At 36.0% G+C, this 288,358-nt stretch overlaps 2 protein-coding genes across 4 annotated transcripts; one reads left to right on the top strand and one right to left on the bottom strand.

Annotated features, from left to right (window-relative positions):
- The first annotated feature begins 148,663 nt into the window (after window positions 1-148,663).
- RASA1 (RAS p21 protein activator 1) lies at window positions 148,664-256,009 on the top strand. The gene is made up of 25 exons (XM_082836052.1): window positions 148,664-149,196; window positions 197,818-197,970; window positions 198,956-199,091; window positions 199,704-199,774; window positions 203,499-203,616; window positions 206,741-206,772; window positions 211,105-211,157; window positions 213,493-213,643; window positions 217,563-217,641; window positions 224,035-224,155; window positions 224,763-224,919; window positions 236,353-236,440; window positions 238,494-238,571; window positions 240,314-240,471; window positions 240,983-241,059; window positions 242,400-242,572; window positions 243,107-243,266; window positions 244,390-244,532; window positions 245,993-246,108; window positions 246,860-246,946; window positions 249,421-249,488; window positions 251,014-251,102; window positions 252,375-252,452; window positions 254,648-254,782; window positions 255,910-256,009. The coding sequence occupies exons 1-25, from the start codon at window positions 148,679-148,681 to the stop codon at window positions 255,991-255,993; spliced, it is 3,123 nt and encodes a 1,040-aa protein (XP_082692178.1). The 5' UTR covers window positions 148,664-148,678; the 3' UTR covers window positions 255,994-256,009.
- A 1,862-nt stretch (window positions 256,010-257,871) lies between these two features.
- CCNH (cyclin H) lies at window positions 257,872-283,473 on the bottom strand. Of its 3 annotated transcripts, XR_014326091.1 has the most exons (10): window positions 283,249-283,466; window positions 281,210-281,332; window positions 272,788-272,861; window positions 271,506-271,716; window positions 267,975-268,138; window positions 264,650-264,720; window positions 262,522-262,633; window positions 259,377-259,452; window positions 258,695-258,811; window positions 257,872-257,966 (listed from the first exon to the last, which is right to left on the bottom strand). XR_014326091.1 is itself a non-coding variant. In XM_082836065.1 (9 exons), exons 1-9 carry the CDS (start codon window positions 283,363-283,365, stop codon window positions 258,773-258,775), a joined length of 972 nt encoding a protein of 323 aa, XP_082692191.1. In that variant the 5' UTR covers window positions 283,366-283,465; the 3' UTR covers window positions 258,701-258,772. The 3 variants fall into 3 exon arrangements, 2 of the variants coding, with proteins under 2 accessions (XP_082692191.1, XP_082692190.1); XM_082836065.1 differs by lacking the exon at window positions 257,872-257,966 and having other exon boundaries at window positions 258,701-258,811; window positions 259,392-259,452; window positions 283,249-283,465; XM_082836064.1 differs by lacking the exons at window positions 257,872-257,966; window positions 258,695-258,811 and having other exon boundaries at window positions 258,915-259,452; window positions 283,249-283,473.
- Between the last annotated feature and the right edge of the window lie 4,885 nt (window positions 283,474-288,358).

The raw sequence follows: 288,358 nt of genomic DNA, 5'->3' as shown, positions 1-288,358 counted from the left end.
CTTGTTTATATCATATTTGTCTCCCAAACATGAATGTGAAAACAATATAGAGTATACTTATTCTTTAGAATCTCCCCCGTGTCTCCATATAAACTTTGCACCTGTCCCAGATCTTTCTTTGGAGCTTTATGATCTGTTGGCAACATTATACAGCTACCTTTGTTGGAATTAGAGAACCAATGGGAACATTCCATGTGATTCCTGTGGTTTGTCTGAACACATCTCCCCTTTCCCTGAAAGCAGTTAAGAAAAACAGGTGCAGAAGACAAAATGTAGCATTTGCATACAATTCCCATTGATTTATGGGACAATTGTTTATTGAATTCTTCTGCAGACTAAAGAATTTAACAGGGGCTTCCCTGGTGGCGCAGTGGTTGAGAGTCCGCCTGCTGATGCAGGGGAGACGGGTTTGTGCCCTGGTCCGGGAGTATCCCACATGCTGTGGAGCGGCTGGGCCCATGAGCCAGGGCTGCTGGGCCTGCGCGTACGGAGCCTGTGCTCCCCAATGGGAGAGGCCACGGTGGTGAGAGGCCCGTGTACCGCAAAAAAAAAAAAAAAAGAATTTAACAGGTGCTGGGAGTTATGAATGAGGTATTCTCTTTGGACCTCAAGGAGCTTACAGTACCAAATGAAAAAGTATAGTGTCACAACATAATTTGTTCCCTTGAGCAACAATTTTAAGCAAAATGTTATACAGGAGATGGGTGAAATGAATGTGGAATCTGTCTTCTAGGAGTTCACAGTCAAATAGGAGAGAGGAAGTAAAAAGTAAAGAAAGCTGGAAATGACAAGTAGCATCGGTGAGGCATAAAGTACACCAGGGGTTGAAAGGAGAGCAGCAGCAATATGATCAGGAATGATCAGAGCAGAGCCTCTGTTATTTTAATAAACAATAATTATAAAAGGTTATCAGAGAAATTTCTTTTTATGAGAAGGACCCATGGAGAAAAAAATCCTAAAATAGATATTAAAATTATTTTCCAATATGTATCAGAATAACAGGATACAATGTACTTGATGGTGTATGCTAAATAGAAGCACATTTGCATAGCATCTGATGTGCAGTTTTCCACAGTGCTTTTGTTGGAAGTTGCCAGAAGCCTTCCAGGTGTCAGTGTTTTCCCCGGAAAGACATTTTCCATTCCCACCTCTCTACACATAGCAAGCATGACATTAAATGCTAAAAGGCCACTGTCGAATTTTAGTCTAAAAAGGATCCTTATGAATCTGCCAAATATTTTTTAACTCCAGATATAACTTTCATCAGCAAATGTAACATGAAAAATAAATAGGCAGCTGGCTTTCAGGGTCCATGTGTTGAGCATCTGGAAAAATTAGTCTTCTAGAGAGTGCCACGTTACTGTTCTTCCATAGCTAAATCGTGGACATTTACTCCAAAATATCCAGTGTGGTGCCTTTCTAAATGACAGAGTTTAGTGAATAATTAAATCACACTATTAAAAAGGGAGAGGTATTACATGGTAAAACCAAATGGTCTAATGTAAGTCAAGTTTCATACCTTGCAGTTTGGGTCTTGTACATTTACAGGTTTTATTTTCTCAGTGTTTCACTTTATCCACCAAAACTCCAAATCCCTTAAAGGTTAGTATTAGATTGCCTTGACTTCTACTGAAAGAAGGTCTTCTTCCCCACCCTTTTCACACATCTCCCTCTACTTAGGACTGAACAAAAATGAAACTCACAGGAATACAAGGTCAATACTAAGTATTTTATGAGCAAAAGATGAATACAAGCTATGATCTGAAGAACAGACTTGTATATCAAAAGCTGCTAATCATTCTCAAGACCCTGGAAGTCTGTCAACAAGGAAGTTAAAAAGCTCCCATCCTAGGAGGTATCCAAAATTGGAAGCAGGAAATACACACAGGTATCCGGAGATGAGAATAAGGGTTCAGATGTAGGGCAGCTCAACACATTCTGCTAAACACTTCCACCTCACCCCGCACTGTTTTCTGTGTGTGTGGGTCACCAGAACGTCCAGCTGCTTCGCTCCACAGCATCACAAAGGTGTCATTCCACCTTTGTGGAAAGGACACACCTCATCCTTTAAGGCCTTGCTAAGAACTCACCTTCACCCTGATTCCTCACCTTAAGTTCCCAATATTTTTCTTTTCTGACTTCCTGTACCATTTTCAGGTCTATTCTGCACAATTGAAATGAGTGTCTGACTATTTGTACTGTTAAATAGCAGTTTATAAAAAGAGGATGAAAATCAGGCTCAGAAAACCTGAGACAAGGCTGGACAGAAGATAAAGCTTAGGCACTTGAGTGGTCCAGCCCTGGTGGAAATTCAGATGCAGGTGGTCACAAGCTGGAGCTTGGAACTAGTGAAGCATTCTACAGAAGAAACATTCACTAAATACCTGTGCCAAAAGGTAAGGTCAAAGTGGTAGTTCAGAACCATAGATCAGACAAGCCCAGGAGGACAGGAAAAATGCGGAATATTAGAGCAGACAACAGACCTTGGAATCCAGAGAGATTCTAAGAAGGATAGATTGTGTTGTGAAGGATAAGTGACACTGTGTATCTAAAATAGTTTTCCATTCTCCCCTAGCAGCCCGAACTCTTTCCATTCTCTCTGAAGAATCTTGCCCATATGACCTCACATGAAATCTTTCTTTTCTGAGTTCTATTTAAAGCCATATCTACTTTGAGGGCATAGAAGGTCCCTGCCAGTAAGCCCCTATAAGCAGGGATCAGAGCAGAGTACTTTGATTTTTCTGCTTCTAATTGCCAAGCCCAATCTAGAAAAAAAAAAAATGAATGTGGAAAAATATAGGATTTTTGTACATATTTAAAGTCAGGTTATTTTTAATGTGCTACTAAGGTATTATTTGACACACTGTTTATAAAAGAATGAATATCTCCAGTTTTTTCAGCTCTGGATTCTTGTGTCCTCCCTATGCTTTGCTGTGTCTGATTGCCTTTATTTCACTTAGATGCCTTGCCCTACCATGACCTCCTGAAAAGTTATCACACAACTATTTTTAAAGAGTTAAATAAATTATAAAAGTATTTCACATATTCCACCTCCACCTGCAGCCACTAGCTGGCATTTCTTTCTGCTTTGAAATAGCAGTTTCTGATCCCCAGAGGCTTATCAGAGTGAAACACACTTTCCTTGCTAGTGTATCCAGAGGACTAAATCAGCAATAACTGATTTTAGAAAGTTGTTGACACCTACCCATACCCAATAAAACTATTAATGGTCATACAAAAGTAATATGTAAAAAATTTTAATTTGAATTTTTGATTGCCTTTTAGTGAATTAGAAATACAAAATATTCAACAACAAAACACATACCACACATAACAAATAAAATTAATGAGCTAATTAAAATTGTAAACAGACAAATGAAACCCAAAATCCAGTCAATACCAAAGGGAGAGGAGAACACAAACCATGTTCATCTTTCAGGAGACAGTTCTCCAGCTAGGCTCCTGCTTGCTTCAAATTCTCCTAACGGACCCCTGAAACCAGAAGGTAATTGCTGCTCCTCCTTTCTTTTTATGATAGAATATCAAAAGTTATTTAGCTGGTTATGTGGCCACAAAGCTAGAGAGTAGATCAGCCAGCCTCCCTTGCAGCTACATATGATCAAATAACTGAGTTTTGGCCAATGGGATATGACTGTAGGTAGTGTGTGACAAATCCAGCGTTAGGCCTTTCTCCATTCCTGCAGGTTGGAACATGATCATGATACTAGTGACCCTGTAGACAAGGACAACTGACACAACTGACCTTATGTAAAAGAACTCACATATTACTATGACTTGAACAAAAGAGATAAACTTTAATCTTATTGAAACTCTTATACTTGAAGGGTCCCTTTGTTTCAGCAAAAGATTAGACTTTACCCTAAACATAACATCCATCGATCTGTATCCAAGCCTCATTAAAAACTGCCCCCTTCTGCCTTACCTTAGTCCAACCCAACTGTATGAAGACTGTCCAAACACACCTCCCCACTGAAAATGGGAAACTAGCTCCAATTATATTAACTGGGTGAAGAAACAGATATAGTTCTCCCTGTATCTATGACTAAGAGCTTAAGTTCCTGGGACAAGAAGGGACCATCGGTTTTCAACAACATACCAGATATTGTTTTAATCAGGATCCTTCTCATTGTAAAATACTCTCACTTGCAGGTTATAAAGCAAGTGAGCTTCAAATAATGCTATAGATACACAGAATCCACGGCAAAGTACAAAGAGGATTCAGTGGAACTGATGTCATCAAGGAACTGAGACAATTTATTTCATCTCTCAAGATTCACATGGCTTCTAGTTTCTGCTTCTCTCTGCACAGTTCCTCTGTCCTCTTCCTTCTGTTTGCAGACCAGCTTTCTGGCAAGGAGATCACCAGTTCCTTGGGACTGTCCATTACCGGTGCTACATAGGGAACAGGGTCTCAAAGAAAGGGATGATGGGCAGAGATACTCCAAAGCAGATCCACCAAAGATAAGTTCTTAAATCTCTTCTTTTTGTTCTTACGAGGCCTCTCCCTTGATGCCCTTCCTCCACCACTACGAAAATCCTATCTCTGATGGGGAGACCTTCTTTCTAGGTCTCTTGGTTCTTTGCCTCCCTGATTCTATGAAACCTCAAAGCAGTCAAGATCTGTGCCCATGCCCTGAGCTAATACAAACACCATCACCCAAAACTGTCTCAGCCCTTCCCCAGAATTCTACCTCTGTATCTTTTCATCTATCTGTGATCTCCCTAACTTTTCATCCAATTAACATTTTAGTTACTGATTTTATCTACACCTGACACCACTGCTCATACACAGGATGTATCACGGGGTATGGAGTAAAGAGTCACTCACTCTGGGTCTCATTCAATAATGCCTCAAATAAACTTCTAATAGTCTCTCTGAATTCTTTTATATGTGTAGTCTTCAGTATACACTTAAGATTTCGTTCATCAAAAAACTTTAATAGCCAATTACTAGATACCTATAGTGTATCACAAATTACTTTTTATTAATTGACCTTTTATATTTTTAATTTTCTTTTTTAATTTATTATTTTATTTATTTTTTTATTTTTTTGGCTGCGTTGGGTCTCCATTGCTGCGCACGGGCTTTCTCTACTTGCGGCGAGTGGGGACTACTTTTCGTTGCGGTGCACGGGCTTCTCATTGTGGTGACTTCTTTTTGTTGTGGAGCACGGGCTCTAGGCCCGCAGGCTTCAGTAGTTGTGGCACATGGGCTCCGTAGTTGTGGCTCGCAGGCTCTAGAGCGCAGGCTCAGTAGCTGTGGCACACGGGCTTAGTTGCTCTGCGGCATGTGGGATCCTCCCAGACCAGGGATCGAACCCATGTCCCCTGCATTGGCAGGCAGATTCCTAACCACTGCACCACCAGGGAAATCCCACATATTACTTTTAAAATAAAACCCCAAATGATTTTTATAAATAGCATAATTATTATATCATAACTTATATATTAAAATATTATTTCTTATAATATTAAAAATTTGTTTTAGCTTTTGTGTGTGTGTGTGTGTGTGTGTGTGTTTTGTTTTAGCTTTTTAAAAACATATTTTGAGGAAAGAAAAAAAAGGAGGGAGGGAAGGGCCTTGCTCAACCTCTGAAAGGCTCACTTGGATTTTATCCCCACACATTGATACATGTCTTAATGAAGTTGGTGGTTGCAGAGAGGTGAGGAAGAAGTAACAAGTCAGTGGACAATACTGGGAAGACTGGCCAGAGAGGTAAAGAGGAGGGAGATTATTTTCAACTGGAAAGGTCATAGGAGGACACAGTACTTAAGTTGGCTTCAGGATATATTTTGTGTAAAGTGAATGATATGAACCTAAGAGAGAGGGATGAAAGGGGAAAAGTATGGGAAGAAAAGAAGAAAGTCATTTGACAGGCTAGGTTCAAGAAACAAAACATTGTGCTCTGTAAACAGACACAGCAGAGGCTTCTCTACAGCCCTCTACTGTTTCATATATTCCACAAGGTTACAACACTCTACTTCTAGAGATTCATTTTGGGGGGACTAAGCAAAGTCCTCAATAGAGTAATATATTAGGTCTGTATCAGTGATGAGAAACTCTGTTGATTGCCTTGTGTAACTGAGAAGGGAGAGAATAAGGCACAGACTATGCAGGTGAGTCTTGCTGGGGTGGGCTGAGGAGCATTACACGGAAGCCCGTAGTGGAGGTTGAGCCTGGGAGGACAGCCTTGTGGTAAATGGATGAGCTGGAGTTGGGCCACACACACTAAGCCGTGACACACACAAAGGGAAGAGTATGATAAAATACCCTGGTTTTTTTCCTCTATTACTATTTTGTCCTGAGCCATCCTGGAAAGAAAGAAAATGACAAGAAAGGGAATTGAAGTTATAGAGTACCCAAATATGAGATACACAAAGGCACAGACTTTGTCTAATTTGTTTCTGCTTTATCCCAGAGCCTAGAACAGTGACTGACACTCAAATATTTGTGAGGTGTGTGAACAAATGCCTACTCTGTGACGGGCCCTATAGCTTGGAGAAGCTCATTTAAGTCTCACACATAAACACGAACGAGGAAATTGAGGTGCAGAAAGAATAAGAATCTTGCCCGAGGTCATCCAGCCAGGGAATGGCAGGGCCAGATTTCAAATCCTAGTCTAATTGACTAAAGCCCGTGCTATGACCCACCATGAAACACTTCTTCATTAGACAGGAAACCAGACTGTGACTACAGTGCACAATAATCTCAGTTTGGCACAGCTCACTCTGATGATAGCATCATTCAGATGGAAACTGGAGGAACTGGTTCTAAGGAGGGGGGGCGGGAATATTAAGTGAAGCTGAGCAATCAGGCTGACTATATTTTATGGTCTCAAATTTGGTTCGCCTGCCATTTAATTAGGACCAGAATTAGTTCAAAGCACAAATGAGAAGTTATTTTTCATCTCTGCTTCTCTCTTTGGTTTAAAATTCGATAGAAGAAAAACAGAAACTAGTCCTTCATTAAACAAGCAGCCTCAGAATCTATCATATCAGTATTGAAAAGCACCATGTAATTTCTTAGTTTCAGAAATCTCAATCTGCTGCTAATGAAATTCCATGAAGGCTGCAATAACCAATTACTCAGAAATATTTTGGTGCTTTTTGGCAGACTTAAACTGAATTATTTCTATATCTAACCATTTCTATTAATCATCGCAAGCTCATTTATTCTAGTACTCTACAGAACAGTAAATGATAGAAGAATGAAAAGATAGGATGAATAAGTGGGAGGAAATATATATTAAATAGTACCATTCATTTTGTGTTCATTACTAATGGACATTGGCAGGTGACATTGTGCATTCAGGCTGCTAAGTCTGCTTCTGAATGTTTCTACTGAATACCAGAGCAGTGTGATGCAACAGAGACCAAACTGACCACCAGTCTTGTACCCACCAGTAAAGAAGGGAAATGAGTCATCTATTTTTCACCCACACTCTTGGAACCAAACATGGAAGGGAAAAAGTTTAATACAAAATACAACTCCATCTTGTTTATTGTCCTGTCCACGTCTGCTAGAACAGTGCCTGGCATGAATGTTTATGGCATAGATGCTTAATAGATATTTGTCGAATGAATGAATAAGTGAATTTCTTCTAGTGTTCCCTCGATCTCAATATAGGAATATGCAGGAAGGCAAGAACAAGGGAACACTGTCGATTACCCACAGAGCTCTTGAGTTTGCAGAGACTGCAGATAGACTTATAGCCAAGATCCACTTAGACATCTAATAAACATCTTGAACTTAACATGTCCAAAACGGAACTTCTCATTTCCTCCCCTGTAAATTGGTCTCCCCCAATCTTCTCTCAGTAAATGTGCTTCCATCTAACCAGAAGCTCAGGGCAAAATCCTAGAAGTGATATTTGATTCCTCTCTTTTCCTCATTCCCCTTATCCAAACCCTCAGCAAGTAAACTCTGCTTCCAAAATGTATCTTGAATCTAATCACTTTACCATCTCCATTATTACCACCCTAATCCTACCACCATTGTCAAACATCTGGACTACAACAACCTCTAACTGGTCTCCTCACTTCTAAGTTTGTCCTTACGCCATTTAATCTTCATCCAATTATGCACCAGGTAATTTCTTAGTTTCAGAAACTATGATGATTTTAATTATAAATATTATTTCACTTCTGTGCTTATAATTCGCCAAAGGCTTCCTTTTGTACTTAGAACAAAAGTTGAATTTGCCATTATTTCCAGGCCATGTGTAGTCAGGACTCTTCACTAACTCTCTGACCTCATCCTCCACGACACTACCCTTCTGTCTTCACCATGCTGGCTTGCTCTCTTCTGTTTGAACCTTCTCATAGCAAGGACTTTGCAGCTGCTGTTTCTCTGTATGGAATTCCTTTCTTCCAAATCTTCATGTGGCTGATTCCTTCTTATCATTTATGCTTTAGCCCCAAATGTCCCTATCTAGGATGCCTTCCCTGAATAATGTTGCCTCCCACACCAGGTATCACTCCACCTTGTTCTATTATCTCCAAAGAACTTAATGTTATCTGAAATTACATTATAAATATACATGCTTGATTACTGTGTATCTCCTAGCTAGGATATAATTTTGATAAAAGGAGGGATCTCATTAGTCTTGTTCTTCATCATATCTCCTGGACCTCAAAAAACGTTTATTGAATGAACGAATGAATGTTTTCTGGAAATCTCTGAGCAGTATTTGTGCTTGTTTGTGATACTTTTGTGGAGTGTTCATTGATCCTTATTTGATAGTATCTCTGCAAGCAGGATGAAAACTATGATTGAGACAGAGTCTTTTTATATTGGTTTTGGAGCAGACTCTCACAGCCCTCGCTTCAGGAAACACTTTTTTTTTTTTTTTTTTTTGCGGTATGCGGACCTCTCACTGCCGCGGCCTCTCCCCCCGCGGAGCACAGACTCCGGACGCGCAGGCCCAGCGGCCACGGCTCACAGGCCCAGCCGCTCCGCGTCACGAACCCGCGCCCCCTGCCTCGGCAGGCGGACCCCCAACCACTGCGCCACCAGGGAAGCCCAGGAAACACTTTTAAACTGCCAGTGTATCACAGAGCCATTTCTGACACATGTATATCAAAAATGAATTTCCTCAGTTCTGTATGTATAGCATTCAATTTTTTTTCTAAGTATTACCCACATCCAGCATGTCCATTATAGCTAAATTATTATTTTAACCACACATTTCCCACTGCTTCTCTGCCTTCCCGCCTTATTTTTACTTGTATTGATAACTTCCTAAATGTAAGTGGTTGTGTTCTAAATGCTGACAGAAAAAAAGAAATTACTCTTTACAATGGCAGAGAGATCTGTTGTTACTTAACCAAGTGCTTCTTCAAGTAGCTAAGTTCTCATTAGAAAGCCAACTTTCCAGAGTAGTTCAGAGTGTCGTTTAGAATGATCCCACTTTACTGAGCCAACATGTCATATCATGACCCTGAGGCTACTTGCTCTGGAGCGCCACCAAATGACACTGTCCCAATCACCACTAAATAATATGAAACCTGGGGCTTCCCTCGTGGCGCAGCGGTTGAGAGTCCGCCTGCCGATGCAGGGGACACGGGTTCGTGCCCCGGTCCGGGAAGATCCCGCATGCCGCGGAGCGGCTGGGCCCGTGAACCATGGCCGCTGAGCCTGCGCGTCCGGAGCCTGTGCTCCGCAACGGGAGAGGCCACAACAGTGAGAGGCCCGCGTATCGCAAAAAAAATAAAAATTAAAAAAATTAATAATAATATGAACCCTGAAGCCTGATCTTCAAAGTCTAAGAATGCAGCCTGTAAAATAAATAATGTTTTTAAAAAAACAAAGCTGTTCAAATATCAGTCTTTGATTTTTTTTGTTGTTTTTTTAACAGAAACTTTTGTTATTTTTTATCAAAAATTACACTGAATGCTAAATATCCACCTTTACATTAAACAAAGACAGTAATGGTAACACTAAAACAAAATACTAAAACCGAACAGATTTCTGGTAGTCATTATTTAATTCTGATTTTGGGGGGTGCTTTTTTGTCACAATAACAGGAATGTACTTATACAAAGGTTCAAAATAGGCCATGTTTTTTAACAAAAAAGTGATGATTCACGAAAGACTGAGTATACATAAACTAGTGATACAAATCTAATAGAATTTGTCAAAATTAGTCACATCTAATAACACATCTGCAGTGCCTTGCATAAAATATCACGTGAAGAAAAGATAACTTTATCAGGTTTGTTCATAGACAATCTAAGTTACCATAGAAAGTATTTCCTTAGACATAAGAAAATGCAATATTTTTCTTCTTGAGCCCTTTCACTTCAAGCCTTGCACTCAATGAAATTGCTGAGGATCTGAAACTGAGAAAATATATTTGTGAAACTTAATACTTTTCTTTTTTGCATCATTCAGGGTGTTACTGTACTTACAACCAACTTGCCCATTCAGTACACAGTTCAGATGAGGGAGACACTTCTCTCTACGGGAGGTGGCAGTGTCTTCAGTGCTACACTAGCTGTTGTCTAACACAGGCAAACATTTTCTGGGTAGTAATTTAATCTTCCTATCATTAGCAAAAGAGGTAACCAGCCCCCCGGACTACAGGATGGGGATTTCCTCAATGTTTTTTATTTTGATGTTTGGAATTCCTGATGCTACATTCTAGAGCAAGGTGCTCAGGAACCACTGTGCCCAAGACTGATAAAGCAAAAAGATCTATTTATTCTTTGATTTGATACACAGATACAGTCTTCAAAAACAATGTTAACAGAGTAATAATATAAAAGCAGCATTGCATGTGATATCATATAAAAGATAACTATTTGTATAATTTACTCATTTTCCAATTCTGTTCAAATGCAGGGTTTTGCAGTAAATTCCTAATACGAGGAGCAAATGGACACTAACACAGAGATTAACCATTTACTGGGATAATTAAGTATTGATGCAAAATATTTCAAGTTACCAATTAGAGGAGTTTTAAATGGGGCTTGCCTCAAGACATACCTTCTTACTTAGTGTTAAAAATATCAAAATATGGAAGACATTACAGCAGGCTTCAAGGACTTTTAAATCTATTTTTGAAAAACAAAATAAATAAGTGTAAAGTCACCTAAGCTCAGTGACAAATGAGTGGTACCAGCATTAAGTTTTGAGAGAGCCAACATAATAAAGTAAATCAACTACTTTTCCAATTTAAATTATTTGATAAAAACTATATGAAGGGAAGTTGGTCGATAACTATCAAAATTAATTAATATTTATAAAAATTTAAAACAGCAACACTGCATATAGGAATTTTTGCTATTGAAATACGTCCATCTGTGTACAAAGATATATGTAAAAAAAGTCTTGATTGCTATAAATGTTTATTTCTGAAAAGCGTGGAAACAAAACAAATGTCTGACAATAGGGTACTGAATACACAAAATAAACTACTAGATCCATATAATGTAATAGTATATAGTTATTTTTTAAAGTGAGTTAGAATTGTAACTTATTGTTATGAAGTAATGTCTAAGAAATATTAAGTGAATAAGTAAGTCATCAAACTGCATATAATATGCTAATCAAAGGATATATAAAGAAATGTTTGTTTTATAGATAAGAGATCATGAAATTTTGCTTATATTATTGTGAATATATAGAGATGTCTGGAAGACACACATGAAATTAATATGTGCCTCTGGGGAAGAAGCTTTGGGGCAAGGACCAGGGAAGAAAAAGTTAATTTCATTGTATATCTTTTTTGAATAATTTAAATCTTTGATCAGGCAAATGCATTTGTTTGTCAAAAATACTGGAAAAATTTTAAATATAATCTACATTTCCCTCATTCAATTAGGACTCCAGTTTCAAAATGATCCAAACCAGGTAATGTGACAGTTTTGCATTAAAGAATGGAAATTTATTTAATGGCTCCTTAAAATTTACTGAGCTTTAAAAGAAGTAATTATCATAAAACCTCTCCCTAAACAATGTTGCTATATGAGCATGTTCAGTTTATTTTATTAATTTTATGTATACAGATGTTATCTCACAGAATTTATTTCACTTTGAAAGAAACAAATACTGAGAAAAGGTATAGTTGACAATATCTTAGCATTAGTTGGTGCTTTTTCTTGCAGTTTCTAACCACATACTCTACCTAAATATTTTTCTGTAGTTTCTAAATCTTTTTCTTTGTAAGTAGCAATGATTTTTAAATACTCAAATATTATTTTTAATGATCTAACAGTTATAAGGAAGTATAAAATAATCTGGAGAAGTATTAGTAAGTATTATTATACAGTGAATTCATGTTATTATGGCTGAGTTCTGATCTTTAAGAACAGACTCAGCTGATTTTTTTCAGATGCTCTGTATAAACATACTCCATAAATGATTTATATTGTTAGTAGGTGTACTATCTTCTTTCAACATTGATACTACAAATGTTTATGTGCTGATAGTCATAATAACAAACATAAAAAATTGAGAACAATGATTTTTCACCAATTTGATTCAAGTTGAGAAATTATCACCATTTAATTTTTTATATGAGAAATTTAGATTTAAACATGGAATATTTAATGAAATTAAATTTTAAATATTTAAATAAATATTTAAATGGAAAAGTATTTACAGAGACATGTAGTGATTACATGTTAGATTCAGAGTTCAGTGAATGAAGTTGTTAAAAGGAAAAATCATTGAGAAATATTCTCTTTTAATGATTTTGGGCAAATAGTAAATATTATACTTATTTCTAAGCATCAAAATAAAAGAAAAGCTAAAGGGAAAAAATTCAAAATTTGAACCACCCTAGGCAACTGACTTCTAGAAGAATATGTAAGAATATTTTAACAACTCTTCCTAAGACTATACATTAAAATACATTTTAAAAATTGTCTACATGATTCTGGTATTTTCTTAATCCCACTGATTTTGAATAGCCAGTGAATAAAATATTAGGCATTTGACCTTGATAACGGGATATGTTCCATATTTTACATTACCAAACAGAGACAAAGAAAAAGCAGGCAGCAATAAAATGCTCAGTTCCAATCCATTAATTCTTCAAAGTTTGAACTGGCTAATAACACAAACTGGCACTTCTTGTGAGGGTGCAGTCCTGTTTAAATATAGCTACTCTTTTATGGAAAACAGTGAGTGTGGACACTAAAAATTCACAATCTAGTAAATGAAATACACTTGACAATTAATCCCTCTGGGTGAGGATATTGGGCCAAACTCTGACTTCTGTGCTTGCCTTAGGCTTCTATGAAGGTCAGACAAGCATAGAATTGGGTTGAATGTTCAAAATCCTAGAAACTTTTCTAAGTATCCTAATTAGAGAGGGAGCAAACATAAATTTTCTCTAAATTGGAAGATTCTATTTTGTATCACTATCACCTGAATTCTTGAAACAAATCCTACAGGATGAGGGAACTATTTAATACTTTATTTCGGAAGGAAGGAAGAGAGGGAAGGAGGGAGGGAGGGAGGAAGTTGGTTAGTTAGTTAGTTAACATGCTTTACATTTCTCCAGGATGCAATTATATTTATCCTACAGCATAAGATAACTATTATCAGAATCTTCATAAAAAGGGCTTGCCCGAAGCAACATCGGTAATCGCCATTTTTATACAGCCTACAATTTCTTACTACAAACACCTGGAGACTCTGCCGCAGGGCTTTCTCTACCATAGGAGCATGCTCAAGAGGAAGGTCATAGGGAGTTGATGCCCTCGGCAGCAGACCTCAACTGATAAAGGATGGGAGTTCTCCATCATCTCTCAGAGGTCCCCAACAGAAATAAGCCCCAGGGGCCCACAGTGGTAACCTGCTGATTAACATACCCATTTTTGGATTCCTTTCCCCTTTTTTGTCTCACTTCCGGGGCTTCCTGGTATTACCTTTCAAATAAACTACTTACCCTTGAGTCAGTATTTTAGGGTCTTCTTCTGGGGAAAGATCCAACTTAAGACACTCATTCATTCTTTATACAAGATATTTATTTAGTATATTCTGGGGGCTAAGAAATGTGACAGGCAATAGGAATCTTGAGGACAAATAAGTGAATGTTTTCAAGCAGGGAGCTAAGTTATGTACTCCCTCAAATTCACATAATAAAAGAGATCATACCCTCCGTCAACTTCCATAATTAACCCTGCTTATTACCATTCATCCTTTTCTTCAGTCAAGATCAAAGAGTGATCACCTGGTATTTCAGGCGTTTTTCTTCTTTACCACATCGTGTTTGGTTTTCTCATCTCTCTGAGCCCCTTTAACATTTCAACCCACTCATTCCATTTAACCATTATAATTCTTCCTGTCTCTCCTACCTCTGCAACATTCTATTGGCTGTTCTTCATGTCAAAACAGTATATCGCATCACAGTAGCCAGAGTGACTGTGTCCCTGTTCTCATTTTCGAAACCTCCTTAATTGGCATTCATTTTGGTACCTTCCCCAATAGGGTGAAAGCAATTTCCCAATATTCAGCCATCTTTAAACATCTCATCCCAGTTCCAGAGTATCATTCTTATGACAAACTACTTACGTATATAGTATTTCATTTAATCCACAAATAGTCCCAAGATAGGGATTATTATCTCTGTTTCATAGATTTGAAAACTGGCTTTCTGCCTCTAAAGTGATGTTTCCACCTGTTCCACTGCACTCACCCCATGATCATACACAAAGAATTTAAATGCATTTTTCTCATGCTATTCTTCCTCATTTATGAGAACCTGAAAAATGGTCAACATCCAAATATTGTTCTGGTATTTCAAGAATCATATGTTTATATTTAATTCTCATTGACTTATTAAGAATAAGTATCTTCAAATGATATTGGTGTTGGGCCATATTCTTTGTGACTCAGACTCATTGGAGATGTGTCTTCCCTAAATGCAGGAAATACTGCTTACAAACAAAACTTTTCTCTAAGCAAAATATTTTTTACCTAAGAAGTGTCTGATTTGCTCATATGCCAGTTAACGTCTCTGTTTCCTGCCATTAGAATTGTCTTTAAAATGTCTGCACTCTTGGCATCCTGGCAAGGCCACCTCCTCCATCAGTCAGTTCACGTGTCATACTGGTACCCGGGAAAATACTTCTGTAGTAATTTTTCTTTGAGAAAAGCACTATGCTTTTAGATTGTACTTTGACAGGTTGTTTATTTTTGGAGAACCCCAAAATAGGATGTATTTTAAACTTCTACTTGTATGAGTGTTACCCACTGGCAGGCCAGTGGTACCAAAAGAAAAAGACATTATGGGAATATGCTGAGTCTGTCAGGTGCGGAACATCCAGCACATTCCAGGGAGGGCATGCTAATTGACATCTTGGGTCAGTTCCTGATCTTCTCTCAGTAAGTGGCGGACATGATGCCAAAATAATGATTGGAAAATAATCCAATTCAAATCACCTAACGAAGGCAGCAGTGCTATGGTGCTTACATTGAAGTACTGATACATGTTTGGTTTCAGCAGTATTAAGAGAACAGGTTTAGAAAGCAAATGGCCAAAGTTAAACCTTAGGAGGAGAATGGAAGGAACCAGCATTAAAGTATTTCTCTTTATCATTTTGTTTCTATAGATCCAAAAGGTGCTGAGATAGCAGTTTAATTTATTTGCTCCCTAGGTTTGGTGCGCAAAATAACTGGAAATATAGGAGCATCTCTCTGTGAGTCAGTGGTTCCAGACCAAAGGAAGATGCTTCCTTTAGAAATGATCATTCAAAATGATTCAGAAAACAATAGGATATTTTTAGTAAATAACTTACTCAAAACACTTCAGTCTGACTGCTGGAAGAGCAAATATCAATTTATTCTCAGAGGAAATAGTTAAATCTTCTGGATTGAAATAAGGACTATGCCATTTGAAACTAAATGTAAAAACAAGATCAGGGAGTTAAAATAAGAGCATGTTTGTGCCTTACAAATAAAAAACCACCCAGAGGAAGACCAGGAATGAACAGTAGAGCAAATATAAGGAATAGGATATACAGCTGGCATAGACTATCACTGACCTACTTAAGGAAGACTATTACTGTTATCTAGGGTAGAAACGTGACCTTTAAATTTATTATAAGACTGAGAAGAGAGCCTTATGTAGGAAATGTACAATATAGCTCATCTCCAATTTTCCTTCCTTCAAGTACCATTCTAACAAGTTGCTAAGATGTTTTGAAGGTGCGTTTTAAAGGTTTCCCTTAATGGCTTAGTATTTAGGATAATGGCCATGTTGTTTTCATGAAGTGGATTACACGAAACCAAGAGAGCGACACAAGTAAATGCTATTGTAACTTGAAATAGACTGAGGAAATGGGAAGACAGTGAGAACTTACTTCTAAGAATCATTTTTCAGTGGGAGAAACATGTCTATCAACAACAGTGACTACTCATTATGCCTCTAGAACGCTGAGAAAAAGCTAAGGCCAATGGAATAATGTTGAAAGTTAATAAATTTGCAATTATAAAATAGTACATACGACCTGGAGAAGGTAAATAAAAGTTTTTAAAATTTCACAACTTAGCAGCAGTCACCATTAATATTTTGAAGAATTTTCTTCCAGGTTTCTCAGCATATTTCATTGGAATTTTAAAAAATTGAAATAAATTAACATTTAACATCATATTCATTTCAGGTATATACAGTATACAAATACTGTATTCAAATATACAGTATTTGAATATATTGCAAATTGTTCACCATATTAAGTCTAGTTAACATGTATCAACACACAGTTACAAAAATGTTTTCCCTTGTGATGAGAACTTTCAAATATACAATACAGTATTATTAATTATAGGCACCATGCTGTACATTACATCCCAGGACTTACATTGTAACTAGAACTTTGTACCTTTTGACCCTCTTCAGCCATTTCCCCTCCCCCCCACCCCAGTCCCTGTCTCTGGGAACCAACAATCTGTTCTCTGTATCTCTGAGTTTGGTTTTGTTTTTTGTTTTTAGACTTCACATATAAACGAGGTCACATTTGTCTTTCTCTGTCTGACGTACTTCACTTAGCATAATGGCCTCAAAGTCTGTCCTTGTCACAAATAGCAAGAATTTATTCTTTTTTTTTTTTAATTTAAGTAACATTTTTAAATGTTTTTTTTATTGTGGTAAAAGTCACATAATATAACACATACTATTTTAACCATATTTAATTGTACAGTTCAGTGACACTAAGTACATTCACATTGTTGTGCAACTCTCACCATCATCCACCTCCCAAATTTTTCATCTTCCAAAACTGAAATTCTGTCCCCATTAAACACTAACTCCCCATTCCCCGTCCCGACCCCCTGCCTATGCCTATGATAATAGCCATTCTAACAGATGTGAGGTGATGTTTCATTGTGATTTTGATTTGCTTTTCCCTGATGATGAATGATGTTGAGCACCTTTTCAAGAACCTGTTGGCTATATGTATGTCTTCTTTAGAAAAACATCTATTCAGATCTTCTGTCCATTTTTAATGGATTATTTTAAATTTTGCTGTTGAGTTGTATGAGTTCTTTGTATGTTTTCAATATTAACCCTGTATCAGATATATGATTTGCAAATATTTTCTCCCATTCCATACCTTTCATTTTCATTTGTTGATGGTTTCCTCTGCTGTGCAGAAGATTTTTAAGTTGATATACACCCACTTGTTTGTTTTTGCTTTTTTTTTGCCTTTGCTTTTTGTGTCAAATCCAAAAAATTATTGCCAAGACCAGTGTCCAGAAGCTTATTGCCTGTGTTTTGTTCTGGGAGCTAGTGGCCCAATTTCATTCTTTTGCCTGTGACTGTTCAGTTTTCCCATCACCATTTATTGAAGAAAGTGTCCTTTCCTCATTGTATATTCTTGGCTCCTTGTCATAAATTAATTGACCATATATGTATGGGTTTTTTCTGGGCTCTCTATTCTATTCCATTGATCTGTGTGTCTGTTTTTAATGCCAATATCACACTGCTTTGATTACGTACAGCTTGGTAATACACAGTCAGCCCTTGGTATCTGTAGAGGTTTTGTTCCAAGGCCCCTGAGGAGATCCAAATACACAGATGCTCAAGTTGCTTATACAAAATGGTATAATACAGTCAGCCCTCCTCATACGCAGATGCAGAACCTACAGATATGGAAGGCCAACTGTAGTTTGAAATCAGGAAGCATGATGCCTCCAGCTTTGTTCTTTCTCAAGATTGTTTTGGCTGTTTGGGGTCTTTTGCAGTTCCATACAAATTTTAGAATTGTTTGTTCTATTTCTATGAAAAATGCCATTATGATTTTGATAGAGATTGCATTGAATCTATAGATTGCTTTGGGTAATATGGATATTTTAACAGTATTAGTTCCTCTAATCCATGAACATGAACTATCTTTCCATTTATTGGTGTCGTCTTCAATTTATTTCATCAATGTCTTATAGTTTTCAGTGTACATGTCTTTCACCTCCTTGTTCAATTTATTCCTAGGTGTTTTATTCTTTTTGATGCAACTGTAAATGAGATTGTATTCTTAATTTCCCTTTCGATAGTTTGTTAGAAGTGTATAGAAATGCAACAGATTTTTGTATATTGATTTTGTATCGTGCAACTTTACTGAATTTGTTTAATTAGTTCGAACAGTTTTTTGGTGGAATCTTTATAATGTTTTCTATATATAGTATCATGTCGTCTACAAATAATGACAGTTTTACTTCTTTCTTTCCAATTTGGATGCCTTTTACCTCTTTTTCTTGCATAACTGCTCTGGCTAGGGCTTTCAATACTATGTTGAGTAAGAGTGGCAAGAATGGGCATTTTTGTCTTGTTCCTGATCTTAGATGAAAAGCTTTTAGCTTTTCACTATTGAGTATTTCAAGCTGTGGGCTTGTCGTATATGGCCTTTATTATGTTGAAATACATTCCCTCTATACCCACTTTGTTGAGTGTTTTTATCATAAACAGATGTTGAATTTTGTCAAATCCTGTGTTTGCATCTATAGAGATGATCATATGATTTTTATTCTTCATCTTGTCAATGTGGGGTACCACACTGATTGAATATCCTGGAATAAATTTCACTTGATCATGGTGTATGATCCTTTTAATGTATTGTTGAATTCAGTTTGCTAATATTTTGTTGAGGATTTTTACATCTATGTTCATCAGGGATATTGGTCTGTAATTTTCTTTTCTTGTGGTGTCCTTGTCTAGTTTTGGTAATAGGGTAATGCTGGCCTTATAAAATGAGTTTGAAAGTGGTCCCTCCCACTATTCTCTTTTTTGGAAGAGTTTGAGAAGGATTGATAATCGTTACTCTTTAAATGTTTGGTAGAATTCACCAGTGAATCCATCTGGTCCTGAACTTTTGTTGGTTGGGAGGGCTTTGGATTACTGATTCAGTCTTCTTACTAGTAATTGATCTGCTCAGATTTTCTATTTATGACTCAGTCTTGGTAGGTTGTATGTTTCTAGGAACTTATCCATTTCTTCTAGGTTATTCAGTTTGTTGGCATATAATTATTCATAGCAGTCTCTTATAATTCTTTGTATTCCTGTGGTATCAGTTATATCAGTCTCCACTTTCAATTCTGATTTTATTTATTTGAGTCAACTGTCTTGGTTTTTTTTTTTTTTTTTTTTCGTGATTTAGTTAAGGTTTGTCATTTCTTTATCATTCCAAAGAACCAATTCTTAGTTTCACTAATCTTTTCTACTGTCTTTTTGTTTCTATTCCTGCTCTGATATTTGTTATTTCCGTCTTTCAACTAACTTTGGGATTATTTGTTCCCCAGCATATTTCAATATCATAATTGTGATCTTATTTTAAGCATAGTTTTCTTTCCTGCTTTTCACTGTTATAACACTAATGTTTCACCATGCTATTGTAAATTTCTAATAGCAGTAAAATATTCCATTGAACTGATGTACCATGTTTTCTTAACAACACTTTATTAATTTTTTTCAGACAGTGCTATGGTAAACATATTTGTTCATGAAGCTTTTTTAAATGTCTGATTTGTCTCTTAAGATCAGCTTCCAGGATTTCATAGGTCAAATACTGTGAACAATTTGAATAATCTGGAAACACAAAGATGAATTGCTGTCAAATATGTTTTTGAATTTACATCCCCACAAATGTGCATGGGAAATTCATATACTTTTCACAGAGATATAGGCCAACTTCACACTAATTCTAAAGTAAGTTATTATAAGGAAATAAAAATGACATTTAACATTAAATATTTTGTTAATGCTTGATATTGCTTTCAAGTTTACTTTAAGTACATTGTTCTAGAATTTCATTCTAATGATACTGCCATTATATGTGTTTTCAAAGAAGGCTTAAATTCATTTTAGAAGATTCAGAAAATTTAACTAATGTGAAATTTATTATTCAATAGTTATATTTACTTTTTACTGCATTAAATTACAAGTATATCTACAACACATATACTCCTATTATAGAACTTAGAGTGTAATCTTTATTAATTATATCAGTTTATAATTGTCATATCTTTGCCCATGTGATCAAAACTATGGTTTACCTGGTATTGTCTTGATTCTTTAATACAACCCCATTACATTATCCCTATGGAGGAAATTGTATTGAAATGATCTTCCATTATGGTCATCTCCATAAAGACTTTGTGTGAGTGTACAGCCTTCTTGAAAACTTTTGAGGGATTATATAATGCCATAACCTATATTATCCTTGTAATCACTTAGTAAATAGTTACTGAGTCCTTTCACCATGAAGGCATAGTACTAGGGACTGAGTAGACAAATGTGGAGATACATTGATCCAGTGTGGATATGAACAAGGAGCTCTAAACAGTATGTCATGGGTGCACAGAATACACATTTGAACTTACCAAGAGATGAAATATTATTTGAGCTAAGACTTGAAGAATGAGAGGTTGGTCAGAAAATATTGAGGAAACATTACATTCTGTAACACATATGCAAAGACATAGAGGCATTTTTTAAAAAAAGCTTGACACATTCTAGAATCTACAGGAAGTAAGTATTAGTAAAGTAAGGGCTGAGCTTGGGAGACTGGGAATAGACACAAAGCAGAACGCATACGCAGGACTACATCATGAAGCCTATGCTATTGTGTTGTGAAAGGGGTTTAGATTTTATCCTGTAGATAATGGGAAACTATTGAAGAAATTTGCCATGAGAAAAATTTCCTGTCATAATCTTAACTCTTCTGTCTATGTATTGAATATTTGGAGGTAGACGGAGTCTAGAGGTGAGGGCATTTGGGCAGTTATTATATGAGCCCAGAGAGACATTAGTGTCTTCATTAGGGTAGTGAAAGTGGAAGGGAAAACAAGGTAATAAAATGCTGTATTTTATGAGTAATGTATTAAAAGCAATAAGACTTAAGAATTGATTGGATATTGAAGAGATTGTCCTAGAACCAATTTTGTAAAAATTATCTCAGAGATGGATTACTCAGGAAGATCTCATTAACTCATTAAAATTAAGGGAAAAGGTCAAAATTTGGTTTGCCTCAAGTCAGAATTATAGAATATTTGTCTGTAAAAGAAATTTTAATATACTTATGCCCAGAAGGTTTGCCAGTCACACTTTGATGGTATCAGAAGAAAAAGAATTAAAGGGAATTTTGGCAGAAATAAAGACTCATGTGGGAAATTTTTGCTCTATCATACAATACTATTCCCAAATTTAAGATGTTATATAAGTTGGTTAGGGCTACCATAACAAAGTACCACACATTGGGTGGTTTAAACAAGAAAAATTTATTTTCTCACAATTTTGGAGATCAACCTGTCAGCAGGGTTGATTTCCTCAGGGGCCTCTCTCTTCAGCTTGTAGATGCCTGTGTTCTCCCTGTATCTTCACATCATCTCTTTTCTTTGCATGTCTCTGTCCTGATCTCCCGTTCTTTTAGGGACGCCAGTTATATTAAATTGGGCCCACTCTAATTGCCTCATTTTACCTTAATTTTGTCTTAGAGACCCTGTCACATTCTGCGGTACTGAGAGTTAGGATTTCAACATAAGAATTTCGGGAGGCAAAACTGAGCCCATAACAGGTATGGAGTGCAGTAATGGTCTTAAAAGGTATCTTCATTTTTATACAATTAAGCGTGAATGTCATATGAAGAAGGTTATGTAAATTAAGAAAATTTTAGCAAAACAATTTTTTACAATTAAAACACATAAGTTTAATTTATCATTCCCAGTTAATGAATGAGAGAATATCTTCTCAATGCTAACTAATGTGGTGTATTTATTTATAAGTCCTAGTAATAACAGAAAAGAAAGAAAGTGTGAAGACACTTCATTATATTTCAACAAGGTTTATCAAAACTGGTCAAGTTAATTGTGTACTCTACATTTATTTGTCAGAGAAACTGGATTATTATCTGTTCAGCAATGGGAAGCCAACTGGAAAGTTTTTGTAATTGTTGTTCAGATGGATTCACATCCAAAATTTTAAAGAAACTGAGACTTTAAAAATCAAGATTTATAAAGGCTGAAAATGATCACTAGTCAGAGAATGTGTCTATATTGTGCGAAGCAGCCAATACTCACTGACATTAAATGAAACTTCAATTTGGACTTTAAGATTGAGAAGGGCTGGTGTCAAGTGTTATGTTTTAATAGATTTTGGGGGCCCTATTTATTTAACCATTTCCTTTTAAATTTCTATGTTGGAGCAAAACATACTGTGCACTAAAAAATTATAGCTCCCTAAAACTTTCTGTGAGTTTTCTTTTTAAACAAAACCATCTCTATGGATACTTACACAAAATAGATGATAAGACATTCCAAGCAGAGAACATGATCTAATAGTGCTTATCATAGCACCAGGCTAAGCAAGAATTTCAGGTCCTATTCCCAGCTCCTCCGTTTCCTCTCTGCAATCTCAAATTTAACTGCTTTTTAGTTTAGTTCTCCCTTTGTAAGAAAACTGTGCAAAAGAACTGCTATTTGTTTCACAGTTTGCTAGCAAGGGGTTGGGGGTGGAGGGGAATGGGTTTGGGTGTAGCATACAGTAAGAATTCTGAGATTCTTAGAAGTGTATCTCACTCTAAAATATTTTATTATAGTCCTGAAAATCAGCAATTACCTTGTTGCCAGATTATCACCGCAACAGCAAACAATAACAACAAAAAGGCCTAGATGAGGATATGGGGTCAGAAGCTATCATTTATTGTATTCCTCCTCTGAGTTAAGTAGTGTGTTAGATTACTTGTATGCCCTACAAATAGAATTTGTAAATTAAAAAATAATTTTATTTTAGTCCTTAAAAATGATTAGGAAACTAAGGCTCAGGTAGGTTAAATGATTTTCCCAGTTTACTCTGGCCAGCCAACAACAGAATTAGTATTTTAAAATAAGTCTGACACCCAAATCATGCTCATGTCCCCACTGTGTGCCCCAGAGGCCAGGGTGGTCATTTCTGCTGCACAAATGTGGTCAGGACAATCAACAGAGCCATGGAAGTCATGTCTGTCTGGATTAAACAACTCAATCTACAAAGCACTTAACCTTACTATAAGGTGGAAAACAGGATTTCAAAAGAAAAGAAGAAGGAGGACAAGGACCCGAAACTGTGTTCCTGCAAATAGGACAAGTGAGCGATTAAAAATAAATCTTTCATGATTTGCTCCCACAGGCAAGAAAAATAATAGTTTTCAATCCTGCTTAACCCAAAGTAATCTGAGTTATTTAAAGTATTATAACCACTGGTGACAAACCAGAGAGTTTATTATATCCTTTCATAAGCAAGGATTTCTCAGGAAGTGCTTGTGAAAAGGGACATGGTTATCCATGTTACAGTATTCGACTTTCTGTTATGTCTGAAGAGGGTGACCTATCTGCACCTCATGGGTGTTGGGCATTCCACCCTGCACGAGATAGACCAGAAAGTCTATTCTCCCTTCTGGCTGGTAAACCAGGATAGTTTCGGCCCTAGGGGGGCCCAAGTGGAGTCATAAAGCCAGAGAGAAATTTACACACCATCCAGACCAATACTTTATAAATGAGGGCCGTTCTTGAGACACACCAGTAGTTAATAGCAGAATCCCAGATAAGAAAGCACAAGTTTTCAGAAATCCAACTATCCCTCCAAAATGAATGCATAGTTTCATTTGTAAAGTAGGGCATCATTACCTAAAGATAACAGCATCTGCAGAAATACTTACTTAGCAACTAAATCACAAGGTCTTCCTTAGAGCTTCCTTTAGGCTAGAAATAGTCCCTGCTTAGCCAGCTGGCCTGAAAAACTAGCGACAAACATAAAAACGAAAAGAATTGCAGAGCTTATTCTATCCCCACAACTACTCAGAAGAGTATTTGTAGCACTTTTTTGAGACTGAGTATTATAAGGCTAATGGAAAGAAGAAATGCCTGGATTTTCTTCCTTTGTGGCATGTTTTTATACCTGGAAATACCTCCCTTTACACTTAATCAAATGTATAATTTTTTATTCAACTGTTTCTTAAATTTAAGGCTGGAGTTATTTGCAAAACTGTGATAATCATGACTTATTTGGTGGCCTCAGTTCTGCCACCAATGAGCCTGGGCAGACCACAGACACTGGGATGTGTCAGTACCACCCATAACTGCAGTGTCTGGGTCCATGGGAGTATGACTTATGCTGATTTCCAGGTGGCCTCAGAGGTCTTAAAAGGGGATACCTTCACTGTCTCGGTATTAAAAACACAGTTTTAGAAACTCCCATTGCTGCTATCCTAATTTTGTCATGTCGTTTTCCTAATTTATTTTACTTGCCGAGAAAGCAAGCATTTTCATATTAATGCTATAGTGATTATAAAGCAAAAAATAAACTTATGTCATATTTATCCCTATAATAACAAGCTGTATTTTAAGTTTGCACATGAACACATGAAAAGGGGCAATAATTCTGCAACAAGTTATCTGTAAAAACTGTTATTTCTCATTTACTTTGACCTAAGCATAGAGGCAGAAAGACTCATCTAACAAAGCATGCTTGAATCACTTATATCATCATATTTTCATGGAGCGCTAATTGTATGAAAGATATTGTCATAGATGCTGAATAAGTAGGAAGATCTGTGAAATAAAACCCCTGCTTCCATGGATTCTAGTCTGATTAAAGTTAATAAACACATACTTAAAACTCAGGGCAGGTCAGTATAGAAAAAGTACACTGCACTTTAGTTGCACAGTTCAAACAATTAGGAATTACATGAGAAAGAATCTTCTGCCCAAAGCAGGAGTCTACAGACTGCAGCCCATAGACCAAATCTACCTGCCACCTGTTTTTTGTTTTGTTTTGTTTTGTTTTTTTGCGGTACGCGGGCCTCTCACTGTTGTGGCCTCTCCTGTAGCAGAGCACAGGCTCCGGACACGCAGGCTCAGAGGCCATGGCTCACGGGCCCAGCCGCTCTGCAGCATGTGGGATCTTCCCGGACCGGGACACGAACCTGTGTCCCCTGCATCGGCTGGCGGACTCTCAACCACTGCACCACCAGGGAAGCCCTGCCACCTGTTTTTATATGGTTCATAAGCTAAGATTGCTTTTTATATTTTTAAATGATTGAACAAAATTCAAAAGAAGAACAATATATCATGCAAATGAAACTATACATTTATTTTGGAGAAATATATCATGACACTTGAAAGTTGAAAGTATAATTTCAGTGTCCACAAAGTTCTATTGGAACACAGCCATACTCACTCTTTTACATTTTGTCTATGTCTGCTTTCATGATACAACAGCAGAGGTGAATGGTTGCTACTGAGATTGTATGGCCCAGAAAGCCTGAAATATTTACTATCTGGCCCTTCACAGAAAAAACATAATTGTCAATCCCTGGCCTAGAAGAGCAAGGAAAGCTTTATGACTGACATATGTTTTGAATCAAATCTTGAAGAATAAGGTAGAATTGATACTGGTAGAATGGTGAGGGGGGTGATTTTCAAGAAAAGAATGAGAAAGCATAGCATGAGGAAGACACATGGCTTATTCAGAAGGTAGTGAACACATGGACTGCTGGGATAGAAGGCTTATGAAGAAGATTAAGAGGAAATCCACTGAAAAGACATGTCAGATGGACTTGAGGAAGGTGAGGGGGGAAAGAAGTGCTTCTCCCCCCTCCTTCCCTCCAAACCACTTCCATTTTCCTGTGGAAAATAAAAACCAATGAAGGTTTTTTAAAACCGAAGAGTAACATATTCAAAGGAAAGTTTTTTTAACAACTAATTTGATAACAATGTGTGGGATGGATAGGAAATTGGTGGGAAGAGGAGGAGAAAAAGATAAGGGACACTGAGAACAAGGATTTAGATAGGACACCTTTAAACAGTTCCATCAGTAAGGAGGAAAACCATGTGGCTGCCTCATTGATATCTGTATACGCAGAGATCCGCATAGAGGACACACTTAACATATACTGCTTGGATAGATGCACAGATGGATTAAAGAAAGGAAGGATGGAGAGAGAGAGGGAGGGAGGGGACGAAAACACATTGATAGATTTTGTCAGTTGACTGAGTGAAGTAAAGAATAAACACATGAACCAAGGTTAGAGTTTAGCTTTAACCGTATAGAGTTTTAGGCAACAAAGAGGCATTCACAAGAAAATGTCTAGCAGCAGTGGGAAATGTGAGATGCCATCTCTGGAGCAAGATCAGGATGGAGATACGGATCAGAAGCAATCCACCTACTCCTTCCGAGAGTCTGACAGTCCCTACAAGCTTCTCATGAATAATTGGTAGGAGCTTATTATGCTTATATTTATTTTAGGTATGCAACTCCCTAACCCTTCAAGAAAAAGTGGTAAAGACAGGATCTTTCACTGTGTCTAGCAGTTTGTAAGGTGGGCTAAAGGTAACCGTATTAACTGTAATCATTGGCCTCAGATAGATTCCTATCTTCATATCATTACTTCCGTCAATGAGAGAGAGAGAGAGAGAGAGAGAGAGAGAGAGATGTATCGGGGCACCATTCTGTTATTTGCAAGCAGATGCTTGCTTCTGAAAAATTATGATTGGAGACTAGATGAAGGGTGGAAAATACTGGTTTAATTTTTTTTTGTCTCACCCAGATATCTTTTAAATAGAGTCTGGGAACCAGGTTTTTAAAAGTGTGCTTATAAATGGTCTGTATTTATTTGCAAAATTCCCTGGAACCCTTCCCTGATCATGCCCATTTCCGGCAATTATCATTTTAAATTATATTTTAATAGCTAAGTGACTCCAGGAGCACAGAAAGGGGCGTATAACAATTTCACAGTGTGACACACTTTCTATGAGCTACACTGATGACAGAGGATTGCAATGAATAATGTGGCTTTTACTTAGCAAACTTACTCAAAGACATCCGCATAGAGTATCTACAAAAGCCATAGGCAGTTTCCCATTTCCTGATGAACACTGGCCTTTTTTGAAGTACATCCTTAGTCATGCAGTCTAGAAAAGTATCTGTTTTTTATAAGCATCATTATCAGAACAATGGCATGTAGGGAATAAAAACTATCTCCACTAGGGATTTATGTTCATGAAGAACTCAGAAAACACAGGATCTGCACCTGCTACAAGATAATATTGGGCTTGCAAAGAAAAACAAGGATTTCAGCACAAAACTAAAGGTATTTATACTAGTTGTGATGTTTACTGAACTGAGCCATGAAAAAACTAAAACCCAAATGACTTCTTATAAAGGCACCCAAAGTCCAGAATATCAAGACACTGTTAGATACAAAGAATTTAGAGTTGTGCTATTAAGCAATAGAAAAGATACTATAGATTAGATTACAAAAGAAGGAAGGGAGGAACAGGTCCTGCCAGTTCTTGCCATTCATTCTGCTCACATACACATCTTACACTAAGTTTTCTATTTTTTAAAAAAATATTAATTAATTTATTTATTTTATTTAATTTGGCTGCACAGGGTCTTAACTGTGGCATGTGGGATCTTTTTTTTTTTTTTTAAGTTGTGGCATATGGGCTTCTTAGTTGAGGCATGCATAGGGGATGTAGTTCCCTGACCAGGAATTGAACCCAGGGCCCTTGGATTGGGAGCAAGGAGTCTTACCCATTGGACCAATAGGGAAATCTCAAGTTTTCTATTTTTAATTGAGGTAGAAAATGCCTCAGATTGTACTCTCTGCCAATCCTGTTAGGAATAACACTGAGACCCTCAAGGATGGCAATGAGATCCTAAAATGGTTTTCTAGGTCTCTATCTACAGCATGGTTATCCATGACATTGTCCATGCAGTCCTCCAACAATAACATAACCCTTTGCACCCCAATCACATAACTGAGGGCCCTCCTGTCAGCTATATTACTGTGACAGTGAAATGTACAGGAATCCTCCGAGCTGCCTACTGAAGCTCATAGCAGGTCAGGGTAGGAATTAAGCAGGATGCATATTTCTGCTCCAGTGCTCTTGTTGTTGCCAATAATAATAACTTGAATTTACATAGTAGCTGTCCTCCAAAGACCACATAATATCCTCATATATATTACTTTATTTAGCCTCGCCACTCCCCTATAAACAAAGGAAAGAAAGAATTTGTTGATTGCATTTTAGGTGGAAGAACTGAGAGACAGTAAGTTAACAGATTACCAAAAAATGATGCCAGAGTATGCATGATACCTTATTCTAGATTTCTAATTCAAAATCTCATCTTTTATATGCTAATTTATAATTATGCAAAACTTATCTCCAGCAGGTGGTGGCTTTTTCTTGGCTACAGGTCCCCTACCCCCACCCCAATATCCCAATATTGGAAAGTAGATTGTTTCTAGGACAACTTAAGTAAGTCAAAATGGTGTAAGGGAAGAAGCAATTATCTTCAGATCAATTGTGCTAACGGATGCACAAAATAAATGGAGATAAAGCGCAGATGCTCATAGACACAGTTCAAAGCTACGGTGGCTGGTTGTTGAGATGCTGAGCGTAGTTCCGGGGGAAGGAGATTGGCGGGGCCACTCTCGCTGCTCTGGTGCGCACTGCCTCTATAATGGCTGGCCGCAAAACAAATACTGAAGGCTGTTTTCACTTTTTGCCCTTTTTTGTAAAAGCAAAAAGCAAAAACAAGTATTAATGTAGGTTTTTCATAAAAGCGAAGTGGTATAATACAAACTTTCGAAGAGCAGGGATACCTGTATTTGGAAAAAGCCTAAAGAATTAAAGGTAATTCCTGATTGCAATTTTGAATGCAAATGATCTTTGTTGAGATATAACAAGTCAAATATTTCCAACCTTGTCATTCTAAAGTCAAATTTCCTAGTGTAAGAAATAACATTTGACTGTAAAATGATTAAGAATTTAAGTCTAGTTGTTCTCCTGTGTCTAGTGACTTTTAGTGTTTAGTTTTCCAATCTTCATGACTGAGTCAACTTTAAAAAAATGAGAGGATAGCCCAGATTTTCTTAAACCCTGAGCAAGTTCTTCAGAGCAAACATAAACTAGAGAGTCAAATTAATTGTTAATGTGCTATTTCAGAGGTCAGAAAAATACTGTTTAGACATGATGATTGAAGAACCAAAGCTGTCTACAAACAGGCACAAAGGCGTCAAAATAGAAACAAGCAAGCGGACAGGAGGTGCTGCCCCGAAAAGGGAAAAGGGGCTGGTGGGTCCTTGCAGCAAGTGTGAGAAGAGAGAGGAGGGTCGGAGGCTTATGATGTGACATATGAAATGAACAGGACATACTGCATATGGAACTAGGCAAGAAAAGGTGTGTTTAAAAAGAAAAGGCTATGACCGACGCATTTCAGATGCAAAGAGATCCTTCATAGGAAGTCTCCGCAAAGACTAATTTAGTTTATGATTCCTGTGATAAGCATTGTGCTGAGTACTTTCCACATATTAACCTCTTTTGATTCTTACTACTCTCGACGTAGGAGTTGCTCTGCCCAGTTTGGAGATGGGAAATTGGGTTAAAAGATGTCACCTGATTGCCACAGGTCCCATAGCTGTTAATGGGTAGAGTCAGGATAAGAACCTAGAATGATCTGCCTCCAAAGTTTGCTCTGGCCCACTTTGTCATGCTGACTAATTTGGAGCAAAACATTAAAACTATGAGAAAAACTAACAGGAATTTTTCTCAAGGATTTTCTCTCGCACCAGTTCCTCTACGCTTCCCTTTTTCTCTTGAACTAAAATACTCCCCCATATACTAAGGGAGGGGTGGGTAAGAGAGACATTGACATAGTATACCTATTACTCATGTCTCACAAGAACCTGAAGGGTAACTCTGTCCAGGTAATCGTGAGCAGAGACGTAATTAAGAATTTCTAGTACCTGAGTGAGCAGCAATATTTATACTCCACCCCAGCCCACCTTTCTTTATTTCAATTCCAATAGAACCAAATATCATCTTATACACACACACACACCAAACCCCAGTAAGTCAAGAATATTCATGGATACCCGTCATGTGCAAATCTACATAGTAGAAACTGGAGCCATCCCTACACCCTGTTTGGTTGTGTCCCTACCGGGTTCAGCTGTCCCTACCCTAGTACTAGCACCATTTTGCCATCGGTGGAGAGATATTGCCTATTCACATCAGTCCCCAAACAGTCAACAGAATAACTGTTGCCATTGAAAATTAACTGTATCAATGAAGTTTGCAACAATCTCTAAATTGTTAAGTACAACATTCAAAGCCACTCACAGCCTCCCTTTCTTCCCCTACCTCACCCCCCAAACTTCTCTTCTCACAGCTCACCCTAACATCATCCACATGGAATCATTTTCCAATCCATAAATACATCATGTTCTTTCATGAGTCTGGGCCTTTGAAAATGCCGTTCTTTTATCCCTGGATACCTTTTTCTCTCTGAGCCAATAGGCAACCCTCTTAGGATATTTTGAGATCCAGCTCAAAAGTCCCCTGCTCTAGAAATCCTCATCTATTTTCCATATTGCCTTCTTCCTTTGTGCTCTCGTGGAACCGTAAAATGCCTCTACTCTAGCATTCATTGTGTTATTCGCATGGCTGTCTCCCCACCTTATCTGTGAATCCCAGCAGTTAGAGCACTATCCAACAAGTAGTAAATAATAGATGGTGACTGGATGGTCTGTGAGCGAATGAAGGAATGAACCTAAGAACTTATGCTTTTCCTCAGAAGTCTTACAGTTTTAAGTTGAGACTTGTAAGTTTATGCATGTACTTTGGTGTCACTGACATGGTTATTCTCATGAATTCAAATGGAAGCTGTTAAGGTTGATATTTACCCAAAAGAAAAAAAATCTATTTGAGGTTAGTGGGACTAGAGAACTGGCAAGCTCAAGAGACGCAGCTCAGGAACCACAAAAAGTTGCAGGAATAGGAAGGAAGTGAGTAAGAAGGGCAGCACACTAACTGGGCAGCTGTTATCATCACAGATACCAACAATAGCTCGATTTACATGAAGTTGCTTCATGCTCTCCATTCTTTGCCTGATTTTACTCTCAGTGACAGCGCTTGGCTTCTTGGCCCTTACCAGTAACAAGACCTCCTCCTGCTGAGTCATTTGTTGCAGGTCTCTCTGGCATCATTCCTCAGCTGAGAATGTATTTCCTCTTCCTATTCATCAGTGCTGTTTTCTTGATAAATTCTGTAGCTATTGTCGTTACACTGTGGAAGTTCCCTTTGCCTTTAGAAATTTCATAGTGCGATTAATAAGCATTTTGTCTAAAATGTTTTCATGTTACAGTCTCTGATTTATTCTCAAAACATTATCTTAAAAATAAGAATAAAGAAAGGGGTAAAAAATACTTTCAAGAGCAAGGACATTTGAAATATTAGCTTTTCCTGTTAATTGAATTTATATTTGCAACAAAGACTTCAACATTGTAAGTAAACAGAATTTACTGGGGGAAAATTGAGTAGTAGAAAAAGCTTATTAAGGGCATCTCAATAATCCATTCAACCAACATATGCCTGTCCTTCTGCTTTGTGTAGGTAACAAAGTCAAACAACAGAAATTCCTAACTTCTACTTGTTCATAATCAACAGCAAAGGTTCTAATTATAATGCAAAGTGAGAAGAGGAAGAATAGAGATAATCTATGTAATGGGTATAAGTCTCGCTTTACAAACTCACATGCACAAGAATTACATTTATTATTTTCTCTAATTATGCTTGATTGTTTTTTTACACCAAGCCCCCATCTTCCAGACCAGCCGAAAATTTGACCTTGTTAACTCTTAGTTCTTTTCCCACCCATCCTCTTACCTGGGCCATTGGAATGGGAAGGAAAAGAGGGTGGAGGGTTTGCCCCTTGGCTAGAGGACTCCTTGACCCAGGGACCTTTGACCACCTCTGTGTCCTGCAGAAGAAACAAGAAGCTTTTACATGGCTTTCTCTGCCTCAGTTTCCCAGGCAGCCAGCCTAGAGGGCCCTGCTGTGGAGAGGCAGAATCATGAATTGCTTAAAAAGGCTGACTTTGGCATCACTTGAACCCAATCCTGGGCATACCATACCTGTGTGACCTCGGCAGAATTTTTTCAATTTCCTAAACTTCAGATTTTCATCTGCAAAGTAGACATATATATGTTATCTACCTCACAGAGTTGTTGTGAAGGCAAAATGAGGTAATTTAATATAAAGCATTAGGAACAATACCTAGCATTTTTGTAAGAATTCAGTAACAGTTGTAAGAATTCAGTAACAGTTAACTGCTCTCATTATCATTGCTGTTGCTGTTATTATTGTTGTTGTTATGATTACCGACACCATCATGCTCAGGGCACTACCAGAAGGAGTAAATGGGTCCTCTCTGCTTCTGGGACCTACAGATCTCCTCTCTTCCTCCTTTCCCCAGGTCAGGGAGAAAGGTCCTGTGCTCTCCACCACTCTCGCCTAGATTCTCCACCTCCAGTCACACACCACTCTATCTTGGTATTTTTCTTACGGTCACCTATCAAAATGTTCTCAATAGGTTATGTAGTTGTTTTGGAGGAGAGAGGAGGTGTTCTTTTCCAAAAACTTCCCTGGCCAAAGAATAGGGAGGAGGAAAAAGGGGAAAGTATAGAAAAAAGCATTAATTTGTATGTCAAAATATAATTTAGCCACTCTGATGCAAAGTGGTATGAGAACGTTAAAACGGCAAAAATTAACTACCCCTGGGAAAAGCAGAGAAAGTCTTAGGTGATCAAAACTGCACCCTAAAATATGACTGCATATTCACTGTGGCAAAGGTTTCCCTCAATCTCCTGTAAGCTCTCTGAGGGAAGGGACAATTTCTATTTTGTTCTCCAATGTATCTCTAATATAGCTGGATGCCTGGCATGTCATAGGCATTTAATAAATACTTGCTGGGTAAATAAAATAAATTTCTGTAAGAAGAAATAGCTGCAAAAACCCATGAGCCTTGAAAGAGTTTAGATGTCCAGAGAAGTGCCAGGTAGATGGAAACATAGCTCTAGAGGGTGAGGGTACAGAAAGAACAAACAGAGAAATAAAACATGCTATAAAAGTAACCAGGATGAACTTACTGGTCTCACTAAGAAGTTTACATTTTTTCTAAACTTGAAACATTAATTTGAGCCAAGAAGCAATCACATAGTTATAAACAATGAGGATATGGAGCAAGGTTAGACACAGAGAGAGTTGTTGGAGAACTGGGCAAAGTCTGCAGTGGTCCAGAAAAGGATATTGAATTCCTGGACATAGTTATCGGCTCCTCTGTAATAGAATTATGCACCCACACCCTTGCAACAGCTTTGTGGAGGGGAAGGCTAAGTGAACTTCAACTTGACATTGGACTTGGCCATGTGTCTTCCTCTGACTGATTTTTTGACTGATGTTTATGGGCATGGCTCAAGCAGAAGCTTGAAATGCACTTGTGCACGTGAGGTAGCCCTTTGAGCTCTGGGATCTGCCAGAGCTGAACTCTGACCTGGGCTCCAGAATGAGACGCATGGAACTGGCCTGAACCCAACATGCAGCCTGCAACTCAGAGCCCAGACTCTGGAGTCCAGCCTCACCCAACTCGTGAGAATAAAAAATTGTTCTAAGGTAGCCATTCAATTTTAGATCAGTTTCTTATAGGATGCTCTGGATTCTAAAATTTGAGATTTTTTTAAACTTGGTGGCCTCCTCTTCACACTGCTGTCTCTGCTGTTGACAATCCCTGCAAGCCCCCAAAAGTGCTATTTTCAAGGTGATGAGCAGCTTGTGGAATCTTAGTTCCCCAAACAGGGACAGAACACAGGCCCTCAAAAGTGAGAGCGCAGAGTCCTAACCAGTGGACCAACAGGGAATTCCCTTTTTTTTTTTTTTTTCTGGAGTATAGTTGATTTACAATGTTGTGTTACTCTCTTTTGTACAGCACAGTGAATCAGTTATACATATACATAATCCACTCTTTTTTAGACTCTTTTCCCATATAGGTCATTACATAGTACTGAGTAGAGTTCCCCATGCTATACAGTAGGTTCTTATTAGTTATCTACTTTATATATAGTAGTGTGTATATGTCAATCCCAATCTCCTAATTTATCCCTCCCCCCTTACCCCCTGGTAACCATTAGATTGTTTTCCACATCTATAACTCTATTTCTGTTTTGTAAATAAGTTCATTTGTACCATATTTTTAGATTCCACATATAAATGATATCATATGATACTTGTCCTTCTCTGTCTGACTTACTTCACTCAGTATGACAATCTCTAGGTCCATCCATGTTGCTGCAAATGGCATTATTTCTTTTTTTTTAGGGCTGAGTAATATTCCATTGTATATATGTACCACATCTTCTTTATTCATTCTTCTGTTGATGAACATTTATGTTGCTTCCATGTCCTGGCTATTGTAAATAGTGCTACAATGAATATCGGGGTGCATGTATCTTTTCGAATTATGGTTTTCTCCAGATTTATGCCCAGGAGTGGGATTGCTGGATCATACAGTAGCTCTATTTTTAGTTTTTTAAGGGACCTCCATACTATTCTCCATAGTGGCTGTACCAATTTACATTCCCACCAACAGTGCAAGAGGGTTCCCTTTTCTCCACACCCGCTCCAGCATTTATTGTTTGCAGATTTTTTGATGATGACCATTCTGACTGGTGTGAGGTAATACTCATTGTAGTTTTGATTTGCATTTCTCTAATAATTAGTAATGTTTAGCATCTTTTTTTTTTTTTTTTTTTTTGCGGTATGCGGGCCTCTCACTGTTGTGGCCTCTCCCGTTGCGGAGCACAGGCTCCGGACGCACAGGCCCAGCGGCCATGGCTCACGGGCGTAGCCGCTCTGCGGCATGTGGGATCTTCCCGGACCGGGGCACAAACCCGTGTCCCCTGCCTCGGCAGGCAGACTCTCCACCACTGCGCCACCAGGGAAGCCCCGTTGAGCATCTTTTCACGTGCTTTTTGGCCATCTCTATGTCTTCTTTGGAGAAATGTCTATTTAGATCTTCTGCTTATTTTTTGACTGGGTGTTTGGTTTCTTGTTATTGAGCTGCATGAGCTGTTTATATATTTTGGAGATTAATCCTTTCCCTGTTGCTTAGTTTGCAAATATTTTCTCCCATTCTGAGGGTTGTCTTTTTGTCTTATTTATGGTTTCCTTTGCCGTGCAAAACCTTTTAAGTTTCATTAGGTCCCATTTGTTTACTTTTGTTTTTATTCCCATTACTCTAGGAGGTGGGTCAAAAAAGATTTTGCTGCGATTTATGTCAGAGAGTGTTCTGCCTATGTTTTCCTCTAAGACTTTCATAGTGTCTGGCCTTACATTGAGGTCTTTAATCCATTTTGAGTTTATTTTTGTGTATGGTGTTAGGGAGTGCTTTAATTTCATTCTTTTACATGTAGCTGTCCAATTTTCCCAGCACCACTTATTGAAGAGGCTGTCTTTTCTCCATTGTATGTTCTTGCCTCCTTTATCACCATAGGTGCTTGGGTTTATCTCTGGACTTTCTATCCTGTTCCATTGATCCATAGTCCTACATTCTTGGGTGGAGTCCTTGAGGAAGTCTGTTACTTTGTTCCTAGGGAAAAAAAAAAGCAGAAAAGTACCAACTCATTGTTTGGAAGAAAAACCTGAACTCAATGAAATGACTCCAGTGCAAATGCTTCAGAATGGAAAGTTACGATTTAATCATGTAAACAGGGAAATTTTTAAGAAGAGCTTTCAGAGACTGTGTTTTTAGAAAATGCTTCTTTTCACAAACTAGATTTGAGCCATACTATAAGTATCAGTGACTGCATATTTGTAGCATTGTCTGTCTCATTCCCTGAGTATTTGAAATGTAAAGCAAGGAGAGAGAGGATGGTAAGAAGGTCTTACAGGACCAATTCTTCCTCTACTTCATGCTATGGGGAGGAAGCTGGACTGGGTAAGGCCAGTACACACTCACCTGGATGACTACACGCAAATGAAACATTACTTAAAGCAGAAAAACCTGTTAGGTTGTGGTGTTGTAGGGTCTTTTGATGGCTTCTAAGGCAAGATCACAGCTTTGTGGATAGGTGTAGATTTTTCCTTGTTGGTAGTATATCTTCTCATTGTCAAACATCTTGGATGAGCTCCAATATGAGGTAAGAAATGAGGATTTAAGGCCTTAGATTAGGGTGAATGGCATCTTCACTTTGGGCCTAGGGATTAGGATGGGGCTCTGAGTGATGGATATGCTGGAACATTGCTGGCAAGATATCAGCCAGCCTAAAGCTGGACCAAAAAGAGATCTGAGGTCCTGTCTACTCTAAAATAGCCACTCTTATAGCAATAGTAAAATGACTGCCTTTATTGTACTTTCCTTCCATGATGCCCAAACCTTTAATAAGGCCAATTTAACATTTTAACCTGATCTCAGTTGTCCTCTGGGGAGTTAGCAGAGATCTATCTCATTTTTCAGATGGAGGAGAGAGAGGGTCAGGCTTGTGAGAGATCAGAAAGGCAGAAGTGTCTACGGCCATACCACCCTGAACACACCCGATCTCTGATCTCAGAAGCTGACCAGAGTCGGGCCTGGTTAGTACTTGGATCAGAGAAAGGCAGCAGTGGTTGTTCTTGAGGACAACGTTGCTGAACCTGCATATTTAGAGTTTTCAGGAGCAGGGCCAGCGGCTGAGGCAGCAGTGTAATGAAGAGCCCAATACTTCTGAGCAGATGAAAGGCGGGACCCAGGACAACTCTCAGAAGTCTTACTTCCAGTGATTAGAATGATAGAGGCTCAAGCAATATTAATTGGAGAATTAAAAGAAAGCACGATCTTATTTTCTAGTCACTAGCTGTTAAAATCTACAACTTTGAATTGTAGCAGTTACTCAATTTATCACTAAATATTTTTCCAATTTATAAAGGACTTTTTCCTTAAAATGTAAAATTAACGCATTCCTATAAGAAAAATTAAGAGCACAATCCAAAATGTAAATTCTCAAAGATAAATATATTGTTCACTTAAAAAAAATGTCTATCTTTGTAAATAATAACTAATTTTTGTGGCAAATAAGCACTGACATGGACATATGGAAAGCATGTAGAGGCTGGAAGTTTTGTAGAGGCCAGTAATAAGAAGTTACCTAGGGCTTCCCTGGTGGCGCAGTGGTTGAGAGTCCACCTGCGGATGCGGGAGACACGGGTTCATGCCCCGGTCCGGGAAGATCCCACATGCCGCGGAGCGGCTGGGCCCGTGAGCCATGGCCGCTGAGCCTGCGCAGCCGGAGCCTGTGCTCCGCAACGGGAGAGGCCACAACAATGAGAGGCCCGCGTACTGCAAAAAAAAAAAAAAAAGAAGAAGTTACCTAAAATAAGATATTTTTTCTGTGCCATAAACATATTAATGAGAGAGAAGAAATCATATTCTTGGCTTTTTAAAGATGCATTTGGCTTTTCTCTTTAAAGACTAGTCTCCTGAAATGAAAGCATTAACGTTTGAAAAAAAATGTGTACTTTCAAAAAATGTAGAACATCAGTTTTGGTTAATTATTTATAACAGCTTAAAAGAGTTTGATTTCCGTAGTCAAGTTAATTCAAGAACAAGATTGAGAAAAAAACAAGTTTTGCCTCCCCATTCTAAAAAAGAAGATATGTCTGGTGCTTTTGAATGAAGCTTAGGTTTTAATTGATAATATTTAATATTATTTAAAATACTTAAATTTAAAAACTGCTTTTTAACAAAATGCTTGACATTTTACTTATTCACCTCTAACATTTATAAAATAGAAAACATAATTAGATTCATTTTTGCATCTGTGTGGTCCTCTTATTTTGCTTGATTTCTTAAATGAACAAAGATTGGTTTCAGCACAATATATGTCAAGAGAAAGGGTACCCCCTTCTATAAAGTCTTTGAGAGTAAAGGCATTCATTTGGTACTCAGACCACGGCACTTTTCTGTAGTCCCCCCATGTGCATATTGTATACTCAGGATCATCTTAAATATTTTTAATGAAAATGGTAGTATATAAAATATTCTAGTATATAAAATGAAACAAGAAAACAATTTAAGTAGAGTGATTAATCTAATTTTCTGATATACATCCCTGTTCCTCAAAGATAACACAGACTTCATAAAAAGCCATTTAATCTTTCAAATGAGCTTTTAAATCGTTCTCTACATAATCCAAGCTCTCAACATTTCAAAAATGGTACTGTCACAAAGAGCAACACTTTTGCTTCTCATAAAGTGGAGAAACAACTGTTAACTTGAATTATACGTCTTTAAGATCCTAATACATTTTTCTCTTGAGAATGAATATCACCTTCTTGCTTTCATTCACAATTACAGTCCAGGGCTGCTCCTTATTAATATTTATTTGCTTATTTATTTGTGGAACATATGAAATTAGCACTGATTAGCACTAGTCTGCAGGGCCCTGTCAGAACTATTAAGCAACAGGCCACGGGGACATGACTCCCCAAGAGTGTCAACACTCTTCTATCTCTTCTATCCAGAGGGAAAGTAAGCAACCTACAGGTACTACTTTAAAAGATCATCATTGAACATCTATTATTTGGTCTTCAAAAACTGCATAGAAACTAAATATTCCCCCTCATGTAGAATTTATAAAAATGCTCCTCTATCGCTTCTTAAAAATATATCTTTTCAAAGCACAACGGTGTCATAAATAGAAACAGCTGGGGAAGGGATATCAGCAAATGCCAGCCAAGAGAACTTGAGTGCATACAAATGAAGTGTGTTAAGACTAGAGACTTTTCTATTATTAAGGAAATGGAGTGCCATGAGAAAATGCAAGGAGACAAGAGTAATGGCAAAGTCATGAATCAAATAGTGACTTAAAAGCAAGAGTTCCTAGTTCCCTGGTACATGACACCTCCCTACTAAAGTTTATTCAGTGGGAAATGATGAAATGGTACTATTGCTTCAAAGAAATACATTCAAAATACAGAAAAATTATTTCAATATCAAGATAATTAGGGTGAGTGACATCGAGTATCTATTGCAGTTATTTTAACAATTCGTTCTGGTCATATGCCTTCCTTGGCTCACACATAAGGACTTTCTGTGATGTGTATCTGCCTTACACCAAAATAAAAGTCAAACCTATAAACCTTGTGTAGTTTATCTTGTCTGAACTTGCTACACTAGAGATGAATTTTGCAACTATAATAACATTATAAAAATATTAACACTGAAAGAGAACTGTCAGAATGTAGAAGCAGGACCAATGCACAGCTTTGGATCCAGCCTCTGTGATACTCTTGGAACTACTCCCATAACAGTCACTTTGAAAATCTCACAATGAAGGTAAAGTAGTTCTTCCTATGCCTCTGTAATGGAAAGTGAAAGGGACTTAACCTTTAATGAAGTTCATTTTCACAGCCCATCAATCTTCACTTAAGTACCTTGAGAGAAATATGTCTTATTTATGATTCCTCAGTGCCTATCATGACATCTAGTATTTAATTAGTTCTCACAGAAGCTTATTGAAGAGAAGTATAAATGAAATAAGTACAGTGTCTAAGATATTTTTATCTACATATTTCTTTACCTATAATATAAGGATAAACACAGTAGCAAACAGTTAATGAATAATCCACCAGAATTGTGACCAAAGGCAACAAGGTGAAATTTATTTTATTCCCTTGGAGTCTACATTTACAAATCAAGTGAACACTATTCAATGCACCATAAGAATCAAGGAAAATAAAAGTTAGATCAGCAAATTATATCATTTTGGAGTCCTTTAATAATTACTCCTGAAAGTTTTAGACTATGTTCCTAAGAAATTTGAAAGGGTTTTTGTAGTTCAACTAATATGTATAGAATAGAATTCTTTATTCAGGACAGACAATATCACCTTTAGATAGTAATGGCAAATAGGTTTTCTTCACAACTTGTCAAGAAACAAAAAGCCATTGAGAGTCCCAGGATACGTGTAGTTAATGTTGGGTAAAATTTTGAAAAATAAATAAATACCATAACTCACTGTGACTCATCAATTGATCACCATATGAAGGAATATTTATTTTCAGGGATATCCAAGTTTTTTCTCTCTTATTTTCACTGATCCTTTTGCCAAAGTATCACTTCAGTCTTTGGAACTTCTTTTCAGGCTACTGGATCCCTTAAAAATAAAACTTCTTTCCTGCACATGCACACCACACTTCCACCCCTACCTACCTTCCCTACCCGTCCCAACACACACACACATGAGGAAAGCAATAATTATTATAAAAATGTTGACAGAAAGCAAGTAGATTGCACACTTAAAAGTAGAATGTGAAGAGATTTTATCTGCAGAGAGATTATTCAAAAAGGAATGGATGGGGCATATATTGGAGCCACAGAAGCTTATTGAGAACCCAGGGCTCTTAGCTGCCAGTCAGCCACCACCATAGACTCTGAAGGATGAAGGAAAGGAGAAGTTATTGGAAGCCAAAAGGAGGAGAGTGTATCATCTCAGGCTGCCTTGAGAGGACTAAAGACTTTCGGTGGAGGAACCTAGCCAGCCTGAGGGTAGAAAGTGAATCTGCAGAAGAAAAAGGGAGTTATCTGGCACAGCAACATTGAAAGAAACCTGAGTAGGAGAGGAAAAGTCACTCATTTGCAAAAATGAATGCTTAGTAGATGGCTCTCATCTTCCCTTGGCAGATGGATTTGGGTATGAATAACCCTGGAAATAATGGGATTCTGCTCCCAGGGAATTCTAACAAATATTCATTGATCAGCAGAAACTATGTGTCAAGAATTATTCTAAACACTAGGGATTAGAACATGAATAAAACATGGACTCTGTCCTGCAGAAAGTCAGAGTCTGGAAAAAGAAGTAGGCCCACAAACAGATCATTACCATATTAACATAAAAAGTGCAGTCGATGAAAGAATGTATGAATTCCTTAAGGGAATGTACTAAATCATATGCTTTTTTGTATAACTAGCACCTAGTAAAATGCCTTACGCATAGTGAGGCTGAATAAATGTTGAGTGAGTGAAAGGTACGGGGCTTGTACCCAGAGGTAAGCTTGGAAGGGCTAGCTCTGCCCTCTGTTAAGTCTTCAGCAAAACTTGTGAGACAGAAATATTTGCAGGTTAACAGGTGTCATTTTACTTTTCCATTTATACAATTTTCATTGTTTATTCCCTAAAAATATTTAAGGTTTCCTTTTATTTCCTATATGCCAGTGACACAGTCCATCTACCCTATATAGACTGCCTCCTTTCTATTCTCAGTTAAGCCTTGTCCCCTTTCTTAGGTCCCTGCTTTTGCTATATATATATATATATATATATATATATATATATATATATATATATCATATAATGTGTGTTTTTAAATTATTCAATATGTAAAATATTTTAGGTGATAAAGAAGGCATATTGAATCATTACAGGGGAAATGGTCTGCTCAAATACGGTGGAACAATTAACTAGCAATTTAGAATGAAGGTAAAATTTTCCACTTCATGCTTCATATTATAATAATTTCCGATTGAGTTAAGGTTTTAAAATGGAAAAAAATGAAACAAAAAAATATAAGAAGAAAATTATTACTATTTAAATTCAACTTGAGGTAGGAAGATTTTAGTACAGAAAAAAATTACTATAAACAAGGGTGAAAAATAAATGACAATGAGAAAATATTTTCAATATATGACAAAGTGTTAGTATCCATTGTGAAACAGAGAAGAGGGCATTGTGATTAGGCTTGGATGGTGTCTGGGAAAATAGCGTTTCCCATAATATAGATAAATCCACAGGTGCATACTATTTCTCTCATATGTTCTACCTAGTAAATGAATAGAAAGCATAAGGTAAAATTATAGCAATGTTAGTGAGTGAACAGTTTGAGGATGTACACATCTTTGTGAAGAACTCTTAAAAATCAATAAGAAAAAGCAAACGTCTCAGTAGTAACTAAGTAAAAGGCATGGATAAGCAATTGACAAAAGCACAGGTGGACAATAAACATATGAAAGAAAAGCTTATGTTTTTAATCTAACAAATTGAGAATTATTAAAAGAACGATAAAATCCAATTTGGGCTGAAATGCAGGAAAATTGGCGCTCATATAATTTTTTTGTCAATATGAATTACTTCAGGTTTTCTACGCAGTAGACATTTATACTACAAATAAAAGATGACCTTGATATTGTCAAAAAGAAGCCAGATTAAAAAAAGAAGAGAAAAGAACATTATGTGGCTATTTGATGATATGAAGAAATTATTGTTAATTTGTTAATGATTGATATTGAGATTTTGGTTGGCTTTGTGGAACAGTGCTTATCTTTTAGAGGTAAATGTTGAAGTATTTATGGATGAAATGATAGACCATCTGGATTTGCTTTAAAATAATTCAGGGCTGGAGGAATAGAAGGTATAGATAAAACAAGGTGGCTGTACCTTGATCATTGTTGATAGCACATGGGGATTCATTATACAATTTTTCTAATTTTTATGTGTAAAAATATTCCATAGTAAAAGGTTTTTAAACTGTTTATATACTAGCATCTAAATTTTGTAAGAAATAAGATCACATATGCATTATGCATAGACAAAAGAACAGATGAAAAGTACCAAAAGTTAACAGTGATTTTCTTGGGGGGCAGACTTTGTTTTTATCCCCGTTGCTCCCTCATATATTCTAAAATGAACATAAATTACTTTTATCACCAGTAAATTAAGATTTTTTAACAAATGCATTCAGTGCAGTCACCTTAATCTTAGAAAACAGGAGCCACGGAAGACAAATTAATATCTATATTTTTTAGGAGACTTTTTATCCTTAAATATTTCACCATTTTTATATTTTTTTCCTTCACTCCACTTGCTTTCAATTTAGGAACATAAGGCATACTGTTTATTGGCTTAGATTCACTTTTCTTTCATAATTTATTTTCTATTCAATCTCTTTTCTTTTTCCTACTTGGTACATCTCAATATTAGGCCTTTATTTTAACTAACCACAATTGTACATTATTAACTAAATCCAACATTTTGCCCAATCATACTTTCATTTGAAACCAGTGAGAAATCACTTATAAGCTATAAGCAACATAGAGCAAGATTTTTAAAATATGCCTTAAGATATTTCAATTATTCAGGCAGACACCATTGTAACAGGACTTGTAAGCAGTAATGTTAAGAGTCCATCAAAGTAGAACTGTGCTTTAAATGAAGTTTTAAATTAGCAGTGAACTATATTTGTCCTTGCACTTGGAGCACAATATTATAAGACCAGAGAGAAAAGTGAATGTTAAAATAAAATGTTTGAGGGGATAAAGTCAAACCCCCTGCCTCCTCCTCCCCCAACCCCCCACACGTTTGCAGAATACTTGTTTTGTAATGATAATAAAGATCGGATCATTAACATTATTATCATTACAACACTGTACTAAGTGTATTCCATTTATGACCACTGACCCTCATAACCACCTCTGCAGGTTTATATCAATATCCCTCTATTACAGTGAAAGAAACTGATACTCAGAGAAAGATTAAGTACATGGTTGAAAGTTGCACAACCTGGATTCACAAACTATTTCTATCTTTTGCCAAGGCGAGTGCTCTTTCAATTCCACCACACTGCATTTATGGACAGAGTGCATTTTGTAGATTGATGGGGAATGAGATTGGAAAATAGTGGAGGCAGGAAAGCATGAGATGTGGCAACATTAAAGGGAGAATAAATACTCATTTCAGCTGTGATGGTTATTCTTATTCTATGTTTTCAGCAGTAAATGTGCACCAAAGGAATGTATAACAACGTATTAAATTTATAAAGACATCCCTCTTGCCATTTGCTGCATACCAGTGTGTACTGGGATGATTCATGGATTCAGAGAATATTAAAACTAGAAGCAACAATAGAGATCATCTAATAGAATTTTTTCCTTCTAAAACAATTCGTTATGAGAGAATATTGTGAAGCGCTCTTTCATGTATAATCTCAATTGCTATTGCTACATATGATGCAAAAAAACAATTGGGCATGAATTTGAATTTGCTTGAAAACTCCTCCAGTAGCAGGCATATGTATACTCTAAATGCAGTGAATATCACATATATTCGAGTAAATAGGTTACAGTGGAAGAAGGGGCAAGACACCGAACTGGAACTGGAAGCCCGGGGCTTTGGTTCTGCTCGGGTTTCTAACAAGTTGTGTGACTTTGATCACTTATGCTGTCAGATTACTCATGAGTAAATAGAAGTAATTGGACCGAGTTCCCTTCTCTTGGGTCCAATAAAGGGAAACAACTTTAGAGTTCTAGTATTGAGGATGCAGCTCCTTTGCTTACACACAAGCATGTGTTGTGATTAGACTTGGAAGTCACCCAGACAAATAATGTTTTCTCAAAATATAAGTAAATCCATAGGTACATACTCTTATCTCCTCAGTGTTCTAGATTAGTAAGTGAATAGAAAACATAAAGGAAAATTGCAGCAGTACCAAGCAGAGTGTGAACAGTGTAAAGTAATCCACAGATTTTTTTTGTATCTCAGTTATGATAGTGTAAACCAAGTAGAAAAGAAATCAGAATGAGCAAGAAACTGACATTCTGGTATCTGAGGCAATTGACACTTGGGAGAGTCAAATACGTTGATTTGTTTAAGAAATTGGTTAAAGTAAAAGAAAATAAAGCTATACAATATTTTCTATATGTCTCCAATCAAGTTTTAAAATTTTTATATCATGTACTATTTTACCTCCATATTTGGTTCTATTGATGTGTAAATAAGTGATGTAACTTTAATTATTAATGCTATACATCTACTTTTCTCTTTGTATCTAATTCAGGTAAATCTGAAAATGGCTAAGTAAATAGCTACTCAAATACCTGACTCATGTATACCTGGGGGATTATGGCATTAGCTACCCATTCAAAGTCTTTGAGAGAAATGGCCTCAGTAGAAAACTGTGATGCTATTTTTGTGAGGGCATCACAAGTGGCAGGCACCACTAGGATCTGGAAACCTGAACCTCCACATCTATGACAGTTATATTTTACTACTCCCACTCAACAATTTGGAGATGGCCCTTATACTTGTTCATACATGCCTCATTCTTGGACTGAAATGGCATGGATAATAACGCAGCAGACAAGGAAAAAATTAACAACAACTATGTCTGCTAAGTAGTGACACGACTTATTTTGAGGAAGAAAAAAGTTAGCACTATTTTAAGACCCGTTTACTTAGGACATTGTGCTTTTCCTTTATTTTGCAATCCTATTCTACTTTAAATACTTCTTCACAGTGTTTTTGTTTGTGTATTTACCAAATCAAATTCTCAAGTATGTTGTAGATAACTATAAGTCATGTGAACTGCTTTAACTACCTTATCTGATTTATTAGTAATTTTTATCTGTCTTGCTGAGACATATCGAAAGGGCTTATCTTTCAGAGTTGAAAATCAGTATTCAGAATAATCCTCTGAAAATAAAATCAAGCTCTGCGAAATTTCTCTTAGGGCAAATAAGTACAAGGAAATTGCAATATGGGTGTGACTGCTTGTTTCATAGATAAAGCCCTCCCAGTAAGCCTTTTGATCTTCCCATTGTGATGAATAGTCTGGCAGTTCCATGAACCATATTGCTATACTCTAGTATACTCAAATAGCCTAATTTACTAATACCCAAATATAATAATGTATACTAACAGAGAACCAAGCAGTGCTGGAAATGTCACTGGGCACCACTGTAGACATAAGGGGTAGACAGCAAGGAGTGAAAGAAGAGGAAGAAGTAAGATAAAGGGCAAAGACACGGGTATAATAGAGACCAAAAAAGGAGTAAGAATAGCAAAAAATACAGAAAAGGCATTTAAAATAAAACAACAGAATGGCGGTGATAAGTGTAATGTTCGCTATCATTTAATACTTGGCAATGTGATTTGTCCTCTTATACTTAAATTTGACCTGAAGTCTTTCATCATAAAATCAGCTCATATTAATGATTTATGTGGCATATTTAGAAAAATGACACTTTTGAGAGGCTTTTTTGTTGTTGTTGTTGTTATCAGCCCCACAGAAAGTCAAGAAATAGACACATGTAAGATTAATATATTTCTGAGTCACAATCAAGAATTTTTTTATAAGTGTGTTTCCTGGTTCAACATAAGAATATCTCACGTAGAGCAACTACCAGCATCCTTTAAAGGTGGTAATAAATAAAATTTTTGTAAATCAAGTTATATATTTAATATACAAGTAAAATACTTCCTTTAAAAATACTTCCTTAGGGCTTCCCTGGTGGCTCAGTGGTTGAGAGTCCGCCTGCCGATGCAGGGGACACGGGTTCGTGCCCCAGTCTGGGAAGATCCCACATGCCGCGGAGCGGCTGGGCCCGTGAGCCATGGCCGCTGAGCCTGCGCGTCCGGCCCACGTACCGCAAAAAAAAAAAAAAAAAAAAAAAAAAAAAAACAAACTTCCTTAAAATAAAAACTCCTTTTGTAAAGCGAAGAATGAATGCCTGGCTTATATATATTTTATATTTCCATGCTCATTTATTGCATTTGCTAAGAGTATGGTAAACCTGAGTTTTTGCTGAAAGACTACATTTTGCATTCATTTTATTTATGGATACATTCCAAAGTTTATTGTTTTTTTAATTAGTTTATGCCACAAGTGGGCTCAACTTGTAAGTTCACTTTTCCTGCATATCGATTAATATGTTTAATCCCCGTTCTGTGTTTCTACACCAATGAACAGTGTTTAGGGTAATATGAAAACAAACCTTTAATTAAACATAAAAATATTCTAGAGAAGTTCTCAAAATAGTACTGACAGATGTTCAATGGAATGCTCTGTTTTTCTCATAGTTAAAAAGCAATTGATCAAAAAGAGAAAAGTGTGCTTCTTATCCCTTTTGTGCTGTAACTGGTAACATTTTAATTGCCCAAGGCTTTGTTCATGTTCTTTCATGGTTGATGCTTGCATAGATATTCACTCTGTAATTGAAAACAGGGGATACATACTCCCTTCCTGCCTGGCAGATCCCTATATCACTAGCTTCTTCAGATTATTTCTTGTTAAAATCTTGGATGAATAAAATACAAAAGCTTTCAATTGTGTTGCTTATTATAACATATGTGGTACAAAGGCATCTCAGCTGAGATTTCTGTACGTTTCTGAGATTCTAAAGAAAATACTCTTGATTTTAAATGCTTGTGCCTTTTAGTCAAATGCAGAAATTGAAAGGACATATGAGAAATTTTATGGATGCAATTTGGATAAGATCATCTGCTCCAAATCCCAGAATTAATTATTTAAAAGAAGAAAATAAAGTATCTGCAGTTTCCAAATGAGTAGGAAACTGGAAGGAAACATACCTGTCTATTTTTCTTCACCCTGAAGCATCCAACATCTTAATGGCAGCCCACTGCTCCCCAGAGCGGTCACTATGCCTGGATCTGCCCTACTGATCAGTTCTTCATCACTAGGAATTTAATCAGGTTGTGCCCTGAATAGATCTTAACAGTTTGTTTGGAGTATTTAGCAAGGAAACGCAGGTCCTCCCATTTCTCAGGAACCCTCTTCTATCTAAGAAGATTGTCTTTCCTGCCTGAGTGTGCAGCTTGAAAAGGAAAGCGTAGGGAGCAACGAGGTGGGGAGGGTATAGAGGCCAAATTAATTATCAGTTTGTAGTCATATCACTTTATATTTTTGTTCTGTATTCATTTAGGGCATTTCTTAGTATTAAAAATATAGGATTTGCAAGCATAAGGCATAGAAAAGGGAGGAAATGATTTGAGACAGAGAATCTTTAAGAAATTCTCATATAATACTACATGAGCAGCTGCTTCTAGCCTTCCACCTTCAAGCAGTCAGTAACACACATCCAGATGAGCAAAAGGAAGAGAATAGGGCTATCATTGTTATTGCCGAGAGAATGTTCACGAGATTGATTTTCCCATCACTGTGAAGTCCACAAAGGCTGTACATTGTGACTTTGCAGCCAACTTCATATCTGTAAGCTTGTGAAGTGGGCATTAACTGCCACTTTTTGTAAATAAGCTGGTAACCTGGCTTCTTTAGGCTTGAGATGCGTGAGTCCAAGTGAATTCTCTTACCTTCAGCCAAAATAATTCTTCCTTCCCTTCAAAAAATAGTGATGCACAAACTTGAACTGGACATGGTCCCTGGTCTTGAAAACTTAATAATTTCATGGGGAAGACAAACATGTAAATCAAATCAGGCAGATAATCCATCTTGAGCTTGAATCAAATAAGTGGAGGGAAAACGTATGTAATACGACATGACCAGTGTGGTTCTCTGGGCTCCTGGGTCATTCCAAGGGCAATATAGTTGGCTGTTGACGCCTATGTCTACACCAAGTCTGAAGATACAGGCCTCTTCATATTTTCCAAACTAGCTCCTAGCCAAGAAGGCAGGAATACTATTAATTTCCCTTTGTTCTGGATAATGATAACTCAGTGTCTCCAGGTGCCATTTCACGTTTATTCATAATTGTTGACCCCAGTCACAGACCTCGTACCTTTTTGTAATTTATTAAGACTTAATTTTTTTAGAGCAGTTTCAGGTTAACAACAAAACTGAGAGGAAAGCACAGAAATTTACAGTATATTCCCTGTACCCACACACATATAGCCTCGCCCATTATCAACATTCCGCCCACCCCCCCAGCCAAGGAGTGGCACATGTTACAACTGATGAATCTACATTGACATCATTATCACCCAAAGTCCATAGTTTACATTACAGTTTACTCTTGATGTTGTATATGCTGTGGGTTTGGACAAATGTATAATGTCATATATCCACTATTATAGTGTCATATACTATAGTGTCACTGCCCTAAAATTCCTCTTTGCTCTGCCTACACATCCCTTCCCAACACCCACTCCCCTGCAACCACTGATTTTTACTGTCTCCATAGTTTTGCCTTTTCCAGAAGGTCATATAATTGGAATCATACGATATATAGCATTTTCAGGTTAGCTTCTTTCACTTAGTACTATGCATTTAAGATTCCTCCATGTCTTTTCATGGCTTGATAGCTTACTTCTTTTAGCACTGAATAAGATTCCATTATCTGGATGTACCACAGTTTATTTATTCACTCACCTACTGAAGGACATCTTGAGTGCTTCCAAATTTTGGCAATTATGAATAAAGCTGCTATAACATCCGTGTAAATGTTCTATGTAAACCTAAGTTTTCACTCTTTTGGGTAAATATCAAAGAGCAGGATTGTTTATCATATAGCAAAAGTGTGTTTAGTTTTGTAAGAAACCAACAAACTGTGGTGTGGAAATGACTGTACCATTTTCCACTCCTACCAGCAATAAAGGAGCAGTCCTGTCGCTCCCCATCCCAGGCCACATTTGGTGTTGTCAATATTCCAGATTTTGGCCCTTTTGATGGGTGTGTAGTGATATCGTGTTGTTTTAATTTGCACTTCCCTGATGATCTTTTTATATGCTTATTTTCCTTCTGTATATCTTATTTGGGGAGATGTCTGTTAAGACCTTTCTCAATCAGGTTGTTTGTTTTCTTGTTGTTGAGTTTTAAGAGTTCTATGTATATTTTAGATAACAGTCCTTTATCAAATGTATCTTTTGCAAATATTTTCTCACCATGTGTGACTTGTCTTACTTTCTTGGCATTGTCCTTCACAAAGCAGAAGTTCTTAATTTTAGTGAAGTCCAGCTTATCAGTTATTTCCTTCATAGCTTGTGCCATTGGTGTTGTATCTATAAAGTCATCACCATACCCAAGATCATCTAGGTTTTCTCCTATGTCATCTTCTAGGAGTTTTATAGTTTTGCATTTCACATTTAGGTCTGTGATCCATTTTGAGTTAATTTTTGTGAAGGATGTAGGATCTGTCTCTAGATTCATTTTTTTGCATGTGGAAGTCCAGTTGTTCCAGCACCTTTTGTTCAAAAACTATCTATCTTTCCTCCATTATGTTGCCTTTGCTCATTTGTTCAAGATCAGTTGATTAAATTTATGTGAGTCTATTTCTGAGCTCTCTATTCTATTGATCTATTTGTCTATTCATTCACTAATACCACACTGTCTCGATTACTGTGTCTTTATAGTAAGTCTTGAAGTCAGGCAGTGTCAGTCCTCCAACTTTGTTCCTCTCCTTCAACATTGTGTTGGATATTCTGGGTCTTTTGCCTGTCCACACAAACTTTAGAATTAGTTTGTTTATATCCACAAAATGCCTTGTTTGGATTTTGATTTGGATTGCATTGAGTCTATAGATGATGGGAAGAACTGACATCTTGACAATATCTAGTCCACCTTTCCAGATAAATGGAATATCTCTCCATTTATTTTGTTCTTCTCTGATTTTGTTCATCAGAGTTTTTGAGTTTTCTCATGTAGATCTTATACATATTTTGTTAGATTTATACCTGAGTGTTTCATTGGGGGGAATGCTTATGTAAATGGTATTGTGTTTTTAATTTCAAATTCCACTTGTTCATTGGTAGTATATAGGAGAGCAATTAACTTTTGTACATGAACTTTGTATCCTGCAACTTTGCTATAATCTCTTATTAGTTCTAGGAGTTTTTTGGTCTATTCTTTTGAATTTTCTACATGGAAAATCACGTATCTGCAAAGAAAGACAATTCTATTTCTTCCTCCACAATCTGTATGTCTTTTTTTCCCCTTTTTTTGTCTTATTACATTAGCTAGAATTTTTTTTTTTTTTTTTTTTTTTTTTTTTTTTTTTTATGGTACGCGGGCCTCTCACTGTTGTGGCCTCTCCCGTTGCGGAGCACAGGCTCCGGACGCGCAGGCTCAGCGGCCATGGCTCACGGGCCCAGCCACTCCGCAGCATGTGGGATCTTCCCGGACCGGGGCACGAACCCATGTCCCCTGCATTGGCAGGCGGACTCTCAACCACTGCGCCATCAGGGAAGCCCAGCTAGAATTTTTAGTACAATGTTGAAAAGGAGCAGTGAAAGAGGCAGACCTCTTACTTTTGACCAAGTTTTGTTCTCCTCCAATTCCTAATTTGAAATTGAGCTTTAGTTCCTGAAAATTTCTTCAAGAATGCTATCTTTAGTTCTTCTTTCCAACATGCCCTGTAGTTCTTTTCCACTCTCATACCTGACCTGAATCCCAGAATTCCAGCCCAGGCCAAAAGCACTAAGCTGCTTCTTACCTCAGAGAGCAGCTCAGGAAATTATGGAATGGTTCATCACTTCATCATATAGCCCAAATCATAGAGTATTGGCATGGTGAATAAGTAAATAATAACAACAATAGTAATACTATAACTGAGTTTATGATCTCAGAGATATATTTCTGTGATATTGTTAAAACGGGAAAAACACAAAGCCTAAAAAACATTTTACAGTGTCTTATATTGTTAGTATTCCCCTGAAATTTTCCTATTTTGTACCTGCCTGGCCCCTTTGTAAGGTAATTTTTTTTTTTTTTTTTTGATCAGCAGACCATCCTCTAAATTAGTTAGGACATGTAAGGCACGAACTAAAGCTTTTAAACATACTCATATGACTTGAAAATAGACCATTTAGAATTTAGGTGTAAGTGCTGTGCTTGAAATAAAAGAGGGTGATGACTTTCAGCAATATAATTTAAATGGAATAGTGAGTTATTTGTGCACAGCAGCCCAGCTCCAAATACCTATTTGCTAAAAGAGTCCTGACTATCCCACAAAAAATAAGGGCCCATGATCCTCTCTTCAAGGCAACTGAGGTAATAGGACATGTGTTCCTGCTGCTGTTACTGAAACCTGAGACTCATGGGCAGAATTGCTCTTCATTTCCTGCAGGATGAGACAGGGACAGTTTCTCTGGGGGCCTCTAGGCTGCCTTGACTGTGCCCATTCTCCTTCTATACTATCAGCTTGCCTAGTAACCTATCTGGAATAGTGAGAAAATATAATCGTTTAATTCCCCTTCTACGAGTTTTTCTTCCCTACTGGGCCTAGGGCTTGCTTTGTTCTAATTACATCATATGAATCTGTAAGACAAATTTTTAAGGATTTCCCCTCTTTTAACATTAATTTACCTTGCTGAGATAATTCCTTAAGCCATTATTTGCTGATAACATTACAAGGATGGACTAAATCTGTGCTTCTTAAATTGAGGCACACATTCTGTGATTTACGCAGTAGTATGGTGGGTACCTAAAGCCACAAGGGAAATATATCACATCTACTGGTAGTATCAATTTTACTTGGTGAGGAGGAATTTAAAGTCTTACCTCATTGTGACCTAGACAGAACTACATAATCTGTATCTCCTCTCCACTCTTTTTCTTTTTCCTCTGACCTCATCTCCTCCTACTCAATCCATCACTCACACTGTTCCTGTCACACTTTGTTCCTTGAGCAACTCATGCTCCTGCCTCAGGGCCTTTGCACTTGCTGTTTACTCTGCCTGAAATGTTCTTCATGCAGATGTCTGGATGGATGGCTATCTCACTTCCTTCAGGTCTTAACTGACTTGTCCCTTCTCAGTGAGGACTTTCTTGGCCACTCTATTAAAAATTATACATCTCCATCTTACATTTTCCAATCCTCCATGTTTGATTTACTTTTTCTCCATAGCACTTACTACAATTTAAAATACTCTACATTTTATTATTTACTTTTGTTATATCTATATTCCATTAAAATGTCAGCTCCATGAAAGCAGAGGGTTTTTTAATTATAGAAAGGTACACAATAGTTGAAATAATATTATAGTGAACCTCTACTATCACTCAGCTCTAACAATTTTTAATATTTAGCCAATCTTGTTTCTTCAATTTCCCTGACATATTTTATTTCTTATAAGTATTTAGAAGCAAACCTTAGACATAAGAGTTCATGTTATTTCACCTATAAATTCTTCAGTGTGTATCTTAACTGATATGACCATATTTTTGACATTTTTAAAGTTATCAGAGCACTATCACATTAAATTAATATTAACTCTTTTGTATTATTTATTCTGTTTGTATTCAAATTGTTCTGATTAATAATGTATATTCACATTTGATTTATTTCCACTGGGATTCTAACAAGATCCACACATTACACTTGATTTTTCCTCCTAAGTCTTTCTTTTCCCATGTGCTATACATGTGCTGGGAAAACTTTGTCCCCTAGCATGTCCCACATTCTGGATTTGGCAGATTGCTTTCTTGAAGTATCTTCCCCTTAATATTTTCTAAAATCTAGTTGTTATATACAGAGATTTAATTAGATTCAGGTTCATTTTTATAGGCAAGAATTCTGTGTTATTTCCTGCTGTACTACATCACGAGGCACAAAATGACTGGTTGGCACACCTTAGTGATGCTGAGATAAATCAGAAGGTTAAGGTAGTATGATCCCGATTCCTTCATTATGACATTTCCTGACAAAATTTTACTTGATGGTGTAGCATCCAGTGATGATGGTTCCCTACATTAGTTATTTTATTCTGGTACTTCTTGTTAATTTATTATCTGGAATTCAGCTTTAAATGCCCATTCTTCTGAACCTCCCTCTTTCAGTGATATAAATTTTTGAAGTATTGTCTAGGATTCACATAAACATAGTAGTTAAGGGCTTTTGACTTCTCTTTACTAAATTATGGCAGCCAAGGTGCACTTCTATGAATCCTCCTTTGAAAACATTAAAAACCACTCATCTACACTATGATATCTCTATCTGTGATAATATAAAATTAGTTAATTATTAAAAATTACTGAGACCTTACTATGTGTCAGACACTGTCTTAGGTACTGGGAATACATTGTTGTCATGGACTGTCAGTATATAATAGGATTAATAGAAATTAAAAATGGGAATGCACTCTGGTAGCGAGCATCAAAAATGGCTCCCAGCACATTCACAGAAAGAGAGACAAGATGAAAAGGCAGAGGGCTATGTACCAGATGAAGAAACAAGATAAACCCCCAGAAAAATAACTAAATGAAGTGGAGGTAGGCAACATTCCAGAAAAAGAATTCAGAATAATGATAGTGAAGATGATCCAAGACCTCGGAAAAAGAATGGAGGCAAAAATCGAGAAGATGAAAGAAATGTTTAACAAAGACCTAGAAGAATTAAAGAACAAACAAACAGAGATGGACAATACAATAACTGAAATGAAAACTACACTAGAAGGAATCAATAGCAGAATAACTGAGGCAGAAGAACGGATAAGTGACCTGGAAGACAGAATGGTGGAATACACTGCTACGGAACAGAATAAAGAAAAAAAATGAAAAGAAATGAAGACAGCCTAAGAGACCTCTGGGAAAATATTAAATGCAACAACATTCGCATTATAGGGGTCCCAGAAGGAGACGAGAGAGAGAAAGGACCAGAGAAAATATTTGAAGAGATTATAGTCGAAAACTTCCCTAACATGGGAAAGGAAATAGCCACCGAAGTCCAGGAAGCGCAGCGAGTCCCATACAGGATAAACCCAAGGAGAAACACGCCGAAACACATAGTAATCAAATTGGCAAAAAATAAAGACAAAGAAAAATTATTGAAAGCAGCAAGGGAAAAATGACAAATAACATACGATGGAACTCCCATAAGGTTAACAGCTGATTTCTCAGCAGAAACTCTACAAGCCAGAAGGGAGTGGCATGACATAATTAAAGTGATGAAAGGGAAAAACCTACAACAAAGATTACTCTACCCAGCAAGGATCTCATTCAGATTCCATGGAGAAATCAAAAGCTTTACAGACAAGCAAAAGCTAAGAGAATTCAGCACCACCAAACCAGCTCTACAACAAATGCTAAAGGAACTACTCTAAGTGGGAAACACAAGAGAAGAAAAGGACCTACATAAAACAAACCCAAAACAATTAATAAAATGGTAATAGGAACATACATATCGATAATTACCTTAAATGTGAATGGATTGAATGCACCAACCAAAAGACACAGGCTTCCTGAATGGATAGAAAAACAAGACCCATATATATGCTGTCTACAAGAGACCCACTTCAGACCTAGGGACACACACAGACTGAAAGTAAAAGGATGGAAAAAGATATTCCATGCAAATGGAAATCAAAAGAAAGCTGGAGTAGCAGTACTCATATCAGATAAAATAAACTTTAAAATAAAGAATGTTACAAGAGATGAGGAAGAGCACTACATAATGATCAAGGGATCAATCCAAGAAGAAGATATATCAATTATAAATATACATGTACCCAACATAGGAGCACCTCAATACATAAGGCAACTGCTAACAGCTATAAAAGGGGAAATCGACAGTAACACAATAATAGTGGGGAACTTTAACACCTCACTTACACCAATGGACAGATCATCGAAAATGAAAATAAATAAGGAAACAGAAGCTTTAAATGACACAGTAGACCACATACACTTAATAAATATTTATAGGACATTCCTTTCAAAAACAGCAGATTACACTTTCTTCTCAAGTTCACACGGAACATTCTCGAGGATAGGTCCTATCTTGGGTCACAAATCAAGCCTCAGTAAATTTAAGAAAATTGAAATCATATCTAGCATCTTTTCTGACCACTACACTATGAGATTAGAAATTAATTACAAGGAAAAAAACATAAAAAACACAAACACATGGAGGCTAAACACTACGTTACTAAATAACCAAAAGATCACTGAAAAAATCAAAGAGGAAATCAAAAAATACCTAGAGACAAATGACAATGAAAACACGACGATCCAAAACCTATGGGATGCAGCAAAAGCAGTTCTAAGAGGGAAGTTTATAGCTATGCAATCCTACCTCAAGAAACAAGAAAAATCTCAAATAAAAAATCTAACCTTACATCTGAAGGAACTGGAGAAAGAAGAACAAACAAAACCCGAAGTTAGCAGGAGGAAAGAAATCATAAAGATCAGAGCAGAAATAAATGAAATAGAAAAAAAGAAAACAATAGCAAAGATCAATAAAAGTAAAAGCTGGTTCTTTGAGAAGATAAACAAAATTGATAAACCATAACCCAGGCACATCAAAAAAAAAGATGGAGAGGACTCAAATCAATAAAATTAGAATTGAAAAAGGAGCAGTTACAACAGACACCACAGAAATACAAAGCATCCTAAGAGAATACTACAAGCAACTCTATGCCAATAACGGACAACCCAGAAGAAATAAACAAATTCTTAGAAAGGTATAACCTTCCAAGAGTGAACAAGGAAGAAATAGGAGATATGAACAGACCAATCACAAGTAATGAAATTGAAACTGTGATTAAAAATCTTCCAACAAACAAAAGTCCAGGACCAGATGGCTTCACAGGTGAATTCTATCAAACTTTTAGAGAAGAGCTAACACCCATCCTTCTCAAACTCTTCCAAAAAATTGCAGAGAAAGGAACACTCCCAAACCCATTCTATGAGGCCACCATCACCCTGATACCAAAACCAGACAAAGATACTACAAAAAAACAAAATTACAGACCAATATCACTGATGAATATAGATGCAAAAATCCTCAACAAAATACTAGCAAACAGAATCCAACAACACATTGAAAGGATCACACACCATGATCAACTGGGATTTACCCTAAGGGTGCAAGTATTCTTCAATATGCAAATCAATCAATGTGATACACCATATTAACAAATTGAAGAATAAAAACCATATGATCATCTGAATAGATGCAGGAAAAGCTTTCGACAAAATTCAACACCCATGTATGATAAAAACTCTCCAGAAAGGGGGCATAGAGGGAACCTACCTCAACATAATTAAGGCCATATGCGACAAACCCACAGCAAACATCATTCTCAGTGGTGAAAAACTGAAAGAATTTCCTCTAAGATCAGGAGTAAGACAAGCGTGTCCACTCTCGCCACTCTTATTCAACATAGTTTTGGAAGTCCTAGCTGCAGCAATCAGAGAAAAAAAAAGAAATAAAAGGAACACAAATTAGAAAAGAAGCAGTAAAACTGTCACTGTTTGCAGATGACATGATACTATACATAGAGAATCCTAAAGATGCCACCAGAAAACTACTATAGCTAATCAATGAATTTGGTGAAGTTGCAGGATACAAAATTAATGCACAGAAATCTCTTGCATTCCTATATACTAATGATGAAAAATCTGAAAGAGAAATTAAGGAAACACTCCCACTTACCACTGCAACAAAAAGAATAAAATACCTAGGAATAAACCTACCTAGGGAGACAAAAGACCTGTGGCAGAAAACTATAAGACACTGTTGAAAGAAATTAAAGATGATATCAACAGATGGAGAGATATACCATGTTCTTGAATTGGAAGAATAAATACTGTAAAAATAACTAAACAACCCAAAGTAATCTACAGATTCAATGCAATCCCTATCAAATTGCCAATGGCATTTTTTACGGAACTAGAACAAAAAATCTTAAAATTTGTATGGAGGCACAAAAGACCCCGAATAGCCAAAGCAGTCTTCAGGGGAAAAAATGGAGCTGGAGGAATCAGACTCCTTGACTTCAGACTATACTACAAACCTACAGTAATGAAGACAATATGGTACTGGCACAAAAACAGAAAGATAGATCAATGGAACAGGATAGAAAGCCCAGAGATAAACCCATGCACCTATGGTCAACTAATCTATGACAAAGGAGACAAGGATATACAATGGAGAAAAGTCAGTCTCTTCAATAAGTGGTGCTAGGAAAACTGGACAGCTACATGTAAAAGAAGGAAATTAGAGCACTCCCTAACACCATACACAAAAATAAACTCAAAATGGATTAGAGACCTAAATGTAAGACTGGACAGTATAACACTCTTAGAGGAAAACATAGGAAGAGCACTCTTTGACATAAATCACAGCAAGATCTTTTTTGATCCACCTCCTACAGTAATGGAAATAAAAACAAAAATAAACAAATGGGACCTAATGAAAGTTCAAAGCTTTTGCACAGCAAAGGAAACCGTAAACAAGATGAAAAGAAAACCCTCAGAATGGGAGAAAATATTTGCAAACGAATCAATGGACAAAGGGTTAATCTCCAAAATATATAAACAGCTCATGCTGCTCACTATTAAAAAACCAAACAACCCAATCCAAAAATGGGCAGATGACCTAAATAGACATTTCTCCAAAGAAGACATACAGATGGCCAAGAAGCACATGAAAAGCTGCTCAACGTCACTAATTATTAGAGAAATGCAAATCAAAACTACAATGAGGTACTACCTCACACCATTTAGAATGGGCATCATCAGAAAATCTACAAACAACAAATGCTGGAGAGGGTGTGCAGAAAAGAGAACCCTATTGCACTGTTGGTGGGAATGTAAATTTTTACAGCCACTAAGGGGAACAGTATGGAGGTTCCTTAAAAAACTAATAATAAAATTACCATATGATCCAGCAATCCCACTACTGGGCATATACCTAGGGAAGAACCATAATTCAAAAAGACACATGCACCCCAATGTTCTTTGCAGCACCGTTTACAATAGCCAGGTCATGGAAGCAACCTAAATGCCCATCGACTGACGAATGGATAAAGAAGATGTTGTACATATATACAATGGAATATTACTCAGCCATAAAAAGGAACGAAACTGGGTCATTTGTAGAGACGTGGATGGATATAGAGACTGTCATACAGAGTGAAGTAAGTCAGAAAGAAAAAAACAAATTCGTATATTAACACATATATGTGGAACCCAGAAAAATGGTACAGATGAACCGGCTTTCAGGGCAGAAATTGAGACACAGATGTAGAGAACAAACGTATGGACACCAAGCGGGGAAAGCAGCAGCCGGTGAGCATGGGGGTGTGATGAATTGGGTGATTGGGATTGACATCTATACACTGATGTGTATAAAATTGATGACTAATAAGAACCTACTGTAAATAAAACTAAATAAAATTAAAATATTTTTAAAAAATGGCTCCCAATGATCTCCACCCCCTGCAATTAATACCCTTGTTAATCCCCTCCCATATTATACCAGAGTTGGTCTCTGTGACCATTGAATATGGCAGAAGTAATAATATATCACTTCTGAGATTAGGCTATAAAGGACAACTTCCATCTTGGTTGCTGTTTCTCTCTCAGATCACCTGGTCTGGGGGATGCCAGATACCATGTTTATGACAAACATGCCTTTATACATTCAATTGAGCTCAGTAACCATGAGGCTTAGATCTTAAAAGACATGTGAAAATAGGAGATAAGGCCCTGCCTGCACAAAGTAGGAAATTAAAATTATACCTGTTCATAAAGCTGACATTTGAAGGTTCTCAAAAAAGAGGGGGTTCATAGAATTTGCTCACCAGATGTGCCCTCATCCTCGTTTGGAGTTTGAACTCAAGTTAACTGCAAAGTCCAGGGAAACCATCCCCCCTGCCAAAAGAAAAGTAAATAATTAAGTAAATAAATGTATAATGTCCTAGATTATTGGCTCTGACCAATATCACTCATAAATATCAATACATAAATCTTAAGTAAAGTTTAGCAGTTAAAAGCCAAAAGCACATTTAAAAAATAATATATCAGCACCGAGAGAGAGAGATTCTAAAAATTCAAAGATGGTTATATTAGAAAATCAATAAATAAAATCCATTACATTATAAGACTTAAGGAGAAGTATCATGTGATAATCTCCATTGATGCCAAAAAGGTTTTTCATAAAGTTCAACACCAGTTCTTGTTAAAATCATTCAGATTGTTTTTTCCATAACATGGTTTACATATATGTATAAAAATGTGCATATACACACATATCTCAGCACATATATACAGATAATATATAATATTTATGTGTAATATATAAATATATAATTTTATGCACATATATCAGTATATTACACACACATATATTTATATGTATATACACATGTATGTGTATATGTATATATGACATAAGCATATATAAATATATGTGCATATATACATATTTGTCAGTATATATATATTAGTATTAGTATCATAGTAAAAGTAAAACATTGGAGTTACTTGCACTTAACTCAGGAAAATGACAAGAATGTGCATTGTCATCACTGCTAGTTAATATTTTTAACATTATATTTGAAGTGTTAGTCAATGTAGCAAAAAGGAAAAAGATGTATAAAAAAATGTACAAAATTTAGAAGGAGAAAGCAAAACTATCACTATCTGTGGTTGTTATATTGTATAACTGAAAACCCCCAAAGACTTTACTGTAAACTATAAACAATAAGGGAATCAGTAAGGTAGTGAGGTATCAGATTAATATATCAATAGTCTGCATATATTTAAACAGTAACCTCATGGAAGATAAAATAGAAGAAAAGACTCAGTTTAAAAGAGCAACAAAAATATTAAACAACCAGGAACAGTTATTACTAAAATAAATTGAAACATAACTTTTTAAAAAATGTATAATTTATAGTACAAAAACTTAAGTACTCCTAAAAAACCCAAAAGTTGATTTGAATGAATTGTGTCATTCCATGTTTTTAATGGAAAAAAAATTATAAAGATATTAATTCTACCTAAGTTAATTCACAAATTCAACCAAATCTCAATAAAATCTCAAGAGGAATTTTTTAAAAAACGGCCATAGTGATACTAAAGTTCACACAGAAAAATTAAAAAGTAAGAATGGCCAGGAAAACTAAACAAGGGTGGTAAGGAGCAGCTACCCAAGCAATATATTAAACTATATCATGAAGCCTTGATCATTAATATAGTGTAGTAATGATACATGAATAGACACACAATGGAACAGAATATAAAGGTCAGAAATATACTCAGTGTACATAAGAATTCAGTGGCATCTTAAATCAGTGAAATAAAGGTGGACTTTTTATTTCATTTTATTTTTTTTGAATTTTATTTATTTTTTTTATACAGCAGGTTCTTATTAGTTATCCATTTTATACATATTAGTGTATATATGTCAATCACAATCTCCCAATTCATCACACCACCACCAACGCCCACCCCCCCCACCTGCCAGTTTCCCCCCTTGGTGTCCATATGTTTGTTCTCTACATCTGTGTCTCTATTTCTGCCCTGCAAACCAGTTCATCTGTACCATTTTTCTAGATTTCACACATATGTGTTAATATACGACATTTGTTTTTTTCTTTCTGACTTACTTCACTCTGTATGACAGTCTCTAGATCCATCCACATCTCTACAAATGACCCAGTTTCGTTCCTTTTTATGGCTGAGTAATATTCCATTGTATATATGTACCACATCTTCTTTATCAATTCATCTGTCGATGGGCATTTAGGTTGCTTCCATGACCTAGCTATTGTACCTAGTGCTACAATGAACATTGGGGTGCATGCGTCTTTTTGAATTATTTTTTTCTTGGGGTATATGCCCAGTTGTGGGATTGCTGGGTCGTATGGTAGTTCTAGTTTTAGTTTTTTAAGGAACCTCCATACTGTTCTCCATAGTGGCTGTATCAATTTACATTCCCACCAACAGTGCAAGAGGGTTCCCTTTTCTTCACACCCTCTCCAGCATTTGTTGTTTGTAGATTTTCTGATGATGCCCATTCTAACTGGTGTGAGGTGATACCTCATTGTAGTTTTGATTTGCATTTCTCTAATAATTGGTGATGTTGAGCAGCTTTTCATGTGCTTCTTGGCCATCTGTATGTCTTCTTTGGAGAAATGTCTATTGAGGTCTCTGCCCATTTTTGGATTGGGTTGTTTGTTTTTATAATATTGAGCTTCATGAGCTGTTTATATATTTTGGATATTAATCCTTTGTCCATTGTTTCATTTGCAAATATTTTCTCCCATTCTGAGGGTTGTCTTTTTGTCCTGTTTGTAGTTTCCTTTGCTTTGCAAAAGCGTTTAAGTTTCATTAGGTCCCATTTGTTTATTTTTATTTCCATTACTGTAGGAGGTGGATCAAAAAAGATCTTGCTGTGATTTATGTCAAAGAGTGTTCTTCCTATGTTTTCCTCTAAGAGTTTTATAGTGTGCAGTCTTACATTTAGGTCTCTAATCCATTTTGAGTTTATTTTTTTGTACGGTGTAGGGAATGTTCTAATTTCATGCTTTTACATGTAGCTGTCCAGTTTTCCTAGCACCACTTATTGAAGAGACTGTCTTTTCTCCATTGTGTATCCTTGCCTCTTTTGTCATAGAATAATTGACCATAGGTGCATGAGTTTATCTCTGAGCTTTCTATCCTGTTCCATTGATCTATACTTTTGTTTTTATGCCAGTAGAAGGTGGACTTTTTAATAAATGGTGTTGAGATAATTGAGTAGCCAAGATAAGTTTAAATCAATACCTTACACTAAGATAAGTTCTCAAAGGATATAATATTTAAATGAAAAAGCAAGATCACAAACATTCAGGAAGCAGCATAGGTAATTTTTTTAAATATTTATTTATTTAATTTATTTTTTTGGCTGCATTGGGTCTTAGTTGTGGTTTGCGGGGTCTTTGTTTAGGTATCTTTTGTTGCAGTGCAGGCTCTTCATTGTGGCACACAGGTTTCTCTCTAGTTGTGACACCCAGGCTTCTCTCTAATTGTGGTGTGCGGGTTTTCTCTCTCTAGTTGTGGCACACGGGCTCCAGGGCACATGGGCTCTTTAGTTTGCAGCACGCAGGCTCTCTTTGAGGCGCATGAGCTCAGTAGTTGTGGTGCGTGGGCTTAGTTGCCCCGCGGCATGTGGGGTCTTAGTTCCCTGACCAGGGATCAAACCTGCTTCCCCTGCATTGGAAGGTGCATTCTTTACCACTGGACCACCAGGGAAGTCCAAAAAGCATAGGTAATTTTTTTTATAACCTTGGAATGAAGAAGGCCTGTCTAGCTATGCTTCAAATTCCAGAAGCCATTGAAAACTGTTAAAATTATGCTCCATAAAAATCATCTTTTATAAGGTAAACAAGGAGCATAAGTCAAAGACAAACTACAAAAGTAGGAAAAAATACATGTAATTCAGACCCCAGAAAAAGAAGTAACTGCCCTTAAATTTTTTTTAAAAAGGTTGAGGGACAGACAAAATGCCACAATGGAAAAAATGGGCTAATGGGCAAAGGATAGGAACAGACAATTCACAGCAAAAGAAGTAAAGTTTGCCTTTAGACATATGAAAAATGTCTGTACATCAAAAGACATGATAAAATGTATTTTAAAACTCAATGAAATATCTACAGAGAGAATTTGTGCTCATCCTCAAATTAATGAGAAAAGGATGGACAACTCAATAGAATCAAGAGGCAAAATACTTGAACTGGCAATTCACAGTAAATATTAATCACCAGTGAGAATATGAAAAACTCCCACTTCAGTACTAATCAGGAAAATGCAAATTAACACTATGACAGCATTTTACACCCATCAACTTGTCAAAAATTAAAAGCAGTTGCTACAAGTTGGAAATAACCTAAACATCTATCAACAAAAGACAGATCTTGGGGATTCCCTGGTGGCAGAGTTGTTAAGAATCCACCTGCCAATGCAGGGGACACGGGTTCGAGCCCTGGTCCGGGAAGATCCCACATGTCGCAGAGTAACTAAGCCCGTGCGCCACAACTACTGAGCCTATGCTCTAGAGCCCACAAGCCACAACTACTGAAGCCTGCGCGCCTAGAGCCGGTGCTCCACAGCAAGAGAAGCCACTGCAATGAGAAGCCCGCGCACGTCAGTGAAGACGCAATGAAGCCAAAAATAAATTAAAAAAAAAAAAAAAAAAAAGACAGATCAAGAAATAGTGTTATATTCAAACAAAGAAATACTCTAGGGGCTTCCCTGGTGGCACAGTTGTTGAGAGTCCGCCTGCCGATGCAGGGGACACGGGTTCGTGCCCCGGTCCAGGAAGATCCCACATGCCGCGGAGTGGCTAGGCCCGTGAGCCATGGCTGCTGAGCCTGTGCGTCCGGAGCCTGTGCTCCGCAACGGGAGAGGCCACAGCAGTGAGAGGCCCGCGTACCACAAAAAAAAAAAAAAGAAATACTCTAGAACAATGAAAATAATATTGAGTGAAAATATAAGTTTTCACAACAGTATATGGAATTTTAGAACATGTCAACACCAAATATTGCTTTGAGACACACATTTATGTAGTAAACATGTAAAGATATAAATAGGAATGAAAAACACAAATTCAGGGCTCAGGAGAAAAAGAGAAAAGAGGGGAAATGGATTGGTAAATATAATTAGGGATCCAACTGTATTTATGATTTTCTATTTCTTTACAGTTTTTATATGTCTGAAATATTTCAGGAAAAAAAGGAGATTAAAGGAAAAGAGAACACAAGCTTTTTGAAATCAAGACAAAACTCAATTCCAACCTCATCTCTGCAACTTACTGGTTGTGGGACCTTGACTAGGTTGTTTGATTTCTCTGAACTTCAGCTTCCTCAAGTGTAAAATAAGGATATTAATAATATGCCTACTTCCTGAAACTGTATAGCAGCAGCTAGCAAAGTAACAAGCACGTGAGATGCACTTAATGTATTTGATATTTTCCTGAATTATTTCACTAAGGACAATATTGGTTAATAAGTGTGTATGTGTATTGACACATTGCAAATGTGTGTGAATATGTTTGTGTGTTTACAGGGCATATACTTAGTTTTTTTGGAGCACAGCACTTGGGTTCTTAGAACTTTACTATCCGTTTTTACATATTACCCTTTTATTTTGCACTTCCTGTTTTAATTTTAAACATAACAGGGACAATTTCTAGACAATCAATAGAACAGCTGCCAGGGGAAAAAATAGAAATGAAATGGCTAAATGATTGAAGGTTGACACTTAAAAGAATAGTTTTGCCGTTAACAGTTGTGTATCCCAGAAATAAAATATCTGATAAATACATCATAACAATGACCAAAATTGCTATCCAATACTGAAAATTCATAGCTAGAGAGCTGAGAACTATTGAAAAACAGTGACAAAATTTCAGTATTGACCTTAATTTTTGAAATGGGTTATAGTCAGTGTGAATCGGAACAGGGAAAATAATAATAAATCCCCTACAAAGTCTAAATTTTATGCCATTTAAGGCATAAATGAACACTGTGAAATATTCTTTAGCAATCATGTTAAGCTTTCAAAACATGTTTTGGAAATTGAACAAGTAAATGGCAATGTTCTCCTTTAGCTCTAATAATCAGTCTCTGTTCTTTCTGTTCTTGTCCTGTGATCTTTGTGTACCCACAAATACCACACTGAGTCCCCCTCATACACATATACACACATACACACCCACACCCACACCCACCCCCCCCCCACACACACACACACATCAGTCTTTTGTCTCTCCTCCCCTCAGTGGTGTAGTCCTTTTCTCTTCTCTATGTGATGAGAGAGCTTATGAAATTAGAAAGCCTGGGTATCCTTCTGTGAGGTCACATTTGCTGAATGTGACACATTGGATAACTTTTTGCCTCTCTGAGCTTTAGTTTTCTTATTGTAAAATAGGGATTAAAGTGAGCTTACATCTATCACAGACCTTGAAGGAAAATTTCTGAAGCATCATCCAAATGCACGATATTATTATTTACTTTGAGAAATACTGTGACCTGAGTAGTAAAAAGGATCAGTTTCTCAGTAGTTTTTCTCCCAGAAAACAAAATAAAACCTTGGTCTGTTTGGCTTTCTGTTTCTGTACCTCCCAGCTACAGCAAAAGTAGATATGTATGAAAATCACTGTGTTGCCTTACTTAAGCTGATATATACTTCCCAGTTCATGTGGATTACATAAACCTTCACTTATTAATTTAACAAATACTAATTGAGTACCTTTTGTACCTTGTACATGTCAGGCACTGTGATAGGTATTTTGGACACATCTGTGAAAATAAACAAAGATTCTTGCTCTCTTGGAGCTCAGCATTCAACTGAGGTGGAGGATGTAACAGATAATAAATATTGAAAATAATTAATATTGACTGTATGTTAGAGGATGATAGTGCTATGGGAAAATGGGGTAGAGCAGGTAGAGTGGCTTCAGAAAGCTGTTGGGAAGGGGTTGTCAGCTGAGAGAAGGAGGGGGCTGGATACATCATCTGTATGTGTCCATGAGAAAGTGACTTTTGAGCCAAGACTTGAAGGGTGAGGGAATTACTCAGGAGAATATCTGGAGAAGAAAGTTCAATGAAAGGGAATATGGTCTGCTTTCCATATCCCTGGGTTTAGCACCTGCATTCAATTCAATCCATAGTTGGTTGAATCCACAGATGCCAAAAGTGGATATGGAGGGCTGACTGTATTCATTGTTCTACTGCCATTTTATATAAGGAACTTGAGCATCCAGGGATTTGGCATCCATTCCTAGAACCAATACCCCACGGACACCAAGGGACAACTGTCCCGAAAGCCAAAGCCCCAAGGTGGAGCTTTCTTGGCGTGTTTGAAACCACAACTAAGCCCTTCTGTCTGGAGAGGAGTTCAGGGAGAGTAGCAGGAAAGGAAATTGGAAAATTACATGTCCCCTCAAACCACCTTACCTACAACTCATGACTCTTATCAAAACTTTCAAAGATAAGCTTCTTTATTCTGTACATTTTTAAAGCAAGAAACCTTCAGTTTTTGTTCCAATGCCCAGAATTATTTCAATGAATATGTGACTATTTCTTATGTGTTACCCCTTACTGGTAGAAGAACATACTTGGTGTCCTGCCATTTACTATTCTCCTTCAGCCCTTTCCCCCTTTATGACTATAATCATCTCACACACACCCTACATTTTCTTTAATAGCTGCTTCCAGTAGGTTATAGTTTGCTCTCCAGGTTTTATCCCTACTCAAAGTCTCTCAAAATGATTATTCCAGAGGGAAAACCTTCTCTTTCCCTTTATGCCCTTCATCCAGCCGCCCAAAGAGAACACCTGTTAACCAGAGAGAAAACTTAATGGGTCCTCATTCCTGTTTCATTACAAGGGAGGGAAGAACATGACGAACCCAAGTCATGGATCACATAAATTTAAAAAATCAAATTTATATTTATTAGATAAACCTGTTCTGTATTTTGAGAGGTTTGCAATAGGAAAGGTTTAGATTTTTTCTGAGAAATTTTAATAAAACATAAACTGTTTCCACTAAGATTATCTTTAAAAATTTAGACTATCTGATCTTTAGGGCAGGATTTTTTGAAAAGTTGTAATTATTTTTTAACACCTCTGTAATACATCATTATGCTGTTTTATAGCACATTTGGGTAAAAACTATTTTTATTCATTTTATCCAAATCCCGTCATCATATACATTGGCATTAAATGATTTTGTTTATGATTCTACTTTAAAGTAGCTGAGTGTCAAAATAACAAAAATAACTTGAAAGGATGTTTTAAGGAAAATAAACAAAGAGAAAACAAGCCTTCTCCAGTGTGGCAGGTTTCTATGGATGCAATCCTGTATATGGTAGAAGATCATGTCACTGCAGAATTTAGTATAAGGAGGGCATTTGAGAGAGCTTGCCTTCTTTGCTAAGTCAGGGTCATTAATTGGTACAATTCAAAGAAAGAACCCTGAAACTTTATAGTCATCTATTCTTACCTGACTTGCTACCACCAGTATGTTTAATTCTGATTTATGCACTCTCCTCCCTCTGTGTAGACACATTTCCTCTCCTGGAAATGCTATATTTCCTAATGGCAATGGGTAGAATCATCACTACTTTCCAACCCTCTCAGCAGTAGGCAGACATTGTTTCTGATGCACTACCCTCCCAGAGATCAAGCCGATGGTTTCTACTTGTTGGCAAAACCCAAGGTTTACATTGTGTGTGGGTCACCTTTCAGGTTCCCTTGAGAAGAGTAAAATGGATCTGGCCAAAGCACACATGCTACAAAGTTCTCTTCTGCCAGTTTTCAAGACTAGCATGATTCTTCTTTGACCAAAATGATCATATTAACCATTCAGTCAATGATAAAGGAAAGAGGAAAATAAAAAGTGCATATCTTGAAAGCGAAAGGGGAAAAAATAATGAAAAAATATTAGCAGATTTGACTGTATAATGAATTTGTCTTTATGAAACTAAATTATTTCCATATACCAAAAATATCATAAATACATAAAGTGTGTCTCTGGAAAGAAGTACAAGAAATGTGTTTCAGTGGTTGTCTCCACTGAAGGAAACACTAAGAGATTAATTTTAAAGACAATAGTCTACTTCCTTGATAGTAGCACAGTGAAATGGGCACTCTCATAAACTGTTAGTGAAAATCTAACCTGAGCATACCGTCAAAAAAGCAATTTGCAATATCAATCAAGGACTTTAAAATTTCTTATGCCTTTTGTCCCAGTAATTCCATTTTTTAAGAATTTATTCTAAGAAAATAGACTAAACTATAGAGGAGTGTTTTTATGCAAAGCATGTTACTGAAATATTTTTTATAAAAGTGAAAAGGTAGGAAAACTTAAAGGCCCCAAATTAGGTAATCTTTTTCCTATTTCCTGATTATTTTGCACAGACATTTATTATAGCAGCCATCATACTAGGTTCTTTTTATTTCCATGGATATCTCCTTAAGAAACTGCGTGCTCAGAGTGGGACAAAGAATTTTCATATCTTAGATTCCATAGCCTGCTATAATATAATAATTGGGGTCCACTAAGCTCTCAGTTAACACTTGTAAAATTAGTGAAACTTCGTGTCAACCATGCAATTCATAATGATCACTAAGATCATTATTTCTCCCCACCTCCCACTGCCTACACATCCATAAACATAATGAGAATAGTTCAATCCATCTGTCAGTTCAGCTAAATTAGACTTTCAAAAACAAACTGAATTTAGGGATGTCCATTTGTACATATAGATAGAGCTACTGGCACAGCCATAAACAAACTGAATTGTATCTCAGTGTATAACCATGTAAAATGTTTCAAGTCAGATTTAAAATTTGATATGAATATCAATGCTTGGAAAGCCAACAGATTCTATGTCAGAGGGATCCCAGAAGACATGTGAAACTGCCACAGTGTGAAATAAAAATTACAGAGTTTAGAAGTAAATTTATAAAAAAAAAATTACAGAGTTTAGAAAATCAATGTCATATATGCATATGTACATACCAAACTTCAGGTAATTTTCTATACCTTAAAAGTAATTGTTTTTAATACAATTAAAATAACTACTAAGCTGTTCTAAAAGGCATTCTATTAAATTTAAGCCTCCTAGCTGAGCTCAATCACATCCCAGGGCAATGAGAAAAATTGCAGGCCAGTTCACACAACGCTGTTGGAAAACTATTTTAGACTGTCATTTGGAAGTTGTCTGCACACAGAAGAGTAACAGCTGCAATTCACTTCAATCCAATTCTGCTCTTTGCAATTTACTCTAAGATGTGCCAATCTTCAGTAAATTATATGAGGAGGGAACAATGCAATCATTATTTACCCAAATTGTAATGCATTCCTATCTTACTCCAGGAATAAAATTCAATAAATCAATAATTGGAAGGGTTGATGTGTGGAGGATTAAAGTACCCACACATGCAACTTTTATTCAGGGTTTTGTAGTGGGAGGAGGTAGAAAATGATTTCAATATTAAAGAATTGGAATATTAGTGGAGTTTTTTTAAAGCGTGAAGAATTAAATCCACTTAATTTCTGAGAATCTCTCAATGTCATATAACTGGATAATGTATTAAAAAATACAAGAAAAAATAAATGATGGGAAAGAAAGAGAAAATTTCCCTTAAACAACTCAAGCAATTCCTCTAGGAAGGAGAAAATAGGAAAGGAGGGGGGGAGGGAGGGAGGAAGGGAAAGAGGGAGAGAGGGAGGGCAGACAGAAGGAAAGAACTTTTATAGCACCTAAGGCACCATCTTTCAGAGTATTGACTACCTCCTGGCCAGGTGGGCAGCAGACAAGCTCATGGCCACCCTGAAGGCAGAGAGTATTGCACACCAGGAATATGAACCTTAAAGTAAAAAGCCCCAGAATTTTGAAACTCAGTTTTACTATTACCAGCTGAGACCATCTGTTCAAAATAATTTCTTTTAAGTCTCCACTTCTACATATGAAAATAAGCTTTGTTCATACCATAATACCTTATAGGGTAAAACAACATATTTTCTGCTTAACAAATGTTTTTCTAAGTGCCACTCAGTAAATAACACGTTTCCTTCTACCAGAGCTACAAGGGAAGAAAAGGTGCATACCAATCAAAACTATTTCCAGTTGCAAACTTTATTTTCTGAATTCTTCAAAGATTGGTGTTGGCACTTTTTAGATGAATGAAATGCTTGTAGCTCCAGGAATCCTGTATCTGAAGCTGAGTCTTAATTAAGGACTCATATGAGTCTAAGACTCCATGTAGAGAGAGCAACTGAGTTTTATATCCTAAGGAGGCTATTTGAATACACAGTTGAGCCTTGAACATCACAGGGATTAGGGGGTGCTAACTCCCTGCACAAAAATCCAAGTATAATTTATATTTGGCCCTCCATATACTCAGTTCCCCCATATCTGAGGTTCCTCCCGTATCTGCTGTTCTGCATCTGCAGATTGAACCAATCGCAGATCGTGTAGTACTGTAGTAAGTATTTATTGAAGAAAAGTTGCATATGAGTGGACCTGTGCAGTTCAACCTGCTGTTATTGAAGGGTCAGTGGTATTTCCTTGCATTCAGGCATTCAGATAAAGTTTGTAATATAATTTTTAGATAATGTAGGTTGGAATATATTAAAGAGGTGGATAATTTAATATGACTTGGGAAAAATGATAGCACTCATAACCCATGTTTCCAGGCCATATTGGCCTGAGGGAACAATTAAAGCATTGTGTCAGAGTCAGAGTAAAGACAACATCGAACAGCAAAATGAATGGAACCTTTTTCCACTGGTCAATCCTTCATCAGTTCATTCATTCAACAAACATTTTATTGAGTATTGTATATGAAATAAACACTCTGCTAGGGCTAGGCCCGTGAACCGTGGCCTCTGAGCCTGCATGTCCAGAGACTGTGCTCCGCAACAGGAGAGGCCACAACAGTGAGAGGCCCGTGTACCGAAAAAAAAAAAAAAAATTGACAAGACATAGTAATGAATCGGATATGGGTACAAGGCACAAGGGGTAGTCGAGGGTTTTGACAACCGGACAGAGGAGAATGCCATTCATTTGGAAAATACTGGAAACTTACAATGAACCCAGTGGGTAATATTTATTGAGCATTTACTATGCAAGTCATTTTTCTAAATCCTTTACACATTTCATAAAATGTATTCTTTACAACAACTCTATGATATAAGTATTATTACTGTTTTCTCCATCTCAAAGATGAGGAACTGAAGCAAAGAAAGATTAAGTGGCATGTCCATTTACACATAGAAACAAGTAATGGTCTAGGTTTTGAGTCTGGGGCCAGGCTTTTAATCACTTTACTATGCTGCCTCCATGTTCATAAATGTCTCCAACTGCCCTGCCCCCAGATTTGTTGCCCTTGGGTTGCTCAAACAAAAGGAACTTGTCCTTTCCACCTCATGGCTTTCATTCTCTGGTGTTCACAACAATAGCTTCCTAATAGCTAAGTTGCTACCAATTCTCCAAGCCAAAAAATATTTCTATCTCTGTGTTGATATCACCTTTCTGGGCCTTAAATTGGGGTTGAAGGAGGCAGAGAAAAATATTCCAAATTGCATTGCTAATAATCAAATATAGGTTTATGGACAAAACAGATGGTCTTAGTCTGCTCAGACTGCCATAACAAAGTACCGTAGACTGACTTAACCAACAGAAATTTATTTATTCACAGTTCTTGAGGCTGGAAGTTCAATATCAGGGTGCCAGTATGGTCAGGTTCTGGTAAGGTCTCCCTTCCTGACTTGCAGATGTCCACCTTCTTGCTATAACCTCATGTGGCCTTTCCTCAGTGTGTGTGCTGGAGGAGAGAGAGAGAGATATTTTTGTTCCTTTTCTATAAGGCCACTGATCCTTTTAAAGTAGGATACCAGCCTTATGAATTTTTTTTAACATTGGTTACCTCCTAAAAGCCCTATCACTAAATACAGCCATATTAAGGTAAGGGCTTGGGCATATGATTTTGGCAGACGGGAAACAATTTAATCCATAGCATGGACCCAGGGATATTCTTTTTTCTTTTTTTTAACATCTTTATCAGACTGTAATTGCTTTACAATGGTGTGTTAGTTTCTGCTTTATAACAAAGTGAATCAACTATATGTATACATATATCCCCATATGCCCTCCCTCTTGCATCTCCCTCCCAACCTCCCTATCCCACCCCTCTAGGTGGTCACAAAGCACCAAGCTGATCTCCCTGTGCAATGCTGCTTCTTCCCACTAGCTATCTGTTTTACATTTGGTAGTACATATAACTCCATGCCACTCTCTCACTTCATCCCAGCTTACCCTTCCCCCTCACCATGTCCTCAAGCCATTCTCGTTGTCTGCGTCTTTATTCCTATCCTGCCCCTAGGTTCTTCATAACCTTTTTTTTTTTTTGATTCCATATATATGTGTTAGCATACGGTATTTGTTTTTCTCTTTCTGACTTACTTCACTCTGTATGACAGATGCTAGGTCCATCCACCTCACTACAAATAACTCAATTTTGTTTCTTTTTATGGCCAAGTAATATTCCATTGTATATATGTGCCATATCTTCTTTATCCATTCATCTGTTGATGAACACTTAGGTTGCTTCCATGTCCTGCACATTGTAAATAGAGCTACAATAAACATTGTGGTACATGTCTCTTTTTGAATTATGGTTTTCTCAGGGTATATGCCCAGTAGTGGGATTGCTGGGTCATATGGTACTTCTATTTTTAGATTTTTAAGGAACCTCCATACTGTTCTCCATAGTGGCTGTATCAATTTACATTCCCACCAACAGTGCAAGAGGGTTCCCTTTTCTTCACACCCTCTCCAGCATTTATTGTTTGTAGATTTTTTGATGTTGGCCATTCTGACTGGTATGAGGTGATCCCTCATTGTGGTTTTGATTTACATTTCTCTAATGATTAGCGATGTTGAGCATCCTTTCATCTCTTTGTTGGCAATCTGTATATCTTCTATGGAGAAATGTCTATTTAGGTCTTCTGCCCATTTGTGGATTCGGTTGTTTGTTTTTTTGATATTGAGCTGAATAAGCTGCTTGTATACTTTGGAGATTAATCCTTTGTCAGTTGCTTCATTTGCAAATATTTTCTCCCATTCTGAGGGTTTTCTTTTCATCTTGTTTACGGTTTCCTTTGCTGTGCAAAAGCTTTGAAGTTTCATTAGGTCCCATTTGTTTATTTTTGTTTTTATTTCCATTTCTCTAGGAGGTGGGTCAAAAAGGATCTTGCTGTGATTTATGTCATAGAGTGTTCTGCCTATGTTTTCCTCTAAGAGTTTGATAGTGTCTGGCCTTACATTTAGGTCTTTAATCCAATTTGAATTTTTTTTCTGTATGGTGTTAGGGAGTTTTCTAATTTCATTCTTTTACATGTAGCAGTCCAGTTTTCTCAGCACCACTTATTGAAGAGGCTGTCTTTTCTCCATTGTATATTCTTGCCACCTTTATCAAAGATAAGGTGACCATATGTCCATGGGTTTAATCTCTGGACTTTCTATCCTGTTCCATTGACCTATTTTTCTGTTTTTGTGCCACTACCATACTGTCTTCATTACTGTAACTTTGTAGTATAGTCTGAAGTCCAGGAGCCTGATTCCTCCAGCTCCGTTTTTCTTTCTCAAGATTGCTTTGGGGCTTCCCTGGTGGCGCAGTGGTTGGGAGTCCGCCTGCTGATGCATGGGACATGGGTTCATGCCCCGGTCTGGGAAGATCCCAAATGCCGTGGAGCGGCTGGGCCCGTGAGCCATGGCCACTGAGCCTGCACGTCTGGAGCCTGTGCTCCACAATGGGAGAGGCCACAGCACTGAGAGGCCCTCGTACCGCAAAAAAAAAAAAAAAAGATTGCTTTGGCTATTCAGTGTCTTTTGTCTTTCCATACAAACTGAAATTTTTTGTTCTAGTTCTGGAAAAAATGCCATTGGTAGTTTGATAGGGATTGCATTGAATCTGTAGATTTCCTTGGGTAATATAGTCATTTTCACAATACTGATTCTTCCAATCCAAGAACATGGTATATCTCTCCATCTGTTTGTGTCATCTTTGATTTTTTCATCAGTGTCTTATAGTTTTCTGAGTACAGGTCTTTTACCTCCTTAGGTAGGTTTATTCCTAGGTATTTTATTCTTTTTGTTGCAGTGATGAATGAGATTGTTTCCTTAATTTCTCTTCCTGATCTTTCGTTGTTAATGTATAGGAATGCAAGAGATTTCTGTGCACTAATTTTGTATCCTGCAACTTTACCAAATTCATTGATTAGCTCTAGTAGTTTTTTTGTAGCATCTTTAGGATTCTCTATGTATATTATCATGTCATCTGCAAACAGTGACAGTTTTACTTCTTCTTTTCCGATTTGGATTCCTTTTATTTCTTTTTCTTCTTTGATTGCCATGGCTAAAACTTCCAAAACTATGTTGAATAATAGTGGTGAGAGTGGGCAACCTTGTCTTATTCCTGATCTTAGAGGAAATGGTTTCAGTTTTTCACAGTTGAGAATGATGTTGGCTGTGGGTTTGTCATATATGGCCTTTATTATGTTGAGGTAGGTTCCCTCTATGCGTACTTTCTGGAGAGTTTTTATCATAAGTGGGTGTTGAATTTTGTCAAAAGTTTTTTCTACATGAGATTATCATGTGGTTTTTCTCCTTCAGTTTGTTAATATGGTGTATCACATTGATTGATTTGCGTATATTGAAGAATCCTTGCATTCCTGGGATAAACCCCACTTGATCATGGTGTATGAACTTTTTAATGTTCTATTGGATTCTGTTTGCTAGTATTTTGTTGAGAATTTTTGCATCTATGTTCATCAGTGATATTGACCTGAAAAACTGTAAAAAATACAAACACGTGGAGGCTAAACCATATGCTACTAAGTAACCAAGATATCACTGAGGAAATCAAAAACTACCTAGAAACAAATGACAATTGAAACGTGATGACCGAAAACCTATAGGATGCAGCAAAAGCAGTTCTAAGAGGGAAGTTTGTAGCAATACAATCCTACCTCAATAAACAAGAAATATCTCAATTAAACAAAGTAACCTTATACCTAAAGCAATTAGAGAAAGAAGAACCAAAAGAAACCCAGGGTTAGCAGAAGGAAAGAAATCATAAAGATCAGATCAGAAATAAATGAAAAAGAAATGAAAGAAACAGTAGCAAAGATCAATAAAACTAAAACCTGGTTCTTTGAGAAGATAAACAATATTGATAAGCCATTATCCAGACTCATCAAGAAAAAGAGGGAGAAGACTCAAATCAACAGAATTTGAAATGAAAAAGGAGAAGTAACAACCGATACTGCAGAAATACAAAGGATCATGAGAGATTACTACAAGCAACTATATGTCAATAAAATGGAAAACCTGGATGAAATGGACAAATTCTTAGAAAAGCACAGCCTTCAGAGACTGAACCAGGAAGAAATAGAAAATATGAGCAGACCAATCACAAGCACTGAAATTGAAACTATGATTAAAAATCCTCCATCAAACCAAAGCTCAGGACCAGATGGCTTCACAGGTGAATTCTATCAAACATTTAGAGAAGAGCTAACACCTATCCTTCTCAAGCTCTTCCAAAATATAGCAGAGAGAGGAACACTCCCAAACTCATTCTACAAGGCCACCGTCACCCTGATACCAAAACCAGACAAAGATGTCACAGAAAAGGGATATTCTTATTTAAGAAAAATAATACAGAATCAGTACAGGCCTCTCAAAGGCCCCTGAAACTGTACTTTCAACAGCTTCACAGTAATTCTGCCTCTGTTTAGGAGGCCCATTAGACTTCCATTCAGATCTAACTTGGAGGGGTTGGGGAAAGAGTGCAGGGAACTCGTTGAAAAGAAGACTTGGGAAGACTTATCTTAGTACAGTGAGCATGACTGAATAAAGCAGGAGGCCACCCCTGCAGGAAATGTTGACAACAGCTGCTTCTGGATGCTTCAGAAACCCCAAGCCCTCAATTGCAGTGATGATCACTAATGTCCATTTCAAAAATGGAGGCTAAGAGGACTTGCTCAATATCACAGATGCAGTACCTCCTACGGACTCCAGAAATAGTTAGAACAGGTTTTGAAGTGAGTTGGAAGGCCAAATATAGCAGGTGGGGGTATCTGCCAGAGAAGGCACTGAAACTGTGATTCTCCATACCCCATTCCCGAACTGGTGAATCCTGGGGGCACACGAATTACATCTCCTTGTGACCTCACCCAAGTTAGCATGACTCTAATTCTAATAGTCAATTTAGACTAAAATATTCTTCTTCCACCAATGGTAAACTCTAAGAGTCAGTCTCATGCAGAGTATTCATGTATTCTCATTTTTAATAGCATGACTCTAAGCACATCCCCTCTATGAGGATGACCAACTGTCGTGGTTTGTCCAGGACTGAGGGGTTTGGGGGGGGATGCAGTCCTTTCAGTGCTAAAACCTAACAGTCCGGGCAAACTGGGACACCTTGTCACCGTAAGTCAAACTCCTACTCTAAGAAGGTAGGAGATTCCTCCTGGATGGGACTGGAGAAAATGTTGCCATCACGTCCCCAAAACAGGGTGCCTGAACCCAGCAGGTAATTCTTAGTTCTGATTTCACTCAGAGGCAGATCTTTCTTCTTCTTTAGACTCCTGAGAGATAAAGAAAGGCTATTATTTGCAGCAGTGTGGAACTCAGAGCCCTTGTGTTATTTACAAAAACAGGTGGCTGTCCAATGGCTGTAATTTGCTGATTTGATTTTTTAAGAAATTGCATTAAATATTATTTATTTTGATTACTGAGTTTGGGATGCCCCTTAAATTTTACTCCTGAGGCAAAGGTTCATTTGCTTCCCTTTACTCTGGCTCTGCCAATAAGCAACAGGCTTAGAACTCAGGTTCTAAATGGTTCCTAGCGGCCAGTAACTGACCCCCAATAGTACAGTCCCCAGTCTCTCCCATCACTTGAATCAAACCCTCAGTCAGACTAACCTGAGGTACCACCAGCCTGCTGGGTGGACTCTGTGATACTCAAGCATGCAGTGGGTTAACAAAGTTAGGCTTATGTTCTGGGACCTTTTCTATACTGTGTTAAAATCAAATGATGGTGATTTGATTCTTGGAAAATAGATATACAGTGTATACTTTTAATTCCACAGCAGAGATGTATAACCTGATGCAGAAGAAATCATGGTGTTAGGAAGAGCACAGCTCTTAAAATCAAATGAGGTCTCTGACATTAACAATTATAGCATCTTGAACAAGTTAATTAACTTTAACGAACCTCAGTTCTATCAACTATAAAATAAAGATAATATCTACTGCATAGAATTGTCTGTGAGGATTACATAAACTAATATATATAAAGTGTAAATCAGGCACCTGCACAGAATGGGGATGCTGCAAGTGCTGATTCTCTTTCCCTCTTCACGTAGCCTGCCTGGATTCCTCACCACTTCGCACCAAAATCATTTCTGTGACTTTAACATTTGTGGATCTAGAATTTTGTCTTAAGAAGTATACTGGACATATTTTCAATGTTTTAGAAAGAAAATAGTTATTTTGTCATTGGACTATTAGGTTCAAAGTATAGTTTGTCTTGTATTCCCCTGAACTGTTTGATGTCTGAAAAGTAAACAATCAGGCTAAAGGTTTCTAAAATCCAATATGATTTTTAAGAAAATATTTATTGAGCACAGCAGTTTTCCTCTCCAGGTTCCCTTGATAATACTGGTTCTCTACTTCAGACTTCTAAATGCAAAATGTTGAGATTGGAATGCTGTGTTCAGTGCTCTCAACCGAGAGCTCCCCTTGGGCAAAACGACTTCCTCCCTCACGCTCTCGTCTGTCCATGGGCTCACCGCTTCTACAGTTCTTGCTTCCATCAGTTACTTCTCTGTAAGTTAAAATCTTTCCATCATCATCATGCGGGGAAAAAACCACTCATAGAACAATCTCAATTATTTTCCAACATTAAAAAACAACAACAACTTGATTGAGAAAGTACATGATAAAAGAGGGTAGTAGTAAAATAATGATGGCAGCTTCTCTGGCTACTACTTTATGCAGAGTCTAAGGATATAGGAGCAACAGTACTTTTTTAACCTCTTGTTTTATGCTACAACAATATCTTAAAGAACACTAGATCTCAAAACAGACCATCATCTATGAATAATATCTACGTTTCAGTGGGGAATACAACGTTCAGAATCTAGTTATTTGTTAGTGGTTCATTTTTTAATGAAATGCTATTATCATTCCAGCAACTAATGGAAAATACCCCAAGACCTGGTGCCATCAGATGCATTTTAGAAAATTACTATTTTACTGTTTTATGAGAACTATTATGCTTGTTTTAATTGATGGGGCTTACATTAACTCATCAGAAAATAGATATTTTAAAGGAACTAGTGGCAGTGATGTTTGCAATGTTTTTTCAAAAAATTATAATGTCATCAGCTGTCAAATAGCTTGTGTGTGTGTGTGTGTGTGTGTGTGTGTATGTGTGTATTGTGACATGCATAAGAGTCTTCGTTTTATCTTCTGACCTTGACTTAATCACAGAGGCTGGAAGAAATCATAGAGATCTTCTAGTCCAACACCTCATTTTATAGACAGTGAACATTTTAATGACTTTCCCAAGGCCAAAAAGCTGGGCTGAGGCAGATCCAGAGCAAGGGCCCGGGTTTCCCGGTTTCCAAACCAGTGCTGGTCCCAACCAACCAAACTCCACTATTTTTCAATGGCGTCCTTCCATCTTCCCGTCCACAAATGTATTTACAGGATAAGGAGAATGAGCTACTCACATCATAGTCCCCTTCAGGAAAAAGTGGGGCTGAATGATAGCTTCAAAGTGGAAGGCTTAAGACCTGAATTCTAATAAAACAGATAACATAAGATATAAATATCTGTTGAAATTTCAGGCAAGAAGAGGCGCTCCTGTCTCTTTTTCTTGTCCTCTTTGGGAAACAAAATCGAAAACAAAACAAAGAAAGGAAAGAAAAGAAAAAATTCTAAATTTCTTGAGTTTCAGGAAAAATGCTCTATTAGTGAGTCAGACTTTCAAAATAATGTTAGCAAAGGAAGTGACTGTCAATGTGTGGGAGAGATTTTTTTTTTAGAAGTCACATTAAAAAAATAGCTCTGTGTGTACAGTTCTGAAACATTCTTCCTCCACTCTTAAAGCCTTCCTCAAATGTCCAGGCTGCCTTGGACTAATTTAGATTTACTTTGCTTTTCCACCTCCTGCTTCATGCACCCCAAGATTCAGCCCAAGAACACTATTATTTTCTTCCAATAGTCCATATGTACCTTAAAACTTCTGCAAGTTTGCCATTGCTCTTTTTTTTTTGCCTGAAATGTCATTTCCCTCCTTCTTCTCCATTTGTCAGAATCTTAAACATCCTTCAACACCTGATTTAATATCACCTCCTCCTTAAAGCCTTGCTGATCTGCAAATTTATAATTAGTAACTACTCCCCGTAACTCTTTGGTTGTACCTCTTTGAGATATTAATCCAGTCTACCTTGTTCTGTAGAGTACCTGGGTGCCTTCCCTGCTACATTCCAATCTATGTGAGGCCTGGGAAAATATCTCATTTTATACGTGCTAGGGACATGCTGTATCAGGGATTCCAGAGTCAAATGAACAGGCCCTTGGCTTCAAGAAACTATCTAATGTCTAGCATGGGGACTTAGGTTATATTCCCCTGTCAGAAAGCAGACGTTGACAAAAGGATTTGGATGCTAGTAGTTTATTTGAGAAGTGAGGAGTGAGGAAGTGAGATAGTAAAGGAAAGAAAGCCAAAAGGGACACATTATTAGTGATCAGGTTTCTGTGGAAACAAAGAGTTGGGATTGCCAGGGGCTGGGAGGTGTGTGGCACACATGGCAAGCGGTGTGTGTGGGGGGAATGTTAGTCAAAGGATACAAACTTTAGGTTATAAGATGAATAAGTTCAGTGGGTCTAATGTACAAATCCTGACTATAGTTAATAATACTGTATTGTACACTTGAAATTTGCTAAGAGAGTAATCTTAAGCATTCTAGACATTCTCATGACCAAAAAAAACCCCATAGTAACTATGTGAGGGGATGGATGTGTTAATTAACTTGATTGTGGTAATCATTTCACAATGTCTATGCATATCAGATTATCTTATTGCACTTTAAATATGTACAATTGTATATGTCAATTATACCTCAGTAAAGCTGGGGAAAAAATAATGAAAAGGTTTCCATTGTGAGCAGTCAGGGCCCAGTCCTGCTGGGGACCCTCTGAGAAACCATGTAGAACATGCCTGAGATGAGGGACTGAGGTATAAAGCCCACAGTTCTGCCCTCCTTGTTTCAGGGTTGCTCCTAGGGGGTTAACTGCAAGTCACAGCTGGCCAGCCCGGTATTCCTCCCTGTAGCCAGAGAAGGCCCTGGGGCAGAGACACAAGAGCTCGAGGCCAGGAAGCTGTCGCAGGTATTGCTTATCCACCACAGCTGCAGATGACCTCAGGGTGGGCCAGAAGGACACAGACAGAGCAGCAACAGCATCAGCTGCGGGGCCATAAATGGTTACTGTTGAGTTTACTTAACCTGTTTAGTTCAAGTAAATCTAGTTACTACCCTTAATGATATGTAAATGCTGAGAAAGTATTGACTTTACTCTTTTCCAAGGAAACTGAAGGTGTTTTTCTCAGTATAATTTCTTTACCAAACCGAAGTATGTATCAGATTTGATTTTCCGTGAATTACTGAGTTATAAAAAATTTTTAATCTCATGAAGAGATTAGATTGTTCCTGATATAGGCTACTTGCCAAGAGTAGGTTTGGAAACTGAGTCTTGTCAGCAATATACTCTTCATTTTCCTTGAGAGTTTATCTTTCTCTTTTTTAAGAGAAAGATGGTAATTATAGAAACATTATAAAATACATAAGAGGAAAAGAAAGATAAAATAATTTATTGGTTCCACTAAATACCTATACAGAAAAAATAACATAATATCATTCTGACAGTAGGTCCCAAGCATTTCCCCTTTAGTAATAAGATTATCTACTAAACCGTGCCTCAGCTATGTTATGTTAGTGGTAAATTTATTAGATTATTAAAGGCTACACTAATTACCTATCATTTTTAAAAGACTTCTCTTCTTATGCATTATCAGCAGCCTAGAGAAAACATTGCTGCTTATATTGCAGACATGTAGAATTTTTAAAACTATTCGTTACTGATTTCTAATTATTCTATACTATGGTAAGAGATTATAGTTGACCTGATGGTAATATTTGGAACATGTTAAAGCTTCATCCTGGCCTAATACATGACTGTTTTTTTGAATATTCCACAGATTTCTCAAAAACATTTTGTAGCCTCAGCTTTTTGAAGGGTATGTTTGTGCTACCTTCTTCACACTAAAATCTTGAGGATTTCTTAGGTAACAGTATTGTACTACACTTTGCGTTTACATGTATTAACCAAACACTATAATAGTGTTCAATGAGTGTACCAGTTTTGTCAGTTACGATGCCCTTAGAGAGGTTTTAGGTAGAATCTATTCTCCTACTCATTACAAACTTGAAAGAATAAATTTCTCTGAATGTCATCCAGAGCATGTTGAGACAGATTTTTCCAGGAGGACAGCAGAATAGGGGAACTGTATGTTCAGAATATATGCATAGAAATACAATCCCTTCAATCCTAGTGCACACTGTGGGGGATGCAGGGAACACACTCTGTCAGAAGGATACCTCTGACAAAGTATACTGCTCAGAATTGAACCCCAAATTCACAAAGCGTTCCTCAGTATTTCTCATGAGGCCAGCTGTATTCTTCCTGAAGCTCCCATGTTCCCTTAAAATTTACAAAGAACACAGTATTGATAAAGAAAGTTGTGAATATGACAGAAGACATGTAGTCCTAGCATCTTCTAGTCATTCTCAAAGGGGATGACACAAAAACTATTTGGTAAATAATCTGTAACCAAAGTATGCCATCTGTTTAAAAAATACATTATTGGCAATTTTCAATAGATTTCGCATTACATTCTCTGAAGAACTAAGTACTTAAAATCCAGAAATGTTCCTGTAGCTATAAGAAAAAAATATTAAAGAATATATAAAAGAAATGAACTTGGGTCCTTTTGCAATACATCTTTTGTGATACAGAGACCACAAGTGGATTGTGAAAAAGACTCTTTAAGTAGTAATGAAATTCAGCTCCTACAGACAGTCAATGACTTTCTATTCTTTCTGGGAAGAAAGTCTTTGTAAAACTTGACCTTGCTGGAGCTCTGAGTATGAATCCAACACTGGAGTCTTTTCCCAGGGTTTTAGCCACCCAATTGTCTGTAAGACAGAAAGCCCTATATTTAATGCTGTTATCTTGCATACTTTAGCTTTCTGTCACGAAAGATCACCAATTGTATACCACCTCTCCTATTGATGTTAATATTAGAAAATGTGCTTCTCTGAGAAAATATGTTTGTTCCATGTTCAGCTAGCAGACTCACAACTTTGGGACAGTACCTGTGGTTAAACTGAGATATGGCTATAGTAATTTTGCCGGGCAGAGAAATTTTTCACTCAGGATAACAATGAGACATTAGATGACATTACTTCACAGTTTAAGAAACTGATTTCCTATCCTTAAAGAGTTAATTACTACCGTTTACCAAGAAATCCAAATTCCAAGAAAGTGGTTTATAGATTAGAACAGTATCATCATTTTCTAACGTAAACTCTGAAATACATTGCCCAAGGCCTAAAGAAGTTAGTATCTGTGGCTTTTGGTGGTGTGTGGAAACATATCCCCCAATTTCTTAAGTACATTTGTATACACACACACACACACACACACACACACAATGCCAAAATGGAGAAAAGGGAATTTTCTTTTCTCCTCAAGAGCAGCAGCTAATTTTTTTTAATATCATGAGACGGAGAGAGAGAGGCAAAGAGAACTGGTTATAATATAATCTTTCCCCCTTTTCCGTAATATTTTACTATTACTCTGAGTTTAAGGAAGCTATGCAATTCTCTTTCTTCAATAGCTGATAATCCAAGCAAAGCCACATTTAGGGGACAATCTCCTGGACCTGTTATTAAGAACATCAAAAGTAGTAATTTGATTCAGACTTAAAATGTATAAAAGTTAGAGTTGCAGATGCAAAAACAAAGATTTATGCTGTCATTTGCCTCAATCCAATGAGATAAATTAAAAACATCTTGAATGTTTTCACTTGTTCTATCTAAGCTTTCAAGGGTGCTAGAATGCTATTGCTAAAACAGAAAAATTCAGATGAAAAGAATTTAAATGTGTTCCCTAACATTGTGATGAAAGAATAGTCAGGCGTATTTTCATTCATGAGGGAAAAAATTTGACTAAAAATAAGATGTATCAACTATTAAATCCTGCTCTAAGTTACATTTAGTAGTTTAGAATATATACATTCTTACTGGCTTTTAAAATTAACACTGGAGGACTTCCCTGTTGGCACAGTGGTTAAGAATCCGCCTGCCAATGCAGGAGACACGGGTTCAAGCCCTGGTCCGGGAAGATCCCACGTGACGCAGAGCAACTAAGCCTGTATGCCACAACTTCTGAGCCTGTGCTCTAGAGCCTATAAGCCACAACTACTGAAGCTCACACGCCTAGAGCCCGTGCTCCGCAACAAGAGAAGTCACTGCAATGACAAGCCCGCACACCGCAATAAAGAATAGCCCCGCTTGCGGCAACTAGAGAAAGCCCGCACGCAGGAACAAAGACCCAATGCAGCCAAAAAGAAATAAATAAATGAGTTTATAAAAATAAATAAATTAAATTAACACTGGAAATGTTAGAGTAATATATTTTTAATTACCCATTTCATCCTTAAAAATAAACTTATGAATCTACATTCTATATCCTAGAGGCTAAAAGTCTAGTGATTTAAATAATTTGGCTAATCTAATGTGTTCTGCGTTCCAGAATATTCTGCTTCAGTTTTACTTGTAATATTATTTGATTTACTCTATACTCTCAGAATACACCAAAAATTTATATGTATTATAAACAGGTATACTGGAACAGAACGTGTACACACATAAAAGACATTTCATCCAGCCAAGAAATAGTCACTGAGCATTTACCATGTTCTAGGCACAGTGATAGATCTCTTCAAATAAATGTTTATTTAGAGAGTATCTTCATCTCATCAAGTAATTAGCTATTATACTTAAGTATTTAGTATGTATGTGTATAGGGAATATTCTCTACACACACACACACACACACACACACACACACACACACACACACACAGAATGCCAAAATAAAACACTTTAAAATTACTTAATTACTTATATTTTATTATTTTTCTGGAGAAAACCTATGCTGTTATAATTTATTTCAGATAGATAAAGGCTTACTTAAGAAGGGCTTACTTTTCTATTACAAAAGTGCATTTTTTATTCAATGATTTTTTTAAGTGATAATGTCAAATTCACATATTACACTGGTGTGGCTTTAAGACACAAACACAAAATGTAAAAGATCTGCTTATTAATATCGTAAGTCTAAGCTCAGTTATTCAACAAATATTTATTTAATCCTTATTCTGTTCCGGGAATTGTTTGAAGCCCTGGAAATGCAGCAGTTAACTAAACAGAGATCCTGCCTTCATGGAACTTAGCACTATTATGCAATGCTGTGGAATCACTCTTGTAGTTTTCTGGATTATCTTTATCATATGCTCTTAGAACTTCGATTATGCATCTTGCAATCAGACCATATGTCATACTCCATGGACTGTTAATAAATATTCATCAAGGAGTCTAATAAGTCCTAGAAAGAGAAAGCCTTCCATTCTTTTTTTGTTGAACTATATACATGATGATCCAGATTGATGTCTGTGAGTCAGAGGTATTATTTAAGTTGTTAGTTGATTTTTATAGAACTGAAATTACATTATGAGTCTTAAAAGAATCAGTTACCAAGGTAAGAAAATGGGTATTGAAAGCATTCCTATGTGCTTGATTTATTTTCCAAGTAGACTTGTAAAATCTTTACAAACTTGTCATCTTTATAAAGTCATTACTAATTGTTCCACTTGCAAACATAGAATTAAAAGCAAGGCTTGTGACTCCAACACTATTACAGTAGCAGGAAAAAATGCCCAGCCATAGGGCTAGAAACTGGGAATTGGCTTCGGTTTGAGCAATGATAATTATTCTACTGACATCTAGAAATAATATATACCAGACTTTATCTTACTCTTACATAAAATGAATCACTATAATTAATAACATTTTTAAAATACCAATATTACCATGCACTGTACATTTCATATACATCATCTTTTTTCTTTACAGTAAGCCTCTCTACAAGATGGGCATTATTCTCCCATTTTGCTGATGAGGGAACTGAAACTAAGGGAGGTGAAGTGACCTGTTCAAAACCATAGAGCAAAGACAACATTCAGGATGTGTATTTTGAACCATTGGATCATTTGCCCCCAAAGTACCAAACTCACTAGTAACTATTTAGCCTACCAAGCACACTAAATCAGGCCTGGATGTCAAAGTAGAAAGTCTGTAGTACAGCATATAATTCAGTCAACTGGAGCAACACAAATGATTTGAAAAAATTTTTAATTGTATTAGTGTCTGAGATATTTTAGGTAGAAGCTACCTATTTCCTCAGCTTTCTACTTTAACTTTTCTTCACGTTAATCCATAAAAGGAATGAGCCTGAAAACACAGATAATCACAGCTAAGCCCTTAGTCATTGTTATTTTATTATGAATGTACTTGGAGATAACCTTCTCTTGAATTCTTTGAGTTAGCTAAACAGTCCCAGAAAATCCTATAATGTGACCAATGGTCTAAATTAAATACATACATACATACATACACACACACTATAAGCCAGATTTGTAGTATCTTAAACTACAACCAAGTACAGCTGAGTAATTGGATGTACAAACAGTTTCCAAATTCCACTCCTCCCCTTCCCTACAGTATCTTGCTCCCCTACTTCAGAAAAATAGTTTATTCAAGATGAAGTTACAGTTTAGCCTGACAAATACATAAAAGGGAAAGAGGCTACTTTTCCCACTGCCAGTGTCTTTTGGAGGTGATCCTAATACAAATTGTGTTTTTGGGGTGGCTTATACTTGCAATGTTTTTCTTAATTATGAATAAAAATGCTCAATGGACAAACAGTGGAATATGTAGAAATAGTTCTCATTGAAGTCTCATGTTCTAGATCGTGAGAAACAGCTGGAACTTAGAATTGACAAATAGACATTTAAGGTAATGAAAAATTTGGCAGTATACTTGGCCATAGTATACATTCAAGACAGCAATTTTGAAATCCATCTGCCTTATTTTGTAAGCAGCCTTTGATGGAGCTGTTTCCAAGTGGGTGAGATTCATTTAAATAATTTCCTCCACCCAAAGAACCAGACCTTGACAGACATGGACTAAACGAATCTAACCTGTTTTCGAATATCAGGATCTACTTGAAAGCCAGCCAACCAAGAAGAAATAACTTTCTAGTGTAGGAGAAACAAAATCACATAGAGCAGAGCCAAGGGAAAAGTTAAGGAAGATCACACTGCTCTCAGTCAAAAGTAGGCTGTGGGCTTCCCTGGTGGCGCAGTGGTTGGGAGTCCGCGTCCTTGATGCAGGGGATGCGAGTTCGTGCCCCGGTCCGGGAGGATCCCACGTGCCGCGGAGTGGCTGGGCCCGTGGGCCATGGCTACTGAGCCTGTACTCCGCAGCGGGAGAGGCCGCAGCAGTGAGAGGCCCGCGTACCACAAAAAAAAAAAAAAAAAAAAAAAGTAGGCTGAAATTGTAGGAGTCCCAAAATCAACTTTTGATTAATGGTGTGGAAGAGAAGAGGACAATGAAACATGTATGTGGGAAGAGAAAAAAATGCCTTTTTTTTTTTTTTTTGCGGTTTTTTGCCTCTCCCGTTACGGACACGCAGGCTCAGCGGCCATGGCTCACGGACCCAGCCGCTCCGCGGCTATGTGGGATCTTCCCGGACCGGGGCACAAACCCGTATCCCCTGCATCGGCAGGCGGACTCTCAGCCACTGCGCCACCAAAGAAGCCCAAAGTTGCCTTTCTTTAAATTGTTTGGTGAGTCCTTCAGAGGTAAGGCCTGGCTGAATGCCAAAAGCAACAAGAAGAATCTCTGGCAAGTATTTTGCCAACCCATACCTGAAGGCTAGTACTTGTGTGATGGGACCGTGTTGGGATTAGCCTAGTGGCAGAGAGTGCTCCTTTATTTAAAAAAAAAAAAAAAAAAGTATGTTTGAGGCAGAAGTAGTGCTAGAACTGGAAATTCTAGACTAAAATTAAGAAGAGAAATGATACTTTCATTTCCACTTTCCAATAAATACTAACATATGGACCTTGACAATATCATTAGATGGAATCTTTCAAAAAATTTGAGAGAAACTGAGCCTATGGAAAGCATGAAGATATTTTCATATAAACTCTGAAATCATGGGAATATAGCAGGTGAAAAACAAAGATTCTCAGTGGTGTATATTTATGATGCTAAATTGCCCTATCCAAGAAGAGGTAATGTCTTTCTTTTTGTTGTGGGGTCTCTCTCTCTCCTTCTCCCTCTCTCTCAGCTTCAGGACAGTTTTGAAGTTTCTCTTTCAACTTTATATCTAAGTGTCTCTTATTTTTGTTACTGTAAGTGGGTTTTTCTCTTTCAATATATCTTCTAACTGGTATCAATTTGTGTTTGTGAAGGCTATTTACTTTTGTGTGCTAATCTTATATCCTGAGAGATTATTTAATTTCCTTAATGTTTGTGTTAGTTTTATCTTTGGTTCTCTAGGTTTGGAAAGTTCACTATCATGTCTTCTACAAAATAATGATAATTTTACTTGTTTGCCACCCATTTTTTATGCTTTTAATTATTTTCATTTTTCAAATGACTATGGCTCATGACTCCAGCACAGCTATAAATAGTAGTGGTGGTAGAGGGCATGTTAGCCTTACTTCTGACTTGGAAGACACCTAGTGAGTTCTCATTATGTAAATGTATATATAATAGGTTTTTTAAATAAGTATTAAATTGTGTTGAAGATCTTTTACCATTTATGGAGATAATTGTTTGATGTTTTTACTTGAATTTATAATACAGTGAATTACATTAATATGGTTCCTTATTTTCTGGAATAAATTTTACCTGGTCATAAAAAAAAAGAAAAGAAAAACAAAGGTTCTCTGCCTTCATTTAGGGGATAAAAAAGACATTGTCTAACAGAAGAGAGGGTATATATTCCACTATTCAGAATCCCAATTCTTTCTCCTATTTAGAACCCAAGATCTTTTTAACTCTAGTATTCATTTTCTCCTTGTCTTGCAGTAAGATGAATTTGGATTTGCTATATGTAATGACATGGATAGTTGCCTAAATGATGTTTCTTAAGGAGCATTAGAAAATCCTCTCAAAATTTCTTCCACGGGCCCAATACTCCATCATTATAGTCATCCCTTGGTTCATTGGATTGTCATTCCTAAGGGTACACAGTAGGGGTACTGTGTACCCCTTTCCCGTATGATGTGTACACCAGATCACATTCCATAGTAGCAACTATCTGAGAGGAAATCCAATTGGTGCTAATCTCCTGATAAACATTGATTAGAAAGAAAAGGAAGACAGAAAATGGACTTTGGAGACTTGATCACTAGAGAGACTTGCTCCAAAATCAGGGATGAAAACACATATGCACAACACCTAATAGGCCTGAAAATATATTTCCAGCCGACAGAATTGATCTTAACCTCACTTTTAGCTTTACCACTAAAATTATATTTCAGATGTTATTGCAAACTGTTCGAATAGAGGACATGAAAACTGAGACCCAGAAATGTTAAGTGATGTGCCCAAGTTTACTAAGAGGTTTGTGGCAGAATCCGCTCCAGACAACTAGGTCAGCTTTCTTCCTGTTATTCTATGCCAGTGTTGTTTGCTAATCTTCAGTCATTTCTATTTCCTTGTTACTTTTTGCCTCATCTTACTATCACTAGTACTATCATATTTTTCTGAAATTTATTCACTGTTCTTTACTTAATACATTTACATAAATAAGAAACTTTGCATCATTACCACAAATAGAAAACCAGAACCATTTGCCATAAATAAAAGTAACAGTAAATATTAATACAATGTAATAAAAATAACAAAACATGGTAATATATTTTAGCTATTATCTTACCTGACGAAAACTCTGTCAGAGCCTGCTCTGCCTTGTTAAAATGGAGGATTTGAGAAACTTAGATTCAGATTAACACCAAACTACAACTTCCTCCTTGATATAATCACAAGGATTGAAAGATGTTTGCAGAGAAAAATAACGTTGTCCTCATGTGACTCAGTGCTAGTTAATGCCATATTCATGAATTTTATGTCATGTCTGGTGCCTCTTAGTATCATCTTGGATGTTATCAGTGGTGAATGTCCCATACTTCCAAAAAGACACTGCTTAACGGTACTCTAGATTGATAAACTGAGTTATATAATACTTAAATTTCATAGGATAATGCTGATTGAATTCCAGGTCCAAAAGACATATTAATTACCTGATTTGACTTATTTGGTGCTGACTTAAAAGTTTCTTAATTACCACCTTAGAGGGCTTCAGGAATTATACTAATCTGATTGTTTGGATAATCAGCATCTTAGGAATTGATTTGTGGCCCTCAAAGCACCTAGCGTGAGGCGCTGGGGGAGGGCCTGTTCCAGAGGCCTCATCCTGATGGGGTCATGGCTACTGACCAGGCCATGGTCTGGTGCAGAAATATGTTCACATCCCATGCTCTTAGGAACTGGACTTCGCTGGGCTCCGTTTTCTACAGCTGGCAACAGCACAGCTGCTAGATGACAAAACAGTAAAAGTAAACGTATGTCTCGATAACTGAAATACCTGACTACCCAAAAAAGTTTCCTATGGAAGTAATCACTAAATATAAAGGACATTTTTTTTCCAATGACTTGCAGGATACTGAACTACTTGAAATTATGGACTAAAAGCCCTAATACTAACTCTATAATGATTACTAATTTCTGGAAATGAGCTCTTTAGTTCAGCATGTAACAGAGCCAGCCCTAAAAGGCATGACCTCTCAACTCCTGGGCCAAATATTGGCCAACCTTTCCCCACCCGGAATCTGCCTTCTATTCTTGTGTATTAGTGAGTACTCATTCAGTTATAAATAAAATGAAACTTTGTCTCTCCTCCAAATTATAATAATAATAATTAGCATAGTGAAAAAACATATAGAAGCTTGACTATACTATTAAGAGATTTACCTTGGAATCAGAGACCCAAGTTTGAACAGTTACTTAGCTCTACCACTTAATAGTTATGAGAGCTAGGAGAAATCACTCAACATAGCATATTTCTGCATTAAGAAATTATGGATAATTATACTTTACTCATGGATTATTATGAGAATGAAATTGAGTTAACATTTCAGGTTAGTTGGATTTGACTAAATATTGGTTAAATTACTTGATGTGTTCATTCATTAAAACTTCACCGATTCTTTAAAGTTCTTATTCTGCCACAGCAATACTGTAAATAGCTTTTTTGTGCTTTAGCTCTAAAAATATACTTTACTTTATAAAAATTAAGCATATAAGTAGATTTAAATATTTTATATTTTAAACAATAAGGGAACTAAAATGTTGAAACCCACCCTTCAAACATATTATGCTTATTGTTATCATTCATCTCTTACTAAATCTCATGGCCACTTTTCCAAACAGAATTTTTTTAAGTAATTTTACTTGAGTTTTGAAAGAATATGACTTGTGAACAATAGACTAATAAACAGACTCTACAAAAGTAGGTGGTTAAACTGGGATAAACTCTACAAACAAATTGCTGAATTCATCTTTGTAAATAATATAACTCTCAGTAAACTCAATCTTTTCAATAGTACATATTAAAGGATTAGAGACTATTCCTAGCACAGTTACAGATTTGGGAAAATAGAAAAGAGTACTTTAGGATGTCCTGAGAATGTTGAATATATATGGGAAGGGGAGGTAAATAATATGTATATGTGGAAATAAGTTGGACCAATCATAGAATAAAGAACATCTAGCCAAGTATAGTGTTACAACTGAGTAAGGATTTTATTTTCATATCTTAATTATATTATAGTTGTCTTTCTGATGTTTGGTATTTGGGCTATAAAATATTTCTTAAAATGAATTGTAAAACTATATTTTCATACTACAGCACCTCAGAATAAAACCCTTATAAAAATCAAGAAATCTACCAATACCTTTTTCCCATGTAAACAACTTTTTTTAGATAACCATGTTTAAGATTGGAGTCTAATTTTAATTTTCTCTTTGCATCAACTCTGCTGTTTAAGCCACCTCTACTGTGTTTGTTTGAATTCCAAAGTTGAACAAATATTCCTGTTATGTTTAAATATCTAGAGGAAGGTGTGTTTCTCAAAGTGTGTTGTTGTGACGGTTTTTATTAAAATCAGCTGGGACGACTGTTAAAAGGCCAGTCTCCTGGGCTCCACCACCCCAATCCTACTGTGGTAGGCAGAATAATGACCCCCTAAAGATGCCCACATTCTAATCCCCAGAACCAATGACTATGTTATGCTACACGCAAGGGAGAATTAAAGATGTGGGTAGAATTAAGGTTGCTTGTCAACTGATCCTAAAGTAGGAAGAGGATCCTAGGTTATCCAGGTGGGTCCATTGTAATCACAAGTGTGCTTAAAAAGTAGAATAGGAGGCAGAAAAGGAAAATCAGTCTGAGAAAAACTATGGAAGAATGGTACAAAGCAATGCACTGTTGCTGGCTTTGAAGATGGAAGACATGGCCATGAGCCAAAGAATGTGGGCAGCCTCTAGAAGTTGGAAAGGGCAAGGAAACAGACGTTCCTCTAGAGCCTCCAGAAGGGAATACAGTGTTGCTGACACATTGATGTTAACCCAGTAAGACCAGTGTTGGACTTCTAACCTACAACACTGAGAGATAAATTTGTGTTGTTTAAGCCACTAAATTTGTGGGAAATTATTATAATAGCAGTAGGAAAATAATATGCCTACCAAATCAAAATCTCTGGATATGAAGTACAGGAATTTGCTTTTTGTTTTTTTTTTTCTGTACGCAGCTCTCTCACTGTTGTGGCCTCTCCCGTTGCGGAGCACAGGCTCCGGACGCGCAGGCCCAGCAGCCATGGCCCACGGGCCCAGCCGCTCCGCGGCACGTGGGATTTTCCCGGACCGGGGCACGAACCCGTGTCCCCTGCATCGGCAGGCGGACTCTCAACCACTGCGCCACCAGGGAAGCCTAGGAATTTGCTTTTTTATCATTCTCCCAGGTGATTCCTTTGTACTCTAACATTTGAAAACCTAACGCTAGTTTTGAGTTCTAACACTAGACTTGAGTCCTTTAAATGTTAAAGATATTTTTAGGTCCTTGTACCTGCGGTGAGCCACAGCCACCCCCGCTGCTGCAGGAGACCCTCCAACACTAGCAGCCATGTGGCTGACAGGGTCTTGGTGTTCCGGCAGGGTGTCAGGCCTGTGTCTCTGAGGTGGGAGAGCCAAGTTCAGGACATTGATCCACCAGAGACCTCCCAGCTCCACGTAATATCAAACAGCAAAAGCTCTCCCAGAGATCACCATCTCAACGCTAAGAACCAGCTCCACTCAACAACCAGCAAGCTACAGTGCTGGACACCCTATGCCAAACAACTAGCAAGATGAGACCACAACCCCACCCATTAGAAGAGAGGCTGCCTAAAATCATAATAAGGTCACAGACACCCCAAAACACACGACCAGACACAGTCCTGCCCACCAGAAAGACAAGATCCAGCCTCATCCACCAGAACACAGGCGCCAATTCCCTCCACCAGGAAGCCTACACAGCCCACTGAATCAACCATAGCCACTGGGGGCAAACACCAAAAACAACAGGAACTACGAACCTGCAGCCTGCGAAAAGGAGATCCCAAACACAGGAAGTTAAGCAAAATGAGAAGACAGAGGAACACACAGCAGATGAAGGAGCAAGGTAAAAACCCACCAGACCTAACAAATGAAGAGGAAATAGGCAGGCTACCTGAAAAAGAATTCAGAATAATGACAGTAAAGATGATTCAAAATTTTGGAAATACAATAGAGAAAATAAAAGAAACCTTTAACAAGGACCTAGAAGAACTGAAGAGCAAACAAACAATGATGAAAAACACAATAAATGAAATTAAAAATTCTCTAGGAGGAATCAATAGCAGAATAACTGAGGCAGAAGAACGGAAAAGTGACCTGGAAGATAAAATAGTGGAAATAACTGCCACTGAGCAGAATAAAGAAAAGAGAAGGAAAAGAATTGAGGACAGTCTCAGAGACCTCTGGGTCAACATTAAATGCAACAATATTTGAATTATAGGGGTCCCAGAAGAAGAAGAGAAAAAGAAAGGGACTGAGAAGATATTTGAAGAGATTATAATTGAAAACTTCCCTAATATGGGAAAGGAAATAGTCAATCAAGTTCAGGCAGCACAGAGAGTCCCATACAGGATAAATCCAAGGAGAAGCATGCCAAGACACATATTAATCAAACTATCAAAAATTAAATACAGAGAAAAAATATTAAAGGCAGCAAGGGAAAAGCAAAAAATAACATGCAAGGGAATCCCCATAAGGTTAACAGTTGATCTTTCAGCAGAAACTCTGCAAGCCAGAAGGGAGTGGCAGGACATATTGAAAGTGACGAAAGGGAAAAACCTACAACCAAGATTACTCTACCCAGCAAGGAACTCATTCAGATTCGATGGAGAAATTAAAACCTTTACAGACAAACAAAAGCTAAGAGAATTCAGCACCACCAAACCAGTTTACAACAAATGCTAAAGGAACTTCTCTAGGCAGGAAACACAACAGAAGGAAAAGACCTACAATAACAAACCCAAAACAATTAAGAAAATGGTAATAGGAACATACATATTGATAATTACCTTAAATGTAAATGGATTAAATGCTCCAACGTAAAGACATAGAATTGCTGAATCGATACAAAAACAAGACCCGTATATATGCTGTCTACAAGAGACCCAATTCAGACCTAGGGGCACATACAGACTGAAAGTGAGGGGATGGAAAAAGATATTCCATGCAAATGGAAATCAAAGGAAAACTGGAGGAGCAATTCTCATATCAGACAAAATAGACTTTAAAATAAAGTCTATCACAAGAGACAAAGAAGGACACTCCATAATGATCAATGATCAATCCAAGAAGAAGATGTAACAGTGGTAAATATTTATGCACCTAACATAGGAGCACCTCAACATAAGACAAATACTAACAGCCATAAAAGGCAAAATTGACAGTAACACAATCATAGTAGGGGACTTTGGCACCCCACTTTCACCAATGGACAAATCATCCAAAATGAAAATAAATAAGGAAACACAAGCTTTAAATGATACATTAAGCAAGATGGACTTAATTGATATTTATAGGACATTCCATCCAAAAACAACTGAATACACTTTCTTCTCAAGTGCTCATGGAACATTCTCCAGGATAGATCATATCTTGGGTCACAAATCAAGCCTTGGTAAATTTAAGAAAATTGAAATTGTATCGAGTATCTTTTCTGACCACAATGCTATGAGACTAGATATCAATTACAGGAAAAAATCTGTACAAAATACAACACATGGTGGCTAAACAATACACTGTTAAATAACCAAGAGATCACTGAAGAAATCAAAGAGAAAATCAAAAAATACCTAGAAACAAATGAAAATGAAAACACGACCACCCAAAACCTATGGGATGCAGCGAAATTAGTTCTAAGAGGGAAGTTTATAGAAATAGAATCCTATCTCAAGAAACAAGAAACACCTCAAATAAACAACCTAACCTTACACCTAAAGCAATTAGAGAAAAAAGAACAACAAAAAAAACCAAAGTTAGCAGTTAGTGCTCTGAATCACCTCTCCATGCACACCCTGAAACAATGGTCCCTTGCCTCTTTGGCAGCTCCAGACTTTTTCCGGACTCCCTCCCGGCTAGCTGTGGCGCACTAGCCCCCTTCAGGCTGTGTTCACGCAGCCAACCCCAGTCCTCTCCCTGGGATCTGACCTCCGAAGCCCGAGCCTCTGCTCCCATCCCCCACCCGCCCCAGAGGATGAGCAGACAAGCCTCCCTGGCTGGTGAGTGTTGGTTGGCACAGATCCTCTGTGCGGGAATCTCTCTGTTTTGCCCTCCACACCCCTGTTGCTGCTCTCTTCTCCATGGCTCCGAAGCTTCCCCCCTCCTCCCACCCCCCATCTCTGCCAGTGAAGGGGCTTCCTAGCATGTGGAAACTTTTCCTCCTTCACAGCTCCCTCCAGAGGTGCAGGTCCTGTCCCTATTCTTTTGTCTCTGTTTTTTCTTTTGCCCTACCCAGGTAGGTGGGGAGCTTCTTGCCTTTTGTGAAGACTGAGGTCTTCTGCCAGCGTTCAGTAAGTGTTCTGTGGGAGTTGTTCCACATGTAGATGTATTTCTGATGTATTTGTGGGGAGGAAGGTGATCTCCACGTCTTACTCCTCCACCATCTTGAAAGTCTCTACTGAACAATTTTTACTAGGATTATTAAACTTTTTTAAAAGGATTCGATATTATGTATTCTCTATTCAAGTGCAATAGAATTTAAAGGAGAGAACAATTAATGTTAGTTTAGTTGGAATAAATGGGAAAGATTAAAGGGATTTTCAAGGACAAGTGGGATTGAACATAAAGTGCTAAGAATGAGAGTATTTAGAAAAGCAAATATACACTATTAAGAACTGAAGTGTTGCATTTTGAGGGACTGTGAAACTAACTTGATTAACATGTGGCAGGGGTGCTGGTGAAGCTGTGAGAAGACAGTGGCGATAGTAGGGAATTCTGGGAAATAAATTCAGATGGTTAATGATTATAGAAACTTTTGCCTGCCAAAGACTTTTGCCCAAACTGTGGACAAATTGTTGCTGAATGGAATGCTGTTGGGTGTTTCTCAGCATGGTAACCTGATAAAAGTGGTCTTTAAGGGACATTGATCTGCCATCGATATGTACAATAAATGAGGGAAAGAGCCAAGGCAACCACTCTGCAGGAGGTTTTAGAATAACTTATGCTTACAGTGCCTAAGGCTGGATTCAAAAAAATGGCAGATACTAGACTAGAGTTGGAGACATTAGTGTGTACTCAGGTTTAGCTTAATATAGATACAGGTGGATACATATAGAAATATTTATAGATATGTGTATATACATAGACTAGTATACATACATATATTGCCTTTCTTTGTCAGTTGAGAGGTTCTAAAAGCAACAATATCCCAGCAGCAATGGGCACACCAAGTGCCCAAATCTTGGTTTCTAATACCATTCTCCAATAAAAGGAACTTGGACTCCTTGGAGAAATGGTTAATTCAATAGCTATGGCATTATGATAGAAAGAATAATGCACCCCCCCAAGATGTTCACATCCTAATTCCCAGAACCTTTGAATGTTATTTTAAATGGCAAAGAGGCATTAAGGTAGCAGACAGGGTTAAGGTTGCTGATCACCTGACTTCAATATGCAGAGATTACCGTGTATTTTCCAGGTAGGCCCAATGTAATTTCAAGGGTCATAAAATGTGGAAGAGGGAGGCAGAAGAGAAGAGCCGAAGAGATGACAGCATGAGAAGGATCCAAGCTGATGTTGCTGGCTTTCAAGATGAAGGAATGAGGCTGTGAGTCAAGAATGCCACCAAACTTTAGAAGATGGGAAAGGCAAAAGAAAGAAAGAAAGAAAGAAAAAAACAAATTCTCCTCTAGAGCCTCCAGAAGGAATGCAGCCCTACCTATACATCGATGTTAGTCCGATGAGACCCATCTTGGAATTCTAACCTCCAGAATTATAAGATAATAAATTTTGTGTTATTTTAAGCCAGTAAGTTTGTGGTAAGTTTTTGCAACAGTAGTTTGAAACTAGTACCATCAAAAATATGCAAGATGACCCTAGCACATCTTAGTGTCAGAAAGTAAGGAAGTGTTACAAACTATAATGGAAAAGAATCAAAAACCAAAAAATACATATATATATATACATACATACATATATATATATGTGTGTATTATGAATCACTTTGCTGTACACCTGAAACTAACACAATATTGTAAATCAATTATACTTCCATAAAAAACAATTTTTTTAATAAAGTAAGTAGGCATTTAAAATACACACACACATCAAGGAAATATGTCAAAGGGGAATAGGAGCTAAGTAGAAGATCTCCCAATGGCTGAAGCTGGAACAATTTGAACAAGAAAATTAATAACATAGTATAGTATTATAACTCTAAGTATAAAATAAATATCCATGAGTCCATGTTGATATAAATTAAATAAATAAATAGGAAGACTATCCACACTCCATGCAGAATTCCAAATAATTCTTTAGATACTCTGTCTTCAAGGGGAGCATGACTACTTACTCTTTCAGTGTGGGCTGCACGTAGTGACTTTCTTCCAAAAAATATAGTATAGAAAGGGGGAAAAGAGAGTAACTTGATAGTGGAGAAATCTGACTAACCCAACCTCACCTAGATGATCAAGGTTAACACTAACAGTAGTTTAGTCATGTTGACAGCATCTACTTTTTTTTTTAACATCTTTATTGGAGTATAATTGCTTTACAATGGTGTGTTAGTTTCTGCTGTATAACAAAGTGAATCAGCTATACATAAACATATATCCCCATATCCCCTCCCTCTTGCGTCTCCCTCCCAACCTCCCTATCCCACCCCTCTAGGTGGCCACAGAGCACTGAGCTGATCTCCCTGTGCTATGCGGCTGCTTCCCACTAGCTATCTATTTTACATTTGGCAGTGTATATATGTCCATGCCACTCTCTCACTTCGTCCCAGCTTACCCTTCCCCCTCCTGTGTGACAGCATCTACTTGTGATGTGATGTAATGTGATGAGAATAGCACCTTACTTTGGTAGTCTTCCTTTCCAAAACTTACCTCAGTCTAATCATGAGAAAAACTTCAGACAAACCCCAGCTGAGGGGAAATCTACAAAATACCTGACCAGTATTCCTCAAAACTGCAGGGTCATCAACAACAAGGAAAGTCTGAGAAGCTGTCACAGCCTAAAGGAGCCTAAGGAGACATAAATGTAACGTGGTATCCTGGATGGGACTCTGAAACAGAAAAGACAGGTAAAAACTAAGGAAGTCTGAATAAAGTATGGACTTTAGTTAATAGTGCATCAATATTGTTTCATTAGTTGTACCAAATGTACCATACTAATGTTAAATGCTAATAATCAGGGAAATTTGGTATAGAATATAATGGAACTCTTTGTACTAGCTTTCAATGTTTCTGTAATTCTAAAGCTATTCTAAGATAAAAGGGTTATTTTTTAATGGCAGAGAGACTTTATAGGAAGAAATGTTTTATGCAAGATTTTAGAGGAAGTAAAATCTGGGTTGGTGATTAATTGAATAAAGGAGATGAAAAAATAATGAATGAGTCATAGATAAGGCTTGAATGGCCAGGAGAATGTAATGCCAGTGACAAAGAGGAAAAATGAGAGAGGAAGCTTGCTGGTGGTTAAGCAAACGATAAATTCGGGACATAATAAATTTGAGATAAAAATGGATAACTCAAGTGTAAATATAATCAGTAGCTGGAGATAAAGAATTTGATGTTGGGTAAAAGTTCATGAATGGAAATGTGAATTTAGATTTAATCAGTCAACCAGCAGATATACATAGAGCAAATGCTTTTAAGGCCTTGTATGAAGAAAGGGAAGGGAGTGAATACTAACATGCAAATTACTGGAGAGTCAAGGCTTATGTCTACATAGAGGGAACAACAGAAAAAAGTGCCTGTGTCAAATAAGATAGGAAAAATAAGCAGCATTTAAGAGTTTAATATAGATTCCCCAGCATGCACACTTTGTTAGTGTAAATGAGATCTCTGAGGAAACAGATGGTGTTATAAACTGAATGTTTGTGTTCCCTCAAAATTCACGTGCTTAAGTCCTAACCCCCAATGTTGATGTATTTGGAGGTGGTGCCATTAAGAAAGTAATTAAAATTAAATGTGGTCATAAAGGAGGGGCCCTGATCCAATAGAATTAGGATCTTTATAAGAAGAGACACCCGAGAGCCCTTTCTCCACCCGCCTTCCCCCTCCCTGGGTACACACCAAGGAAAAGCCATGTGAAGGCATAGTGAGAAGACAGCCATCTGCAAAGAAGGAATAGGGCCCTCATCAGAAACTAAATCAACTGAAACCTTAATCTTGGACTTTTAGGCTCCAAAAGTGTTAAGAAAATAAAATTCTGTTGTTTAAGCCTGTGATGCTTTGTTATGGCAGCCTGAACAGACTAATACAGATGCTTATAAGAGGGCAAATGAGGAAATGTGAATAAGAGAGTGGTAAGAAGAAAACCAAGATAATGTAACAGCAAGGAAGCCAAGGGAAAAGACTTTATTTATTCATAAAGATTTATTGAGAATTTATCTTGTTCCAGACACTGTATAAGACATAATACATAATAAATAATGCACAACTCCTACCTACATACAAGTTATATTCTGTGATGAATCACAAACAAGGAATGATAGACAAATAAATAACCAGATAGAGATCATAAGTACTCTGAAGGGAGATGCAATAAAGAATAACTACATATGATGCAGGTATGTCTTGAATAGTCGAGGAAGAACTCTCTGGGGAGATGACATTTAAGCTGAGACCTAAAGAATGAAACCGAGCTAGATGTGCAAAATGCTGAGGTATGAGCTTTGTAGGCAAAGAAAGCAGGAAGTGCAAAGGCTGTGGTGTCAAAACGCACTTGGGGAATTTGAGGAACAGAAAAGAGGCCAATGGGATTGGCGTATTGTAATCAAGGGAGAATGTGATGGAGAGATAGATGAAAGCCACATCATACAATCTTGTAGGCCAGCCTAAGAAGTATGGCTCTATTTCTAAGATGCTGAGAAGCCATTGAATGGATCTAAGGAACAAGAGACATGGCCTGATTCATGTTTTTAAGTGATACCTCTGATTAGAATGTGAAAAAAAATATTTTTGAATAAGAACAAGATGAGAATCAAAGAGACCAGTTGAGACCTATTTCAAATTGCACAGAAAAAAGATTATGGTGGCTTAATTTAGGATGATGGTATACAGGTTGAGGGAAGTGGCAAAGTCAGATATTTTTTGGTCGTAGAAACAAAAGAACTGGATGATGGTTGGATGTGGGGAATTGCAGAAAGAGAGGAATTAAAGCTGATAACTAAGTTTTATGCAAGAAAGTGGATGAATAGTGGTGCCAAATGCTGAGATGAAGAAGAGTAGGTGAAGATAGATTTGTGAAGAAAATCAGAATCTCAGTTTGGAACATTGGGCAAGAAATTTAATTTTGAAATCCGTTAGCATACTTTAGTCAACCCTCTCTGTCCATGGGCTCTGGATACAGGGATTCAACCAACCATGGATCAAAAATATTCAGAAAAAAAATTCCAGAAAGCCCCAAAAAACAAAACTTGAATTTGCTGCTCTGGCAACTCTGACATAGTATTTACATTTTATTTACAACTATTTACATAGCATTTACATTGTATCAGGTATTAAAGTAATCTAGAGATGACAGTAGAGTATGCAGGAAGATGTGTGTTGGTTATATGCAAATACTATGGCATTTTATATAAGGGACTTGAGCATCTGAAGATTTTAGTATTCGTGGGAGCTCCTGGAACCAATCCCCCGTGAATACCAAGGGACAACTGTAAAAATACTTAAATCTATGAAAGTGAATAAGATCACTTAAGAAAAAAGTTCTGACATTTGAATTTGAAAGAGGACTAGCTCTGAGCTTTGGCAAAGAGAAGGAACAACAGTGAGGTAAGAGAAAAATCAGGAGAGTGTGGTGTCAGAGAGCCAAGAGAAGAAAAGATTCCAAGGAGGGTGTGTCTGGCTGTGTCATATGTTGTCAAGGCATCTAGTGAGATGACAGAGGAGTTAAGTCTGGCGATATGGAGATTGTGGGAGATCTTGACAAAAGGAGTTTCAGTGCAGAGGTGGAAATGGAAGCTAAATTAGAATGGGGTGAAGAATTAATTAGAAGTAATAAAGAGGTGATAGTGAGCAATGATAACATGTTCCACATGCTTAACAGAAAGATACAGAGAAATTAGGCAATATCTGCAAAAGAATGTGAGATCAACAGAAGTGTGTTTATTTTTTTAACATGGGACATGTTAGTATGTTAATTGGCATGATCCAGTAGAGAGGGTGAGAGGTAGAGGAGACAGATGTAGATCCCAGTTCCCCAGAAAGCAAGAGGAGATTAAATCCAGAGAAAAATAGAAGGGCTTGCACTTGATAGGGGCAGGGGTATTTCTTTCATTGGAACCACAGGGCATAGGTTCTGTTTGGCTAGATTTAGGGTGGGAAGATGAGGAAGTTTGCCATTGACGCATCCTATTTTCTCAGTTAAGCTCAGGGAACAGGTGTTAAGGGTAAAGAGAAGGTTTAAAACACTCATCTGAAAAAGTGAAAAGCAAATTTACTAGGAAAACATACAAGAGTACTAGGCAGGATTGAATGGGCATTTGAAGTTTTGGTCATGAATTTCAAGTACTATCAGTCAGTCTTGCTTTATTCCATCAATATTCACCTACTGAAGTGCAAGCAAGGAGAGGGGTCTGTAGATTGGATTACAGTGGGTTAAAGAATTGCAGCAATGGGAGAACAGGATGAGTGAAATAGAGCAGGAGGTGATGGTCATAAAGTAAGATACTTTAAATAAAGACTTAGGAGGTGGTTTATTTACTGATGATGACAAATTCCAGTGCTCATGTGAGTAGGTGGCAAAGGTGGAGTTGAGGAAGAGAGTGAAGGAGAGGTCAAGGAACAGAGAGGCTTAAGTTTAGGGTATTTCATCCACATGGTTCTTACAATCACTAAGAACAATGACAGGAATTAAGATATACAGGAAGGCAGTGAGTCAGTAGTTGAAATCTTAAATGAATGAGGAGAAATGATTAGGAAGGTAGCTAGGAATTATCACCAAGAAGTCATAGGTAGTAAAGCTAGATAGGAACCCACAGAGTACATGTTCAGCTAAGTTTATAAGTCTATTGTCCTGAAGACAATGCAGCATGGCTCTATAAAGAAAAATGTATATATATACTATTACATAACCAATAATGTTTTCTAAAGTGAGTGTCTTTATTTTTGTAAATCACATACTCCTATCAATCAAGAATTTTGAGCATATACTATAATATTTATTTATTTATAAATTACATATGTGCTACTCTAAAGATATTTATTATGAAAGACATTTTAAAGGATGAAATTTATATGAAATAAACTATACTTAAACCTATTTCATTATTACTATTATAAAATCTTTTTGCTCTCACTAGAAAATTACTATTAATCATTTTATAATTGAAAATATTTTTTTACATCCTGTAAAAAATTTTTTTTTTACATCCTGATTTAAACTTTGTAACTGAGTGATCTGACAGTCTGGTACTAAGTTTAGTTTATATCAGTATATGTTTTAATGACTTTCCTAACTGAAAGAGAAACTTCACAAAAATATTTATATCCAAATGAAAGAAGTTTTTTGTTGGCTGTGTTTACCAAATTCTGATACTCATTTTTTAATCTCGTCTACCAAGTATACAAATATTTTCAATAATTTTATATAGTAAATTTCTTCTTATTTTTTTATTGAAGTATAATTGATTTACAATGTTGTGTTAATTTCTGCTGTACAGCAAAGTGAGTCAGTTATACATACATATACATTCTTTTTTTGTTTGTTTGTTTGTTTGTTTGTTTTTTGCGGTACGCGGGCCTCTCACTGTTGTGGCCTCTCCCATTGCGGAGCAACAGGCTCCGGACGCACAGGCTCAGCGGCCATGGCTCACGGGCGCAGCCGCTCCGCGGCATGTGGGATCTTCCCGGACCGGGGCATGAACCCGTGTCCCCTGCCTCGGCAGGCAGACTCTCAACCACTGCGCCACCAGGGAAGCCCTACATTCTTTTTTTAATATTCTTTTCCATTATGGATTATCATAGGATACTGAATATAGTTCTCTGCACCATACACTAGGACCTTGTTGTTTATCTGTTCCATATATAATAGCTTACATCTGCTAATCCCACCCTCCCACTCCACCCCTCCCCCAACCCCCTCCCCCTTAGCAACCACAAGTCTGTTCTCTATGTCCATGAGTCTGTTTCTGTTTTGTAGATAGGTTCATTTGTGTGATATTTTAGATTCCACATATAAGTGATAATCATATGGTCTATGTCTTTCTCCTTCTCTCTTACTTCGCTTAGTATGATAATTCTAGTTGCATCCATGTTGCTGCAAATGGCATTATTTCATTCTTTTTTATGGCTGAGTAGTATTCCATTGTGTATATGTACCACATCTTCTTTATCCATTCATCTGTCCATGGACATTTAGGTTGTTTCCATGTTTTGGCTATTGTGAATAGTGCTGCTGTGAGCATAGGGGTGCATGTATCTTTTTGGATTAGAGTTTTGTCTGGATATATGCCCAAGAATGGGATTGTTGTATCATATGGTAATTCTATTTTTAGTTTTCTGAGGAACCTCCATACTGTTTTCCATAGTGGCTGTACCAACGTACATTTTCACCAACAGTGTAGGAGGGTTCCCTTTTCTCCACATCCTCTCCAGCATTTGTTATCTTTAGAGTTTTTAATGATGGCCATTCTGACCAGTGTGAGGTGGTACCTCATTGTAGTTTTGATTTGCATTTCTTTAATAATTAGTGATGGTGAACATCTTTTCATGTGCCTGCTGGCCATATGTATGTCTTCTTTGGGAAAACGTCTGTTTAGGTCTTCTGCCCATTTTTCAATTGTGTTGTTTTTTTGTTGTTGTTATTGAGTTATATGAGCTTTTTGTATATTTTTGAAATTAAGCCTTGTTGGTCACATCATTTGTAAATATTTTCTGCCAGTCCATAGGTTGTCTTTTCATTTTGTTTATGGTTTCATTTGTTGTTATAAAAGCCTGTAATTTTGATTAGGTTTGTTTATTTTTGCTTTTATTTCTATTGCCTTGGGAGACTTATCAAAGAAAGCATTGGTACAATTTATGTCAGAGAATATTTTGCCTATGATCTCTTCTAGTAGTTTTATGGTGTCATGTCTTATGTTTAAGCCTTTAAGCCATTTTGAGTTTATTTTTGTGTATGGTGAGAGAGAGTGTTCTAACTTCACTGATTTACATGTGGCTGTCCAAATTTTCCAACACCACTTGCCAAAGAGACTGTCTTTTTCCCATTGTATATTCTAGCCTCTTTTGTTGAAGATTAGTTGACCATAGGTGCGTGGGTTTATTTCTCAGCTCTCTATTCTGTTCCAATGATCCATAGGTTAGTTTTTGTGCCAATACCACACGTTTTTGATTACTGTAGCTTTGTAGTATTGTCTGAAGTCTGGGAGGGTTTTGTCTCCTGCTATGTTCTTTTTCCTCAGAATTGCTTTGGCAATTTTGTGTCTTTTATGGTTCCATATAAATTTTAAGATTATTTGTTCTAGTTTTGTGAAAAATGTTATGAGTAATTTGATAAGGATTGCATTAAGTCTGTAGCGTGCTTTGGGTAGCATGGCCATTTAAACACTATTAATTCTTCCAATCCAAGAGCATGAGATATCTTTCCATATCTTTGAATCATCTTCAGTTTCCTTTATTAATGTTTTATTGGTCTCAGCATATAAGTCTTTCACCTCCTTGGTCAGTTTTATTCCTAAGTATTTTACTTTGGGGGGTGTGATTTTGAAAGGTATTGTTTTTTTACATTCCCTTTCTGATATTTCATTGTTAGTGTAAAGAAATGCAACTGATTTCTGTATGTTAATCTTGTATTCGCCTACCTTGCTGAATTCATTTATCAGTTTTAGTAGTTTTTGTGTGGAGTCTTTAGGGCTTTCTACATATAGAATCATGTCATCTGCATATGATGACAGTTTTACCTCTTCCTTTCCAATTTGGATACATTTTATTTCTTTTTCTTGTCTGATTGCTGTGGCTAGGACTTCCAATACTATGTTGAATAGAAGAGGTAAGAGTGGGCATTCTTGTCTTGTTCCAGATTTTAGTGGGAAGGCTTTCAGCTTTTCATCATTGAGTATTATACTGGCTGTGGGTTTGTCATAAATAATTTTTATTATATTGAAATACATCCCCTTTATACCCACTTTGGTAAGAATTTTTATCATGAATGGATGTTGAATTTGTCAAATGCTTTTTTTACATCTATTGAGATGATCATGTGGTTTTTGTCTTTTATTTATGTGGTGTATCACATTGATTAATTTGCATATATTGAACTTGTGAACTTGCGATGAATCCCATTTGGTTGTGGTGTATGATCTTTTTTATATGTTGTTGGATTCAGTTTACTAATATTTTGTTGAGAATTTTTGCATCTATATTCATCAAAGATATAGGCCTGTAATTCTCTTTTTTGGTGGTGTCTTTGGTTTTGTTATCAGGGTGATGTTGGCTTCATAGAATGTTGTTAGAAGTGTTCTCTCCTCTTTAATTTTTTGGAAGAGTTTGAGAAGGATTGGTATAGTAAGTTCTTCTTTGTATGTTTGGTAGAATTCACCTGTGAAGCCATCTGGTCCTGGACTTTTGTTTGTAGAGAGTTTTTAAATTACAGATTCTATTTCACCTCTAGTATTCAGTCTGTTCAAGTTATCTATTTCTTCTTGATTCAATTTTGGTGGGCTATACATTTCTAGAAACTTGTCCATTTCTTCTAGGTTGTCAAATTTGTTGGCATATAATTGTTCATAGTACTCCCTATGGTTTTTTGTATTTCTACGGTATTGGTCGTTATTTCCACTTTTTCATTTCTTATTTTGTTCATCTGGGTTCTTCTCAGTAAGCCTGGCCAGAGGTTTGTCAGTCTTGTTTACCCTTTCAAAGAACCAGCTCTTGGTTTTATTGATTTTTTTTCTATTGTTTTTTTAATCTCTATATTATTTATTTCCTCTCTTGTTCTTTATTATTTCCTTCCTTCTGCTGACTTTAGGTTTTGTTCCTCTTTTTCTAACTCTTTTAAGTGACAGGTTAGGTTGTTTGAGATTTTTCTTGTTCTTTGAGGAAGACCTGTATCGCTATGAACTTCCCTCTAAGAACTGCTTTCACTGCATCCCATAGATTTTGTATGATTGTGTTTTTAATTGTCATTTGTCTCAAGGTATTTTTAAATTTCCTCTTTGACTTCATCATTGACAGTAAATTTCAATTTACATTGGTATCAATCAGCTTTCCTATAAACCAATCAAAAGATATATTTTAACATTTGTAGCAAATGAATTTAAAACTCAATAAATTATTTGAATCGTTTAGAATAAGTTGGAAAATTCTTTTTTAAGTGTGCAGATAAAGGAGCTTTATAGGTGCTGTACTTAATTATTTTCAGTCATGATATCCCATAAACATGGAAAATTTTGCAAAGATTTGTATTGAAAATTCTCTCCCTATTACACACATTTCTCTCAAAAATAAGTTGATTTTTCACTAACTGCTAAAGTACTATTTTTATCTTTAAGGAACAAATTAAATATAAGCATTTTTTTTCTAAAAAAACTTCTGGGTAAAATACATACTTGGAACAATTGTCTTTTTGTGATGAAAAATGACTGACTCATCTTGGCCTCATCAGTCCTTGGGACCTTTGTGCGCACTTACTCCAGCAGCTAATGCAGCAACATTCTTTGTGGACTTCAACCAACTTCACACACATACAAGCTAACAGTGCCTATCCTCCAGCCCTGGGACTCTCTTTTGATGCTGAAGCATAAGATGCCACAGGACTGCTTGGCAGTCATGCAAAAGTCAGAGTGTGGGGGAATTAAAGCCCCACAGGCTGAACCTTTGTATTAGTTAGAGTTCTCCAGGGAAACAGAATCAATAGTATATATGCATATATAAAATGATATTTATTATAAGATATTGGCTTGTGTGATGATGGGGCTAGGAAGTCCCACAATCTGCTATTTGCAAGCTGAAGACCTAGGAAAGCCAGTGGTGCACTTTGAAAGCCTGAGAGCTGGAGCCCTGAGTCTGAAGTTTTGAGAGCCAGGATCGCCAAGGGCAGTAGAAGATCCATGTCCCATCTCATGTATGCACTCAGGCAGAAAGTAAATTCAACTTTTGTCTGCACTTTGTTCTTTTCAAACCCTCCACAAATCAGATGGTCCCCCCAACCCCAACACTGGTGAGGACAATCTGCTTTAATTAATGCACCAATTCAAATCTAATCTCTTCCAGAAACACCTTCACAGAAACACCCAGAAATAATGTTTAACCAGGTGTCTGGACATCCAGTGGCTAGATAAGTGGACAGATAACATTAACCATCACAATCTTTCATTAAAAGAAGGAGGCCAGAAGACTATTACTTCCTAATTTGTCTTCCCAAGGGATGATGAAGGGAGGATGAAGTCACTTATACTGTTTCATGGAAGATGATCTCATAGACTGAGCTGTGGCATTTGATACTAATGGTGACAAACTTGATAATGCAACTTTGTATTGGCTCTTTCTCATTCCCTGCCACACTCCCCTGTTCTGTCACATGACACTATAACACATAAACCTTCCCTTCAGACTCTGAACCTAATGTAATATAAATACTTTTCCCTGAGATAAGTTATGAACCTTTTATTGTATAAAATATATTCATGGTAATACTTCTTCTAATTATATACTATTTCAGATAATATAGGAGGTATAACCACCTGATCTATTCAACCAAAAACATATAAACTGCACTACGTGGTAATATGATTTTACACAAATGTGGGTGCCAGTGTAAAATCTTCCACACTGTGGGACTCTTTCCTCAGTCATACCTCACATTCTGTAAGTAAAGTGTGAACATCTGTCAGAAGGTCTGATTTTAGTCAGATACATATATATGGATCTCCAGTCAATCCATATATTAAACATAAGTAAAGTTTAATATCTCTATCTGTATTGAGTTGACTACGCACCCCTTCTTGGGGACATACATCTCACTAGGGAGATAAGTGTTCTAGAAGTTACAGTCAATGTCTCTATTGCAACAGTTACCTCCATGATAGTAGTGAAGTCATTAGTCATCTATTCCCCACAAAGAAAGAGTTATAGCCACATAGGTGGGAAAAATAATATTCAGAAATTGCCGAAATTAATTTTAATTGCTTCCTGAAATGATACAAGGCAATGCTTTTTAGAGCAGAGGATTATTTTCTTAAACAGTATTTGCTAATTTCTTACTCAACATCTAAATATAAATGAATTGTTCATTTTGAGGTAAATTGTTCTATCAAACATTTTGTGTATCATCTACCACTAATTTCATATTTTAAGTATAGATATTAATTCTGAGCCTCAATTGAAAATATTTGGCATTATACCCAGACTTATTCAAATTATATCTCCTCTGATATTAGTCATCTCCTGCTCAACTCATTTATACTTTAGCATTTAAACTGATATTTTCTGTTCTATTAAAAGTAATATTATTTCACAAATTTTTAAGAATATGTGTTTAGTTCATAATAAGTTTTGCAGACATTAGGGAAAGTTTACCTCAGAAAACAGGCAAAATTCTAACAGCTACATACTGGCTAAAGATCAAAAATCACATATTAAGTAAATACTGTTGTTTAAAGTTATAATTTAAATACCAATCATAATTAAGTATATTAAAAAGTTTGATGTTTAACTTAAATAATTGTATATCAACAGATGACATTCCAATCATAACCTCCAATTAGAAGGAATATAATGTAGATCTTTTAAAAAATGTTCATTTGTTCACTCTCATCTTTCTAGTCTAAGATGACTGCCCTATGCAGCCAGTCATAGTATTGTTTTTACAAGTAATGTACTATTCATTATAACATTTATAAAGCAAACAAACCATTTTCAGACCATTTTCAAACCTTCCAGAAAGATGGTTCATAATTAGGCCACTCTCTTAGCGTGGGTTCGCCGGAAACCATGGCCTGGTAACATCTTATGGGCTATTACTTTATCTTAGATTCCAGTTCCAAGGAAGCAAGAGTGAGAAAACTAGGGTGTGAGGCAGAGCGTGTTAGGAAGAGTGCATTACCCAGTTGCCATTGTTTGGTACTGAGCACAACTGATTGCTTGTCATAGGACTGTCTTCCAAGATATTATATAAATCACTTCTTCTCCAGACACTCCATAAAAGAAGGGAGAAGAATTTACACGCCAGCTCTTATTTCCCATTGCAAGAAGTTCTCTGCACAGGAAATTAATCTGTTGCTCTCCCAAGCTGGGCCTGCCTGGGTTATGAGGGGGTCCTATAGCCTCTTATGATTCAGAGGCAACAGGGAAGTCCTGGTGTAGAAGGTGAAAGGCAAATGACACAGACTTGAGGAGAAGTGATGTTGCATTGTAGCCCTGAGGAATTGGTTATGTGGATGCAGCAGAGCACAGCCTATAGAGAGTTCATGATAACAGCAGTGGCTGGGGTAAGACAAGAATGTTTGAGGAAATGCCAAAGAGTTATCTTATGGAGTTGCCAACTGTGTGTCTATTTTCCTCACTTTAAAAAAAAAATTCAAAAAGTAACACAGACCCAACATAGAAAAGGAATACTTTAGAAAGAAAAACACAGCCAAAAATTACTATTTATGTTTAGCTGAATTCTCTTCCAAAATTGTAGTTTCTTTATATTGCTCACATAATGGATATCTAACTTTTTCTAAAACTATTTACTTAAGTATATAAACATACAGTCTCATGGTAAAATTTCAAAAATACAGAAAAATATAGCTACAAGTGAGAAAGCAACCTTCATTTCTCTAGCCTTCTTGCCCCAAACCCTCACCCTTGTCCAAAATAATAGTTTGGTGTAGGATTCTATCAAGCCATTTTCTATATATATACACACACACATATATACACACACACATATATATACATATATACACATATAGTGTATAAATTATACACTTTATTTTTTAATAAGTAAGATTTTATATACATAAATAGTCTGTGACCTGCATTACTCAATTACATCTTTGATATATTTCCATGTTAGAATACCTCAAAATATGCCAATTTTTTAATAGTTTTAAAGTATTACATAGTATGAATACATGTAATGAATGTAGCAGTAATGTTTTAATGAATATTTGTGAAGTTTTCATTTTTTCACCATTGCAAACAATTCTCAATGAACATTTTTGTATGTGTGTCTTTATACACATTATTTTTTAAGAGTATGGGTTCTGACAAATCCCAGCTCTCCTACTTCCTAACTCTGTGTGACCATGAACATGTGGAAAACCTCTCTGGTCCTCAGTTTTCTCGTTTGTAGAATAAACAATAGTAGTATTTACCTGATAGATAGTTGTTGTGAGAATAAGTTTGGAGCATTCAGAAAATTTCTAGCACGTTGGAAGCATCCAATTTGTGTTAGCTATTATTACATGCAAGTATTTCTGTAGATACGTTTCTTAAGTAGGATGGATAGTTAAAGGGTATATGCATTATACCTTTGTATAGATACTGCCAAGTTACCCTACAAAAAAGCAGTACCAATTTAAACTGCCGTTAACAATGTATGAGGGTGCCCAAGTCCATACATCTTGTCAGTATTGGATATTATCACTTTTAATTTTTGTCAGTGTAATGAATAAAAAAATACTTTATTCTTGCATATTCCTGATTACTGGTAAACTTGATCATGTTTTCATAGCTATTAGTCATTTATACTTCTGTGAATTGCTTGTTCATATCCTTTGGCCATGTTTACATTGAGTTGTCTTGATCTTATTTGTTTGTGGGTCTTTTTTATATAATATAGGTATTAAAAATTGGTATGTATAGTGCAAATATTTCTCTTCAGTTAGTGGTTTGTCTTTTAAGGTTTTTTCAATGGTTTCCTTTATCTTGCAGACATTTTAATTTTTTAAAAAAATAAATTTATTTATTTATTAACTTTTTGGCTGCGTTGGGTCTTCGTTGCTGTGTGCGGGCTTTCTCTAGTTGCGGTGAGCGGGGGCTACTCTTGGTTGCGGTGCGTGGGCTTCTCACTGCAGTGGCTTCTCTTGTTGGGGAGCATGGGCTCTAGGTGCACAGGCTTCAGTAGTTGCAGCACGCAGGCTCAGTAGTTGTGGCTCGTGGGCTCTAGAGTGCAGGCTCAGTAGTTGTGGCACACGGGCTTAATTGCTCCGTGGCATGTGGGATCTTCCTGGACCAGGAGTCGAACCCATGTCCCCTGCATTGGCAGGCGGATTCTTAACCACTGCGCCACCAGGGAAGTCCCAGACATTTTAATCTTATGTGCTCAAATCTACCAACATTTCCATTATGGTTTCTGATTTCTGGGTCTGGCTTAGTGAAGATTTCCCTATGTAAAAATTATGAAAATAGTTACTTATATTTTCTTCTAATATATTTATATTCATTGGTTTTATTTAATGCTAATTTGTCTTGAAGTTTTTTGTGTGTATGGACTAAGCTTCAAGATTTTTAATTGTTTCACTGATCTATTAATATATTCACATAAACAATTCTCCACTTCTGCTTTTCCTTCACTGTTTCTTAAATTTTTAAAATAATTTTTTGTTTTTATTGAAGTATATTTGATTTACAATATTGCACTAGTTTCAAGTGTACAGCATAGTGATTCATTTTTTGCAGATTATATTCCATTATCAGTTATTACAAGATATTGAATATAATTCCCTGTGCTATACAGTAAACCCTTGTTGCTTATCTATTGATATTTTATGTTTAGTAGTTTGTATCTCTTTATCCCATACTCTTAATTTGTCTGTCCACACTTCCCTCTCCCCTTTGGTAACCGTAAGTTTGTCTGTGAGTCTTTCTGTTTTGTATATAGATTTATTTATATTATTTTTTAGATTCCACATATAAGGGATATCATATAGTATCTGTCTTTGTCTGACTGATTTCACTAAGCGTAATATTCTCTAGGTCCATCCATGTTGCTGCAATGGCAATATTTCATTCTTTATTATGGCTAAGTAATATCTCATTTTATATATATGTGTATATATACATACTTATGTATACATACATACTTATGTATATATACATAAGATTTATATATATATATACATTTATATATATATAACACATCTTCTTAAGCCAATTGTTGATGGGCACTTGGATGACTTCTTATTAAAATAATACATTCTCAATATAAAAAGTTTAAACAATAAGGAAAGTTGAAATAAAAACATCACCCCAGTTCCCACTGTCAACAAATTTTCATTGAGTGCCTACTTTGTACACTGAACTAGACACTGAAGATCTAGCAGTGAATAACTCCAATAAATTTTCCTGCCCTCATGGTACTTATATTCTAGAGGGTCAAAAATCATATTTAACATTGGAATAAAAATCATCCCAGACATCTCTTTACACAAATATATACAAATGAGAGAATAGTTTGATAGAGAGAAGAAGTATGTTATAATGGGATGACACAGCCTGTTTCAAATAAAAATATTAAAGTTAATTTTATTGGAATTTACCAAAGGTGAAAGGTCCTAATGTGACTGAAACAATTAACATCAGAGAAATGTTTCTTGATCTCCAAAAGATATTAAGGTTTTTTTTAATCACTCTAGCTTGAGGAAATATTAAAATCATTGAGTTTGAAGTCATTGTGTATTTTTTTAATTCCTTGTTTTAATTTTAGCCATTTGTTGATTGACTCCCTAATAATAAATAGAGGAAACCAGCATGCTTAAAAGCTTCCTCCTGGGCTTCCCTGGTGGTGCAGTGGTTGAGAGTCCGCCTGCCGATGCAGGGGACGCGGGTTCACGCCCAGGTCCTGGAAGATCCCACGTGCCGCGGAGCGGCTGGGCCCGTGAGCCGTGGCCGCTGGGCCTGCGCGTCCGGAGCCTGTGCTTCGCAGCGGGAGAGGCCACAGCAGTGAAAGGCCTGCGTACCGCAAAAAAAAAAAAAAGCTTCCTCCTGTCTCCTTTTTATCATCTCCCAAGCCTATTGGTATTTATTCCATCAGTTTGAATAATATCTACCCTCTGTCCTCTGACATAATATCCACATTGCTTAGTCTTAGTTCTATATTTAAATGGATTTAATATTCACTAGAGTCCTTTTAGCACAATTTCTCCATTCCTGAGTTGTATTGTAATTTTTTCTTTTTTTTTTTCTTTTTTTTTCTTTTTTTGGTTTGGCTGGATTTATTTGAATCACAACTCTTCCCTGAGTCTCCAGCCTGCCAGCCTTACCTGCAGATTTGGACTTGCCAAACCTGCACAATTGTGTGAGCTAATTTATTTAAAAGTTCTCTCTCTTTCTCTTTTTATGTATATATCCTGTTGATTCTGTTTCTCTGGAGAATCCTGACTACTACAGTAGTAGGAATTCTTTCATTATTTTCTTCTCATAAATATTTCATGGTTATTCTCATATTCCAAATGAAATTAAAAGTTATCTTGTGAATTTCCATAAAAAATACTATTAGAATTTTTAATTGGATTACATTAAATTTGTATATTAATTTTTAAATAATTGATATTGTTACAAAAATTATCTTTTCCCTCCAGAAATAAGGCAAATCTTCCCAGTGATTCAGAGCTTTATGTATGTTGTTCCAAAAGTTTTATAACTTTCTTAATAGAAATTATACATATTCTCTTCTTTACTTTTATTCTCAAATCATAAATATTTCAAGCATACTGTCAAATACGTAGAATAGTATAACAAACATATACTCAGAATTCAGATGTAAACAATATAAATGTATTCCCATGCTTGTTTTAAATTTTTATTTAAATAAATAAAACATTTGAAGACACTTGCTACTCCTTTGGTAGTTGTCCCCAAATTCCATTTCCTTCACAACATTACTAATCACTAGTCTGAAGTTGATATTCCTTCTTACCCATATTTTTATGCTTTCTAGATAAATATGGGAGCCTAAACAATATGAAAATTAGTTTGTATGTTAAAATTTATATAAAAGGTTTGATATATTATATATATTATCCTTTTGCAACTTGTTCTTTTGATTCAAAAATACATTTTTGAGAAATATCTGTATGGATACATATAGGTCTAGTTCACTTATTTAACTTGACCTGTATCATTCTACTGTGTAAATATTAAAAAATGTATTATTTGTTCATTAAGGGACAATTAGATTGTTTGCAGTGTTTTATGATCAATGTTGCATTGTGGACCTTATGCATATCTCCTTGTACACATGTGCAAGATTTCCTGTAGGATATAAAATAGATACCCAATTTCCAGTTTTTAGGATAAGAACATGTTCAGCTTTACTATATATTGACAAATTGCTCACCAATGCAGTTTGCCAAATAGGGTTGTTATCCAACCAAGCTTAAGTCAACTCGCCCATGCAATAAAGCCAATCTACTGACACTAGATTGTGGTGAAGGAAAGTGCAACATTTATTGCAGGGCACCAAGCAAGGAGTACAAGGAGCTAGTGCTTAAAAGACCCGAAATCTCCTATGGCTTTCAGGGAAAGGTTTTTAAAGACAGGGTAAGGGAGAGGGGTTGTGGGGTGCATGATCAGCTCGTGGACATTTCGATTGGTTAGTGGTGAGGTAGTCTGGAGTCAGTATCATCAGCCTTCTGGTTCCAACCTGTCTGGGTTCTAGGTGCTTGTGGGCAGCACACAGTTAAATTCTTCCACCTTGTGGGGGTTTCAGTATCTGCAAAACAGCTCAGAGGACACGGCTCAGAATATTATCTATATCCCTTGAGGGGGAACTAAAGGTCTTGCTTGACTGTTTTCCTTTCTTTCTGCATTTTCTCATTTCTCTGATTAAAATTATTTTTTGGAACTTGGGGAAGGCCTAGGAGGCTAAAGTTTTTCTGCAAACAACAGACAGGTAGAGGAAATGGGGAGAGGCAGGGTCCTGTCCTGGGAAGGCCCAATAGAGTCCTGCTCAGTTACAAGATGGCATTTGGCTGCATGTGTGAAAGAACCTAACTATAGCAACTGATATGTTTGCAATTCTCTTTGTCTTTATTCTTGGTGACAGGATAGTTGCCACAGCTCCAGCCATCATTTTTAAGTACAAATAAGGAAGTAGAGTGGATAGGACAGAGACAGCAAAAGTTTGCACAGAAACAACACCAAAATATTTCTCCTTATGTCTCATTGGCCAGAAAAGTTTCACACAGAGCTGCTATCTGCAAGGGTGGCTGAGAGAGGGAGGAAAAGTCATGTCTGGATCAGACTAGTCGTGAGTCATCATTGGGACCCTACCTCTTTTTGTTCTGGACAATATTGTGTGTTTATTCTTTAGGAAGAAAGGGATGAATATTGGATAGGCAGTTAACAGTGTCTGCTATAGTAGTTGTTCAAATTCATGCTTTTATTAGCGACTTTTTGGTTGTTTGATTTTGGGGTATGTATGTGTGTGTGTGTTTTACATGCTAACACTTTAAGGCTTTTTTTTTCTAGTTAATTCAAGTTTTGTATATCTGTTCTGTGTTATAGGTAAACTCAATTGTTCACACTGGCATTTTTCTGACACTAAAATAGTTGAGCATTTTTTCATATGTTTATTAGCCATCTGGGTCTCTTCTGTGAACAGTGTTTATGTCTCTTTTGTTATTCTTCATCTGTTTGAGGAGCTCTTTATGTAGTCTAGACATGAAGTATTTTATAAATTGTATACATTGTAAATATAACAAGTCTGTGACTAGTCTTTCAATTTTATTTTGATGTCTTTATTGGAACATAGATTATTAATTTAATGTTATCTAATTGTCAATATTTTCATTTTTGTGTCTGGTTTATGAAATTCTTCCCTATCCTCAAGTCATAAATTCTCCTATATTGTTCTAAAACTTTTAAAGTTTTGCTCTTTACATTTAAATTTCATTCATCTGGGTTATATTCTCAGAAATAGTGTAAAGCAGAGATTTTATTTTTTCCAATGTAGTAATCAGTTATCCCAGCATCATTTATTGAGTAGGGTTTTTTTTGTTGGTTTTTTTGGGTTTTTTTTAGCCCTGAATTGTAATGTCATGCCTGTCATATACCAAGGTCTCACATATGTGTGTCTGTTCCTATCTCTGGGTTTTGTTTTATTGGTCTATAAATTTATTCATGAAACAACAACACAGCTTTACTAATTTAACTTTAGGATATCAATATTTAGTAGGGCAATACCAGTGGCACATTTACGCATTGCATGGGAAAACATTAAGTCATTGTATAAACCATCGTACAAACAGCTGACATACAGATATTCTATTGATTTTGGTACCTTGCTCTTATATTCAGGAACTCTGCTTAACTGTCATATTAGTTCTAATTGTTTGGTTGTGCATATTATTGGATTTCTGTACAAATAATCTTCGAATAATAAATATTTGATTCTTCCTAATTCATACAACTGTTATTTCTTTCTTATTTTATTTCACTGGTTAGAAACTCCAGAGCAATGATGATTACTGGTGGAGATAATAGGTATTATTTGCTCATTCCTAATACTAATGGGAATGTTATAATGCTCAAACATTTATCCTGGGATAAACCATCCTCAACAATAATGTATTTTTTAAAATACTTGTTTGATTCAATTTTTCAACACTTTAAGATATTTGCTTGTGTACTCATAACGGAGGTTAAGCTATCATTTTTCTTTCTCTTACTTGCTTTTCTAGTTCTGGTACCTAAAATACATTAACCCCATAAAAGCAGCTGTAGAATTTCCCTCTTTTTCTACTTTTAAAAAATTTTTCTGCACAAAAAAGGAATTTTTCTGTCCTCTGAAGTATTGGTAAAGCCTGCCTGTAAGATTTTCTGGACTTGGTGCCTTTATTTGCTATAGATTATTGTCTGCTAACTCACTTTCTCTGGTGGTTGTTTCATCAGATACAAGTTTATTCCTTTTGAGTTAATTTAGGTAATCTAAATTTTTATAGAAAATTTTCCATTTGAGTTAGTCTTAAAACTTTCTTTTATAAAATTTAACATATAATTTTCTTATGATCTTGGTATTTTAATTTGTACTATACCTGTAATTATTTTATTTCTATTCTTAATATTATTTATTAATGTCCTCTCTTTTATTGGTCATTCTTTCTGACAGGTTTTTATTTTTATTACTCTTTGGGAAGATCCAGCTTTTGGTTTATTGATCAATGTACTTAGTCAAGGACCCAGTCATCTTTCTTATTGTGGCATATAATCTTCATCATGTGGTCTCCACGGTCACCCCAAAATGGGAACAGAAAATGGAGGATGGGGCACATAATTATTTCTGTGTACCAGGACTAGAAGTGGCATAGGTCATTTCTGTCCACATCACCCCAACCCAAGTGTAAGACATCTGAGAAATGTATTTGAACTGGTCTGGAAGAAAAGGAGAAAAGGAACGTTATGTGGCCATTTCACTCTTAGTTCTACATGAAGAATATACTCATCTTCTCTCCAGGGAAGACAACCCAAAGTGCCTTCCAGTCAGTGCATTCTAAGTCCAAAATATCCAAGGAATGTGCAGTCTTCTCCAATACGTGACTATTTGGCTTCTCCTAAAATGGAATCCTATGAATGAAAGACAAGCTTATCTTCACCACCACTCCCAAACACACAAACACACATCTAACATAAAATAATGGATCACAAACAGGATAACTGTGATAAAAACTCTGATCATATGGGGGAAAATGGAAGACATGTAGCAATGCATAATGCATATCTGTCTTCAACAACAAATCTCAAATATCACTGCAGAATGGAAGAGTCTGAAAGGTCACACATCAAAAGAGTTAATATACCAGACCTAGAAGTGGCAAATGTAATTGGATATTTTCCATTGGCTAAAATTCAGCTACACTGTTCTAATAAAATTATAAGAAGCCTATGGAAGGATTTTAGCTGCGCACCAAAAAAGAAGAGAAGAAAATGAATATTGATAAGCTCCAGCAGTCCTTGTCTTCACAGTGAATTGATCCTTTTATCATTAAGTAGTCAGTTTCTTTAACCCTAATAGTGATATAGCTACAAAGTGTTTCTTCTAATATCAATATTACTCTGCCAGATTTATTTTGGTTTCTTTTTGTAACCTTTTTCACCCCATTATTATCACCTCATTACTTTCAATTTGCTGAGATTATTATACTTTAGGTGTGTTTCTTGAAAAAAAAAGTATAGCTTAAACTTAGGTTTTCAAAAATCTAGTCTGAGAATCTCTGTATTTTTCAGGTGAAGTTAATCCATTTTCAGTTTTACAAGTTTGGTGCTAGGAAACAAATATCTTCAAAGGATAAAACTGTCTTTTAAGATTTATTGCAAAATAAAGACAGTTATCAGGAAAAAAACCTAGTTTACCACTTGCAGACCCTCCTTAAAAGAAATGCTAAGGTATATGGGATGTAAGAAGCAATCTCTGTGTTTTAAAAAAACGTGGTAAACATGTTGATAAATCTTATTAAGCACTGTAAAAAATGACTAATCTTAGAGTGCTTAAAAACAAGGAGGACTTAAAATACAGTATAACTAAATATAGGAGTGGGATATCAAGCTTAAAATATTTCAAAGTAGTTGCCTTTGGAGGGAACAGAAGAAAAATATTTGTGGAAACTGTGGGCTACAGGAATAGGTTTGGCAACTACTAATAAAGAGAGAAGAAAGTCACAGGAGTATTTTTGGATGAAGCACTTTCTCTAGCAGGACATGAATCAAAGTAATTCTAGGTAATATAATAAGGTAGGCTAACAGCTCTGAAGAAAGAACTCAAAGTGTACAATGGCTCAAACACAATAAAACTTTATTTTTCTCACAGTAAAACCGACCAGGACAGCTGCAGTTTCCTGGGTGATGAAAGGGATTCTGCTCCATGCAATCATTCAGGGACCCAGGCAGAAGAAGGCTTTTCCATATCTTCCACGTTGAGCATCAACATCTATCCAGTGAGGAGGAAGGGAGCATGTTGTGCCTTTCTCAATGCATCATAGCAGGAGGCAATGATGCTGATGTGTCTCAAAGTAACATCATCAGTATGAGACGTGTCAGCATCATGAGCCTCCTGCTATGAGGCAATGAGAAGGGCACATCACTTCTGTGGTGAGCTTGCCAAAAATGCCTCATCTGAATGTAATCCTAAGGAGACGTCAGATAAACCCAAACTGAGTCACATTCTTCAAAATATGTGACTTGTACTCTTCAAAAGTGTCAAGGTCATCAAAGACAAGGATCTCTCAGATTGGAGGAGACCAAGGAGACATGACAACTAAATGTAATGTGTGATCAATTAATGACATTTTAATAAGATCTACAGATTAATTAATAGTTATTAATTTCCTGCTCTATAATCATCCTGTGATATTAACATTTGAACTATCTAGGTGAAGTGAATACAAAAATTCTTTGTAATATTTAATAATTTCTTATAATCCTGAAAATTTTTCAAAATGAAAAAAAAATTTTAATGAATAAGCAAATTAAGTCCCATCATGCTTCCACACAGATGGACAGCTGTTGTCTGACATAAAAAGTATTGTGAAGACCACTCATGTGCCACTACTCTTTGTTTTTCATCCTATATCTAGAGTATCATTAGATTAGCTGCACCCGTGTGATTTTTTTTTAATAACTAGGGTGACCCCTACCCTTTCTGGAGTGTAGCTAACACACACGTCTACCTGAGAATATAAGTGTTTAATCCCTAACAGTCCTGCAATAGCAGGCATCCAGATCACGAATCTAACGTGTTTGGAAGTTCCCACACTCTCTCAGTTATGCCTCCGGTATTCCTCTCAGACTCTTTAGTGTCTGGAGAGACAGGGAAGTCCAGTCTGCCTCCAAGCATTAGCTATAGAAGAGTGCCGTATAGAAGCTGGGTGACGTCTTGGGTTTTCTAATGCCTCAGATTCTAAGGTCGTATTGTCTCCAGCAATCTTGACTGGTTCTAATCCAGGATTATATTCAGTTAACAGAATTTTTACCTGAACTAATCAGGGTCCTTTGAGTTAAAGGACATGGAACAGTTGAGATTAGGGATAGAGTGGACCAGTGCTGTTGAGCCCAAGATGAAATGGGAACACATCGTTTTCTGTATAAGTGATACAAGCTCAGAGAGGAGGCAATAGTGAAGACTCTCAGGTGGAAAGGATGGGCTACAAGAAAAGAGTTGGCGACTTTTCTCATTTATTAAAAAAGAAAATCAGAAGTGTATTCTCTGATGGGGCACTTTGTCTAGGGTACTGAATTTAGTTAAGGTAAACTAAACTGACTAAGACCTGTAATAATTTGACCCCAAATTTATAATGGTTCAAACATAATGGAAATTTATTTCTCTCATACATAAACAGACCAAGGCGGCTGAAGATTTTTAGGTTGCATTGGGGCTTATTTGCCCCACCACAGTCATTCAGCACTTCAAACTGTAGCAGACTTTGCCTACTTCCACTTATGCCTTCCAAGATCATCCTTTAGCAAGTGAAAGAGGAAAGGAGAATGTAGGATCACATGGACCTGGTCTAAAAATGACACACCACACTTTCTTAGATTCCACTGGCTAGAATTCAGTCGTATGGACATACCTAAATGCAAGGAATGCTGGGCAGTGCTTAGTGGTTTGTCCTGGAATAAAAGGAAAAGGTCATAGTGAGCAGAGGTTGTGCCTGTGCCAAAGACTCCCATACACGCATATGCTTTGTAAACAACTAAATTTTTACCATTTCTTTCTAGGCGCAATATATATATATCAGAGTCTTTGTTCTCTAGAAGACTACAGGGATTATAGATGTTGGGATACTGGAAGCATTCTGTTTACTCCTACTCTTCCTAAGGTATAGCTTTTTTTTATGACAGATGGGGAGGAGGTCAGACAAAGTACAAAATATGTGTAGTCCTTAAGAGAGTTGTCCTCTCTTAGAAGAACAGACCATGAGAGGGTATTGGTGCTTGCATTGGATTGCAAGCCCCCCAAAGTTGGTTCCTCTTCACTACCTTTTTCAAATTCATCCTTCCTATCCTTCTGTAATGAACTTGGATGTTGTGTGAAGTATTCTAAGCATCATGAAATCAATGTGAAGGATTCATCCCTTGCAAGATCCATCAGATTCCCTTTGTTTTGTAGCTGCTCCTTTTGATTTCTTTCAGTTGACACTGAGAGAGACAAAGCAAAGAAATTCATGCAAAGAAATTTCTATGAAAATGCAAACCCTTCACCACTTTTGGAAAGAAGATGAATACAATTTTTTAATAATGCTAACCTCCAAGCATTATCTTTATAAACAAAATACAGCATGCTATAGTAAGAATACAGGCAAATTATGGGCTGTCTATATATTAAGATACTAAATGGAAACAAATTCATTTTTGCAACTATAGCCACTCTGTCTTGACTGTTCCATTCTTCAGTCCAAAAGTGTGTGGGATTCCAAAAGTGTATTGGATTCAGAATTAGAAGACTCAGTTCTAGTTCCTGTTCTGCCACTTAGTAACTTGAATTTTGGCAACCTAATTTCTCTATATAATTTATTCATCTGTAAAATGGGGATAACAAGAACTGCTTTGCCTCACCAGGATGTTATGAAGTAGAAATGAAATACAATATACGACAACCTTATAAATCACTATACAGATTACATTTTTACATGATCACTAATGGTCCTAGGATCAGAGTGACAAGGATCTGATCCAGGGTGTTTTCTTATTTCTGACATTACCTCATGCTCTTGGCCATGGTTGTTGACCTTCAGGGCATTGTGCCAGAGATACCTTTTTGTGTTTTTATTCCGTTCCTGGTTTCCTGCTAGGATGTGTTTTTTTACTTCTGTTTTTTAAGCAAAATTTCATTCTTTAGCAAATGCACTTCAGTTGATTGTAGTTTTTATTTTTATACTACCAGAGCTCTGTCATTTGTAAATCTATTTTATTAAATTTAAAAATCAACTCATTTCAAAATGATTAAATAATTTTAAAAGACTAATAGAAATACTCCAAAGGTTTTGCAAAAAAAAAAAGGAAATCCATTGCTGCATCTTAATTACAAAAAATTTTTGACAAAATTTGGTTAATATGAAAAGAAAACATTATAATGAAGGAAATGATTAAATTTCATATGATCAATGGTAATTCATAAAAATATGTACGTATATCTAATTATTTATTATAAGGAAAAAAATATATGAAAAAGCAGTAAGTTTTCCATGCCCACAAATGTTCCTTTATTTTCAGATCACTGCTGCAAAGTTACTGGTTTACTCAGACTTTCCCTAGGAAACAGTCACCATCTGCCTGATTAGTCTGTTTCCTTGGTATCCTGCCCATTCTAGCTATTTAAGTTTCTGCTCTATTTCGAGAAATGTACTCATTAGGATGGTCACATCTGTTATCATTTGAAAAGAAGTACACATATTCAAAAAACATATAATAGAGTCTTGATATTTTATTAACTATAAACAGGAAAATCTCCTTTCAACTATCTTACCCTTAAGTGCTAACAAAGGATGACATGATCTCTAAGGTCCCTCTCTCAAATTCCATGAATCTGAAATAAAAAAGGAGTGCTCAAATAGTAAAATGACAACTTATACATTTTCATTATGTACATATTTATAAGCACATTAAAAAATATCATCTATTAAAGTTATTTGACTGAATACTAGCAGAGAATAACATGTAAAACATCTATATTGGCCTATTCTGATGACAATTTATATCTGCTTATCTCCTAAAGCTTCTGAAATGGTAACATACTAGTATCTTACATATATATATATATAAATCCTAAACTTTCTAGAAATGTATGCTTCACATGCTTCATGTGGTATGATATTTTTATATTGTTTTCCTCTAATGTGTCCCATGTAATTGGTCACATAGTAAATATCTGACTCTTAGTTAGAATTCTTAGATGACCCTCCAAGATTCCCGGCCCCTGATGTACACATATCTTCTTCCACTTATTCAGTCAAAAACCATGTGTTGGTTTGAAGGGATTTTACAGATGTAATTAATGTCCCAAATCAATTGACTTTAAGATAGGGAAACCACCCTGGTGGGCTGGACCTGATCATATGAGTCTTTAATAACAGAGTTTTTCTCTGCTGATCACAGAAGAGGAAGTCAGAGAGACACATTTTGACTGGTCTACAAGATGGCAAAAGCCAGCTGTGCGTAAGGCCATGTAGCAGGGAATGGTGGGCAGCTTCTAGGAGCTAAGAGCAGCTCACAGCTGAAGGCCAGCAAGAAAGCAGGGTCCTCAGTCCTGCCACCACAAGGGGTTGAATTCTGTCAACAACCTGAATGAGCTTGGATGGGAACCTGAGCCCCAGATATGAAGTACAGGCTCAGGCAACACCTTGACTTCAGCCCAGTGAGACCCTAAGCAGAGAATCCTGTCATGTCGTGCCTGGACTTCTGAACTACAGAACTTACAAGTTCCCTTTGATCTGGCCACTCTTATGACCTCCTTTTTTTTTTTAAATCAAGAAAGAAAATCTACCACCCTTGGCAGATATATTTTGAGAACTTTATATGTAGTAATTGGGAAGAAAAGTCAAAGAACATGTTATGAAAGTGACAACATGATACAATGAAAAACATTAATAAAACATCAAGGCAGAAAGAAGAGTTGCTAAACAACATTCTGATAGGGGTATGTTTCCCCTTGTCTTGGCCACTGATTACGAGAAGATTTTCTTAATTGAATTATTTAAATATAACAATGCCTGGTTGAGTTCTTTAACTGTGATGTTTTTTGTTTTTTTGGCTGTGTTGGGTCTTCGTTGCTGTGCACAGGCTTTCTCTAGTTGTGGTGAGCGGGGGCTACTCTTCATTGCGGTGTACAGGCTTCTCATTGCAGTGGCTTCTCTTGTTGCAGAGCATGGGCTCTAGGCTGCACAGGCTTCAGTAGTTGTGGCACACGGGCTCAGTAGTTGTGGCTCGCAGGCTCTAGAGCACAGGCTCAGTAGTTGTGGTGCGTGGGCTTAGTTGCTCCTTGGCATGTGGGATTTTCCTGGACCAGGGATGGAACCCGTGTCCCCCTGCATTGGCAGGTGGATTCCTAACCACTGCACCATCAGGGAAGTCCTACCTGTGATTGTTTTAAAGGAAAAAAAGATTTGTTAAGGATTTCTATTCTATACAGAATAATACTTATATTCCATTAAACAGTTAATATAAGTGTGTATATATATATATATATATACTTTATTTAACAGAATATATATATATGAATAAAGCATATTGACTATAAAGGCTAGTCAATGGGGTTCTCATCAATAAAATACTGAAAGCTATCATTAAGGACAGGTAAAAAATAAATTTTGTTCTGGTCTCTAAATTTCTCTTTTTGTACCATTGGTCTTCCATTGTTTCACTTTCAGTTAACTTCCTATCTTGATCCTATCTTTCATTATACAGAAATACAAACTGCTCCGGTTTTATTAGAATAAGTTCAATAGTTTAAGAAAGAGTGTTTGGGGTGTAACTGGAGCTGTTATTCAGTTATTTATGCTCTATTTAACAATATCTGTTCTGATTGGTTGCCATCCATGCATTACTAGTAGTTAAATATATTGACTGCAGTTACTTGGATATTAGTACCTTCAAATAAGCCTGGCCTAAAGAGGTAGGTTATGAAAATAATATGACATATATGAAAGTACTTTGAAAAAAGTTAAAAATGTCATGTAAAACAAGATATTACTATTATTGCACTTAAATGTATTATGTTGTCCCATAGTACCAGAAAACATACTTACCTTTCACTTTGTGGAAGTCTAGGATTAAAACAGTCTTGCTTTAGAGATCCTGAAATGGAACTAAAATATCCCTGTCATGATATCAGAACAAAGTGGACATAAAGGCAAGAAGTATTGTTAGAGATAAAGAGGAAATTTTATAACAATAAAGGGGTTCATCCACCAGAAAAATATCATAATTCTAAATCTGTATGCACCTAAGAATATATATTTAAAATATATACAGTAAAAATTGACAAATCTCAGAGGAGAAATATACAAAGCCACAAACATAATAGGATACTAATAAAACTCTCTCAAGAGTCAATAAAAAGAGAAGATAGACTATCACTGTGGGTATAGAAAATTTAAACAACACAATGAACAAATTTGAGCTAATCAGCATAGATAGAGCACTGCATCCAACAATGTCAGAATACAAATTCTTTTCAAGTGCCTATGAAATAAAATAAATAAAAGGCACAAACATCATGAATAAATAAAACTGCCATTGTTTGCAGATATGATTGTGTACACAGAATATCCAAAAGACAACATACCAAAATTAATCTCAGATGAATTGTAGAGCTAAATGTGAAAGGTAAATTATAAAGCTTCTAGAAGAAAACATAGAAGAATGTCTTCATGTCTTTGGAGTAGGCAAAGGTTTCTTAAATGGGACACAAAAGATGATAAACTAAAAGGAAAAAAGATGCTTCGCCTTCTTTAAAGCCTAAAATTTTTATTTACCAAAAGACACCATTAAGAAAGTAAAAAGGCAAGCTATAGCATGGAAAAATGTATTTGCTGTTTATATGTTTAACAAATACCTCATATCTAGAATACATAAAGAACGTATACAAATAAAAAAGAAAATGATAATCCAATTGGTAACTGAGCAAAAGACTTAATAAAGCACTTCACCAAAAATAGCCAATAAAATGTGAAGAAGGTAAACAACTTAAATATTTTTCAGGGTAATGCAAATGAAAACCATAAAGTGACAACACTCTATGTCACCAACATTGTTAAAATTACAAAGAGACAATATCAAGTGCTGGTGAGGATGCAGAACAACTGGAATACATACATGCTGTTAAGAGTGTAAATTGGAGCAACCACTTTAGAAATGTTTGGCAACATCTACTAAAGCTGAATATATGCATACCATATGTTCTAGGAATTCCACCTCTTGGCATAAACTCAACAGAAATGTATATACATGTTCAACAAAAGACATGGGTAAAATGTAACATCACTATCTATAATAGCCAGAAACTGGAAACAAGCCAAATGTCCATCTACAGTGGAATCCATAATTGTATGTTCATACCATAGAATAATATATGGCAATAAAAATGAATGAACTACAACAACATAAATGAATATCACAAACAAAATGCTGAGTAAAAGAATCCAGATATTAAAGAGAATATACTCTATGATTCTATTGATACAAGTGTAAAACAGGTAAAATGAATCTGTGATGTTGCATTCAAGTTAGTGGTTACCACTGGGATAAAGGGTGTAGGAACTGGAAAGGGGTTTCTAAGATTCTATCATTATTCTATTTATTGACATTGTCACAGGTTACTTGGGAGTGCTCATTCTGTGAAAGTCAACTGAGCAGTACAGTTATTTGTATACTTCTATGCATATGTTATATGTCAGTAATATTTTATTAAAAAGCAAAACTAAAGCACCATCTGTCTCACCAGCAAAAAAACCTCAACAGAATAGCACTTCACTTACCTGTCTCTATGTACCTGAAAATGTAGATTAACTGAAAATTAAACTTAAAATCTTGTTAAGCTGGGAAATGCAAATCAAAACCACAATAAGATATCATTCTCACACCAGTCAGAATGGCTATCATCAAAAAGAACCCAAAGAACAAATGTTGGTGAGGGTGTGGAGAAAAAAGAAACTTCATACACTACTGGTGGGGGGAATGTAAATTGATGCAGCCACTGCGGGAAAAACATTATGGAGGTTTCTCAAAAAACTAAAATTAGAACTACGTGTAACCGTGCAATTCCACTCCTGAGTATATATCCCCCAAAAACAAAACAAAACAAAAAAACCCCACTAATTTAAAAAGATACACATACCCCAGTGTTCATAGCAGCATTATTTACAATTGCCAAAATATGGAAGCAATCTAAATGTCCAACAGATGAATGGATAAAGAAGATGTGGTACATATATACAATGGACTACTACTCAGCCATTAAAAAAGAATGAAACTTTGCCATTTGTAACATGGATGGACTTGGAGGGCATTATGCTAAGTGAAATAAGCCAGACAGAGGAAGACAAATACTGTGTGATATCTCTTACATGTGGAATCTAAAAAATAAAACAAACTAGTGAATATAACAAAAAAGAAACAGACCCACAGATATAGAGAACAAACTAGTGGTTACCAGTGGGGAGAGGAGAGCAGGGAGGGGAAATACAGTGGTAGGGGATTAAGAGGTACAAACTACTAGGTATAAAATAAGCTACAAGGATATATCGTACAACACAGGGAATATAGCCAATATTTTATAATAACTATAAATGGAGTATAACCTTTAAAAATGGTGAGTCACTATATTGTACACCTGTAACTTATATAATATTGTACAACTATATACTTCAATAAAAAATAAAAATAATAAAAAAATTAAAACATACTCAATAACTATTAGAAAATTTTTTAAAAGATTGTTAAGCCTATTGCTAAAACTTCAGATAAAACTATATAAGCACTAAATATTCATTTGAAATCAAAAAGCATGCTACTTAATCTATAGATATTACACATATACACACAAACATTTTCACTCCTTTGTTTGTAGTATCAGAGATGATTGTTTATAACTAATTAATATCTGGACATTAATTTGTACTTTAAACATGTGACTAAAGGTATTATCAATCAAATTATGTGATTAACAAATATTGAGGAGAAGGTTATGGTTTGTCAGTGATAATTAATCTTCTAATAGGATGTTCTAAAAAATTAAAATGATAGTAATCCAGAGGCAATTCAACTACTAATCTATGCCAGAGGCCATAAAGTCTAAGGTTTGGATAATTAAGGACAAAGAAATATATAAACTGGGGTAATCAGTGCCCCAAAATTTCAAAAGTAGGATAATGATACTAACATTTAATACGCAAGATAAAGAAGCTGGTGGATTATAATAGGGTTATAGGTCCTGTGTTAGTTTTCTATTATTGCATAACGAATTGTCACAAATTTTGCAGCTTAAAAAAGGCACAACTTTTTGTCATGGTTTCCGTGGGTCAGAAGTCAAGGTATGAGTTAACTGCATCCTCAACTCAGGCTCTCACCTGGGTGTCAGATGGAGTTCTGATCACATATAAAGCTCTGGAATCCTCTTCCAAGCTCACTGGTTATTGGCAGAATTCATTTTCTTGCCATTGCAGGACCGAGTTCCCTGCTTTTTTGCTGGCTGTCAGCTGGGACCTGTTCTCAGCTTCTAGAGGCTGCCCACCGTTCCCTACCACATGGTTGTCTCCACAATATAGCAATTCTTCAAGGTCAGAAGGAGAATTTGTCCCTTCAGTCAGCTTAGGTGGAGTCGTATATAATATAACCTAATCAAGGGAGTAAATATCTTGTCATATTCATAGGTCCTGCCCATACTCGAGAGGAGGGTCTGTATACCAGGGAGAGTGGATCCTAAGGTTTGTTTTAGAATCCTGCTTACATAGGCGCACATTAATCACATATGAATTTCCAATATAAGGAGCAAATTTAATAAGCCACTCTGTCATGATGTGAAGATTAGAAAAGAATGTGAGAGACATACTTAAAGAAGGAGGAAGAGGAGGAGAAACAGTGATGGCTCAAAGTTAAAAACTACATAGATAAAACAACGCAAACATAAAATGATATAAATTGAACATTATTGTCCTAAAGTACAGTATACAATTTTAAAATGAAAAGAAACCCATTTGGGTTACCAATATTTGTACTTTTTACCCTAAAATCGTTCGTTTTAAGAGAAGTAACCCATACAAGGATGTTTTTGAATTTTTTTAATATCTTACAAAAAGGATAATTCTAGAGATCATTCACAAAAAAATAGGACGAATTTTGTTGTAGCTAACATATCTGTGAAACATAAACTGTCATTGAATTTGTTTAATAACTACAAGCATTTACACATATCTTAAATTGTAGTCAACATTTCTAAAATAAAATGCAACATTTTCTTCCCTGAAACTCCTGTTCCTTCCTAATTTATCTATTTCCATTCATGGCATCACCATCCTCCCAGTCACTAATAATAGAAACTTCAAAGTTATCTTCCATGCCCTTCCCTACCTTATCCCCATAACAAATAGAGTCAGTACGTTATATCATTCCCCTCATTCATTAAATAAACATTTACCAAGGACCTGCTGTCTTTAGGCACCATGCCAGGCATCAAAATTGGCACAATGAGTAAGTCATAACTCCTGCTACTAGGACCTCAGGGCCCAGTATAGTGGTTTTACAATGTTTCCTTTAATTCCCATTGTCCCTGCTCCTGATTTATGTCAAAAACCTCCGGACTAGTTGCCTTGCCTCAAAATTCTCCTTTTATCTAGTTTGCTCTGCATACTGCTTCCAGATGAATCATTCATTCATTCAGTGACCCCTCTGTTAGGCACCTGTCTAAATGCGAAGACTACAGCAGTGAAGAAGACAGCCAAAGTCCCTGCCCTCAGGGAGCATATGTTCTAGCAAGCAGGAGGATACATATGTAAAAGAGTGTATCATATAATATCAGAGAGCCACAATTACTCTATAGGGTCTCCTTCACTGTGTCACCCCATCTCAATCTTCATTTGCTTTTAATGCTTAAAAAATAAGTCCTTAACTTCTAGGACCTTCCTCAATGTGCTTTTTCCTCCTTTTCACTGCTCCTTTTTACAAATCATCCCCTTTAGTTAGGCTAGCCTTCCGACTTCATTTTACAGCTTACAAGCTCATGCCTACATTCCCTCCCTCTCTTCTGGCTTCCTTCTTCCCTCTACCTAATTCTACCTAAACATTCTCTCATTCATTACAAAATCTTTCCTGACTGAGTCAACTCAAGGTGCTTTCCCTCTTCTGACCTACCCATAGTATTAAAGCTCATATTTTCTGGTAATATTGTTAGTTGCTTTTTTGCAAGTATATATGTTTCATATTTCCACCAGGTCTCCATCTCCTTTAGGGTAAGAACTGTTTCTTTTGTGTCTCAGAATCTTCAATACTAATTTTGTTGAAAATACAAATGAACATTTCTGTCTTTCAGAATTAATGTCCTATCCAATACATAGTCCCTTTAGACAGTAGTCATTGTCAGATAATTAAATCATTTATATATAATTTTTCCTCACGAAAATGGAGGGGTACTTCATGTAAAGAAAACAATTACAATCACTAATACAAAAATAAGAAATTTGTGGGAAAAAAGTCTTGAAAAATTCCTATAGAAAGTCTATAAAAATAACAAGACCTCTGTGTCCAACCTATTTTTGTATTCCCCAGAGTGCATTCTTTCCAGAATTTTGTCATCTCCAAAGCACCATCACTTTGACACCCTAGTCACTCACCCCATAATAACTAGCTATATTGAGCACTAACTATGCTCCAGACACTGTTCTAAGCATTTTATGAATAGTCTTCAAATCTTACACTCATCCTAAGATATCCACTATTACCGCCAAGTCACATAAAGACAGACTTCTGTTACCAGCAATATGGCAATCTATATCTGAAAAACCTCCAACAGAACACACCAAAAAATGCTTGATAAAATATAAGAAACCTCCTTTTAAACACATAACTGAGCTTGCAACAAAGTAGAGGAAATCCCTAGAGGTCAAACGTGAAGAGAAAACTAAAAACTGTAGCTCAAAGTGTGAACTGATGGTGGGGTTGTCTGAGGGAGGACACAGGAATGGTTCTCACTCACTATAACATAGATATGGGGGGGACAAGGATTGGGCCAGGCAGGGTTGGGGGTTAGAACTGATCCTCTGCAAAAAGATGGACTCACGGCCATCCAGGAAAAGGGTGATGTAGAAAAAATTAACCCAGTAACACTAAGAGACAGAAAAGCATGTCATCTCCCTGCATTCTGCTTGAGAAAATAGCCTCCCCAGAATTTACCTCAGAACAGCACTCAGATTTGAGATTAGAATTTTTACTCTCTGTAGGGCCTGGAAAACTTTAAGCCAAGAAATTCCCAGCCTCAGTGCCAACTCCCTGCCTCTTATTTGTCTAAGGTCCACTCTCCTCTCCCTGTGTGTCCATTAATATCAAAGCTAATAATACTCATAGGGGGACTTGCAGAAGCAAACACCGAATCAGTCTATAAAATTTCTCTATCCTTGGTAATATTCTTTGCTTGGAATCTATTTTATCTGGTATTAACATAGCCACTCCAACCTTCTTTCCTTTGGTTAGTGTTAGCATTGTATATATTTTTTTCTGTCCTTTTACCTTAAAACTGTCTTGTTATTTAAAGTGGGCTTTTTGTAGATAGTGCATAGTTAGGTCTTGCTTTTTATCCAATCTGTCAATCTCTGCCTTTTATTGTAATTAGGTTTCTTAGAGTTGAGGAGACTCTACAGGTCTCTAGAACTCTCTCTCTATGCAGCTCCCTCCTCGATACTGTGCTGTATAAATTCCAGTCTCCTTGGCCTTTCACATTCCCAGTTCCACCTCTTTACCTCAAAAAACTGCCAGGCTCCTCTTGTGTGACCTTTCTCTGGAAGCCTTCTTAATTGTGGAGCTCACCTCACTCATTTCCTGTCTCTCAGAGGTCATTGTCTTTGTTCTTAATGTCTGTTGTCTTTAAAAACGGTTGCTCCATATATTTTGTCCAGAATTTTAGTTGTTTCAGGCAGGAGGATAAATATAGTCCCTGTTACTTCATCTTGCCTACATGTAAAAATACAAACTATTCTAGAAGCATAAGCATAGATATGGGGGGGACAAGGATTGGGCCAGGCAGGGTGTGTCCATGGTAGAAGGACACACCATGTAGGATTACCACAAATAAAGTTCTCATTACGATGCACTCACAATCCAAAATTACAAAACACATGAGGAAATAATCCATCATGTGTTAGTCAACACACACAAGAAATAGCATGCTTATATCCCAACAACTTTAGAAAGTAGAATTATTAGATATTGACTACAACTTAAGTATGTTTCAAATAATTCATGATTTTTTTAAGTAGAAAAAATGACATTCTCAAACCGTATCAGGCAATTTTGAAAAAATACCAAGTGGAACTTCTAGAACTAAAAAATATAGTAATTTTAGTTATATATATAGAAATAGAAGTTTGTTAAGTTTGATTTGCTTAAAATCACCCTACTTGTATATGGTGAATCTGAAAACAATGCCTGTGATCTTTTTATTATACTGAATCCTGAGTTTAGTGGGAAAATGAGTGAGCAAAGAGGGCTTTCCATATATAATGTCTCCTTCCAGTCTTTTGATTTTATATTAACTAATATTTGAGTCATTGATAATGAAATTAACATAACATCTTTATAATGGTGGCCTTAAAAAGCAGCATTAACACACGTGCTTTAGGCTAATGTGAGTGAAGCTCATTTTATAGAACTGAAACTTGAATAAAACTGGGACTACCTTATTTCAACTTCAGACCCATATCAACTTGGAAACACATCCAAAATAAATGTAGATGTAACTCTAAAAGCAGATTATGCATATTCTGATCACCCTTCAAAGGTTCATTATAACCTTCTTTACACATCTTGCTTTCCCCCAAACTACTTTCTCTGCCTAATAAAATGAAACAAGCAACAATAACAAAACACAACTCTGCTCCCCTCCGTATTGTTTTCTCTCCTGTCTATTCCTTCATTATGATGCCATTTCTTTATTATATAAAATCTTATTCCAGTTCCTCTCATTTACATCTTTGTGACATACTTGAAAACAATTTTGATGTTTAATTTTTGATTTTGCTTGGTCCCTTCTACCCCACTGTCTCCTTTTTTTTTGTTGTTTTCTTAGATAGAGATGACAATAAACATTATTTAGCTTTTGGTTTGAATCACGCACAGGAGGGATTTGGCTTAGCGACAAACCATACCACATTCAATAACCCTTGCCTCTTGTTCTTTTAAATAACATTCTTGCAGAAGTGAATCCTGGTAAAAATGAAGCTATATGATTAGAAAAATTTGAGTGAGAATTCACTACAAGCGTGGCTTTAATGTACATCATACTATTTGTCTTAGCTCATTTCAAATCAAAGAGTATTTGAATCTTAGAATTGAAATGGAACTTAGAGGATATATATATATATATATATGTGTGTGTGTGTGTGTGTGTTAATTGCTTTATTTATTTTGGTTCTTAACTAATCTAAATGCCATGCTGATTTTATTTTAGATTCTCAATTTGCCTTAACGAGTCAAATGTATAGTGAAGAGAAAGACCTAAACGAAATAATAAATAGCTACAAAACTATGACATAATGTCCTAAAAGTTGAGGTGTGATATTGACTCATAGCATCTAGTCAGTCATACTAATGGAGTGTTGTAATGTAACCTCAGTGTAATGAAAAGACCTTGTGTTTTCAAGAACGTTTGGTAGATGTCTTCAGATCCATTTTGTACTGTCCTCCTTTCAGGCTTTTCCTTCTTCTGGGCTGGGCAAGTGTTATTTCCAAATGCTTGGGAAACGATAATTTTTTATTTCAGTTGTTGGTTGATATGAGTGCATCTCTCTGAGGAGAGCCCTTCTCAGCTCTTGCTGGAACCGCCTCCCCCATTGTTCTAAGGATCTTTATACAAAGTGAGTTATAAATGACTAATCGAAGTTTAAAATGTTACTGTTTTTTATTCTATTTCTATGGAACTTTTCAGTTGTACATCAAAGTAGAATGAATAGGATGATAAACCTCCAAGTACCATCATCACCCAGCTTCAACAAGTATTCACGTTTTGCCAATTTTATAAAAAATTATGTTTTCTCAAATCTATTTATAAAGATGCATAATATTTTAAAGGATCTCTTCCTATAATCTATGTGCCTAACTTAGATCAAAACTGTAAATGGGGGGCTTCCCTGGTGGCGCAGTGGTTGAGAGTCCGCCTGCCGATGCAGGGGACACGGGTTCGTGCCCTGGTCCGGGAAGATCCCACATGCCACGGAGCGGCTGGGCCCGTGAGCCATGGCCGCTGGGCCTGCGCGTCCGGAGCCTGTGCCCCGCAACGGGAGAGGCCACAACAGTGAGAGGCCCGCGTACCGCAAAAAACAAAACAAAACAAAACAAAACTGTAAATGGTTGTATTCCATCTGTAAAGAGAATCGTGATCCACTCAGAGGAAAAGGGGATGCATGAAGCATACCTCCACTACAGAAAGCAGTGAGTGATTCCTTCTTTTGTTAAAAAATACAGTGTTTAACTACAAAAAGCCCCTGTTTAATTTTCAAAAAGTGCAGTGCCAGAAATCTTTTTGACACACACAAAAATTTTCAACAAAATTTTGGATAAATCAATATATTTCACATATATTTGTGGAAGTTTCTCTTTTCCTCCTTGGTATTTTCACTCTAAAGTGGATGTTTGTATGAGGTGGAAGAAGGAAGAGGCATTTTGAGAAGGTCGATTTTGATCTCCCATTATCCAAACTTTTACATATAATAAAAGCTTTCCCGAATGCCAAAGATAATTATAATATGAGAGGCTTATTGGTACTTCCTCTTTTTAATAATACCTCACTCTGAGAGTCAAAGATGTTTTTAAAGCAGCGTAGGTGTGTAATGGGAGAAAAAGCAGACAGTAATAAGTGCAGAAAAAGGAGGAAGTTATATTTAGAGAGAAAGAGAGAAAAAAAAGGTGGATGACTACTTCACTCCTTATTCCAAAACAAATTCCAGATGAATTAAAGATTTGAACAACACAGAAACTGAAACCATAAAAGCACCAGAAGATAACTTGGGAGAATTTCTAAAAATAGTCTTATAATGAAGGAGGTTTTTTCAACAATGACAAAAATCTAGAAGCCATAAAGAAACCCATATGGATCACGTGGCTGTGTTTAGTTGTAAGGGTGTGTGGGAGTTAAGTTTCTGTCAAAGGGGAACAGAGTTGTTAAAGACTGCTTGGAGCAGTTAGGATTCGTTGCGCAAGAGGGCTCATTGCTCTCCTGAAGAATTCATGATTCAATTAGCAGGAAAGGAGGTGGGAAGAGGTTTGTGGATAAATAACTAACAGGATCTGCCATAATCACTGTGTCCATTCCCTGCAGAATCCTTAAATTTTGTCATAATATTTCCTGATCTTATCTTCTCCTAATATTTTAATTACAGAGGTAAAAATAAATGCTACTGTATCAAAAAATTAACCAAAAATATAAGTTATAAAATATGTGCTATGATAGAATATGAGACTAACATAAAAGTTTTAGATAAGTACTAATGTTATAACATGGAACAATGGAAGTCTTAATTAAAGAAAATATATTTACCTAGTCTGTATAAAATGAAAGAAAATGTTAATATTTTATCAACTTAACCAAAAAAGAAAAATTTCAAATCAAATTAAAAATAAAAATAATTACTATAAGGAAGAGCAAATTGTTTCAGATCAAAATGAATTACAGAAAAGTAATTCCTTTAATAAATCTCAGAACTCTTCTTCACATCAGATGAATAATATAATATGAAACTTTTATAGATATATAAAATAGAGAAAAAATATATAGAAAATATATAAAAATATATAGAAAAGAAAACAAGTATAACCATATAATCTTCAAATAATTATTTAACTAGTTAAATTTATTCCTGTGATGTTATAATGATTGGTTTAGTAGAACATTTTATAAAGCTAAATATATTTACATCATCTAAGAACAAAGATTATATAAGCAGCATATTGTCCATGACTTCAGTCAGAAAGCTCAGGAAATAAGCTCATCAATATATAATGCATTTAAGAAACTTCAGGCCAAAATCATCTCATGGTTTGGTTAATGCCAAGTCTTAAAATTCTGTTTATTTTACTTGAAGAAAGCACAATTTTAAACAAATCAGACTATGTGAATAAGTCATAAATTTTTAACTACTAGGAAAATAACATGGCACTGTATTTTTCAACCTACTATGTTTGTTTTGATTTTTCAGCAAAAAAATTCTTGACCAGATTTTCTGGTTTGTTCAAGCATTCCAAAAAGTATAGAAATTTAATGGATATCCTTTTTATTAGGTAAGACATAAAAAGTATTTATACCAAATATCAAAGTACAAATTCAGAAACCCTCAATAGCTTTAGGACTTATTAATAAACAAAGTGAATGGAGATATGGCAAAATTGAAAACATAAAATAAGTTTGAATACCAAGGTCTAAAAGAACAAAACAATCTAGATTCCAAACAAAAATTAATTATCTATGGTATCTATTATGATTGCTCAAAATCTGTAGAAAATTAATGCATCTTGACCTACCAATGGCTCTGTAGACAGTTATGTAGATAAATCAGATTTTAAAGCCTTTTCATTCTTCAATAATCTTCATAATCTTATGGAAGATATTTTTTGTTATTCTATATGGTAACAAAAGCTCATTTATAATTCAGATTTTAGGCTATATAAAGTTGCAGCATTCTCGATCCATTAACATAATCCTAAATCCTAAATTACTTTTCACTATATTTGATTCTATTCATTATAAGCCCATCACCTTTATCAGTCAACTTTGCTTCAAGAACAAATGATCCTAGTAATCTGTTACTTAAAATAACAATGGCTTATTTCTTGCTCACATTACATGTTGGCCAACAAGTTTGCCTGTAGTTTTACTCCATGTATATTTTCTTATTCATATTCTGGGACCTCGACTGGAGGAACAGTCTCTGGGTAGAACACTCTGTTCTTATTGGCAATGAGAAAGAGCAAGATTGTTGGCAGAAATATCCAGTGGTATGTGTCACTTCTGTTTACACATCATTGGCCAAAGCAAATCACATGACCAAACCTGACAGTGGGTCAGGAAACTATACTTCACTGAGCAGGGGGCACTGCAAGTCCCAGGGCAATGAGTAGGGACACATAATCCCTCTTACAGATAAGCAGGGAGCAACTCAGGAGGAATATAATCTACCAGTCCTATCCTCTTAGGCTTAATATATTGGAGTCATTAAAAAAAAAAGGAAAAGAAAAGCCTTTGTCTTCTTTGTTTCTCACACCCAGTCAGTTACAAACTCTCTTTAATTCTTCCCCTGGAGTATTGCTTGAGTCGGAGATCATCCTAGTAAGGATCTATAATCCAAGACAAGTTAGAGAATACTAAATGGGAGCATGGTTGCTTTGCATGTGGAATGGACTCCAACAAATAGCTTCATAAAAATTACATCTTGGTCTACTGAAAGAATTTACAGATGTGATAATGGATTCCCTGATAAGCTGAATGAGTTGTTGTAATGATTACAAGAGAAACCAGAAGATAGATGTTGGATATACGTTCTGATTAGAAGAGTACTGTAGTATAGGGTGACTTGGCAAGTAGTTTAAACTTGGGAGCTTTGGTTTTCTTATTTACTTAATGGGAATAGTATTATTTCCATAAGTTCACTGACAGGATTAAATGAGATGAGATGTAATACAGAGTACAATTTTAAAATATTAGCTCTTTCCTCTATTAAAAAAAAAAAGTTTCCAGAAATGCGTAATAAATATCAGTGCCTAACAAAACTTTAGAAAACATCATTAACCAATTGTCTTGAGTTTAGAATGAAAACAATGATTAGTTATGTTCACCAAGAAGAAATTCATAACAAAATATATGAAGCTCTCCTTTGTTTTATTTTGGTTTTTTTTTGATAAAGTTATTAAATTGATAGATGGAAAAATGCTATAGACATTCTTTTTGAAATTAAAGGGTATTTTTCAAAATCACTTGTAATATACATAGAAATAAGATAAAGGTAGGTTAAGAGGATTTATTGCTTGTTGAAAAAATACTCCTAAATAGTATTTAAAAATGGATTCATGTCCACACAGAGAGGTTTCTGCTTTGTAGTCTTTCATTGTATTATTGATTTGGATTTGAGTGATGATATACATGATTTGCTTTTCACATATTTGGACACTGTTCCTGCCAGAGTTCTCCAGAGAAACAGAACTAATATGAAATAGAAAGATGATAGTTATATAGATAGATAAATAGATAGATAGAAAGATAGATAAATAGACCTAGATATCTATCTATATCTCTCCAAAGAGATCTCTCTCTAAATCTGTATTTATCTCTATCTATATAAGATATATGATGTGATATGATATATATGATGTATATATGTGTGTATATATGTGTGTGTGTATATATATATATATCTCAGAGAGAGGGATTGAGATTTTATTTTTAGGAATTTCCTTACATAATTGTGGAGAAGGCAAGCTAAAAATCTATAGGGCAGGTCAGCAAGCTGGAAACTTGATAGGGGCTGACAGTACAGTCTTGAGGCAGAATTTCTTCATCAAGAAATCTGTTTTTGCTCTTAAAGCCTTAAGCTGATTGGATGAGGCCTACTCACATTTAGAGTACTCTTCTTTATTTATAGTCAGCTGTTAACCACATCTTCAGAATTCCTTCACAGCAACACCTAGACAGTATTTAAATAACTAAGTAATTAAATAACTAAGTATCATAGCCTAGCCAAGTTGACACATAAAATTAGTCAGCACAGATACCAAAAATGTGGAAGAAACAGTCAACATATTTTATTACATAATGTGGATTTTTAAAAAAAATCTTGAAAGCTTGAAATATTAAACCTAAATTAAAAGAATGCACCAGATTAAATTCTATGAGTTGCATAAACACAGCACTGGGGAGACTTCACTTGGTGAGCACTCAGAGGGAAAATATTTCAACAGTAATGACTCTAAACTCAATGTTTTTCAACAATGGGTGTGAATTGCCAAGAATTTTATTCATTCCTTCCATTCTTCCTTCCTTCTTCCTTTTTTTTCCTATTCTTCTCTCTTTCCACAGAGATTTGTTGAGAACTTACTAGGTGGCAGGCACTGCCCTAGGCAAGCAGAACATAGCAGTAAATACAGGCAGAATTCCTGCACTCATGAAGCCTATGATCTATTTGTGGAGGTAGACAAGAAACAAGTAAACAAATGAAAATATGCCATAACTTCAGGCACTGAAAAGCACTAAGAAGGAAAGTCAAACAGTGTAAGTGGAGGTTTGTTGTGGTTAAAGTAGTCAGTGCAGGACTTTATGAGGATATGACATTTGAGCAGACTTCAGGGAAGGGAGGAAGTAAGACAGGCAAAGCTCTGTTGAAGAGCATTTCATGCAGAGCGTATAGTAAGTCTAAGGACTCTGAGATAGTAGACTTTTTGGTATATTCAGTAAACAGCAAGACATTCAGTGTGAGAAGACTACAGTAGAGGGGTAGAGGTGTGTGGTAGGTCTTAGGGTTATGAGAGAGGAAGAGGTCATGTCATGGAGGACCTTACAGATCCTCCTGTAAGGAGGAAGAAGTTTGCATTCTATTATGTGTGATAGGAGGATCTTAAAAAGGGATGTGAGGTGACTTGATTTACATTTTAAAAAGGTCATTCTGGCTAATGTGTGTAGAATAGGCAAGAGGAGTAAAAGTGGAAACAGGAAGATTGCTAGAAGATTCTATTATAAAAGTCTAGGTAAGAGATGATGGTAGCTTAGACTGGGGTGTTAGCAATTAAGATTGAAATGTAGTTAAATACAGGGTATCTTTTGAAGGCAGAGCTGACAGGACACGCAGATGAATTAAATGTGGGATGTGAGAAAAAGAGAGGAATCAATGATGTTATTTAGGTTTTTGGCCAGTAAGGGAGCGGAGATACCATTTGCTACATGAGGATACTGGGGGAGGAGCTTTTATGCATAGGAAATTCAAGAGTTCTAGTTTGAACATGAGATATTCAAATGGAGCTGCCAAGGGACAGTTTGAGCTAATAGGAGATGCTGGGGTTGGAGATATTAATTTGGGAGTTATTTGCATATATATGGTATTTAAAGTCATGGATCTAGATCAAATTATTTAGGAAGAGTAGTAGACAGTGAAAAAGCCAAGGGTACTCCCGACATTTAGAACTTAAAAAGGTGTCTTGAAGGATTTATTAGTTATCTTCAAGTATTATAAGGGCTCTATGTTTAATATAAATTTAGAAACATGAATCAGGACTAATGTGAAGTCACCAGGAGCACATTTCTGTTCAATAAAGGGAACCACTTTTTAACACTTATAGCTAATGCCATATCTTATGAACATGGAATCACTGCAAATGTTCATATTTTCACCAAGTCACAGACTTTCTAGAAAGGCCTTTTGTATTGGGTAGGACTTATTCTATATAAATTCCAATGTCTTTTTCAAGATTTAAGACTCAATGTTCATCCTTCAATTTTTGTTTTCATGATGGTTTTCCTTATTCAGCAATCTTCACAAGGTGCCTATTTGCCTCAAGATAAAATCCAAATGCCTCTGATTAACTTTTAAAAACTTCCTTGACTTTGCCCTAACTTACAACTTCATCTTCCTTTGTGATTATGAATTCTCTGCTCTAGTAAGGCTGCTTCTTCCTTCTTTACCACAGAAAAATGTTCATCTTGTCTTTTACCTTTTCTTATCTCCTTGCCTGAGAGATCCAGTCCCTTTTCTTTCACTATCAAAGGAGTTAGAAACTCAAGGAAAAGCTTTGCCCTTTTTCTCTAGGACACAATCTATCAGACTCTTCTGAACTGCCATTGTGGTAATATAACATGTTAACTCATGTTAACAATCACATATTGAATTTTACATTGTAGCGTGTTATTATGTTACCACTTCATAAGTGCATATCTCATCCTCTCAACAAGAATTTTATTCATTGTAATAGATACAGTTTATTGAGTTCCTACTTTGTTCCATTATCTTCTTATCTCAAATCCTCATAAAAACCTCCTGAAGGTAGGGTGTAGAAGCTCTCATCGCCTCACCCACATTCCCTTGTCACTCACCATTCTAGTGCATGGCCATGGAATCTCCCTGGTAACTCCCAGCTTTGCTTTCTCTCACCTGTTTGCATGGGACATCTCAGAAGTACAGCGAGTTAAAGAATCTAGGAGCAGCCTTCACCAAAGGTGGAAGGGAGTTGGGGAATAAGTACCTCAGCTTCCTCACTCGTCATGTAGTATAACTCTGAGGTGTGTTTAACAAGATTTCCCCTAGTTCCCCATCGGATTGAGCTCGCACCCCTTGCCCACACTGATTACCTACTTGATGACATACCCTTTATTGGCTTCCTTCCCTTCCCTGTCTCACTTCCCTCTGCAGTGGAGTTTCTTGGGATGATCTCTCAAATAATTTAGAAACCAATTCTAGCCTCGGGGTCTGATTCTGGGGGAACCCAACCTCACAATAGGTATTGCTATCCACACAGGTAACAGATGAGAAAACTGAGACTCAGGGAGGTTAAGCAACTTGACCAGAGTTATAGAGCTAGCAGTGGCAGAGGAGGGATTTACATACAATCCCTCTGTCCAAGCAACTCAGGTTTGGAGCTGATTTACTATCTATGTTATCATACTGTAACGCTCTGTGAACACTCAACAAAGAATCTGTCAAGTGACTATAAAAACCATAAAGATTTCAAGTCAGTTTAGCTTTTCTTTCCCTAATATCATTTATCTTAGTGTTAAATGCTGCATTTATTTATTAGATGATTAAATGTTTGCCTCATTCTAAATTGTATGATCCATGAGAGCAAGGACCATGCCTATTTTGGCTCAGCATTGTTTCCTTGGAACTTAATAAATATTTGTAAGTGGAAGGAAAGATGTAATGGAAGCCATGAGTAAGCAGGAATCCTGAGATAGAGAGGTGTGGAGAGAGAGGTGGTTGGGGGTGGTTGATACTGGGGGCAGAGTCAGAATCAGTGGCTGTGTTGAGCAGAGAAATAGAATGAAGGAGTGACAGGGCTCCTGAGCCATGGGAATGGTGGCACCGCGAAAGGAGATAATAACATGGTCCCCATTCTTCAGACATGACCACAAGCATGGCTGTTAGTGATCTTACGGTTCCCTATGAGACTAGATGTTTCGTTGGGGGACAGTTTGCTTCTCCTACCTCACTTCCCCAGAAATCCTTATAATAAACCTTCATCACTTAAGGTGAATCGACCACACCTTTGGAACTCAAAAGCTTACAGATCTGTCTGTTGAAGATAATAATATTGTCATACTTTTTCAGAGTTGTGAAAGAGACAGTGCACAAGAGAACACTTTGACAACTTTAAAAGTTTCTATCAATACAAATATAAGGCATGAATTTTGTACAACTTTTAACAAAACAAAACATATTATCAGATTATTTCTTCACAAATGCCACTGTAATACTCATGATAGTTTTTCTTGAATTTTTCCCATTTGGTCATCAATGAGCTATTTTATGTCCAATGCATAACCAATTTTGCTCCTATCCTATTATTTAGCTGAAAATACATGTTAAAAAAAAGACAAAATATATTTGAATCAAGCAATAAATAGTCCTAGAAAGTCACTCCCTCTGGTCAGCATTGCTCCAGTGATAATATTCATGACTGGGAAATGGGTTCTCATCCCAGCCACACCATGACTAACACTGAATAAGCTTCTTAGCCATTTGTGCTAAATAGCCTTAGTTAGGTCATAGAATAGGATAACTGAAATACAAAATGACTCCAGTATAACAAACAACATGCCTATATTTAACAGAAATAAATTCTTCATCACAGGGGTTCTCAAACCCTGGTGTAAGTAGTGCGAAGCCCCTACCCTTTGGCATTCATCTGTTCTATGCAGGCAGTGGTCTCTCACTGCAAACACCAGTTCCTTTCTACCTGTGGGCTTTCTCTAGCCAGGGGAGATGCTCAGGCTGCACACAGGGCAGTCTGGAGGTGTTGGAAAGGAGATGCTTTCAGAAGCAGCCCTCAACCAATGACAAACAGGAGCTCAAGAATAAAAACCAGTTTCAGTGTCCTTCAGGTGTGTCAGCTCTCAGAGGAGTTCTGTGCTATCTCCCAGAGCTCCCTGGTAGGATCAAGCCCCAGCTGCTCTCAGCAGTGACCAGATCCTTAACACATCTTGTATTAACTTCCTTCCCTTCCCTACTCTCCTTCTGAAATTTCCCAGGATCACCTCCCAAATAAACAACTTAACACTCAAGTCTTAGTTTCAGAGTCTGCTTCTGGGAAAACCCAAACTAGGATACCTGGTCTGCAAACCAATGCCAATTTTTAAAAATCCATGGAAAAATGAAAAAGAAGGACATAATATACCGTGCACATTTCATGAAGCTAAATTTATGTAATTCAAAAGACTTTGCTTTTTTGCTGAAATTGTCTCCTCCCCTTTTCTTTTTGCTTTTTCCCTCTCTCCCTTCCTTTCTCTCTCCCTGTCCCCTATTCCCCGACCCCGCTTTTCACTATTACTGCTAGAAATGTCTTTTCCTTTTATGAAATAGAGTTGTAGGAAATGATAGTTAATAATAACAAAATACTCCTCACTTCACAAAATTCATAATTCAGTAGTCTCTCAATTTTGTTGAAGGTTTAGTAGTCTGTAAAATCCAGAAATCTGGAAGTTACTGCTGTACTACATGTTATATTTCATTGTTATTTTTACAATTAAAGAATGAAGAGAAAGTTAAAATATTAAAAAGTTGTGTTAACAAGTGAAATTGAGTTCTTCAAAAATGTGAATTAAGAAATAATTATAGTTAGAAATATCTTAGAAAGGTAGTTTTAGTTAGGTAAAGTTACATTACTCACAATTTCTTTTGATGTACATAAAACTCACCTTATTTTATCTGTAATTATCTCAAGGCTCTATTTAACCCTTTCATTGTATAGTTACTTTAAAGCCTATTAAAAAGGTTTGTGTATTTGATGTACTAACTAAATTCAGAGATGAATGGGTTACTGGGAGATTCTCAGGTAGACCCAAGAATGCAACCTGAATTCAGAGACTTTGCAAGATTCCTAAGGTGAAGAGGCCAAAGGTTAGTTGGATTCCATGACGGTGTTTCAGGTGGTATTTAAATTGTTACAGACAGAGGCAAAGAATGGGAGTGTAATGATGAGGAGAACGTGAACTGGAGTCCTATACCACCTTGAGTCCCCCATTTCCCTTGCCCTGAAACCATTCCACTTCCTTTTCTCTCTTACTTCTAGCATGGAGCACTATCATGTAAAGGAACCTGGTGCAGAAAGGAAAAATAGAACTATTCCTGGTTAGAGGAAACTAGTAGGCAAAGAAAAACAGACTAGAATTGATGAAGGGGAAAAATTTCTGATATAGAATAATGAAAAATCAGCAAAATAAAGACCAAAGGATAAAAATAACCTAAATAATAAAAAATACAGATATTTTTCTACTCTTCTTTCAAGAGAAGGGATATTTAGATCTAATTGATCTAAGCTCCTTTAACCATATGTAAGTTTAAATGTTTTAAGAGGGCTCCCAATAATTTTCTTTGAAGTTTATTTTACTGCCTCAGAGACTGTACTATAATTTCTCCATGGTGTTTATAATTTTCATCAAGCTTAGTTATTATACCACATACTGTAACCTCTGCAGAGCTATTTACTTTTTCATCAAAATAATTTCCACTAACCTGTATCTCCTCAATGTTATTTGCTCAAAACATCTCCCTAATAAGGAAATTTGTGCTCTTGAAAATTTTAAGATGAGGTCAACAAATGCAGTAAGGATATTAGGGGTTAGGAGTAAAGGCTTCTTTTCAAAATTCTGAGGTCAATGAAACCTTTTGACACTCTTTAGAGAAACTTGGAAGCCTATTTGTTTAGCTGAGTATGCACTAGGGCATGAAACACAATAATACTCATCATGACTTCTTGCTTAGTTTTCCCTTCAGAAACTACTCAGATATTTGATCTAAATTCCTTGAGTTTCTCTAAAATTGTATTACTGAGTCAGAGTTACCTTTTCACATATTGAGTTATCAAAACTGCAAAATGTTTTGGAATGTATTACATTCATATTTGAGTGGCCAATAAAATCAGAATGAGCCAAATTCATTTTTTAAAAAATTGTGTTCAGGTTCTTTTACCCGTGTCTTTGCCCAGCATTTCTGATTGTTTATTCTTCATTAAATACTATGTTTAATTCCATATCTGGAATAACTTTTCTTAAATCACAGATATCAAAAATTGTTTTACTAAAAGTAAAAGCTATTTTGAATTTTCCTCTTTTCTTTTGTATACTGTTTTTCAGTGCCTCCCTGTTTAATATTATCTGTGAATTTAATTAACAGACTGTTTACTTCCCTTTGTTAACTAATGTTACATAACACCACACCTAACACCAGTCCCTGCAGAAACCCTGTAATGCCCCTCTCCAAATAAATATTTCATAGGTTTTTGTTCTTTTAAAATTTTCTTCAGTTTTTGACTCATGAAACTTCAAGGAGTGTATCTATGTCAGGAAATTCAGGGGCTTGGAAGAAAAGGAAAGGGAAACACAGAAGAAACTGAGAGAGAAATTAGCAGAAAAACAAAAACAAAAACATGAGACTATAGAGACTGTAAATGAGAGATGGGCAGGTCAAGGTGAATAGAGAAAGAAAAAAGGCAATAGACAAAAATAAAGGAGGTAAAACATTTAGCCCTTTTGGAAAAAATTGAAAGTCAGTGAAGATAGAAGACTGATTTGAGATTAAGGAAATACACAAAGAATAGTAAAGATCGAGGCCTAGATCCATCCAATAAATGGAGTATATAAAAAAATTTGAAAATATCTCATCAAAAATATTTGGTAATCTCTTTAGATGAAAATGACAACACTACTCTAAGACTGAATATAATGTAAGATATTGGTATTAGGTTGATACACAAATAGACATAGTAGATCCCACTGGTTGAGCAATTGATGTCTAAAGATGTGAGCTGATCTAATCCAGGATTTGTTAAAAGAATGGAGACCTGTTCAAAGCAGTTGGCAAGGATGCATAGCATTGGGCTAGGCAGTAGGATAGACTACAGGTTGTATCTGCAGTATACCTTTGTAGTAACTAGAAAACAATATAAATCAGTATGTAATTGATGTTGGACTACATTAAATATTGGCCTTTAGATGCTAAAGAATTTTCAAAAAAGGGGAAGGACATAATTCCGCAAATTAGAATAGTGAATCTTACCTGGAATCTCAGGAAGAATACCTATGGTGTGTGAGCACTTAGAAAATATCAGTGATAACCCAGAGCTGGTGATTACCTACCAGTCCAATGTCCTACTTTCAAAGGCTGATGATGGTGTTGCATACCATTTTCTTGTTTAGCGTACTGTAATATAGTGGTTCTTAAACTTAAATGTGCAAATCTTGGAGGGCGCGTTAAAACACAGATTACTGCATTTTCTGATTCAGAAGGTCTAGGGTTGGAGGGGTCCAAGAATTTGCATTTCTAACAAGTTCCTAGGATATTGCTGGTCTGAGACCACTCTTGCGATTAGTCAGTCCATCTTCACTCTCCCAGGTAGTACACTGCATAAGAGGTGAGAAGAATGAAGGAGTCCTTAGGATTACTGGTAATCACATTGTCACTGATTTGGCAAATAGGGTTATGGAAATAGACATTTCTAAAGGAAAATGTCTTGTGTGCACCTTGCCACCTCGTTTACTGGTCTTTTCCTTTTTCCCTTGGCCTCTATTTCAGACCCTTCCCATCCTTAATGTGCTTCTTGTTGGTTTGCCTATCCTTAGCAGAGAAAATACTGATCTCAAAGATCAATATTTAATGGTATTTAATGTGGGATTCCTCCTGGGAGAATGCAAAATATAAGAATAATATATGAATCCAAAAGGGCAAATCAGCTACTGGAATTTCAAAAAATGGGAACGATTCCTCCACCTATGTTTATACATATTCCAGTAGAAAAGACAAAACAAAACCATTCTGTTCGGCTATATATTAAGAGTGAAATTTCAGTTTATTGATAATTTTTGAAACCATACATAATTGTAACTGACACTTTGGGACCTTGACATCTGCCAGTTGAAAGTGCTCTGTGCATTCACATGTACATCGTGGAGTATGCCCTGCCGTGTTTTGCACACAAACGAGGACAAAAGGGCGTTGATTAGTGATGTCTGGGGCAGCTCTCCTCTCCACACCTTATTAGTTACCCAACAGACTTGCAATGGCAAGGTACTGTGTGTGAAAGAGAAAGAAAAAGAGAAAGGGAATAGAGGGGGAGAGTGGGAGAAGAAAACAAAACGTGTACGGTGGTAGAAATCTGACTTCAAACAACCACTATTTCTACTAAAATTCTTAACCCTCCCCATATGCCCCCCCAATATCCATCTCGCTTTCTTTGAGTTTCAGAACCCAGCTTTTAAGATTTCATTTTATTTTTTACCTTGTAAGAGTCATATAGTAATCTATACTATGAAAAGAAAACGGAAACAGTAACAGTACGGTCTCGACCTTCCAAGCGGGCCGCCCCCTCCAATCCCCCACCTCCGAGGGCCTTGAATGTCTGGTTTCTGCGCCGCCGGCCACGGGTGTTTGTTCTACCGGTCAGGAAGCAAGGAACTGGCTTCGCGGCATCTTCCTTTCCCTCTCCCCGGTCCTCCCTCTTCAACCCCTCCTTGTCTCTCCCGTCTCTCCTGTTTTCACCGCGCTGAGCGGCCGCGCGCACTGGACCCACTCCTCCCCTCCTCCGCCTCACCGGCCCTTCAAACAAAGCCCAGGGAGGCCGGCGCACGAGAGACGCGGCCGCGCCGCCACGCGCTCCACCCGGAGCGGGACAGCGAGCGCGGCCGCGCACTGCGCGTCCCCGCCGCTTCCTTCCCTCCCGACTCTTCCTTTTCCTTCTCCAGGCCCAGCCCCCCAACCCCGCGCCGGGAAGGCGCCTGCGCAGAAGCTGCCCTCTCCCTCCTCCTCCCCCGCCCTTCCTTCCCTCTGCTCCTCCTCCCGTGCCCCGCCTTCCTTTCTCTCTCGTCGATTTCACTGAGCGCTCCAGGTTGCGAGCAGTTCAGTCCATTTTCCCACTACCCCGCCCCCCTTCCTCTTTTCTCCCCACCCCTCGCGTCTCAGCCCCGTGGAGGATGAAGCGGCTGCAGTGGCCCCAGCCCCAGCAGCGGCACCGGCGGTGGCTGCGGTGGGGGTGGCCGGAACTGGGGTGGTGAAGAAGCGGTGGCGGCGGCGGCCGTGGCGGTGGCTGAAGGAGCAGCAGCCGCCCCAGCCGCTTCCCCTGTGCTTCCCTTCCTCTTGAGTGCAGCCAGGAAGTTTTTCGCTTCTGTGCATGTGTGTGTGCGTGAGTGTGGGTGTGTAAGGTGAAGATTTGGGCGGCGTTTGTGCAGGCGTTGGTTTTTTTGCCCACTTCTCTTCCCGTAACCCGGGTAGCTCCCGAGCCTGGGCTGTGGCCCGAAGAGGGGGCGCGGCGGCGGGCTCTCTCCTTTTGTTGTTGTTTCCTCCGCCTGGGGAGCTGAAGAGGGGACGCGCCTGGGTGGGGCGGCTCGGAGCCCGGGCCTGGTGGCCCCCGGGGCTCCCGGGCGGGCAGGGTAGGGCAGAGTAGAGCGGGCTTCAACATGATGGCGGCCGAGGCCGGCAGTGAGGAGGGCGGCCCGGTCACCGCCGGGGCAGCAGGAGGCGGCGGGGCCGCGGGCTCCAGTGCCTATCCGGCAGTGTGTCGGGTGAAGATACCCGCCGCCCTGTCTGTGGCAGCCGCCCCCTTTCCTGGGCTGGCGGAGGCTGGAGTGGCCGGGACTCTGGGTGGCGGAGCCGCTTTGGGGTCAGGGTTCCTGGGACCCGGGTCTGTGGCGGGGGCACTGGGGGGAGCCGGACTGTCAGGGGGAGGTGCTGCTGCTGGCGTGGCTGGTGCTGCCGCCGCCGGACCTGGCGGGGAGATGGCTTTCACCAAGGGGACCACTTCGTTGCCTGCTGAGACCTTCGGGGCAGGCGGCGGATTCCCTCCTTTGCCGCCTCCTCCTCAGCTGCCCCCTTTGGGCGCGGGCCTGGGAACAGTGGACGAAGGTGACTCTCTGGATGGACCAGAATACGAGGAGGAAGAGGTGGCCATCCCGCTGACCGCTCCGCCAACTAACCAGTAAGTCAAGACCGGTGTTTTGGGGGAAGCTGACTCCTGGAAAGAAGTGGGAAAACATGCCTCGTTCTTTCAGCTGTTACTCGTTGTGAAAAGTTTTGAAGCTTATGGTTCTGTGCATAGGGATTTAATTTGATCACTCATCTTCCCTACAGGCACACTCCCTGGCGGCTTGGTATATTTATTGCTCCTCTGGGAAGATGTAAAGTTTTAAAGATGGAAAGCATGGGAAAATGTGTATCCAGTGAGAACCGGATATGGTTCTGCCCCTTCCAAATTGAGGTGGCGTCCTGGGATTCAGCTGAGCTTGCAGCTACCAAGGCAGTCGTAGTCTGTATTAACCTGGTTGTGTTCCCTGTTGAAGCTAGATGACTAGTGAGAAGCTTGGAATACAAGCATTTAAATGAGTATTGTGTTAATATCATTCGAAACATGCATTGGTCAGAATGCTTTGTTTTTGTTGCACTGCAAATCCCAGCTTCTGCCTGTTGAAAGCATTGCGATGCAGAGAAGTCTTTGGATCACTTTTGAAAACGTGGGTCAGCGAGAAAGGAAAGTTCTGTTAATTACAGGTGTGGTTAAGGGCTCATACTCCAACAATATTTGTAACTTGTGCCGTAGAATTCCCATTTATTAATATTAATGTAATTCTTCTATAAGTTGAAGCTTTCTAAGCACAATATTGGAGCAAAACAAAATTAATAGTGTGCTTCCCTTCAACACTTTGTTGGTGGCAAATACAGTATTCTATTTGAAAATTAATTTTGACAGTCTACTGCGGAATATATATGACAAATGACTTTTCTATGTATAGTACCTCCCCCTTGTTCTCTTCATAAGTGAACTTAGGTATGTATTTATAAAGCTGGACCTTGGTGAGAGGAAAATGTTGATGGGAAGAGGTAATAGTAGGTAAAATTTGCTTTAATAGATCCCTCATATCTGTCTTAATTTTCCTTTAGAATGTTGACAACCTTGGTGAGTATCAGAAGAAGAAAGGTTTGGTTTCTGTGTTGACAATCGCTCTAGACAATTGCAGGTTTTTTTGTTTTTTCGTGGGTTTTGTTTTCATTTGTTTTTTGTTTTTTTGATAAGCTTCTTTGGAAGATTTAAAAAGGACTTAACGAATTAGGACATTTTTGACTTAAGGCTACATCTTTTGATGGAAAAGTAAAGTTAGTCTTACTTAGGTCAGCCATGGTATAGGGGTGTTGTATTCCTTTTATGTTATTCATTGTGAGTTCAATTTTTTGGTCTGATTTCGTACCAACTTATCATTTCACATCTGTGTATTGCAGACTTTTCTGAAGGTGTTCTGAGAGTGTTAAAAATTTAAAATATACTGCACTGTTTACACACCTTCAAGCCTTTTTGAAAAAATCACTTAAGTATTAAGGTTCCTGTGGTTACGATAAAGTGCAACTTTTCATTATGAAAGAATATAGGCTTATGCCAGTTATTAACTAAATTGAATTAGGCATATTTAGTATATTGCAGTTTTAAATATTTTTAAAGGTAGAATTTATTTTGTAGAGCAATTTTAGCTTCACGGCAGAATTGAGCAGAAAACACATAGTGTTCCCATTAAATTTTTAATAATAAACATGAGTGAGTATATAGGAAAAATTATGTTTCTGAGAAGTCCATTTGAGATTTTCATCATTATTGTTTGTATTTGGGAATAAAAATATTATTTGTGTGACTGTGTATATGAGAATTGTACCTGTTCTAAAAGGTATCCTCCATTTCTAGTATGTTTTTTAAATTTGCCACTGAGAAGTACAAATTTCCCTCTTTTCTTTATCTTAGATATCAACCCAAAGTCACTGGAGGCAATACAGTGTAGTGGTTAAGCGTGCAAATTCTGAAGTTAGACAAGATTTGGGTTGGAATCCTGACTCTGCTACTAACTAGCTGTGTGATCTTGGAAAGGTCAGTTTCCCCATCTGTAAAATGGGGACAATATGGTGTCTCCCTCATACGGTCGTGTGTTTTTTTTTTTTGGTTGGTTTTTTTTTTTTTTGCGGTATGCGGGCCTCTCATTGTTGTGGCCTCTCCCGTAGCTGAGCACAGGCTTAGCGGCCATGGCTCACGGGCCTAGCCGCTCCGCAGCATGTGGGATCTTTCCGGACCGGGGCATGAACCCGTGTCCCCTGCATTGGCAGGCGGACTCTCAACCACAGTGCCACTAGGGAAGCCACATATGGTCGTTTTTAAGGTTAATGAGAACCCCCTGAACATATTCAGCACAGTATCTGGCACATAGTAAGTGTTCAATAAATTAGTAGTCTCGCCATATAATAATATATAATTTTATTGTAATTAAATTGCCTACTAATTCTATTGCTATAGGAGCTCCCTTACTAATAACTATTTGAGAGAATGTTTTGAACTCCGAAGGCCTGTCTACCAAGATTGATTATATCAAAAATTTTATTTTAAATTCATAAAGGCTTCTAGCAGGCTAAGCAGGTTTAGAGATGGAATTCAAGTGTTTTCTATAAATTCCTATTTTTAAATAAAAGGAAAAGCCTTAACGACTTTGTTAAATAATGTCAAATCTTTCATAAAAGTATTGAAGAAATGCTTTTGGACTAATATATGATTACTAGTGACTGGTCACCTTAGTTATTGATAGCATGATATTAAGGAGGTTCAGGTCATAGGATCGAGTCCACAGTGGTTTGTTAGATAGACCAGGGTTCCCTGGTCATGGAGTTCAACCATGTGTCCAGCTGGTTCAGTGCTGTTGGTCACAAGAGTCAAGTGACAATATGTAGATAGACCAGTGCAAATATAATAACACTATTAGTATTTTGTACCTTGTTTTTCTGTGTGCATGGTGAATCATTAGTCTCATGTTTATTACTGAGCATTTTCATTAGTTGGGTTAAGGCCAGAAAAGTTTGTAGAATTATAACTATTACATGTATTTGAATATTCTTTTTTTGTGTGTGCAAATTTTGAGGAAAAAATTTTAAAAAGAAAAATTCTCCCTGTATATTTTTATGCTATAAAAGGTTCTGTATCTAAAATTGCTAACAAAGTTTTTTTTTCAATACAGGTACTCCCTGTATTGTTATGTAGCTGCTTTTCGTGGTCCTTGTTATTTCTTTCTCTTTTCCCCGGGGTGAGGGGTGATAGGAAAGGAGAATAGTTCCCTTAGTCCACCATCAATTATGTACAGAGATTTTTAACTATGAGCCTGCAGTAGCAGGAGGCTCTTGGGCTGAATCGAACTGACAGATATATATTGCTTGCTCGTAGTGTATTTGGAGCATTTAGTGATTACTTGCCACTATTTAAAAATAGGAAAACTTCATGTTTAAGAAGTCTCGATTTCTAGCATCACTTGAGAAATCAGAGGAGTTGGCTCTACCTGGTTGCTGTTCCTGCTTGAGAATAGATTTCTAGAGCTGAGTAGTGATTGCCCCATTTAGGTGAATTCTGAGCTCTACAGTTAACTGTGGTTACTACCAGGCCTGCTTTGCCTTTGATGTTATTTGCCTGGCATCTGGCTTAACTAGATCTTACCCTGGACCTAAAACGCAGGCTTTCTCAAGCCTGAAAGTAGAAGAAAAAAGAAATAAGGAATGTAAATAATACCTTTCTTTTCCTTAAGAATCATCTTACTGTTTCTACAAAAATAAAATCATTCTTAAGTCAAATAATTGTTAAATGTTAGTACTAAGACATGTAGCATTCATTAACTTTGTCACCGATTGCATTGTAACTCTGGGTGAGTCATTATTTCTTAATAAAAATGGGGGTGAGAATTGAAGAGATTAGTTATGGACAAAGTGGTTCCTGACCAGGACCAGATATTTTTGCTATATGAGTAGTAGAGCAATGTAGTAGGAGCTTAATTTAAGGGATACAACAATGAGTAAGATTCCCCTTTTCTTAATGTCTCTCTAGTAGAAAGTTAAGTTACCAATTACTGTCAATTCAGGCTAGCTTAAGATAAATATCATGAGTGAAGTATGAGCAAAGGGTCATGGGTGTTAAAAGAATAAGATATTTATATAATTAGAATCAGTAAAGTCTTAGAGGAAAAGTAGAAGGTATGTTTTCAATGCTGCTTAATTTATTCTGAACAAGAGGTAATTGGTTCCTATGCCCTTTGCCTAAAGATTCTGTCAGGTAGAAAAGAATTACAAATTAATGAGTATAAACTTTTGACCTTTAGTGAGGAGTCTGTCCTCCTGAACTCTTTTTTTTTTTTTTTTTTTTCGGTACGTAGGCCTCTCACTGTTGTGGCCTCTCCCGTTGTGGAGCACAGCCTCTGGACGCGCAGGCTCGGTGGCCATGGCTCATGGGCCCAGCTGCTCCGCGGCATGTGGGATTTTCCTGGACTGGGGCACGAACCCGTGTCCCGTGCATTGGCAGGCGGACTCTCAACCACTGCGCCACTAGGGAGGCCCCTATTGAACTCTTAATTATTTACCTGTGGTCTGGGGTAGGTTGAAGGGGGTGCCTACAGTTAACTGAGAATACACAGCACTACCAAAGGCTTGAATTGGTCTGGATCATTGATTAGCCACTCTAGGGAAACCAGGCAAACATTATTGACAGAGCCAAAAAAAAGACCCAAAAGCCAAAACAACAGCAACAAAAAAACCTGACAGGGGTAAATTAGGAAGAAGAAGGGGAAAATAAAGAGGTCTTTTGGTTGCTTTGCTCCCTATCTCTTTACTAGCCATTAGGGAAATGAGAGAATGCCTTCAAGAGCAGCTCAAATACTCCAAACAGTACCTCGGTGGGGGCAGGTGATGGAACTTAGAGCGATTATTGTCAGGTATTACTGATGACATTTCTTGGTTGCTTACTACCTAACAGGAACTGTTCTAATTGGTTTACATGTGTTGTTGTAGTTGCCTATTGCTTCACTCCAAAACTTAGTTGCTGAAACATTTATTTGCTCTTGATTCTAAAATTTGGGCAGGGCTTGTTGGGGACTGCTCCATGTGTCACCTGTTGGCTATAATGTCCAAGGTATCTTTTTAACTCATAAGTCTGGTACCTCAGCTGGGATGGCTGGAGCTGGTGGATAGCTGGGCATCTGTGTGTGTATGTGTGTATCTGTGTCCATGTCTCCCCCCACCCCAACTTCTCCATTTCATTAGCTGGAACTTCTTCTCCACAGCATGGCAGATGGGTTCCATGAGGGAGCATTCCCAGAGGACAGGCCTCACCTGCCAACACTTATTAAGCCTCTCTGTTCTTCATGTTTGCTAACGTTCCAATGGCCAATGCTAATCACGTGAGTCAGTCTAGATTTAGTGTGGGAGTGGGCTATAAAAGGGCACCAATATTAGAAGGTGAGATTTCTTGGGGGCATCAGAGTAACTGCCTACTGCATGTATTATTCATTTACAAGTAAATATTAGATAATATTAGAATACTAGTGGTTAGGGAGAGCGTGGGAGAAAGGGCAAGTACTTTGAAGTTTTTCCCTTAGGGTCTACATGGTAAATTGTCTTTCATCGAATGGTCCAAATATCCTCACAATATATTTTGCTTCTGACCACCATTATCTTAATTTTAAACCAAAGATACTGAATATGGATGTTGGTTATGGCTCATTGTTTGAATATGCCAATATATGTATGGTAGGTGTGTTATCTTGAAATCACCTGCAGTACATTTCAGTTGTGGGCTAAATAAAAAATAGTTGTTATCAGGTAAAATGTATGGATAACTTCTTCATATGTCTAATCACATCTCAGTGGGATTTGGAGTATGCTTTTAGGTGTTCCAGTGATTACATGATTTTGTGAGTAAAACAATGAACATTGCGGGGGACAGAAAGAAATATAAAAGAAAGTACAATGTAGCTGGACAATAAGGCATTAATGATATAGAAATAAGATGATAAAATTAATCTACGGACACATTGTACTAATTTTTCAAATTAGAGGATAGTTTTGGAAGAGTTGAAAGAATGAGAGTGTATGAAAGTGATTTTGAAATTTTATACTGTAATTCTCTTTTACTAAAGCTTTATAGAAAGTTTAATTAGCTTTTTGTAGCATCAGTATTTGATGTTATAGTAGTTCCCCCTTATCCACGGCTTCACTTTCCACGATTTCAGTTGCTCTCGGTTGACCATGGCTCAAAAATATTAAGCGGGGCTTCCCTGGTGGCTCAGTGGTTGAGAGTCTGCCTGCCGATGCAGGGGACACAGGTTCGTGCCCCTGTCCGGGAAGATCCCACATGCCGCGGAGTGGCTAGGCCCGTGAGCCATGGCCTCTGAGCCTGCGCGTCCAGGAGCCTGTGCTCCGCAATGGGAGAGGCCACAACAGTGAGAGGCCCGCGTACCACAAACAAACAAACAAAAAATATTAAGGGGAAAATTCCAGAAATAAGCAATTCATGAGTTTTAAGAATTGTACACCTTTCAGAGTAGTGTGATGAAATCCTGCTCCATCCCGCCCAGGCATGAACCATACCTTTGTCCTACGTATCCTGCCATCACTTAGTGGTCCTACCTTGCTCGTCAGATTGACTGTTGCACTATCACAGTGCTTGTGTTCAAGTAAGCCTTATTTTACTTAATAATGGCCCCAAAGCGCAAGAGTAGTGATGTTGGCAATTCGGATATTCCAGAGAAGCTGTAAAGTGCTTACTTTAAGTGAAAAGGTGAAAGTTTCCTACTTAAAAGGGGCTGAAAAAAATCATATGCGGAGATTACTAAGATCTACAGTAAGAACGAATCTTCTATCTGTGAAATTGTGAAGGAAAAAGAAATTCATGATAGTTTTGCTGTTGCACCTCAAACTGCAAAAGTTATGACCACAGTGTGTGATAGTGCTTAGTTGAGATGGAAAAGAGGTTACATTTTACAGAAAGATATTTTGAGAGAGACTACATTCATGTAATGTTTATTACAGTATATCGTTATAATTGTTCTATTTTATTATAGAACATATAATAAATGTTATTGTTGTTAATTTCTTACTGTGCCTAATTTATAAATAGGTATCTATATATGGGAAAAATAGAGTATGTATGGGATTCGGTACTAATTTGAGGTTTCAGGCATGCCTGGGAGTCTTGGAATGTATCCCCTGAGGATAAGAGAAGACTACTGTGTAATCAGGAGAGTGATATGTATAGATACATAGTATTTTAGTAAACGAGGAAACTCTTTCATTGACCATTGCAGAAGCAGACTCTGGTAGAGTGACTTGCTTAAAAGGTCAAAGAGCTAGGTGGATCTGGGACAGAATCCAGTTCCCATGATTTTTTAGATATGTTTCGATTTGAGTAATATTTAATTAATTTTTGCAGGGGGAGGAAGTGGAAAGGCAGAGGCCCATTATTGAGTAATCATTTACTATATTCTAGGCAGTTTACATAGGTTATCTCATTTAATTCTCATAACTATACAGTGAGAATAGATATTATCCACATTTTTTTTTTGTTGAGAAAACTGATAGAACTGGAATTCTCATGCAAATACTTTACTTGTTCCATTCCAGTGCATATAATACACACATATATACGTGCACCCATACAAAACTTAATATACTCCAGGACTGGCTAGTCATGGGGTGTTGGACTGAATTATATCTCTCCAAAATTCATAGATTGAAGCCCTAACCCCCAGTGTGACGGTGTATGGAGTTAAGACCTTTAAGGTAGTAATTAAGGTTAAATGAGGTCATAAAGGTGGATCCATAGTTCTATAGGACTGGTATTCTCATATGGAGAGGAGGAGACAAATGGGAGCACATGTGAACAGAGAAAAGACCATATGAGTTCACAGTGAGAAGGTGGCTATCTATATATAAGCCAAGGAGAGATGCTTCACTTAGAAACCAACTCTGTTGGCAACTTAATCTTGGACTCAGCCTCCAGAACTGTGAGAAAATACATTTCTGTTGTTTAAGCCATCTAGTATATGGAATTTTGTTATGATATCCTGAGCTGACTGATACACTGCATAAACCTGCATCTTTAAAAATGGCTTTGGAGGATTTGGAGCAGATTAAATGCTCATTTACTACTTGAGAAACAGGGTCTTCATGCTTTTATTTCCTATTTTTCACTGTAGGAAAGAAAACGTTTCCTTATACTTTAGCTTCATTCTTCATGAGTTCGTGACTTAACATCTCCTCTTTTGGCTATACTTGTGTTGAAAGTTGGAAAGCATTTAAATGCATGTGTGATTATTATAGTGTGAAAAGATCCTACACAAGATTGTGGGTGGTAGCTGTAGAAAACCTATGGGTGAGACATTACTCCAGGAGATTTTCTGTATTCACTCTGTGTTCATTGTTGTAACATTCAGTGTTACTTTTAAAATTCTTCTCTTTTATGTATCTGTCTCTAGCTAAGGGAAAGACCTAGAGATATCCCTCTCAATTCTTTTAAGTCTTCTTTGTAGGTATAGCCCACTACACTGGGTTCACAATTAAGATACTTGTATAATAGTAGAACCATACCTCTCTTCCATCCATGTCTATCTACCTAAATATTGATTTATCTCTCAGATTTTCCAATTAAACTTCTTATTTTGAGATAATTGTAGATTCATATTTAGTTGTAAGAAATAATAGAGATGTTTCCTTCACCTATTTTTCCAGATATATGGCAATATCTCGTGATATCACAACTAGGAGTCAATTTCATTGATATAGTTCATTTATTCAGATTTCACCAGTTCTACATACACTGTGTGTGTGTGTGTGTGTGTGTGTATGGTGTTTATTTAAATCTATGCGGTTTTATCACATGGGTAGATTTGTATAATCATCACCACAGTAAAGATACAGAACAATTTCATTACTCCCAGGATCCCTTGTGTTGTCCTTTTATAACTAAACCCACCTTTCTCCATCTTTAACCCCTGGCAACCACTAATCTGTTCTTCATTTTGTCATTTCCAAAAGACTATATAAATGGACTCATACAGCTTGTAACCTTTTTTTTTGGTCAACGTCTTTACTGGAGTATAATTGCTTTACAATGCTGTGTTAGTTGCTGCTGTATAACAAAGTGAATCAGCTATACATATACATACATCTCCATATCCCCTCCCTGTTGCGTCTCCCTCCCACCCTCCCTATCCACCCCTCTAGGTGGTCACAAAGCACTGAGCTGATCTCCCTGTGCTATGCAGCTGCTTCCCACTAGCTATCTATTTTACATTTGGTAGTGTATATATGTCCATGCCACTTTCTCACTTCATCCCAGCTTACCCTTCCCCCTCCCCGTGTCCTCAAGTCCATTCTCTACATCTGCATCTTTATTCCTGTCCTGTCCCTAGGTGCTTCAGAACCATTTTTTTTTAGATTCCATATATATATATATGTGTCAGCATACAGTATTTGTTTTTCTTTTTCTGACTGACTTCACTCTGTATGACAGTCTCTAGGTCCATCCACCTCACTACAAATAATTCAGTTTCGTTTCTTTTTATGGCTGAGTAATACTCCATTGTATATATGTGCCACATCTTCTTTATCCATTCAGCTGTCAATGGAGACTTAGGTTGCTTCCATGTCCTGGCTATTATAAATAGTTCATACAGCATGTAACCTTTTGGAATAGCATTTGTCACTGAACACAATTCCCTCAAGATTTATTCAAGTTCTTGCTTGTATCAATACTTTGTACCTTTTCGTTGCTGAGTAGTATTCCATGGTATGGATATACTACAGTTTGTTTAATCATTCACTCATCAGAGAACATTTGGGTAATTTCCAGTTTTAGCTATTATGAAAAAAAGCTGCTATGAACATTTGTGTTTATGTTTTTGTGTGAACATAAGTTTTCATTTCTGTCAGATAAATGTCCAAGAGTGCAACTGCTGGATCGTGTAGTAATTGCATATTGAGTTTTATAAGAAACTGCTGATCTATTTTCTAGAATAGCTGTATCCTTTTACATTCTCACTAACAATTCATGAGTGATCCTGATTCCCTATGTCCATTTTTTATTTTAGCAATTCTCATTGCCTAGTGATCACTAGATGCCTAGTGATATCTCATTGTGGTTTTGATATGCATTTTTCCTAATGATTGATGATATTGAAACTTTTTATGTGCTAATTTGCTATCTGTATATCCTCTTGGGTGAAATGTCTGTTCATCTCTTTTGCCCATTTTCCAGTAGGATTGTTTGTTTATTATTGAGTTTTAAGAGTTCTTTATGTATTCTAAATATTAGTCCTCTATCTGATAATGTGGTTTGCAAATATTTTCTCCTATTCTGTAGCTTGTCTTTTTCTTTTTAACAGGGTCTTTCACAGAGCAAAAGTTTTTAATTTTTATGAGGCTTAAGTTATTAATATTTTCTTCTATAGGTTGTGCTTTTAGAGGCAAGTCTAAGAACTCTTTGCCTAGCCTGGATCACAAAGATTTTCTCCTATGATTGTTTCCAAAAGTTTTGTATTTTTATGTTTTACAGTTAAGTCCATGATCCATTTTGATTTCTTTTTTATAAAAGATATGGTTTAGATTGAGGTTCATATTTTTGCCCAGGAATATCCGATTACTCTAACACCATTTGTTGGAAAGGCAAATATCTTTCTTCCATTGAATTGCTTTTGCACTTTGATAAAAAATTAATTGGGCATATATGTGTGGGTTTACTTCTGGGTTCTTTATTGTATTCTGTTGGTCTGTGTGTCTCCATTTGCTGATATCACACTCTTGATAACCGTAGCTACATAGTAAGCCTTAATATTGGGTAGAGTGATTCTCTTTTCAATATGTTTTTAGCTATTCTAAGACATGTCTTTATGTATAAATTTTAGAACAAGCTTGTCCATGTCTACAAAAACTTTGTTGAAATTTTCATAGGAATTGCATTAAACCTATAGATCAGTTTTGGGAGAACTGACATCTTTACTATATTGACATGGTATGTTTCCATTTATTTAGTTCTTTGATTGCTTTAATCAGCATTTTGTAATTTTTAGTATATCAATCCTGTATGCCTATTGTTTAATTTGTACTTTTTTTTTGGTTTTGTTTTATTTGGAGCAGTTTTGTAAATGTTATTATGTTTTTAAGTTTCCACATGTTTCTTGTTAGTATATAGAAATGCTGATTGATTTTTGTATGTTGGTCTTATATCCTGTGACCTTGCTAAACTTACCTTTTAGTTTTAAGAGACTTTTTACAGATTCCTTGGGATTTTCTACATAGACAATCATGTCAACTGCAAATAGGGGCTGTTTTTTTTCTTTCTTTCTGATCTGTATGACTTTTATTTCTTTTTCTTGTCATGTTGCAGTGGCTAGAACTTCTAGTACTATATTGAATGAGAGTGGTGAGAGCAGACATCCTTGCTTTGTTCCTTGTCTTAGGTGGAAAACATTTAAATGTGTTTTGCCATTAAATATGATGTTAACAGTAGCTGTTTTGGGGGGAGAGTGGATAGATGCTCTTTATCAAGTTGAGGTTGATCACCTCTCTTCCTAGTTTACTGTGAGTTTTTACCATGAATGGGTGCTGGATATTTTCAAATTCTTTTTTCTGGGTCAATTTATATGATCATATGATTTTTTCCGTAGCATGTTGAGATGGTAGCTTACTGATTTTTTTAATGTTGAACCAGCCTTGCATAGCTGGAATAAATCTCAGTAGGTTATGGTGTATAATGTTTTTCAAGAATTGCTGAAACTCAGGTTTTTGATGTGTTGAGAATGTTTGTGTCTAAGTTCATGAGAGATATTGGTCTGTAGTTTTCTTGTGATATCTTTGTCTTGTTTCAGTATTTGAATAATACTGGTCTCATAGTATGGGGTAGGAAATGTTCCCTACTCTTCTGTTCTTTGGAAGAGTTTGTGAAGTATTGGTATTAATATTTGGTAGAATTCTCTAGTGAAAACATCTCAGCATGGGATTTATTTTTTTTGGAGATTTTAAATTATGAATTCATTTTAAATGGTTATAGGGTTATACATCTTATTTATATTATTTTGGTTGGATTTTGGTAGTAAGTGGGTTCATTTCTTCTAATTTGTCTAACATAGCAGCATAAACTTGTTTGCATTATTACCTAGTTACCCTTTTGATGGCTGTAGAATAGTGATATTCTCTTTTATTCTTGATACTTGAATTTGTGTCTTAACTCTTTTTTGTTTTGTCAGTCTTGTTAAAGCGTTATCATTTCTATTAATTTTTTCAAAGGGTTAGCTTTTTGTTTCATTGATTTTTTTTTTCCCTTATGGCCTTGTTTTCAATTTCATTGATTTTTGCTCTTATTTTTATTGTTCTTTTTTTCTGATTGCTTTGGGTTTATTTTGTTCCTGTTTTTCTAGCTTCTTGAGGAAGGAATTTAAGATGATTGATTTGAGACTTTCCCTGTTTCCTAGAGTAAGCATTTAATGCTATACTTTTCCCTCTTAACCCATCTTTAGCCATATTCTGCATCTTTTGATATGTTGCCTTTTCATTTTCACTCAGTTCTGTGTTTCTTTTTTTAACTTTACATTGAGACTTACATTTTGACTCATGAATTATTTAGAAGTGTGTTGTTTCATTTCCAAGTGTTTTAAGATTTACCAATTGTCTTTCTGTTATTGATTTCTCGTTAGAGTCCATTATGGTCAGAGAACATACCCTTATGATTTCAGTACTTTTAAATTTGTTGAAGTTTGTTTTATAGTCTGGGATTTGGATATGGTCTATCTTGGTGAATGTTCCATGGATGCTTGAAAAAAATGTGTATTTGGCTGTTCTTTGGTGGAATGTTCTATATATGTCAATTAGATTCTTCTGTTTGTTTTGTTCAGAACTTTTAAATCTTTCCTCATTTTCTGTTTAGTATTTCTGTGAGTTTCTGAGATAGGAGTCTTAAAGTTCCCACTATAATTTTGAATTTATCTATTTTTTCTTTCAGCTCTATCAGTTTTTGCTTCATGTACTTTGGGGCCCTGTTGTTTGGGTGTACACATTTAGGATTGTTATGTATTTCTGGTGGATAGATCCTTTTATCATTATCTAATGTCCCTCTTTTGTCTCTAGCAATTGTCTTTGCTCTAAAGTCTATCTAATAGTAATATAGCAACTCCTGCTTTTATTTTGTTTACCTGTACATTTTTCCATCATTTTACTTTCAATGTGTCTTATTTTAAGTGATCTAATTATAGAGAACTTATAGTGGGGTCTTTTTTTTTTTTTTTTAGTTCATGCTGTTAATCTGTCTTTACTTGGTGTATTAAATATTTATGTTTACAGTAATTATTAATATTTTAGGGCTTAAGTCTGCCATTTTACTTTTTGTTTTCTGTTTGTTCTCTTTCTCATTTCTCTTTTTCTCTTTTCTTGCTTTCCTATGGGTTACTCGAACATTTGTTAGGATTTCATCTTGAAGTATTTATAGTGTTTTTTCAGTATATCACTTTGTAGATACTAAAATAACATATGTAATTTACCACAGTCTATGGGTATAAGCATTTTATCAATTCGAGTGAAGTGGGGAAACTATTCTTCCACTTAGATCCCTTTACCTTCCCACTTTGTAAATATTGTTCTCTTGACTATTTCTTCTACATACATTGGGCAGCTTTTCTGATGGTGTTAATATTTTTGTTATTGTGGTAAAATATACATGACATAAAACTTATTTTAGTCATTTTTAGGTGTATAGTTCTGTGGTATAAAGTACATTCACATTGTTGTTCAACCATTGTCACCATTGTTCTCCAGAACTTTTCCATCTTCCCCAGCTAAAACCGTACCCATTATACACTAACTTTCCAATCCCTTTTTCCTCAGCCCCTGGCAACCACCATTTTACTTTCTGTTTCTATGAATTTGACTACTCTAGGTACCTCGCATAAATGGAGTCATAGAATATTTTACTTTTGTAACTGACTTGTTTCACTTAGCATGTCTTCAAGGTTCATCTGTGCTGTAGCATTTGTCAGAACTTGTTTCTAAAGTCTGAATAACATTCTAGACTTATTGCACATTTTGTTTATCCATTTATCTGTTTGTGGGCGCTTGGGTTGCTTCCCCTTTTTGGATATTGTGAATAATGCTGCTTGAACATATTGTATAAATATCTGTTTTAGTCACTGCTTTCATTTTGGGAATAGGAATTTTTGGGTCATAGGGTAATTCTGTGTTTAAGTTTTTGAGGAATTGCCATATCATTTTTGATAGCAGCTATACCATTTTATAGTCTCACTAGCAATGTATGAGGGTTCTAACTGCTCCATAGCCTCACCATCACTTGTATTTTCTTTTTTTTTCTTTGTTTGTTTTTTGGATTTTTTTGGAGATGAAATAGCTATCCTGTTGGGTGTGAATGGTTTCTCATTGTGGTTTTGACTTGCATTTTCCTAATGAATAGTGATGTTGAGCATCTTTTCATATACTTATTGTCCTTTTTTATATCTTCTTTGTAGGAATGTCTCTTTTCAAGTCCTTTGCCCATTTTTTAATCAGGTTGTTTGTTTTTGTTAAGTTGTAGGAGTTCTTTATATATTCTGGATATCAGTCCCTTTTCAGATAAATGGTTTGCAAATATTTTCTCCTGTTCTAAGGGATTGCTTTTTCACTCTGTTGATAGTGTCTTTTGACACAGAGGTTTTTAATTTTGATGAACTCCAGTTTTTTATGCCTGTATAATTTTTATTCCATTCATCTGTTATGGTTTTAAAACCTCTTGAGTAGAAAGGTAGTCTATTGTATTTACCCATATTTTTGCTTTTCTCATTGTGCTTTCTTCTTTCCTGATGTTCCAAGAGTCCTTGTTTTATCAATTGAAGAACTTCCATAGCCATTCTTGAAGGATACATCTGGTAGTGACAAATTCTTCTAGTTTTCCTTTGTCTGCTGTGTCTTTATTTCCGCTTCATTCCTGAAAGATAATTTTGTCAGATACAGAATTCATGGTTAACAGTTCTTTTCTTTCAGCACTTGAAAAATTTTTTGTTACTTTCTTCTGACCTTTGTGGTTTCAGATTAGAAAACTGTCATTTGAGTTGGTGTTCCCTATAGGTAATGCATCCTTTCGATGTGGTTGCTTTCAGGATTTTTCTTTGTCTTTCGTTTCAAATATGTATGTCAAGGTGTAACTTCTGTGAGTTTACCTGTTTGTGGTTTGCTCACTTTAATCGGTAGCTTTACATCTTTCTCCAAATTTGGAAGTTTTCAGCCATTTGTTGAATACTCTTCAACTCTACTCTTTTTCTCTTATTTTCATGGAGCTCAAAATTATATGGATCTAGATCTTTCATTATTGTCCCATCCATCTACGAGACCTTGTTGTTTTCAGTGATTTTTCTTTTTTGTTCATATTGGGTGAATTCTGTTGATCTGTCCTCAAGTTCACTGATTCTGTTCTCCATAATTCCTACTATTGAGCCCATCTAATAAGTTTTTGGTTTTCTTTCTTATTGTAGTTTTCAGCTCTGTAATTTCTTTTTGGTTGTTTTTTTTTATATTTTCTATTTCTTGGGTTGAATTTTGTCTGTTTCAAGAGAATTTGTAATTGATGGATGGAAAATTTTTATGATGGCTGCTTTACAGTCTTTGTCAGATAATTCCAATGTCTGATTCATATCAGTGTTGGCATCTGTTAATTGTCTTTTTCTCATTCAAGTAGTGATTTTTTTGGTTCTTAGCATGATGGATGATTTTTGATTGTATGTTGGACATTTTGTCTTCCAAGTAATGTTTTTAAAATCAGTTTGTCCTGTAAGTATGATTTTTTTTTTTTTTAATTTGGCTGCACTGGGTCTTAGTTGCAGCATGCGGGATCGTTTTTTGGTTGTGGCACGTGGGCTGTTTAGTTGTGGCATGTGGGCTCTATTAGTTGCACCATGTGGGATCTAGTTCCCTGACCAGGGATTGAACCTGGGCCCCGTGCATTGGGAGCACAGAGTCTTAGCCACTGGAACTCCACCAGGGAACTCCCCCCATAAGTGTGATTAATATATATTTACTGTAGAAAATTTGGGGACTATTGAGAAATACAAAGAAAAAAATCACTTTTCTATTGCCAAAGATAGTTCCTGTTACGAATAATACATAACATTTATCTGAAAGGAAATATGTACAGGTATGCTTTGGAGGTATTATATTGCAAGTTCCATTTCAGACTACCACAATAAAGTGAACATCACAATAAAGCAAGTCACAGGAATTTTTTTGATATTCTATTGAATTAATTTTAATTTATCCATATTAAAATTACATTTATGGTGGTGGGATGAATTGGGAGATTGGGATTGACATATATACACTAATATGTATAAAATAGATAACTAATAAGAACCTGCTGTATAAAAAATTTTGAAATATTGTGAGAATTACCAAAATGTGACACAGAGACACAAAGTGAGCAAATGCTGTTGGAAAGATGGACTTGCTCCATGCAGGGTTACCACAAACCGTCAATATGTAAAAAAACAATTATTTGCAAAGGACAATAAAGTAAAGCACAATAAAATGAGATATGCCTGTGTATATCCCCATCCCCTCAAATATAATTGTAGCTAACACTTTCACAGATGAGGAAATTGAGGTAAGGAGAGTTTTAGGTAACTTTCCCAGATCACAAAACTACCAAATGATTCAATGCAAACTTTTGATTCCCGGGTTTATGTGTTTAACCACTGTGGTACAGTCTCTCTTGTTCTGTTTTGTTTTTTTTTTTTTCCTCCCCCTGTACCACTTCAGAAAAATTGTTTCAGTAGGAGAATGAACTTATTTTGGGAGGGATAATCAATAGGTTAACAGCCCTCTAAAAGGCATTTTGAATAGTGTTTATTTTAAGTAGTTCAATATATATGTCTATAGGTACTTGAATGTGTTTATATACATATATATTACACATATGTGTGTGTTTGTGTGTGTGTGTGTATATATATATACACACACATATGCATTTTGGAAGATTATCTTAGGTAGTAGAGAAATGAGTTTTGATACCTCTTGTTAGGCATCCACTTGGGAATATTTAAATAAATGAATACCTCCTTCCATTTGGATGGGAAGCAATAACAGGCTGTTTTTTCTTTTTACAGGCTTTTATCTTCCTTGAAAAGAAAGTTGTGTTTTTGTTTTTGTTTTAAGTAAATCATTGTTAGCTTCCTTACTCATTTATTGAGGAACAAATTGTGTAGAAATTCTTCCACGCATTACTTCACTTAGGTGACTGTAAGGTCACCCATCACATGTATGTAGTGAGCTTGGTTGTTTATCCATATCAGCGAGTTTTAGGGTAGCTGTCTAAGAATTGATTTAGGGGAAATTCCTAATTATTGGGTTAAATAGTGACTGTATGAGGGCTTAGGAATAACTCACTACCTTTTAGTTTCTACCTAAGAAAACTAATCCAGTTATCTAAAGTGCAGTTGCTACTGTATGTATTTACTTATGGGACACAGCAATGGTAGCATGATGGTAAGAGAAATTAAATATCAAGAGAAATTAAATCTTCAGCAATTCTTTGGAATCCTATTAGAATTCTCTACATTTGTCATTGCTGGCGACTAAAGATGAGTTAACGATGTGGTTTGATGTTTGCTTTTAGTCATTACATAAATTTGACTTTTCATGGAATTCAGGAAAAAGGAACACACTGACAGGGGCTGTATCCTCTAGTTAATAGAATTCATGAATATTATCCTCAGAATATTTTCATCATGAAACCATTTTGAAATAATTATAAAAGTGAATAGCATTTAAAATACCTAATCATTTTATTTGACACTGTATTTTAGGGACCTATTCTGTGTAATTTGATAAAATGACATCACTACAGAGTCAGAAATCATACAAAGTCTTAGAGTGCTGTGGAGAAATAGGACAATACGTTTTAATAAATTAGTATTAACTTTCACGGAAATAATATTATTTGCCTAGTGCACAGGGCCTGTGAATGAGTACAGTGGACGAGAGGTTGAAATGTAATAGCTAGCAGACATATCTTGATATGTTGTAAATGCCATGGTAAGGAAGGAGCCTGAGCATTGTCCTGTAGGCATGTGGAATCCATAGAATGCAATCTTTTTCTACTTAAGATTTGAAAACTTTTTTTTTTTTAAGATTTCAGTCAATTTGCCCTTTTCTCCTTTCCCACTTCAATGTAATCATTTACTGTGATGGTTCTTTTCCACTTCCTAAATTGCTTTGGAATCTAACTTTTTTAAAATCTCCTGTGGCTTCAAACCTCATTTTCTCTTTCCTTCTGTTGGGGTAGTCATTAATTTTTCCCTGTCCCTGATCTCTCTCTTTGCCAATTAATAATTCGTTTTGCAGTGGTTTTCAGAATTTTCTAATTTCATCCAAGTAAAAATTAAGAAACTTATTGTACATTGTGACAAAACTTGGGTGTGTGTAAATACAAAGAAAACCAAAAATTGCATGAAAAATACCCTTTTTAATGACTACTTATGATACATTTTGCTGTCTTTTTAAAAACTCTGTTCTATTCTACTTAAAAAAAAAAAGACATTGGTGGAGAGTAAATTGAATTCAAGACTCCCAGCAGTTTTCAAAACTGCTTTATATTACTGCCAGCATGATTTTTTAAATACAGACTTTATTGTACACTCTCTTGAGACCTTTCTGTGAGTCTCCATTGTCTAAGTGAGTAGTGGCTTTCAAACCTAATTTTGACCATGACTCACCAAAAGAAATAGATTTTACATTTGTGACCCAGCGCACACATATAAACAAACATATATAACAGAAACAAAGTTTAATGAAACAGTACTTACTCTTACTACCTGGGATGCACTCTATTGTTCTTTTCTATTTCACTTCATTAGAAAAAAGAAAACAAAACTGATTGTGACCTGCTAAATTGATTTCTTGACCCAATGTCTTGAGACCTGCAGGTTGAGATAAGAAAATTAAAGCTTTATTACGACATATAATGCCATTTTACACTGTTCTCCAGTATTTAATTTTTCATCAATACTATGCTGTTTATTCCTTAAACTTGCCATGGTATTTTCTATTACTCCATTTACTATTCTGTCTGGGGTGCCCTCTCTCTTCCTTGATTGTGTGACAAACTTTGTTCATTCTTCTGAATTTAGCTGGGATGTTACTGAAGGTGGTGGAGAATGACAAAAATAAAAGTTTCTTCTCAAGAAATGATGACAGGGATCTCATCAAACAAACTTGGAAAGAAATGTTTTCTTAGAGAAGTAAACCACAATATCTCAAATTAACGTGGTGACTTAAAGATGCTTTCTGTTTAGAAAGATCTGACAGTAACAAGTTGGTGGTATTGACATATTTAAAGAATGGGGATTATAGCAAGTGACATAGTCATATTGGACTCATAGAAAATGGAGCCTTATTCAGGGTAAGTGTGTCAGTGATCATCTATAAGTTCAAGGGAGTGGGAGCCCAAGGATGAAACTTCTTTGTTTCTGGTGCAGTTTTTTTTTTTTTTAATGCTTTTTAAAAATGTTTTCATTCTATATATGAATTATATATATCCTTTGTGCAGATTTCGTGCTCAGTAAGCAACCTCCCCCCACAATTTTTTAAGTTGAAAAATCTGCAGAAAAGTTATAAGAATAGTGTACTGAGTAACTATATATCCTTTACCTTGACAGTTTGCCACATTTCGTTTATCCTTTTATCTTTATACATCCACATATTGTACATTATTTTTACTAAACTGTGAGTTACTTGCAGAGATCATGTCACTTTCCTCTTAAATACCTTATCTTATATATCCTAAGAATAAGGGCAATAGCTTACATAGTCAAATATAATGAATTAAACACTAACATAGTATTCATATATCTTCAGTTATTCCTGTAATGTCCTATATATCTGTTTTTTTTGTTTGTTTAATTCCATTTAATTGTTATATCTCTTTAGTCTCCTTTAACCTAGAACAATCCCGTCAACTTCTTTTTCTTCCATGATATTGACCTTTTTTTAAGAGTCTAGGACAGTTGTTTTGCAGGATATATCTCTATTTGTATTTGTCTGATTGTTTCCTCATAATTAGGTTCAGGTTAACCATTCTTGGCAGGAATACTCCATTGGTTCTTGGTACATCATGTCCAGGGCGTATGATGTCAGTTGTCTTATTCATGAGGTATATAAGTTTGAACTTGGTTTAGGTAGATTCTACCATATTTTGCTATTAAAAGGTAATTAATAAATAATAAGTACCCAGGGGTTTTAGTATTCATTGATGATTTTTACCTGAATCAGTTATTATTACTCTGTTAATGGTATGGTAAAATGGTGATTATTATTTTTTCCTATTTATCATTCCTTTGAAATTTATTAGTTAGCATTCTTCATTACACAACCTTGTGATTATAATTTGGCTTCCCACTTAACAGGCTTTCAGGGGTAAAGTAAGCTGGGAAAAGATGTGTGAAGGTATTTTTTTTTTTTTAGAAGATGTTGGGGGTAGGAGTTTATTAATTAATTAATTTATTTTTGCTATGTTGGGTCTTCGTTTCTGTGCGAGGGCTTTCTCTAGTTGTGGCAAGCAGGGGCCACTCTTCATCGTGGTGCGCGGGCCTCTCACTATCGCGGCTTCTCTTGTTGCGGACCACAGCCTCCAGACGCGCAGGCTCAGTAGCTGTGGCTCATGGGCCTAGTTGCTCTGCAGCATGTGGGATCCTCCCAGACCAGGGCTTGAACCCGTGTCCCCTGCATTAGCAGGCAGATTCTCAACTGCTGCGCCACCAGGGAAGCCCTGAAGGCATTTTTTGTTGTGGTTAATAGAAAAATTGTTATTTTGGTTTCTGTATTAGTCACTTGTGAGCTTTGTTAGGATGGATCAACAGCCTCGAATCCAGTCTGCTATCGAAACTTGACTAATTTGAATTTGAGTAGCAGATCCTGGCGAAGTCACCTTGGCTATTGCTACTCTATGAGTCTCTTGGCAGCCAGCACCTTACCCTTTTGTTTCAGTGTTTTACAGTGATCTTTTCAAAATAATAAGGGCTGGGAGGATGCATATCAGAAAAGGTGTTGGATTTAATATTAAAGGTGATGGGTAATTAATAGGAATGCTATTTGGATATTAGAAAATGGTAAATGCTTGTAGATAGGCTTAAAGGAGTATTTTTTTCCAACTCAGTTTTTTTAAGTTAATAAACTTTATTTTTTTTACAGTAATTTAAAGTTCAAGGAAAAATTGAACAAAAAGTACAGAGTTATTATATATCCCCTGTCCCCACACATGTACAACTTCCCCCACTATCAGCATCCCATACCACACTGGTACATTTTTTACACTCGATGAACCTACATTGACACATCCTTATCACTCAAAGTTCATGGTTTACATTAGGATTCACTGTTGGTGTTGTACATTTTATGGTTTTTGACAAATGTAAATGACATGTGTCCACCACTGTAGTAACCCAGGGAATAGTTTCATTGCTTGTTCTGTCTGTTCATCCCTCCCCAACCCCCCTCAATCCTTGGCAATCTTTTGTACTATCTCCATAGTTTTGCCTTTTCCGGAAGGTCATATAGTTGGAATCCTATAGTATGTAGCCTTTTCATCTTGATTTCTTATACTTAGTAATATGTATTTAAGGTTCCTATATGTCTTTTCATTGCTTGGTAGCTCATCTCTTTTTAGTGCTGAATATTTTTGCATTGTCTGGGTGTACTTCATTTTATTTATCCCTTCACCTACTGAAGGACGTCTGGGTTGCTTCCATGTTTTGGCAGTTACCAATACAGCTGCTGTAAACATCCGTGGGCAGGTTTTTGTATGGACATAAGTTTTCAATTCATTTGAGTAAATACCAAAGAGCGTAATTGCTGGGTTATGTGGTAAAGGTATGTTTAGTTTTTGGAAACCCTGAACCTGCCCTCCAAAGTGGCTGTACCATTTTGCATTCCCACTATCAGTGAATGGAAGTTCCTGTTGCTCCCCATTCAGGCCAGCATTTGTGTTGTCAACGTTCCAGATTTTGGCCATTCTAATAGTCGTCAGTCCTTTGGTAAATGTCTTTTGCAAATATTTTCTCTTAGTCTGTGGCTTGCCTTTTCATTCTGTTGACATTGTCTTTCACAGGTCAGATATTCTGAATTTTAATGAAGTTTAGCTTACCTATTATTTTAATGCCTTTGGTGTTGTATCTTGAAAGTCATCACAATACCCACGGTCATTTAGATTTTCATCTATGTTATCTTCCAGAAGTTTTATAGTATTGTGCTTTACATTTAGGTCTGTGATCCATTTTGAGTTGATTTTTGTGAAGGATGTAAAGTCAGCCTAGATTCCTTTATCTTATTTTATTTTTTTTGGCATTTGAATGTTCAATTGTTCCAGCACCGTTTGTTGAAAAGACTATCTTTCCTCCATTATATTGCCTTTGTTCCTTTGTCCAAGATCAGTTTGGCTATATTTATGTGAGTCTGGTACTGGGTTTTCTGTTTGTTTTCCATTAATCTGTTTGTTTATTCTTTCACCAATACCACTCTGTTTTGATTACTGTGGCTTTGTAGTAAATCTTGAAGTCAAATAATGTCAGTCCTCTGACTTTGTTCTTCTCTTTCAATATTGAGTTGGCTATTCAGGGTCTTTTGTCTTTCCATATAAACTTTATTTTATTTTATTTTTGCGGTATGCGGGCCTCTCACTGTTGTGGCCTCTGCCGTTGCAGAGCACAGGCGCTCCGGACGCTCAGGCTCAGCGGCCATGGCTCAAGGGCCCAACCGCTCCGCGGCATGTGGGATCTTACCGGACCGGGGCACGATCCCGTGTCCCCTGCATCGGCAGGTGGACTCTCAACCACTGCGCCACCAGGGAAGCCCTCCATATAAACTTTAGAGTTAGTTTGTTGATAGCCATAAAATAACTTGCTGGGTTTTTTTTTTTTTTTTTTTTGTGGTACGCGGGCCTCTCACTGTTGTGGCCTCTGCCGTTGCAGAGCACAGGCTCTGGACGCTCAGGCTTAGCGGCCATGGCTCACGGGCCCAGCCGCTCCGCGGCATGTGGGATCTTCCCGGACCGGGGCATGAACCTGTGTCCCCTGCATCGGCAGGCAGACTCTCAACCACTGCGCCACCAGGGAAGCCCCTTGCTGGGGTTTTGATTGAGATTTCCTAGAATGTATACATCAAGTTAGGAAGAAATGACATCTTGACAATAGTGAGTCTACTTATCTATGGACATGGAATATCTCTCCATTTATTTAGTTCTTCCATGATTTTGTTCATCAGAGTTTTGTAGTTTTCCTCATATAGATCTTACACATGTTCTGTTAGATTTATACCTGAGTATTTAATTTTTTGCTAATATAAATGGTAATGTGTTTTAAATTTAAAATTCCATTTGTTCATAGCTTGTATATAGGAAAGCTATATTAACCTTGTATCCTGAAATCTTGCTAAAATCTCTTATTAGTTCTAGCAGGTTTTTTGTTGATTGATTTGAATTTTCTTCATAGATAATCATGCCATATGTGAACAATGAGACAGTTTTATTTCTTTCTTCCCAATTGTATGCCTCTTATTTCCTTTTCTTGTCTAATGCATTAAGACTTCCAGTACAATATTGACAAAGAGTGGTGTGAAAAGACATCCTTGGCTTGTTCCAAACTTAGTGAAAAACTTCAGTTTTCTCACCATTAAGTGTGATGTCACCTGTAGGTTTTTTGTAAAGTTCTTTAAAGTTGTGAGATCTTTATTATGTAAAGGAAGTTCCTTTGTGTTTCTGGATATTTGAGCAATTTTCTCTTATCATTAGTGAGTGTTGGACTTTGTCAAATGTTTTTCCTGCATCTATATGCTCATATGATTTTTTCTTTAGTGTGTTGATGTAATGGATTACGTTGATTAATTTCCAAATGTTGAACCAGCCTTGCATACTTGGGATAAATCTCACTTCGCCATGGTGTATAATTATTTTGATGTATTGTTGGATTTGATTTACTAATGTTTTGTTAAGGAGTTTTACATCTGTGTTCATGAGATATTGGTCTGTAGTTTTTTCTTGAAATGTCTTTATCTGGTTTTGGTCTTAGGATAATGCTGGCCTCATAGAAACAGGAAGTATTCCCTTTACTGTCTTCTGGAAGAGATTGTAGAGAATTGGTATAACTTCTTTCTTAAATGTTTGATGTTTGGTAGAATTAATCAGTGAACCCATCTAGGTCTCGTGCTTTCTGATTTTGAAGGTTAGTAATTATTGACTCAGTTTCTTTAGTTGATATAGGCCTGTTCATATCATCTATTTCTTCTTGTGTGAATTTTGGCAAATTGTGTTTTTCATGGACTTGATCCATTTGATCTAGGTTATCAAATTGTGGGTGTAGAGTTTTTCATAGTGTTCCTTTATTATCCTTTTAATGTCCAGGGAATCAGTCATGATGTCCTATCTTTAATTTCTGATATTAATAATCTGTGTCTTCTTTCCTTTTTTCTTAGCCTGGTTAGAGGTTTTTCAGCTTTATTGATCTTTTCAAAGAACCAGCTGTGGATTCATTGATTTTTCTCTATTGATTTCCTATTTTCAATTTCAATTTCAAAAAAACTGAGTTTTGCTCTAATTTATATTATTTATTTTCTTCTTACTTTGGGTTTAATTTGCTCTTCTTTTTCTAGTTTCCTAACATAGAAGTTTAGATCATTGATTTTATATCTTTTCTAATTTATGCATTTAGTGCTATAAATTTCCTTCTAAGAACTGTTTATGCTACATCCTGCAAATTTAATAAGTTGTATTTTCATTTTCATTTAGTTAAAAATATTTTTAAATTTCTTGAGATTTCTTCTTTGATGCATGTGTTATTTAGAAGTGTGTTGTTCAGTCTGCAAGCATTTTGGAATTCTTGAGCTATCTTTCTGTTACTAATTCCTTTTTTAATCCCATTGTTGTATGATCTCTATTTTAAATTTAAGATGTTTTTATGGCCCATAATATGGTCTGTCTTGGTGAATGTTCCATGTGGGCTTGGGAAGAACATGTTAACTGCTGTTGGATGAAGTAGTCTATAGATGTCAGTTATATCCAGTTGATTGATGGTGTTGTTAAGTGTAACTGTGTCCTGATTTTCTGCTTGGTGGGTCTGTCCATTTCTGATAGAGGATTGCTGAAGTCTCCAACTGTAACTGTGAATTCATGTGCTTCACCTTGCTGTACCATCAGGTTTTTCCTCACAGATTTTGCTGTTCTGTTGTTAGGCATGTACACACTAAGGATTGCTATGTCTTCTTGGAATATTGATCTCTGTATCATTATTTAATGCCCCTCTCTATTCTATCCTTAATAAATTTCCTTGCTCTGAAACCTGCTCTGTCTGAAAGTAATATAGCTACTCCAGATTTTTTTTTTATTAGTGTTAGCAAGGTATATCTTTCTGGATCTCTTTACTTTTTTTTTTTTCTTTTTTTAACACATATTTACCTAGTTACTTTTTTTGGGGGGTGGGTAATGAGAAAGTTTAAGCTCTCCATCTCTTTAACTTTTAGTCTTTATGTGTCTTTATATTTAAAGTTGGTTTCTTGTAGGAAACATACAGTTGAGTCTTGCTCTTTGATCCACTCTGACAATCTCTGTCTTCTAATTGGTACGTTAGACAATTGACTTTTAAAGTATTGAATAATTATTGCTATGATTAGATTAGTATCTACCATATTTGTTACTGTTTTCTATTTGTTGCCCTTGTTTTTGTTCTATTTATGTCTAACACATTTTTTTCCTGCCTTTTGTGGTTTTAACTGAGCATTTAAAGGATTCCATTTTCTCTCCTTTCTTAGCATGTCTGTCATAATTCTCATTTTACCTTTTTTAGTTTTTGCCCTAGAGGTTGCACTATACATTTACAACTAATCCAGGTCCACTTTCAAATAATATTATACTGCTTTACCTGCTTCACAGGTAGTGCAAGTACCATAACAAAGTATTACTAATTCCTCCCTCCTGTCCCTTGTATCATTCATTTTATTTATATATAAGCTTATATATATGATATGTACATAAGCATACATAGTCAAATATATTGTTGCTATTATTTGGGACAGACTTTTATTTGTTAGATTAGTTAAGAATAAGAAAAATACAACTTTCAGTCGTACCTTCACTCATATGCTTCCTTTCTTTATGTAGATCTGAGCTTTTGACCTATATCATTTTTCTTTTCTTTGAAGAATTTTTAACATTTCTTGCAAAGCAGATCCATTGTGAACAAATTCCCTCAATTTTTGTCTGAGAAAGTATTTCTCTTGCACATTTTTGCAGGGTACAAATTTCTAGGTTGGTTGTTTCTCTCAGCACTTCAAATATTTCACTCCGTGTTCCTCTTGCTTGCATGGTTTCTGAGGACAAGTTAGATTTAATTTTAATCTTTGCTCCTCTCTAGGTGTAAGGTGTTTTTTTTTCCCCCTCTTATGCTTCTTTCAAGATTTTTTCTTTGTCTTTGATTTTCTGAAGTTTGAATATGCTATGCCCAGGTGTAGTCCTTTTGGCATTTATCTTGCTTGGTGTTTTGAGTTGCCTGGATCTAGGGTTTGATATCTGACATTAAGGGAAATTCTCAGTCATTATTGCTTGGATATTGCTTCTCCTCCTTTCTCTTTGGTTTCTCCTTATGGTGTTCCCATTACATGTATATTATATCTTTTGTATTTGTCTCACAACTAAATCTAAACATCTGAACTCTCAAAAGTCTATTTTTTTAACTGAAAATGTAAATTTATAAATATATTTAGGAATTAGAATGTTGTAGGTGGCAACATGCAGTTCATTGTTTTGTGGTTTTATTTTACTTTGTACTTGTGTTTGCTTAAATAAAATGATGGCTTATAAACACATAGAATGCACGTTATTGCCAATGATATATATATATATATATATATATATCCTTCAGAAAAATTAAAAAGAAAATTAAAAAAAAACTAAATTCACAACTAAGTTCTTTGGATATTAAAAAAAATTTTTTTTTCCCAGTTTTTTTTCTTGTTGCTTTTCAGTTTCGGAAGTTTCTATTGTCATATCTTCAAGTTCAGAGATTTTTTTCCTCAGTTGTTTCCAGTCTACTAATGAACCTATCAAAGATCAAAGCCAGTCTTCATTTCTGTTACAGTGTTTTTGATCTCTAACATTTTTGATTCTTTTGTAAAATTTGCGTTTTTCTGCTTACATTATTCTTTTGTTTTTGCATGTTGTTTACTTTTTTCCGTTAAAACTCTTACCATATTAATCATGGTTTTTTAAAAAAGATTTCTGGTCTGATAATTCCAGCATTCCTGCCATATCTGACTCTGGTTCGGGGGCTTGCTCTATCTCTTCAAATTGTTTTTTTTTGCCTTTTAATGTGCCTTGTAATTTTTTGTTGAAAGGTGGACATGATGCACTGGGAAAAAGTAACTGTGGTACATAACCCTTTAATTAGGTAGTGCTAAGGTCTGGGAGGCAGAGGGAGGAAGTGTTCTATAGTGCTATGGTTAAGTCTTAGTCTTTTGGTGATCTCATGCCCCTGGATTGTGAACTTCAGTGCCTCTCAGTTGTTTTATTAAAACAGGATGGCTCTAGAGGATTGGACTTGGGTATTTCCCTTCCTTCAGGTGGGTTGGGACTCCTGATAAAACCCTAGCAAGTTAGCCTCTGGTAAATTAATTTCTCCTGGGGACAGGCCTTGTTAAGAAAAACAGAATGCTCTGGTATATTTCAAAATGGTTTCTTTCCTTCTGCCTCCCAAAAGCATGAGGTGGTTTTTCTCAGATATTCACTGTGAGGACCTAGTAGAGCTTCTGAAAGTGTTGGGGTGCCCCCTTAATGCCTGGGTCACCCTGGAGTTAAAACTCCATAAGTTGTCCACACTGAACCTTCAGTAATTTGTCAGATACAGTTCAGGTTTCCCTAATCTGTTGCTTGTTCCCTGGGGAGATTTCTGCTCAGGTAAAGTATGATTCGCTTCATCTGACTGGCTGTCTCTCAATTTGCGGGGCAGCAGTTTGCCTTATGGCCTCACTTCTCTGATGGATCTAAGAAGAATTGTTGATTTCTCAGTTTGTGCAGGTTTTTACTTGTTAGGACAGAGTAGCAACTTCTTAGTTCCTAATATGCCTGATTGGAAACTGGAAGTGGCTTAAAGAGGTTTTAACTTAAAAGATTTTAGCAATTAAAAAAACATTTTTTTTCTTTTTCAAAAAATTAATTTATTTTTCGGCTGCATTGGGTCTTTGTTGCTGCGCACGGGCTTTCTCTAGTTGCGGTGAGCAGGGGCTACTCTTCGTTGCGTTGCGCAGGCTTCTCATTGCAGTGGCTTCTCTTGTTGCAGAGCATGGGCTCTAGAGAGTGTGGGCTTCAGTGGTTGAGGCGTGTGGTCTCAGTAGTTGTGGCTTGTGGGCTCTAGAGCGCAGGCTCGGTAGTTGTGGCACACGGGCTTAGTTGCTCCGCGACATGTGTGATCTTCCCGGACCAGGTCTTGAACCGGTGTCTCCTACGTTGGCAGGCAGATTCCTAACGTCTGTGCCACCAGGGAAGTTCTTAAGTTAAAAGTTTTAAAGAGGTTAAATAGTTTGGTTTATGGGAATTTGCAGGATAAATCCTTGAAGAGAATGGTAGCTAGAGGAGATAGCAAAGTAAGGGGAGCAACTTTTTCAAAGTAGAGGCAGAATGAGAATATTTTTATTCCTAACAGTAAATATTTAGGTGTCTTTTGAAGCAATCACTTGGGTTGAATTTCTTGTTTTTACTCAAATATATTCAAAAGCAAGTTGTGCTTTATTTTTCAATCTATGTTAATACATTTAATCAAAATCTAGAGAATTGAGGCAGAGACTTTATCATTAGAAGAAAGTAGTTTGAAAAAAGAGGTAATTACTAGCCAGCCCACAAGAGTCCACTGTTTGTGTCTTGTAGCGTTTTATAAATTGCACACTGCATTGTTCAATTATAGGAATTGGTATTCTGTGACTTTTTTTTGACAGTTAAATAATTTGGGTCTGTGTTTTTGGAATTCAGAATGCACACAGTACAAGATTCCTGAGTCTTTAATATACTAAGCAAAGCTTTTTGTTAACTCTGCTTTTCCTAAACTTAAGTACACGCTTGATGAACATTCTTTGTAGAGCATGCTTTGAGAAACATAGTAATAGCAAGTAGCTAGGTTTCTGTCCTCTTGGTGCTTATAGGGGAAGTGTAGTATAGAGGAAGAACCCATAGTTTAGTCTTTGGAAAAGTTGAGTTTCTGTTTTTAATGCTTTTAGTGAATCACTGTATTGGAAAGTTTATTTAATTTCCTCATGCTTTACTTTTCCTTTTGTGAAATATGGTAACTTTTCTCTTTTCTAATTCACAGTGATGTTGATGTTTTATAATTATCAAAAAAGCTTTAGTAAAACATATATAAGTTTTGTATATGGTTCTTATAGAAGGTGTGAACATTTGACGCCTACCTTCTGGCGGCAGGTGACATTGATGTGAATTGTCATAGAAACCAGAAACCTGTATAAATATTGAAATAGTAAATGAATCAAGTACATAAGTGTGAATGGCTTGTTAATGTTAAGTCAAAGCAGGAGTGCTAAGAACTTAAGTTTTCATGTAATTTTTTTCTTTGTACATACTATAACATGTGACCACAATAAGATGACAATAAAGCAAGAGTAAATATACATTTTAGTGTTGCTCATTAAGATTTACAGGGATAAGAGGAAGTTTCCTTAGCAAGGAAGTTTATCCTAATTATTAATGACACAAATATGATAGAAACAGGATAGAACATTTTGGGGTAAAATCATGCAGTTGTTTTTGAGATGACTTATACACTTTTAATTGCTTTGTTCTAAGGAAGTTAAAACTGAGTTTTAGAATAATGCCTACAATAATTTGGGGTGGAAGAGCTTTCTATATGGAGAGAGACTGAAGTATTCACAATTTTTTTTTATTATTGAAAAAGCTTAAAAGTGATGGATATGAGTAACGTTTACATAATTAATGAATAAAGTGAAAAATGGTGACAAAATCCCTAGAAGTATAAAAATACGCATGCCAAAGAGGCAAAAGCATGTATTCCCATCATATCTCTGACTTCAGTGGTCATAAGTCATGGGAAGACAACAGGTGAGATGGGGCTAGAGCCTGGCTCTGTGTCATCCATTGGCTCTGCTAGTACTGACCATAGACTGTCAGGCTGTTGAGCAGAAGATAATGTAAATTTGCAAAAGTTACCACAGTCTTGACTTGTGCAAACATTTGGTGGTATCGGGGGTTAAGGGAGTTTGAGTCCAAGATATAATAGATGAGGGGGAGGGCAACAGTATGCTGGACAGTTGTACAGTATACTGGTATGAGGTATCTAATATAATTTTGACTACATAATATTGTTTGCATGTGTGTAAAAATATATTTAAGCATGTTCCCCTTTAATATCAAAATTAAAGTTTTAGTGTAAAGAGTTTTTCTGTATTTCAAGTTACTTCTTTTTTAAATTTTTATTTATTTTTTGAATTCTATTTTATTTTTTATACAGGAGGTTCTTATTATCTATTTTATACATATTAGTGTATATATGTCAATCCCAATCAAGTTACTTCTTTTTAAGTATGCTTTTTTTTGACATATAATGTACATAAAGTATAGCACCGTAAGTTTTCATCTCAATGAATTTTAGCAATGTTACTAAAGGTGTTGTATGTACATAATATTATGTATTAATACATATTAATGCATTATTATTTGCTGATAATACCTATGCAATCCAGCTTTAAATCAAGGAACAGTATTAGCAGCATCCTAGAAGTCCTTTTGTGTCCCAGTCTAATACCCATACCACTTATCCCAAAGATAAACACAATACTAACTTCTTATACCAGAGATTATTTTTGGGTTTTTGAATTTTCTCTAAATTGAGTTTTATATAAATTGAGTGATATAATATGAATTCTTTTGTGTTACTTCATAAACTTTATGAGGTTTATCCATGTTGTTGCATGTAGCAATATTTCACTCTTTCATTGCTTGTATTGTTACACTGTGACTAACACATTTATTATCTTTTCTGCTATAGATAGACGTGACATTTAGGTTATATCCAGTTTTGTCTATTACAAATTGTTGTACTACTATGAATTTTTATTGTATTTTTTGATCAACATATATATGCAGTTAGGATTAGAATTGCTGGTCATAGGATGTTCATATGATAAGGTCGGTAGATACTGTTATTTTTGCAAAGGGCTTATACCAGTTTACATTCTCAGTAGCAATATATGAGAATTCCAGTTACTCCACATTCTTGCTAATGGTTGGTATTGTTTATTCTTTTTATTGTAGCTGTTTTGGTGGGTGTGTAATGAAATAGCCCTTGGGGTTTTAATTAGTATTTTCCAGGTGTAATGATGAATGATGTTGTGTATCTTTTCATATTTATTGACTTATTTGGATCACTTCCTCCATAAATTGGCCGTTCAAGTCCTTTGCCATTTTTTCTGTTGGCTCTTCTTCTTTCTCCTTCCTGATTTCTAGCTGGTCTTTTTCCAGCTCTGAGTCCTTCATTGGATATACATCTTCTAGATATCAATTTTGTACCTTGCTTCATCCTCCTTTCTCCACCTCCTCCCCCTCCTCTTCCTTTCTTCCCCCTCCCCCATCATTCCCCCCTCCTCCTTTTTAAAATATTGATATCCAGTTGACCCAGCAATATTATCTGAATGACCATATTTTTCAGGTTTATTATTGTCATAAATTAATGGCAGGCTATGTGTGAGCCTGTTACAACTCAATTTTATTCCTTTGGTTTACTTGTTTGTCTTTTCAATAAGTCTTGATAAATGATAGTGTAACTATCATTTGTATCAATTGTTCTTCTGTAGGACCTTTGATTTTCTCCCTTTTCATTACTGAAAATGAGAATTTATGACTTTTTTCTTTTGATTAGTTTTTCTAGAATTAACAATTTTGTTAATCTTTCCTGAAACCAACTTTTGATTTGCTGTCTGAAGTTTTGTTATACCTTTGCTTTTGAATTCATTAATTCTGTTCTTTTCTACTTTCTGCCGTTTTCAGATTTAACTTTTTGTTCTTCCTCTAATTTCTTGAGGTAGATACTTAAATAATTATTGTCATTCTCCTTTTTTGATATAAGCAATTAGGGCTACAGATTTAACTCTTAAGTATAGCTTAGGCTGCATGTCACAACTTCTTATATGTCCTATCTTCATTATCATTTATTTAAATACTCCCTATTTTCCATTGTGATTTCTTCTTTGATTCAGTAGTTAGGACGTATATTGCTTAATTTCCAAATAGCTGTACGTAGTGTTTTTTTGTTTTTTTTAATTTTGTTTTAGTGACTTGTTAGTATCAATAAGTCCAGAGAACATACTCTGAATGATACCAGTCCTTTGAAATGAGGCTTCCTTTTTGATTTAGCATATGGCAGTTTTGATAAATGTTGCATGTTCACTTGAAAGGAATATATGTTCTTTTGTAATCAGATGTTATTTCTGTGTAGGTCTTTACATTATATTTATGAATCTTGGCCATATGTTTACTGTTCTTTTTGTTTGTTTGTTTGCTTTTTGTTTTTTTTTTTGCGGTACGCTGGCCTCTCACTGCTGTGGCCTCTCCCGTTGCGGAGCACAGGCTCCAGACGCGCAGGCTCAGCGGCCATGGCTCACGGGCCCAGCTGCTCCGCAGCATGTGGGATCTTCCTGGACCAGGGCACGAACCCGTGTACCCTGCATTGGCAGGCGGACTCTCAACCACTGCGCCACCAGGGAAGCCCTGTTTGCTTCTTTTAACAACTATTAAGAGGAGCATGTTAAAGTTTCCCAACCTACTGTGCTTTATATTTTGATGTTCCATTATTGGGTATATGCACCACCAGCTTAGCTTAAATTCCTGGTGAATTGATCCCTTAATTGTGAAATGCCCCTTATTATCTGTAATAATACTTCTTGCCTTAAAATCTAGTTTGTCTGACATCATTTTTCATTTGATTTTGCTAGCATGGTATAACTTTTTCCATCCTTTCACTTTCAACTTTCCTGTGTTCGTTCATTTAAGATATATCTCTTACAAGTGTGTTTTATTTTTTATCCTTTCTGACAATCTTGATCTTTTAGTGGTTGCCCTAGAGATTACAACACATATCATTGACTTATTGCAATCTATGTAAAATATTTACTCTTACCACTTCCTTAACAACGCTAAGAACTTAGAACACTACATATGCTTCTCCTGCTTTTTACATTATTGTTGTGAATTTTCATTTATGCTTCAGTACTCATTAGATAGTATTGCTTTATACAGTCTGTTTATTTAGATTTACCCATATGTTTACCTTTTTTACTTTTTACTACATTTCCATGCTTTTCCGTGGGAACCTTTTTTTTTCCTATAGAACTTCTTTGAGTATTTCTTTTGCTAAACATCAACTGTCAACAAATTTGCTTTGTTTATCTAAAAGCATGCTAGTTTTGGTTTTTGAAGGATATTGTCTTGGGCATAAAATTCTAGGTTTGCAGTTATTTTCCTTTAAAAATGTAAAGATAGTCTAGTTTCTTGCTTCCAGCAGAGTCAGTGAGGAGTTTTATTCTTTCTTTGAATATAATGTCTTTTTGTTCTGAGTGCTTTTAAAATTTAGTCTTGTCTTTGGTTTTTAGCATCTTTACTGTAAAGTACCTAGATGAGGCAGTCTTGTCTTTTTCTTTCTTTCTTCCTTCCTCCCTCCCTCTCTCTCTCTTTTTCTCTTTCTTTCTTTCTTTCTTTCTGTCTGTTTCTGTCTTTGTCTCTCTCATCTTTGGGTTGATATCTTTCATTGGATTTGGAAAATTCTTGGCTATTTTCTCTTCAAATTTTGCCTTTGCTCCATTCTCTTCCTCTTCCTTCTGAGATGCCACATAAATAACCACTTAAAAAGTTATGTCCCATTTATCTTTTTTTCATATAATTTTTTATTTATTTATTTTTGGCTGCTTTGGGTCTAAATTGCTGCGCACAGTCTTTCTCTAGTTGTGGTGAGAGGGGACTACTCTTCGTTGTGGTGAGCGGTGGCTTCTCTTGTTGCAGAGCATGGGCTGTAGGCACGCGGGCTTTGGGAGTTGCGGCACACCGCTCAGTAGTTGTGGCTCACGGGCTCTAGAGCGCAGGCTCAGTAGTTGTGGCGCATGGGCTTAGTTGCTCCACGGCATGTGGGATCTTCCCGGACCAGGTCTCGAACCCGTGTCCCCTGCATTGGCAGGCGGATTCTTAACCACTGCACCATCAGGGAAGTCCCTGTCCCATTTATCTTATATGCTCTTTTCTCTATATTCTGTCCTTTTCTTTTTGTGCTTCAGTAAGAATACTTTCTATGAAAGTTGTCCATTTATTAGCTTTTTAAAAATATACCGAATCTGCTGTTACTCTAATATATACTTAGTCCTTAATTTTGTAAATTCAACTACTTTTTTTTTTTTTTTTTTTGCGATACACGGGCCTCTCACTGTTGTGGCCTCTCCCGTTGCGGAGCACAGGCTCCGGACGCGCAGGCTCAGCAGCCATGGCTCATGGGCCTAGCCGCTCTGCGGCATGTGGGATCTTCCTGGACTGGGGCACGAACCCGTGTCCCCTGCGTCGGCAGGCGGACTCTCAACCACTGCGCCACTAGGGAAGCCCCTCAACTACTTTTTAATCATTCCAATTTTGTGGCTAAATTCCAGCTTTACCTTTTCACATATTTTCTTGGATTATTAAAGTCTCTGTTTATGAATTTCAGATTAATTCACTTGTGAGTCTGGGATTGATAATTTGTGACCTTTTTCTGATTAGTCTTTTTAGAATTTCTCCAAGTTATTAGTCTTTCCAAGAACCAACTTTGAATTTTTTCTGAAGTTTTATATTGTGTCTTTGTTTTATTTTGCTTATTTGTTTCATTTTATTGGGTCCTGTCTCTTTGCATGCTGTTAATTTTTTAATTAAGTGCCAGACCTGTTTGACAATTTATAGAAGATCTGAATGATAATTTGATACAGAAGATGCCTCACCTTTTCCTCTGCTAAGGAGATAGAATGCAGTCAAATTACTTTAATCACAAAATTTTCCAATACTTCATTTTGCTTTGCAGTTTTTGCTGAGCTTCTTATCCCTGTAGCTTCAGAATTCAGTCTCTAGGAGGGAATTAGTTCAGACTATGGTTCAATTTTCTGTTTCCTTTATAACGGGAATCCTGGCCCTTCAAGTCTCTAATGTTTCACTAGCTTTGTGAGACTGTCGAAAAGCTCTACTGGATCCCTTTCCTCCAATAGGACCCAGGCAGAAGAAGTGGTCTTTTGCATGGATTATCAGCCTCTTGCTTTGTGACTGCAATCAGCAAATACTCAGAGGGGAAAGGTAGGCAAGTGGCTACTGAACGGCACTCTGACTTTCTCTGAAATTTTGGCTCCTCAGATTCTAATTGCCTTACCAGTTTTTGGATGGCTTCAAATGGACAAACCTCTTTTTTGTTTTTCTTGTATTCTATTTGCCATTTCTGGTTTTCTTAGTTGGAGGATTATTCTGCTGCAAGTAATGTGACAAGAATTAATAAATACCTCTTGTTAAAAAAAAAAATACAGGAAAATGTCTACTCCATTTCTTCATACCTCCCTAATCTCACTGTTCTTAGTAGTAGCCATTGCTATTATATAGTATATACATAATATATATTTTTATTTACACACATATATGTATAATATTGAATACATATTGTTATGAGCATTAAGATTATTAAGTTTTCAGTAGGCAATATATACTTGCACACAGGGTAGAAAATGCAGTATGTATAGAAATGTATACAGAATTATTCTTTAGTTAAGAAAAAAAATCCCTGTCTACCATTGGCTCTCAGTTCTCTAGTTACACTTTCTAAGCTCAACTATGTCACTTTTTTGTATATTTATTTATTTAACAGATAAACTTTTTAGAACCTATCGTATACCAGGTACTGTTCTAGATGCTTAGGATAAATGAATGAACAGATGAAGATACTTGCTTCTTTGGCGGTTACATTTTGCTGGGGGAAAGACATAAACATAGTAAATAAATCATACAAAATATTAGAGGTAATAAGTGCTATGGTAAAAAAAGAAAAAGAAAAAATTGGATACGATAAAGGGGGTATTAATAGTGCCAGAAAGGAGGGTGCAAATTTTAATTAGGGTAGTCAGAATAGGACTCATTGAGGAGATTTTGTACTTGTATACATTTGGATTATTCTTTTAAGTAGCTACATAGTTTTCTATTGGATGTACATAGTTTATTTACTCAGATCTCTAGTTATTAATTTTTATCTAATCTTTTGGAATTGAAAACAACTACAGTGATGTTCCTTGTGTGTGTTATATGAGCACATGTGTGCACTTAAAATTTTGCTTACTTTTATTTTGACATACTAAGTTTTTGTGCTGTCAAATCTCAATCTTTGTAGCTTTTTTTTTGGCTTTTAAGCATGGATTATCATATTAAGATTTATATGTAAACCTATAGTTTTTATAGTTTGATTTAAAAAATAATTACTTAATTTCTCCTGCACTTATTTTGTGTATTTTGTTTGGAAATCTTTGCCTGATGACTTTCCAAACAGCTAATTGGTTGTGGCAGGACTATTAATGAATACTTTTTGTAATATGCCTCCCACTGCATATTCAGTTTTTATGTGCCACAGGGTCATTTTCTGGAATTGATGTGTGTGAGGTGGTTGACAGATGTGCTGCTGGCTGGGTGATCTGGAGAGAAGGCTTTAGGGGGGGAAGAGGAAGGAGGCATATGTAATGTTTTGACTAGAGGAAAGGCTCAGATTGTTCACTATGGCAAGTCATGTCAAGGAACTTATTGACTTTGAAGGTCAATTAGATGATAATTGGCTGGCTTGAAGTTCATTTCTTTGAGCATAATTTAGAGTGATCTGTAAGACATTCCAAAATAATTGCTGAAATTATGTTAAAGGTAAGGAATCAAACCATCAAGTGGAAACTAAGGAATTTTTAAAGAATTCCATAAGCCTGTAATTCAACTGAAGAAAAATTACTAATCTAAAGAGAATGGAATTATTCATCAAAATATTAGTAGAGCAAGATGTCAAAGCTAGGAAGTTAAAAAAAACTGAAACGTCAATAAAATAAAATAATGTTTGAATTAATAAAAGATTTGGAAATAGGGTGCTTCATAACAGAGTTGATCTTATATAAAAACAATGACAATGAAAAATTCATAACTAATGGAGGCTGGGTGAGCTTGGCATAAAGAAATAGAAAGGGAAGAATTAAAATTTTGGTTATAATATTGGCAATGGCTTTGTCTTCCATATTAAAGGTGACAGGCTTAGCTGAGATGCTTCAAGAAGTTGGAATAGCTTCCCTAGGACTCTTGTAGTCTGCTTGGACTAGGATATTGGCTTCGAACCCTGGGGTTCCTTGAGACCCTTTCGGAGGTCTGTAAAGGTTTTCATAATACTAACTCATTATTTACCATTTCTATTTTGTTGACGTTTGCACTGATGGTGCAAAGCAATAGGAGGTAAAAACTTCTGGTACTTCAGTATAAATTAATGCAGTGTCACCAAACTATATACTACTAGGCATTTTATTTATCACTGCCATACACTTGTAAAGAAAAAGAAAAAAGCCAGTTTCAATTAAGAATGTCTTTGATGGAGCAGTGAAGATTATTAATTTTATTAAGTTACAATTCTTGAGCATATGTCTTTTTAATATTTAGTGTGATGCAATGGAAAATTCACATAATGCTGCATCCCTAAGTACTTTGTCTGGAAAAGAAGTTGTGTGATTACTTGAGCTGAGAGCTGAACTGGCCCCTTCTTTTATGGCACACTATTTTACTATAAAGAATGATTGACAGACAAACCTTGGTTAGTCAAACTTGAGTATTTGGCAGAAACTTTTTTGGGAAAAGAACAAAGTGACCCTCTTACTCTAAGGGAAATAACTGACAGTATTTGGTGCTTTCAAGCAAAATTTGAGCATTCAAGTAAAAATTAGAATTTTGGAAACCTTGTTATCTGCAACTGTAAGTTTGAGAGCTTCCTAAATACTTAATGTCTTTTCTGATGATACTTTTCTTTCTGGGCAAAGATTTCTCTGGCATTATGAAACTATTTAACAGTTTTTCAAAATATAAGAACTAGTTGGATGAAATATTACATTCTATAAGCTTCATATACCTTATGAAGTTATACGAAGCTTCAATGAGCTTCGCTTACTTACAGACTGTATATAGTTTAACAGGTATTTTTGCAGCTTATTTTTTCCAAAGAGAAAAATCATTTGTGAGGAATTCTTTTCTTGTTCCAAGATAAAATTGCATGCTTATATTTAAATTCCTAATATATTTAAAAGAATAAATCTAATATTAAAAGGTATAATTAAAAAAATAATTCAGACTCTTGATCTGAGAAAAAATGTCAATTGATAAGCATCTCAAAAAAATTCAGGTCAATATTTAAATATACCATTTATTTGAAATGCTACCAATCCATAAACTACAATATAGATATTTTTCACATGTGCAACTATAATAGCTAGAATTAACAACAGACATGACATTTCACTAAAACAAAACAAAACAAAAATTAGAACTTTTATGCTGAACTCTAGAACAAATCTGTGGTCAGCTAGAAAGGATGTATAATGTACACATGTGATGCTTTTTATTTCTTGAAGAACACCCCACCAAACCCAGGGTCAGATCACTTTTTTGAAGACAGTGCCACTTTTTCTTCAAGGTTACACTTACTACCTGAAAAGAGTTGTGACACCCATGTTATATTGATGCCTGTTGTTGGAGGTTCCTAAAACCACCCTCAGTTTCGGTGATTTTCTAGAGGGACAAACAGAACTCGGCAGAGCTGTTACACTCACAGTAGCAGTTTATTATATCCAAAGGACACATTAAAATCAGCTAAGAAAGAAAGTGCATAGGGCAGAGTCCAGGAGAGAATAGATGCAAGCTTCTAGTTGTCCTTTCCCAGTGAAGTCACACAGACAGTGCTTAATTCTCTCAGTAACAATGTGGGACAACACATGTGAGGTATTGCCAATCAGGAAAGCTCACCTGAGCCTTGCGGTTTAAAATTTTTATTAAGGTGTAGTCATGTGGGCCTGGCACCCCCTTGTGGCAGACCTTAGTTACTGCATCAGTTTGACTTCAGAGGTGGACCAAATCCCCCACCATAAAATCATATTAGCATAAATGATCTGGCATGGCCCAAGGTTCTCAGTAAACAAAGATACTCTTACTGGGCAGGATATTTCAAGGGCTTCGAGGTTATCTCCTAGGAGCTGGGCAAGGGGGAGATAGGCAGTTTAGACAACCCAAGCCTACCTTATTGTGTAGTGGTGATATAAAGAATGTGATATTTTGATATTATAAAATGAAACATGTTAACACCTGGGAGATCTTCATAACTCAGTGACCCAACATTACCAAGTGGCTATTGCATAGTGATACAAAATACGCATGAATAAATGGTACACCAGTGGATTTTAATAGCAGAGTGGAACATTTATAGGTGTGGTTAGATTGTACATTTTATTTAACTTTTAAGTAGCTTCACTGAGTAGCAGTTTTCGTAACCTATGAACCAAAACAATATATAGCAACTGATTGAATTCAGAAACAGATATGAGAATCCAGCTGTCTTCTATTAAGTGAGCTATGAAAGAGTATATAAAATTTAAAATAAGGCTACTCTTTTCACTAAATGTTTTTTGGAAATTATAGTTATATAAGGAATATGTTTTCTGTATTGACAATATTAACTCCACTATGTTAATTTAAAATTAATAGTAAACATTTAGAATGTACTCAGTTTTAATTTCTATTAATATTGATAGAAACTACCTACATAAACACATTTCTTGGGGGTCCGGGTCCAGTAATTTTTTAAATATGTGAAAGGACCTGGAGATCAAAAAACTGGTCTAGAGGTAATAGATGGGTGAGATGAACAGCTAAACTAAGGGAAGGGTAGGCTTGTAACTGGGATCTCAGAGATAAGTGCAACAGGGGTTTGAATGTTCTCATGAATCTTTAGTTCCATCTCTTTATCTGTCTGGCCCTGTCACCTTCATTCTTTCTTATTATAGACTGGGTCTTCCAAGTGGTGGAAAACCTAGCAAGTAAATAAACAAAAACCCTTTCTTTGACCTTGCTTCCTGTAGCTTTTGCCTTCAGAAAAAGACTGACTGTCAGTTTCAGCGTGAAGAACTCTGCTTGGTTCAGGTGCTCATCATGGAATGATCGATTTTGACTAGGCTGCATTCTTCAAAGAAAATGAAAGCTTCCTCGGAAGTGGGGGAGGAAGAGTATCCAGAGGGTGGTGTGAGTGTGTTTTCCCCGAATGGGATGGGTGCTGAATAGGCAACAGCCAAATCAGTGTCTTTGAGTGTCAGCAATTTGTATAAATTGCCAATATTGTGAAAGTTCAGAGTAGGAGAGGTTGGGGGTATTGGGGTATTCAGGTGAGGGAACTAATATTTCTACTCAGTTTTTCTACTGAGAAAATAGATGTGACTACAAGGCATATACTAGATGATTTTTAGACTTGAAACATCACTTTGGGCAGAATGGTCTTTGGAAGATTCCTTTGAGGGGTTGGCATTTGGGCTCAGCCTGGAGTCACTGTGTCCCCTGGAGGGAAGAGTGATAAAAGATCTCTAGAATGCAGGTGGGAGGACAGTGCAGCTTGAGGAAATAGTTTGAATGAGAGAATGCAAGGCATTCTCCGTGTGGATTCCAGTAAGGGATTATGACTTGAGAATTTCAGCGTAGGCAGGAATTTTTGACAAATTTGTTTTTCTTGGCCTCCCACCTGTCAACGCCTACCATGCTGAAAGCATTGTGCCAAGGGCTAGAGTAGAGAATGTGAAGATGACTTAATGTGCCCAGTGTCCTCAAGTACTTTTCAATCTAATGGAAAAAAGAGATGTGAAAATGACTAACTATATTACAGTAAGATAAAATATCAAAAAAGAATATAAGAAATAAGCGGGTAGTATGATAGAAGAAGATTAATTATGCCCAGAGGTTCAAGGAGATAGCACGTGAGGTAGGCATTGAAGAATGACATGGATTTCTATAGGCAGGCAATAAGGGCATTTCAAATGAAAAGACCAGCATGATCAAAGGGATAGAGGCTTCAAAGTATGTGCTTGATGTGTTTAGGAAGTGGCAAGTAGTCCTGTGAAGACTGGAAAAGTCATAAGAATTACTGAATGTCATGTCAAAAGTTCGGATTTTATTTCATAAGCAATGGGACCATTTCAGTTTTTGAGATCTAGTTTCAAGCATAGCTGTTTGGGGAGGTATTATTACAGATGTATAAGGAAATAGAAGAGCAGTGAAGCTAGAAGACCTAATGCAGGAATTACTACAGGACATGATGAGGAAGAATGTTGACAGTGAGAAGGGAAAAGACTAGATAGATAAAAGGGTATTGAGAATTTGGAATTGTTAAGGCTTTTTGACTAATTGGATATGAGGTAAACAGAATAGAGGAATAAGTCAGAGGTACTGATGAGAGGTTTCCACTAGGTTGAACCATATGTAATTGTTTTTTTGACCTTAAAAAACACAGCAGTATATAGTTTTACCTAATAGCTTGGGTGAGTGGATTGATGTGTGACATAAGTCAAGATGAGAAGCAGGAGAGAAAGAAGAGAAGGGATGTGGGAAAGAATGATGAGGAAGTCTTTTTTTTTTTTTAACATCTTTATTGGAGTATAATCTGCACAGTTGTAGGACGGGTTGAAATAGAAAGAGAAAAAGAGGGCCTGAACGACAGTAATTGGTGAGGTTGGAGATGCAGTATGCGAGTTGGCAGTAGTGTTATGGGTAGAGAGATAGGAAGGAATCAGTGTTGCTTTTGAAGTTTTGAGTCTAAACACTAGGAAAGACGCTGGTGCCATTAACAGGATAGAGGAGTAAAGAAGAGGGGTGTGTGTGTGTGTGTGTGTGTGTGTGTGTGTGCGCGCGTGCGCGCACATGTGTATGTGTTTGTAAGGATAGTTGCTGATATTTTAGATTTGGTATAGTCATCTTAAGGTGAAGCTTCTTAGCAGGTACTTGGTAACTTAGGCCTGAAGCTTAGGAGGAAAGCCAGCTTTAGGAAGAACAATTTGGGAATTATCCTCATAGAGAAGTTATAATTTGAGCTGAAGAGATACTGATATTTCTATGAGTGAGAATAGAGAAATAGAAATTTCTGAGGGGAAAAAAAACCCATAGAAAATACCTTAATTTTAGGATGACTTTTGGCTAAATTGCATAATCTTTTCACCTTATTTAAAAAAATGTTACATAGGAAAAAAATTTTGAGAAAGCATAGGGAGAAAACCTATGTCTAAAACAGTGCCTAAACATAGCAGGTGCTTAAAAAATATTTGTTGAATGAATAAATGCAATTTGTCTGGGATATAGGGGACATAGGAGAGAATAATGGACTTAACGGTGGAGAACTTTGAGTGCTGTGTTCTAATGCCTGCCCCCGCCCCCCCACCTTGGGTTATTGCTGGGAGCAAATGAGTGGATAGATCTGAGAATATTTTGAACTTTTAAAATGTTCTTTGAGATACATTTCTCTTTGAGGTACCGAAAGAAGTTCAGCAAGTAAGGTTATAAATCTAGTTTAATTCAGAAGGTTATATTCTTTCCATATTATCTGATAAGAATTAGGCTTGCAAAATATATTTTGAAAGTTTAAAGTATTCTCATATTCCCATATCTGTATATGAATTTTTTTTGGCCTTTGCTTGTCTTTACTTTTTCCCTCTGCCAGTGACATCTTTCTCACCTTCTCAGTCCCTTGCTTTCTCTGAATTAGTTGCTACTTGGCTTGTAGGTTTCCGTTTAGCCATCAGTTTTTTCAGGAAGTGTATACTAAAATGCTAAGACTGAAGTTTTTCCATATACCCCCGCATTCTAGTACTTGCTGTATCAGATTGCAGTTCCCTGATTTGTCTGTGTTCTCCATGAGACCTATGTCGTGGAGTTCTGTGGTATTAACTTGTTTTTCTACCATGTAGCCCAATGCTTGACACATAGTTTGCTGGAGATGGACGAAATAAAAGGCCATGCCAGACTAAAGTTTGCTTTTCAACTTCAGATTCAGTGTTTTAAAGGTATATCTTAAAATACAGGTTAAGAAATGTTACAGTTGCAGTAGGTAGCCACTGAATCACCGTACCCTCCAAAGTTTTAGATTGAACATTGTGAAATTAAACAAAGCAAAACAAAAAAATCACAGTGTTTCTCTTTAAGTAGAAAAATTACCCTTCAAGATAGTTTACAACTATGTTGCAGTAATGCATTCATTGGACCAGATGGTCACAAGTCATTTCTTGCCCTCTTTTCATGTACTTAGTTACTGCTATGACCCTGTAATTGTTGAAGTTCTTAGAAAAGGTCAACTGTAAGAATTGGTAGTTTTTTTTTGAGAAATGAAATTTCACTGATATGAGGGCTAGAGGCTGTGAGGTAGGAACTGATGTTAGCCTCGGGCTAGTAAGTATTGTGCTTTTCCTTTTTTTTTTCCCTTTGTTTTTTTAAATAAATGTTTGATTAGTGTATAACATTTTTTGGAGAGGGTGTGGCTCTTTCTGCTCTTCATTATCTGTTTTCTAGGGTGATGGGAGTTAAGGTTAGTGAGAATGAGACTATCTTGGTCAAGTGTACTTCGGTATAAACTTATTTTAAGTCCTTACTGAATTTGTTACAATATTGCTTTTGTTTTATGTTCTGGTTTTTCGCCTGTGAGGCACGTGGGATCTTAGCTCCCCTACCAAGGATTGAACCCGCACCCCTGCATTGGAAGGCAAAGTCTTAACCACTGGACCACCAGGGAAGTCCAATATAAACTTTTGATTGCATAAGCATTGTGTTGTTGGTCCCACCTTTAGTATATTAGTCTTTCAGTAAACTGAATTTTTGCGTGGATGGACATGTAACAGTGTTGTTTCTTTAAAAAATACTCCCACAGAACTTAAACCTTCTTTGGACCCTGTAAATATGTTACCTGTGGCAAAAGGAAGTACAATTTCTTTTCTTGAGCTAATTTGATCTGAAATATGTAACTAAATGCATAGACAAACACACAGACATACACACATACTTCTTATTTGCCTGAACACACAAATATACTCAAGATGTCAAACATACACATGAATATTTCTTAAGTAATGCAGTTGGTCTAAGGGGCACTACACCTCTTATGCTTAGTCCAGTGGTTGTTCAGGTGAATTTACTAGTGACCAAATTTTAGCCTGTCTGCATAACAACGTGGGGGAAAAAAAAGACAATAAAATCATTTACTATAAGGTATCTTTACTTTGCCTTCACTTTAAAAAGTCAGTTTATTTTTCTTGACCACCAGCTCAGACTGTATGACTGTGGGGACTATATTAGTTAAAAAGAAATATGGAGGGCTTCCCTGGTGGCGCAGTGGTTGAGAGTCTGCCTGCCGATGCAGGGGACACGGGTTCGTGCCCCGGTCCGGGAAGATCCCACATGCCGCGGAGAGGCTTGGCCTGTGAGCCATGGCCGCTGAGCCTGCACCTCCGGAGGCTGTGCTCCGCAATGGGAGAGGCCGCAGCAGTGAGAGGCCCACGTACTGCAGAAGAAAAAAAGAAAAAAAGAAATACGGAGGTTTCAGGTGATTTATAGTAGTTTTAGCAAATGTTTTTAGTATATGTCTTAACCAGACTGAAATAACCAATTTAATTTCAGAAAGGACAGCATGTGTGAGAAAATATGATTAACATCTTTGAGAGTTACAGAAAAACTTTAAATGTTCGTGGTATGATCAGGCACACAGAGTTCCAGGTAATTCAGGTGACAGGAGATTGTTTGGCAATTAGATTTCTGCACTTATGTTTCTCTCTGAGAACTTCGGTGCCTGTCAGTGACATAACTAGGAAGAAGAGCACAGTGGAAAGTAAAAGTGATCTGCCGGGAACTTCAATTTAGTTTCCTTTTTAGACAAAGGAAGCTTGTTGATGGTAGTGCTATTTTAATTGTTTTCTACTGTAGTAGACAGTTTCCATTTAGTATTGTCACGTTAGTTTTAAATAATTGTGTAGTTTGAGTTGTATCTGTCTATATTCACACCAGGTTGTTTTCTCATTGTATAGATTTCTATATTATTCTACCTGATTAGGAGAGACTAAAAAACACAAAGGTCCTCCCAAGGCCCCTTAAATATACTGCACCAATGTACAACATGTTTATAAAAACATTCATGTGATTCCAAATTTAAAAGTAAAATGATTCCTGCAGCTTGTCCAACTTGCCTCTTTTCTTGTTGACTTACTTAATACGTAGTTTCATCTTGGATGTTTTATTTTAGATAAACTGATTGTGTAGTGTCTAAGAAAATGAAATCAAGAGACTCCATATCTGTCTGTAAGATTTCGCAACCAAAAATTGCAAAACCAGCTGAGAAAAATGTATTTACTTCTTAAATTTCCTGCTGTTTCTTTTCCCAATCTTCCTTGAAAGACAGAGAGAACAAGAGAGAAGGATAGTTTACTTTTAAATAGAACATTAGATATTTTATTATTAATTTAGGCAAATTTAAGTCACAGTATCTCAAATGCATATTGTCTTTGCCATTCCTCCAAAGAATATATCCACATTGGGGAAAGAGTGGGGCTATTTGAGGGTTTCCTTTTAGAATTGCCAGAAGTGGAAGAATTTCTAGTTTATGAATACTTTGGAGCTTCCAGTGTCAATTAATATGTATGATCTGTTACTGTTCAAAAAAGGCGCTTTGGAAAAAGAAATTTCCTCTTAAAAATCAGTGTTTTAGCAGAAATGAAGATTGGTTTCTCCTGTTCTCTTCCCAAAATTAGATGCAGTGTAAACAGGACTGGAAGGTAGGAAGATAACAGAGGCTTAGGTGATCTAATCATCCATTATGCAACAGTATAAAATTTGATATTTTCATTGATGAAGCTGAATTAGCCCCATAGTCTGTGTATACTGTATATAATTTATATATATATAATTTTATATGTATTCATTTATAATAATATCACACAGCCTTCTATGAAGCAGGTACTGTTATTATGTGCCTTTTTTAGATGAGGAAACTCAGGCTAAGAAATTAAGAAATTTGCGCATATTTGTACAGCCAAGTGGCAGAGCTAGGATTCAAACACAAGCAGTGACTCCAGAGTCTTTACTCTTAACCATTATACTATACAGCCTATATAGTGCTTTTTCAGTTTTGTTTTTCTTTGAAGGAGTTTAGGACAAATATTTAATGTGTTCTAAGGTTGAGATGGAGATTATGTTCCCTTTTTTTTTTTTTACAAGTGATAGTAATGAGGTACAAAGTATAGAGACTTGACCATAATTATGGAGGTTTCTGATAAGTCCTAGTCTCACCAGTCAGCTTAATCTCTTCTGAAGACGTTTAGGAGGTATCAGTGCAGCCATCCTATCTGTGCAGATATTTAAAATATTCTTGTTAGTATGATTCACCTTGATAATTTGAAGTGAACAATAAAGATAATTCAAGAAATTCTAAGTTTTGATTAAGACCATTCAGTTTTTTCCTAGAACAGCTGGAGACTTGTAACAATGGAATGTTTTGAGGATCACGCTCAACTACATATGTGCTCATAAGCCTATTATTGGATAATTTAATTTCAGTTTATAGTCATAATCAAGAATTGACATGTTTTACCTAATGTGTTCAAAACTTAAGAGTTTTTGGCATAAAAGGAATTACTAATAATCAGGAAACAAAGTTGTTTATTAAGATTTATGTCTCTGTCTTGAACTGAATACCTGTTTTAATGCCAGAATCTTATAGAAAGTACATAGATGTAAAAACTGAAAATCACAAATATATAAAAGTCTTTAGTCAGGTATTTATTATAAATTAGTTATTGTGTAATGCCTCATGCACCTTAGTGTATCGTCTTATGGTGAGTTCACAAGATGAATGAGATTAAAAAATCTTTTAATCTTGACATTTTGCTTAAAACACACCAGAAATTTAACAAGTATCAAGTATACAAAAATAGGTACTTTGTTTAAAATTGTCCTTAATTTTGTCTTTGTTCAATGTGTAAATCTGCTCTGTGGGTTAGCTCCACTACTTAAGGTAATAAGGAATGTACCAGGTTCACATTCCAAGGTTGTCCCATATATTTTCACAGTTAAATAAACTTCTAGCCTAGAATTTCAAAATATTGTCCTGATCATCTACCATTAAATTTTAGCTCTTCAAGGAACTTTTAATGATCATTGGTCCAAGCTTTTCCTATTAGAATTAAAAAAAAACAAACTACAAACAGCTCCTAAAAGCTAAATTTGCTTGTCAGTGGCCTCAGACAGTGGTTGAACTAAGACTAGAATTTTAGAGGAATGCAATGTTTATTGTTCTTTCCTTTCTTCCTCTAATACTAATGGTTTACTCATATGTTTTTTTCTATTGAGTTATACTGAAGCTTCATGATTGTTTTTCATCAATTATTTTATTTCTGTCTTATACACAAACTGTCAAATAAATGGGTTGGGTTTTAGAAGAAAATTAACAATAATTCTTTGGGGAAGTTCTAAGTTTTTTTTTTTTTTAAATAAACTAAGGAGTCAATGTAAGCTTTCATTACAGCAATCTTACAAAAATAGTCATAGTCCTATTATAGTCTTGACTGTCAACTTATGGTTAGATATTTAAGTATATCAATGTAATATGAATGTTTATTGTTTTCCTCTGAATGTTTCAAGTTAGACAAGTACCAAAGGAAAGTGTAAAAATATTTCATAACAATTATTTTGTAGATTTGTTACCGTGACCATATGAAAATTCCAGTCTGTTTCTAAGTGTGCTTCTGTTTATATCAATCCATGTGGCTTTTATAGGCATAGATTGGTAGTATGGATAATGCTAGAGTTGTAGCCATGGTATAGCCAGTCATTTAAGCAAATCATCTAGTAGTATGGTAGGTAGAAGATAGTTAAATCGAGAGCAGGAAAGTTAAAGGGACAAAGGTATTATTTATTGGTTTGGCCAAAAAGTTCGTTTGGGTTTTTCTTTAAGATGTTATGGGGAAACCAAACGAACTTTTTGGCCAACCCAGTATTTCCCACATGTTTGTTAAATAAATGTGAATAGTTCAAATGCGTGGTTATGGAATGGATCATCTTAAGACAAAAGAGAATAATCAGCTTCATATTGAAATAGGAAATTAGAATAGCAGCCTTTAGACCGTGTCATTCTGTTTTTCTATTTTAGGGCACAAACATTAAAATGGAATAAAGTTTTATTTTCTCCCAGGTACCATGTGCCTTGTTATATCAAGTCTTGGTTCCTTAGTATATAGAGAGGTAGTAAATGAACCATTTGTTTCCATTTGTCCATCTTACTCTTATTTTTCTAGGTAGGCATTAGATTGTAATAAATGTTTTTATCTTGATCAGGTAGACAGTCCTGGAGGTAGAGAGATGGGCAGAAATAGAAGAGGTGAATATGTGAGGTGATTAGACCTGAGCTTATCGAACAGATTAAAAACTGAGTAAATGAATTATTTTTGAGAGACTGAGAAATTAAAAACAATTGAGTTAAAATTGGAATGACTGGTTCAGAGTAAAATGTAAATGTCTAAGTTACATGTAGGTATGTAAAATCTGTAGTAGTATGTTTTTCAACTGCCAATAGTAATTTTATGGTTGCTATTTTTATTCTAATCTCTTAACCTTTTTTCTTAGGTGGTATCATGGAAAACTTGATAGAACTATAGCAGAAGAACGCCTCAGGCAGGCAGGGAAGTCCGGCAGTTACCTTATAAGAGAGAGTGATCGGAGGCCAGGGTCCTTTGTACTTTCATTTCTTAGCCAGACAAATGTTGTCAACCATTTTAGGTAAGTCTTTATTCCTATTATGAGGCTACATACTGTAGCTATTTTGCTGTAGTATTCATAAATATACCTGCTTTAGTGACATTTAAATAATGGAGAAAGAAATGTGTTTTCAATTAAATGATTTAATAAGTGATTTAGAGTAGATACTATTGAATGCTTACATTTTTTTTAAAAAAAACAGCATTATTGGACTTTTTTGTGCTAATCATAAGTGTAGTTATCACTTTTAAAGTATAAAGAATTACAAAGAAACTTTGAGTGGTAAAGCAGAAAGAAAGGAAATGTATACTTTCAGACCACAGAGTAACAGAAAATATAGAAACAGTATTTTAAGAGTGCAGTTTAATTCATTTTAGCTTCACTGTTCTGAAACTCTGCATTCATTTCAATTAAACAGGCATCTAGATTTTCAAGTACAGATATCAAAGTTTGTATCAATATATTTATATATATTATTGTCTTTGATTTCATTTTTATGGGAGCCATTGAAAAAAATTATCTAGTGCCTGTAAAGTTAACTGATAAAATGTTTGTATATCCTTAATTTTCAGATTTTAAAATAGACTTTAAGAGTACTGTCATATCACATGTAAAATGTGAAATTATTATTATACTCTAAATATTTCAAGAGATCTGTAAACTACTTTTAGCCAAAGGAAACTAATTAAAATTGCTATTTTGTCTTAAATATGGAAAGTAAGAAGAGTTATCTGAGGATGGATTTATAAATATTTAATGAATTATGTAATTGAGGTTTATAAGTCAGAAATGTATTTCATATCAAATGCATACATATATCTTTTCAAAAGAAATAACCTCAAGTAATTTGCATATGGTGAAGGTATTAATAAGTGGTATTTTAATATAAGGATGCAGATAAAGGAAAAGTATGAAAATTATCGGTTTATAATTTACATGGAACTTGGTCTTAAAAATTGGTTATAAAGGTTTTTGTTTTACTGTATTTTTTTTCCTGTACAAATAGGATTATTGCTATGTGTGGGGATTACTACATTGGTGGAAGACGTTTTTCTTCTCTGTCAGACCTAATAGGTTATTACAGTCATGTTTCCTGTTTGCTTAAAGGAGAAAAATTGCTTTATCCAGTTGCACCTCCAGAGGCAAGTAAAATATCTTTCAGAACTTTATTATTTCATTTTACTAATGGGTTTAGCTCTTGTTCAGTTTCTCGTGACGTTTATTGTAATATAATTCAAGATTTAATTCTGGTTGTAGTGTCAGAGCATAACTGGCAACTTCTTTAAAAAAAGAAAGAGTAATTTTTCTATTACTTTGTATTTAAGTTACTAGATTTTTTTTATCGTACTGTATGGTGATACCCTAACAAATATTTCTGAATGAATGAGGAGTAATTACTGATATCATAGTGCTAATGCTGAAGTTGCTGCAAGATTCTGAAATGTCTTCTGCATCATTGGAGAAAGGTTACTTTATATGTTGCGTAGTGTATTTAAAATTAAATGATAACTCATATTACCTGATTAAAAACATATTGGTTATACTGTTAAAAGAATTTCTGTACAAACAACAACAAAACAAGATGAGCATTTCCAGAGTTTGGGTATTCAGAGCTTCAGTAAAAAATAGTTTGAATGATCCTACAGATTTATAATGTGGAGTTTTACTGGCTTTAACTTTGTGTGGACATACCCAATTTGACTTTGACATAGAAAGGTTATCTTTTGTAAATCAATTTTTTTTATGGTTTCTAGCCAGTAGAAGATAGAAGGCGTGTTCGAGCCATTCTCCCTTACACAAAAGTACCAGACACTGATGAAATAAGGTATTTTATGATATAATCTCGTTTATAGGCATTTGAAACAGGCATTTGAAAGACTGAAAATTTGTTGCTCTTGGACTAGGAAGGTTTTGGAAATTGAGGAACTAGCATCCAGCAAAGCATGCCCTTAATATTAAGTCCATTGTTCCTGTCCCCCTGTGTTGGCTTATCTGTTCAGACTGTGAATTTGGATCAGAGAGGCCACAGTGAAGATGACAGGAGAAATAACTTAGCTTTCATTAGACTATCTGTGACAAAGTAAGGAGAGTTCTTATATATAATTTGTTTTTATTATTTCTATAGAATTTGATTTATTATATAATTGGATAATTATTATCAAATTATCTGTATCTTTCTATAAGTTTAGCTTTCTGATAGAAAATTTGTTTATTATTGGTAAAATGTTAAGGCTACTTTGAATAATTACTGATTCTGAGTTTACAGCTTCTCATTGAAATCAACAGCAGTATTTAAAATGTAGTGATAACTTTTGGGAGGTACTAAAAATTTCTGGAAATATGGTATTTTAAAAAACAAAGATTCAACTATCTGAAATCTCCAAGTAGGCATTCCATTTTTATATGATTGTCCTCAAAATAACTTCTCATTTAGTTCTTATTGGCACACCTTTTTTTGTGATCTAAGCTGGAAAAGCCAGTGAAAGAAAGAGAAGGGAAAGAAAAACAGCACTGAACTGCAAATTCGGGAATTTTGGGTAATTTGTAAATTCCCAGTGGGATCATCTAGGACAGCAGCTCTCAAAGTGTGATACATGTAACCCTGGGGATCCTTGAGATCCATTCAGATGATTCATAATATCAAAACTATTTTTATAATAATACTAAGACATAATTTGCCTTTTTCACTGTGACATTTACATGATGGTTCAGAAGCCATGGATAGTAAAACTGCTGGTGTCTTAGCACAAATCAAGGCAGTGGTAACAAACGTATATCGTTTTTCACTGCCCCATGCTTGCAGTTAAACAAAAAAAGCCAGTTTCGCTTACGAATGTTCCTGGTGAGACAATAAAAAATATTTGTTTTATAAATCTCAACCTATGGCTACACATCTTTTTAATATCTTTGTGATGAAATGGGACATACTCATAAAGCACCTCTACCATGTACCACAGTTCAAATGTCTTGAGGAAAAGAGGTGCTTTGAGAGCCGAACTAGTTGCTTTTTTTTTTTTGTGCACATCATTTTCACTAAGGAGAATGACTGACAGGCAAATTATGGTTATTCAGACTTGAATATCTGACTTTTTAATTTTTTTAAAGAACAAAGTGAATCTGTTACTTCAAGGGAAATAACTGGCAGTATTTGTTGCCAATGACAATTTGAGCTTTCGAGGAAAAATTAGTATTTTGGAGACCCTATATTTGCCATCAGGAGTTTGACAGCTTCCTAGATACTTAATGACTTTTCTGATGAAATGGTGCTGATGTTGAAGAATGTGATGTTTTGATACTATATAATGTGTTTATATCTGGATGATCTGCATAGCTCAGTGAACCAGTATTTTCTAAATGATCAATGCATGATGTTACAAAATTATGGCTGGGTAAAAGATCCATTCACAGTGCAAAATAGACCAATAGAGGTTATTAGAATGGTACAGAAAGTTCATTGATACATAGTTTTAGATTCCACATTACAACCAACCTCCAAGAAAGTACCACTAGTCAAGTTTTGGGGTTAATGTAATAGAATATCTATAATTATCTGAGAGGCTATTAAAATACTCATCCCTTTCACAACTACATATTTGTATAAAGCCAGATTTTCCTCGTATACTTTAAGCAAAAGAACCATATAGCAACAGATTGAATAAAGAAATGGATATGAGAATCCAACAGTTTTCAGTTAAGCCAGACATGAGATTTGCAAAAATGCAAGGCAATAACATTCTTATTAAACTTGTAAAGATTATAATTATTTTTCATTTTTTATGTTACCATGTTAATAGGGTATATTATTATTTTAAAAGGAATTAATAAATATTTTTAAACATTTACATTTTAAATTCTAATATGGTAATTAGCAATAGATATAATCCAAGTGAATAAATGAAAGCCTGTTAGGGTATCACTTTTTAAAACTGTGAAGGGGTCCTGAGGGACCTTCCAAAAATTGAGTACTTCTGATCTAGGAAGATGAAAATTTAAACAAGAATTAGAATGACAGAAATATGTATGAAGTTATGAGTCTTTTTAAATTTATATATACCTGAGAAGTGTTTTGTTTTTTTTAAAAGTAAAAACATCTGAAGATTAATGAGATTTAATAAAGCACTTTAACCTGTTTTGAGGAAAAATGCAAAATAATGCATAATTAATCTTAGGATTATGATGTTTCTACCAGTAAGCTTTTTATTTTTCATGTTTTTGTTTTTTGCATCATAAAAAGTTTGTAGTATAGAAACAAGTCAAAATTTAAAAAAAAAAATCTTAAGACTGCTTTTGACCAAAAATGAAACTTGTCATTTCTCATTTCTCTGACTTCTATTTTAATGTATTTATTTAGGTGGTTGGTTCCGGAAAGGAACAATTTATACTTGGCTAAGTGGTAATGTCTGCCCCCTTTCAGCTAGTGAAATACTGGTCATTGTTAAGAGTTGTAGAATCAAGGTAGAATGCAGTATTCTGTGCTTATTCAAAAAGAGTGCATCTGAAGCATCGTGTACAAGTTTTTATCCTTGAACTGGTCCAAGTAACAGTGAAGCTTCAGATATTTTAGAGAAAAACAAAGTTTTCAAAGGTATGAGAAGAGATTCACTTACTATAACTTTGGTTTGTGAATATTAAGACTTAAAGGAAAATTTATTTTGAAAATAGATACATATTACAGATAGGGATATAGATACAGGGTCAATGGTAGCATCCGGTCAATCTTAAAACCTTAAGCACTCAAAGGCATTTGTTCAAGCCTAAAAGGAAAAGTTCAAGGAATTACTGATGGTTTTATATTGATGACATACATCAACAACTTTTTAATCCTGTGATTGTGTGGAGGTTGAAAACATCTAGATTCCAATGAAAACAAACTAGATTGTGTATACATCCCTCCACTCAGGTATTGGTAACAGAAAAAACATGCATGCATTCTCATTACGTATACCCCTTGGTACCACTTTCGGAGAAAGAATGCTATACTTGTTGGACCATGGATAGCTGAGTGAATTAAATAAACCCTAATGTTTTTTATGAGAAAAATGTTACACTCATAAGCATCTGTGTGATAAGGCTAATTATGCTTATTTAAAATAAACTTCTTCTAAAGTAACCTTATCTTGTATATGTGGAATGAGTTAATATTTAGTTTATGTTTATAATTTTATGTCTAACCTATATCTGAAAGAGTAATAACATTGAAACTTAAATTTTAAAGTTCAGTTTTCTTGTAGTTACACCCCAAAGCCTGTAATATATGTATAATTACTGTTTACATAAATTCCAGTTTGAATCTCTAACAATAATCCAGTGATACAGATAGTATAGGTACCGTTATTAAACCCATTTTATGCATGTCAAAATTAAGATTCAGATAAGTGTCTTTTACATGTAGATGATGACAGAAACAGGACAAAAATCTAGAGTATTTGACTTTAACCCCTTGCATTTTCCAGTATCATATTATCTCTGTGAGGTGGTACATAATCAATTAAATTTCCATGTTTAAAAATTTTATTTAATTTTAATAACTTCATAATTGCTATTTTCAGTTTCTTAAAAGGAGATATGTTCATTGTTCATAACGAGTTAGAAGATGGATGGATGTGGGTTACAAATCTAAGAACAGATGAACAAGGTCTTATTGTTGAAGACCTAGTAGAAGAGGTGGTAAGTTTTGTTCTTTTCTTCTCCTTCTCAGAATTCTAAATACTTTTTAAATTTTGGAACTTGTCCATAATCAGGGAAATTAGCTATGGATATATTTCTTTTATGAAAAACCTCAATTCATAAGTACAAGTAATTTTTCATTAAAACGTATTTACTGTAGGTAATGCTATTTATTTGTAAATAGCGCAACCAAGCTAGCATGTTTTAATCTGTGGTTGCCAATTTTCAGGATGTTTTCATGAGTTTCTAAGAATTAAAAATGTATTAACATGTGTGCTTATTTGTATCCCTTTTTGTCTTCTTGGTCTTCCTTATAAATGATGTTATGTCCAACTGATCATGGAATCTCAAATGGTTGCACGTTTGCTTTCAAACTCCTTATCTCCCAAATATATGTATAATTTTCTAGTAACCTTGGAAAAATGGAGTTATATTACACATATATTATCACATGGTTCTATATTTTGAATATTTCCCTTGTTTTCAATGTCATCACAAAATACATTATCAGTAGTCTTAGACACTATATATAATCGTGTTTGTGCATTTTTAGATACAGATCAGCGTTCAAGCGGCATATGCATTTCAGATACAGTATTGAGTATCACTGAAACATATTAAACATTGTATTATAGTTTTGGAATTCACTCTTCTCTTTTGGATTTGTCCAGTAGGATGGAATGGTTGTCTGTTATTTTTTACAACCCTCAGAGTGACTGTTTTTAAATTATGCCTTGAACCTGGTAATATGCTGAAACCTGTGCTCTGATTATTGTTCCAGGAGGACGGCAGTGGAGAATATTTTTCTTTGCTATTAATTCTCTTGTCTGCCTATTCTGGCAGCCAGATCTTGATATGTAGCAGTAAAACATACTGAGGAAAAGTGGGAGGAGTTGAGGAAATGGTATGATACGTTCCATACTCATAGTCACATAGTTACTTAGTGGAAGAGCTGGGATTAGAACTAATTCCTAGATTAGAATTCTGTACTCTACAGCAAGAATGATATTTATTCTGTATGGACAGGAAGTGTTCAAACTGAAGAATCTTAACATCTACATTAGTTTTACTACAAAGTTTCTTAGTAGTATGTTGGATTTTCTTTCTGCTGTAACCCCCCTACCCCCATTATTCTGATTATTTGAAGGAATTGAGGTGTAGTTGAACTTTTCTCTCAAGCTCTTGGAACTCTGGGTCAAATTTAACAAGATAAATTTTAATAAGGATAAGTGAAAGTTATCCATTGAATATAGGGGAAAAAAGAAAACAAAAGCCCAGTTTAAGATAAGGAGACATGACCTAACATACAAGGAAAGAAAAAAAAAAGGAGAACAAGTTAACAACTCAGTGTGAGTGAACAATGTGATGTGGCTGTTAAAAATGAATATGGTCATACTTTGAATTAGTAGTGGAATGGTTCCAAGTTAGAATTATAAACAGTTTTTACTTCAGTATTTAGAATAATTTTTCATAATGGTCTTCACTGGAACATAGTGAATCCTTGTAGATTGGAGAGCCATTTGGAGATTGTCTAGATTTCAGACATTTGGTTGCTGGATGGATTTAAGGAAGTTCCCACCCTGAAATTCTAATTTTCATTACTGTTCTCCAAGCATATTCGTGTACTATATTATGTCTTAATTCCAGAATGTAAGCTCTGTGAGGATTTTTGTCTCTGATTCAATGTGTCCCTGTTGCCTAGAATAATGTCTGGCATTAGCAGGCATTCAGTAAATGTTTGTTGAATGAATGGATGTCTCTATGCCTATTCTTTTCCCTCTTCCTTGACACTCCTGCCCTGCTAAACTGCTTTGTAAAATTTGATTCATCTATCAATTCAGCTCAGATGTTGCCCCTTTTTTTACACCCTTTCTTAGGCTAAGTTGTTTCCTCGTGTGTTTCCATAGCACCTTGTTAACTTTATAACCCATTACATTTAAAATTAATTTATTCTGTAAACCTCTTATATAGAGATTAACTCCTTTTGGGCAGGGATAATGCATTTTGTTTTTATGTAATTTGCTTTTAGCATTTTGTAATATAGAAGGCATTTAGCAAGTGTTTGATTTTAATTTGGTTAGATATTTGATATTTGAGTGAGGACCAAATTTAGAGAAGTAAATCCATGTGTACTTAGTTCATTTTTCTACCCTTTCCTTCGTTATTCAGTGGAAACTTGATGCCAGGTACTGTGCTGGGTACTAGGACTACAATTCAACAGATATTCAGTGAAAATTATGTGCCAAGCGTTGTGCTAGTGGTTGTGGTAGTCAGTGTTAACAAAAAATGGCTCAGGTCTTAAGATGCTTATAGCCATGATAATGGAATGAATATCACCTAGTATATCTTAAATAATGGCAATATTAAATAGAGTAGGGTAAAGTTCAAAAGATGAAAAAAGAAGGATGTCTTGTCTATTCAGAGTAAAACTTCATGTTTATGTTTTAGGGACTCAGTGTCTTACTGAGGAGGTAGTGTTTGAGATAGATCCTGCCTAGATGGTTTAGATTTTAACTAACAGGTAGGAAGTAGTGAGTGGAAAGGACATTCTAAGTAAAAAAGAGCAAGCTACAGTGGTGGGAAAATGTAGATTAGCAAAGAAGTAGTTTATGAGTGACCGTGGTATAGATACCTAAAGAGAAATGGTAGTATGAGACAGGAAACGTAGACTTGAGTCATTTGGTAAAGAATTCTGGTTGTAAACTGAGGAGTTTGTGGGCAGTAGAGAGGTACTAAAGGTCTGGTTTTTAAAATTTGTTTATTTTTGTTTGGTTTGGTTTGGTGTTTCTTAATGCAGGGCAAAGTTGCAGTTGAAACTGATGAATCCAGATTGGAGTGGTGGGGTGGGATGGGGCACAGAGATAATTATACTAGTTGGCTGTTGTTAATAGTTTAAGAAAAGAGAGGAGAAGGGCCTGGATTAGCGTAATCACAACAAAGAGAGAAGAGGACTAAGGGGGAGAGTTTTGGAAAGACCTTTCATGAATAGAAACACCTTTTCTTGTATATACATAAATAAATATGAAGGTCAGGGTGTAGATATGTTTGAAGATAAGATTTTATTAATTTTAATTAAAATACATTAATAATTACATAAAAACTGTCTTAATGTCTTTCCCTTTAGGGCCGGGAAGAAGATCCACATGAAGGCAAAATGTAAGTCTGTGTTAACTATTAAAGGGGAAAAAAATATATTGTAAACTGACTAATTGGAAAACTTTGATCTAAAAATATTTTAAAAGAAAATTGATACTTCTTGAGCTGACTTAAACATTTTTTTTTATTTGGCTTGAGTTGATTTCTAACTATTTTCTTAAGGACCTAGTGATAATGAAGGTGGCTTATACCTACATATAACTCTTATATCACCAAACTAAAGACTTTTTGATAAACAGTACATTAATAACATTATGAATGTCATAATTCCTCACATTTTTTTGGTTTTCTTATTGATTTATTCATAGTGTTTCTTGTTTTTATTGCCATTATCTTTTATGTACTTTATGGTTCAGTTTTTGTTTTGTTTTTTTAAAGTCAGAGAGCTTTTCCCCCAAATTATGGTTCTTTACCATATTAATAAGATTCTGCAAGGACTTTATTTTCATAATTTTTTCAGGCTGATTTTAAGTATAAGGGCTAATTCAAAGACCAGGTATTACTACACCTACTACTTGCCACATTCTTATTTTATATTCCTACTATTTGCTACATTTTTCTCTTATATTCCAGAAGTTATTAGTTGCTTTTATGGGAGATCACTCCACATGGTGTTTCAGCTTTGCTCTAATTTTATTAATGTCCTTGAAGATATTTTTTAGTGTCCTTCTCATCCCTCTGGATATTTATTTGTATATATGTTTTCTTTTAAAGGGCTTAACTTCAAAAAAAATTTTTTTTTCTTTTCTTTTTTAACATCTTTATTGGAGTATAATTGCTTTACAATGGTGTGTTAGTTTCTGCTGTATAACAAAGCGAATCAGCTATATGTATACATATATCCCCATATCCCTTCCCTCTTGCATCTCCCTCTCACCCTCCCTATCGCACCCCTCTAGGTGGTCACAAAGCACCGAGCTGATCTCCCTGTGCTATGCAGCTGCTTCCCACTAGCTATCTATTTTACATTTGGTAGTGTATATATGTCAATGCTACTCTCTCACTTCGTCCCAGTTTACCCTTCCCCCTCCCCGTATCTAAAGGGCTTAACTCTTAATCCAAATTCTGTTTTACTCATATTATTTTAATAAACTGTTCATCTAATATGTTTTCAGTGGAATATTTTTTCTTTCCTTCCTGTCGGCAATTATGGATGGAATTTAAGGCTTGCCTCTCGAGTGTTTGCTTATTCTGAATTCTAACCATTAGAACATGAAAACAAACTGAATACTCCACTTTCAGTCATCTAATTTAGTTCCCACCCTTTCTTAAGTGGAACATATGAGATTTTCTGAGTTCATTTTCCTTATTGTTCTGTGCAGCTGCAAAGTAGGCTTCATCAGTGAGACTGTACTTTGTTGATAGTACTAGTTTGAAGTCTTCTCACTACCTATGTGAGGAGTTGCAAATTCTAATTAATGTTTGGAGGAGGCATACAGATAATGTAAGCAAATGAACTGGGTCAGGTGTATATATTCCCATTTTTCTCAAATTACAATAATCTTGATCTTTCTTATTTTCCCACTTTGATAGCGATCAAGGAACATGGAAATGTTTGGCTACTGTAAGAAAATAACACTGCAAGTGTGGTAGTAAATGGAAACTAACATTTACTGTTTGTATCACAGAAGACTGCAGGAAGTCAAAAACTAGACAGTGTTTGCTGGCAGTGAGGTGACCGGTCTAACTGATGTGTAAAAGTGTGTGAGTCTAGTGTTATGAAAGCCTCCTGATTTTCAAGAGAAGCAAGAAATCTATATTTTTATCCCTATTTAAAATAATACCATAAATTCTTTTTAAAAAGAAAAGAAAAAAAAAGAGAGGTCAAATACCAATAAACATTTAAAGCTATATCCAGTTTTCTTATAAGGTATAAATCCCAGTTTCACTGGGAAATCTTTTTTTTAAATTTAATACATTTGTGATCATTCCATATTCTGAACTTTATAGTTTTCAACTTATTTGGTATTTAGCATAAGCTAAATTTGCATTGTCGGTTTATTTTATGTATTTGTCAGCTCCTTCTGATTTCTTAAGGTGTTGACTGGCAGTGAAGCATCCTCAGTAACAACCCCGAGTGCCTTTTGAGACTAAATAGATGGTATAACTTTAGCTGTGTTCCTTTTCAGCTCCATATTTCCATGACACAAGTACCAAGTCCTGCTGTTTTTATCTTCTAAAATATGTCTTGAATGTGTGCCTTCTTCTCAGTCTTAAGCAACCATATTCTAGTTCAGGCCCTTTTCATCTCGTACCAGGACTTTGATGTAGCAATAACCTCTAAGTTGGTCTTGCTTGACACTTTAGTCTCCTCAAATCCTTTCTTCTAACAGCTAGAATAATCTACCTAAAACATGTGTCTGACTGTATTACTTTCTCACTTAAAATTCTTGCCTGATTCTCTTTACCTTAGCAGAGTCTGAAAAGATCTGATCCAGGTCTTGTGTCCTTTATAAGCCCTATCTCTTGTCATTTCTAGTTTTATATTCTACTCCCCGGCTTGTAGATCTTCAAATGCTCAGTACTGTTTTTCTCCTTTGCTCAAGCTACTTCCTAGGCCAGAATTCCCCTCCATTGTGTTTGGTTAGTGCCTATTCTTACTTAGAGACTTAACCCATTTATCACTCTTCCCAAGAAGTTTTCTGTTATCTTCCCCCTTATACACCCTACAGAATTGGTTGCCCTTCTCTGTTATTCTAAAAATGCCCTCAGCATGTACCTATCACTGCGCTTTGTTATATTTTCTACATTCTTTTTATAGTTATACAGTATTTATGTTCCTTTTTCTTACTAGAATGGGGACTTCCTAAGGTCACAGTCTCATTTTTCTATTATTGGTACAAACCATGTGCTTGAAATATACTCATTTTACATGTGGTAATAAATGCCTGAATGAGGAAACTCAGATCCAATCCTTTCAGAAAACAGTATTGCCAATTTGTTCTCTAAACGCTATTTTTTGCCCCCTCCCCCTTTCAGATTCCCCTTTTCTCCTTTATTCTAGCTATAGAGAAATATAGAATGGGCCTTCGAGGTCATCTAATCAACTGTCTACTAGAATATAGAAATGTTGTTTTAGCATTTGTAGTAAATGGTCATTTCAGCTGTGTTTGAATGCAGTATGGAACTTTACTGCCTTTTAAGGCAGCCTGGACTGCTCCAGTTATTGTATACTTGTTTTAAATGATTCATAATTAGCTTTGTGAGCCTCAGGGAATCTGAATTAGTGAGTTAAGGGTTGGAATAAAGTTAAAGAGAGAAAGTAAAAGTTTAACATTTTATTCATGTGAAAATTTAAAAATTCAGTTATATTTTATACTCTGACCAGTAATAATATGGATAATTTAAAACAGTATGAACAGCCTCTAAACCTGTAACATTGGATTTTAGGGCATTTATATATTTTAGTCTTGTAGTATTTTTACTTTCCAACTTGTTCTTTAAGCCACAATTAAAAATAATTATAGACCCTAAGAATATATGGCAAAGTGGTAGAGAGGTAATCTAGAGTTGTCAGCTTGGTATTAACATATAACACGTCTTAATCAGCAAGATAGATAATAGTCCTTCAGATGAGAGATTTTAAGTAATTACTAGTAATTAATTTTTTAAAACAGATATATCATTTTAAGGTAAATTATTTAAATACTTTATTATATGCAGTAGATTTTGACTATAATGCCTTTTATAATAATTTCTAAAGGCTTATTTTAAGTATGCAGAATATTAAATATTCTAGCAATCTGATATGATAGGCCATTAGCTCAAATAGAATTAGTAATACTAAGTCATTCTTTTCTTTCAGTTCTTGATGTTGGTATCTCTTATTTCTCATCATTCAGTCTTATTTTCTGGCTTTCAGTAAAGTATGAATCAACCATGTTGATTTGAAGAGAGAACTTATAGAGAAATTCACTTTGAGAGAAGTATGAGAAAAATTAATCCACTTATTTTTTTCCGGGCAGTTCTGGTAGGCTCTACCTCTACCACTCCCCCCTCCTAATAAAAAGAAAAAAGAATGCTAGCTATGATGTAAGCTTAACAATTTGTCATTATCAGAATTAAAATCATTGCTGTTTTTGTATTGGTAATTAATATGGAAATTGTAGTTAATAATAGATAGTCCCTAATTTTTCTATATTTTGTTGAACTTAGGCATGTTTACAAAGTGTAGTAACAAATGTAAAAGGAATGAGGTCATTTGATCAATTGCATTGCATTTATTTCATTATGTCAGCTTGAATTAAACTTGTTATGTTAATTGTTTAGTTTTGATGGTATAACAGCAAAAAAGACTTTTGATTTACATATTTAATATATTCTTTTTTCAAGATGGTTCCATGGGAAAATTTCCAAACAAGAAGCTTATAATTTACTAATGACAGGTATTTATATATTCACTTTCCTTTTCTAATGTTGTTATTTAAAAAGAATAAACAAGTGAACCAACCATTTATCATGTATTTTGCCTTTAGCATTCATTTGATATTTATGTATATTGTAATTTCTTGCCCAGCATAGATAAATTGATGTTCTTGGTTTTGGGTGTTCTTTAGTTGAAAACATGCAGTATAAAATTCAGTGCAGTGTGTTTTCCTTCTGCACCAGGCCCCTGTATTCTTCCTTAGAAGCAGTGCCAGATGAGTGTTTTTTCCAGAAGTTTCATGTCTGTTTTTCTTCCTCACCCCTACTTACCCCGCTACACATACCCCCCCACATGCTCTCACAGGAACATACAACACACTTTTTTCATGTTAAGATGTATTTTGGGAAATCATTCCATATCTGCATATATAAATTTTCATTCTTTTTAATGACCATAAGCTTTCCATTGTACAAATACCATAATTTATTATCAGTCTCTTATAGAGGAATATCATGTTGTTTTCATTTTCTTGCTGTTCAGGTGCAGCAAATGTTCTTGCATTTATCTTTGTATACTTGTAGAATTATAAAATTGGGCCTTATTTAAAATATGTTGATTTTAACATTTCCTAAAACTGTGTGGTTACAGAGATATGCAAAATAAAAATTGAATTGTACTGTGGGTTTATTATTTAAAACAAAAACTATTTCATTATCACTTATCCTAACTAAAATTTAAGACTGAATTAATTTAGTTACCAAATATCTCTTCAGGAAACCGTACTTTAGAAGGACTTGAGAGAAGTTTAAGCAGTAATCTGTAATTTAGAAGTCTTAGTTCTTTAAAAATGACCAGAGTTCAATGTATATGATGAATAAACCACTGATCATTTAAAGATCTTATCTGAGTTACTGTTCAAGACATAAGGCATTGCCTTTAATGTAATTAATAGTTAGCTCTTTTGAAAGATGTATGGCAGTTTTAGGAAGTATTCAATTTTATTGTGGGGATATAGGTTAAAAATTCATTAAAGAACATGGTAATTCTATATGGTAGTAACAGAGACCAAATGCTCAACCAAAATGACATGCTACCTGCTTTCAAAGTGGGACCAAAATATTTATTTTAGTGAATTTACTGAATTTTGAATATACACTTATGATTTTGAACTTGCACCACCAAATACCTGAGGCACTCAGTCTTGTTTTAGACATGTAAATTGAAAAAGAGCTAAACTTAATTTCCTTACGTTAGTTTTTATTTTCTTTCGGTCATGTGCTCTTTTAAGAGTCTGATGATTTTCTCCCAGGAAAAATAAGCACTAAAGCACATAAGCACTTGCATGCACACTTTTGCAGTAATTCTTATTTTTTGTATTGAACATGAAATTACTTGGTAGTAAATGCCTTGGATAGATGATTGGAACTATTAGTAATTTACATAAAGATGACGTCTGATATTCTAAGTGTTCATTGTGCTTTCCTAAAAGCAATCAAGTTCTGATCTTTTCTGTCATTAGGACTTAAACAGAGAAAAGGTAAAAAAGCATCTTAGTGGTAAAAGTCACTGCCAATTGCAGATGTCAAAAAGACTTCTCTAAAATTAATACGAAAATATTTAATACATGATAATTTGCTTCTGTATGACTATTCAAGATCGTGCCTATTAAATGAAAAATAGTGCATGTGTATTGATTTTGATTAGGTACACAAATATTTCAGTTGTTTTGAATCTACTTTTGTAAACTTTTGGTACTATTTTATTATAGTTATGACTTTTTAATGTTTAATCAGAAGCATTACTTAAAGTACAGAGTGTTCTTAAATAAAATTCACTTTAACTCTTTTAGACTTGTCTTTTGCAAACAGAATGTAGTAGTTTTAGCCAGTAACCCCATCTGTGGTTAGAGTATTCTTTCCAAGTTATGACAGGTGTAGACTTATTAACCAGAAGTCAGTGCTGCACATTTCTGCCCTGTATTTTTATGTAATAAAGACAAGCAACATCATGGATGGTTGTGCCTCATAAACCAGAAAATACAAAAAGAAATTGCCTTAAAATTATCTTTATTTTAAAAAAGTTTCAGGAATTCTCTGGTGGTCCAGTGGTTAGGACTTGGCGCTTTCATTGCCCTGGCAATGAAATCTAGGTTCAGTCCCTGGTCGGGGAACTAAATCCTGCAAGCCGTGCAGTGCAGCCAAAAAAAAAAACCAAACCAAAACAATCAAAAGTTCCTGGTGAAAATTTTACATATGTTTTTGACCTTTGAATGTATTTTGTAATTGTACTACTTAACGCTTTTTCTTTTTTAATTTGATAATTAGGGAATAAAACTAACAGCTTAATTTTTATAGTTGGTCAAGTCTGCAGTTTTCTTGTGAGGCCATCAGATAATACTCCTGGTGACTATTCACTTTATTTTCGGACCAATGAAAATATTCAGCGATTTAAAATATGTCCAACACCAAACAATCAGTTTATGATGGGAGGTCGATATTATAACAGGTAAGTTGTGAGAAATTTTTAGTTTTACTTTTGGCAAGGAGAGTTGAAATCTTGATAATATAATATATCAGAATCAAAATTATATAAAAGTTTCTGACTTTGTAATATTTAAAATTATAAGACATTTAATATAATTTAGTAGTAGTCATATCCAAGAATTCTTTAGCTAGTGTCAAATGTGAATATAAATTAATAACTTTTTATTTCCTTCCAAAATTATGTAATTTTTTGATTAGTTATGCACAAGTTATTTGCAGCAAACTTGCTAAATCCATACATTATCTGTAGGACAGCAGAACATTTAATCTAAGAAAAAGAAAATATATTACCGTTTTTTATCAGTGAGACATTTTAATAGGTCACTCTTTAAGAACCTTTTTACCTGAGACTTATTAATAATGTTACCCCAAAATAATTGGGTTGTTCTCAAGTTGGTATTATTTGTAATTATTGGTTCCTACTTCTCACCTTTAAAATTCTTGGTAAACTCTTTGCTTGTCCCAAAACTCAGGTTGGACTTCATTCACTTGATTAGGAAAACCAGTTAATAGAAAAAAACATATGATAGAATGTCAGCTGTTTTTTTTTCTGCATAATAGAAAGTAATCTTTCATTTTATTTCTGAGTGTAAACGTTTTCCCATTCCGGATAACTCTGGAGTAGAATGACTTTCCTCTTTTGGAGGCTAGTGTAAGCTAAAATGCCGGCATTTTCCTAGTTTAATGCCTTAAAATAAAACAGAGCAAAAAACCTAAAACAAGTTCTGTTGCTTGCCAGTTATTCAGTGGATAGTGAGTGATACGACATCAAATGGAAGATGAGTGTAGACGATTGGACCCTTTCACACACCTCATATATGAGCTGCTTGAACCCCTTCTAGCATTACAGTCTGATCTAGACATCCTCACTGAAAATCTAGCTAGGTGCAGTTTGAGCTCTCTATGAAGGTAAATTAAATTTTCCCATGGTCCAGGTTTCTAGGGGCATAGAATATATAAAACAATAAATTGAAAACATTCTTAACTGAATTGATAAATGTTTGCATGGAGTTTTTTTTAAGATAAAGTATTTTACATTAATTCTGGTGGAAGTTTGTTTTGCTTGATTTAAACTTCTTTACGATACACATTCTCTAAAGATGAAAATTCTTCCTACATAATGGAGGCAGCCTGTAAAATATATAAAGGTAGTCTCTTTTGTTGATAAAGACCAGAATGAAACAGGAAGAAATACATATTTGAAGTATATTTCTTTCCAAATTATTAGTCTGCTTGCAAAATTATGATTTAAATTTTTTTCAAATATATGTTAATGTAGTGTCCGTGGTCATTCCCCCAAATTAGACTGTTTATTCCCCTTGTATATGTTCATCTTATAAAATTCAGGAGTATTGTTGTTGTTAGCTTTAATATTAAAAAAATCATTTTTAAAGGAAAGCTGGAACTATGTGACCCTCATGCCTAGAAAATGGCAGTTTTTATAATTGTTTTGGAAATACATACTCCATTTCAGCATTAATGTCAGTAATGAAGTAATTTCTAAGAAGGTACACCTTTATGATTATCACTTATTGTTTAGATATGGAAGTGTAAAGTTGGATTATCCAATAAATCTATGTAACAGAGCCAAATTCTGCTGACCTGTCTCCACATTAACTCTACATTAGTCTTCGGGCAAAGAGAAGTAGCAGTTATGTCTGTTTCATTTAGAAACTACATTGTTGAGACATAACTTTAATATTCCTATATTTAAAATTTTAGAAAAGTAGGAGAGGCATTTAACAACAAATATAATTCAGTAAACATTTATTGAGTGATCTACTTTTTGAAGTGTATTATACAGATCTGTGCATATATAGTAAAGAAAAAAGATACTGTTCCTACGTTATTAGTGCTCAGGTCTTCTAGAAAAGATGGTAAGCTGACTGATAAATTCAAGGATGTACAAATATGCATAGGAGAATCAGTGGGAAGAGAGTAGTTGAGATGGTGATTAAGAAGGGAGAGGGAAGATTTTGGTCAGACGTTTAAGATTACTAACATGTAGTGTTCAAGAAGAGAGAGAGTTATATTTATTAAAAAGTAAATTATTAAAATGAAAGTACAGGATATAGTATCTCTAGAAACTCACAGTTATTTTACAGGTTTATAGTTAACATGTTTTAATTTTCTGAGTTGTAAATCTGATTTCATGGCTAGAACTATGGAATGTCTAGGAAATTTTTGTTTGTTGTGTCTCTCTTGACTGTTTCCTTAGGCATATCTGGGTAGACTATGAACTAAAGAGTAATTAAAAAAAAAAACTTCTTGGAAGTCCAGGTCATTGGTAAAAAATATATCTGATTGGTTGCCACATGCTTGTAAATTTGCTCCTGGACAGTCTGAACTGTATGTACTCCATGCAGTAGTATTCTGTTCTTTCAGCTCATGGTCAAGAATTATATCGTAACATTGAGGTGCTACACAGAATAGATTGCATTTACAGTTGTAGAGCCAGAGACCTTGGATATTTTCTCAGATTTGGTGCCTTTTGCTTTGAAACACATAGTCATCTCTGTTGTGGTACCTAGGTATCTTCAAATGTATTCTCTCTGATTTTCGTTTTTCTTTAGTGTTAACATTTTTCCTTTAAAAACGTATAACCTTCTTTGTTCTTCTGTGATAATACCTTTTTACTTTTCTCATTCCCCTACCCCCTCCTGTTAAATGCTACATCTGGTATTTAGTTCATATTCATCCATAATTTTTTTATTAATCTTTCAAATCTTCTATTTGCTTTTTAACATTATACTTTATTTATATTTAGTTTAAAATAATTTTGTAGTATAGCAGATATTTTATTATCAGAGATATATATGTGTGTGTATATATGTATATGTATCTCCAAAGATAAAAGACAACATATGTTCCAATTATTTTTTCAGTAGGAAGAACTGTGAAAAAAAATCAAGTGATAAATATATATCCAATTATATATATATATAAATATATATATAAATATATGTGTGTGTGTGTGTATTCCAATTATTGGATCAGTAGGAAGAACATGAAAAAAACCAAGGGGTAAATTAATGAGATCTGTTTTGAGAAATGTTGCGTAGCTGTCGTTAAATACCAATTCCTCTAGTGTATTAAAGGACAGTTTAAAATTCTAGAATTTACATATTCAGGACAATAAAATGACAAACTGATCATGAGAAACATTTTATATTTAAAAAACTCATTATGTCATGTTAAAATTTGTGTTAAAATACATTATATAATGTTATTTTCAGTTTTGTTTTATTTGTAGTATTTCCCAAATATTAAGAATATTTTATAGCACTTTTTATCAAAATCATCAATAGGCCCTTCCTACTGTAGTGATAATCCTACATATAAGGTTAGCTCCTGGTCTTTCTGTCTTTCTTTCTTCCTTTTTTTTTTTTTAAATTTGTTTCTGCTTTCACCTGCTATTTATGTCTCATGACCTAACTCCATCTGATTAATATAAAAGCAGAATATGTAAATGTTTTGATGATAAAAATTCTTGAAGTTTACCTGAATTCACTACTTGCTAAAAATAAATGCCGTTTGTCTGTCGGTTTTTCTTTCTCAGTCTCTCAGATACTTTTGTTTAAAAAAAAAAAAAAAGACTTTTAATCATTTCCTCACGTATAGTGGTGCTTCGAGTACGTTGATGGAAAATTGAAATCTCTGACTCAAGTATTTCTGATCTGTAAACCAATAGTAGGAACATTCTTGTTTTTCTAAAGTAATGTGACTGTAATGATCATATAGTCTGTTAATGTATTCTGGTTATATACTTTGGAAAAGACTTGCAAATAGAGAATCCTTGCTAACAAGGTTTGGTGTATCTTTAAGATTTGCAATTTTTATGAGACAAATTATGTCAATGTTAGTAATTTTTATTTTAACAGCATTGGGGACATCATAGATCACTATCGAAAAGAACAAATTGTTGAAGGGTATTATCTTAAGGAACCTGTACCAATGCAGGTCAGTGTTGTTTTTCTTTTAACAATAATTAGCATTTTATTTAAAAATGCATTTTTGGTGATATGTTTATGCACACATCCATGCATTTGAAATTGGATAAAATTTAAAACTGCAGATTATACAGATTCTTTCAGAAAGTGAATACTTATAAGCGAATCTCTTAGTTTTTATTTATGTTGGTTCTAGATAATTATTAGGAAGTCCTTGGTGGCTTTTTGAGAATAGAAGCAGTGGTGGAGACAGAAGCCTAGTTGCACTGGGTCAAGGAGTGAGTTTGTTGGAGGCAAAAGTGGAGACCGCCAGGATAAATCACAGCCAGGCTTATCTAGGTGAGACTGGTAGGAAAGAAAATAAATTAAAAAATGATAGCTAGAAGATGATGTAGGGCCAAAAGGCCTTTAAACTTTTTATTTCTTTGTTTTATTTGCCTGTAGTTTTATGGTGAGAAATTTTTGAGCATGTCTCTGTACTCGGGAGGAGAGTGACAGTGGTGGGTGAGGGATGGGGTAATGGCAATACCCCACGTACAAGGTCCTAGGGAAGGCAAGAGTGGCTGAAGTCCAGAACATAAGAAGACAGGCCTTGAACAAGAGGGCCTGTTGAATACTAGTTGCTTAATGCATAGGGTGATTGATTAGCTTCTGTTTCTTGCCCATGATACTTCCTAAAGTGTGGTGGGAAAAGGTTGTAGCAGGGGTTAGAAAAAGGTACTTCAAAGGAGTGATTAAGAATTTTCCTATGTGGAAAATGGAGGTAGTGATATTCTAGGGACATAAAGAAGGATTGTGAGAGGTTTTGGGTACCCCACTAAACTTTCACAGTGATTTGTAGTGTCTCGAGCTTCTCAATATTTCTTCCTCCGAACAAGTTAGTTTCTGATGGTTATAGCCTACTATTCATTGCAGCTGCTGAAGGCGGGGGTGGGGGGGTCATCATTATTCTGATGCTTAATATAAATTTAAGAATCATCATCTTGAAACATTTTAATGTATCTTGCTTCACTTCCTCATGCTTTTCTGGTAGAATGTAAAGTTCAGGAGGGCAAGTGTTTTGTGTTGTATTCCTAGTGCCTAGAATAGTACTAGGCATTAGGTATTCAATCAATATTAATTGAATGAATAGCTCCTTTCCAACAGGAAGCACTCACTTCATCCTCTGAATTATCACTAATGTGTCTTATTGTGTTTGTTGCTGTCTCCATGTCAGTTTCTTCCTCTCTGCCTATCTAAATCCTGCAAGTTTAAGATCCATCTCAAGTTTTACTTCCTTGTTGACACCCTCCTAGTATCTGTAGTTAGCAATGATGTACCACTTTTGTTGGCAGTTCTGGCGGACTTTGACCAATTTTTTTTAAAACCACATAGTGCGGTATGTGCTTTCTAGAAACCACAGCTTAGGATCTTTTTATTAGGAATCAGAGGTGCCTTTACCTACAAATGACAGATCCTGCCACTCAGTCCCATTGCTATATCCTTAAAATTCTGATTCACATTGGCTGTTTGAATTAATGATGATTTTAAATTGTTTCTAAGTCAACAAATTTTTTTATCAAATTTTATTTTATTGGCCCACAAGTTAAGTCATGCATTTTTCCCATCCTGAATTTATGCTTAGAATTTTCTAATTTAATTTTTTACAGTTGGAAAAATAGCATTTGACATCTAGTAAACTTAAACTTTATACTTATGTTATGAGATAGTTTTAAGAATTACTTCAAATATACAGTGAGCCTCATTCTTACTTGTGTTACTGTTTCATAACTGAACAAACCTCAGATTATTGTCATCTGCAAAAATGCCTATAATGCTTTGAATACTTCAGAAATAACAAATGCTGATTACAGAGCAATTTGATTACTTCACAAAAACCATTAAATGCTATTTGAAGTCAATTATTTTGGGCCTGGAGTAAAAGTAGGTTACAGTAGAAGTTTGAGAATCATAACACTTACCTATCCTTCCTAGCAGGATTCTAACTATTAGAGAACCCAAAGGCTAAAAATGTCCTTTTATTAATGTAAAAGTGATTAGCTAGCAGAATCATCTCATTCCCCCGGAGGTGATCCTGCATACTCCCACTCCAGGTAAGATGCTGGAAGAGAAAGAGCAGAGTCCCTAGCTAGGTGTGCTAACTTAGTGGAACTAACACTTCAGACGAATTACAGGAAAAGAAGGAGCCTTTTGAGACAGTGCACCCCACACTAAAAATATTGATATCTAACATTTTTGGAGCACTATATTCTAGGCACTGTTTCTTATACATATTAATTTATTTAACTTTTTTTTTTTTTTTTTTTTTTTTTTTGCGGTACGCGGGCTTCTCACTGTTGTGGCCTCTCCCGTTGCGGAGCACAGGCTCCGGACGTGCAGGCTCAGCGGCCATGGCTCATGGGCCCAGCCGCTCCGTGGCATGTGGGATCTTCCCGGACCGGGGCATGAACCCGTGTCCCCTGCATCGGCAGGCAGACTCTCAACCACTGCGCCACCAGGGAAGCCCTAATTTATTTAACTTTTTAAACAATTTGATGAGGTTGTTCCTGTATTTATGCCCATTTTATAGATAAGGAAACTGGAACCAGAGAGTAAATTACTTAAGGCATCAGGTCATCCTTGACTCTTCTTTTTCTCTCCTACACTCTGTATCCAAACTGTCAAGAACATCATGCTGTCTCTGCCTTCAAAATATATCTAGAATACAACCATCACCAGAATCTGGCTTCATCTCTCTGTTTCTACTTTTGCCCCCCCTTAACACTGCACTGCAGTCAGAGGGATCCATTTAAAATGTGTCAGACCATTTCACGCCTCTGTTTAACACTTACAGGTGTTCTACATTTCATTCAGAGTAAAAGCCAGAGTCCCTGCAGTGGCATGCAAAACCCTAGAGTGGTATCCCATGGTGGTCCTCTGAACGCTTTCTACCATCCTTCTCTCTCACTCGTCTCCACTCACGTTGGCTTCTCTGCTATTTTAAAAAATATGCCAGGATCTTGGCATTAGAATCTTTGTTCCAGCTGTTCACTCTGCTCAAAATGACTTTCCCTCAAATATCCACTCGCCTCACTCTGTTATTTCTTTCAAATTTGGCTCAGAAATCAGCTTCACAATTGAGACCTACTTGTACACATTATTTGTTGCTGCTACTTGCCCTACCCTGTAGAGCACTTACCACCTATTAACATACAATTTGCTTATTATGTTTATTACCTCTTTTCTTCATTGGTATATAAATTCCTTGGAGGTAAAGATATTTGATTCATTTACTGATGTATCTCAAGAACTAGAACAGTACCTGGCACTCAACAAACATTTATTGAATTAATTTATTAAATGAGTTTTCTTAGCCATTACGTGACAAAGGCAGGATTTACAACTGAGGTCTGGTTACAGGAGCCTGCACACCTAACCGCTATGCAAAAGCTTGCTTCAGTGGCTATTAAACTCTCACCCGTCAGATTATCTACTTCCCTTGGGGAGTAATATATAAGACTTCCTTCTTCAGAACTGTGTACAAAGAGTAGGCTGAGAAGCCTTCCCTACTGTCATCCAGTAATTTACTAGAACTTGGACCGTGAGGTTGTGTCCTTGCCTGTAGTGTCTTCTAATGTAGGAGTTACAGATCAGTTGATCAGCCCCTATCTTAAAATAAGTAGGAAAGACTTATATAGATTATCTTGAAATCAGATATTTAAATCCAAATGTTAGTGTAGTAATATGTCTTAAATAAACTACAAATGTGCCCCATTCTGCACCTAACAGTAAATATTATCACTACTGTAATAAAGACTGGTAAGCACAAATCTATACAACTAGGGAGGTAGTCATCACTATTTATCATCTGGGTGCAATGTATCTTTTCAAATTTTTTATATTCTTAGTCATTTTCTGAATAATTTGTAGAAGTAAGAATAAAGGTTTAGTACAAAAAAACTTTATTAGAAAATTTAATAAGAATTTAAATGTAGCAAACCCCATTTTTGTTCCATATTTCCTTGGTTATAAAGGGTTACATACTTGAAATAGAAGGCAGCTAACTGCTCATCCACTGTCATGCACGGACTTGGAACATATCCGTCTTGTAAATCCAAATTTCAGATACATCTTTTATAAGTTCTTATGATTACTCTGGTTCTTCTTACGTTTTTACTGTCAAAATGCAGTACTGATTCCAGATTTTAAATATATTTCAACTGGGTTCTAGTTTATGATTCTTTCTTGCTCTTCTTGCATCATCAACTGCAATACTTCTGAAAACTTTGATGGTTCATAATTTTGTTGGATAGTACAGTCTTTATTGTTTCGTAAGTGTAATACATTTTTATGTTTATAAACATCAGAATGATCAATATGGTGAATTTTAAAATTTCTACATTATATGTTTCCTTCTAGTAACCTTTGTCCATTTATAAATCATACTGAGTAAATCTTGGTGCACAATCATAAAAATTTAAAGAATCCTCATTTCCTTTTAGGAAACAGGATAATCTAGATACTTGTTACAAGTTATTGCATGATGATGTCCTTCCTATTGAATCACTAACTAGATGAGAGCACTATATTTCTTTTCCCCTAGAAATATATCATTCACTCAGCGATTCTTAGTTTGAGAAAAATCACCAAGGAGATTACCATCTGAAGAATTATAATCTGAGATTTTGCTTATCAAAATCAATTTTATCATCACAATAGATCCCAGAGTCTTGCTGTTTCTTTGCATTTATCATCTGAGTCTTTTTATAATTGTCACGCATCTTTCTTTGTCAATTTTTTTCTCTTTGCTGTTATGATCAGAAAATTAAGAATTCTGAATTTTCTTATGTGTTCAATGAAAACTAATAAAAATATAACAAAGATGGCCTTTTATACTTTTTTGAAAGATGCTACAATAGTTGGCCACACAGTAAAAAATGCCAAAGGGTGATGCAATAGAGATGATTTATTTCACTGTTGGATCACCCTCTAGACCAAGGGCTGGCAAACTTTTTTGTAAAGGACCAGATAATAAACATTTTAGGTTTTGTGGGCCATTCAGTCTCTGTCTCAGTTACTAAACTGCCTTTGTAGTGTGAAAGCAACCACAGACAGTATGTAAGGGAATGAGCCATGGCTGTGTTCCAAAAAAACCTTATGTCCAAAAACAGGCAGTAGGCTAGATTTGGTCCATGTGCTGTGGTTTGCCAGTGCCTGCTCTTTGGCATACTTGAGAATAATTGTTAAGTCATGATGAAATGGTTCCTACGATGATGAAATAGCAGAGTGTTTCAAGATATAGGAAAAATATGATTCGTGAAAATCCCATAACATATCTTAGACTTATAAAACGATCAGCTGGATCCATAAGTCTCTAAGAAAACAAAGTCATAAAATATTAATTCTTGCAAATAGTAAGAGCTGCTCAAGAAAGAAACTAAAAAACTAAAATTGGGTCCATTGGACCTTGATGGTAATATCGAAGATTGACTTATTTTGGGAAGGTCATTTATAAAGGCACTCTTCGCTTTGTATTCTTCCTGACATCATAATTCTTTTTGTTACTTGGAGGGGGGCAGGGATTTAGCATTTAACACACATGCATTCCTGTAAGTCATGGTGTTGTATGAAATCATGCAATAAAAACCACAGGATTATGGAAAAAAGGGGGTTAAGGGTACAACACTCAAAAACTTCATCAGTGACACATAAAGATAAGAAGCTAGTAAAAATGTAGCGTAGTTTTTATACATGCTAAATGGGTAAGAAATATTTAAATATTACAATAAATAAGGCACTTTACCTTGAAAAAGACCTGAAGTTTACCTGTGGAAGAGGCCATCAGAAGGGCTGTAAATAGCGGGAAGTGGTACAAGGAGGATTATCTGAAATCAGATATGTTAGAACACCAGATGTGAATGGATGGGTATGGCGTGTAACACTCGGTGAAGCTGGGGAGGCTTTTAGGCTTTTGAGATGTATTTTGCATATTCCTAGGCATCTCAGTTCAGCTGGGTGCAATTTTCTGCATTCACATAGAGTTTCTCATGGATGTAATTGTCCATAAGCAAACATGAATTTGCTTTATGCTCAAATTGGTTCTAATCTATCAGTTATGCTTGGACAAATTCATGTTTTCAAAACAATGTTGCTTGTAAAACATAAAAAAAACCTGTATTTTTCAAAAAAAAAAAGCTTATTAGTTGTCCATATTCTTGAGAAATGGTAAGTGCACTTTTTTGAAAATTTCTTTGGAAAGCAAAGCTCTCTTAATAATATATATGTTACATTATTTTAGATTTTAGTATTAAAATTTTTTTAATGTCTAGACAGACAATCTGGTTTTTAAATTGGTAGTTTAGTAGGTTTTACTTCATTTCCATCAAGAATTCATGAAATAATTTTAGTATTTTTGAAAATTCAGGATCAAGAACAAGTACTCAATGATACAGTGGATGGCAAGGAAATTTATAATACAATTCGTCGTAAAACAAAGGATGCCTTTTATAAAAACATTGTTAAAAAAGGTTATCTTCTAAAAAAAGGTAAGTGTGAAACTTTTAAGACTAAAGATTCAATTTCAGTATTTTACCGTTAACATTTATTAGAAACATTGTAAATATTGGGCATAAAACTTACCTGAGATACGTATTTAATAAGTTGGTATCTGATTCTTGAGCCCCTCTCTACCCCATAACTTTTTTTTTTTTTAAGAGAAAATTCTTATCGGCACTTGGCACATTCATAGTATTGATGTTTCTATTTTATGTATTTGCCTCAGTTTGGCATTAAGAAATGTTGGGGCATTGAGGGGTGCATGATTAGTAGAAGAGTTTTTTTTCTCATGACTGGAAAAGAATGAATCCTAAGCAAGAATTTTAAAGATTTTATCATAATGAAATCTCTAAACATACTGTTAAGGTACCCTTGTCACTTACTCAGTGACTCATTAAAGCAAGCAATATAACAAAAGATATTTTTCTACAGATATATTACAGACACTTTCTCATTTTGTAAGGATTGGTGTTATTTAAGCTTTGGAATAAAAATATATTTAATTTTTAGTTTTTAGCAACAATAATTTTTATGATTTTACTATATGTGACTTCATAGTTCATTATTTGGCTAAGGGGAAACAATTTTTTTTAACAGGCAAAGGAAAAAGGTGGAAAAATTTATATTTTATCTTAGAGGGCAGTGATGCCCAACTTATTTATTTTGAAAGTGAAAAACGAGCTACAAAACCAAAAGGATTAATAGATCTCAGCGTGTGTTCTGTCTATGTTGTTCATGATAGTCTCTTTGGCAGGTAAGAAATTGGTTTCCTATTTCTTTTTGGAATTGTTTTAATAAAAAAATAGTATGTTCAGATCATTTCAAAGCATAGCAAACCAATTTGTGAAATCTGAAAATGTCACATATACTCTCTAGGGTAATTTCTGTCTTCCTTACTTATTTTAGACTAACCTATGCATAAAATTCTACTCCACTATATCACATAGAAACCTTTGGAATCTATGCCTCTCCTGTAGTAAGACTTGATCTGTATGTAGTGTGTTTCCTGCCTGCACCTACCACCACCCTTTTGAGTGACTTACTTTGAGTCTTGTCTCCTTTCCCCTATTTTATCATTCTTGGTTAACTCAGTGCATCTGATGGTAGTAGATACACTCAGTTGTACTATTAACTTGATTCCTAAGAAACTTGACATTGAGAGACAACTATAGTATAAAAACAATTATTTCAATAGGAAAGAGGAGTATTTCAGATTTGAAATAAAAACATTTTTTCTTAATGTTAGAGTTTTTAAAAAAATAAAATAATTGTATAAACTAAAGGTAAATCCTGAACAGCACAAGGCAAATTCAGCTCTTGATTACATCTAGTTTTTTGTAATAAGGGCCTTTCTTTGTATTTCACCATCAGAATTATCAATAATCCATTCTAGAGTGTTTTTAGATATATTTAGCACTTTTATTACCTATTGCTATGATGAATAAAACGCAGGCAATTAAAACAAATTTTTTTAACAACTTATGCTGCAGGATGGCATTTCTACTAGGCAACCCTAGTTTATCCTATTTAAGTTGGGAAAGCTTCAAGAGAAGTACCTGTGGAGCATAAAAGCTTGTCATGTCTTTTTTTCCAAACTGTGTTTAGGAGATCACATTAGTGATTTTAACAGTTCATTTTTTAAATGGTCAGATAGGTTTGGGAAATGCTGAATTGAACAAATAATTTTCCTTACAGAGGGGCATTCTGGAGTTTTAGCCAGTGTTTGTATTGTGAATCACCAAGAGGGGAGTATAATATGCAGTATTTCATGAATTCATTGGACCTTGATACTCTCCCTTTTTTTCTCTCAAACCCTTCTTAATATCTCCTAAAAACAGCTGTCCCCCCCCCCCCAAAAAAAAAGCAAAAAAAGTTTGGGCAAGGTAGGATTTCATAGGATTCTTTTCCCCTCCCTTTACAGTATGGGAAGCTTGGCCTTTAGATGTAGTTGGATCAGACCTCTGGCTTTTCAGTCTTTCTACTCTGCCTTACTTTGTGTGTACTGGATTCTTCTCACAAAGCCGCTTCCTTCATGATAGTGAGGTGGCAAACAGTACCAGAGAAAGGAGAAGTGAACTATTGAAAATCCTGAGAATACACTATTGTGTATTCCAGTAACTATTGAAAATCCTGAGAATACACTGTTTGTTGTGTTATCAAATAGATAGCAGTCATTGAATATTTCTCGCTTTGTGTAAGCATAGAACCCAATACACTGACTGACCTTGAGCATTTAGGTGAAGTCTAATGTGAAAGTTAATGGCAGCCCTCACCAGTAGAGATGACTGGTATGCACGCCTAGCCTGTGGAACACTGGACAGCACTGCTCGTTCGGCTGTTTTTCCTGGCACTTTAGTTGCACAGCTCTACAATTTTTCCAGCTTATTTTCAGTATTATTAACAGGTCTCTAAGCATTCTATCTCTTTGTATTAAACTTCTGACTTTCAATACTGCTTTACCTTTTTTTTTTTTAACAACTTTGTTGGAGTATAAGTGCTTTACAGTGGTGTATTAGTTTCTGCTTTATAACAAAGTGATTCAGTTATACATATACATATATCTCCATATCTCTTCCCTCTTGCGTCTCCCTCCCTCCCACCCTCCCTATCCCACTCCCCTAGGTGGTCACAAAGCACCCAGATGATTTCCCTGTGCTATGCGGCTGCTTCTCACTAGCTGTTTTACATTTGGTAGTATATATATGTCCATGCCACTCTCTCACTTTGTCCCAGCTTACCCTTCCCCCTCCCCACATCCTCAAGTCCATTCTCTAGTAGGTCTGCGTCTTTATTCCCATCTTGCCCCTAGGTTCTTCATGACCATTTTTTGTTTTTTTCTTAGATTCCATATATATGTGTTAGCATACGGTATTTGTTTTTCTCTTTCTGACTTAACTTCACTCTGTATGACAGACTCTAGGTCCATCCACCTCACTATAAATAACTCAGTTTTGTTTCTTTTTGTGGCTGAGTAATATTCCATTGTATGTATGTGCCACATCTTTTTTATCCATTAATCTGTTGATGGACACGTAGGTTGCTTCCATGTCCTGGCTATAGTAAACACAGCTGCAGTAAACACTGTGGTACATGACTCTCTTTGAATTATGGTTTTCTCACGGTATATGCCCAGTAGTAGGATTGCTGGGTCGTATGGTAGTTCTATTTTTAGTTTTTTAAGGAACATCCATACTGTTCTCCATAGTAGCTGTATCAATTTACATTCCTACCAACAGTGCAAAAGGGTTCCCTTTTCTCCACCGCCTCTCCAGCACTTATTGTTTGTAGATGTTTTGATGATGGCCATTCTGAACAGTGTGAAACGATATCTCATTGTAGTTTTGATTTGCATTTCTCTAGTGATTAATGATGTTGAGCATTCTTTCATGTGTTTGTTGGCAATCTGTATATCTTCTTTGGAGAAATGTCTATTTAGGTCTTCTGCCCATTTTTGGATTGGGTTCTTTGTTTTTTTGATATTGAGCTGCATGAGCTGCTTGTAAATGTTGGAGATTAATCCTTTGTCAGTTGCTTCATTTGCAAATATTTTCTCCCATTCTGAGGGTTGTCTTTTCGTCTTGTTTCTGGGTTCCTATGCTGTGCAAAAGCTTTGAAGTTTCATTAGGTCCCATTTGTTTATTTTCGTTTTTATTTCCATTTCTCTAGGAGGTGGGTCAAAAAGGATCTTGCTGTGATTTATGTCATGAAGTGTTCTGCCTATGTTTTCCTCTAAGAGTTAAATAGTGTCTAGACTTACCTTTAGGTTTTTAATCCATTTTGAGTTTATTTTTGTGTATGGTGTTAGGGAGGGTTCTAATATCATTATTTTACATATAGCTGTCCAGTTTTCCCAGAACCAGTTATTGAAGAGGCTGTCTTTTCTCCATTGTATATTCTTGCCACCTTTATCAAAAATAAGGTGACCGGGCTTCCCTGGTGGCGCAGTGGTTGAGAGTCCACCTGCCGATGCAGGGGACACGGGTTCGTGCCCCGGTCCGGGAAGATCCCACATGCCAGAGCGGCTGGGCCCGTGAGCCATGGCCGCTGAGCCTGTGCTCCGCAGTGGGAGAGGCCACAATGGTGAGAGGCCCACGTACCGCCAAAACAAAAACAAAACACAAAACAATAAGGTGACCATATGTGTGTGGGTTTATCTCTGGGCTTTCCATCCTGTTCCATTGATCCATATTTCTGTTTTTGTGCCAGTATCATACTGTCTTGATTACTGTAGCTTTGTAGTATAGTCTGAAGCCAGGGAGCCTGATTCCTCCAGCTCCGTTTTTCTTTCTGAAGATTGCTTTGGCTATTTGGGGCCTTTTGTGTTTCCACACAAATTGTGAGATTTTTGTTCTAGTTCTGTAAAAAATGCCAGTGGTAGTTTGATAGGGATTGCATTCAATCTGTAGATTGCTTTGGGTAGTAATTTTCACAATGTTGATTCTTCCAATCCAAGAACATGGTATATCTCTCCATCTATTTGTATCATCTTTAATTTCTTTCATCAGTGTCTTATAATTTTCTGCATACAGGGCTTTTGTCTCCTTAGGTAGTTTATTCCTAGATATTTTATTCTTTTTGTTGCAGTGGTAAATGGGAGTGTTTTCTTAATTTCACTTTCAGATTTTTCATCATTAGTGTATAGGAATGCCAGAGATTTCTGTGCATAAATTTGTATTCTGCTACTTTACCAAATTCATTGATTAGCTCTAGTAGTTTTCTGGTGGCATCTTTAGGATTCTCTATATATAGTATCATGTCATCTGCAAACAGTGACAGCTTTACTTTTTCTTTTCTGATTTGGAATCCTTTTATTTCTTTTTCTTCTCTAATTGCTGTGGCTAAAACTTCCAAAACTATGTTGAATAATAGTGGTGAGAGTGGGCAACCTTGTCTTGTTCCTGATCTTACTGGAAATGGTTTCAGTTTTTCACCATTGAGGACGATGTTGGCTGTTGGTTTGTCATATATGGCCTTTATTACATTGAGGTAAGTTCCCTCTATGCCTACTTTTGGAGGGTTTTTATCATAAATGGGTGTTGAATTTTGTCGAAAGCTTTCTCTGCATCTATTGAGATGACCATATGGTTTTTCTCCTTCAATTTGTTAATATGGTGTATCACATTGATTGATTTGCATATATTGAAGAATCCTTGCATTCCTGGGATAAACCCCACTTTATCATGGTGTATGATCCTTTTAATGTGCTGTTGGATTCTGTTTGCTAGTATTTTGTTGAGGATTTTTGCATCTATGTTTATCAGTGATTTTGGCCTATAGTTTTCTTTCTTTGTGACTTCTTTGTCTGGTTTTGGTATCAGGGTGATGGTGACCTCGTAGAATGAGTTTGGGAGTGTTCCTCCCTCTGCTATATTTTGGAAGAGTTTGAGAAGGATAGGTGTTAGCTCTTCTCTAAATGTTTGATAGAATTCGCCAGTGAAGCCATCTGGTCCTGGGCTTTTATTTGTTGGAAGATTTTTAACCACAGCTTCAATTTCAGTGCTTGTGATTGGTCTGCTCATATTTTCTATTTCTTCCTGGCTCAGTCTCAGAAGGTTGTGCATTTCTAAGAATTTGTTCATTTCTTCCAGGTTGTCCATTTTATTGCCATATAATTGCTTGTAGTAATCTCTCATGATCCTTTGTATTTCTGCAGTGTCAGTTGTTACTTCTCCTTTTTCATTTCTAATTCTGTTGATTTGAGTCTTCTCCCTTTTTTTCTTGATGAGTCTGGCTAATGGTTTTGCAATTTTGTTTATCTTCTCAAAGAACCAGATTTTAGTTTTATTGATCTTTGCTATAGTTTCCTTTCTTTCTTTTTCATTTATTTATATATCTGATCTGTATGATGTCTTTCCTTCTGCTAACTTTGGGGTTTTTTTGTTCTTCTTTTTCTAATTGCTGTCAGTGTAAGGTTAGGTTGTTTACTTGAGATGTTTTTTGTTTCTTAAGGTAGGATTGTATTGCTATAAACTTCCCTCTTAGAACTGCTTTTGCTGCATCCCATAGGTTTTGTGTCATCGTATTTTCATTGTCATTTGTTTCTAGATATTTTTTGATTTCCTCTTTGATTTCTTCAGTGATCTCTTGGTTATTAAGTAGTGTATTGTTTAGCCTCCATGTGTTTCTATTTTTTACAGATTTTTTTCCTGTAATTGATATCTAGTCTCATAGTGTCTTGGTCGGAAAAGATACTTGATACAATTTCAATTTTCTTAAATTTACCAAGGCTTGATTTGTGACCCAAGATACGATCTATCCTGGAGAATGTTCCATGAGCACTTGAGAAGAATGTGTATTCTGTTGTTTTTGAATGGAATGTCCTATAAATATCACTTAAGTCCATCTTGTTTAATGTATCATTTAAAGCTTGTGTGTTCTTATTTATTTTCATTTTGGATGATCTGTCCATTGGTGAAAGTGGGGTGTGAAAGTCCCCTACTATGATTGTGTTACTGTCGATTTTGCCTTTTATGGCTGTTAGTATTTGCCTTATGTTGAGGTGCTCCTATGTTGGGTGCATAAATATTTACCATTGTTATGTCTTCTTCATGGATTAATCCCTTGATCATTATGTAGTTTCCTTCTTTGTCTCTTCTAATAGTCTTTATTTTAAAGTCTATTTTCTCTGATATGAGAATTGCTACTCCAGCTTTCTTTTGATTTCCATTTGCATGGAATATCTTTTTCCATCCCCTCACTTTCCATCTGTATGTGTCCCTAGGTCTGAAGTGGGTCTCTTGTAGACAGCATATATACGGGTCTTGTTTTTGTATCCATTCAGCCAGTCTATTTCTTTTGGTTGGAGCATTTAATCCATTTACATTTAAGGTAATTATCAATATGTATGTTCCTATTACCATTTTCTTGATTGTTTTGGGTCTGTTATTGTAGCTCTTTTCCTTCTCTTGTGTTTCTTGCCTAGAGAAGATCTTTTAGCATTTGTTGTAAAGCTGGTTTGGTGGTGCTGAACTCTGTCAGCTTTTGCTTGTCTGTAAAGGTTTTAATTTCTCCATTAAATCTGAATGAGATCCTTGCTGGGTAGAAGTAATCTTGGTTGTAGGTTTTTCCCGTTCATCATTTTAAATATGTCCTGCCAGTCCCTTCTGGCTTGCATAGTTTCTCCTGAAAGATCAGCTGTTAACCTTATGGTGATTCCCTTGTGTGTTATTTGTTGTTTTCCCCTTGCTGTTTTTAATATTTTTTCTTTGTATTTAATTTTTGATAGTTTGATTAATATGTGTCTTGGTGTGTTTCTCCTTTGATTTATCCTTTGTGGGACTCTCTGTGCTTCCTGGACTTGATTAACTATTTCCTTTCCCATATTAGGGAAGTTTTTAACTATAATCTCTTCAAATATTTTCTTAGTCCCTTTCTTTTCCTCTTCTTCTGGGACCCCTATAATTCGAATGTTGATGCATTTAATGTTGCCCCAGAGGTCTCTGAGACTGTCCTCAATTCTTTTTTCTTTATTCTGCTCTGCAGTAGTTATTTCCACTATTTTATCTTCCAGGTCACTTATCCGTTTTTCTGCTTCAGTTACTCTGCTACTGATCCCTTCTAGAGAATTTTTAATTTCATTTATTGTGTTGTTGATCACTGTTTGTTTGCTCGTTAGTTCTTCTAGTTTCTTGTTAAGCGTTTCTTGTATTATCTCCATTCTGTTTCCAAGATTTTGGATCATCTTAGTATCATTATTCTGAGTTCTTATTCAGGTAGACTGCCTGTTTCCTCTTCATTTGTTAGGTCTGGTGGGTTTTTACCTTGCTCCTTCATCTGCTGTGTGTTTCTCTGTCTTCTCATTTTGCTTATTAACTTACTGTGTTTCGGGTCTCCTTTTCGCAGGCTGCAGGTTCGTAGTTCACGTTGTTTTTGGTGTCTGTCCCCAGTGGCTAAGGTTGGTTCAGTGGGTGTGTAGGCTTCCTGGTGGAGGGGACTAGTGCCTGTGTTCTGGTGGATGAGGCTGGATCTTGTCTTTCTGATGGGCAGGTCCACGTCTGGTGGTGTGTTTTCCGGCATCTGTGGCCTTGTTGTGATTTTCGGCAGTTGTATTTATGTCTTGCTAGTTGTTTGGCATAGGGTGTCCAGCACTGGCGCTTGCTCGTCGTTGAGTGGAGGTGGGTCTTGGCGTTGAGATGGAGGTCTCTGGGAGATTTTCACCGTTTGATATTATGGACCAACGTCCTGAACTTGGCTCTCCCACCTCAGCGGCACAGCCCTGACGCCTGGCTGGAGCACCAAGAGCCTGTCATCCACATGGCTGAGAATAAAAGGGAGATAAAAAAGAAAGAAAGAAGAAGATAAAATAGTTATTAAAATAAATAAAAGATAATTAAAAATTTTTTTAAAGTAATTAAAAGAAAAAAAGAAGAGAGCAACCAAAACAAATCCATCAATGATAACAAGCACTAAAAACTATAACAACAACAACAAAAACCAGACAGAACCCTAGGACAAATGGTAAAAGCAAATCTATACAGACAAAATCACACACAGAAGCTACACATACACTCTCACAAAAAAAGAAAAAGGGAAAAAATATATATATATCATTGCTCCCAAAGTCCACCTCCTCAATTTGGGATGATTCGTTGTCTATTCATGTATTCCACAGATGCAGGGTACATCAAGTTGATTGTGGAGATTTAATCCGCTGCTTCTGAGGATGCTGGGAGAGATTTCCCTTTCTTTTCTTTGTTGGCACAGGTCCTGGGGTTCAGCTTTGTGTTTGGCCCCGCCTCTGCGTGTAGGTTGCCTGAGGGCATCTGTTCTTCGCTCAGACGGGACGGGGTTAAAGAAGCACCTCATTTGGAGGCTCTAGCTAACTCAGGCCATGGCAAGGGAGGGGTATGGAGTTCGGGGTGAGCCTGTGGCGGCGGAGGCCGGCATGACGTTGCACCAGCCTGAGGTGTGCCGTGTGTTCTCCCAGGGAAGTTGTCCCTGGATCACGGGACCCTGGCAGTGGCTGGCTGTACAGGCTTCTGGGAGGGGAGGTGTGAATAGTGGACTGTGCTTGCACACAGGCTTCTTGGTGGCTGCATTAGCAGCCTTAATGTCTCATGCCCGTCTCTGGGGTCCACGCTGTTAGCCGCGGCTCATGCCCATCTCTGGAGCTCCTTTAAGTGGTGCTCTTAATCCCCTCTCCTCACACAGCAGGAAACAAAGAGGCAAGAAAAAGTCTCTTGCCTTTTTGGCAGCTCCAGACTTTTTCCCGGATTCCCTCCCGGCTAGGTGTGGTTCAGTAGCCCCCTTCAGGCTGTGTTCACGCAGCCAACCCCAGTCCTCTCCCTGCGATCCAACCGAAGCCCGAGACTCAGCTCCCAGCCCCTGCCCATCCCAGTGGGTGAGCAGACAAGCTTCGGGGGCTGGTGAGTGCTCGTCAGCACCGATCCTCTGTGCGGGAATCTCTCCGCCTTGCCCTCCGCACCCCTGTTGCTGCGCTCTCCTCCATGGCTCCGAAGCTTCCCCCCTCCGCCACCCGCAGTCTCTGCCCGCGAAGGGGCTCCTAGTGTGTGGAAACCTTTGCTTTGCTCCTTCACAGCTCCCTCCCACTGGTGCAGGTCCTGTCCCTATTCTTTTGTCTGTTTTTTCTTTTTGCTTTGGCCCTACTCAGGTACTTGGGGAGTTTTTTACCTTTTGGGAGGTCTGAGGTCTCTGCCAGCGTTCAGTAGGTGTTCTGTAGGAGTTGTTCCACATGTAGATGTATTTCTGATGTATTTGTGAGGAGGAAGGTGATCTCCATGTCTTACTCTTCTGCCATCTTGAAGCTCCTCCCTGCTTTACTTTAAATATAAACGATTTCAGAAGCACAAGTTTGAAGACATTGAATCATACAGAGTTATTACTGTAGTGAATATTTATGTGGGAATTTCATACCTGTATCTTTTCTTAGGCTGAATCTTTTACTGTGGCAGTATTTATTGTTTTATCTATGTTTAGGATGGATATTAAATTTTAGGTTGGTAATTACTTTCTTTCAGCATTTTAAAGATTTTCTACTTTTCAACATTTTGTCATTCTGTTTCTCTTTTAGAGATAATGTATCTTTTTTCCTTCACGATGTACTGTATTTCATCTTTCTCTGAAAGCTTTGAGATTTTTCCTTTCCTTAGATTTTCAAAAGTTAAACCAAATATGCCTACTGTAAAAATATATATTTCTTAAATGTATCTTAATGTTTGTAGAGCTTCTTCAATCTGAGACCTGATGTCTGTTGTCAGTTTTGGAAAATTCTTCATTAGTATCCCTTTAAACAGTTCTACTGCTACATTCTCTTTAATCTTCTGGGACTCATGTTACATGTTATATTCCTTTTACTATGTCCCATGTGTCTATTAAACGGTTTTCTATGTTTCTTATAATTTTTTTCCTCTCTGTGCCTCAGGCTGGATGTTTTCTTCTGATTTGCCTTCAGCTCACAAATCTATTCTTCTGTAGTTAAATGTGTTTGTTGAGGTCTTAATTTTATTTATTACTTTTGCCACTTTAGAATTTGTGTTCTAAATTGTTAGAACACTTGTTCTAAATATCTAGTTATGTGGCAGAATTCTCTATTTTGTTATTTTTTTTTAAGCACTTTAATTACAGATAGTTGAAAGTTGTATCTGTCCTCAATATCTGGATCATATGTAGGTCTTTCTTTGTCTGTTTTTCTTTTGGCTTTTCAGTCATTTGATCCTGATTCCTGTAATGTCTACTTATGTTTGACTGAATAGTGGATACAGTGTATGAAAAACTGTGGAAGCTATGGATAATGTTATTGTCTCCAGAAAGGACTGTTCTTTTGCCAGATAAGTTAGAGTAGGGTTAGTTCATATTGACCCCCTCAGGAATCAATTGGAGGTATCGGTGAAGGCTGTACTGCTTCTGGTTTGCTCTTATTCTGAAGGCATAGCTCTTCAGGGGTCTCAACTGAAAGCTTTCTCTTTTAAAGGCCCTGAACTCATTTGTCTCTCCCAGCACTGTGAAACTGAATGTGCTTTGTTAGCTTTTTAGCCTCTTAGATGCTGTTTTCTGCTTATTGCCCCAGAGTCCTGCCCTACACGGTTTAGGAATTGGCAAACACCTTGAAAAGAAAAGCTGTGGAGAATGTCAGTCTCACCTCACTATGATCTTGGTCCCTTCAGTCTGAGCTGCTTGTTCTCCAGTGACTTCAAACAGTTGTGTTTTGTTTGGTTTATATTTTATCCTGCCAGGAGGGTTAGTCTGGTACAAACCACTTTCAGAATCAGAAGTTTTCAGTTGACATATTCCATTGTTTTATGGTATTCTCAAAGCATTGAAGAGATGGTTTTATCTTTAATAAATGTTAAGCTTGTACTCTGGATACTTTGCTATGACCTTCTAACACTGAAGTGTAAGATATACTCTTTGGTTAAAGCAAGAAATAGAAATAATATTTATTGAATTTCAAAAACTTGAAGGCCCTTATTAAACATTTTATAAACATTTTCAAATCTAGTTGGAAAGGCAGCACATCTTCAAAAAAGATATAAGCTACTATCTAATAAATATTGTACTTAAATGTCAAATGAATTATACCACACTGCATACTATAGGAAGATAAGAACTAATATTTATTGCACACCACTGTTAGGTCATTTGATCCTCAGAATAAGCTGATGTTTCCATTAAAATGGAATGAGGAAAAACAGCCAGTTGTAAAAAAAAAATTTGAAAACAGGTAAAATTATAAAGAAGAAAATTAAAATCACCCACAATCTACTGAGAGATAACCATTAAGAACATTTTAGGCCTAAAGAACATGTCTAGTCTTTTCCCAGTACATATAAATGTATATTATATATCATCCTGAAGCACTGAGTTTAGTAATATTTTATTTGCTTTAAAGTCTTTAAATTAGCTATATGCAATTCTAGCACTCCTGCTTCAATTTTATTGTAACTTTTCTATTTCTAATGCCTTTTAAAATTAATCTACACAGTACTGTGAAATATTTTTAAACTTTGATAGTTTGATAAAATTTCAATAGTGCAGACAAAAAGCTTTCTAAAATATATGCAGCTGACATTTTCTTTTTAGTAATCTAGTACAATGGATTATTATTTCTCTAAATTAAGAATTTTGTTAAGTTTATATAAATTACATAATTGTATTGTGATTTTTTTTTCTTAAGTTAGTGTAAAGTTGGTATGTTAAACTTCCTAATAACTTTGTTTGTATTTTAAAGGCCAAACTGTTTTCAGATAGTGGTTCAGCACTTTAGTGAAGAACATTACATCTTCTACTTTGCAGGAGAAACTCCAGAACAAGCAGAGGTAAGTTAACTGGTTTTTCAACTACTGTCAACTTTATTCAGCTCTTGTTTTCTTTTTTAACTGGAATAGAAAGCTGTTGCATTTAAGATAATGTGATAAAAAGGATGCCTGAAATCTAATTATGTTTTATTTTAAGGAATGAGAAGCTTTCATGTGTAAAAAAATTTTTTTTGAAAGAAATGCAGAAAAACACAGTGTAGGGTTATTAGGAAAACTCCATTTTAAATTGACCTTTAAATGGGCTATGATGTTGAGTCCAACTGAGAATGTTCATTGAAAATCCTCTGCAAAAAGGTTATATTCTAAGTACAGTCAAAAAGGTAAGCCAGTTAGTTTTGCTAATAAGCATTGTTGTTATTCACTGGTTGAACTGTGTCTAAAAATAGAAATTCAGTCATCACAAGGAAAAAATTTTGAGGAATTTTCTGTTTTTCTCTAAGTCTAGATATAATGTTTACTTTCAGCACTAGCCATTGATCCATGTGCAATGCCCTTATTAAAACTTTTATTAAGTTTTAAGTAATGCTGTGAAGAAACGTTTTTAAAAATCTCCTTTTAAAAGTACTTTGATTTCTTTGAACCATAGTATTTCTGGGGTGTTTAAAGGTATTTTGTAGAAATATGGCTATATTTCTTCTGCTTATACTCTATGGAAGGAACCCGAAGGTAGTTTAGAGGTGAAAGAAAGTGACTTTGTTGGAAAAAAAGAAGATAATTTGCCAACCCTGGATATGAGGCAAATGCTCCTAAAACTCTGGATCCTGGCATGGGCCCCTGACTCATAAATTACGAAAATATCTTAGGGTGTAGAATAAATTTGATGAATGAGCCATTGTGTTTTATGGCTTATGATTGAATATCATTTTTCCATCATGGAAAAATATCTCAATTGAATACTCATTATTAACTTATAATACACATAAAACCTTGTTTTGTGGGTATGTAGCCCTAATTTGCAAAAATAGGGCTCATAGTATTTTGCTGTTTGACTTTTTTTTTTAATGTTAGATATTGAGCTAGAAAAGAAACTTAAACTTGAGTATCCTATCTTCCAGTTATTTTATCATGTTCTTTCTAAAGATGTGTTTAACTTACATACCTGGATGACATTTCAATGTGTTTTGCATGCCTCACATAAATGTAACATTATCTTATTGGATTTATCTATACTCTTTCCATATTCTGTTTCCATATATCCCTTAAAGTTCAAAAATACCACTGATAGTCCCAGTTTTTTATTACTTTGGTGGCCTGTGGTATCTCTGGTTATTGTCTTCTCTTTCTGAAAGCTATGGTAATTGATTTAGTCTTAAGTTTGCTCCATTAAAAGACGTTCTCTAAACACTGACAGAGTTTAGATTCATTGAAATAGCCAACAAACTAAAGACCTAATTGAGTGAAACAGTAGTACAGAGCTTTCTAGAAACATGTATGCCAAATAAAATATTTAGATTTATTTTTGGTAAACCTAAAATTGTTCTCTCCTTTCTCCAGAGTACTAGATCATTAAACATTTTAGAATATAGCTGCAACTTAATATTAGGCTGAAATATTGTTTTAAATATGTTATATTTAAAAGGCTTATAAATCACCCAGACCCCCTTATACATTTCTACCTATATCATGGTCTAAGGTAAAGATTAGAATGTTTGTCATCAAATCAGTCATCACGTTATCAACTGGTTTTGCAGTCAACCTTCCTTTCACAAAATGTATCAAGTTCAGTTCTGCTTTAGGGTGCCTCAAGTTTAACTGCTTAGATATATGTAAATTTATTTTCTGACTAATAAATTATCACTCATTGGTACTTAAGATTAATATAGAGATTCTACGATAATACAATCAATATTTTACAGAATTATAATTGTTTTGGTCACTGTTTTATTTTGTTGGAGCACCGATGTATTTAAAGCACAGGATACTCTGAGTTTAGAAATGGCAGTCTAGAGAAGGAAGGAACTATTGAATTTGGGGAAAAAACCCAAACTGTTGATTGGAAACTGCATAAACTATTGTATACTATATTTCTTTGAAATGCTGTTATTTTTTGTAGGACTGGATGAAAGGTCTGCAGGCATTTTGCAATTTACGGAAAAGTAGTCCAGGGACAGCTAATAAACGCCTGCGTCAGGTGAAACTTGATCTTCTTTGATTTGTGATTGTCACAAATTTGTGATTGTATTTTGCTTTATCAGTTTGCTCTTTATTTTTATTTCTCTATGACCTATTTTGGGCAACATTTCAAACACTTTAGAATTCTTGAGAGGTGAATCTTGTCAGGCATTGTAAAGCCATGCTCCCACTTGCTTCAGCAGCAGGAGAAATAGTTACTTCTTTATGAAAGAGAATATTCTTTATATACTTGCTGGATACTTAGCCCATAATGCCATCTTTTGAATACATATCAAGGACTTTTTTTCTTCCACTTAAAGTAACAATACCAAGCCAACAACAACAGAAACTATTCTGTTCGGCCCTATTATTATTATTTTTCTTCTTCAAAAAATTATTTTGGCCTGTGTCAGAAAGGTACTTACTGAAAAAATCATCTGACTGAAAGTACTAATCCTGGTAAACTTTAGGGTTTTTCATTTTATAGTAATTGCTTTTGAAACCTATTACATAACTTATGGGTAGTATCCTGTCTTATTTGAAACCTTCACATGCCTGCATGTTCATTTATGCAGAGTTAAGCTAGGCTTTCTCTTTCGTTCTATGTATGTAAACTCAACTTTATATCCTCCATTTCTTTGCTTTTTTCTTTTAGTTATCCCCAGATAATTGGAAAAGTTAGGTAAATTTAATATTCTTGGAGTTTTGAGGAAAGTTTCTTTTTTGTATTTACTAAAGTGACTCTTGTTTTACTTATGGGAATTTCCAATAAGTTTGGTGAATTTAACATACTGTTCTATTGGAAGTGGATAAATGGTTATTATTTAGATGACTGAAAGTTTTATTCCCTGTAACCAGAAGTCTGATACTTTCCCCAGGGACATTTAATTATATGCATAATCACTATGTGTTCTCAAAGCATGTTTTAACATTTTGAAAGTTATGGAAAATCAGATTCAATTTTTGTAGATTGTATCTTGTGAGAAATTTCAGGCATGAAATTATTATTTGTAGGTATAATAGTATATAATCATAATGATATAATAGCTAACAATGTCTTGAGCCCTTTTTATGTGCCAGGTACTCTGCTTGTGCTTTTATACATATCATTTCTAATCTTCACAACAACTTGCAGTGTAGACTTTATCCTAATTTTATATCTGAGGAAGCTGGGGCTCATAGAAACTGACTTGTGCAAGGCCACACAAGTAGTACGTGGCAAGAGGGAAAGAGAACCTGACACTAGAAGATAGATGGTTTAAGTTTTGCATCAAAACTGAAAAATAACTTCGCTTCTTTGGATCTGTATCCTTTTCTGTAAAATGAGAAGGTAGAATCAATATTTTAAAAATATTTTCCAGCTGTGGAACTCTGTGTAGAAAGAAAATCTTCCAGATGAGCATTATATAGCATGTTAGATTTTGATTTGGGTGGTAAGAGTTATTTACTTAAATTAATAAAGAATCCTCAAAAAAAAAAAATCATCTTCTCAACTTCATTTTCTCTGAACCATTGTTTTATAGCAGAAAAGGTGTATTTCATTATTTTTGCAGGAATGTAATTGGAGGAATAACTTGTAAAATACAATTGTATTTTTTTTTAAGTGGGAAGAATTTATTAAAAGGGAAAATATAACTGAAGGTCATGTTTTCTGAAAAAAGGGGAAAATAAGTCACTATTTTGGGTTTTTATAATAATTGCCTTTGAAACCTAATGCATAATTCTTGAAATCTGGGGTAACGATTTCTGTGTTTTCTTTAGGTCAGCAGTCTTGTTTTACATATTGAAGAAGCCCATAAACTCCCAGTAAAACATTTTACTAATCCATATTGTAACATCTACCTGAATAGTGTCCAGGTAGCAAAAACTCATGCAAGGGAAGGGCAAAACCCTGTATGGTCAGAAGAGTTTGTCTTTGAGTAAGTCTTATTTTATCATTACATTAGATGATTTTCTTTTGCTGTAATGCATTTTCTTTCCTTTTTTTAATTTTTTTTTTTTAACTCTGTATCTAAATCAATTAGAACACGGTGCCAAGCTCAGGCATTTTAATAATACACACTTTTTTTTATTCTATTGTATTTGTTCACTTTTACTAGTAAAGTGCTATGTCCTTGGTTTTTCACCCAGTTATTAATACGAATTACCATTACTGATGAATCCAAAAACATTTACTAACATACACAGACAAAATGTTTACAAGGGTTTCCAGGATTTACTCCAGGAAGTTAAAGACAGTAGGGAAAGTGTAATTTGCTTGTCTGTATTCCTGTGTACCAAATAATAAAACATGTTTTGAATCTACTTTTAAATCTAGCACTTTCAGCTGGGTTAGCAGCAGAAATAGGGGGTTTATTCAATACTAATAAAGGAATTAGATAGTTTTATGCCAGGACATTTTCTTAATTCTTTTTCTCCTTGCTGCTTTAGTGATCTTCCTCCTGACATCAACAGATTTGAAATAACTCTTAGCAATAAAACGAAGAAAAGCAAAGATCCTGATATCTGTAAGTTGACACAGAAATTTCTAAAGTGAAAAAGCATGTTTTATATACTTTGGAAATTCATAATGAAGTATAGTCTAAAATGGAAATTAAAAAGGTGTGTAAGCAGTGTAACTTGAGATAGCTTCTTTTTATACTTCTACAAGTATTGATTGCTGTATCTAAAAAAGAAAAAATAAAAAGACCAAAAAGGCTAAATTGTATATACTGTAAACTTAAGCCTTTAGGATTAAAGTAGGATCTGCTCACCCTCCCTCCACAACGTATAGGAGGAAAAAGAAAACAGTAACAGTGGTCATCTTTCTGTGGTGCTTCCTTATCCCTTCTTCCTACTTTTTAAGTTTCTCCTACTTTCCTATACTTTGCATGTAAATGAAAAAAAGCACTCTGTTAAATTTTTTTCTTTAAACTAGATTACACTGCTCACTTCTGGTAGTCAGTACTGGTTCTCAGCAGCACAACTTTTCCCAGTATGTTTCTGAAACAGGTGGCAATGGGATTTAGCAATTCACACCAGAGTGAATTAGGTTAATCCTTAAATACCTTCTTAAAAATCAGGCTTAAGGGGAAAAAAAAGTGATATGTGTTAACAGAATCAAAGCCTGAATTTTTCGCTATAAATATATTTATTCTGTAATTTCTGTACTACTATTAAAATGCTTAACATTTTTAGTGGTCCCCCATTATTTTTAAGATAAAAATCTAACCCCCTAGCAATGATACAGAAGAAAGGCTCTTTCCTTATCCACTCCTCCCCACTCTTACTTTCACTGTGGAATCTTTTGTATATCCTTCTCTCCAGCTACACCAGCTTTCTTATAGCTCTTAAATTGTCCATGGATTTTTAAAACCATCCACCATACCTTCTGTTCAGACTGCACACACACTCTTCTTTTCTGTTTCTACTTAGCTACACTTCCAGATCCTGTTACAAGTCAGCTTAAGGGGGTACCTGTTTGGAATGGATGTTTAACCTCCACAGAATGAATTAGACATTATTTCTCTGTACTTCATTAGCATACACCACTTTACAGCGCTTAGCATGGGGTATCATAATTGATTTCTTGCCTCCTTGGCTAGACTGTTACCTCCATGCAAGTCAGAGACTGTATCTTTATCATGTCTGTATCCTACATCCCTGCCAATCAGAGAGTCTGGCACATAGTAGGCATTCAGTAAATGAATGAAGTAAGCATTTAGTATTAAATTTATGATCTTACTGAAAAGTCCTTTAATAAAAAGCATTTAACACTATAGATAAGATAGAACATTAGGAAAATTTGTGTGACTAATTACAGTGTCATCTTTTTAGACAGTAATCATTTGATATTTTTCTGTCACAGTATTTATGCGCTGCCAGTTGAGTCGGCTGCAGAAAGGGCATGCCACAGATGAATGGTTTTTGCTCAGCTCCCATATACCATTGAAAGGTATTGAGCCAGGATCCCTGCGCGTCCGAGCACGATATTCTATGGAAAAAATCATGCCAGAAGAAGAGTACAGCGAATTTAAAGAGGTATTAAAGTTACTTACCAGTCCAATTATTTTTAAAGGCATTAAGAAAAATAATTAACTTTTTTTCCCCCCAGCATCCCTACTGGAGTATAATTGCTCCACAATGCTGTGTTAGTCTCTACCATACAACAAAGTGAATCAGCCACACGCACACATATATCCCCGTATCTCCTCCCTCTTGCGTCTCCCTCCCTCCCACCCTCCCTATCCCACCCCTCTAGGTGGTCACAAAGCACCGAGCTGATCTCCCTGTGCTATGTGCTGCTTCCCACCATACCCATTGAGTTAAATATAGTAATTTCACAGTTTAGTGGCACAGTGACAGGCAGAGGTTGAAAAGCCTTGCAACAGTATGACATTGCTTTGAAGAGACTATAAATATGTAGATTACAAACTCATTGTTTTTAATAAATTTATTCAGTAGAACATATTCCTAAATGTATACATACATACAGAAGAACGTATTTCCTGTTAATGTTACTGAGAATGCTTAATGCTGTGTACTTTCAACAATCTTTCTTGATGTCATTTTTAGCTTATACTGCAAAAGGAGCTTCACGTAGTCTATGCTTTATCACATGTATGTGGACAGGACCGAACACTACTGGCTAGCATCCTACTGAGGATTTTTCTTCATGAAAGGCTTGAATCGTTGTTGTTATGTACACTAAATGACAGAGAAATAAGCATGGAAGGTACAGTATGGATGTGTTAGTGTGATACTTTTAAAAACTGGTTAATGATTAGATTTTATATATCAAGTATATATGTACTCTTAGAACATATTAAATAGTTAAATCATTTTACAAATTTACTCAGTTTTTCATTCATTAAAAATTACAGTTGGAATGTCATGTCTGATTCTTAGGCTGGCTAATATGGTTGGGGGGGGGTATTATCTCTAATACAACTTTCTGTCATGGCAAATTAGAAGCTGTAAGAAAGTGACTTCCGTGTCCAGATCAATAGCTCATACTGCTTGGTTATTAAGAATAGTTTGGTATGCTTACCATGTTCTCTTGTTTGTTTTTTGCTTATAAATTCATTGCACAAAAGTTGGGTGTTAGCTGCATTTTATTTCTGCCTTCTATAGGTAGGTAGTTTCCAGGCAATTTAGCTGGACCCACAGTAGTTTGTAACAGCTTATAAATATGTCAGAGTAACCCATTTCAAACCAGCCCTTTGACTCAATAACAGTACTTGCTTCTAGGTTCCCCAAATAAACTGTAAAATCTAAAACTATTTCCTCCTGATCATAGAAAATATAAAAGTATATAGATTTGTCAGGAAAGATAAAGTGGTGGTACATATTTTACACTGAGATTGTCTTTTCTGGCAGTATTTGTGTTTTTTTTAGGATTTTATTAAAAGTCATGAATAGCCATATTTTAGGCAAATAAGTTAATTTATACGGGGGTTTTAAGTGACATTCTTGTTTGTAAATTAACTCAGATTTTTTAAAGCGTGCGCTCAGTGGACAGCAAAGGTGGATTCTGGTCCTAGTTTTGTCACTATTTGGCTCTTTAGTCTTAGATAAGTCATATAACCATCTAGAGCCTTTGTTCATATAATGTGGCAGTGTTAATTCCTTCTCCTGTTTATGATCTAATGAAGTGAAGGAATAGAAAGTCTTTTGAAGAGTTAAGTTTATAGGAATATAGGATGTCATTATAATCAATATTTAATGCTACATGCAAATAAACATACTTAAAGAGCTATAATTATTTGAGGAAAAAATGAATTCATTTAATTTCCAATTTGATTCACATTAGTACAATCCTTTACAGATAATTTTTTAATATATATATATTTATGTAGATGAAGCCACTACCCTATTTCGAGCTACAACACTTGCGAGTACCTTGATGGAGCAGTATATGAAAGCCACTGCTACACAATTTGTTCATCACGCTTTGAAAGACTGTATCCTAAAGATAATGGAAAGCAAGCAGTCTTGCGAGGTGAGTATTGCAGCAAAGAGCATATTTTAATAGGTAATGCTTTATAGCTAACTGCACTTCAAGGCAAATATATTAGCTGTCTGAAACTGTTCATCAGAACAGTTATACCTTTTGTAATACGTTTAGAAAAATGTTATGCAAAACAGACTTTTTAAAAAAGATGTACTTTATTTGGAGATTAAAAACCTCGAATTGCACCAGAAATACATGAAAGTACTCCTGCTGTACTAATGATAAAAGTGTATGCTACTTTCAGAAAGTGTGCAAACATAAATTGAAGTTATTGTTAGAGATTTCTGTTGTGTAAGTTCTATGTGACACTTGCTAATAACATCTAGGTTTCTCCTCAAAGGTTTTTTTGAAGTGGGGGTGGTGGTGGGAGGGTCAGAGGTACAAGATAACCCCCTCAAAAGCAAATAAAAACATCCTTTTAGATTATTGAGGCTTCAGTGTAAACTCATAACAAACCATTAAGAAAAGGAGTAGAATCTCATGTATATGGCTATTCCATCATTTTATTTTGAAGGCAGAGCAACTATAGAAGGAGGATATTAAATATATCTTTTATGTCTGATACAAAATAAAGGAACTGCTTTTGATGATGTATACTGGGAACACTCAAAATGTTAATTCTGCACCAAGTTGTCAATTTTTACTAATTAACTTAAGAGGAAGAAATGGATAATTTAGTGTTGGAAACCTGGGGTTAACACCATAGTTGGTCTAATAAGTGTAAAGGATACAGAAATGCAGCAAGTCTGCAGAAAGTCTCTGGACGTTAAATCCAGGGTAGAGAATTTAGATTCCTATAGATAAATCTTCTCCATTAATTCTAGATAAGAATTCTTAGATTTTAGAAGTTACTGGAAAGTTTTTAGAAGGGTTCATGATGCTGCCTCTGAGGCATTTGGTATTTTATTAGTCATTTAAAAAGTCTTATCTCATTCAGAAAAACCTTTCTATTTTAATCAGCTTTTTTCCTCAAATAAATAGATTTAAGATAGGTTTTATAATAATATACGGTGATCTTTCTTTCCAATTAAATACTTCTGGTATATTTGTGCATGTGGCCACTGAAGCTGGGATTTTTTTGTCTTCTGGTTGGGAATATTATATTTAAAATAAAGTCTAATACAGTTTTATGTGCCTGTAAAAATCTGTGGTAAAATGTGGTAAATGAATAAAAGAAAACTTCATTAATGGTATTTAACCCAAAGCAACTGAAAACTGTTGAATAATCATTCATTGCTCTTCAGTTGCGTAGATGGGAATTAATGGTAACAAGTCCATTAGGAGTTTCACAGAGCAAACCCTAGTTAGCCCCACACCACCACCAAAAGACTAATACCGTTTGAAAAATGGAAAAATAGAGAACCTTGAAAAAAACTGCTTGATTACCTTGATTCATTTGCATTTATCATTGCCAAGATGCATTTATATTGATTTATTCCTTCTCTTAGTTAAGTCCATCAAAGTTAGAAAAAAATGAAGATGTGAACACTAATTTAGCACACCTATTGAACATACTTTCAGAGCTTGTGGAGAAAATATTCATGGCTTCAGAAATACTTCCACCGTAAGTGGTGAAATTTTAATTTGACAAGAAATTGTATATTTGCATTTTAAAAAATTTGTATTTCTAAAACATGTGTAAGCTTTTCCACTGTCCTGATGTTATTATACTCTGAAGAAGTTAGGGTTTTTAATCTTTACACGATGAATTGTGTTTAAGGAAACAGAGTGACTTGAAGAAACCAAAGTGAAATATTTGCATTAAAATAAAACAAATACAGGCCAGTATGTCTGGTTTATATAGTAACTTGGGGAAAGAACAGAAGCTTATCTCAGGTTTGAGGAGGTCATAAAAGACACGTATCTCTCCAGTATGTAGTTGAACATCTTGCTCAAAATGTACACGAGATAATTACTCGGTGTCTGCTTAGCGGCTTCTGGTGTTAGCTCGCTTATTCAGGTAGAAGTTAACTTACATTAAAATCTGTCTCCCTGGAACCTGTACTCATTAGTTCCTCTATATCTGCATTCCAGTACTTTTTCATACTTTTCTTTAATACAGAAGTAATCTAAAAATGGTAGGATTTCTTCCAAAGTAAATGTAAAGAACTGGTTAAATGAATTGATGATGCAAACTTTTTAAAGTTTTCCTTATCCTTTGCTAAATATCACTACTTGTAACAGAGAACTTTTTTTGGGAAAATGGCCAGTTGCATTTAAAAATGTCATGGATTTTGTAAATTAAGCTTTAGGCTGCAGTGAGATCAGTATTTTCAAGTGCTTTCTGTATTAAGATGGTTGTGTTATTTTGGCAGGACACTGAGGTATATTTATGGGTGTTTACAGAAATCTGTTCAGTACAAGTGGCCTACAAATACCACCATGAGAACAAGAGTTGTTAGGTAAGACTTACTGTTCTATTAAATCATATAGCCTGCACTGAGAGTCAAATGGATAATTGTGAAAATGTGGAGACTAACAGTATACAGTATACAATTTCAAGACCTTTTTTCTTTGACTTTTATGTCAGAGTCCTGTTGAATATTTTCTGAATTCAGATAGCTCCTAAACTTTAACTTACTTTGTGTTTTTGTTTTGAAGTTACTATGAGATACTTAGCTAGCAAGCTACCTTTTTGCATTTTCTAAAAACCTCAACATTCACTGATGGGAGGAGAGAAAGACTGGTTGATTTGTGCTGAGAACGAAAAGCAATAATTGTACAATTTAGATATTAATTAACTGGTTTGTTAACAGTTTGTGACTCAGGGCTAATCTCCAACCAGAGTCTACTTAGTTCTGAAGCTGTTACAGTGTGTTCATTGTGCAGTAATTAGGAGGAATTGCTTTGTCAAGTCATAGCATTTTGTAGCTTATATAGGACTTTGTTGTCATTTCCGTAACTTTTCCAATGAGGAAGCAGATCTGTAGAGATTAAATTGTTTGCTTAAGGTTATACAGAAAGTTAGTGGCTAAGGCAGAACTAAAGGCAAAACATCTAAGACCCAATCTAATATCCTTAACACTCCTGTATGCTTTTGTTAAGCACACCCCAACCCATTCAGGACAGGAGGAAATTAGTGCAAAAGCATCAGAGAATTCAGGGGTCTAATAATAAAATTTATCATATAGAATATATGCTGCCCATCATGTTATACACTATTAAAAAAAAATTGGGCAACTACTGAAGGCACCAATATCATATAATTAGTTTTGAAAATGTGTGTTAATCCTGCCCCCAACCTAAATCTTGTAAAGAGCCTTCTACTCTTTTTACAGATAAAATCTCTCTTGGTTAGTAATGATATGACATAAATGTTTAAGAATTGTAGATTCTGTATTTCTTGGCTTTAGTAGTGATTGAGAGGAATAGACACGTATTACAAGCATATAATGTTGCAGCACAGTTGTGTGTGATGTAAATGAAAACTTTTGTAAGTTTCAAACAAGTATATTTGTTAAGCAAATAGCTGGAAATTCTGCTATGTGGATTATCTGATACTACAGGGTCTTGTAAGGGGCATTTATGGCCAAGGTGGTGATTTCTATCCCTAGTTAAGCTTTTAAATATATGTGTAGATACCTAGTATCCCTCTTAAATTTAAAATCACCTCTAAAAATTCCCAGAAAGTGGATTTGCACACTGAAATTCTTTTATGGTTCGGTGTTGCTAGGCTATATTTCAGATCCAAAGACAAAGATATCAAAATGTTTTCAAGCAAAATTTGTGCAAGATTCTTCATAAATTACCTGCTATAAAGAAATCTAAAGACTTAATAATTGTATATTAAGAATAAATGCTATCTGAGAAGCAACACATGAATTTTTCTAAGACTCCCCAAAATTTGCAAACAACATCATTGGGAGGTAAATGCTGAGAAGTTGGGTTATTCACTCTGATAGAGAACAGAGACTGTGTCAATTATTTTAATCTCTAAAAGGAATTTTATCAACTTGGAAATAATGCTTGTCTTTACAAGGGCAGGTGCGAGGTCAATTATTAGTGTGGATTCCTCTTAAGAGGAAATTAGAGAAATATTATCTACACAAAAACATAAACTCTACCAGTAACCGAAGAAGGGAGCAGACTAGGAATAGCTATATACACTTGTAGTTTTACTTTGTACTTTGTTCCCAGCGTAAGATTAGCAGGTAAAATCACATATGACAACTGTTATTAAGCCATGTGTTTTTATACTAATTTTTGGTTTTGCTATTAATATTTTGTAATTTGAGAACTTTTTTTTTAACTTTAGAAAGCTTGATGTCCTTTTCTTCATTGCCTTAAAAGCTTTTCAACATTGTTTGTATACATTTTCATTTATCAAGAAGTCACTTTTTCCCTAGTACAATGGATTAATTTTTATGTAACTCAACAAAATCAGTATAACCAACTTCATTTATAACAGACTTTACTGAGCTGTTCTGTTTAAAGAAAGAAAGAGAAGTTAGAGAATGTTAGTTTTAGGACCTTACAGGACTATGTGTCTATTAAAAGGGTTTATTTGTACTCCTACAGTATTTCAGAAATTCTTAGTGTTCCTAAGGACACACCTTCCTCAAAGTAAGTATAAAATGCACTACTAGCTTGGAATAAGTAAATAGTAGCCAAAACAGTAAATGTTACAGATACAACTTAAATCTTCCCAAAGTAAATCTAAAAATCTAAATTTGAGAAAAGTGAATAATGTTTAAGCAGCAAATATATGTTCTTAAAGTAAGATACTTTAGCTTATTATTTTCATAAAGTTGCATATTTGGTCTTCCCTACATTAGTTCAAAGTTCATGGTTCTACTAACATTTTTGTATATATATATTATTTTAATGTAACACATATTGTAGTTTTCTAAAAAAACAAAATTTCCCTCCCATTCAGTGGTTTTGTTTTTCTTCGACTTATCTGTCCTGCCATCCTGAACCCACGGATGTTTAATATCATCTCAGGTAATCAGCTTTTGATAAATTTTGAAATTAAAAAGTTTCATACTCTTTAGTAAGGTTACTCATTTTTCCTTTTAAATCTTTTTTTTTTTAATCCAATTATAAGACTTGGTATAAAACATTCCAAAGCACCCCTTTCTTCTTCCTTTTGGTACTTTACCTTTTCTTTCCATTTTGTTTCTTAACCTTTCTTTCCATCTAATATTTGAAGCCTGAGATGGCATGATTAGACACAAATCATTTTTTTCCCATCCCTACCTATGTCTCAGACTCTTATGATGATGATTTTTTCCAGCCTGCAACATAGGCTTTTTCAAGTTGGGAAGAAGAGCTTCCTGTGTGCTTTTAACCCATGCTAGACCCTGTCACTACCATTGCAAGTTGGATTTTAAAATTATAGCTGCAGTTGCAATAGTACTCTGTGAATACTTATAAAGAAAGTAGCCCTTTGAGATTTCCCAGTAGAGATTTCTTGTCACCAGCTATATAATGTTAATTGGCATTTAAACTCCAACAAACCAGATTCAGTTTTGCTTATTACCCAAATGCCCATTATGGATTGACTTTCAGATGTTGTAGACTTTTCAAATAAAGGATAAGAATGATATTTGTGACTACAAATGTAATCATGAGCCATCATTAGCAGAAGGAATCTGAAGTATTTTTGTCTTGATAATTTGAAGCTCAAAATTGTATTAAAATTTTTCGGAGTATCTTACCTTTATAGCCATCATATCTCTGTAGTTATCTCCAATTGCTACTAAAATGGTTAAATCTATGGGTCTACTAAGAATTAAGGGTTTAGAATTCTTTTGGAGAGATTTATTTATCTGAATGTTAGACTCTGAACCACTAGGCAATATTATTTATAGTTTAGCAACTTCAGATAAAAAGAATACAGTCTAAAATCAGGCAGCCAGATAGACTATCTATAGGTTTTTACTGTTAAATAATTATGTTTCAGAGCTTAAAATTAATAGAGACAAATATTTTTCATTTACATCCTATTATCTATATAGGGCAGTGCTTCCTGATTAACCTTTAAAATATTTTTTAAAAATTAATAAATTGCATGTTTTTCTCCTCAAAATAAAGCAGAGATTCCAGACTTTGTTATTGAGCTTTAAAGTGAATTATTTGAGTCAGTGGAGGCTGGGAGCAAGGAATTGCTTATATTGCAAATTGCTAACCTTGGATGGGTTGAAATTAGCTTTGTGAATTGTCCTGTAGGGTATGTGGAGTAACAAGTCTTTTTAGCAATAAGATAAAGCTTTGAAGTATTTTGAAATACCCTGTAGTACCCTTTTCACAAACTAAAAGCACTGATAAGTGTATTCAGTTTTTCCCCCTTTAAATCAAGCTCTTTTGAATTATACAGGTCATACTTTTTCCAAAAAACATTGAGTTCTGAATGGAAGAATATTAATATTTTTAACAGTAAAGAAATATTAAAATGCTAAATTTATAATGGTTTACTTGGAAGTACCTTTGGAGTTGGTGTCATTAGCTGTGCCCAATTCTCTTATAGATTCCCCATCTCCTATTGCTGCAAGAACACTGATATTAGTGGCTAAGTCTGTGCAGAACTTAGCAAATCTTGTGGAATTTGGAGCTAAGGTAAAAACATTTTGATACTTTAAAATGTCATTTATGAATGAAACTTTGACACGATAAAACCATGAAATATGGCATAAGTAAATTTTCAACAGTGGATATTTCATAAAGATAATTTATGATTTTGTTGATATGTTCATATTTTTAGATGCTTTTAGATTTTACTTTTTAATAGTGGAATTTTAAAGACCACCATTTTCGCTAGTAGTATAGAAAGGTATTTTTTCAGTATAATTTCCAGTATAATCAGATTCTTTCACTTTTAAATATAAAAATCAATGAGCATATTTTTAAATGCACCCCAATCAATTTTATTATGTGTTGCATAATAAACATTCTCTGTAAATATTAAAATTCGGATGAGTTTTTAAAACACCCATATGTGATCCCACTATCTAAAGATAATGACTGTTAATGTTCTGGTACGGATAATACTATGTCATCTGCTTTTTTTATATTAACAGATTACAAGTATCCTTATATGTACTTCCTTTCAGACTTGTCCAGTTATTTCTTTAAATGAACTTTGGAGTAAAAGTACTAAGTAAGAAGACATTTTGCTCCCCACAGCCTTTCCAAAACTCAACTAGTATTACTTTTTTATTTTTGACAATCTGATAAGCATGTTACTTTTTGTATCATTATTTCATTACTCTTAGAACTGTATGACTTTTCATGTCTGTTTCTTTGGAATCGTCTATTGAGGTCCTTATCTCATCTTACTGATTTTAAGAGAGTGTGTATTAATACTAACCCTTCCCCGTTTTACAACATAGCATATTTTCGAATCGGTTTAAGATTTTAGAATGAAGCAGTTTATAGTATGACTCAGCTTTTGAATTCATCTGAACCCTGAGGCAGGTTATGAGTACCAATTTTTTATTGCAGTCCCTACCACACTATATTTTAATTCCCTATATTCTCTGCTAGGTTCTAATAACCTCTGGGTACTTGGCAAATATTGACAGTTTCTCACTAATTATTTTTGAATGACCTACATATAAGAAATTGTGTTTGCTAGGCTATGTGTGCTTTTTTTCATCCAGAATTTGTTTGTTTATTAAAGTACTCCATACTCCTATTCCTCAGAATAGCTGCTTGCTTATATTAGAAGGAAAAATATGGTCATTGTATAATTACGTCAATTCTTATGAATAATGTGCTGCTACTGATAATTTGATTTATAAGAATTTTTGCTACATGTATGGTTTTTGTTACGGACCAGATAATGTTTCTGATGCATATATAGTAAGCTTTTTATTTTTATATTTTTAGGAGCCTTACATGGAAGGTGTCAATCCATTCATCAAAAGTAACAAACATCGTATGATCATGTTTTTAGATGAACTTGGGGTATGCATATAATTTTTCAAGTACTTTGACATCTATACTTAATATAGCTGAGTATAACTCATTGAAGCAACAACCTTTAGAAAGCTTTTCTATCCAGAGCTTAAAACAAAACAAAACAAAAAAGCTGCATATTTTTGTCTACCTTCTTAAACAAATTACTTCATTTGATATAATTGTAACAATTTATTCTTACACTGAATGATTTACACCAAGAATAGAGGACTGTGGCTTTTGAACTGCCTGTGTCAATTTTTAGTTTGTCCCACCTCACCACTATGACATTCTGTTGCTGCTACTGTGTGGAATTTGAAACAAGATGGATAACCCATAGTTCTGGCCAGTTTAATAAGTAAATGGACTGGAGAATGTATGTTCCTGTGGCTTTTCTAAGAATAAAATACATGGATTTGGTGTTAAACTTCATTCAGTGGGACTACATATGCCTTACTTAGGCATTTATAAATAAGTTGTGATTATAAAATTAAGAATGGGATTTTAAGAATAATTTTTAAGACCCTGGATTTCTTAGTAAAGTTAAATTTTCTTGTTATAGATTTTCAGATACTGCATCAATTAAAAACTAAATAAATTTATTAGCAATTCAGTTCATATATATAGAAACCAGAAAAGAGATGTGAATTTAGCCAGGTGTATGGCACTAGGGAATGCTAGGGTAGGAGAATGTTCTGCTTTAATACAGTCAGATTCACTTAAAAGCACAAGTAAACAACCACCACACCACTGTACAGTCAAACCAGTCAGGACAGCCTGTGGGCCCCTAGTTTGCAGCTTCAGGTATAAGAAATTTATAGTGTTGGTCCATATTGATAATGAAATTGAGAAATAAAGGAGCAGATGCTAAATGGCCATCATGTTCCTATATGTGAACTCCTGGGAAGTTTTGAAGCATATAAATATTTCCGATTACCAAAAAAATATAGTTGGTCCATGATGAAATTTTTTTTTTTTTTTTTTACTATAGTGATGTTTAAGGAGCTGTATGAAACTGTCCAATATTTAAGGCTAGCTAGTTTATCTCAAGACACATTTCTAGGTGTAGATTCAAGATTAGGATTCCATTTACTTTCCATAATCACATGTCTACAGTCCAGCTTTCTCTATCACTTTCCTAGTTATGCCACACAATCTAGCCTTTCAGATTGCTTAGAATTCCAATATTATAATACTCTTCCAGTCTCCTCATACTCTTCCATTGCTTTACACCTATATAAGTCAAATAAGACTCACTTCAAACGTCTCCTTCAGGCAGGCTTTGCTGAGCCCTAAACCTGAACTAAATAATACCTTTTGTTCTGCTTCCTAAGTATCCTGCATATCCTTTGATATATATAACTCTGTGATCAGTTTACATCTAGTCTGTGTCTTCTCTACTAGGTTGTAAACTCTTTAAAGGCAAATGTGGTTGTCTTTCATCGCATCTCTAGAAGCATCCCATCTCTAGAAGCCTTCATTCACTGAAAAAAAATGAATTATATTCTAATTATTTTTTTTAGACCATAGAAAACTGAGTGTTTGCAGTTTTTAGGAGTGTATAGCAAATACTGTCACCATTAGGGAGAGGAATAGATTTGTTTAAAACCACTGGTAATCTAAACTCGCGTTAAATTTTATTCCAGTGCTCAAAATAAAATCAATACTTAGTTACTATAACAAGTTGGTAGTACTGTATTGGCACTAATTTACTTTATGAACCTTATCTAAAGATACCATAATTAACACATCATTTCTACACATTAGCAAGTGTTTTGGGCAGAGTCCACAGATAATTATAGGCCTGAAAGGTTCTCATCAATGCTTTCGTAATGTAGCTCTTATTTATATATGCTGATCAATTTGGACAAACTATAGTAGTTTAATAATGAAACTCAGTCTGAAGGAGTGGAGGAATTTTAAGTTTAGGTTGCATTTAATCCAGATTGGCAGTTAATGCTTGCATTATTTATGTTCCAGTTTAAAAAAATAATATTGCACAGTATTCTGCCGTGTGGTTGAAGAAAATGAAACTTGGTTTTGTGTGAATACTGAGGTCACAAAATCTATCAAGTTGTTGAATTTTAAGAACATTTTAAGAGAATATTATGTGTTAAATTTTATCTACTGTACCAGTTAGGATCTTTTCAGAAGAGATTATAAAGAGTTGTATTTCTAAATGCAGTTTTATGATTCCCTTAAAGAATGTACCTGAACTTCCGGACACTACAGAGCATTCTAGAACTGACCTTTCCCGTGATTTAGCAGCATTGCATGAGATTTGTGTGGCCCATTCAGATGAACTGCGAACGCTCAGTAATGAGCGTGGTGCACAGCAGGTAGGTTTTTGCCAACCTTTTTTAACAATGATGTTCCTCACACTTAAGCAGAATGTCAACATAGGATTCTTTGGGAGGTGATAAATAGCTGAATTAGTCTTATTATATTGTTTTTGAGAATCTGAATCATAATCCACAAAGATCTCAGCAAACAGGAATAATGAGCCCAGACTAAGAGTACATATTTTTGATACTGCAAAATGTCAAATCTTGCTTTTAAGTTAATGTGAACTCTACTGAAAAGTGGTGTTCATGCACTTCAGTGGCATGTATGAAAATGCTAAGTGAGCTACTGATGTCAGTAGTGATGTGGCTTTTTCTGTCTCTTCTGTCACACACAAGGTGCCTGGCCAAGTACTTTTCAAACTGTCAAACACACGAGAATTATTCAGGAAGATTGGTAAATATTTTAAGCTCCAGATCCAGAGATTGTTTAGTGTGGCCTTAGAAGAGCTTATCAAAAATGGCAGTTTCTAAGAACCGTCACCACAGTGGCCAACCATTTGGCAAGGACCTTATAGAAGAGATTAACACACTGAGAGTGGTGATTCTGAGTTCTCAATCTGAGATTCTAAAATTCTCAAGGTTTTTCGAGTTTAGATAACAGCATGGATCATTTAGGTTCCAGTCACTTGAGAAACTTATGCAGAATATGTGCCATGGACCCACTTATATGCCCTTGGCATGTACAATGCCTTCTTGCCACACTGACTTGCTTTAAGTATTAAAAAAAAAATCTTATTGGAGAATTATTAGGCTGTAACCTGACTGCCCTCATGTGCTCCTATAGGGCTTAAGATGTGTCATTTATAATGATAAATCTTTCTTCTGTAAGGTGTTCTATTCTAGAGAGTGTTCTGGCCTAAGTAGGTATGAAATGCCAAATGCAAACGAGTTTCTGTTTAGTGTACAAAAATTCTCTTCTATTTCGACCAAAATAATATGACCTAGTCAAGGGCTGAATGATACATACTTACAATTTTATGTTTTTGAGTAGAATGGTAATAATATTTTATTTATTCCTTTGCATTTATATGGCTTTTTTCAAATCCAGGTTCCCATCCCTGAGATTTGATCAGGCTTTCATTTATTTACTAATTATTTTCATACTGTTTTTCCTTGTCTAGCACGTACTGAAAAAGCTTCTGGCTATAACAGAGCTGCTTCAGCAAAAACAAAACCAGTATACAAAAACTAATGATGTCAGGTAGCAGCCTTCGCCGCAGTGTTCTGCATGGATTCAGCATGCCCAACATGGTAATTCACATCAGTATAATGTCTCCTTTGCTCTTGCCAAAAAATAGCACACCTTCCCACATTCCAGTGATGTGTGAACTATGCAAACAAAACTCGAGATTCTGCTGGTGAGTAACTGCGCCAGCAGCTTTGTAAGCTATCTGTGCAGGATATTTGCACTTTTTCCACATATGGAATCTTTACCAACCTCTGAGCCTTGGTGTACAGATCACCTTTCACACAATGCTATGACTGACTGTATCTTGAACTTGGAAAATATATTTTCAATACATTCAATTGCCAAAGTTTTGCTGTCTCTTGGAAACAGAACTATGAAAAAAAGCATTCTCTGTTGACAATTGAGTATAACTGGATTGCAGACTGCTCTTACTGTTACTTCTTCCTGAATTAGGAATATGACCGTTTGACTGTTCAATGACTTTATTTGTATTTACAGTTTCCAGAGTTTACCATTACAATAGGAACAATCTTTGCTGTATACTTTTTTTAAATAACTGCTATTTCTCTTTGCTGGAACTGTTGAAAGAAAATATATAGAATGGATCTATTGCTCATCAGCTTTATTTTTTAAACATACCACTTATTTTGTTCGAATTGTCAAAGACTGTATTTAGATCTCATAATGCTTTTTTGTTAAATGTTTACAACAGTAAATAGTTTGAATTCAATAAATATTATTGGTCACTGTGTACTGATCAACGCATGTTACCCATTCAACTGTTTTATAGATTACCGATTTCTTTTATATATGTTTAAAAACCCTAGAATGCTTTCATTGAAAGTATTCATTAATTCCAAGTTGATTTTTTAAATTATGCAAACAATTTCATCAGCCACTGAACAGCTATCCATCTTTGCCCTTCTGACTACTTGTTGTATCTGCTGGATATTTAGTTTGACTGTATAGTTTTATTTGCTTCTGTATGTGTATTTTTGTGAAGTATTCACAAGGGTTAAGTTAAAATAAAACCAAGGGGATATCATAAATATCTGATTACTTCTGTCTAAATACAGCTAAACATTTAATTTCATTATTTTCTTCCTCCTTTTAGGGGCAGTTCAAATTTAGTACCAGAGCAAGGCCCAGGGAGATGAAACTTGAGATGTTTTTCTGGCTGATGGTCTCTTTTGAAGGATTCCATTATGTATTTGTTAACGATTCTTTCCCTTCCATAACTGTGCAGGGTAGGGAAGGCATACAAGGCGAGCCAGACAGGGATGTACTGGGAAAAGCATTTCCCCACTAAAAAAAAATTTTCTAAAGGCCTAGGTTCTAAGAGCAACACTTTAATGCTTAAAATACAGGAAGAAACAAAGTGTTAAAACTATACTATGCAGAAATTTTGTGAACCCTCAGTAAGCTGCAAGTATTAAATGCTGTTATTTATATAGAGGTAGCTAGCCCTGAAGTAGCTGCGATCACAGTTGAACAGTGATAGCAAAACACAAACACACCAGGTGCTTTTTCTTGATGTCAACCCAATTCCATATTTTCCCCTCTGCTTTTCAGTTAGACAATAATATGCCATTTGGTCTCCTTCCAGGATAGACTAAAAGGTATACGGACATCTCCGAAAACATTTCAACAATATGCAAAAAGGTCTAGATTCTAGTGCTCAGCAATTTGTTCTCTCCCACTACTCACATCTCAGTTTTAACCATGCTGACCTGCCATTTCTCAATCTGAACTGCTTCTCCTGCCTTTTATTTCTAAAAAAACCCCACAAACCTAAAGACACTCTGCTTTTTAAAATTTTAATGACATGCTTATTATCTCTTAAGCTGGAATAGGAAACTTGTCATTTACCTTTGTAGGCCTTGGAGTAACTTAGCTGGTCAATGATGAAATGAAACCTCTAAACATTTGTTTTAAAGGGGCTGGGTAGGAAAATTTTCAGAGATTGCTCTGACGCCAAACTTTAGTGACCTAAAAAAGAAACAAGATAAATTCGGACCACTGCTTCACCGGGACTGCAGTGAAGGACTGTCAATTTCGGCTTCTTCCCCTCCACTTTTATAAAATCACACTTCGTGACTTTTATTCCTCAGTGAGAAGGAAATTAAAACAACGCAAACCTAAAATATAAAGCATTATTAAAGGATATACATAAATACTACCTTCAAATACTGAAATGTAATTAAATGGTACCTACACTTTATGGAAAAGTACATCCTGGGATGCACTGAGGAGAGGTTTGCATCTGTAAAACTCAGATTTAGGGCAGTTGAGTTTCCCAGAATTCCTTCAACCCCATTTTCCAGAAACAATCTGACAGACCTTCATAATTTGGTTCCAACTCTAGGAGCTGAGTAAGATCACAGTTAAATAACTGAATAAATGCTATAGTAGCCAACATTCCTTAGCACTTTTAAAACTGACTAGTAACTAAGTTTTGTTTTTTGTGGTGCCTTTTCAGAAAAAGATAAGTTTGCTTAATGACATCTTGTATAAACAATATAGGCAAATAAATTACAGCTTTAATTTGGCTACCACAGAAAGACTGATTTGATATTAGTCATGGTGGGGCAAGATTACCCAAACCAGGTGCTATTCTGGCTCCTTTGAAGATGTTTTATTTCACATAAAGCTACCCTGAAAAACTTTTAAATAACATAAATAGAAAAGTTTAATATATTCTGATGCTTTCACATTACTTCATTTTTAAAGTTAAATGCCAGATATGCTTCATCCTTCTGTTGAGTAGTTAGCATTGACAAATCAATTTCAGATGGTCAGAGGGAATCTACCAGGTCATCGTCAGTCCATTCTTCCTAAGAAGGAAAGAAAATGTTATAAGGATAACATTATACTGAAGCATAACCAGTACTGTTTACCTTCTTGCCTCCCTTTAGGAAAATGTTCTCCTTTCGCTATGCTGATTATAAAAGGTAAATAAACCAGGAAAATGTGTAGCAGTTTAACCTTATAATAATATGGCATGGTCTCACCAGACCAGTCCAGTGACAGGAATAAACATTACAGTTGTGAACTTCTGCCTCTGATTATTCATTTTTATCTGACTTGCCAGGTACAATTTTTTTTTTTTAAACAAGGTAGGAGAAGAATCCTTGAAGATCTAAAAATATATCCCTACCGCCTTCTATGACCTTAGGAGGGATTCTTCATCAAGTAATTATTATACTGCTTCAGAACAGGCCAAGACAGAAGTGAGAAAAATTCCTCTAATAATGGACAATGTACATAAAGGATGCAAAAAAAGAAATGAAAGCTTTCCAATACCCAACACCTCTGTCTATAATGCTTGCACTCTGGAACAGTAAAATCCTAACATTATGGTTGTACCAGAATATACAGCAATGATAACTTAAAATTTACCTTTGGAGAACATACCTCCTCATGTTTGGATTTCTTTGAGACATAATCATCATCTTCATAACCTTTCCTCTTTTTCCTGTAATTAAGCAACCATCAACAAGCAATCTTATACTGGCAACAATCTATAAGCTAGCAAGGCTATGAGATACATCTATTGAAGAACAAAGCCTGGAAAAAGGGAAAGAGGTAAAAAATTATGGACAGGAAGACAATATCTTTCAAATTCCTCTGAATTCAATGCAATTCTAATTAAAATTCTAAAAAAATTTTCATGGAGCTTATCAAGTCAAACTCTGACCTGGGAAAGATGCTGCAAAAATAGCAAAAGAATCTGAAAAAGAACGAAGCGTGGGGAGCTCGTCCCACTTAACATCAAAACACACACTATATATGTAAACTAAGTAATTAAAAGTGTGGTAGTCATCCCTTGGTATGAGGGGGATTGGTTCCAGGAACCCCCATAGATACCAAAATCCCTGGATGCTCAAGTCCTTTATATAAAATGGCAGCAGGACAGTTGGTGCTCTGCATCTGCACATGCAGAGGGCTGACTATCAGCAAAGAGTTAAAAGTACCAATGATCAGAGCAGACAGGCAAAAAACAACAAAGTATATATAGGGATTTAATCTGTAATACATGAGTATTTAAAATAACTAGAAAAAATCATGAAATATTTTTAAATGGCTGGCACAACAGTTAACTTATTTGAACAAAAATTAATATTATGAAATTTCTACCTCAAACCAGGCACAAACAATTGTAAATTGCTTTTACAACTGAACAAAAGGCAAAATAAAATATTGATTAATTTAGGGTAAGAAAGGTGTTCAGATATAAGAGTGTGAAGCAAAAGACAAGGTGCCTAAATAACAAAGTGAAAGAAACAATAGAAGAAAATAGCTGTATGATATATATAGAAAGATGAGTATATAAAAAGAACTACAAGAAAATAACACCAGAAAGTTGGGCACGGGTTATAATTATGCAATACAGAAGAAACACAAATGATTGTTAAACACAGAAATATCAATGCTTCAAAGTATTAGGGGAAATGCAAATTAAAATACCAACATGATACTATTTTTTCACCCAGACTGGCAAAAGTTAAAGATTGATACTATTAAATGTTATACAATTTATATGAAAACAATGAAAAGAAAACTTATTTCATATACACATACACAGAGAAAAGCTTGGCAAAGGTAAAACACCAACTATATGTTACCTCTCAGCTGAAACTGGAATTTAGGTTTTGGTCAAAGAGAACTTTGGTTTACCTGTATTAACTGGCTTTAATAATGACAATATATTATTGTGTGTTGAAAAAGATAAAAGAATTTTAAAGACAAAGGAAAGATATTTTACCCTGAAGTAGTACTTATAAGTGTGGTCCATGGACCAATGCTGCTGCTCCATGAACCACTTCCAGTGTGCAATGAGATAAGTACAGAAATTAAGTGTATGTTTAGAAACTTTTATAGCAATTTGATAAATTTATGACTGTTGATTCTAATAAAATTTAAGCTTATTTTTTATGTCTTTTTATTTTGTTTTTCTAAGTAATTGGTTGTTATATTTTACAGAAGTATAGGTCTGTAATGGGTTAAAAAGAAAACCAACAGTCCTTTACAGACAGTTTGAGAAGCACCCCTCAAGTACTCATAGATATGCAAGATTTGCTTGACACAGTGCAAAGCAAATGGTCACCTGGAGTAAGATGTAAATTCTGGCAATTAGGAATTTTGGATTATGGTCCATTACCTAGGTGGAAGGGTAGGATTAATAGGTAGGATTAATAGTTCAATGGTCTAATTCAGAGGTTGACAAAATTTTCTTTGAAAAGGTCAGAGAGTAAATATTTTAGGCCTCGTAGGCCATGCAGTTTCTGTGACAACTACCCAACTCTTCTGCTATAGTGTGAAAACAGCAGTAGACAATAATGCAAACTACTGGGTGTACCTCTGTTCCAATAAAACTACTACTATAAACAGGTAGTGGCCCAGATTGGCCCATGGGCCATAGTTTGCCAATGCCTGGTCTAAGCCCATTTCAAAATCAATGTGAAAAGATTATAAATCAGTGCTTTAATACTTTCATTCATTAAAGTCAACATTTTTCTTTACCTCTCTGCCACCACTCCTTCCTTCCTCTTAGTTACCACTGAAACCCAGGAATGAAATTTACCAATTTTAAGTTCTATGCTAAGCCATGTTTTACAGTTACAGCTACAAATATAATACAGTCCCATATGTTGCACACTTGATAAGTCCTTGGATATTCTCCTACTACAACTTTATAGTTAAAGAATTTGAGTCATGTGTACCTGATTTGAAGACCTTGGAATGCTGTTCTGGCTTCTCATACATTACGCAATAGGATACAGTCCCCGATTAGAGATCAAAAACATCTCAAATGCATCTTACTGTTCAGATGCCAGAGCTAACCCCCAGTAAATTTTACAAAATGAATTCCACAGAATAGAAAATAATAGTTTTACCATTCCTATACCTGCCCATATCCTCAATTGTTTTAAATGTCTAAAAGGGTTAAGTAAATCCTTCCAACTGCAAAGCATAAAGAATCTGAAAATGGTGATTTCCACATTCAGCCTACAAATCAATAAGACACATTAACAGTGTCCCTTATGGCTGCAAGAAGAGATCGAACAGCACATTTTCCCATTGGTTCTGTCTTCAACATAAAGTTACCACTGAGAGAAAATATGCCAAGTTTCCCCACCCTAGCTAACAGAAATAAGTGTGGAACAGTATACTTGTTCTTCAGAGGAGATACCAGACCTACAGAGAACCGAAAGATTAAAAGGGCAAGAAGAGGTGCAGGAATTCCCTAGGAAAACTCTGCCCACGGGACCCCACAAGGAGTAACAGAACAGGACAGGGCCCACAAGCCAAAGAACACATTAATCATAGCAGGAGCAGAATGTACTATGAAAGCCAAATTCGTAATTTATTATCTCGTGTTTAATCCTGTTAGAAATCTCCAGTCAATAAAAAAAATCTGATTTAATGGGTAAGTCAGTTTTCCCCACATAAGCAAACATTTACCAATTAAGTAATTTAAAGACTAGCTGGAGACAGTAACAATTATATCTATTCTTGAATTAACAGTCTCACATCTACTTACGTTATTACGTTAAGTGCAAGCTCAGCAGAGTGACATCTCTCCAACTTCTGTTTCAGAACAGCAACTTCTTCAGGTCTGGGTGGTTCATATTTTTTTACCAAGTTCCTCATGCCTATGTGGAGATAAAAAAAGGATTTATACCAGATAATAAAAAGCCTTGTTCTTATAAGGGAGTTGAATGATGTTTTCCCATCTAGTTTTGGGAACAAAAAACACTCTTGAAATGGGATTATTCTTACCAGGATTAATACTGTTCCACATTAAAATCCACTGAACACCATACTTCTAGTTCAAGTTATTATAGCTGTCTGCTGCTTAGCCCACATCATGTACAGCCTAAAGATAAGCATGCTCTACTAGTCAGTATTTTTTTTAAATCCTACCATGGTCGCTTTTTGCTTTGTTTTAATAAGGCTTTTAAAAAATCCCTACATGATTTAGTAAACATGCTTTGTTCCCTGCCACCCACCAGATTCATAAGATTCTATCCTACAGATGGTAGACCAAGAGTGTACTACTTATTTACAAAGAAAACCATTATTACATAACATGTAATGAAGGGAAGATGCTTAGTAAAAACATGTCAAGATTTATTAGGGAAATGATGAGAGATCCAGGGCTTACTATTAGCCAGCCACGTGCTCCAAATGAGTGACTTATTTCATAATGCAAATAAAGCAGTGTTTGCAACTGAATTAATACTAGTGACTTAACACCCTTAGGACAATATCTGTGTGTGAAAAATGATGAATAAGATACCTTAATATCGCTAAAGCTCTGAGTGTTTTATCAAGAGCTATTCTTACTTTGTACTAAAACAAATGGAATAAAATAAAGGTACTGAGACAAAATCAGTAATAAAACTGTCAGCTATAAAATGAGCACAGTGAGTTACCTTTAAGACCTCTTCTACCTACTAAATTCCCTGATCCAAATGTCTATGGCCAAACTGCAATTAGCTTTGGAAGTGAACCCTCTAGTGGTATAACTGAAAACCTACCTTATGATTCGTAAATCACAAATCCATTTTTCTCAAAGAGGGAAGGCATCAAAGATCATTTCAAGCAAAGAAATAAGAAATGATACTTCCACACCCTGAAGCATGTTGACTTTTGAAACATAAAACATGTAAGAAGTACTCCCTGTCATCCAAGATCAAGATATTCAATCTCATATTTTATTGGTTTATTCAGTATTTAAACCACAGATTTTATTAACAAGGACAATTGGCACAAAAGGTTTGGAAACAAACAAACACACTGTTTTTAACCCTAACGAGTAGTCTAGTAGCCATGAGCATGCAGCGTGACGTGAGCAAGTATGAAAATGGAAAGGACTGGCTAACCTGGCCAACCAGTTTAATGGAGGTTCTGACTCAACGAGTACCTACTGTACAGCGAAGGAAACTATATTCAATATCTTGTAATAACCTATAATGGAAAGGAATCTGAATCACTTTGCTGTACACCTGAAACTAACACAACACTGTAAACCAACTATATTTTTAAAAAGTGAAAGAAGAAAAAAAACCCTTAAGACAGTGTTTCTCAGCATTGACACTAGTTTGGGCTGGATAATTCTTTGTTGTGAGGAGCTGTGTTAGTTTCCTGAGGCTGCTATTAAAAATTACCACAAACTTAGTAAGGCTTATTAAAACAACAGAATGGATTCTCCCACAGTTCTGAAGCCCAAGAGCCTGAAGTCAGTTTCATTGGGCCAAATTCAAAATACTGGCAGAACTAGCAAATGACACATATTAACTAGTTAAAGCTAATTTACCTACAAAATGGAAGTTTCAAATTTAATTAGGCTTTAATTCCCTGAGATCTTTTTCAGTGCTCATCATATTTGGGTATACTTTAAAAGGACCCTGTTTTGAATCTCAATCCTTTCTGAATCTGATTATATTTTCACTTTCCTAAAAAGGTCTGTGTAAAAACTACTTTCTTTCATGTACCTTCTATTTGTTCTTCACCAATGTATCCTTCATGCCTCCATGATACAATAATTCAATGTAAGTAAATCTAAACAATAATCTGTTATCTCAAGTTAAATACCAGGATGTTATTTACTTAGAAAGTAGCTTTGTGATAGAAGAGTATTTTATAAAGTGTTCTGTTTTACTTACTTTTCATTATATCTAGTAACTGTGACAAGCAAGTTCTGTTCTCTTTTAGCATCAGACTTTCTGATAAATAACTGGAAAGGAAAGGAAAAAAATTTAAATCTATTGAACACATATAGCATCTTGAGAAAATATGACATAAATTATTTTCCTCCATGTTCATTTCATCATCAAGATCAGTTTTTAAATAAATTTACTTTAAAACTTAAATAACAATACTTTGAACTCTACTAAACTATAATCTGTATCTCTTACAGTCTTAAGGATTTACTACAATTTATACTAGATTCAAAACGCTTAATGTTCAAGTTAATTTAATTTCCATAATATATTCAGAGAAAAAATGATATGAAACTAACAGGAGCAATACTCAATACTTTTAATGTTAAGTGTTTAATATTTAGACCTATGAGTCTAATCTCACTCATTTTACAGGTGAGGAATCTGAGTCACAGGGACAGAGAAGTTATGAATAAAGTCAGGTAGCAGCAGAGCTAAAACCTGGCACTAGTAAGGATTCTCTCTCCCCTTAATATCAAGTCCATGTTAACTATAATTGCTCTTCTTGGGACAAACAGGTATTCAAACCAATAAGAACATCACCCCACGCTTTACAAATCTATTACATCTTTTTTGCATCAAGTCCAGATCAAAGGTGTTAATACTCTTCCATAAATGTACATAAAGCCCAATTATCTGTTTTCTTGGAACTAATGACAGTATAAAAATGTAATTTGTATTTTTAAATTTTTAGTTACTCTGAGGTTTTATATACTTGAACTTGATCTATAACTGATAAAAGCCCAAGTGAACAGATTCTCAAGGCAACGTAATCTTTCAAACATGAATGTAATAAAAGCTATTAATTTTTCTCTTGGGTGAAATAAAATTACAAAAATTAGAAAGACGATTCTTTAAGAAATTTTGTTGCTGTATGTCTTTTAAACTATCAAAATCATTTAAACTACATTACAAAGTTTTGATAACTACCTTTGCTGTTACATCTTCATCGTCTATTGTGGGAGTTTCATTTTAGATATGGAAATCAATAACTCCCCTAGGGCTTCCCTGGTGGCGCAGTGGTTGAGAGTCCACCTGCCGATGCAGGGGACACTGGTTTGTGCCCTGGTCTGGGAAGATCCCACATGCCGCGGAGCAGCTGGGCCCGTGAGCTGTGGCCACTGAGCCTGCGCGTCCGGAGCCTGTGCTCCGCAACGGGAGAGGCCACAACAATGAGAGGCCCGTGTACCGCAAAAAAATAAATAAATAAAAATACCTTCCCTAACAACTAATACATTTCTTGTTATCAGTAATTCAAAATAACAATTAGTTTTTTCCTTTCACTTTTCTCCCTAAAACTCCTCACACTTTTGACATCTTTTTTTTTTTCACTACCTAAGAAGTCAAACTAGGAGATGCAAAATAAAGCTCTAAATCCAATGAAAAAGAAGAAACCTCTAATCAACAACAGTGTAACATTCTATGACTAATAATCTTAAAGCCTCATTCAGAATATAACAACAGCACAAGGACTCCCCCCCTTTTGAAATCAGTAATAAATATAAAGGCAGTTTCCATGTATCTCAAAAGTTGCAAAGGATTTCAGAAGCTAAAAATGATTTGAAAGCATTTCCTCAAGGGAAAAAAATGCCCAAATGTCTATAGTCCCTGGGAATGCAACAAAAGTGTATTCAATTTGCAATGAGCCCAAGGTACCACAATTTCACTTTCACCTGCCTATCTGAAATTATAACTAACTAAACTTCTAAGATGAAATACACTCTAATTTGGACCTTAGGATACTTCATCCCTCTCTACTGACATAAGAAAAATCTCACCACTGAAAAATTAGCATATACCTGCATAAGATACAATGCTTAAACAGATTAAGCAAACAACTGGTTGTTTGAATTGTGAAAAAGAGGCTTTTTCCCTTACACTATGGAAGCTCCATAACCCGCAAACTCCATAGGTACCAATTTGTATGGCCACCCTTCCTACAAGGATAGCTTGTTCATTCTTATATTTCTACAGTATAGTACAGTGCATGGTACACAGAAGGCAATGTAAGAAAAAAACCTCCATAAAGGTTTGCTTAGTAAATAAATGAAGGTATAGATCACTTTGGGATTAAATGTATATACTTACATATAGTTGGTGAGCTGTGTTTATACAGAAGAGGCATACCATAAATTAAATTTAGTAAATAAATGAAGGTATAGATCACTTTGGGATTAAATGTATATACTTATATACAGTTGGTGAGCTATGTTTATACAGAAGAGTCATACCATAAATTAAACAAAATACAAACCCACAATCCTTTATCTTGGATTTGTTTTGAAATTCAGAATTATTCATGTCTTAGAAACTTAACATGGTGTATATACCATGAAATGTGAAATACTTCAGTGATATTCTGGGGCAGTATCATGTAATCAGTAACATTAATATTTCTGCAAAGAAACCTAAAACTATTCCCATTCAATTGAATAAAGACTAAATCACATCTATTCATGTTTCCTGCCACTGTATCAATGGATTATGAAATTACAGACGAGGGATTACAAACATGCAGAAAAGTTTAAATTTAGAAAGTTTTATCATCTTTCCTCCTCAGCTATTTCTATGAATGAATCAAGCAGAGCTTTGAAGGTATACAGAAATTAAATCGCTAGAAAGAAATTAAATGTGAAGATTTTTAAAGTCTAACTTACTGCTAGCCTGTGCTTGAGTTAGTTATAAATGAATATAATAGATATGTAATTAACCTTCACACAAGATATTATCGTAAGAATCAAGTGAATTTAATTCATGTAAAGTGCTTATCACAGAGCCTGGTTCTCAGTGCGCACTTATGTATCAGCTATTAGTATCTGTAGCTCACTAAAATTCATTTGGACATTCCCTGAAGTATTATTCATTCAACAAATCTTTACTGAATTCCATGTGCCATACATGCTCCACAGCAGGAGATTAATGATAAAACAAGGCAGACGTATTTGTTGCACTCATGCTGCTTACCAGTTCATAAAACTTCTAAATTTGCCATATATTGATAGCTGTTATCAGTCTTTTGAGGATCACCTGATTTAATTCTACTTCAGTCATAAATGGATCCTCTTAGCTCAAAAATATTTTACTGAATTTTAAAATATTTCCTTAAAAGGTGATTCCATTTCTTCCCTCAGTTGCCCTCAACAACGCTCAACCACAGGAGATATGAAGGACTAATGTTACAAAGTGAACCTTACTTAAAAACTTGGTACTCCAGGAAGGAATAAACTGAGGGACTGAGTCTAATCTAAGTTAAAACACAAGATAATACCTTTCCATAGTAATTCCTGCTCTGGATGCACTAGATAAAATGGCAGTCAGAGCAATCTGGGAAGGTGTGTATAAAAGGTGAGCATCCGTCAGTGCAACTCTATTAAGAAAGTCATCAGCTGTTTTCCTCAAAATCTCTGGATTTTCCAACATGGGATAGCGAGTCTAGAAAGAAAGTTTGCAAATGTTATCACTTCTGAGAGTCTCATGGAGTAATAACAGTACAAAACTATTCCTATAAACCAGAAAGTGCTTGACACAGGATACTTTTAGTAACTCCTGTAAGATCACATTTAGAAACCAAAGTACCACCTCATTTTGATTTGAAATTCCTTCTACTAAAAGTTTACTTTTGGGAAATGAATCTTGGTTTGATTACAGAACTATTTTTAGTATACGCCCAAGAAATATGGATGATCCCCTATTTTCTAACCATTCTTACCCTTTAAAATGAACCCTAAATCCTAAACCCTCAAATATATTTCAGATATCTACATTCAAGTCCCAAAGCAGTAAGAAATCTTTTCTATACTCTGAAACAAAATAGCCAGAGTCAACTGTACTATCACACACAGGTCTTGTCATCCCAAAATGCCTGACCTGATATGACAAATCCAACATTCTACTCTGACCACAGCATTCCCTTTCCCAGTACGTACATTTGCTCAGTTACTTCACAGCTGTTCTTTGACTTCCTCCTCAGGACCTCTGGTTCCTTATCCCTATACTTGCTTCTACTCACCAGTGTCCACTGGTTCTCATTTCCCTCTTCCATTCCCTGCCCCAGTATGCTGCCAACATATTTCCAGCAAAACTTCAATAGTGGTCGAATTCAACCAACCTTCTGCTTTGCAACTATACCCAGATTTCTGGGTGCTGCTAGAGAAAACAATACAACCAACAGGTCTGGTAATATTACTATAAATTCAAGTTCACTGACCTCAACAAGGCTCTCAACACTGCCTAGCTAAAATATTCCACAGAAAATGTATTCTCCCATTTTTCAGTGATTATGTTAAACACTTTCTACCTGACTCAATATCTTTGATAATTCTCAGAAACTCCACTGCTCTCAGAAAATGATCTCTGTTGATAACAAAGACACTGTATTTCCTGCTATGGCCAAATCCCCAAACATAACGTTATCCTCACCCATGCTTTCCTCTTTCCCTCCGTTAAGAGAAATAGCCAGTTTTTCTACCTTGCTTCAAAATCCCATGCCAGGCTCTTCTACCACACTCCAAAGGAAAACTTGAGCCACATATGTTCCATTAAGCTTTCTCTACTAGTGTTCTAAAGTTTCTCATGCAAAATAAAACATGACAAAAAACTGTTCCTTTCTTCTACTTCTAGCAGTTCCCTCATCTTCTCAATCATCCCATCTTCTTTTCCCACTTCAGAGACAAGCTGTTTAATCCAAGTTATACACACTTGTTTTCTCACCTTCTATTCCCCAACCAGCTCCAATCTGTTTTTTTCCTTCACACTCCAAGAAGACTAATTTCACCAAGATCGCAAGTCACCTTTCTGGCACTAAATCTAGCAAATGTCAACTTTTACTTTGCCTGAATTCTGTGCAGGATTGGAGAGCTTCCCCGATCATATTCTAAAAGTATTCTACTTCCCTTCACTTCTCCAAAAGTCCTACCTCTTTGGATATTCTTCAGTCTTCTTACTAGCTTCTTACTTTTCTCTAGCTACCCTTTAAATGGTCCTTATGGCCAATCCACTTTAAATCTTCCTGGGGCAGCAGTGATGCCCAAATCTATGCCTCCAGCCTAGCCATCTTCTCTGGCCTCCAGACACAAATATGTACCAACCTGAATGTCTTGCAAGCAATGGAAATTCATCATGTCCCAAACCAGATTCATCAAATCCCTACCCCACCACCATCAATAAATCTCTCCTGTGCCACTGTTTCCTGTATAAGTGTACCACCATCCACCAATACGCTCAGGCCAGAAACCTGGGGGTTCTTCCACTGTCCTCGCTCTCTGTACGCAATCATTCCCCAAGCTCTACTGATTCTAAAGCCCAAGAAGCTCTCTCTGTACCCACTACCACTTCATGAGTCAAACCAACCGCTGTCTTTCTGCTTGAACTACTGTAACAGCATCCCAACTGGTATCCCTTCATCCATTCGAATCCATTCTGCACGTTATGCCTGACACATACAGGTGTGCAATAAACATCTGACACAGGCTGATGCGTGAGTTTGCCAAAATGTTTTTTATAGCTGCAAACCTAATCACGCCACTCATCAGACTTGACCCTTTCACTGGCATCCCATTGCTCTATTCAAAATCTGTAATGTTACCTCCACAGTCTACACTCTGCCTTCCACTCAGGCAGCACTCCGTGGCAGTCCTCCCCATTTACCTCTAAGTTCTGTTTAGGTTCTTTAGTACACCATAGTTTAAGTCTGGGCCTTTGACCAGAAAAGTCTCTCTGAATGGGATGCTCTTCCACCACCCAATCCCTACTCTTGCTCTGAATTTTACTTCAAATTACACTTTCTCAGAACTGTCTCCCCTTCTTCTCAATCTGCTATCTCCTTCTAAAGTACCCTGTATTTCCCCTTCTGTTAACACTTAGCACACTGAATATACGATTGTCTTTCCCATTAGACTGTAAGGCCTATAAATGTTCTTGACTACATCCTCAAGCACCATGTCTGACATATAGAAGGCACCCAAATTTGGCCACTCAAGATGAATGAACCAGTTTTTGACTTCTGTTCACTTAACTCACACTATCTAAAGTCCTTCTTCAGGGCCAAAACAAAACAAGCTGCTTTTGTCAATGTTCTGACAAAACATTTATTTACTGTTATTTTTGATGCCCACATATTGACTTCAGTTCACAATGCCCTAAAAATAGAAGTCACTTAGCAATCCTGTAGTTTAAAATTAAGAATTTTGGGCTTCCCTGGTGGCACAGTGGTTGAGAGTCCGCCTGCCGATGCAGGGGACACGGGTTCGTGCCCCGGTCTGGGAAGATCCCACATGCCGCGGAGCGGCTGGGCCCGTGAGCCATGGCCACTGAGCCTGCGCGTCCGGAGCCTGTGCTCCGCAACGGGAGAGGCCACAACAGTGAGAGGCCCGCGTCCCGCAAATTAATTAATTAATTAATTAATTAATTAATTAAAAAAAATAAAATAAAAAAAAATTAAGAATTTTGTATGTATGAAGATCCAAGACAGTATACTTGAGTTAGAAGAGTTATCTGAAGTCTTTAAAAGCATTACAATTGTCCTCATTATGGTCCCTGGACCAGTATTTGCAAATCTACTAGATCAGAAGCTCAAGAACTACAGTCTGACACTCTCAGTTAATAAGCCCTCCATGTGATTCTGATGCACACTGAAGTTTGAGAACTATTGCCCTAGAAGTCCAGGCCAAACACATTTTAGCAAGCCTAACTGTGTAACAATTAGGATCATTACTAGTTATAATAAAGTTTTGATTATTTTGGTTAAAGAACAATAGCAAAGGAGTTTACTCCACCAGTTTACTTTAGTCAGCAAGATTACCTTTAAATCAATGAGAAAGCCCTCAAAGGGTCTATAAGGATTGTGGACAATAAGGTGGAAATTAAGTTGCTGTATAAGTAGTAGTTCATATTCCAAAATCTGTTCGAGTGCCTTCTCTTGTCCAAGAGGACTCTCCCGCAGATTTCCAACAAACTGTGGACTAGACACATTGAATTCATCCACTTTACAGGCCAAAAATGCACAAGTGAGCCTAGAGGAAAAAATAAGGGGAAGGATATGTATATACTTTGAGAAATACCAAAATATTTCTAAAATATGTTCTAAAATTGCCTAATATTCACAAATGACTATACTAGACAACTAAGGAAATTGATTTAAAAAAAGAGAGTTTCCTGTTTAATCTTTTTATCCATACGGAGACTATAAAAATTAGGTTGAACTGTATAACAGTGCCACAGCATTCAATCATTAGTAACTTAATGCCAGTTTTATATAGTTCAGCCCAAGTATCTGGAAAAACAAAATAACTGAAGAATAAGGGTACTCAGCATCATGAAATATAGATGGAAGAGAAAAAAAAAAAGTACACACATATGTACATATGGGCCTGAGAAGAAAGGTGTTAAAGAAACATTATGGAAAGCCATCAGTGGAAGTCTCCAAGGACATTTAAATAGGGGATTATTACCTCAGGAACAAACCTATGAAACTCTCATGGCTACTACATAAATTTCAGAGTGAGAAATTAGTAGTAATAGGATTACCACAAAAACAAAGACTGGAAGTAACAAGGGCCTGACCTAGACTGGTAGAAATGGAAATGAAAAAGAGAAAATATACAGGGACAGCACGATTGACAGCAAGTTCTTTGATGAGTCTCATACTAACTTCATCCTTATTTTTAATGATAAGCACAGTGCTTAGCAGAGGGCAGAAACAAAACAGACCTTTGTTCAAGTGAAATGACTATGGAACTATAGGACTTGTAAACTGACGGGATGTACAGGAAGAGGAGTTACCGTAAATGATTCTCAGAGCAAATGGGCTAAGACAAGTTCAGCTAACAGAAAGGGATATTATGGAAGCCAGTTTAAGAAAAACAGAATTTGAATTTGGACAAGTGCCAAAACTGATGCCATCAGTATTACAGGGAAGGAAGAATTATACAGGTATATTAATGAGTATCAGGAGGGATCTTAAGTTCAGAATAGAATGAAAGTCTAAATTACCCTTTATTAGGAAGTTATTTTTTCACACACACATGCTCAAAGAGTATAAAAGTCTTCTTAAATGAAAATCAATAAATTAGACTTATACTCACATTATTATCCGCGGGTGATATTCCATTACTGAGTTATTAAGATAAAAGCGCTTGAAATACATACAAGCTGTACCCTAAGATTAAAAATACATATATTATCAGAACCTATTCACACATACAAGTTAAATTTTGTATTTAAAAAAAAACTTATTTATGCCAAGGTTTCTTTGAAAAAGTCACCTTAAAAAACCCCAAAACTTATTACTTCTTAAGTCAAAATAAATTGTGATAAATTACAACAGAAAAACCACAGCCAAGCCTTTGTTGTCCTTCCCCACCTATCCTGGCTTATCCTTCCTATGGTCACTGGCTTAATTTTAAAACTGGGGGGGGGGGGGGGCGGTTTACACAATTATATATATATTTGTATAATTTATACAAATGATCACAGCTTAAGCAGTCCATTTAGTAAAATACTGGCAGAATAACATGGTCAGGGCAATGAGCCTTCTCTCTAAATCCACTCCGGTTCTGTGACCTAACCTGCAGCCACACCAAACAGGAGAAGCAGCACCTACCATTTACTGACTGCACCCCATGTGCCACACTCTTGCCAAGTATAAAACTATCATCTTATTTTAATTGTAACAGCTTGGTGAGGTACTGCTATCTCTATAGAAAAAGAAACTGAATATCAATGAGGTTAGCTGACTTGTTCAAGGTCACAAATCTAATAAGGGACAGGGCTGTTTTCAACCAAGGTCTGCCTGTACTTTTTTAAAAACTATTTCATTTGGCTAGAACCAATGAAATAAATATTTATCTACTTTAGAATAGAAAAAAATACATTTCTTTTTAAATATTTTAAAAGTTTAGTTTTGTCATTTTATGTGAAACAAAAACCAAAACTAACAGTTATAAATAAGCAAGTTATATAAAGACAAATTCCACAAAGAAGTTCATTCAAGGATTCAGTTTCTTCATCTGAAAAGATCACTTAAACCTACCACCTTGTGTTACTGGTTTCTTATCAGAAAAGACTAAGATCAAATCTGGAAATAGAAAGCAAGCACATCTAAAATTTTTCATGAATCAGGTCTCTTAGATAAAGGTCCAGTAAAAAACAGAAAACACTATGAATACTTTTGGACTTGGTATTTTCAGTATACTTCAGTTTTTTCAACTATAAAAATGGAGAATATTTTCTAGGAGCTTATTCTTTTCTGGGCCATAAATTATTCACTTAGTATAACTTTAAAATGTATGATCTACTTTCACGTAAGACAAAACTTTCATATTTGATATTCACAACAAATCTGTGAGATAAGAGAAAAATATTTTATGCACCTTTCCCCCTTTTTAATCTTTCAGCTTTTAAATTTCAGTTTAATTTTCTATCAACAAAAATACACAAATCCAGGCAAAGGAACAAAATAATACCCCAGCTGGACAACTAAGTGAAGTGGAGACAGGTAATCTACCTGAAAAAAAAGTCAGAGTAATGTGGTAAAGATGATCCAAGATTGGAAAAAAAATGGAGGCACACAAGACACAAGAAATGTTTAACAAAGAGCCAGAAAATGTAAAGAACAAACAAACAGATGAACAATACCTTAACTCAAATGAAAAATACATTAGAAGGAATCGATAGCAAAATAAATAAGGCAGAAAAGTGGATAAGTGAGCTGGAAGACAGAATGGTGGAAATCACTGACACAGAAGAAATTAAAGAAAAAAGAATGAAAAGAAATGAGGACAGTTTAAGAGACCTCTGGGACAACATTTAAGTCCACCAACATTCGCATTATAGGGGTTCCAGAAGGAGAGACAGAGAAAGGGCCTGAGAAAATATTTGAAGAGATTATAGCTGAAAACTTCCCTAAAATGGGAAAGGAAACAGTCACCCAAGTCCAGGAAGCACAGAGGATAAACCCAAGGAGGAACACAATGAGACACATACTAATCAAACTGACAAAAATTAAAGACAGAGAAAATATTAAAAGCAACAAGGGGGAAAAAGCAACAAATAACATACAAGGGAATCCCCATAAGGTCATCATCTGATTTTTCAGCAGAGATTCTACAGGACAGAAAGGAGTGCCACGATACATTTAAAGTGATGAAAGGGAAAAACATACAACCAAAAATACTCTACCCAGCAAGGCTCTCGTTCAGATTCGACAGAGGAATCAAAAGCTTTACAGGCAAGAAAAAGCTACAAGAATTCAGCACCACCAAACCAGCTTTCCAAAAAATGCCAAAAGAATGCCTTTTCTATCGGAAAAGAAAAGGCCACAACTAGAAACAAGAAAATTACAAATGGGACAGCTCACTGGTAAAAGCAAACATAAAGGTAGGAAATCATCCACACATAAATCAAAAGTAGCAATTGTGAGGAGAATACAAATGAAGGATATTGGAAATGCATTTGAAATTAAGAGACCAGGAACTTAATCGTGTGTGTGTGTGTGTGTGTGTGTGTGTGTAGACTACTATACCAAATCCTCATGGTAACCACAAACCAAAAATCTACAATAGAAAAAGCAATCCAAACACAACACTAAAGATAGTCATAAAATCACAAGAGAGGAGAACAAAAGAGGAAGGGAAGAAAAAAGACCTATAAAAACAATCCCAGGGACTTCCCTGGTGGTGCAGTGGTTAGGAATCTGCCTGCCAATGCAGGGGACACGGGTTCAATCCCTGGTCCGGGAAGATCCCACATGCCACGGAGGAACTAAGCCCGTGCACCACAACTACTGAGCCTGCGCTCTAGAGCCCGCAAACCACAACTACTGAGCCCGTGTGCCACAATTACTGAAGCCCGTGTGCCTACAGCCCGTGCTCCGCAACAAGAGAAGCCACCACAATGAGAAGCCCATGCACCGCAACAAGAGTAGCTCTCGCTTGCTGCAACTAGGGAAAGCTGGCACATAGCAACGAAGACCCAATGCAGCCAAAAATAAATAATTAATTTTAAAAAATATTCAAACTCCATCTAAGAGTACATAGCTTAAAAAAAAATCCCAAAACAATAACAAAATGGCAATAAGAACATACATATTAGTAATTACCTTAAATGTAAATGGATTAAACGCTCCAACCAAAAGACACACACTGGCTGAATGGACACAAAAACAGGACCCATATATATGCTGTCTACAAGAGACCCACTTCAGACATAGGGACACATACAGACTGAAAGTGAGGGGATGGGAAAAGATATTCCATGCAAATGGAAATCAAAAGAAAGCTGGAGTAGCAAGACTCAGACAAAACAGACTTTAAAATAAAGACTGTTGCAAGATTCAAAAAAGGCCACTACATAATGATAAAGGGATCAATCCAAGAAAAAGATATGACAATTGTAAATATATATGCACCCAGCACAGGAGCACCTCAATAGATAAGGCAAATGTTAACAGCCAGAAAAGGAGAAATCGTGGGGGATTTTAACACCCCACTTATACCAATGGACAGATCATCCAAACAAAATCGATAAGGAAACACAGGCCTTAAATGACACATTAGACCAGATGGACTTAATTCATATTTCTAGAGCATTCCACCTGAAAGCAGAATACACATTCTTCTCAAGTGCACACAGAACATTCTCCAGGATAGATCACATGATGGGACATAAAGCAAGTCTAGATAAATTTAAGAAAACTGAAATCATGTCAAGCATCTTTTCCAACCACAATGCTGTGAGATTAGAAATCAACCACAAGAAAAAAACTGTAAAAAACACAAACACCTGGAGGCTAAACAATATGCTACTAAACAACCAATGGATCACTGAAGAAATCAAAGAGGAAATCAAATTCCTAGAGACAAATGAAAACGAAAGCATGACGATCCAAAACCTGTGGGACACAGGAAAAACAGTTCTAGGAGGGAAGTTTATAGCAATACAATCTTACCTCAGGAAATAAGAAAAATCTCAAACAACCTAGCCTTACACCTAAAGCAACTAGAGAAAGAACAAACAAAACCCAAAGTTATCAGAAGGAAAGATATCATAAAGATCAGAACAGAAATAAATGAAACAGAGATGAAGAAAACAAAAGAAAAGATCAATGAAACTAAAAACTGGTTCTTTGAAAAGATAAACAAAACTGATAAACCTTTAGCCAGACTCATCAAGAAAAAAAGGGAAAGGGCTCAAATCAATAAAATTAGAAATGAAAAAGGAGAAGTTAGAATGGACACCACAGAAATACAAAGGATCATAAGAAACGACTACAAGCAACTATATGCCAATAAAATGGACAACCCAGAAGAAATGGACAAATTCTTTGCACAGTAAAATCAAGCAAAACTGAACCAGGAAGAAATGGAAAATATGAATAGACCAATCACAAGCACTGAAATTAAAACTGTGGTTAAAAAACTCCCAACAAACAAAAGTCCAGGACAGGATGGCTTCACGGGCAAATTCTATCAAACACTTAGAGAAGAGTTAACACCTATCCTTCAGAAAGTATTTCAAAAAATTGCAGAGGAAGAAACACTCCCAAACTCATTCTATGAGGCCATCATCACCCTGATACCACAAGTAGACAAAGATACCACAAAAGAAAATTACAGGCCAGTATCACTGATGAACATAGACTCAAAAACCCCCAACAAAATACTAGCAAACTGAATCCAACAATATATTAAAAAGATCATACACCACCATCAAGTGGGATTTATCTTAGGATGCAAGGATTTTTCCATATCTGCAAATTAATTAGTGTGATACACCATATTAACAAATTGAAGAATAAAAACTATATGATCATCTCAATAGATGCAGAAAAAGCTTGAGAAAATCCAACACCCATTCATGATAAATACTCTCCAGAAAGTGGGCATAAAGGGAACATACTTCAACATAGTTAAGGCCATAAATGACAAACGTATAGCTAACATCATAGAGGATGTTAAAAAGTAAATGCTGAAAGCATTTCCTCTATGATCAGGAACAAGACAGGGATGTCCACCCTCGACACTGTTACTGAACATAGTTTTGGAAGTCTTAGCTACGGCAATCAGAGAAGAAAAAGAAACAAAAGGAATTCAAATTGGAAAAGTAGTAAAACTGTCACTGTTTGCAGATGACATGATACTATACTTAGGAAATCCTAAAGATGCTACCAGAAAACTACTAGAGCTCATCAATTAAACTGGTAAAGTTGCAGGATACAAAATTAATATACAGAAATCTCTTGCACTTCTATACACTAACAATGAAAGATCAGAAAGAGATATTAAGAAAACAATCCCATTTACCATCACACAAAAAAGAATAAAACACCTATGAAGAAACCTACCTAAGGAGGCAAAAGACCTGAACTCTGAAAACTATGACACTGATGAAAGAAACTGAAGATGACACAAACAGATGGAAAGATACACCATGTTCCTAGATTGGAAAAATCAGTATTGTCAAAATGACTGCACAGTTAAGTCCTCTACATCTGAATGAGTTCCATTCAGAGTGCGTTCACAAGTCCAATTTGTTCGTTAAGTCCAATTAAGTTAGCCTAGGTACCCAACTAACACGATTGGGAAACTACATAAGTACTATACTGTAATAGATTTATAATACTTTTCACACAAATAATACATAAAAAACAAACAAAAAATAAAACATTTGTAATCTTACAGTACAGTGCCTTGAAAAGTATAGTAGTACCAGTTACATCTCAACTGCTTTTTCGCTTGCTTCTGGACATCCTGGGTTTGAAATAAAGATACTGTACCACTGTACTCTATACAGTACTGTACTGTAAAGTACACAAAAGCACAACCACTTGTAGAGGATGCACACATATGACAATGTATGCCAGACATGTGAACTAACTTAATGTGATTGGACATGTAAACGCACGTTCGCATCTTTGAAAGTTTACAACTTGAAGGTTCATATGTAGCGGACCTACTGTACTACCCAGAGTAATCTACAGATTCAATGCAATCCCTATCAAATTACCAATGGCAGTTTTTGCAGATCTAGAACCAAAAATCTTAAAATTTGTATTGAAACACAGAAGACCCCAAACAGCCAAAGCAATCTTAAGAAAAATGGAGCTGAAGGAATCATGCTCCCTGACTTCAGACTATACTATAAAGCTACAGTAATCAAAACAGTATGGTACTGGCACACTAACAGACACATAGATCAATGGAACAGCATAGAAAGCCCAGAAATAAACCCACACACCTATGGTCAGTTAATCTACGACAAAGGAGGAAAGACTATACAATGGAGAAAAGACAGTCTCTTCAATAGTGGTCCTGGGAAAACTGGACAGTTACATGTACAAGAATGAAATTTAGAACACTAACACCATACACAAAAATAAACTCAAAATGGATTAAAGACCTAAATGTGAGACCAGACACTATAAAACTCTTAGAGGAAAACAGGCAAAACAGTCTTTGACGTAAATCACGGCAATTTCTTTTTTGACCCACCTCCCAGAGTAATGAAAATCAAAACAAAATAAACAAATAGGACCTAATTAAACTTGAAAAGCTTTTTGCACAGCAAAGGAAACCATAAACGAGAAGACAACCATCAGAATGGGAGAAAATATTTGCAAACGAAGCAACCAACAAGGGATTAATCTCTGAAATATACAAACAGCTTGTGCAGCTCAATATCCAAAAAACTGACAACCCAATCAAAAAATGGGCAGAAGATCTAAATAGACATTTCTCCAAAGAACACATACAGATGGCCAAAAAGCACATGAAAAGATCCTTGACATTGCTAATTATTAGAGAAATGCAAATCAAAACTACAACGAGGTATCACCTCACACAGCTCAGAATGGCCATCATCAAAAAATCCACAAACAATAAATGCTGGAGAGGGTGTGGAGAGAAGGGAACCCTCCTACACTGTTGGTGGGAATGTAAATTGGTACAGCCACTGTGGAGAACAGCATGCAGTTTCCTTAAAAAACTAAAACTGGGGGCTTCCCTGGTGGTGCAGTGGTTGAGAATCTGCCTGCTAATGCTGGGGACACGGGTTTGAGCCCTGGTCTGGGAGGATCCCAGGTGCCGCGGAGCAACTAGGCCCGTGAGCCACAACTACTGAGCCTGCGCATCTGGAGCCTGTGCTCCACAACAGGAGAGGCCGCGACAGTGAGAGGCCCGTGCACTGCGATGAAGAGTGGCCCCCGCTTGCCACAACTAGAGAAAGCCCTCACACAGAAACGAAGACCCAACACAGCAAAAATTAATTAATTAATTAATAAACTCCTACCCCCAACATCTTAAAAAAAAAAAAAAGGTTGGGGACCACTGTGTTATAAGACTCTCCTCTTTAAAAAAAAAAAAAAAACTAACTAAAAATGGAGCTACCATATGATCCAGCAATCCCACTCCTGGGTATACACCTGGACAAAACTATAATTCAAAAAGATACATGCACCCCTATGTTCACAGCAGCACTATTCACAATAGCCAAGACATGGAAACAACCTAAATGTCCACTGAAAGATGAATGGATAAAGATGTGGTACATATATACCATGGAATTCTACTCAGCCACAAAAAAGAACAAAATAATGCCATTTGCAGCAACATGGATGGACTTAGAGATTATCGTACTAAGTGAAGTAGGTCAGAGAAAGACAAATATCATATGATATCACTTATATGTGGAATCTAAAAAAATGATGCAAATGAACTTATTTACAAAACAGAAATAGACTTACAGACTTAGAAAACAAACTTATGGTTACCTAAGGGGAAAGGTGGGGGGGTGAGGGATAAATTAAGAGGTTAGGATTAACATATACATGCTACTATATATAAAATAATCAACAAGGACCTACTGTATAACACAGGGAACTCTACTCAGTACTCTGTAACAACCTATATGGGAAAAGAATGTTAAAAAGGATATATGTATATGTGTAACTAAATCACTTTGCTGTACACCTGAAACTAATACAACACTGCAAATCAAATATACTGCAATTAAAACAAAAAAACACACACAATAGGAACAATTACAGGGACAGCATACACAAATCCATATAGCCAAAAAGTTCTAACTACCTGTTTCTCCTCACCATTACCGCACCACAGCGCGCGCACACACACACACACACACACACACACAGAAATAGGGTCCTCGGAACCACACATCTGAAACAACCACATGAGAACCTAGAGGAAAAGTAATTTGATTTTTTCTTTCTATATAAAATGAGTATGTCATGACCTATCTAGCCGACCTCAAAATTCTTTAGATATGGAATGATTCTTGAAACACTGTGTAAGATACAACATAGGAATTCATAATTTAATGCCTTTATTGAAAAATATGTGACAAAACTTAAATACATAAATTATATATTTATATAAATATATAACTCAGGTGCATTTTTAAGTGGATAGAAAATTGATTTAAATATTTATAAGAAGACAGATTTCGTAAGTTAGCTAAAGGACATTATACTTCATCACTATAACTTACCACAACAGACCTTGGCATTGCTGGCTTAAACACCGAACAGAATTCCAATAATCTTTTCTCATAATACTTGCAGAGCGTCATTTCTTCAGGAGGCTCAAGAAAGACTGGGTCATTTGGAAGAACCTTTGGGTCAGAAGTTACAACAAAAATTTAATTAGATAATCTTAATATTTTTTTCTCTTTCTAGATTAAGTTTATATCTCCAACCAAAGGGAAATATACCACCCCTCATTTTCTCTTTATAGAATTGCTAATATTACACAAAATAGCTTTTAAGAAAACATTTAATAAACTAAAACTATACTGTAATTGCATAATTTCTCAGAATGTCGGCTGAATATTTGCTTCACTAATGTATAAGCAATCATGAGGAGTGTGTGCATACGTTCACAGATTTGATGTCACTATTTATAAATCAAAAAGAAGATACACATTGTCAATGGTTGGACAATATCCCTTTCTCAGTCAGTTATTAAGTCACACAGGTTGAGGTAAAAATCAACAAGTGCCTCAAGGATAATTTTGACCCTTAACACATTAACTCTTCTCCATCTTTATAAAATCTCTACAGAATACACTACACGGTTGATAAATACTACAATTTCACAACAAATATCTATTTGGTGCTGTTATTGGTTTAATTACGACTACCAAAAAAGGTATGTTGAGTCCTAACCCCCAGTACTCAGAGTGGGAGGAAATAAGGTCTCTGCAGATGTAATTAGTTAAGATGAGGTCCTGCTGAAGTAGAATGGGCTCCTAATCCAATATGACTGGTAGCTTTATAAGAAGAACATGTGAAGAGACAGAAACACAGGGAGAACACTATGTAAAGATGGAGCTAGAGACCGGAGTTAGTTGCCACAAGCAAAGGAACACCTGGAGTTACCAGAAGCTGGAAAAGGAAAAGAAGCTGCACAGAGCACCACTCGGCCAACACCTTGATCTCAGACTTCTAGCCTCCAGAACTGTGAAACAATAAATTTCTGTTGTTTTAAGCCACCCAGTTTGTGGTAACTTTTTTATGGAGTTATTTTTCCTAGTTTCCTAGGAAATTAACACAGGTGCTAATTTTATAGAGACAGCATGGCACTGTGGTTTACAGAAGGAATGCTGAAACTAGATTCCATGGTTTCAAATCTTGGCTCTGCCACTTACCAGCAATATAACCTGAAAGTTATTCAACCTCTCTGTAGTTTCCTAAGATGTAATGCAAGGATAATAATAGTATCTACCTCATGGGGTAGTTATGAGGATTATATGAGCTAACACTTGCTAAATACTCAGAATTTAGCACAATATGCACTACTTTGTGCAGCACAAAAATAAAGTGATATGAAACAGACGAGACTTCCAGGTAAAAGTAAAACAGGAAGGACGTGGCTGACAGACCATATAGTCCAAACCACCTGTGGTCAATTGGTTTGTGCTAACCGTTTCTCATGCCCCTGCCTCCACCCTGCCCCCAGCCAGTCGATCCATTCCTTCCCAGAAAGCTCTTTCTAAGACAGACTCTGATAAGGTTTATTTCCCATTTAAAATTTTTCAAAGGTTTCCCTATTCCTCCATCACAAAGTTCAAACTATTTACCTCCGCTTACAAGTTCCCTGCTTACCTTCTCCAACCTTTCATACACAAATACTCAGCTTCCGCCACACACAATCATGAGCATTCCGGGGACCAACCCTGAAACTTCTGGCCTCCTACTTTGCACCTGTGGCTCTGTCCACCGGGAAAGTCCTCTCCCCATCATCTCCACAACAGGCACTAAGAAAAGCCTCCCTCCACTACATTAGCATGCTACAAAGTCTTCTTCGCCATGTTACTGGTTATTTTTGTCTGCCACTCGATTACGGGGATGGATGGCCTTGTCCGTCTCCGTACCCACTGCACCTAGCAAGGTGCTCACTGTTTATTAAACAGATAAACGCACGCCGCGCAGAGGAGGTGGGAGGGAGGTGCGCGGGAAGTCCCGGGGGAGAGGAACGGGCAAGAGTTTAGAGAGCTCGAGGGAGAAGGGCGGCAGCCGGAGCCCTCACCTTCCCGTTCGCCACAGCTTTGCATTTGAATTTGCGGTTGGCGTCGGCGCGCAATCGCGCCAGCTGCTCCTCACTAGCAAAAGTCCAGTGCCGCTTCTGGCTACTGTTGTGGTACATGGTGAAGTCGGAGGCAAGGCCCAGGGAGTCTGCAGAGAAGACCGCCAACGGCACAAAACCGGAACGTAAAGCGGCTAACCCACCACCAGGATCCCGCGGAAGCCCAAGGATTCAGGCCGGTCGGCGCGGGCGCGACGTCAAGGTCACGTGGTAATTCCGTCCGCAATCGCGTTTCCGGAGCGGATTAGGAGAAAGTCTCGCGGGGTCTCTGACCACGGCCCGCGAATCAAATGGGCGTAGCCAACCGACACGCTCCTCCTTTTTTGTGAGCCTCGGCCCTAGCTCCGCCCCTTTCCGACACGATTTAAAGGAGACACGACAGACAGGGATATCCAAAAGGAAGTACATTGAGGGCATGTGGAGGCTAACCTAAACAATCCACAAGAGATAATCAGAAGTTAGGAAAGCACTCTGGAGGAGGTCAACTTTTAAATAGGATGTTCAGAGGAGGCCCCAGTGAGAAGGTGACATTTGAGCAAAGACTTGAAACAGTTGAGGGAGTAGGGCTACGTAATCATGTGGGGATGATCTTGGGGCAGATGAAACAGCCAAGATCCTAAGGCAGAAGCATTCCTGGCTCTTTTAAGGAAGAGTGTGTCTGGAGCGCTACCTAAATTCTTGACCTGAGAGAGACTGAAACATGGTAGGAAAACTAGAAACAGTGCATGTGTATCGTTCTTTATCGTTCTGACACTGTGTCCCTGTCTATCCTTTTTCTGTGCCTTTTTCCTTCTGCTTCTGTTGATAACTAGCCAATCCTTCTCCCCCTATTTCCATCTCTGAAGCCACTATATATAGTAGTTTTAGGGTTTTCTTGAGATTCCCATCTTTATTATTGACCCCAAGGGAGCCTTACACCTTACAATAAGCTATTATTAACACTTCAGAGATTTTTTTTAAACTATTAGTGCTTTCAAAATTGCATTTGAGATACAAAGTTTACATTGATTACAAAAGCCTTTACTGGTTTTGAAATTTGTCCCATTTAGCCATACCTATGCATCATACGTGGGGTTAGAAAGGTGGATTTACCCACATCAAATTGTTTTTCTAAAAACAAACAAAAAAGGAGATAAAGATGATGATACAGAGAGTTGAAAAGGTCACACAGGACAAAGGGGGCAGAATATTTCCAACTTTGCTTTCAATGAAAATATTTTTAAAGGCTTAAGAAAGAGAGCACTTATTCTTCTTTTTTGTTTAATTTGGGTGGGTGCAGTTGAGGGTAGACTTTGCCAGAGTTATTTGAATTTCTTCTCAAACTTATACCATTTGTAGTTAATAACTTTGGAGATCCAGACACTCCTTAAACATATGTCAGTGATTTAGTCTAGTAAATTGGCTGAGAAAAAGAGAAAGAAGGAGAAAATGTGATGATGTTAAGGAAGGACATGGCAAGTTATGAGTCCAGTGGATTGTGAGAACCCTAAGATTGTATAATTGGAAAGAATAATTTAAAAGGAAAAACAGAAAGACAGGAACAGAAGTGATTTAGATAAATAAATGTATGTATAAAATCTTAGAACCATGACAGTTACGTATACCCTGTCAATTCTTTTTATTTTGTTTTTCTGAAAGTCATTTGACAACCCCTTTAGTTTCATGTAAAGGGAAATAAAAATGGGCATTTGAGAGATGGCAGAATATGATTTCCACAGGCATAAGAGTAAAATTGCTGAGTGTCATAGTTCATTTAGGAAGACAAATATGAAAACCTGGTGTTCCTGGTATAGCTATTTTTTTTAAGCCTTTAACAAATCTTAGTCTATGAAAATAAGCACTGACCATATCTTGGGAAATGTAGAAGAAATTGTAGCTGAATTAACCATCTACAGAATAAAGTTGTTGCTGATGTCCTGACATTAAGGCTCATACATGATTTCTTCTTCTTAAAGTGAGCAAGCTGGATGCTGCATTTTCAGTCTGCCTGAGTGACCTTCCCTTGTTCAGCCTATTGAGCATAAGTTTACTTTTTGTGCTATTTCTACAGTGGAAAGCAGACTGTGGACTTAGAATATGGTGCCTTACTTATCTCCATTTCTTTCCAACTAAAAAGCAGCAAGTGTTTCTCTCTACTCTTTTATTTATGGAAAAGTTCAAACATAAAGAATAGAGAGAAATGTATTTCAACAATATCAATTCATGGCCAATTCCTACCTAACCCCCGCCTCCATCCCCATTACTTTTTTTTTTTCTTCCAGTTTTGTTCAGAGATAATTGACACGAGCACTGTAAAAGTTTAAGGCGTACAGCATAATGATTTGACTTACATACATCATGAAATGATTATCACAATAAGGTAGTGAACACCCATCATTATCATGTAGATACAAAATTAAAGAAACAGAAAAAAATTTTGTGTGTGTGATATGAACTCTCAGGATTTACTCTCAACAACTTTCATATGTAACATACAGCAGTGTTCATTATATTTATCATGTTGATAAATGTATATTTATCATCCCAAGCACTTAGTTGTCTGGAAGTTTGTACCTTTTGACTACCTTCATCTTTCATCCCCATTACCTTTATTATTTTTTTATACAGCAGATTCTTACTAGTTATCCATTTTATACATGTTAGTGTATACATGTCAATCCCAATCTCCCAATTCATCCCACCACCACCACCACCCCGCACTGCTTGCCCCACCTTGTGTCGATACGTTTGTTCTCTGCATCTGTGTCTCAATTTCTGCCTTGCAAACCAGTTCATCTGTACCATGTTTCTAGGTTCCACATATATGCGTTAATATACGATATTCGTTTTTCTCTTTCTGACTTACTTCACTCTGTATGACAGTCTCTAGATTCATCCACGTCTCTACAAATGACCCAATTTCATTCCTGTTTATGGCTGAGTAATATTCCATTGTATATATGTACCACATCTTCTTTATCCATTTGTCTGTCGATGGGCATTTAGGTTGTTTCCATGACCTGGCTATTGTAGACAGTGCTGCAATGAACATTGGGGTGCATGTGTCTTTTTGAATTATGGTTTTCTCTGGGTATATGCCCAGTAGTGGGATTGCTGGGTCATATGGTAATTCTTTTTTTAGATTTTTAAGAAACCTCCATACAGTTCTCCATAGTGGCTGTGTCAGTTTACATTCCCACCAACAGTGCAAGAGGGTTCCCTTTTCTCCACACCCTCTCCAGCATTTGTTGTTTGTAGATTTTCTGATGATGCCCATTCTAACTGGTGTGAGGTGATACCTCATTGTAGTTTTGATTTGCATTTCTCTAATAATTAGTGATGTTGAGCAGCTTTTCATGTGCTTCTTGGCCATCTGTAGGTCTTCTTTGGAGAAATGTCTATTTAGGTCATCTGCCCATTTTTGGATTGGGTTGTTTGTTTTTTTACTATTGAGCTGCATGAGCTCTTTATATATCCTGGAGTTTAATCATTTATCCATTGATTCATTTGCAAATATTTTCTCCCATTCTGAGGGTTGTCTATTTATCTTGTTTGTAGTTTCCTTTGCTGTGCAAAAGCTTTTAAGTTTCAGTAGGCCCCATTTGTTTATTTTTGTTTTTATGTCCATTACTCTAGGAGGTGGGTAAAAAAAGATCTTGCTATGATTTATGTCAAATAGTGTTCCTCCTATATTTTCCTCTAAGAGTTTTATAGTGTCCAGTCTTACATTTAGGTCTCTGATCCATTTTGAGTTTATTTTTCTGTATGGTGTTTGGGAGAGGTCTACTTTTATTCTTTTACATGTAGCTGTCCAGTTTTCCCAGCACCACTTACTGAAGAGACTGTCTTTTCTCCATTGTATATCCTTGCCTCCTCTGTCATAGATTAGTTGACCATAGGTGCATGGGGTTATCTCTGAGCTTTCTACCTTCTTCCATTGATCTAAGTTTCTGTTTTTGTGCCAGTACCATATTATCTTAATTACTGTAGCTTTGTAGTATAGTCTGAAGTCAGGGAGTCTGATTCCTCCAGCTCTGTATTTTTCTCTCAAGACCGTTTTGGCTATTTGGGGTCTTTTGTGTCTCCATACAAATTTTAAGATTTTTTTGTCTTAGTTCTGTAAAATATGCCATTGGTAATTTGATAGGGATTGCGTTGAATCTGTAGATTGCTTTGGGTAGGACAGTCATTTTCACAATGTTGATTCTTCCAATCCAAGAACATGGTATATCTCTGATCTGTTTGTATCATCTTTAATTTCTTTCATCACTGTCTTATAGTTTTCTGCATACAGGTCTTCTGTCTCCCTATGTAGGTTTATTCCTAGGTATTTTATTCTTTTTTTTTGCAATGGTAAATGTGAGTGTTTCCTTAATTTCTCTTTCAGATTTTTCATCATTAGTGTATAGGAATGCAAGACATTTCTGTGCATTAATTTTGTATCCTGCAACCTCACCAAATTCATTGATTAGCTATAGTAGTTTTCTGTTGGCATCTTTAGGATTCTGTATGTATAGTATCATGTCATCTGCAAACAGTGACAGTTTTACTTCTTCTTTTCCAATTTGTATTCCTTTTATTTCTTTTTCTTCTCTGATTGCCGTGGCCAGGACTTCCAAAACTATGTTGAATAATAGTGGTGAGAGTGGACATCCCTGTCTTGTTCCTGATCTTAGAGGAAAAGCTTTCAGTTTTTCACCATTGAGAATGATGTTTGCTGTGGGTTTGTCATATATGGCCTTTATCATGTTGAGGTAGGTTCCCTCTATGCCCACTTTCTGGAGAGTTTTTCTCATAAATTGGTGTTGAATTTTGTCAAAAGCTTTTTCTGCATCTATTGAGATGATCATATGACTTTTATTCTTCAATTTGTTAATATGGTGTATCACACTGATTGATTTGCATATATTGAAGAAGCCTTGCATCCCTGGGATAAATCCCACTTGATCCTGGTGTGTGATCCTTTTTATATGTTGTTGGATTCTGTTTGCTAGTATTTTGTTGAGGATTTTTGCATCTATATTCATCAGTGATATTGGTCTGTAATTTTGTTTTTTTGTAGTATCTTTGTCTG

The sequence above is a fragment of the Leucopleurus acutus genome (assembly GCF_964270905.1).
Source record: "Leucopleurus acutus genome assembly, chromosome: 3".
In the NCBI taxonomy this organism is placed as follows: Eukaryota; Metazoa; Chordata; class Mammalia; order Artiodactyla; family Delphinidae; genus Leucopleurus; species Leucopleurus acutus.
The sequence above is the reverse complement of the archived record's forward strand: the minus strand, read 5'-3'. Positions and strand labels throughout refer to the sequence as shown.

What these genes read in the sequence shown, in the direction of transcription:
- RASA1 (XM_082836052.1), top strand. Translation starts at nt 148,679, where the DNA reads ATGATGGCGGCCGAGGCCGGCAGTGAGGAGGGCGGCCCGGTCACCGCC. An exon ending in CATGATAGTCTCTTTGGCAG is followed by an intron (nt 224,920 to 236,352) that starts GTAAGAAATTGG and finishes TGTATTTTAAAG; the next exon opens with GCCAAACTGTTTTCAGATAG. An exon ending in AAACTCCAGAACAAGCAGAG is followed by an intron (nt 236,441 to 238,493) that starts GTAAGTTAACTG and finishes TATTTTTTGTAG; the next exon opens with GACTGGATGAAAGGTCTGCA.
- CCNH (XM_082836064.1), bottom strand. Translation starts at nt 283,365, where the DNA reads ATGTACCACAACAGTAGCCAGAAGCGGCACTGGACTTTTGCTAGTGAG. An exon ending in AAGCTGTGGCGAACGGGAAG is followed by an intron (nt 281,333 to 283,248) that starts GTGAGGGCTCCG and finishes TCTGACCCAAAG; the next exon opens with GTTCTTCCAAATGACCCAGT. An exon ending in TATCACCCGCGGATAATAAT is followed by an intron (nt 271,717 to 272,787) that starts GTGAGTATAAGT and finishes TTTTTCCTCTAG; the next exon opens with GCTCACTTGTGCATTTTTGG.